This window comes from Pelobates fuscus, chromosome 5 (genome assembly GCF_036172605.1).
Source record: "Pelobates fuscus isolate aPelFus1 chromosome 5, aPelFus1.pri, whole genome shotgun sequence".
In the NCBI taxonomy this organism is placed as follows: domain Eukaryota; kingdom Metazoa; phylum Chordata; class Amphibia; order Anura; family Pelobatidae; genus Pelobates; species Pelobates fuscus.
Window position 1 is genome coordinate 112,904,732 of NC_086321.1, and position 288,358 is coordinate 113,193,089.

Sequence of the window (288,358 nt, forward strand, 5' to 3'; positions counted from 1 at the left end):
TGTTAAGGCACAATATGCACCTTATGAGATACCCTGGAGTGTCTACTTTTACAAATGGTAGGCCTTTGTGGGGTTTTTTTGAACAGTCAAACTACTATAATACCCCAAATGGAAGCATAGGCTCATTAAATCCATCTCTCAAAATTCTACTGTGAATACTGAAAAGGACAGGTCTCCTATATGGCACTGTAGCTTCACAAAATAGGGCCAAAGACATACAATGGGGGTACCGTTGTACTCAGCAGAAGTAACTGAACACATAATAAAACTTTGTACAGGAATAGCACACACCAACTTTACAAAATACACATGAGAAGTTCTTTGTTATAAGTTTGTGTGCGAAAACCACCAAAAAACACAATTTTACTCCAATATTTAGCAGAGGTTGGCGGTAAAATGGCTACGTAGAAAGTGTCAAAACAACCTTAGGTAAATAGCCTGTGGTGTCTACTTTATATAAATATATACTTTTGTGTGGCAATTTTGTTTTCTTTTATGGCTATTAGGCTTACAAGACAAACATACCAAATTCTAAAATCGCTCCACATAAAAAGTTTATTTTACTCCTTGTGCTTTGTGACCTGTAACTACCAAAAAAAACTTAAAATCCCAGACACATTATATATTCTGTAATTCAGAACAACTAAATGAATTTATTTTTAATTACTTTCCTTAACCTGCACTAATTATGTACACATTATTATTGCAAAAACTGTAAAAAAAACACACAAAAATTATTTTTTTTGCATATTTCTGTATTTTTTTTATAATAAATAAGCATTTATATATATATGTGTTACATCAAATTAAAGCCCTTTCTGTCCTTTAAAAAACGGTATATAATATGTGTCGGTGCAATAAATTAGTAAAATGCAAATTGCAGTTGAACGCAAATAGCAAAAAATGCAAAAAATGCCGTTGTCATTAAGTGAAAGACAAGCTTCTGAAGCTCTGTCCTTAAGGGGTTAAGAGCTTATGCTTTTATTTTTATTCTTATTTTTATAATAAAGCAGAATTTTTTACTCTTCTACCCTGAGTCCGGTTCATCATCTCCCAAGCAGGAGTGGATTTGACCCCACATCTACATTAGGGGAGGTATTCTTACATCCTTCTTGTGAGTGTTATCCTTTATAGCGCATTTACACTTATTCTACAGTGTTTCACTATTATTTGTTTTTATTTATGTTGTTTATCTGCAGCTGTATCCTCTCTCGTTTGTATGCATATGGTATTTAAGGGATGATTGCTGGGATATTGGGATTTTTTGCCTTATTTTGGATCAATAGCAAAAAACAAATATGAGGAAGGCTGAACTTGATGGACACATGTTTCTTATCAGCCTATGTAACTATGTAACATGAAAACTACATAAATATGTCTTTCATCTTGATTCAGAAAGATTTAAAATCTGAGCGTTTCTTTAGATGTCTTCATGTTTCTGAATGTTATTCTTGTGATCCTTGTACTTGTTTTTTGGATCCTGTTCCAAATGACTGGAAGTGATCTAGTTAGAGTGGATTTTCACATTTTTATATTCTATCAAATTTTTTTCAAACTATTTTAGATACAAAATATTTGTATTACATTTTGAACTGTTTTACCTTGTGAGGATTGTGCCCTTTTAATTAAATTTTTACAGCACCCTTCAACCTCGGCAGCAATGCTTGCAGCACTCATACGTCTATTTCCCAAAGACAACCTCTGGATATGCCGCTGAACACGTGCACTCAACTTCTTTGGTTGACTATGATGAAGCCTGTTCTTAGTGGAACCTGTCCTGTGAAACCGCTGTATGGTCTTGCCCACCATGCTGCAGCCCAGTTTAAGGGTTTTGGCAAGCTTCTTATAGCCTAGGCCATCTTTATGTAGAGCAACAATTCTTTTTTTCAGATCCTCAGAAGGTTTTTTGCCATGAGGTGCCATGTTGAACTTCCAGTGACCAGTATGAGAGAGTGAGAGAGCGATAACACCAAATTTAACACACCTGCTCCCCATTCACACCTGAGACCTTGTAACACTAATGAGTCACATGACACCGGGGAGGGAAAATGGCTAATTGGGCCCAATTTGGACATTTCCACTTAGGGGTGTACTCACTTTTGTTGCCAACGGTTTAGGCATTAATGGCATTAATGGCATTAATGGTGTGTTGAGTTATTTTGAGGGGACAGCAAATTTACACTGTTAAACAGGCTGTACACTTACTACTTTACATTGTAGCAGAGTGTCCTTTCTTCAGTGTTGTCACATAAGACGATATAATAAAATATTTACAAAAATGTGAGGGGTGTACTTACTTTTGTGAGATACTGCATATAGATATATATATATATATATATATATATATATATATATATATTTTTTTATACCATCAGCACGTGAGTTTTCCAGGCTGGTGGTGTTACCCTGGAACTCTTTGCTGGACTACCCTACTAGGCCTTCACGCGGGCTTTGATGTACCGTATATACTCGAGTATAAGCCGAGTTTTTTAGCACATTTTTTGTGCTAAAAAACCCCAACTCGGCTTATACTCGAGTCAATAGTCTGTATTATGGCAATTTGCATTGCCATAATACAGACTGGGGGAGAGGGGTGCTGGCAGAGCTGTAACTTACCTGTCCTGCAGCTCCTGTCAGCTCTCTCCTCCTCCGCGCCGTCCGTTCAGCACCTCGGTCAGCTCCCAGTGTAAGTCTCGCGAGAGCCGCGGCTCTCGCGAGACTTACACTGGGAGCTGACAGAGGGAGCTGCACGGACGGCGCAGAGGAGGAGAGAGCTGACAGGAGCTGCAGGACAGGTAAGTTACAGCTCTGCCAGCCCCCCTCTCCCCCCACTGAACTGCCAATGACACTGGACCACCAGGGAAGGAGCCCCCCTCCCTGCCATGTATCAAGCAGGGAGGGGGGACGAAAAAAACACCCCCCACCAAGGCTCTGCAACACACACACACACCACTCATGCACACACTGCACTCATACACACACACTGCACTCATACATACGCACTGCACTCATACACACGCACTGCACTCATACACACGCACTGCATTCATACACACGCTGCACTCATACACACGCTGCATTCATACACTCACACTGCATTCATACACTCACACTGCATTCATACACACACTGCACTCATACACACACACTGCACTCATACACACACTGCACTCATACACACACACTGCATTCATACACTCACACTGCATTCATACACACACACTGCATTCATACACACACACTGCACTCATACACACACACTGCACTCATACACACACACTGCACTCATACACACACACTGCATTCATACACACGCTGCACTCATACCCACACGCTGCACTCATACCCACACGCTGCACTCATACCCACACGCTGCATTCATACACTCACACTGCATTCATACACTCACACTGCATTCATACACACACACTGCATTCATACACACACACTGCATTCATTATACACACACTGTAAATAAATATTCAATTAATATATTTTTTTTAGGATCTAATTTTATTTAGAAATTTACCAGTAGCTGCTGCATTTCTCACCCTAGTCTTATACTCGAGTCAATAAGTTTTCCCAGTTTTTTTGGGTAAAATTAGGGGCCTCGGCTTATATTCGGGTCGGCTTATACTCGAGTATATACGGTACGTATTTACGTTGCTTGTTTTATTAATTTGCTAAAGGTCAATGTTTGTAGTAAATTACCCAGCCAATACCATGTATCCACAGTTTTCTAGGTATTATCTTTATCATTCGTTCTTTCTTTTTCTTTCTTTGATTATTTATTTCTTTCATTCTCTCTCTCTTTCTACTACTGTCACGTGCCTTCTGCAGTTATTACTAGGCTTGTCCAGATTCTATGCACTAATTGTAATTAGAGCATTCTTGGGGTTAATGTTTACAATGCTTAAGACACACAATACGACTGCCCCCTTATCACCTGTCATTATCACGCTACACTAAGCCTTTCGAGAAATGATGCTCACAATTCACATAGAGGGTTTTGATGACTCCTGTATGATGAAAATATAGCTCTAATATAGATTTTTTTGTAGTGTTGGCATGAGGTTCTGAACATACAAGCAATGGATTGTTTCCTTAATGACAGCATTGTATTCTGAGGTAGGCTTGTCTCTTTGTCTTAACATAATAACTCATTTTCTGGGGGGGGGGGGGGGGGGATTGTAATGCTTTCTCTAGCTAAGATTGTATTTCTGTTGCAATTTTTAAAACCAGGAGGTCCCTGAAGAAGTCCCTATAGGATGAAACACGTAGGACCTGGTACATTAACCCCTTAACGACAAGTGACGGACAAGGTCCGTCACTCAGGGGAATGCGTTAATGACGAGTGACGGACCTCGTCCGTCACCCGTTAAAATTAACCCCAGATCGCCGCAATCGCGGCGATCGTGGGGTTAATGGTGCTCCGGTCTGCCTCTGCATTAGAGGCAGACCGGGAGCACCGGATCGGGCTGTCAGAGTACATGTGCCCGCTCTGACAGCATGCCAGAGCGGGCACATGTGCTCTCTATACTCACCTCCGCCTCCCTGCACTTCCTGGTTCTGTGTGAAGTGCAGGGGGACGGATCTTCAGTGATCCTGCCCCCTGGTGGAAAAAAAAAATAGTAAAATTAAAATCCCACCCCCCTTTACCCCCCCTTTACCCATTTTAATAAAAAATTAACCCCTTCCCTGCCAATTGATCACTGACTACAGTGATCAATTGGCAGGGATTACATTTTACTAAGATCTGATTTTTTTTTTAACCCCTGAGGGTTAATTCTTTTTTTTTTTAACCCTCAGGGGTTCAATTTATTTTATTAATTAATTTAAATATTTTAAAATTATAAATTTAGCTAGCTGGGGAGGGTGGAAGTTAGTGGGGAATTGGGGGATTTAGTATTACGCTAACTAGGGGTTAACGTTAAAAAAAGTTTAAAAATAAGCTTTAAAAAGTTAAAAAATTAAGTTAAAAAAAAAGTTTTAATAACATTTAAGTAAAAAATTTAAAAAAATAAACCCTTTACCCAGTCCAAATAAAAATTAACCCCTTCCCTGCCAGTCGATCACTGCCTACAGTGATCAAAATACAGATCACAGTATTATACTGTTCTAATTTTTTTTTTTTAACCCCTGACGATTAACTTTTATTTATTTTTTAACCATCAGGGGTTAAATGTATTTAATTAACTAATTTAAATATTGTATAATTAAATATTTTGCTAGCTGGGGTGGGTGGGAGTTATGGGAAAATGGGGAATTTACTGTTAGTGCTGCTTACTGCTAGTTAGGGGTTAACGTAAAAAAAAAAGCTTAGAAAAATTTTAAATCTGTAAAAAAAAGTTTTACGAAAGTTTAGGAAACTTTAAAAAAATGAATAATCAAAACAAAAGTTTAAAAAATAGTTTTAAAAAGTAAAAAAAGTTTTAAAAAGTAAAAAAATACATTTAATAACGCTCATTACCACTACACCTGGTACAAGCTAGCGGAAAAATGATCCACGCTAAGGTTCAAAATATGCCTTTTGAAATACCCTGGGATGTCTTCTTTAAGAAATGGTATGGCTTTATGGGGTATTTGGTTTATATAGCCTGGTAAAATACTCTAAAATGGGACATGGGCACAGCGTAAAAATTTAAAGTTTGAAAAAAAATGGAATGGCTGTGTCCCAAATGTGCCCCTCCGATGTCCACATATACCTGGCAAAGGTACATACGGGGGTATTTTTGTACTCAGCAGACATAGCTGAGCAACATATGAAGTATTATACAGTGGTAGTACACATAAGGTTTGCAAAATATACTGTGCAAACTCACTTTGTGTGCCAAAAAGGCAGAAAAAACGCTTATTACCACTACACCTGGTACAAGCTAGCGGAAAAATGATCCCACGCTAAGGTTCAAAATATGCCTTTTGAAATACCCTGGGATGTCTTCTTTAAGAAATGGTATGGCTTTATGGGGTATTTGGATTATATAGCCTGGTAAAATACTCTAAAATGGGACATGGGCACAGCGTAAAAATTCAAAATTTGAAAAAAAATGGAATGGCTGTGTCCCAAATGTGCCCCTCCGATGTCCACATATACCTGGCAAAGGTACATACGGGGGTATTTTTGTACTCAGCAGACATAGCTGAGCAAAATATGAAGTATTATACAGTGGTAGTACACATATGGTTTGCAAAATATACTGTGCAAACTCACTTTGTGTGTCAAAAAGGCAGAAAAAAACGCTTATAACCGCTACACCTGGTACACGCTAGCGGAAAAATGATCCCACGCTAAGGTTCAAAATATGCCTTTTGAAATACCCTGGGGTGTCTACTTTAAGAAATGGTAGGCCTTTGTGGGGTAGTTTGAATTTAAATCCTGCAAAGATGCTTGGAAATTGCACATAGGCCCGGCGTCAAAATTCAAAGTTCGGTCAAAACTGATATGGCTTGGTCTCCTATATGGCACTGTAGCTTCACAAAATAGTGCCATAGACATACAATGGGGGTGTCCTTTTACTCAGAAGACTTAGCTGAGCATAATTTGGGGGGTTTGAACTTAGTGGCACACATGAAATATACAAAATGCCCAGCAAAAATGCAATCCGTATGTAAAAAATGCACAAAATTATTTTTTACCACATACTTTGGCATGTAATGGTAAAAAAATGGGGGCATGTTAAGGCACAATATGCACCTTATGAGATACCCTGGAGTGTCTTCTTTTACAAATGGTAGGCCTTTGTGGGGTGTTTTGAACAGTCAAACTGTTATAATACCCCAAATGGAAGCATAGGCTCATTAAATCCGTCTCTCAAAATTCTACTGTGAATACTGAAAAGGACAGGTCTCCTGTATGGCACTGTAGCTTCACGAAATAGTGCCATAGACATACAATGGGGGTGTCCTTTTACTCAGAAGACTTAGCTGAGCATAATTTGGGGGGTTTGAACTTAGTGGCACACATGAAATATACAAAATGCCCAGCAAAAATGCAATCCGTATGTAAAATATGCACAAAATTATTTTTTACCACATACTTTGGCATGTAATGGTAAAAAAATGGGGGCATGTTAAGGCACAATATGCACCTTATGAGATACCCTGGAGTGTCTACTTTTACAAATGGTAGGCCTTTGTGGGGTTTTTTTGAACAGTCAAACTACTATAATACCCCAAATGGAAGCATAGGCTCATTAAATCCGTCTCTCAAAATTCTACTGTGAATACTGAAAAGGACAGGTCTCCTATATGGCACTGTAGCTTCACAAAATAGGGCCAAAGACATACAATGGGGGTACCGTTGTACTCAGCAGAAGTAACTGAACACATAATAAAACTTTGTACAGGAATAGCACACACCAACTTTACAAAATACACATGAGAAGTTCTTTGTTATAAGTTTGTGTGCGAAAACCACCAAAAAACACAATTTTACTCCAATATTTAGCAGAGGTTGGCGGTAAAATGGCTACGTAGAAAGTGTCAAAACAACCTTAGGTAAATAGCCTGTGGTGTCTACTTTATATAAATATATACTTTTGTGTGGCAATTTTGTTTTCTTTTATGGCTATTAGGCTTACAAGACAAACATACCAAATTCTAAAATCGCTCCACATAAAAAGTTTATTTTACTCCTTGTGCTTTGTGACCTGTAACTACCAAAAAAAACTTAAAATCCCATACATTTATTTTTAATTACTTTCCTTAACCTGCACTAATTATGTACACATTATTATTGCAAAAACTGTAAAAAAAACACACAAAAATTATTTTTTTTGCATATTTCTGTATTTTTTTTATAATAAATAAGCATTTATATATATATGTGTTACATCAAATTAAAGCCCTTTCTGTCCTTTAAAAAACGGTATATAATATGTGTCGGTGCAATAAATTAGTAAAATGCAAATTGCAGTTGAACGCAAATAGCAAAAAATGCAAAAAATGCCGTTGTCATTAAGTGAAAGACAAGCTTCTGAAGCTCTGTCCTTAAGGGGTTGACCCCACATCTACATTAGGGGAGGTATTCTTACATCCTTCTTGTGAGTGTTATCCTTTATAGCGCATTTACACTTATTCTACAGTGTTTCACTATTATTTGTTTTTATTTATGTTGTTTATCTGCAGCTGTATCCTCTCTCGTTTGTATGCATATGGTATTTAAGGGATGATTGCTGGGATATTGGGATTTTTTGCCTTATTTTGGATCAATAGCAAAAAACAAATATGAGGAAGGCTGAACTTGATGGACACATGTTTCTTATCAGCCTATGTAACTATGTAACATGAAAACTACATAAATATGTCTTTCATCTTGATTCAGAAAGATTTAAAATCTGAGCGTTTCTTTAGATGTCTTCATGTTTCTGAATGTTATTCTTGTGATCCTTGTACTTGTTTTTTGGATCCTGTTCCAAATGACTGGAAGTGATCTAGTTAGAGTGGATTTTCACATTTTTATATTCTATCAAATTTTTTTCAAACTATTTTAGATACAAAATATTTGTATTACATTTTGAACTGTTTTACCTTGTGAGGATTGTGCCCTTTTAATTAAATTTTTACAGCACCCTTCAACCTCGGCAGCAATGCTTGCAGCACTCATACGTCTATTTCCCAAAGACAACCTCTGGATATGCCGCTGAACACGTGCACTCAACTTCTTTGGTTGACTATGATGAAGCCTGTTCTTAGTGGAACCTGTCCTGTGAAACCGCTGTATGGTCTTGCCCACCATGCTGCAGCCCAGTTTAAGGGTTTTGGCAAGCTTCTTATAGCCTAGGCCATCTTTATGTAGAGCAACAATTCTTTTTTTCAGATCCTCAGAAGGTTTTTTGCCATGAGGTGCCATGTTGAACTTCCAGTGACCAGTATGAGAGAGTGAGAGAGCGATAACACCAAATTTAACACACCTGCTCCCCATTCAAACCTGAGACCTTGTAACACTAATGAGTCACATGACACCGGGGAGGGAAAATGGCTAATTGGGCCCAATTTGGACATTTCCACTTAGGGGTGTACTCACTTTTGTTGCCAACGGTTTAGGCATTAATGGCATTAATGGCATTAATGGTGTGTTGAGTTATTTTGAGGGGACAGCAAATTTACACTGTTAAACAGGCTGTACACTTACTACTTTACATTGTAGCAGAGTGTCCTTTCTTCAGTGTTGTCACATAAGACGATATAATAAAATATTTACAAAAATGTGAGGGGTGTACTTACTTTTGTGAGATACTGCATATAGATATATATATATATATATATATATATATTTATACCATCAGCACGTGAGTTTTCCAGGCTGGTGGTGTTACCCTGGAACTCTTTGCTGGACTACCCTACTAGGCCTTCACGCGGGCTTTGATGTACCGTATATACTCGAGTATAAGCCGAGTTTTTTAGCACATTTTTTGTGCTAAAAAACCCCAACTCGGCTTATACTCGAGTCAATAGTCTGTATTATGGCAATTTGCATTGCCATAATACAGACTGGGGGAGAGGGGTGCTGGCAGAGCTGTAACTTACCTGTCCTGCAGCTCCTGTCAGCTCTCTCCTCCTCCGCGCCGTCCGTTCAGCACCTCGGTCAGCTCCCAGTGTAAGTCTCGCGAGAGCCGCGGCTCTCGCGAGACTTACACTGGGAGCTGACAGAGGGAGCTGCACGGACGGCGCAGAGGAGGAGAGAGCTGACAGGAGCTGCAGGACAGGTAAGTTACAGCTCTGCCAGCCCCCCTCTCCCCCCACTGAACTGCCAATGACACTGGACCACCAGGGAAGGAGCCCCCCTCCCTGCCATGTATCAAGCAGGGAGGGGGGACGAAAAAAACACCCCCCACCAAGGCTCTGCAACACACACACACACACACCACTCATGCACACACACACACACACACCACTCATACACACACTGCACTCATACACACACACTGCACTCATACATACGCACTGCACTCATACACACGCACTGCACTCATACACACGCACTGCACTCATACACACGCACTGCATTCATACACACGCTGCACTCATACACACGCTGCATTCATACACTCACACTGCATTCATACACTCACACTGCATTCATACACACACTGCACTCATACACACACACTGCACTCATACACACACTGCACTCATACACACACACTGCATTCATACACTCACACTGCATTCATACACACACACTGCATTCATACACACACACTGCACTCATACACACACACTGCACTCATACACACACACTGCACTCATACACACACACTGCATTCATACACACGCTGCACTCATACCCACACGCTGCACTCATACCCACACGCTGCACTCATACCCACACGCTGCATTCATACACTCACACTGCATTCATACACTCACACTGCATTCATACACACACACTGCATTCATACACACACACTGCATTCATTATACACACACACTGTAAATAAATATTCAATTAATATATTTTTTTTAGGATCTAATTTTATTTAGAAATTTACCAGTAGCTGCTGCATTTCTCACCCTAGTCTTATACTCGAGTCAATAAGTTTTCCCAGTTTTTTTGGGTAAAATTAGGGGCCTCGGCTTATATTCGGGTCGGCTTATACTCGAGTATATACGGTACGTATTTACGTTGCTTGTTTTATTAATTTGCTAAAGGTCAATGTTTGTAGTAAATTACCCAGCCAATACCATGTATCCACAGTTTTCTAGGTATTATCTTTATCATTCGTTCTTTCTTTTTCTTTCTTTGATTATTTATTTCTTTCTTTCTCTCTCTCTTTCTACTACTGTCACGTGCCTTCTGCAGTTATTACTAGGCTTGTCCAGATTCTATGCACTAATTGTAATTAGAGCATTCTTGGGGTTAATGTTTACAATGCTTAAGACACACAATACGACTGCCCCCTTATCACCTGTCATTATCACGCTACACTAAGCCTTTCGAGAAATGATGCTCACAATTCACATAGAGGGTTTTGATGACTCCTGTATGATGAAAATATAGCTCTAATATAGATTTTTTTGTAGTGTTGGCATGAGGTTCTGAACATACAAGCAATGGATTGTTTCCTTAATGACAGCATTGTATTCTGAGGTAGGCTTGTCTCTTTGTCTTAACATAATAACTCATTTTCTGTATATTGTTTTTCTTGTTTGCTAAACAATAAAAACTTTATTGAACTATAATGCCACAAACCAACTAACAGAAAGAAAGACACTTAATTTCTACTAAGCACTGGCAATGTATTTTCTGTATAGTGCACACTTTACTACCATATTTGCAAGCATGACCAACTTTAAAATGACTATAATACATGTATGTGCAGACAATTTTAAATCTATAACCGACAGACAGTTTTTAAACTTGTTTTTTTATAAAACATATTTAGATTCCAAGGATTCCAAATATATTTGGAAAAAAAAGCTTAAAAAGGAAATAGTTATTACCTAATCCTAAACTGCTGCTAAAAATAGCACACAATTGTTCAACCTAATTGTCATCACTTTGTCGTGCTAAAGCAAATTACACCAGTTAGTTTGATCTATTTGGGAGGGTAGCAAGAAATGTTAAGAATTTGGCAGCAACTACAAATGTTAGGGATGAAGTAATGGAATAATATGTAGGGCATCCAGACTTCATCACTCAGTACTAATGAATAACTATGTCCTTATATTTTTTTTATATCCATGGAAATGTACCTTGAAATGTATTCAAAAGCATTTTCAGAAATTACTGTGGCTAACAGCTTACAATGTCATATAAATACTTATTTAAGAAAGTATTAAAGTTAAATTTCAATCACGGTACATAGTAAGGCTCTTCTCGTACCATCTTTTACACACACACTTCTTCCCTACTTTAATTCTATCTCCCTAGCCTATCCCATTTATTTAATTTATGCAGACTCTTCCATCTAAGTACCTTCTCTCCTTTACTTGGATTCCACGTTCAGGAAAATGTGGTACAAACCGTTGAAATTTAGCAGAGTTTTATTATCACAGCAGCATATATACCGTATTTTTCGCTCCATAAGACGCACCTCACCATAAGACGCACCTAGTTTTTAGAGGAAGAAACCCAGAAAACAATATATTCTGAACAAACTGTCCCATAGTGTTTCTTACTATGGGACAGTTTGTTCAGAATATTTTTTTTCTCCCCTGTCCCATAGTGTCCCCCCTCCCATAGTCTTCTCCCACCCCCTCCCCATAGTCTTCATCCCCCCTCCCCTCCCCATAGTCTTCATCCCCCTCCCCTCCCCTCCCCATAGTCTTCATCCCCCTCCCCTCCCCATAGTCTTCATCCCCCCTCCCCTCCCCATAGTCTTCATCCCCCCTCCCCTCCCCGCCCCATAGTCTTCATCCCCCCTCCCCTCCCCTCCCCATAGTCTTCATCCCCCCTCTCCTCCCCTCCCCATAGTCTTCATCCCCCCTCCCCTCCCCTCCCCATAGTCTTCATCCCCCCTCCCCTCCCCATAGTCTTCATCCCCCCTCCCCTCCCCATAGTCTTCATCCCCCCTCCCCTCCCCATAGTCTTCATAACCCCCCACCCTTCCCCTCCCCATAGTCTTCATCCCCCCTCCCCTCCCCATAGTCTTCATCCCCCCTCCCGTCCCCTCCCCATAGTCTTCATCCCCCCTCCCCTCCCCATAGTCTTCTCTCCCATACTGTCCCCCTCCCCTTGTCCCATAATTACTTACCTGTCTTGTAGCGTTTCTCGGCAGCACAGGGCGCACCGCGGTACTGGTACTGGAATTTCATGTTCCGGTTTCCGGCGGGACTGAAAGGAAGTGCGCACACTGAGCTGAGCTACAAGACAGGTAAGTAAAACTTCATATTCACTCCATAAGACGCACAGACATTTCCCCTCAATTTTGAGGGGAAAAAAAGTGCGTCTTATGGAGCGAAAAATACGGTAAGTCAAGGGAGGATACACATATTTTGATCATGTGTGTGATATGAATTGTTCTCCAGATCCTGTCTGGGATATCAAGGCTGAGTCTGCCAGACCATCAACTAAATCTTTCCTCCAACTAGGTTGCAAGCTGACTGAGCTCCTGATGCTTCATACTCTTCATAATGTGTGATGAGAATTGTCCCCGCAAGGAAAGGGCTACAAATTCTATTCACCAGCTCACAAGCAATATTCCAAAATTGACCTCTGCCCTGCAGACTCCTCAACTCCCCAGTTGGTGAAAACTGTATCCATAGGTACAATCTGTCAGGGTCCGGGGACTTTGGCAATTAAATAAGCACTTGTTAGAGATCCCCTCAGTAGTAAAAGCACTGTCTGCTTCTCTCAGATGTTTTTTTTTTTTTTCACCAAACAACCCTTCTGAAAATAACCAATCTAACAACTGGGAGGCACAAAATGTGGTACTGAAGGGTAACATAATTCAACAAGGAGCAAGATCTAGGAGGACGCTTTCTAACTATTCCGAGCATTTAACTCAATCATTACAAAGTCTAGAAACACAAAGTAAATTTCACAAAAATGTAGAGAACAAATTAACAAAGTTAAATCACAACTACACGCTATTCAATTAAAGGGACACTCCAGGCACCCAGACCACTTCTGCCCATTGGAGTGGTCTGGGTGCAAACTCTCACTACCCTTAACCCTGCAACTGTAAATATTGTAGTTTTCATAAACAGCCACTAGAGGGAACTTCCAGGTTTATAGCACAGACTTTCTGTGCTATAGCGTTGCTGGATGTCCTCACGCTATGTGAGGACCTACAGCGTCGCTGAAATCCCCATAGGAAGGCATTGAAAGCATTTTTAATGCTTTCCTATGGGGAGGTCTAACGCGCGTGCGCGGCATTGCCGCGCATGTGCATTAGGTCTCCCCCGTCGCCAGCTGCGCATGCGCAATAGGTCTCCCCCACCGGATTTTTGCCGCCCTAGGCAAAAGTAAAGTTTGCCGCCCCCATGTGACATCACAATGCCCCGCCCATATGATCTGCCATGTTAACTAACGCCAGTGCTGCAGTGCCGCCGTGTTTACATTAAAAGGCCTGCAGGGACAGGCTATAGACACCAGAACCACTACATTAAGCTACAGTGGTTCGAGGGACTATAGTGTTTCTTTAATGCGAGGTAAATTAGAGATTAGTGCCACGAATAATATACTAGATTGCCTACTTACAACCAGATGATGATGGGCTCTAGCTGCAGTCTGGCTCCACTGGTCTGGTGTAGAACAGGAACTCTGGAGGCTGTTTGTAACTGTGGTCACAAAAATCAATGTTCTGGGAGAACGGGAAGCAGCTCCCTTTTTTGGGGGCCCTTTACACAGCTCAAGGTCTGGGTCCCAGGGTCCACCTTCATGTTCCACCAATGAGTTTGTTCACAGGGGGTGGAGTGTGTAGGGGATGTCCTGATATGTGTGTAAGGAATGCATTGTGTGAATCTGTGTTTGTATGTGTAAGGGCTGCAAGGTGTGTTTCTGTGTATGTATGGGATGCAGTGTGTGCGTCTGTAAGGGGTGCATTGAGTGTGTGTACGGGGTGCATTGAGTGTGTGTAAGGAATGCATTGTGTGTTTCTGTGTGTGTAAGGGTTGCATGATTGTGTGTGTGTGTGTGTGTGTGATGGATGTCACTCTCTTTCTCCCCCCCTCTCTTGTCACTCTCTTTCTCCCCCCTGCCTCCCTCCCTTGTCACTCTCTTTCTCCCCCTCCCTTGTCACTCTCTTTCTCCCCCTTCCTCCCACCCTTGTCACTCTCTTTCTCTCCCCTCCCTTGTCACTCTCTTTCTCCCCCTCCCTCCCTCCCTCCCTCCCTTGTCACTCTCTTTCTCCTCCCTCCCTTGTCACTCTCTTCCTCCCCCTCCCCCTCCCCCTCCCTTGTCACTCTCTTTCTCCCCCCTCCCTTGTCACTCTCTTTCTCCCCCCTCCCTCCCTTGTCACTCTCTTTCTCCCCCCTCCCTCCCTTGTCACTCTCTTTCTCCCCCTCCCTCCCTCCCTCCCTACTCTCTTTCTCCCCCTCCCTCCCTTGTCAATCTCTTTCTCCCCCTCCCTCCCTACTCTCTTTCTCCCCCTCCCTCCCTACTCTCTTTCTCCCCCTCCCTCCCTACTCTATTTCTCCCCCTCCCCCCTCCCCCACTCTCTTTCTCCCCCTCCCCCCTCCCCACTCTCTTTCTCCCTCTCCCTCCCTCCCTACTCTCTTTCTCCCTCTCCTTCACTCCCCACTCTCTTTCTCCCTCTCCCTCCCTCCCCTCTTTCTCCTTCTCCCTCTCCCTCCCTCCCTCCCTCCACTCAGTGTGCACTTCCTGTTAGTCTGGCCGGGTACAGGAGACAGATGCTCCCTGTACCCGCGGACCATACAGGGCTCGGCCACGCTACAGTGATGGAGTGACAGGAGGGAGCGCTGAGTGCTTCCCTCCTGTCAGTCCCTCTTCTCATGCTGCGCCCGGGCGGTGTGCCTTCATGGACACACCAGCCTGGGCAAAGCTGCAGCCGCCTGAGGCTCTCTGCCTAGTCCGCCTAACAGGTAGCGCCGGCCCTGGATACAGTACTATTTTGGTACCAAAATGATAGTGGCTACTGCATTAAACATTACTAATACCTGGTATATTTTCTAGAAGATCGGTACAAAACTACATCCTCTGCTTGCAGATGAAGATCCTGGTTGTCCAAATTCAAGTGACTGTAATTACTCCCTCCAATTATACTATTTAGAAGTAACTTGAGAATACTAAAAGTGATACCAAATGCTAAAATGTCTCACATGTTTCTGCAACTTTGCTATTTTCGCAAGTTGATATTTGGCCTAAAAATGTGCAATCCTTGTCAATTCTTCACAATTCCTGGCATAATCATCCAAGCAGAAACACATTTTTTTGTTTGCTTGTTTTTTGGATTTCTGCTTGATTTAGTAGAGCGATAAAAATGATAAGTAAAAAAAAATTAAAAAAAATGTTGTGCTAATATTGATACAAGCAGTGATCCTTAACTGGTAGTATGTCTAATAATAATATTGTGGCAATATTGTTATGTTATTATGGCAATAGGAGCACAAAACATTATACAAGAACAATAATAGTTTTTTATTTTCCTTACAAGAGAGTGGTGACCTTTTCTCAGATGTCATGTATTAGCAATTAGTGAGCCTCCATATAACTTTATTTATCTTGTTTTACCTTGCATGAACTTCTCCCACCTGTTCTTTAACAACATTATTCAGAGATTAAAGGGGAATTTTCACATCTCATCATCTAAAAGTGTATTACATTTAATGAAATGTAATGTTTTGTAATGATGTATATTGATTTTTTTGAGAACATATCACTTATCATCTGGCTGAGCAGCCATGTTGGGTCAGAGACTAGTGTCATCTGACCCAACTACTGCTCAACCTAAATTGCCTGCTGCTGTGATTGCTCAATGCTCTCACTGCTCTGTGTGAAGCTACATCAGCAGGTAAGCATTGTTTCATTAAATGCAATAACTTAAAAAAAAATTGGATGACAATTGTCCTTTAAGTTTATCACATCATCTGTTAAGCGACATTAGCACAATCCACATGTTGACTTCTAAAATACAAACCTGAAACATCCATAGAACCCAATGTAAAAAAAAAATGTTTAATGTCTGATTCTGGGCCCTTCACCCATCAAAATTTGATTAAATGGCATAAGAGAATGGTCTTCCTGTCAGCTTTGACAGCTACCTCATTCTATAGGTTGTCCTAATATTAATAAGTTTTATGATCCATGTTGACAGACCTTGGTTCATAGATATGTATCTGGCCCTTTGGGACACTGTTTAATCTTCTCTATGTTTACCTACTTAAAGCCACAGTTGGATTTTGACACTTTGTTTACTGATATTGCACTGACTATTTTGTATGAACTTGTGTATGCTGTTTTCCTTTTATCGGTTAATAAGGCTGAATAATAAAAACAAACAATTTACTAAACTGAGTACCATAAGCAAAAAACAAACAGACAAATAACAGACATTTTCATATTCAGTACTTGCTCTTGTGAGTAGTAAAGTCATATACTCTGCTAAACATAAATATATATAAAAAAAAAAAAAAAAAACCTTGGGGCCAGTGTGATAAGCATACACTGATCTGTCACAACATAAAAACATCCTGCCTAGGGGCATGGCCTGAGCAGCATGGTGACTGGATGTGTTTTCTCTGAGTTCCAGGCTTAAGTTTTATATTGAGCCCATTACTTGATTTTCAGCATTCCCTGAAGCCTTTATTTTGTGATATACCTGTTTCGGAAGCCTACCATAGCACTAACGTGCATTAATACAGCTTGCTTCCCCTACAACTCCCAGAGGTTTGGGTGAGGCCTAGTGTGCATGTCGGTACCTTGCACCACTGGGTTTCTACAGGGAATACTACAGCTCCCTTTGGACCGGCGGGGGTTATCCTGGTCCCCACTGGCTAGCCTTCTACACAAGCGAGACCCTGCATTACTTTTCCTGAACACACTTGCTCTGCAGCTCACCTGCTCAAGATGGTGGCAGACTTGGGAGCGGGCAATACGCTAGACAAGCAGCATGGGAAGCCGCACAGCTAAAAAAAAGGATGTCCCCCTTTGCGCTCCCTCTGACGATCCTCTTGGACTCTCCCCGCATCCGTGTCTTATGCCTGCCAATGGCCAGCATAGGTTGACTTCCCACAAATTAGGAATCGGTTGAAGGTGAAGGGAGTACCTAGCTGCCATCTGGCGCACTGTGGCAATTCAGTTGTCCTGGACATCACCTGAGCTTAATTATATTATGGTGGTCCCATGTACTATACCTTGGTTTTCCTTTTCTGATTCTAGCCTGAAGTTCTAGCGTGCATTTTATTTTATTTTGCTATAATTGATTGACTGTGTTTAGCTGCTGTCTGCTCTCCACATGAATCTTGGTCGGTGGCTCCAGAGGCACCATACTAATTCACTACATACACCCTGAATGTAGCATCACTAGTATTATTGCGTGTAGACAGGTGTTCTGTTGCAGTGGTATATTTAAGCACATCTAGTAATTAGACATGTCTAGCTGTGCAGCCTGCATATTGAGCCCCAAAGCCCCTATATGACACAATGCTATGGCCTGCTTGTGGAGTTGGATAATTTCTGTTAGGTGGTGTATAGGCTTACCTATCTCATTTACTCTATAAGCATTACAGTTATATGCAATACATTTATATGTTCTATTATGGTTTAGTAATATGCTTTATTTCTCTTACAACCCAGTGGTCCAATTAAGTATTCTAGCTCTGTGGTACACCCTAGCCCAGTGATGGCGAACCTTTTTGAGCCCGAGTGCCCAAACCGCAATACATGCCAACTTTTTTTTCCTCAAAGTGCCAACACGGCAATTAAACCTGAATACTGAGGTTTAAGATTAGAAAAAAACAACTCGTACAGTTGTCCGAACTAATTAACATATTTTGTTTTAAAATAAGAACACAACAGAGAGTTCAATGATACAAATTTTAAACAATGATATAAATAATAGATAAAATTAAGCTTATATGGGGGGCGGAGCCAACAGCCGAACAGAGTGGTCGCATCTCCAGTGAGCTCCGTGGTATTACAAGCCTATTTCCACAAAACTACAAAATATTACCCCCCCAAAACCATACGAACAAGCTGATTGCTCCAACAACCTAGACAGCATGGGGAAGAAGAGTAAAAAACTAAAATCAGACGGAACACGTCTGGGAGCAAGTATTGAGGACCTGTGGCAGAGAGCGCAAGGGGCCCTGGAGCCCAACATGGCGGACTACACGGGCTATGTGGACGACTTTACCAATTCAGACGACCCATTCTCAGACCAAGAAGAGGTGGCCTTACCCGTTTCAAAACCGCCGACAACACCCAAGGCACAGACGGATGCAGCTCCGGTCACAAAAGTGGAGATGAGGGAGCTGTTGGCGGAGCTCCGACGAGGCATCCAGGCTGACATGGCGGAAATGAAGAGAGACATCCAAGGCCTGTTGGACCGCGTGGATGTCGTCGAGCGAAACACAATGAGCCATACACAGCAACTTGCCGCTATGCAGAGAGATGTCGCCACCCTACAACTGCAGCACATCCAAGCGGAACACAAAATGGCGGCAATGGAAGACACGCGGCGGGCCCAAAACCTCAAGATCAGGGGTATAACGGACTCTGTCTCGGATGCCGAGGTGCCTCATCTCATTCGGTGTCTGGTAAGCACGATTCTCCCCGTAAGACAGGCCAAGGGCATAAGCATCGACGGTGCATTCCGTATACCCAAACCCACGACAGCCCCAAAGACAGCACCCAGGGACATTATTGTTAAATTCCATAAATGCCAGGATAAAATGGCAGTAATGGCAGCCACCAGGGGAAACACGCCATATGCCTTTGAGGACATGTCCCTCTCGTTTTACACGGACCTCTCTAGGGGAACAATGCAATGGCGCGCAACCCTCAGGCCCCTCACCACCTTACTCCGTGCACACAACATACAATACCAATGGCGCCCACCCCGCAAACTACAAGTGCTTCACGGGACTGACACCTATCTAATATCCGACCTCCCAGAGGCAAAAAAGCACCTGGCGGCATGGGGCCTCCCTCAAGACGCCATCCAGCAGCCTAACAAGCCCTCCAGCTCCCATATGGGGAATCCGGCCACCTCCGAGACATTTGTCCCTAGAAACTCCACCCAAACGGCAATATCGGCGGACTCACGCTGAGACAGACGGACTTAAGGCCCCTCACCTACCATTTTGTTGTTGTCCCTTGGACTGTGTGGTCCGACTCCAAGACCATCCCATGAGGCGCACCTGGAACACCGGCTGAACGACACCTATGGCCTACACCCAGGATGCCCACCTGGACGCGGAACGGGACACTTGACGTTCTTGTCGAAATATAATTGATTGCACAACCAGAGACTTACACTCTCCCTTACGATTTGTTTTATTATTGTTTTAGTATTGCTACTTGCCTTGTTATATACTCTTATTCAGACACTACAAGACGCATAAGATTAATGTTTGAGGTCACCTCCCCGGCCACTCTTAAGGATATATGGCCTCTCTTAGGATACTTACCAGGGACCAGGCTTGTTATGTAGGCCTGTTAACCTAGCTGAACCCACAGGGCCTTTCCATAGACTTCTACCTCCACTTTGTGCCTCGCTACATATAACTTGTGCTCACCCTTCAACCTATCACTTACAGGCCTCCTACTGTGACAGACTGCCCCTAGATAACCCAGGCAACAAATTGGACTTAGGACTGGATCGCTACCGCATAGACGGGCAACTCCAAAATTAGCGCCAGTATCACTGGCAGAACCATTCCAAAGGCACTGTTTCATGACGGTATCCAGCTTCTACGCTGATTGTAAGTTTTAGCCCCTTCTGTTAGGCAATCGCTGTATATAGCCTGATGTTGGTCTAACATTGTAAGTTACCGTAACGAGTAAGATGCACAGCATATAGAGGTAAAATGTCCCTCCTGGGCTTATGTAGTACCCGAGTGCTCCAGCCACGGGCCTAACCCCCCCCCAACCACTTCTTATGTCTTTGACCCGCTAAAACCCCCACACAGAACTTGATCGTTCCTCACCGACACGGTTAGTATGCTGGATAGCAAGATTTAACTCAAGCCCTTAGCGTAACCTACCCGCCCTGAACAGCAGAACAGGGTACACACTTTCTCGCTTCCCCACTCGGTAAAGCGATATCAAGGGATATAACCTAAGTAACTTCACCTCATGCCTACCTAGTGAGTACCCAGCTCACATTCACAGTTAAACAAACTGCGCTCGCATACTCAAATTGAGCAACAGCAGCTACATATTTTAGAATCTAGAACTACTCTCATGTTCATCCCTATTGTTTTTGTTTTATTCATGTTTATAGTCAATTTGCAACATGGCAGATTTTTTTGTAAAATGCTGATGTTAAGCGTAACGTTTATCATTTAATTTACTTTATCACCCTACGCGCAGCTAGCTATATCTCAAAGCATGTTATAACATAACAGCGAAGCCAACTAGTCTGACACCTTCGTGTAATTTGTACTCTTAATCTACGTTTAAGCCTGTTTAATATGTAATATTTAAAAAAAAAAAAAAAAAAGTGCTTTGTCTATCTACTACCCACTGTAACAAATGTTTAGCACTAAACGTATGGAATGCCGTTGGGGTACCATATGTAAGCCTGTAACCATTATAAGCACTGCAAAAATAAAGAATTTAAAAACAAAAAAACAAAAAAAATTAAGCTTATATTTATTAGTATCTCCAACAAATGCAATGCATACACACAGACCTGAACACATTCACACACCGACTGCTTAATACATACACACACCGACACACAGACAGACTGCTGAATACACACACAGTCTGCTAAACACATACACACACAAACATACACACAGTCTGCTGAATACACACACACTGTCTGCTGAATACACACACACAGTCAGCTGAATACACACAAACAGTCAGCTGAATACACACACACAGTCAGCTGAATACACACACACACACACTGCTGAATACATAAAGACTGCTGAACACACATTGAGGCGTGCAGTCGATGTGTTTGTGTGTAAGGTTGTGTGTGTGAGGTGCTGTGTTGTGTGTGCGCTGTGTGTGGGGGTAGGGGTGCTGTGTGTGGGGGGTAGGGGTGCTGTGTGTGGGGGGTAGGAGTGCTGTGTGTGGGTGGGTAGGAGTGCTGTGTGTGGGTGGGTAGGAGTGCTGTGTGTGGGTGGGTAGGAGTGCTGTGTGTGGGTGGGTAGGAGTGCTGTGTGGGGGGGTAGGGGTGCTGTGTTGGGGTTGTAGGGGTGCTGTGTGGGGGGTAGGGGTACTGTGTGAGGGGGTAGGGGTGCTCTATTGGGGGGCTAGGGGTGCTCTGTTGGGGGGGTTGAAGATACATTAAAAACTTTTTTTTTTTAAAGCATGTTGAATCAGTATCCCCCCCCCCCTTCTTCTTACCTTTGGTGAAGGAGAGGGGGGGGGGGAACACAGCCATCCCTGGTGGTCCGGTGGTGGTAATTATGTAGGACAGGAGGACATGTCCTGCAGCTCTCCTGTCCTCCCGCGCGATGCTGTGTGGAGCGTTGCCATGGTAATGTGCGGCAACGCTCCACACAGCTCGAGGGAGGACAGGAGAGTTGCTTCCTAGATGCCTCCCCCCTGCTTCCGGTCCTCCCGACAAGAAAGCAGAGTAGACACCTGCCGTTTCGGGCAGGCAGGTGCCTACTCTGCATTGATGGCGAACCTATGGCCGCGTGCCCACAGAGAGGGCCCGGCGTGCCACCTGTGGCATGCGTGCCATTGGTTCGCCACCACTGCCCTGGCCTGTTTCATACACTCTTAAAGCTTACTCATGTTTTACATGCCTAGTTAACTTGACACACTTAAAATACACCTTAGCCTTGACTAAATGCTAGACATGTTTGACTTAATCTGCTCTTGTTTATTATTACTAAAAAATGTGCTGTATTATCGACTGCCCTTTACTGTTTAACTATGTATACTGATTCTCTTGCTACTGCTGTTGGGGCATTGCAAGACTGTTTGTTCCTCTGAAGCACAAAAAAAAACCCAACTCCTGCCCAATATCGTGAATGCGCCCCTCGTGCTGGTAAGACAGCTCTGATGCCTCACAGCAATTGGAGCTACAGTGGCTCTTCTGTGTGATCGGACCAGACGAGCTAGCCTTCGCTTCCCATGTGCATTAATGAGTGCTGAGCGCCTATGACCCTGATGCCGGATCACTGATTGTCCTTTTTTGCACCACTTTTCATAGGTAATAACCACTGCATACTGGGAACACCCCACAAGACTTGCCATTTTGGAGATGCTCTGACCCAGTTGTCTAGCCATCACTGTTTGGCCCTTGTCAAACTCAAACAGATCATTTTGCTTGCCCATTTTTTCTGCTTCCAATACATGAATCCAGGATGTGAATGTTCATTTGCTGCATATCCTGCCCCTTAACAGGTGCCAATGTAATGATATAATCAATAATCAATTGATCATATAATCAATCAATAATCTGTGGTTTTAATGTTGGGGGAATGGCAGGTGAAGACACTGAGTGAAGATGAATAGCGGCATCAGAAATTGTCAGACCACATAAGTATAAAGACCTACACTGGTAAGTAAAAGACACCAATTGAAAATGCCCAGTTTGGAGTGGAATGCTTTCTGGAGGACTATTTTAAATAGTTTTTATTAGTTATTTAACATTATAATAAAATACAATAATAATTAAAATGAACAATAATAAAAAAGGGAAAGGGAAACTGATGGGCAGTATCCAACCGGATTTACAATATTTTTAGTTAATATTGATATGTCTATATTTATCAATGATAATAAAACAGTTATAATATATCTATGTAAAAATAATAAAACAGGTTTGTATAACAAATAATCTACAGTTTGAATATCTTGAATTAATAATGCTAAGATTTTTTTAACCTTGGTTTTCCACTACAGTACATCTCATACGACTTGTTTTCTAATGCTACTTTTAGTATATCAACTACAGAAGATATAGCAGGGGATTTCCAATATCTGGGTAAGTAGGGTGTGACAGTAATGCACAATATTTTTAGCTTTTTCCTGATTATTGTGGAAATCCCATTGGAATCTTACACAGGACTATGGATGAGTAGATATGAAGATGTTTACTTGTTCCACAAGGCAACTTGTAGAAAAAGCTATTAATTTGGGCTGAGATAAACTAATTTTAAGTGTTTTAATGAGATCACTCACGGATTGACAGTATTATAAGACCCTTATAGGATTTGTGTACATTTATTTCATCTCTAAGTTTACGATTGCACTAACAACCATAAAACCACTCATCTTTAATTTGTTTTTGTAAATTAATAAATTTTATAACTTGATAACTTGCCTGCCTAGAATTCAAGGAACATTACTTGACCTTTACCCCATAGTGTTTAATTGGTATTAAAAAAATAATTTTGATCACCAAATATTTCTATGTGAAATTAATCTTGAAGAATGTTTGGATTATGTGAAGTAAAAATACATTACTTGGTAAAGTATAGAGGCCTTTCTTTAAAGAAATGTCAATACGATTTGAGAGTTAAAGTAATATTTATCGTCATGTTGAATTGCTTTTATAAGTAATTTTATAGAGAATAATAAAACCGCATGTCAGGGCACCATTACATTCATATAGGGTGTGGTTTGAGTCATAGCTGAATTAGGACAAGATTTTTGGCACTAGTAAAATTGTTCAGACGTCTTTTCCAGACAAGATTGAATTACCATGGAGGTAAACTGCCATACAAAATTACAATCCAAAAAAAAAAAAATGTATATAGCTTCAACGGCTTTTATGAGACGAAAGTATAAGTGGAAATTCTGGGACACACCAATTACTAGTATAGGAAAATCTGAGTTACACTGACCATCTTATTTTATTAGAAAAACACGTTAACAGAGAAGAATCAAGACAAACTTGTTTTTTTAATTTTTGAATAATAAAAACAAACATTAAGACTAAAGTGTCACCGGAACAATGTAAAGCGAACAGGTTATCTTTGTGTATACATATTGTTATACATAGACCACTGATTGATATTAGAAAAGAATGGTATGAATTTTATACCAACAAGTGGAGCACTATAGCAATGTGAAAGATAAGGGGGTACACTCACCCCTCGGTACAATGACAATCTGGAGAATACACACTCGAGGTACATGCAGGAAAAAAAAAATATATAGTGCAAATGGTATCAAATTAAAAATGAGTGATGGTAATAAGTGACTAGAACCACTCACATGGACTGGAGCCTATATGGTATTGGCTCCGTAAGTTGAACCTTTTTGCTCTTTAGGCAGCAACACACCCCTTGTTCCAATGGCTATTCCTCCAGGGATATAGAACAAAAAGCAGAGTAGACCAAATGGGTAGTACTGTATAGATTATAAATACAGTGAGTGTAGGTAAGCTGATAAGGCTAAGGGTGTATATTTTTCCAATCCATGCACATACCTAATAGCCAAACAGCAGCAGCTATTGATGGCAGCCGGTGAGTCAAGTTCTTGAGTATACATGTTCGTTCACTGCTATTGTCTTGTATATGAAATCTATTTAGTGGACTTAGTGACACTGCCCCCTGTTGAAAAGACTGTATAAAAGACTCTCAGTGGGATGTATAGAGTCTCAAGTGCAGGCAATAAAGTAACATGTCTTTAAAAATCTTTTATCTTCATACTAGTGGATCCAAGTGCTCCATGACAATAAAACTATGGGTGCCATATAAACTGTGTTACTAAATATCTTTTGTCTGTAACTGGATGACTGTCTGCTTCTTGAAACGTGGTCACTACAGGACAGTACTTTGTGATTTCTCCTTCAAATGGCTGTTTGTTATTCGGCAGACTAGATGGGCCAAATGGTTCTTATCTGCCGTCACATTCTATGTTTATGTTGTTCCTGACACAAAGTTACTTGTTCATGCACATTCAGGGTTGCGTTCACCTTTTAGGCTTCTTTACTGGTGCTTTTCCTATTTGTGCCTATTTATTATCTTATTTGCATCACAATATTCTTTACTTTTATGCCTCTTCTGTCAGTTTATTTTCCAGTTTCATCTTGGTTCATTGTTACTTCCAATTCATAGAAAAGAGGTGCAAAAATGTGTCTTTACGTTCCGATTTTTTTTCCTGCTGATGTCAGATTGTGTTCCATGACCATTAAGTAGCATTCATCATATTCATTTTAGATGTCGTTCTCATGCTCACATTTTCCAATGTGAATTCAGCTGCCATTTTTATGTTCCCTACCCTCTGCTACTTTTTACAACTTATCCTAGTTTCCTATATCTTAAAATATGAGATTTTTTGGAAAAAACTTTAACATTCATTTGTCCTAGTTTACATACAAACCTCTAAGTCTCAGTTACTGGACTTCTGATATTGTCAGACTTTCCCTAGTCTACAGTCTTTAAAGGGACTCTCCAGGCAGAGTCTTTTACTCACCTCGTTCCAGCGCCGGGAGCCTCGTGAAGCCGTGCCCCCTATTTCGTCAAAATGCCGCACATACTTCAGATACCGCCCTCTGAAGTCCTGAGCGCACTACTGCGCATGCGCGCGGTGTGTGCGGCCGCGAGCTGAGCAGACTGACAGCTCAGCTCGCGGTCTTTGCCCGCCCGCCCTCTGCTGACAGGCTGGAGAGAGAAGGCGCGCACACAGTGCCTTCTCTCTCCTGCACACGTCAGACGTATTTTAATACGTCTGACGTATACAGGGCCTTTTTAGGGCCCTGCATGATAGGAAGTCCCTCTGGTGGCCGTCTGAGTGACGGCCACTGGAGGTATTCCTATCAATCAATGTAAACACTGTATTTTCTATGAAAATACAGTGTTTACATTAGATTGCATGCAGGGAGCTATAGATCATACCTGAACAACTACATTAAGCTGTAGTTGTTCAAGTGACTATAGTGTCCCTTTAAAGGGACAAGCATGACTTTGAGAAAACTGTCTCATTCAAAAGTTTTAGCATTGAATGAAATAGTTGCCTCATTATGCAGGCTGAAAAAAAAGCAGGTAAACATGGTTTTCGTTTTCATTTTTACTTGCATCTTCTTTCTTAAGATGTCCACACCTACTTCAGGGAGGACACTGACGTAACCAAGCAGTGTCCTATCCCTAGAAATGCTGGAAACGTGCATTGGGCATGTCTGACATATTTACACATGTGCAGTTGGAAGGTCTCTTAGCCTTGCACCATCCTGCCAGGAGGAGAAAAGAGGGTGTTTGATCAGTGTAATCACGCAGAGCAGGCTCCGATGTCTGGTTTCTCTCTCCTGCTGGTTCACATTGATGCCCTGTTTCTATCATTAGGGTTAAATAAGAGGGGAGGTGGCTTAAGAAACTCCTCTAGCTGAGAGGCAATCTGACCAAGTTTATCAGATACTTTTTAAAGTTTTTTTTTCTACATTTCTTTTAGTTCAGGAGTAGACAACCTTTGGCACACCAGCGGTTGTGGACTACATCTTCCCTGATACTTTGGCAGCTTTATGGGAGATGTACTCCACAAAATCTAGAGTTGCCTACCCCTGGTTTAGCTATTTAAAGACTAATCACATGTGCCAATTTATCCTCTTTTCAGATTTATCTTTAGCCACATCAATCTTCATGATAATGGCTTCCACTTTACTGCTGATAAAGATAATTTTATTTCTATGAACAGAAAACCACAATTGCTAAATTTAGGCAAAAACATGACTGAGGAGAACAACAGAGCAATCCCCCTCCCCCCCCCCCCCCCAAAAAAAAAAATAAGTCATGTTGCCTCAAGTTTAACTTTTTTTGTTCATCTAAAAAAATGTTTAAAAAAATAAATAAAATTATGCAAACAATTGAAATATAAAAACCACTTTTGTATGGCAGAAAAAAAAAAAAAAATGTATAAAACTTTTCCTTTACACATGCCCCATGCTAGCCCGGGATTAGTATAGCACGGCAGGTCTGCACATTTGCCTTGATTTGAAAGGAATTGGCGCCATTTCCCTCAGTCTGTTCGCCCACACCGGCCGGGGCGGTAAGGGACGTTATTATTACCCGCCAGGACCCTGAGTCACACAAATGGTTAAAAACTAAAACGAAAACGCCAAGCATTAACACACTATCACTGCACAGACACATGTGGAAAGCAGGGGGAGCTAGGACCCAGCCCGGCAGCCAGCCCCAGCACGCACGGTGTTACCGAGATCCCTCTCCCCGCCAGGCACGGTGGGCTGAGCCGCGGGACTCCACTAGCGCCCCCCACAGTACCGAGCGGCAGGGTGCAGCCTGGCTGGGACGCATGCGCTGCCCCCGGCCCCGAGCACAGAGGGAGACAGGGAGCCTTCAGAGCTCGTGCAGCACCAGCCGCAGCTCCTCCTCCCGCCATCATCACCAACCCCGGAACAGGGCAGCTCGCCACACTGCGGGCAGTCACACCGCGCCAGCCAGCCGGACACACAGGTAACCGGGGGTGTGGGGTGGTGGACATCCCGCAGCCGGGCCGGACAGCTCCTAGCCGGGCTCTGCTGCAGTCACCAGGGAGGAAATGTCCGGCTCTATCTGCGATTTAGGGATCAAGGCGTGAGAGCCCCTCCAAGCCCCATCCTCTGCCCTCATCCTCCGGCAGGCTCCACCATGGACCATCCTCTGGCAGGCTCCACCATGGACCATCCTCTGCCATGGACCATCCTCTGGCAGGATCCTCCATGGACCAGCGGCAGGAGCGCACATGGCATGGGATGGGAGGGGGAAGGAGTCACAGCAACATGCGGTACAACATGGGGAGGGGAGGCATGTATCCCTTCCTGTGTGCCAAGAGTTGGTCCTAGTGATGGACAGGGAGATTTTAGGATGTGAGTATGAGTGGGGAGTTGATGGTAAAGGGGCAGCACTGCCCTACACTGATAGTTTGCACTACCACTCCTAGTATGCTCTCTGCAGCTGGGGGAGATGGGGGTTAGCTTCTTTCCTCTATGCCTATGGTATTATATTTTAAATATTTATTATACATAGTTAGGTTTGTTCCTGCAGCATGCTGCTCATCCATCCTCCCCAGGAGTGTGGGCACCATGAGAGCTGTAGTCCAGATGACTACATGTATGGTTTGTGAGCTCTTTGTTGCATGCCTGCTGGGGCTTATTTCTTGGTGCAGAAGTAATCATTTTGTTGAATGAGATTAGACGCTTTCCTCCCAAGGTCACAGACGGATAACTCCAGGTTTTTTTTAGACACCATTGTCTTGCTGTGTGTTGCAAGCAATGTAGTTACCGTGTGTCACTGATACAGGAACAGCCTGTTAATGGCAGTGCTGTGTATCAGCATGACATCTGTGTAGTAAGTGATACAAAAACCGTGAATGTGCGTCTTTTTTTTTTTTTTTTGGGATGCACAGAACAAGGACAACCCCCCTTTTTTTTTTTTCTTTTCTTCAGATCACACACATCATATACTTGTCCCTTCATGGAAATGAGAGGCGTCTATCCCCGCCCGTTCTCCTCCTCTTTCCTCTCACAATAGTCACATTCATCATTCCTTAGCTCTGGAGAGGTGGTCGGGGAGGCCTGGGTGTGTACAAAGATTTGACTAGGTGTATCATATATTATTAGTAGGAGGCAGATCTCTTGCATACTGAAGAAGCCTCTGGTGTGCTCTTTTATCGCAGTGCGTGCTTAAGCAGGAGACAAGTGTGGGTGAGGAAAGAGACTGGAATATCATGAACCATATAATGTACAATGATGATTATTTCTCTTACCCATTTTAAGTTGTCAAATGTTTTAATATATCTATTTTTCTCGTTTCTTCTAGTAATTAAATTGTCAGCCTCATCATTGAGCAGCAGCAGATACAAGCAGGTAGCAACACATGGAGAAAAAAGCAAAGTTAGCCTCAGCCCAAGCTGAGCAAGGAAAACCTCCAAAATCCCCTCCGCTGTACCGTGGTTCACGATCATCACCTCCTCCTCCTCCGCTGTCCGCTGACGATACCGAAGATCTGCAAGTTGATGATGCATTACTGGGAAGACCCCTTGGACCCACCCCAAGCCAGAGTCGCTTTCAAGTGGATCTAGTCAGTGAGGGTGCTCGGGAAGCTGCTGCTGCAGGGCAAGAGGAAACAAAACATACAGGGGATGGCATCACTCATAGGGGCAGAGGTGGATCAGGTGGAGAAGAGGCCAAAGGGCGTTTTAGGGTGAATTTTGTGGACCCTGCAGATCCTGACTGCAGCTCCCCAGACGCTGCAGGGGGTGGTGATGGTGGCGGGGTGGGATTCCAAAATGGCGATACTGTCTTAAGTGAAGGTAGTCTACACTCTGGTGGAACTGGGCATCACTATCACTATGATACTCATACTAATACCTATTACCTGCGCACATTTGGGCATAACACAATTGATGCTGTGCCCAGGATAGACTATTACCGGCACACAGCCGCTGACCTTGGAGAGAAACTGCTGAGACCAAGTTTGGCAGAATTACATGATGAGCTTGACAAGGTAAGGAGCAAAGATGTACCATTGTTATGAGTCACTATACATACTGGAGTACATGTTTCAGTCAAGGACAAATGTAGAGACAAATGCCCTGCTAGAGCATAACTGTCTCGGATGTCATCCTGCAGTAAATAATGGCACTTTTGCTTAAAGAGCTTATGTAAAGAAATACATTCTAGGATTATTCATGCCTGATTCACATATGTGACAGTCTGCAAATCTAGTAGTAGTTCTGGCAAACCAAACAATAAAAATAAAGATATTTATCAGGGTGTTGGTGTTTAGATTCAGTGTATATTATATATATCTCAAATTATACTTATACTGGTTGAGCACCTATGATGAATGATCTTGTTTTTCGGACCATAGGTGCTCCTCCAGTATAAGTATAATTTAAGATTTGTATTTCATGTGTTTGGTATTTGGGTAAAACACAGGTGTGAAGCTGCCTGATATTTTTATCTATATGTATTAAGGTGGTTGGGAAAGATTTATCCACATTTTCTATTTTCCTTTACCCTTCTTAGTGCTTTAATATTATTACACTTTTTTTTTCTATTATCTATATATATATATATATATATATATATCTCTATATATATATACACACACACACACCCTGATTTTAATAATAAATAAATTTTTTATATATAAAAAAAGCTATAAAACCTACTTTTTTTTTTTTTTTTTTTTTAATCTCTGCTGGGTGAGTCTCCTTTTATGCGTGCTCCCTGCTACTGGTGAAGTCATCAGTAATTATGACCTTTGTCCAGTCCAATGTTTTGTTTTAGAGAAGCATTAAAATGCAGTGCTTCTCTGTCAGTAGTAGTGGATGCTCCAATGTGAAGACCTTCAATTATTTTAATGTATGGACTTAAGAAGGCTCAAATGTAAACGATTAAAACATGGGTATTTCTCAGAAATTACAATGTTTTACATTGCCTGTAAAAGGGGTAGCATTTGTGTACCAAAATCACTTCACTAAGACAAAGTGGTTTTGGTTCTTAAAGTGCATTTTTATATCATATTACTTTTTTAGGTCCTTGTCTTACGAATTAACTTTGTGCTGTTTTTTTTTTTTACAACTCTCCTATCAAATCTTAACCCCTTAGGACCAATTGCATAATAATACATCATTGCAAACCAGCCTTTAACGATTCTATATGAGATTCTAATGCCTCAGCCATTTACTGAATGCAGGGCTGTTCAGAGCTGCAAATACTAAATTAACAGGGGATTCCATACTACCGGTAGTATAGGGTCTTTAGAGATCACGTTTGTGATCCTTATGGGGTTATAAACGTGGTTCTTAAAAGGTTAAAAAACATTGTATGACTCTAAAAATACATTTCTCAATATATTCATGTTTGAATGGTTCCCCTACTGCCTTGTATGCTGTGTTTGTTTTTTTTTGTTTTTTTGTCTGGAACTTTCTTACATAGTATGGCTCTTTTTCAAAAGGTGCCATACCCTCCTGTTCTGGTTATTTCCCCCCAGAATTATGTAAGTAATTTTAAAAAGATTTTACACACATTTTGCTAGATATACGCACTCACTGTTGGTGCTGTGCTATCCTACAGTAAACTGAGCCATTGCTAATCACACATAGGTGGCATCCTATCTACATCTCAAAGATTTAAACCACCACTGTGAGTTCACACCAAAGAGAGGGAAGTCAGGAATGTGTTCTTGGGGGTCATCTGTACAATTAAATAGGAGATAAACATCTAAGGATCCATCTGAATTGAATTCCTGACATTACTGAATTGTGCTGGAAAAGTATGTTAATCATTTTCCATTATGATGGAAATGGTAATCCACAAATTACCACTGTATATGACTAGTGTTTGTTTACTGTTGAAGAAGAATATCCTGTTTAAATTTAAGAAGTGTGTTTAACTCATTTTACTACTCATCCTACAACCTGCAATCAGGGTAACTGTAACCAACCTCCTCTCGCTATTGTTAAAATGTTTGTTGGTTTTCAGAACTTTACCTTTTTACTAAATTGTGGGAAAATTTCCTTGTCCGTTAAATATAGTGCGTGTGCTTATATATGTATGTGTGTTTTGATTTTTGGATTCAATTAATATATTGATAATTTGTATTTAATGAATGCCAGGCAGGGTGTTGTGCAGTAATATGTCACATCAGATAATATCCTAATGGGATATATAGTGCTTATTTAATATTTGCCATTAAAACCCTTCCCCATGCTGTCCCTGGCAGTTCTTTTGTAAATCGAATTTTTGGAAATAAATTGTATGACTTGCATAATTTAGTTTTTATACCTCCAGATAGGCTTTTAGTAGACCATACACATCACACAGTTTTTTATTTTTTTTTTTTTTACTTATTTTTCTTTTCTTTTCTTCTTTCTTTTAAAATACTTCATTTTATGAAAATTGTGGACATTTTATTTACTTTTTAAACATAATTTTAAATTCCCAACCTTGAAGCGCAGCCGTTTTCTTATTTAATAAAAAAAAATACACGGGATGAGTGTGTATTCCCAAATGGTCACTGTTTAAACTTTTGTTGTAAGGTGCATGTTAACCTTTTAAACTATGTAAGCTCATTGAGCAGGGCCTTCCACACCCTCTATTCCAGTACGTTTAGCTGTCTGGTTACAATTACGTGTCTGTTAATCCACCCATTGTACAGCGCTACGGAATCTGATGGCGCAATATAAATAATATAATAATAATAATAAACTGGGTTTTCTGCCCTCTCTTGTATAGTCACTGTGGAGAGACTACTGCTGTTCCATGGGACCACATGCTGTGCACTGGCTAGGTGATGCAGCCAATGTAAACAATTATGGACTGCATCTGTCCTTTTTTTTTTTTGTCCTGGCGCCTGGGATTTGTCAGCTTTTTATCTAAAATGGCTGGCTGGGCAAATAATGGAGCCGGCCATCCACCCGCGGCTTTATGGAGGCGGCAGGCTCAGTGGAGCATCAAGGCTGTTGGCTGGGGCAATGCGCGAGGGTGCAGTGATCTTCCATCGGCTCCTATCTGCTCCCTTGCACTGTTTAATGATGCCAGGAGCTGGAATATGACGTCATTCCGGCCCCGGCATCACAGGGAGCAGAGAGGAGGTGCATGGTAGATTACTGCTCCCTTTCACACAGGAAGAGAGAGCAGCTCCACTGGACCCCAGGGTAAGTCCACTCAGCTCTTCCAAAGGTAGGGAGGCTGGGTGGATTAAAATAAAAAAAAATACATTTGAGGGTGTTTGAGAAATTGTATGAGTATGTTTGTCTGAGTGACAGCCACTAGAGTTCTTAGTAGGCTGCAATGTAAACACTGCCTTTACATTGAAAAGGCTACAGGGACAGGCTTTAGGCACCAGAACCACTACATTAAGCTGTAGTGGTTCTGATGACTAAAGTGTCCCTTTAAAAAAAACAAAAAACTGGCTCCTAACTTTTTTAGCTGGCTCCTAGATTCTAGACAAGTTTGTTAAGCCCTGAGTTAGGTGACCAAAAGTCGCCTAACAATCTGGAAGTACCTCTAGTGGCTGTTTGGTAGACAGCCACTAGAGGAGAAGTTACGCATAAAGGTAAATTTTGCAGGGTTAAGCGTTCTGGACACGGCACCCAGACCATTTCAGTGAGCTGAAGTGGTCTGAGTGCCGATAGTGTCCGGAATGCAAACATCTATTCTGGACACCATAGTCCTGAAATGGCTGTTTAGGTGCTGACCCCCTCCCCTCAGTAAAAGGGTAATTTTACTCACCTTTTCTCCCATTCCATGCCAGTCACGCAGCAGCTGGCTCTACCTCCATGGCTGAGATCATCAATCTTATTGATCTCAGCCAATCCAAAGCTTTGACATAGGAAAGCATTGAAAGGCTATGCAGCACTGCGCCAATCATCTCCTCTTAGAGGGGTTGCACACTGTATAGTACTGGACTAGAAAGCACCTTTAGTGGTTGTCTGAGTGACTGCCAATAGAGGTGTAACTGGCACCAGTGCCTTTCTCTGAAAATACAGCGTTTACATTAAAAAAACCTGTAGTGACGGGCTTTAGACACCAGAACCACTATAATAAGTAGTGGTTCTGATGACTATAGTGCCCCTTTAAATTTGAAGTTCACATTCAATTCTTACTTTGATCATTAACCATGCTAGTTGCATTGCGTGATAAAAATGTGTTGATTTCTTGAGCTTTATTTCTCACACCTCACAAAGGTAGTTGTTAAATATTGTGCAAAAGTAAACATAATATTAAATATACTGCAAAGTCCCCTTTTACTATTTCATGGCCCTCTCCTTTTTTCTTTTAGTAAGTGTTAAAGTAACACAAACCTGTATTCCTGACAGTATAGTGATAAAAACACCACCTAGCCCCTCCCCCCCCCCCCTAAATATAGTGAAAACTTTTATTCAAGTCTGCTGCTGCTGATTCTGCCTGCTTGGCTGACCTCAAAACCTGTCTGCTGACATCAGAAGTGGTGGCCTGATCCAATCACAGTGCATCCCCATAGGATTGGCTGAGACTGACAAGGAGGCAGATCAGGGGCAGAGCCAGCATTCTTCAAACACAGCCCTGGCCAATCAGTATCTCCTCATAGAGATGAATTGAATCAATGAATCTATGAGGATAGTTCAGTGTCTGCATGCAGAGGGAGGAGATACTGAATGTCTGGATGCATTTTAGGCAACCATGACCCAGGAAGGATCTCTAACATCTATCTGAGGAGTGGCCAGTGAAGTTATCACTAGGCTGTAATGTAAACACTGCATTTTCTCTGAAAATACATCGTTTACAGCAAAAAGCCTGAAGGTAATGATTCTACTCACCAGAACAAATTCAATAAGCTGTAGTTGTTCTTGTGACTATAGTGTCCCTTTAATGAGAACATTTTTATTTTTTGCTTATAATTAGTTCATGTCCAAAACTGAACTTGTTACAAAAAAACCCCAAAAATACAACTAAACTCAGTTTCAGTAAGTGATGTGTAGATATATTTGTTTATAATGGCTGAGGTAGGGGGTTATATTTGTGGAGCAATTGTGCTAAAATGCCCACAATTAAATAATCTTTAGTGTATCCTTTTAAAAGCCATATACTTTTGTAAGAGCTTTTATGGTATGCATGTGTTCTCTGTGTATACTGAGAATGTCAAGTACCCTGTGTGAATTGTTGATAGTCCGTATCTGTCATTGAAAGTTTGTTTCTAGTAGATCATACATCTGTACATATAAGGTTTTCCTATGCCCCCAAAGGTTCTCATCCTTTAAAAAAAAAATGTGTTATTAAATGAATATTGTCTATAGATTTGGTAGTATGGTTTGCAATATCTCAATCAGTGTGTCTCCAGCTGTCAAGGAGTGGTTTGAACCACTGCTGTTTATAGAGATATGCAGCATTCCTTCTTGACCCATGTATCCTAAGCTAAAATGTTAAGCCAACAAAATAGTTTTGTTGCTGCAGTTGTCACATTTAAAAAAAGCACACAAAATACTACATCCTAGACAACAAATAATGTTGACAAAGTGTAGCGTTCGGTGCATGAAACACAAAATCTAGCGTGAAATGTAGTTATTCAGTAATGTAATACTTGTATGCAATGATTATGGTTCCTATTTGAAATCATGAAATTAATTAAAGGATCGTAAAGTTGAAAATAAATATATATATATATATATATATATATATATATATATATATATATATATATATATATATATATATATATATATATATATATATATATATATATATATATATATATACCCCACTCTCTTATAGGGTTCTTGGGTTCCAGAAAACAAAGCAGAGATAAACTTAATTAACTTGCATGGATCTTGGCTTGTATGGATCACGGCAATGAAAGGAGAAATTCCCTTGATTTCTCCACTGCTTTTCTCTTGTGGCAGACTATATAGTTAAATAGTTGTATGTGTACTGAATATGATGAATAATCAAAGCAAAAACTTTTGGAACGTCTGAAAAGTTCTAATAGTTTACAAAGTTCTAATAGTTGGTCCCCCCTTTCAAGTTTTATTTAATGTAAAAGGGTAACACCACTTGCATATTAAAGTCAAAGATAGACCTAAAACAAATTCTTCATTTTACAGATGCACAGATGCAACCTATGGTACAAGCTGCCATTTTGTGACTTTTTTAAAATACATTTTTATTTTGTTTGAGTGACCTATTACTTTCTGAGACTGTTGACTTTTTTTCTTTGCAGTTGACTTTTCATTGAGCTGCATTGGGCAGTCAGTGATTAGGCAGACATAGAAATTCTGGCCTGTGTTAGAAGGGGAGTGCTGCAATGTCTTTAAACAAGATGTGCAGCTTTTGCACGCCATACCCACAATAAACAAAATGCTTATTTCATTGGGGTATATCTGCTAAACAGTTATTTTCATTTTATGTGTGTGTTCGCTTGGGCAATGAAGTGTCCCTTCAATTTTTAAGCAGATCACTTATATAATTCCACTGATTTAAAAAAACAAACAAAAAACCCTACCAATTTCTTCCTGTTTAACTTCACTCTGTTTACCATTGTTATGATTTGAGTTCAGGTTTTCTGATCTTCATTCTGGATAAGATTGGTTTGAGACTTGCAATACGCTAATCACAAAAAGGTTGAATTTATCACATATCCTTCCTTCTCCTTGTAATATTGACAAATGCTTACGTCAGTAAAGGTTGTGTGATAAGTGCGGATAGGGGTTACTAAATGCAGAGTAACTTTGTATAATGTACTGTGGAAATACAAAGAAAAGTTTAAAAATCTTTTACAAACTCAACATTATTGTTAATGTTGTTAAATGTGATCATCCAGAAAATGAAAACGTTATATTCCTATGGATAAGCAAATCCTAACATCAATACTGCTCTCCCTTGCTGAACATTACTTATTGGAAATTAGCCTAATTTTGTGTTAAAGAAACACTAAAGTCACCCCTCACCACTTCACCTCAGTCTAGTAATCTAGTAATTGCAGTTTTATTTATTTATTTTTTAATAGAAAAAACTAATAAATGGGAGCACTGTCCACCTCTAGTGCCAATCTTCCTCAGTGTTACTAGAGACACTTCTGCTGCACTGACTGGGTAAAACTTGGTCACAAGATGCAGAAACTCATCGGAAAGCTTTGAGTTAGCCGGTTACACATCTATATAGGTAGGGACAGGGTATTATGAATATAGGTTCTTCTAAGGTTGCTAGAGGGAAAAAATGATGTAACCTACCTGCAATCCTGTGCCTGGACTGCTGCCTGCCAGTAACTGCTGTGCTCTTTGTGAGATCATCACCCTTGATCCTGGCACAGTTAATTGGGGTCCTACAGTGCATAGTCTTTGTGCTCATAGAGAATACTTCGATATGAAGGGTTTAAGCAGAGTTTGATGTCATGTTGCTAGGCATAATGATGATACAGAATTAAAAGGCCTTCAATTTTCAAAGTGCTTTATATAAAGTGCCTATAATAGTACTTGTACAGTGCTGCAGAATTTGTTGGCGCTTTATAAATAATAATACTAATATAGTGCCTACTAGTGTCACAGCAACAGTAGTCATGTTCTCTAGCAAATGCACACATTGCCAGAGGTATTGGACAGTATCTCATCTGTTCACCATAACTAATATTCTTTCATGTGGATCAGCCTCCCATGTATAGTCTTGTCCATCAGAAATTTCCTAGTCTCCAACTCTTTGAAAATGTTCCTTAAATCTTGTCTATTTAGATAAGCTAATCTTTTCCCTGGATAATTTTAATTCCTTAAACCAGTCTGCCCTGTCTCTCAACATTACTGCCTCCACAGGCTGTTTCCCCCTCTCACCTTTCCAATCTCTTCTGCCCTGTTCCTTTTTTTAAAGTTTAAAGAGGAAGTGTGTTTTTATATTATGTTTACATATGCCTGTATTTAACAAATATATAGTTATTTATCTGTCATTTTTTTTTATTGTTATTGTCATTCGTCATTGGCTCAGTTTAATTTTGCCTCTGTATGCATTCTTAAATGCTTAGAGCCAGGTGGACAAAACAATGTTGCCATATTCCCATGTCATTTGCAAGGTGTGCCTTGGCTTTTGCCTTGTTTGAACTAGACTGTGATGTAGTGTGCGAAGTCTTTACTAAAATATAGAAAAAGATCTATCATGAAAGAAAAGTTGTTGGTGATTCTAAATGATTTATTCAATGGTGTAAATTCCAGAGGAGTGACTCTTCCCATTTGACTAGATACATGCTTTAAATCTGGTGATCTCATCTCACCACAAATGTTTTTTTTTTTCCCCTCCTTGTTTCTTCTTTACTCTCTACTATGGTTGGCTCACTTACAACAAATCCCTCTTCACATTTTGTATCTGTTAACCTTTGTTGTTTCTCATTGTAAAATTGTAATGTGCTATGGAACAAGTTGGTGCTATGTAATGCAGTTGCAGACAATGTATGAGTTGATTTATGGCTAAGATTGTAGCTTAAAAAAAAAAAAAAAAATCAGTGTCCACATGCCATACAGTGCACATTCCCATGAAAACCTTACAGGTTTTTCCATTGATCCCCCTCCCACGGTCCTAGTCTTGTGCATGCTTGAGCTTACCAGATGTGGCTGCTCCTGGTAGCTTTATATGATTAGAAAAAAGTGGTGTGAGGAGGAAAATATTCAGGAAACTGTATCGCCTTCCTTCTCCCTCTAGGTGGGTTGGTATGTCACCTAAGGGATCCTTTGCAGAAAAAAAATTAGCTTGTTACCTAAAGAATTTTTGTAAAAATGCATTAACTCCACAATTGCCAATGCTGATTTTTGTTTGTATGTAAGGAGCATGGACTATTTTATGATGCTTTAATTATATTCTTTAATAGACTTGTGCACAGATTCTTTTCACCTGCAACACGCAAATCAAATTACTGTCAATCTATGCCCAAGTAAATCGATCCATCATGTAAATCATGAATTCGATTCATACTTCACAGCCTTGTGTTTAAGAGCTTTTCTGTGAAGCTCCCACCCTACCTGAGCAGAATGCTCTCCTCGGCTGTTCCCACCTCCTATAACTTCCGATCCAGTACCAGCACTTTATTGAGTCTACCTCAATACAAAAAGAAAGCAGCCCGATCCTCCTTCTCCTACAGAGCACTATATTTGTGGAACGACCTCCCACACACTTTAAAATCCTTCCTAAAGTCCTTTAAGAGATCCCTCTCTCTACATGCATGATGTCCTAGACAGTCATGTAGTCCTTACGTGGTTAATGAAAGCATTGTTAAGTATAAATAAATACATTTTAGTTTGATCTAAAAGTACATTTACCTTCAGGAGCATGTCATTAGTCTTTGAGATGTCCTTGAGATAGGAAGTCTATATTTGCACCTTGAGCCCTAGTCATATGCATCAGACCTTCAGCGACACTCTAATTTTCAAACACACATAAAAAACACATAACGTTGGTTTGACTTACAGACACTAATTCCTTTTGGTCTGGCAATATAAAAACATATATTCCATTCAATTTCTTTCTTTGTTGACATAATGGAAGGACAGTTAACATTTTCTCTACTTGTCAAGCAAAGGCTGAGTGCTTATATCTATATCTATATCAGACTAGGAAGGAAACATTTGATGTTCAAGAACAATAGATTTTGGTGCTCCTACCTAAATGGAAATTTTAACCACCAAACAAATTTCCCCTGAAAAAAATGAAGAAAAAAATATTTAAAATAAATTAATACTAAATAATATAGTTCAATTTACTGTCTCTGGAGCCACTGACACTTATTCCGCTATTTGATTCAGATGAAGTGTTTATGTCTTGCTGACAAACGCACGTCTGCCAGGACATTCCTATTCCTTTTAAAACAAAGTGGGAGAACAACTTCGTTTTGAGGAGTTCATTGTGAAATTAAACGTATTCCTTTTATTTTCTCCTTGTTAACTTTGGCAAATATTTGAATGGGTTACTGTCATTTGTGGTATTTTTGCACAGTCGATCAGCTAACTAAAAGCTAATAGTTGTAGTATTCATATTTAACAATTCCCTGCAATGCCGTACGCATAGCGCATGTGGATGTATGGGACTATTGAAAGAATGCTTGCGTTTTCATGGGGCGACAGTCAAAGTGTAAGTTCATTAGAGGTCATTTCTTTTGTTTAACTTTGCTGTTCTGTTCATCCCAGTAAATGCTCCCGCAGTTTTAACTGGTATCACAGAGCAATTAACGAAGTAACAGTTCTGCTTTGAAGCTTACAGTTGGGCTTCTTTTTGCCTTTTTTGTCCCTAAAGACTCACTAAAACGAAAACTGTTGAGAATAGCAGGTAATTCCAAATTTGTAAGCCAAAATAGCAAAGTCTGAAACATTCTCCACCTCCTTTAGCAATAATTCTCCATTTCAGTTATTCTATTTAGTGCTATATTTAGACAGAGTGTTAGGAGGAATCGGTGTCATATCACTTCCTCATGGCTCTGCTTATCGGGATGCTATGTTTGCAGAGCGTTCTATTGCAATGAGACAATCTGGTTCCCCACTCCACCAGTAGACCCATCTATTCTTCCTCCTCACTGCCAACAGTGGTGTGCAGTAGGAGAAATATTAAATCAGAAAATATGTGTGTATGGGGAACTGGTCAAAGGAGTTCTTTTGATATGATTTTTTTTTTTTTTTTTAACAAGGTGAATAATTTTCTTTGCCGTGTCCTATTTTTCTGTCGTCATGCTTTCACTGAGATCTTAAATATGAGTATGGCAGCTGTATCGTATTAAGTGTGGCCTTTCCCGATTGTAGCTTGCCACTTTATCCTTGGAACTGTAGCACATACTTGGGTACAATGAGGCAAACTTCACTTAAGAATATAATTAAAAGGGAAATTTATGATTATACCGCCTTGAGTCCATGTTAGACTTGCACTTTCACTTAATTAGCAAAATAGCAAACCGTTTTAGACAGTTTGATACGGTTTTTATTTTCTAGCATACAAAATTACTTTTAAAGTGAAGCTGTTCTATACACAATTATGGATGACAGGTGTACACTTATCTCTTACTTGGATCTAATACTTGGCACATCATGCTGGTACTAAAGAAATGTAATTTGTCCTATCAGATGCATCTGGTATATAACCCCATGATATCAATTCGAAATATGTCTTTATTGTTTATATCTCAACCTATAGGAGTAACAAATTGGCCAGCACTAGTAGCTTTGAGGTGTCATTTTCCTTTTGTAGTATTTTTTTTTTTTTAAGTGTTTTGCATAATAACTTCCATATAAATATGTGATTCCACTATTATTGTGTGATCGTATGGGAGAGTTTTTCATTTGGTTATACACATTCCATTTAAAATAGTATACTCTTCAAAATACAGTAGGTAAGGGAAAGTGATTCTACGGAAGGGAAAGGCAGGTCAAATGATAATGTGGAAAGCAGAAAAGAAGGTTGAAGTTAGAATGTTCAGGAAGAGGGGAGTGTGGATGCATAGGTGTGTGCAGGAGCTTTGCCTTTAAGTCTCTCGGCAGCGGGCAGATGGCACTGACAAAGAACCATGTTTGTGCACGCATTGACATTAGACAGCCAACTTCACGTATGCTGGGGGTGCACCTAGCCATCCTGATTTGGGAAAATGTCCTATTCTAGTAATGATTGTGGCTCTCTGGGTTTTTGGGTAATGTCTTTGAATATATAAGGACATTTATATAACTGTAAAACATTTCTGTTCACTGTAAAAATCGGATTCAAACTCCATTTATTAAAAAAAGTTTTAATGTTATTACTTAATAAAATGTTTCATAGAAAAGAAACAAATGTCCGCACTTGAAGTAGTCCCATATCCTAAGTATTGCATGCAGATTTTCTTCACTCTCCATTGTAAAAATGAGGTAAAACTTCATATAGTTAATACAGAATTCTGTACACCTCAACCTTCGGCTATATCCCCAAGCCTTAAATTTGAATAAAATGTAAACGTTTGCTTTCTATGAGTACTTTTCAATCAGCAGGTGGATAGTGAACCTTTCTCATGACTCATTCAGTGGTACTAGAGTTAAAGGCATTGTTCCCCCCAGAAATGTTTCCTTCATTCAGTGCTGTCCACATTAATGCTACAAACCCATTCTCTTAAATCCTACTTTGTGTTCATTCATATACTGGTGCTAATAATTTTCAGGGATTTTCAGTAAATTTTCTTTATGAATGAGTTATTCTAAAAATAAATTGAAGACTGTATCACTGCTAAGCACTCAAATTTTAAAATTCCCTTAAGCATTCTCTCATGGTTTCTGATACTACTTGCCAAATGAAGGCAATTTGGTTGCCGTTTGGCTGTGTAACCCCTTAAGGACCAAACTTCTGGAATAAAAGGGAATCATGACATGTCAAACGTCGTGTTCTTAAGGGGCTAAACATAGCCAAATCACTGAGGTTATAACAGAACTACAGATAAATGGAAGTGAGAGCTGAGTTAAGACTGCCAAATTGAGACAATTGAATACCATTTGGCTACTGTTTAGCTGCCATGCAGCATTTAGTCAATGAGCCCTACAGTGTTACAGATAACATAGGATTTTGCGGTTTTGTGCATCTTGTCCCAATCCAAAATGGTAAAGTCATTATGTTGTATAACACCAGGTCCAAAAACAAACCAACTGCAAGTTACAAATTAAATTTCACTTCAACAGAAAGATCAATTATATATTCCATTGAAAGCTTTGAGATGTTATCTCGCCTCACTTCCGCTCCAGCGCTGACATGTCTACAGCTTTGTTGATACACCATTATAGCACACATCTCTAGTGCTACCTGTGCTCTGCACACACTCCAATTTATTCTTCCTTGTTTGCTGAAACTTCCTCAAATGGGGCAATCCTCCTCCAAGACACAGGCACGCAGATTTTGTTGCCAACGTGCTGGAATTTAAACGTTCCTATATTCCTCTAGTCAGTGCAAGAAACTCTGGCTAGAGGAGTTATAAAAGGAAAAGCAAAATCAACATTTTCTCTTGATTGTTGTGCTGAAGAGCAGAAGGAATGCCTGAAGCATAAATGTTTGCTGGCAATTCTGGTAGCATAATATATAGATGGAATCTTATAAATGTTTGCTGGCAATTCTGGTAGCATAATATATAGATGGAATCTTATAAATGTTTGCTGGCAATTCTGGTAGCATAATATATAGATGGAATCTTATGCTCCTTAAGCATATGTCTAACATTAAAATACATCCAGTGCTTCATAGAGAGAGGTATTTAATAGAGTTCTTCTCTATGAGAAACATTAACTGCGTTTTGCTAGACATGAGGTCCAAGTTCTGTCCATTGCCACACTAAAGGCGTAGCATCTATGCATCAAAACCACTACATTAGGATGTAGAGGTTTGGGTGCTTAGTGTGTCTCTTTAAGATAGCAGATGTAAACATTATCATTATATAGTGAAAATGCCTTCAAAAATGAAAGTTTGCATCTGTAACCCAGAGCGGATCAAAATTGAGAATTTCCAAATCATTTTTCAAATAAACTGTTGTGCTATATCTATATATATTATTTAATACATTTCCTCCCCCCAAAAATGCTGCTTTGGGGACAAATAACATTTGATCAATTCTGTTTTTTTGAGAATTTGCATTTTACAGTGACTCTATTAAGAATGGTTATATAATGCAATGGTAAGCTAAGCAGTAAAAAGGGGAATTGAGCGCACACCCGGAACATGTATTTCTAAGTAGTGGTACTGATGTAAAGATCAAAATACAGATTAAGGAACTGCACACACAAGAATTTGTGAGTTTTACATTTCACAAGGATACTTAAAATTACATATCTTAGAAAAAACAAATATGGTATTCAGTTACACCATATGGCCATATTGTGTAAGGCCCAGCACTACATCACAGCATGCAGCATGTCAATATCGGGGGGTCCTAAACTAATTTTAACATGCTAACTGCAATACGTACTGCTTAAACTGCTTTTAAAGACTCTCCTCAATTTGTTTTCCTGTGCTCACCATCAAAGGGTGCCTATAGTGGACTGGTGGGATGCTCAAATCTTCACAGAAAATATGGGAATTGAGGGCACACCCATTTCTAAGATTAAGGAGCAGCACATACATAGAAAAACAATACAATTTTAAATTTTAGGGGCGTGGGAGTTACCAGTGTTGGATACTTTTTTCCCAACTTAGGGATTTTTCTTGTTTTTGCATCACCCTTTTAATACAAGCTTGTTATGGCAATGAAAAGCAACATTGGAACCTATTGCAGTCACAAAGACATCTGTTATGCTATCTGTTTGCACAGTTATTTCAGTTATAGCACTAAACAAATAAAAGAGTGCAAATAGAAACTAATTACGTGGCACTTTAAGGTCATTTTATTGAAAGAAAAAACAAATCCAGTCTGTGTGTGTGTGTAAAGCTAGGATGGTATAATAACTTTGGTGTGAATTTTTCAGGTGTGTGTGTGTGTATACCATGTTTCTCCGAAAATAAGACCGGGTATTATATTAATTTTAGTCACAACAAACACACCAGTGCTTATTTTCAGGGTAGGGCTTATTTATTTACGGTACCGGTATGTACATTGAACCCCCCCTTTAAGTAATCCACCCCCTCTAATTAATCCACCCCTCCTTTAATAAATCCACCCCCTCTAATTAATCCACCCCTCTAATTAATCCACCCCTCCTTTAATTAATCCAGCCCCTCCTTTAATTCACCCCCTTTTAATTAATTCACCGCCCCCTTTAATTAATTCACCCCCCCTTTAATTAATTCACCACCCCCTTTAATTAATTCAGTCCCAGACATAAAATATATCTATTAGTTTTAAGGTACTCACATTTCAAAGATGCCTTCCTTGCCCGCCAGTCCGACCACTGGGTGCCTCACCGCCCGGAAATGGATCCTTCCGCTGAAGATCCGTGAAGGCAGACTGACGGCGCTGCACACGTCGTCATCACGTTGCGTGATGCCGCGGCCCGCTCGCTCCTCCCCCTCCTCCTCATAGAAGAAGGAAGTACCGCCGGGTCGCAAAGGTACAATGCCTAGGTCTTATTTTCGAGGTAGGGCTTATATTGCAGCCCACCCCGAAAATTCAGCTAGGGCTTATTTTCGGGGTAGGGTGTATTTTTGGGGAAACACGGTAGTAATTGTTTAACATTCTTAAAAGGAAAGCCTGTGTTCCTTATTTAAAGCTTTATGGACAGTTTTGCTTTATTTTTGTCATTGCATTTTTGTGAAAAACTAACTTCCTCATCTTTGATACTTGAGATGAAGCAAGGTTATTTGCCAATATGGGAAGGACATGGTGTCTGGTCCTTACTCATGCCACACTTTCACAACCCTTTTAAAGCTCTTTATTTGTCTAAATGTTGTAAAGCTACAATAACACATAAAGGGTGCTGAATAAAATCCAGTGAAAAGGGTCGATTCCACAACTAAAGCTAATTCTGGTCAGTTTTCGGCCCGTCCGAATCTGCATCAGTCGTTATTCAATGTTTAAAATCAGTGCTTTTTTACATCCAAACCAAACATAGGATTCGGAATATGCACAAAGGACTAATTTAACCCCAATAAATAAATACAAATTATATATATATATATAAGTTGCCAAAGTGTATGTATCTATCTCTCTCTCTCTCTCTCTCTCTCTCTCTCTATATATATATATATATATATATATATATATATATATATATATATATATATATATATATATATATATATATATATAATTAGGACCTCATATGCATCCTGCAGGATACACTTTGGCAACTTATTGTTCATTTGCTTTTTGAAGGAAAATAGTAATTTTAAGTACTGTTTGCCTGCCAGCAGTACTAGCAGCCAGTGGGCAAATAGTTAAAAAAGGTAAATAACCCTTGGCAGTGCAAGGGTTAATCATGTGGAGGCTGGCATAAGCCTATTGAGATCACTATGACCATGTCAGGATTATAGTTGATCCAGCACGCAGAATAGTACCACACCTAAGACTAAGGATAACGTCTAACCGGACCTTAGAATGGCTGGACTTAACGTACCTGAGAATAGTCAAAATACTTGCCAAGGTCAGGGACACAGAAAGAGACACAACGATGAGGAAAGCCAGAAGTCAAGGATACCAGAAATTAGGGAAATCAAAACAAAGCCAAAGTCAAATACCAGAAAAACGCAATCAGGAACACACTCTAGGATGCCAGCTTGTAGAAACCACGACGGCACTGACAAAAAGGTAATTTCGGTTTAAATAACCCTCCTTAGGCTGTAATTGGACTCTGACCCCAAAACATGCGTGCGCGTCTATGACGTGACGTTGCACGTAAGTTTGTGCCATCTTTGATGTGGGCAGAGGTAAGTCTCCTATTAAAACCGGAACCGCAGCAGCCAGCGTCTCTAGGAACGTTGTACTTGCTGGGGACCGGAATAGAAGGTCGGGCAGCGGTTTGCCGCGACCAACGGGAGTCGTGACAGACCACCATACTACTTTAAAGGAGGTGTAAAACCTCCTTTATGCCTCCAATGCCATGCGGCTGATGTGGGAATATTCACAAAAACAATAAGCAGCCAGGCTGCTCACTGGAACTAAAACACTAAAGAATGGGGAGACATTGCTCCCCAGTTGCTAAAAAGGCTTTAACCATGTGAAGATCGATTGGGGGACTTTAAATGGAAACATGGGGGTGCACAGGTTACCCCTCTGCCCTCACCCATGGCCAATGATTGGTGGTAATATATTAAAAAGTTTGGGCATCCTTACGGGCGGTGGTTTTAACACTACATAGTCAGGAATAAATGTTTGTGTTCCTGACCCTATAGTGTTCCTTTAAGTAGTTTGAACGGTGTCCATATTTTGCATTCCCAATGGCCGCATATGTAGCTGGATGTTTATGCTCCATTCGGTACAGGATTATTTGGAGTTTATTGAATAACCTTGCTAGTGAGAAATGGGTTTGGCTTCTACATTAGCAACTTAAGGAGCACGGTCACAAACACTTAAAAGTTATTAATATACCAATTAAGGAACACTATAGGGTCAGGAACATAAATAGTGTTAAAACTACCATCTGACCACCCGTTATCCTCCTAAATATAGTAAAATCTTACTTTTATTTAAGTCTGCAGCTGCTGGCTCTATCCTTGATCTGCCTGCTGGTTGAGATTATCAGAAGTATTTCTCTGAGCCAAGAATAGTGCTTTCTCGTAGGATTGGCTGTACTTGTCAAGGAGGCAGATCAAGGGCAGAGTTCGCACACGCCTAACAGAGCCCTGGCCAATCCGCATCTTCTCATAGAAAGGCATTGAATCAATGCATTTCAATGAAGAAAGTTCAGCATCTTTATGCAGCACTGAAGTGGAGACACTGAATGGCAGTGGTGCACAGTGTGCAGCACTGCCCCAGGAAGTACCTCTAGTAGGCAACTGAGGAGTGGCCTGTGGAGGTATCCCTAGGCTGTACTGTAAACACTACCTTTTCTCTGAAAAGACAGTGTTTACTGCAAAAAGGCTGAAGGGAATAATTATACTCACCAGAACAAATACAATAAGCTGTAGTTGTTCTGATGACTATAGGGTCCCTTTAAATATTTCCTTAAAAATTTTTTTGTAGAATATAAATATTTGCTGTGATAGAACTGCAATTCTTATGCAACCATTTACATCAACAGTTATGTTAATATACTGTCATACTATGATCAGCCACTCTTATGCTCATATCGAACAAGACCTAGTCTGTTGCATTCACCTAATGAGCCTCATAAGTGCATACCTAATTGGTCATACACATTAAACTAGTCACTGACATACATAATTAGCCACATCTCATGCATACAAAAATAACTCTAAAGGAACTAGTTGAAACTAGCATAATTCATTTTCTTGCATGTTTTCTTACTTGGTAGTTTTGGCTTTTTATCTTAATATTCTTTATCATCTCCCTCTCCTTCGTGCACCCACACATACATATATGCCAGGGCGGGCTGGGACGGGAAGCAGGGAGGCAATTTCCCCCCAGGTCGCCCTAAATCCAGGGCCGTCCGCATCTAGCAAAAAGGAAAAAGCCGAATCCCCTGCCTCTGGTTTTTCTACTTACCTCTCTCCCTGCAGCCAGTGGAGTCAACCAGCCTCTCCTGATGATGGAGCAGGGGGCGTGACTTTCACTGTTCTTCTCCCAGGACTGCTGAGAAATCAGACTCTGCTGGCTGCTGCTCCTGCTGGTTCCTGCTTACCCCTCCCTGGCCTGAGGTAAAACTCAGGAGGGGGGAATACACTTAAGTTTTTTTTTTTTTTTTTTTTTTTATCCTCCTCCTCCGCCCCTGTCCCCTTCCTCAGCCTTTATATCCTCTTCCTTAGCCCCTGCCCCCATCCTCAGCCCCATGTCCCCCTTCCTCAGCCCCATGCCCCCCCACCACAGCCCCTATAACACCCCCACTTGCAACCCATATCACCCACACCACAACCCCTTTCCCAAATTGTAGCCATCAACCTACTTTAGTCCCTATCCCCCCACACACACCTAATTGCAGCTCATGCCCCTTACTCAGCCTCTGTCTACTGGCTTTAAAATTGTAACGTTTATGTCTGTGTGTGTCAGTATGTCTCTGTGTTTGTGTGTCAGTAGAAACATAGAAACAAAGAATGTGATGGCAGATAAGAACCATTCGGCCCATCTAGTCTGCCCAATTTTCTAAATACTTTCATTAGTCCCTAGCCTTATCTTATAGTTAGGATAGCCTTATGCCTATCTCACGCATGCTTAAACTCCTTTACTGTGTTAACCTCTACTACTTCAGCTGGAAGACTATTCCATGCATCCACTACCCTCTTAGTAAAGTAATACTTCCTGATATTATTTTCAAACCTTTGACTCTCTTATTTGTGTCTTTGTGTCTTTGTGTGTGTGTGTGTGTGTGTGTGTGCGCGCGCGTGCCAGTATGTCTGCCTGGTGCACAGGCAGTATGTATGTATGTGTGTGTGTGTGTGTGTATGTGCGTGCAAGTATGTCTGTGTGTGCCAATTTGTCTGTGTGTGTGTGTGTGTGTCAGTATGCCTGTAACAGTGTGCCTGTCAGTGAGTGTGTCTGTTTAGGTGACTGCCCCCCCCCCCCCTTTCAATCACATGGGGAAGGTGTTTTTACTCTCATCTTGGTGCAATGGGCTATTTGACTGGACCCCCCCAGGCCTAAGTCTGCCAGCCCTCCCCTGATATATGCATGCATAACTAGACACATACAATTTTCCCTATACCCCATTTGCTGCTCAGTACTGTTGACTGTGAAAAGGAAAGGGACAATAGTGTGTAAATGTGTTTGTGTGTTCCTAATGCATTGAGGCTGGTAATGTTGATGGAACTCTAAACTAATATGTATGTGGGTTTAATTAATAAATATATATTTGGCTTTTGTTTTATTATATATTGTTGTCCCTCAAATGGATGGAATGTAAAGTGTTCTTTCCCAATGAAATCACATTATTGGACCACAAAGTTGCCCCTTCAGAACTGTTTGTTAGTAGCTGGTTATGTCATGCTTTGAAGCGTGAGTGAAAAATACGATACACCAGCCAGGTGTACAATGCTGAAAGAGCCTCTTTTCACTGTGATCAGCAGTTGTGACTGGCTACATTGTAAATCACATGGGCCGGCTACCCCACGTTATTTGTAGCTCTGGTGAATTGAGCTTTGCATTAATGCCGTGGATATTAATAGAGCATTGTTAACAAGAGGCAGATCGGATTGCTGTAAAACAATACTTTGTATTGAAAGCTTATTATGTTGTTTTAGGACCTGCATAGAATCCAGCAATCCCCGATGGCACAGATAGGAAGTGCAGGGGGGTAATTGTTGGCATTGATTATTCTTTGCTCATTCTCTACTTTTTAGTTCATTTATGCTAATTGGCTTTATATCTATTCATGGTAATCATGCAAAATGTATTTATTTTCTTGATTTCTACCATTGCCCCTTACTGTAAAACAATGTATTTTATTCTGTGAAAATTATTTGATTTATTTTGACAGAGAATGTAGCACACATATTATTTGAATTGCTAGTGGAAGTGATCATCTTAATTTGGTACAATTTTAGGCAAAACGTGACGAACACCGGAGTTCCTTTAGCAATTAAAAAATATTGTTTAACTGTTTGGCTCATTAAAAAAATAAAAAAAAAATTGATAATTTACTATTGCTGGCCAACTTTCCTTTTGGAGTTTCGCCGATGGATTTCGGTTGGGATTTATTGGTCGGGTGGTATTTGTGAAATTTCTATATTGGGGTGTGTAGCTTACTTAAATGACTTAATTCTCCTTTTAGTATTGAATGGACTCCCAACAAATACCTTATAGCCTCTCTGGAAACTGTTCTATGTTAAGGTGGAATGGAAATAGCAGAAAATCTATTACCACAAATTCTTTCATCTCTCTTTCTATCTTTTCTAATGTGCCTGGAATTTCAGCCTCTGAATTTGTTGTCCATTTTACCTTCTTCTCCCTGAACTCTGTAACCTTGATGAGTCATCAACTCTTTCATATGCATTGTTCTCTAGAAATGCTTTGTTTCTTACATTCCATTTTACCATTACCATTTGTAGATGTAGAGAAACTGCATTCCCATTATATTTTGTAATATAATTTTCTTTTTAAACCACCATATATTATTTTTTTAATCCATTTGTATTTAACATGGTGAATTAAGAAGTGTAAAACAAAATCATTTGTTTTCATTGCTGAGATAAGATTGTACTATCTGAAGGAAACGCATATCTGGAGTATTAGATCTGTTATATATGATGAGCAGCATTTCATTTCACATGGTAGTACTTTGTACTTCATGCATGCATCATTTTGGATTATTAAATAAATATAGCTGACCTGCAAACACTGTTCCAACACTCCAATAGGAAACTGCAATGTTATCTCAAAATGCCACTGCAACTTCCTATTGGGTGACCTTTGCTTTAGAAGCCAGCATCCTTTTGTGTTTATTTTTAGTTTACTGGTGAATGAATATGTCTGTAGAACTCAGTTGTTTGCCAAAAAATAGTTATAGAGGTAATCAAATCATTGGGGTGGTGCTATCTCTATTACATAAATACATTTTTACTTACGTTTGTTACATTTACATGAAATGTCTTTATTGTGCTAGCAAATGTATTTATTTTTTATTATTAGTTTAACCTTCATGGGCTTTATTGTTATGCCATTGGTCCCCCCCCCCCTAATAACACATTGTAAACCACAACTTATATTGTAGACCTGCTTGTTTGGAATAGTGACCACTACATCCAGTTTAGAGCATTATGGTGTATGCAGCGAAAGTAATGTACGTAAATACCAGATTAAGTATCTTTTACTTTTGCTTGCAACTTTGCCAGGCTATTGTGTAGTTTATAGCCACATTTTCCTGAATGTGAACTTGACATCAACACGATGTATGGGGGATATTTTCACTTTAAAACTAATTTTCCAAACATTCACCATGCCTTCGTCATAGCCGAGTGCTTTTTCTTACTAGGTTTAATTGATAACTGATGCAGAAATAAAGAGGAGGTTGGTTTAGATACTTGTCTATTCAGACCGTGGCATTATACACTTAATTGTTGGTCCATGATATAGACAATCTTAAGCTTAGCAGGATAGCAGGTCCCGGTAAGATTTATAGTCTACATCTTGGGCCCTTTAACCTTTTTATATTTTTGTTTGAAGTTTGACTGCATCTCTATTATGTTTATCTACTTGCTGTCTTGCTGTAACAGTAGAATTAGTGATGTTTTATTGTGAGGGGAATTAGTGATGTCTTATTAATTGTGAGGTGTTTTTTTTTTTTTTTTTTTGTCAAACCTTTTCAGTCAGATACTTCTGCATAACAAGTGATGTAAACCGATTTTTGGATCTATAATTTTTTTTTCTAATGAAAACACGTACTGTTTTGAAGTTGTTTAGCTTATATGTAGCCTGGTGTGATCTCTTATTTTTATTGTATAGAGAGTCTGCTTTTAAGAACTATGGAAATCTGATTCCTCTTTCCTTAGTTGGAAATGTGTATTTAAATGTTTTTAACTGGTTCACTTATTTTGATAACATTAAATAATAAAAAAAATAGTATATGGTTGTAATGTATTTGTGACATTGTTCTATTTGTATAATGTATTTATCGCTAGTGAGGTATTTATGAGAAACATGCTGTCTTCTAGACCCCCAACCTCAGAATTATTTAAAGGGAACTTTCACTTGTTGATCTTCTGGATGGTGGTTCGTTTAGAGAGGACTGCACTACTGCCATTGTTCTCTGTAATTCCTAGTGGGATGAGGTTGCTAGGTGCCAATTATAAAGCATGCGTCTATGGAAAAACCTGCAAGATGTCTGTATCCTCCATAGATTGTTTTGCAATGAGAAGTCACAAGCATTTTTTTGTGCATTGTGTGATGTGACTTTTACACGAGGCATAACAAGTATATATTTGGCATCAAGGGCTATATTTGGCATCAAGAAATGAATTCATATTCCAGGCTTGCCTTTTCCCTAATCCTACATAAGACAAAGTAGGGGCTAGGCACATCTCTTTTGATTGTGTTGGAATTTCTATGGTCTGCTTTATATATCTTGTTTGTATTATTTTATATTTATTAAATTGAAACCGTTGATGAAATCTATACATATTTATGACATTTTCATGAACTAATTATGTAAAAATGCTCAGCAAGTACTGGCCTCCTGATTTCCCTAAATGGCACTGAAAAGTTAACATTTGTGGTTGTTCAGATGGGTCTCACATTTCAATGGTTTTATAGTCTACACCAGTGATTCCCAAACCAGCCCTCAAGGCACCCCTACCAGTTCCGGATTTAGGGATTAACCAGTTGTGTCTAAAGTGTTTTTCTTCTTCTTCTTCTTTTTTTCTTTTCTTCTAAAAACACCTTAGACACAACCCGGTAATCCCTAAATCCTAGACTGGTATGGGTGCCTTGAGGACAGGTTTAGGAACCACTGGTCTACACTACTACTGGACCACTTTACCTACATTTTTTTTTTTTAAATTCTTTATTTTTGTAGTGCGTAGGCAAATGACAGTTGCTTGTGAGGTACCCCAAAGGCAGTCCTCTAGCACAATACGAACAGTTGAACATAGGGGTACAAGGTAGATCAAGCACATTTTGTATATAGAACGATAGAAACGGTATAGCTTTACTTTGTTTAGGCATTTGCGTAACATAACATAGAGTGATATATCGCTTAACTTTCTAGGCATGTGATTATTTTGCAGTGGCAAGAGCTAGTGAAGCTGTGAGTAGGTTACCACATGCGTTAGAGTAAGGGTGAGTGATTCAGGCTTAGGTGTCACGCTTAGATGGGTGGGCAACATGCATAGACATTTGACTACAGGATCAATAGCTGCGGCACACTTAGAGAATATGTGAGTTGAAACACAGTTTTATATCTTAAAATAAATGCAAAGCTTCTGGCTTGTCTAACTGGCTTTGTGCAGGCTATGTGGAGTGTGTGTGGCAAAGTTAGACTGCAGGCTAGCTGTGATGCGAGTGAGTAAGCTGCTAAAACTTGCCGGGCGCTTAACATAACAATTAAATGAGCGGAGCTCTCCATGCGGCTACCCACACCGGAGCGGGAAGACAGCTTGGCCGTACAGTTCAAATGAGTCCAGCGTATGGGCAGACCCGCCATCTTGCTGTGCTTTTGGAGTGTAAAGTCCCAGCCCAGCCCGTGCCTCATCTCGGGTTCGGGTGTGTGGGAAAGTGCGGGGATGCGGGGCAGGGTCTTGTCAAGTCCCCCCTATAGCTCCCGCCTTGCGTGAAGGCCTGCACCTCAGGTCCGCGAACCGGGTAACTCACGTGGGAGGCCGAGTTCTTCCGCTGTGGGGGGCTGCTGTGGGTGATTTCCAGCATAGGCGGTCGGTGCTCTGGGATTCCACCCTCGGCGGTCTTCAGCCCAGGTAGGCCTATTATGTGTGCCAGCATCGTTGCCTGATAAAGAGTGCCCAGGGAGGTCCCGTCCATCCCCCACTCTTCCTCTATCTCCGCACTCCCCTCCGCCTTTAGCACGGATGTCACCAGGTGGGCGCATGGCTCGGTGAGGGAGCCGCAGCAGTTCTCCGCCACAAGGTAACAGCCAGACTCACTTGTGCGCTGCTCGGTGGTTATGTCGTGTAGCTGTTGGTCAGCCATCCTGGTGCACTCCGTCCGTTCTGCAATGCTCGGCCGGAGTGGAGATGTTGCGGTGTGCGGTGGTGGTTGCCCGTGGGGACCGGGATGACCCCCCCCCCGGCCCAGAGGGGGGGGGGGTGGTTGTGGCAGACCGCCGGCCAGAGAACTGGGTGAGCCACCGTCCCACCCGAGCTCAAGCCCGTAGGCCTCCGGCCTTGATCGTGTGACTTTTGTGCCTTTGGGGGTCCCATTGGGTATCCCCTGAATCGCCATCGCCTGGGAGATTTTGTGGTCGCATTTTCAGGCTGGTGTTTGCTCATGGTCCGCGGTTAGCTCCGATTTTCCCAGCTCTGAGGCATGAGCTCAGACAAAGCGTGTCTGATCCGACCGGCGGCCAGGCCCCGCCCCCTAACTACATTTTTTTAAAGTCATTAATGTATTTGAAATTATTTAGTGGCAAACATATATAACTCATAGGCTGTTTAGAAAACACTGATCTAAATTCTAATTTAAGTTAATTTAGTTTACTATGAGAAAATGTGTACAGTTGTTGAAGACGCACTACTCCTTTAACTGAATCTTTGACTAATCTTGTGGCAACAGGTCCAATATAAATAGGTTCCAAATTGTTGGTTTGAGCTCTTTTTGTATTTTTATTTGTTTGATATGTTTCGGGTCTGCTTATCAAGGAATGTTTTGATTAACTGGGACTCTAGGATTAACATGAATATGGAAGTCTTTGTTTTCTTGACTGTCACTTAGACTAATTGCTAGTTTCCTGCTGAACACATTAAATTGACTTTATGTTTCTAATTACAGGGTATGAATTGCATCCTAAATTATCAAAACAGAGAAAAGTAGCCGCTACATTTGTAAAACCTGTTATGATTGTATATTTACAGTGTAGCTTATTATTTGTTTATATTACTATAAAGCAATTTGTTTCGAGACTTTGAGTTAACCAGTTTAGACGCTTTAACTGTAAGACTTGACCCTCTATCTCAAATCAGTAAGTCATGAATTTTAAAAGAGAGAATGGAGTGGTGATGGTGACACTATAGTATATAGCAATTAAAATTATGCAGCTGACAAATAGTTTAGTATGTCTCACTATTTGATATAAAAACACTATCAAGTTAACAGGGGAATATAAATAGCTTAGTGTTAGAGCATATCATAATTTATCATATGAAGATCATAAACAAAAAAGAAAACTGATCAAATCGATAGAATGACAGGTATATGATGTAATGTAAACTACTTGGATGCACTTATAAAGAACACAATACAAACCAGCAGTATTACAAAACACGCAATAGTAAATCTCAGCTTTCATTTGCCCATTAGGCCACACAAAGTCCAACACTGTAGTAATGTCCACCAGAGCTATATATAAATACCAAGTAGGTAAAATGTAGGTATGTGAATGTCCTAAGCAAGGTGCATACTTTCCTCTTGGAAATCCAGAAGAGAGTTTAGGAATTACCCCGTGTCAGCTGATATGCCAAGCATCATTATTAAAGCCTCACATGTATATGTAAATCATAATATCAACAAATGGTAGTGAAGATCCCTCTTGAGATTAACTTTAACTCCATAATCGCATTCATGCAAATCTTATATGTTTATATTGGTACACCATTACATTCTAATATATTCATATTTGACTCAACTGGAAAGAGAATTGGTTTACAGAAAGTGGCTTAGCTTCAAAGATGAAACTATTGCAATCCAGTTGGTGTAAACCGTATTCTTCGTTTAGGGGGTATGGTGCCAGTCAGGGTAAACATCTATCTGAGCTGAATACATAAGATGCTTAGTTTTAAACAAGCTACTGTAAATACAAATGCAAGCACAAACAAAGCAAGTAGAGACCTCTGACTTTCAGCAGTCCTTGGAAGATGCATAAATACTGTATAAATAGCATGTAACATAATCGTATTGTTAAAGCAGTTCTACTACATGAAAGCTACTTAACATTAATAACTAAAATGTGTTGTGTTAAAGGGGCACTGTAGGTAACAAAATTACTACATCCTAATGTTGTGGTTTTGGTGCAAAGACCCCATCCCTACTGTCCGACAAATGTAAACACTGGACACAATGCTTCTCTTTGAGAAGCATCTGATTTACGGAGTTTGGTGATTGCCGTAAACTGCTAGAGCTAGAATGTAAGCTCTTTGAGCTGTGCCATCAAATCTGTTCCTGTGATTCAAACTTGTCTTGTTGTGAATACTTGACTGTTAGTTCACCTATTGTACAGCACTGCAGAATTTGTTGGAGCTTTATAAATAATAATCATTATCCTATAATCATTTCCTGTTTGGCTGCTCATTTCCCACTGTTTAATATCTTTATAATTATGTCAACCCTTGCAACAGTAAAAAAAATACCCTGGAATACATATTTTAATTAGAGGTTGTTAGAATATCCAAGAGTTATATGCAAGGACCTAGACCCTCGAAACAAACGAATACAAGTAGTAATGCAAGCTAGGAATCTTTAGCGCCGGATATGAAGAAAGGGAAAAAAATAAATAAAAAAAATAAAGCAAAATGTACAAGACATTTTGAGAGCATACAAAAGCTTTAGAAAGTCACTTGTGTGCCCTGTTTTTTAGTTTTTACAGTTACAAAGTTTAGAAAATGTATCTTGTATAGACGCAATAAGGATATGACCCACTTACATTGGCAAGGGGATATCTGTTACAACATATTATATTTTTGTATTTTTATGCAGCTTTAACAAAACCTATAATTACAATGTAGATATATGCAGATTCAGATCCTTGGTATTGAAAGACGCAGATATTTAGACTTGCATTAAAATGATCTATAGCAAAATGAGTTTCACAGCAACAAAACCAAAATATATCAAGATAACTAAAATGTACAACAGTTTAATTACTGTGTCATAAGGGCATTTCTTATGATCAGTACTTACCTGGTACAATGTAAAGTGGTTTTCAAGTGAACTTTAAAACACAATATGTTACTTCAGTAGCCTAATAGGTACAGAAAAAAAAAAACGTATTAGAGAACTAACTATATATATATATATATATATATATATATATATATATATATATAATAGCAACCTAATCTCTGTAAAAAAATAATAATAAAAAAAAATAATAATCCAAGAATGTATTTAAATACTAAAAGATATGAAGAAATATCCTCCCCCCTACTTGTTGCTATAGAATCCCCCACAGATTGCTGTAATTCTTCAAGCAGTTAGTGTAGGCATTGTTCAAGACACGATGTAACTAGCCTAATCATGCATTTTAAATTAGGAGTATGGGTATTTTATTCATTTTGCTGGTTAGGTCATGTTCACAGCAATGACTACAATTAATATATTTAAAAAGCAAAAAATGAAATCCCTCTACATTATTTTTTTTTTCTTCATAGCAGCTTAGATCAGCTTGACTGGTGTGCAGATATTTGTTTAACATTGTATTGACTATCCACAGACTTCATGTGGAAGGGGTTTTCAATCACAACTTTTCCCCACCATAACTTTTTTGTTTTTTGCTTTGTGTGTGTTTGTGTGTGTGTGTGTATGTATATGTGTGTGTGTGTGTGTGTATATATATATAATTTACCTGTTTTATGTTACATTTTGTATATATTGTGTATTAATATTGTTTTTGTATTTTATTGTATCAATGCAATGTTTTGTGGACCCAGGACTTACTGGAAAACGAGAGTAATCTCAATGTATCCTTCCTGGTAAAATATTTTATAAATAAATAATACAAATCTTGGGGTGCGTAGCAAGAAAGTTGGTACAAACACTTTTGTACAGAGATATAATAATAGTAATCCTCTATTGTTCGGACAACTTTTGCACATTCTTTCCAGCTGTTCAATAAGGACGATGGTGCCCATTGCTATTTAAATAGATACAATTATGTACCAGTGCTGTTTGCTTTTGCAAGATTGCCAAGTTGAGCCGGTTTAATTGTGCTCTTAGCCTCTGTCCTATGTTACATAAATAGACTGCCTCCTGCACCTTCCCATGGGATTAAATCAATTTAATTCTCACCTTTACAGTGCTATAGATAGAAAGGCTTGTGCTATCTTGCAGTCACAAAATGCTTTGTGTATAGGTGTGTAAGTGTAATGTATACATTTGTGTGTAGGTTTATTGCATCACGTGGTTAATAAATGATGAGAAAAATAATAAACGTATGTATGGTGTTACTGACAATGTGCATACATGTTCCGGCTTGCCCACGATAAGTGGAAGTTACACTCCCAGAAAGCTGCCAGCAATAACTTGGTATATTAAGCCCCTGAAAACGCATATGGTGGGAGGGGGGCTGGAAAGACATACATGATGTGTTTCTCTCCAACTCCTTGCTTGCACCTCACCCGTATTAAGGAGGGACTGGCCTCCTTTAGACACAGACATGCATATATGCTCAGGTCTACCCTAAAGTCAAAGGAATCCCGACCCTAACCCTGAAAAATGTCATATAAACATACATCATGCAAAAGTGTATGTTAGACGGAAATAATGTGATCTTTGGGTCCTGGAGACATTCATAAACCACTCTACCTGCAGTGCATAGTTGCAAATCTGTTATGCTCTGTATAAATTCATAGATATCGCCACAAACGGTCAATAGCGTTATTTTCCCATAATCATTTCCCTATTTTATATACACTCTCTGTTAGCTTTGTATTCGGTGAATTACCGATAATTAATATACACTGTTTTTGTTTGTTCATTCATTTACCTGTCTAGAGCTCACTTACGGTACTTTGTTTCCACCTCCTTCTAAAGCTGTAAGAACACAACAGTTTTTGCTAAAAATAAAGTAAAAACATTTAAAATAAATTTAATAAAGATGGATCATAAAGTGAATTAAAGCCATGATTTCTGCCCCCAGCATTGGGTTTATCTTTTTTTCTTTTCTTTCATTCAAATAGTTTTATTTTTTTATCTTTATAGTTGTATCTTTTTTTTTAAAATTGTTTGTCTTCTTGAAACACAATTTCAGCAGAAAACGATGAAATGCAGCTTTACCTTTCGTAATCCTGTAAAGCTGCATAATCTTTAACTCAGCCTGGTCCTTCGAGAGAGTTGATCAAATTTCCTATAAATCTAATTGAAAGGTGCATACTTTTTATCAGTACACAGAATGCTTGTATGCTCACACATTAATAACCCTGGCTTGAAAAAACCCAAATCTATTCATGTTTAAGGATAGTATTTCTTTCAGTTTGCTAATATTGTACTGTGGGTAGAAATTATTTAATCCTTTTATCAAAGGGGCATTTTAAACACAAACACTACAGGCCACCATTTTTAAATACAATAAAATTCAACACATCTGTGGGTTGAAGATGTTTGATAATAAGAACACTCGTAGCAAGGAAAATTTTAGATGGTTGTGAACAGAGTTTTTTTTTGTCTTTACTTGCTGCATATTAGAATACAAAAATCCTAGTCTAACAGGGAATGACAATGATCTAATTATGCGATAAATATATAATATAACTTCTCAAAAGCTGATCAACTATCACAATATTTTTGTTACTTACTGGATATTGCAAATTATTAACCAGAAACTCTTTTAAAAGGCAAAATGCAAGTTACTGTAAGAGGGAAGTATACAAATTAATTATATCATGTTAAAGCGGCACTGTCATGCCGAACTTACCTTTCCTCAATCTCTTCCTCTTCTCCCCCTCTCTCGGGATCTGTTATTCTTTTCTTCCTGTCTTCTTTAGTTTTCTTTAAAACCATAAGACAAAGTAGGGACTCTTTGTCTTATGGGATTCCTCCGCTTGACCAGCTCTGACCAGCGGAGGAGCAAAGTGTGCTTCATTTCCGCTGGTCAGAGCAATTTTCCCATGATCCCTAGCTTTCCTCCCAGTTCCCACAATACTTCCTGTCAGTATTGCCGAAAGTCCTGTCACTTAGACAGAACGCCGGCAAAACTGCCGAATTGCATCCTAACAGAATGAGCACCGTTTCTCCATTGGTGTTAGGATGCAATTCGGTACTTTGTTCGGATCGGAATTTCATTCAAATGAATGAAACTCCGATCCTATTCATTGCTGTGGCTGCATCTTGCAGCCGCTTAGTAGATAACTCCCTAATTCCCACGGTATCAGGGAGCTATCTACTAAAAGGCTGAAAGACCTAAATTGGTCTTTCAGCCAAATTTACTAACACCAAGTAAAAATGACTTGGTATTAGTAAATAATATGCCCCTACTCGCTATACCGCGAGTAGGGGCATGTCTAGTAAGCAGTGAGCAGCCTGTGGCTGCTCACTGTAGAAAAAAAATAAAAAAAATATTGCCCCCCACCCCTAAATGACGGGTGGGGGCCGTAAAGTAAAATAAGGGAGGGAGACCTATTGTCCCCCCCCCCCCGGCCCCCACCCCTGAGCGGTGGGTGGGGGCCATAAAGATAATGAGGGGGGGGGGACCTACTGTCCTCCCCCCCGGCCCCCACCCCTGGGCGGCGGGTGGGGGCCATAATAGTAGTAGGGGGGGGGGGGAACCTACTGTCCCCCCCCCCGGCCCCCACCCCTGGCCGGCGGGTGGGGGCCATAATAGTAATAAAGGGGGGGGGACCTACTGTCCTCCCCCCCGGCCCCCACCCCTGGGCGGCGGGTGGGGGCCATAATAGTAATAAGGGGGGGGGGGACCTACTGTCCTCCCCCCCGGCCCCCACCCCTGGGCGGCGGGTGGGGGCCATAATAGTAGTAGGGGGGGGGGACCTACTGTCCTCCCCCCGGCCCCCACCCCTGGGCGGCGGGTGGGGGCCATAATAGTAATAGGGGGGGGGGACCTACTGTCCTCCCCCCCCGGCCCCCACCCCTGGGCGGCGGGTGGGGGCCATAATAGTAATAAGGGGGGGGGGACCTACTGTCCTCCAGCCCCCGGCCCCCACCCCTGGGCGGCGGGTGGGGGCCCTAATGGAAAAAAGGGGGGGGGGACCTACTGTCCTCCCCCCCGGCCCCCACCCCTGGGCGGCGGGTGGGGGCCATAATAGTAATAAGGGGGGGGGGGATCTACTGTCCTCCCCCCCCCCGGCCCCCACCCCTGGGCGGCGGGTGGGGGCCATAACGATAATGGGGGGGGACCTACTGTCCTCCCCCCGCCCCCACCCCTGGGCGGCGGGTGGGGGCACTAAGTAAATTCCCCCCCCCCCCATCAAGGTGACTAGGGGTGCCCAAGCCCCTAGTCACCCACCCCCCACCCAAATAAAAAATGCCCCTACCTACCCCCCTCACCCTAAAAAATAGTGAGGGGGGAATAAAATTGCTAACCTGTAAAGTAAAATTAAACTTACCATTCGACGTCTTCTTTTTTCTAAAATCTTCATTTTTCAGCCCCAAAAAAGGCCAAATAAAAAACCATCATAGCCGTCGAACTAAAAATAAAATAAAAAACCCGAGCGCAAAAAAAAAAAACCCGACGAAAAAGAAACCCGAGCGCACAAAAAAATAATCCATCTTCACCCATGGAGGGCTCCGCGCAGACTGAGCTCCGCAGGGCGGGGCAAGGCTTATAAAGCCTTGCCCCGCCCTGCAATTAGCCTAAGAACACTCTGATTGGTGGGTTTAAGCCAATCAGAGTGCTCTTTGTCATTTTACAAGCGTGGGAAAGTTCTTTGGAATTTTCCCACGCTTGTAAAATGACACAGAGCACTGTGATTGGATGGCTTGAAAGCCATCCAATCACAGTGCTCTGTGTCATTTTACAAGCGTGGGAAAGTTCTTTGGAACTTTCCCACGCTTGTAAAATGACACAGAGCACTGTGATTGGATGGCTTGAAATCCATCCAATCACAGTGCTCTGTGTCATTTTACAAGCGTGGGAAAATTCCAAAGAACTTTCCCACGCTTGTAAAATGACACAGAGCACTGTGATTGGATGGCTTGAAATCCATCCAATCACAGTGCTCTGTGTCATTTTACAAGCGTGGGAAAATTCCAAAGAACTTTCCCACGCTTGTAAAATGACACAGAGCACTGTGATTGGATGGATTTAAAGCCATCCAATCACAGTGCTCTGTGTCATTTTACAAGCGTGGGAAAATTCCAAAGAACTTTCCCACGCTTGTAAAATGACACAGAGCACTGTGATTGGATGGCTTGAAATCCATCCAATCACAGTGCTCTGTGTCATTTTACAAGCGTGGGAAAATTCCAAAGAACTTTCCCACGCTTGTAAAATGACACAGAGCACTGTGATTGGATGGATTTAAAGCCATCCAATCACAGTGCTCTGTGTCATTTTACAAGCGTGGGAAAATTCCAAAGAACTTTCCCACGCTTGTAAAATGACACAGAGCACTGTGATTGGATGGCTTGAAATCCATCCAATCACAGTGCTCTGTGTCATTTTACAAGCGTGGGAAAATTCCAAAGAACTTTCCCACGCTTGTAAAATGACACAGAGCACTGTGATTGGATGGATTTAAAGCCATCCAATCACAGTGCTCTGTGTCATTTTACAAGCGTGGGAAAATTCCAAAGAACTTTCCCACGCTTGTAAAATGACACAGAGCACTGTGATTGGATGGCTTGAAATCCATCCAATCACAGTGCTCTGTGTCATTTTACAAGCGTGGGAAAATTCCAAAGAACTTTCCCACGCTTGTAAAATGACACAGAGCACTGTGATTGGATGGATTTCAAGCCATCCAATCACAGTGCTCTGTGACATTTTACAAGCGTGGGAAAATTCCAAAGAACTTTCCCACGCTTGTAAAATGACAAAGAGCACTCTGATTGGCTTAAACCCACCAATCAGAGTGTTCTTAGGCTAATTGCAGGGCGGGGCAAGGCTTTATAAGCCTTGCCCCGCCCTGCGGAGCTCAGTCTGCGCGGAGCCCTCCATGGGTGAAGATGGATTATTTTTTTGTGCGCTCGGGTTTTTTCTTTTTCGTCGGGTTTTTTTTTTTGCGCTCGGGTTTTTTATTTTATTTTTAGTTCGACGGCTATGATGGTTTTTTATTTGGCCTTTTTTGGGGCTGAAAAATGAAGATTTTAGAAAAAAGAAGACGTCGAATGGTAAGTTTAATTTTACTTTACAGGTTAGCAATTTTATTCCCCCCTCACTATTTTTTAGGGTGAGGGGGGTAGGTAGGGGCATTTTTTATTTGGGTGGGGGGTGGGTGACTAGGGGCTTGGGCACCCCTAGTCACCTTGATGGGGGGGGGGGAATTTACTTAGTGCCCCCACCCGCCGCCCAGGGGTGGGGGCGGGGGGAGGACAGTAGGTCCCCCCCCCATTATCGTTATGGCCCCCACCCGCCGCCCAGGGGTGGGGGCCGGGGGGGGGAAGGACAGTAGATCCCCCCCCCTTATTACTATTATGGCCCCCACCCGCCGCCCAGGGGTGGGGGCCGGGGGGAGGACAGTAGGTCCCCCCCCCCTTTTTTCCATTAGGGCCCCCACCCGCCGCCCAGGGGTGGGGGCCGGGGGCTGGAGGACAGTAGGTCCCCCCCCCCTTATTACTATTATGGCCCCCACCCGCCGCCCAGGGGTGGGGGCCGGGGGGGGAGGACAGTAGGTCCCCCCCCCCCTATTACTATTATGGCCCCCACCCGCCGCCCAGGGGTGGGGGCCTGAGGGGAGGACAGTAGGCCCCCCGTCCCCCCCTTATTACCCTTTTTTTTTTTTTTTTTTTTTTTACAGTGAGCAGCCACAGGCTGCTCACTGTTTAGTGGACATGCCCCTACTCGCGATATAGCGAGTAGGGGCATTGGGGAGATTTTAATCTCCCTTGTGCTATTATGGGGGTCATATTGACCCCCATAGAGTGAGGGGGGGACCTGGGGGGCTTATGAAGTGGTGGGGAGCTCTGCTCCCTGCCGCTTCTATAGTTACATATTACAAGGAGGGAGCTGCACGCCGGTAGCTCCCTCCTTGTAATAAACTGAACGAACAAACTAACACTGATACACAGTGTTAGTTTGTTCGTCTGATTTTTTCTATTCATTCATTCGTCTGTCTGATGAATGAATGAATAGGTGAAATTCCCGTTCGCATGTCCAGGTGTTTCACTGGGCATGTGCGGGAATCTCAGGGCTATCTAGTGTGGGCAGATGACGTGTCCCACAGGGACTTCACCTACCCACACAAAGATGGCGGCGCCCTGAATAAAGATCGGGCAGAAAATAAAGAATAAAAAATAGGTAATGTGGGGGGCATAGGGGCATTTGGGGATGACTAGGGGGTCGATTGGATGTAGTTGAGGCGGGAGGGGGGTTAAAAAAAAAACGGAATTCGGCATGACAGTGCCGCTTTAAAGGAACACTATAGGGCCATGAACACAACCATGTATTCCTGACCCTATAGTGCAAAACCCACCATTTAGGTGGCCTGCCCCCCCCCCCCCCCAGCCCTCTTAAAAGGAATTAAAATGCACCTTATTTCCAGCGCTGTGTGGGTCCACCGGCGATGGCCATGCCCCCTTGGTGACATCATTAGAATTGCAGATTTTAGCCAATCCAATGCTTTCCCATAGGGAAAGCATTGGATTGGATAAAATCGTCATGGGGGTGGGGCCAAACACTGTTTTGGCCAATGAGCACATCTTCATAGAGATGCATCTCTATGAGGAAAATTCAGCGTCCCCAATGCAGAACGTGGAGACGCTGAACGGCAGTGCTGCCTACTGTGCAGCACTGAGCCAGGAAGCACCTCCAGCGGCCTCTGAGGAGTGTCCCTAGGAACAATGTAAATACTGCCTCTTCCCTGCATATAATGATTTTACTCACCAGTACAACTACATTACACTGTAGTTGTTCTAGTGACTATAGTGTCCGTTTAATGTGTTCTTCTTATCAGCAATCCAGTGTCATTTTCAGGTAATCTAGCTTGTGTAGTGTAGGTACAATTGCTGTAAGACTGTGTAGATATATCTACCTGAAGATTGTCCCCACTTTTTTTTTTTTTTCATGAAAACTTCCACTTTAGATAGAATGAATGCACAGCTACAGTAAATATCACCAACAGCATTGCAAAAATCCTGGCTTCAAACAGGGGATGGCTACAGAGGACGTATTTTAACTTCCATGCCAGTTACAAGAATTTTTACATTTTTACAGTTCTTATGTGTACACCATAAATGTCAACCATAAACTACATGTTAATGAGAAAACTTTAATAAGGGAAATAATATAACTTAGAAATAACACCGATTATTCTTACAGCCTGAAGCTATTGTTTTAGGGAGTAGAGCCCAATTTCATAATTTATTGTGACTACAGATAAGACTGCCTACACAGGCAATGGTAAATAGATAGTTAGGATTATTCACTACAGTAAAAAACAAAAGCAAATTTAAGTTCAAAATAGCCAAACTGAAAAAAATATTTAACACAAGAATGCTACCAATTTAACTACTTTTGCGTTAAATTTGAAATTCACTTTGAATTCTCACTAATGTTAATGTTTTGGCTCATAGTGTCCTTTTGAGCATGTGCTTTTCTCTGTACATTATTTTATTGTTTAAGTAACCCCATTGCATTAGGAATTAACCCCCACTTCTATGAGGTTTTAAAAGGTATCTGCTGCTAGCAGCTGTAAGGAAGATAGTCATTAGAGGTGTTTAACCCTGAAATATGGACTTTGCGGTTTCTGCAAAAATTGAAATGTTTTACTTTGCAGGGTTAAATTGACAGGGGCACTGCACCCAGCCTAATTCATGAAATGGTCTGGCTGCCTTTAGTACCCTTTTAAACCTTCTAGAAATCTTTTAATTGTATGATGAAAATAGCCCACCTAATTTTGTAATGCAGATATAGCCTAAGGAAGATCCCCTACAAAATTGTATTACAATGGTATTCTAAAACGTACTGTATTACCATGATAAGCTTGTTAGTGCTTCACAGAATTTGCATTTACATGTGTGTGATGTCAGACATGGGTATAAGGGGTCCCAGCTCTCATGGATAAATATGATTAGAATTATGTGTAGAAGTGGATCTTTATATTCTTATTGTTTGAACTTACATAGCAGTTTTATTGAAGGGAGAATCTCAGGACAGTGTTACTCAAAACATCTTTGTGCACATGGCAAATTAGAATCCATGGGAATTATTTATTACGAGCTGTGGTCAGTAAAGTGGTAAAAGTAAAGCAACACCATGGAAACCGGTAGGTTTTTCCTGCTGATGTGTGCTAAACATTCTGTCACCTTCTGCTTCCTGGGAGAGAATAAGCTGCTGGTCTTGTAAATCAACCATGCTTCCACTATTTACAAAATAAAATGTTGATGGTGATCTGTGCTAGTTTTAAGGAAATGTTCCAGTGACTGCTTTACATTTCTAATGTAGTAGACTTATCATAGAAACACATGTTTTTGTTCGAGTAAAAATGTTTAGATTTTAATTTATTTAACTGTCCGTGTAATATGTTATGCAAATCATACTATCACATTAATAATTGTTCTTTTCCTCTAAGATGATAAGCTTAAATTATCTTCATGCAATGCTATATCATTTGCTTTACATTAATAGACTGTGTAACCATTGCAGTTTGCTTTTCATCCAGCCATTCTTTTCCTATCAAGTGGCTCTGTGATAGCGTCTTTGTGCTGCACGCTGTTGGCAAACAAAGTGCTGACAGCTATGGCACGGCTGAGTTTCAGATCAATACATTTTAGCCTCTACTAGTTGTTTTTTTTTCTATCCCTTTCCCAAATGGCTCTTTATTGATCACTAAGCCTGACACTGTATTAGAACACCCATATATATTTAACCCATTTATAACAGATATTATAGAAACATAGAATGTGACTGCAGATAAAACCATTCCACCCATCTAATCTACCCAATGTTCTAAATACTTTCATTAATCCCTGGCCTTATCTTATAGTGAGGATAGCCTTATGCCTATCCCACGCATGCTTAAACTCCTTTACTGTGTTAACCTCTACCACTTCAGCTGTTCCATGCATCCACTACCCTCTCAGGAAAGTAATACTTCCTGATATTATTTTTAAACCTTTGCCCCTCTAATTTAAGACTGTCCTCTTGTTGTGCTAGTTTTTTTTTCTTTTAAATATAGTCTCCTCCTTTACTGTGTTGATCCCCTTTATGTCTTTAATTGTTTCTATATACCGTATTATGTGATGACTGTCCAGATTTCAATGATTTAGGTAACCCTGCTCTTGAAAAGGTTATTGTTACAACAACAGCATCTGCTAACTAAAACCAACCTGTCTGTAAAATCTTGTGGTTTCAAAGGAGTTGTGGAGTTTAAAGAGATTTTCTTTTGGAGGATTTTTGTAGTCTGCATTAAGCAATGGTACCCAATGCAGATATTGAGCAAAACCTGTTTTAAGCATGTTGTGTTAAGCATAATCATATCAGTATGATCTTTTCAGTTGTATGAATCATATGATACTGCAACAAACTCCCATTCTATACATTCTGTAGCCAACAGAAGGCAAGGGTTTATCCCCTGCTCTTAAATATAAATATATATCACACACACAAAAAGGAGATTCACTTATTAGCTGAAAATTTGGAATGTGTTAACAATTCTCAAAAGAACAGTGTTGCACTGGAATCCCTTAGAAATTGATTATTTGTCCGTATTCGGAAATGTATGGGGTATCCCAGACTAGATTTTACCACCCATTTTAATGTGTTTTATAACGCATTAAACATGCACTTCTTCATGTTCCTGTTCTGCAGTATGTAGTGTTCATGAGGGACATTTGATAAGTACTCAAGGAAATTAGTTTGATATTTTTCCATAAACATTAATTAAATTTAATTGTGCAAGTTTTACATACTGCATTTTCACAAACTCCCAAAATATCCCAGGACAATATAATGCCTGTAAGGTCAGCTTCAAAATTATGGACTATTTTATTTACATTTTACCTGGTCCAGCAAGAAAAGATCCAAGAATCAAACTGCTGGAAAACTGTTTGAATAACCATAGAACAGGTGACTCCTGGCACCACAACCTCTGCAGCACACTTAAAGTGCAACTACACTTCATTTATTTATTTTCTACTATTGCGTGGCCTGAAGTTGGAATCCATTTGTTAGATTCATAGCCCTCAGGTTGTGTATGGTGCACACAAAGGGAGGAGGCATTTTATTTTATTGTACACTGAACAAAATTATAAACGCAACACTTTTTTTGTTTTTGCCCCCATTTTTCATAAGCTGAATTCAAAGATCCAAGACTTTTTCTATGTAGACAAAAGGCCTATTTCTCTCAAATATTGTTCACAAATCTGTCTAAATCTGTGTTAGTGAGCACTTCTCCTTTACTGAGATAATCCATCCATCTCACAGGTGTGGCATATCAAGATGCTGATTAGACAGCATGATTATTGCACAGGTGTGCCTTAGGCTAGCAACAATAAAAGGCCACTCTAAAATGTGCAGTTTTATCACACAGCACAATGCCACAGATGGCGCAAGTTTTGAGGGAGCATGCAATTGGTATGCTGAATGCAGGAATGTCTACCAGAGCTGTTGCTCGTGAATTAAATGTTCATTTCTCTACCGTAAGCCGTCTCCAAAGGCGTTTCAGAGAATTTGGCAGTGCAACCAACCGGCCTCACAACCGCAGACCACATGTAATCACACCAGCCCAGGACCCCCACATCCAGCATCTTCACCTCCAATATCGTCTGAGACCAGCCACCCGGACAGCTGCTGCAACAATAATCGGTTTGCATAACCAAATAATTTTCGAACAAACTGCCAGAAGCCATCTCAGGGAAGCTCATTTGCATGCTCGTTGTTCTCATCAAGGTCTTTACCTGACTGCAGTTAGTCGTAACCGACTTGAGTGAGAAAATGCTCACATTCGATGGCATCTAGCACTTTGGAGAGGTGTTCTCTTCACAGATGAATCCCGATTTCTACTGTACAGGGCAGATGGCAGACAGCGTGTATGGCGTCATGTGGGTGAGCGGTTTGCTGATGTCAATGTTGTGGATGGAGTGGCCCATGGTGGCAGTTGGGTTATGGTATGGGCAGGCGTATGTTATGGACAATGAACACAGATGCATTTTATTGATGGCATTTTGAATGCACAGAGACACCGTGACGAGATCCTGAGGCCCATTGTTGTGCTATTCATCCACGACCATCACTTCATGTTGCAGCATGATAATGCACGGATCTGTACACCACCCCAATACAGTAAAACTGCACATTTTAGAGTGGCCTTTTATTGTTGCCAGCCTAAGGCACACCTGTGCAATAATCATGCTGTCTAATAAGCATCTTGATATGCCACACCTGTGAGATGGATGGATTATCTCGGTAAAGGAGAAGTGCTCACTAACACAGATTTAGACAGATTTGTGAACAATATTTAAGAGAAATAGGCCTTTTGTCTACATAGAAAACGTCTTAGATCTTTGAATTCAGCTCATGAAAAATGGGGGCAAAAAAAGTGTTTTGTTTATAATTTTGTTCAGTATATGTATTGCATTTACAGTCAGCGTTCACTGCTGCAGAATTTAGAAAAAACTGAAAACCTAATGGAAATCACAATCATCATCTCACTAGCTGATTTATTTTGGCCTCCTTTCAAAATCACATAGCTGGACTGGAGCCGAGGATCAATTTTATGTTACCAGTGTGTTTTTTGCATCCAATTGTTCTTATGTCTATATATATCTTTGTATTATATTTGTATACTTTCACGTTTTCAAAGGTTTTTTGGGTTTTTTTTTTTGTGGTAAATAATAAAATAAAATGTACTTTTATATTGAGTGGCCAAAAAAAGGACATTTTTAAAAATAAATGTCACTTCTAATAGGTGGTAAGGTTTAGTAATCTTAGATGTTTTCACTTCCCATAAATATATATTTTTGTTAATTTTTTTTCTGTTCTTTTTTTTTCCTTTTGCTTTTATCTTTTCTTTTTCATTTTCTTTATTTAGTTTGTATGAGAAAATGGGTTTATGTGTTAGGACGTTGGGATGAGTCATTTGTAAAGAAAAGGTCACTGAATATGCAATTTCTTGTTACTTTTTTTTTTTAAATTGGGGTTAAAGGGATATGACAATTGTGCGAGTCTTAAATGTCCATACAAAAAAAAGTCTGCCTGATTCCAGATGCAAAACTTATTGCACTGTAACAAGATGAATACAGCAAGACGGCAGGAAATGTTCCGCTATAATGAAATAGGTCAGATAATGCAAATAATAATGAAATAATGCAAATCATTAATGGAGCGAATTAAAAAAGCAGCATGATTGTTTTGCATTTTTCCCGCCTATTGCATACAATGCTACTTGCAGTTTTTTTTTTTTAAATTTCTTTAAAGGGCACCTGTCATGCCTCACACAACGTATGCTCATTAGTATTGATAGCAAATGTATGGATTAGGAGAAAAAAAAAAACTACCGTATATACTCGAGTATAAGCCGACCCGAATATAAGCCGAGGCCCCTAATTTTACCCCAAAAAACGTGCGAAAACTTATTGACTCGAGTATAAGACTAGGGTGGGAAATGCAGCAGCTACTGGTAAATTTCTAAATAAAATTAGATCCTAAAAAATTTATATTAATTGAATATGAATATGTGTATGAGTGCAGTGTGTGTGTGTATGAGTGCAGTGTGTGTGTGTATGAGTGCAGTGTGTGTGTGTATGAGTGCAGTGTGTGTGTGTATGAGTGCAGTGTGTGTGTATGAGTGCAGTGTGTGTGTGTATGAGTGCAGTGTGTGTGTGTATGAGTGCAGTGTGTGTGTGTATGAGTGCAGTGTGTGTGTGTATGAGTGCAGTGTGTGTGTGTATGAGTGCAGTGTGTGTGTGTATGAGTGCAGTGTGTGTGTGTGTGTGTATGAGTGCAGTGTGTGTGTGTGTGTGTGTGTGTATGAGTGCTGTGTGTGTGTATGAGTGCAGTGTGTGTGTGTATGAGTGCTGTGTGTGTGTATGAGTGCAGTGTGTGTGTGTATGAGTGCTGTGTGTGTGTATGAGTGCTGTGTGTGTGTATGAGTGCAGTGTGTGTATGAATGCAGTGTGTGTGTGTGTATGAGTGCAGTGTGTGTGTGTGTGTGTGTGTGTGTGTGTGTGTATGAGTGCAGTGTGTGTGTGTGTGTGTGTGTATGAGTGCAGTGTGTGTGTGTGTGTGTGTATGAGTGCAGTGTGTGTGTGTGTGTGTGTATGAGTGCAGTGTGTGTGTGTGTGTGTGTATGAGTGTAGTGTGTGTGTGTGTGTGTGTGTGTATGAGTGCAGTGTGTGTGTGTATGAGTGCAGTGTGTGTGTGTGTGTGAGTGCAGTGTGTGTGTGTGTGTGTGTATGAGTGCAGTGTGTGTGTGTGTATGAGTGCAGTGTATGTGTGTGTGTATGAGTGCAGTGTGTGTGTGTGTGTGTGTGTATGAGTGCAGTGTGTGTGTGTGTGTGTGTGTGAGTGCAGTGTGTGTGTGTGTGTGTGTGTGTGTGTGTGAGTGCAGTGTATGTGTGTGTGTATGAGTGCAGTGTGTGTGTGTGTGTGTGTGCAGTGTGTGTGTGTGTGTGTGTGTGTGTGTGCAGTGTGTGTGTATGAGTGCAGTGTGTGTGTATGAGTGCAGTGTGTGTGTGTATGAGTGCAGTGTGTGTGTGTATGAGTGCAGTGTGTGTGTGTATGAGTGCAGTGTGTGTGTGTATGAGTGCAGTGTGTGTGTGTATGAGTGCAGTGTGTGTGTGTATGAGTGCAGTGTGTGTGTGTATGAGTGCAGTGTGTGTGTGTATGAGTGCAGTGTGTGTGTGTATGAGTGCAGTGTGTGTGTGTATGAGTGCAGTGTGTGTGTGTATGAGTGCAGTGTGTGTGTGTATGAGTGCAGTGTGTGTGTGTATGAGTGCAGTGTGTGTTTGTGTGTGTTGGTGGGGGTGGGCATTTTGATTGTTATATTATTCATTATTTTATTAATTATAATTTTATTTTTTAATATTATTTTTTTTATTTATTATTATTATAATTTTTTTCATCCCCCCTCCCTGCTTGCTAGCTGGCCAGGGAGGGGGGGCTCTTACTCCCTGGTGGTCTAGTGGCATTGGTAGTTCAGTGGGGGGAGAGGGGGGCTGTCAGAGCTGTAACTTGCCTGTCCTGCAGCTCCTGTCAGCTCTCTCCTCCTCCGCACCGTCCGGTCAGCTCTTCTGTCAGCTCCCACTGTAAGTCTCGCGAGAGCCGCGGCTCTCGCGAGATTTACACTGGGAGCTGACCGAGGTGCTGAACGGACGGCGCGGAGGAGGAGAGAGCTGACAGGAGCTGCAGGACAGGTAAGTAACACTCTCTGCAGCCCCCACAGCTCCCAGTCTGTATTATGGCAATGCAAATTGCCATAATACAGACTATTGACTCGAGTATAAGCCAAGTTGGGGTTTTTCAGCACAAAAAATGTGCTGAAAAACTCGGCTTATACTCGAGTATATACGGTATTTGAAAATAGGTTTTCCTCCCAGTTGTCAGTCAATGCCGCAGTGTGAGGAGGTATTGACTGACCAGGGAGAGCAGAAAAGAGCAGACCCATAGAAGGTCCCTCAGCGCTCCTCCCATAGCAACCACAGTGCATGTGCTGATGGTTGCTATGGAAACTTCATAGCTGGCGCTACTAGTGCTGGCTAGGGAATATAGGAATGCGCCGGCAACAAAGTCTGTGTGTCAACGTTACTGATGAGATTTACTGTGCATTATAACCATCCTTCAGTGTTTTACGCACTCCATATGTGTTTCACAGCTATCGGCTGAACTCGCTTAGCAATTACATGATAGGGGCAACCACATAATGTAATTAGCAGGATTTTAAGTAGCACATTTACACAAATATAACTTTATGTGGTAGGTATTGCAAGGGAAATAAGACAAGGTTCAGATAGACAGAAGAAAATGCTTTGAAGTAGCATTATAAGCACCATAACCACCTTATCTCAAATTAGTTATTGTTGTGCGAGGTGTTTGTGGGCCCTGTGCTTTTAACATATTACTTCAGAATTAGCTGATTCAGGTGGTTTGACAAAAGTGGAAGTCACAACACTCAAATAACCTTTGCTGTTTACATTGAGATCTCGCGGTTCTAGTCCTTAGAGTGTCCCTTTAACTCTAATAAATCTGCCGTTATTATTCAAATTGTTTTTGTTTTTTTCTTCTTCTAAATAAGCCATTACAATTTCATTAGGTAATGTAATGGACCTTTGCAATTCACACATTTTCATAAGTGATGCTAATACGAGTGTGGTAGTCTTTCATGATTCTACTATAATGCATATGCATAAAATCTCCTTAGTTGGATTGATTCACACTGGTGGACATCCATGGTTTTGTTTAGCTATAGTAAGCTTTCAGATAATCTGTAGAATATATCTATACTCTATACCAGAAAGTAGGTCACTGGTGTTCAGCATCAAAACTCAGAACTTGCAGGACACTGCACCTACCAAAATTCACAGATGATTTTCAAAGTATTCATTGTATATCATGGTAGACAGATACTATAGATTGACAATTGAGAAGTACAAAAGCTCAGTAGGAGGGATTTGTAGGAAGGAACATTTAAAAAAAAAAAAAAGTGTTCACTTCCATTAAAGGGGTACAGTGTTCTGAAAATGGCACAGTCACCGTGGAATACATAGCCATATATTCCTTTGGCAATTGCTTCTCTTGTTTAACTTCACACTTTAGTTTTTTTCTGCTATATGTAGTTTTGTCTGCATTTTGGCAGGTCTTTAAAGCACCTGTCAGACTCCGAGGAATATGAAATTGGATGCAATTTTGTATTTAAGGATATAGAAACATATTGAATGTGACTGCAGATAAGAATCATTTGGCCCATCTGGTTTGCCCAATTTTCTAAATACTTTCATTAGTCTCTGGCCTTATCTTAAAGGACCACTATAGTGCCAGGAAAACATACTCGTTTTCCTGGCACTATAGTGCCCTCAGGGTCTCCCACCCGCCGTACTCTGGGGAGAGGAAAGGGGTTAAAACTTACCTTTCTCCAGCGCCGGGCGGGGAGCTCTTCTCCTCCGATCCTCCCATTCGGCTGAATGCGCACGCGCGGCAAGAGCTGCGTGCGCATTCAGCTGGTCTCATAGGAAAGCATTATCAATGCTTTCCTATGGGCGCTTGCGTGCTCTCACTGTGATTATCACAGTGAGAATCACGCAAGCACCTCTAGCGGCTGTCAATGAGACAGCCACTAGAGGCTTTGAGGGCTGGATTAACCCATTTATAAACATAGCAGTTTCTCTGAAACTGCTATGTTTATAAAAAAAATGTATAAAAATTAAGCTGAAGTGGTCTGGGTGCCTAGAGTGGTCCTTTAAGTCTAGGATAGCCTAATGCCTATCCCACGCATGCTTAAACTCCTTCACTGTGTTAACCTCTACCACTTCAGCTGGAAGGATATTCCATGCATCCACTACCCTCTCAGTAAAGTAATACTTCCAAATATTATTTTTAAACCTTTGCCCCTCTAATTTAAGACTGTTGTGGTAGTTTTTCTTCTTTTAAATATAGTCTCCTCCTTTACTGTGTTGATTCCCTATGTATTTAAATGTTTTTATCATATCCCCCTGTCTCGTCTTAGCTCCAACCTATACATGTTAAAATCCTTTAACCTTTCCTTGCAAGTTTTATCCTGCAATCCATGAACCTGTTTAGAGAGAGTTCAGAGAAGGACTACTAAAGTATCAATATCGTTCTGGAGATACGGTCTCCAGTACTGTGTACAATACTCCAAGTGAGGTCTCAGCAGTGTTCTGTACAATGGCATGAACACTTCCCTCTTTCTACTGCTAATACCTAAAAAAAATTATCTAAAAAAAATAAAATAATTGTCCCCTTTTTTACTGGCTGTGCTATATTCTCTTTTTTGTGTGTGATTTGGAAGCTCTTTTAACTTGCTTAGACTTTTTCTGCCTAATCCTATAGATCTGTCTATCTTCCTCACTCTGTTTTTTTTTTTTTTTTTTTTTTTTTTTTTTTTTTTTTTAATAATTACTTAATGCTAGCTGTTAGTTTTTTACTATTTTGGCCACTTCTGCGGAGTACCACAGTGATTTTTTAAATGTTGCCTTCAGCAGTGCAACTTTTAAATAATCCCATTTCTCTTGGACTCCATTTAAATTTCTCCAGTCTGATAATGACTCCTTTACACATATTATAATTTTAGAAAAGTCTGTTTTTCTAAAGTCAAAAACTTTTGATATGATATAAGTACTGAAAGTATTAGATAGCAGTTCAGCTCAGAGACACTGTCTGAATGGCACAGTGTTTTTCCACGCATGCGCACTAGCCTCTAGATGCTTTCCTATGGCAATGCATTGGATTTGCTGAGCTCATCAGTCTTGAAGATCTCAGCCAGGAGGTGGAGCTTCACTTCAGAGAAGTGAAGCTCTAGCGACTAATAGAGAAAATACAGTACCATTAGGAATACAAATGTGTATTGCTAACATTACAGTGCTCCTTTATCTTTTCAAGAAATGGTCGTGCTTTGCTATGTGATTAGAAGGAGTATGTTGTACAGTGCTACGGAATTTGCTGGCACTATATAAATAATAAAATAATAATGTTATAAATTATTCTAGTGTGTTGTTTATTCCTTTTTTATTTTATACAGTGGGGGTTAATAATATTAAAAAAAAAATGAAATGTGAACCTTCATAAATGAAAGCAATATCATTTTGCTGTTCTGTAAGCTATGTCATGGTTATTTTTTTTTTTCTTTTGTGTTTTCTTTTATACATTATTTACATATTTTTTTTAAATTTTGCTTGAACGGCCCTTGGATTTTTTTTTTTTTTTTTTTTTACTGGCTGTGATAATATACCACAATTTACATTGAGGTTTACAAAAAACAAATTGGATAGTTATTCCTTCCTGTAAAAAGCAGCTGTTTTTCTGTGCCACTCAATCAACAATCTCCAGACACACAAAAAAAAACAAACAAAAAAAAACTTGCTCTGTTGGAGAAGTGGAGTTCATGTAAGTTGAAAAGACAAGTCTTGTGCTCTATACTAGAATGTCTGAAAGGAAATTGTTTTGGTAGCATACTATAATTTACTAGTTGCTGGGTATGTTATTTCTTCTTTTTTTTTGTTGTGGTGTAATGTAATGTGTTTGCAGCTTAATTATTCAGACAGTTCTAAAATAGTTAACATTCTATGGTTTGCGGCAGCTGTGGATTTCCCTCTGCTGTTTTCACAAGTCTACACCTTACAGTGGGTCCTTGTCCTGGCATGGATGTGTCCCGCTGTAAAGACATGTATGTCAGAACAGCCATACAATTTGGTGACCTAGCCAAAGGAAGAATCCACACAGATTAAATCATGTATAAATATTAAAACCATGATCTTCAGCATTCTATTGCTGTAGACATTGAACCATTATGTGTGTTTTTAACTGCACTTTCCATCTTTTTCATTTATTGCACAGGCACATATAACCTATTCTACTTTTTGTGCTTAAAAAAACAAAAACAGAACAAAAAAACGCTTTCATTTGATATGACATATACATATATACACTGATAGGCAATAACATTAAAACCACTGATAGGTGAAGTGAATAATGTTGATTATATTGTTACAATTGCACCTTTTAAGGGGGTGAGATATATTAGACAGCCAGAGAACACTCTGTTCTTGAATTTCATGTGTTGAAGCAGGGGGAATGGGCAAGCAAAAAGATCTGAGTGTTGGCTAGACGACTTGATCAGGGCATCTCCAAAATGGCAAGTCTTGTGGAGCGTTCCTAGTATGCAGTCATTGCTGTAGACTGGTCAGAGTGCCCATAATGCCACTTGTCCACTGCCAAAAGTCTTTTCAGTGGAGACGTGAATGTCAGTACTGGACTATGGACCAATTGGAAATAATTGCCTGGTCTAATGTATCAAGTTTTCTTTTAGATCAGGTGGATTTCCACATTCATATGCATCGGTTACCTGGGGAAAAGATGGCAACAGTGCTCTGGGAAGTAGGCATGCTGGCGGAGTCAGTATTCTGTTAGGAGCAATGTTCTGCTGGGAAACCTTGAGAATCCTGGCATTCATGTGGCTGTAACTCTGACTCAACACCTAACTAGAGATTGTTGCAAACCATGTACAACACTTCGTGGCAATGGTGTTCCCTTATGGCAGTGGCCTCTTTTATCAGGGTAATGCACCCTGTCGCACTGCAAAAATTGTACAGGAATATTATGAGGAACAATTAGTTGACTCGACCTCAGAATTTCCCTGATCTCCATCAGATTGAGCATCTGTGGGATGTACTTGAACAACAAATCCAATCCATGTTAGGGCTAATCAAGGCCTTCCATGGAAACCAAGGTTGCAGAAACAATTAAACTATTTGAGAACTGAATATTAGGGGTAGAGTCCATTCAGGTGACAGCAGAGAAAACTGGATCATATAGTAAAAGTTTGCAAAGCTAACAAAAACATAAACAATAAACTTCAGGAACCGAGAGAGTCCCTACACTATATAGCCGACCTGATTTGGAGTCTTCACACGTTTCCAATGGCATTCCTAGTTGTGAACGGCACTGCATCGGCAACGTCCCAGTGGGCAGCTGAGTCTTGCAGGCCAAGAGCTCGGTAGAAGGCAGGTGCCCCAGCTAGGTATTCCAACCAATGTTCTGTGCTGTCACGGGTTGCGAGTAGGCCCCATCAGTAAATGATACCCGCTGCCTGCAAACACTATTATTCACCTTTTTTCGTTGCTAATATCTTTACAACTGCTTGATGGCAATTATCTCCATTCTATGATTCTAGATCACTGCAGAATATTTTGGCTATATATATATATATATATATATATATATATATATATAAATATAAATAATTTGGTCACAAGGGGTTAATTGGTTATTTTCTGGCACATTATTTGTAAAGGTGTAAAACAATGTTTTAGGAATGTTTAGATCACTTTATTGCACTACAGTTCTCTGGTATCCTTTGTCTGGCCTGCTATGAATGTCTCAAATGTCGCAGTATAAAGTTGTAAATGTTGACCTTTTTGTTCTCAGTCCTAAACCTTAGCTGTATATTCCTCAGAGGCAAAAAAAATCATGCCTAGCTTGGGAATGGCAACATTATTTATACATATCCCTTAACTCTTGAGTTGACAGTAGAAAACACATTGCATAAATTATATAAATTTACTTAAATCTGTTCTACATTTATTAACCATTGTATAGTTACGGAAGCTAAAATATTATTATTTATCATTATTTTATTATTTATATTGCACCATCAAATTCCGTAGCGCTGTACAATGGGGTTATACATAATCCATTTTCATTTGTGACTGTAGGACACTGCAACTCTCAACTCATTCTCAACACTCTTATTGCTCTTCCAAATGCAGAGAGTTGTATGGCGCTCACATCCTGCCTTCCCTTTTTTTTTCTTTTTGCTGCGTAAACCGGATGCTTAATTCCTTTGAGATTAATTTTCTTGAGTTTTGTTTCTAAGTCTATTAATACTTTTTCTCAAAGAAAAGAAATGCATTGCCAAGGAAATAATAATAAAAACGTAGATGCTATAGGGACACATGTGGATACAGAAGCCTTGTTTATCTTTAAAGGACCTTTCATCACTAGTTATAATCTAAGTGGAAGGTTTTCCCATGGGAAAGGAATACAGAAACATCTTCTGCATTTAATCATTAAAGGGACATTCTAGGTCTCTCTTACAATTTTATGCAATATATACATATTGCCTTACATTTTCTACAGTAATGCTTGTGGACTATCCTGTTACTTTTTCCAGTGTGGTTTTACAGTGTTTTGTGTTCACCACAATTTATTTAGTTCTTTATTTAGATGTGTATATACTGACAACTACATCACGTAGACCAGAAACAACGTCATGCTGATGAGACTCAAAACTTTAAAACTGTGCAACCCATAGAAACATAGAATGTGACGGCAGATAAGAACCATTCGACCCATCTAGTCTGCCCAATTTTCTAAGTACTTTCATTAGTCTCTGGCCTTATCTTATAGTTAGGATAGCCTTATGCCTATCTCACGCATGCTTAAACTCCTTTACTGTGTTAACCTCTACCACTTCAGTTGGAAGGCTATTCCATGCATCCACTACCCTCTCTGTAAAGTAATACTTCCTGGTATTATTTTTAAACCTGTGTCCCTCTAATTTAAGACTGTCCTTGTTGTGGTAGTTTTTCTTTTAAATATAGTCTCCTCCTTTACTGTGTTGATTCCCTATGTATTTAAATGTTTCTATCATATCCCCCCTGTCTCGTCTTTCCTCCAAGCTATACATGTTAAGATCCTTTAACCTTTCCTGGTAAGTTTTATCCTGCAATCCATGAACCAGTTTAGTAGCCCTTCTCTGAACTCTCTCTAAGCCATCAATATCCTTCTGACGATACGGTCTCCAGTACTGCGTAGAATACTCCAAGTGAGGTCTCACCTGTGTTCTGTACAATGGCATGAGCACTTCCCTCTTTCTACTGCTAATGCCTCTCCCTATACAACAAAGCATTCTGCTAGCATTTCCTGCTGCTCTATTACATTGTCTGCCTACCTTTAAGTCATCAGAAATAATCACTCCTAAATCCCTTTCCTCAGATGTTGAGGTTAGGACTCTATCAAATATTCTGTACTCTGCCCTTGGGTTTTTACGTCCAAGATGCATTATCTTGCACTTATCCACATTAAATGTCAGTTGCCACAACTCTGACCATTTTTCTAGTTTACCTACATCATTAGCCATTTGGCTTATCCCTCCTGGAACATCAACCCTGTTACATATCTTAGTATCATCAGCAAAAAGACATACCTTACCATCAAGACCTTCTGCAATATCACTAATAAAAATATTAAAGAGAATGGGTCCAAGTACAGATCCCTGAGGTACCCCACTGGTGACAAGCCCAAGCTTCAAATATACTCCATTGACTACAACCTTCTGTTGCCTGTCACTCAGCCACTGCCTCACCCATTCAACAATATTGGAATCCAAACTTAAAGATTGCAGTTTATTGATAAGCCTTCTATGTGCAACAGTGTCAAAAGCCTTACTGAAATCTAGGTAAGCAATGTCTACTGCACCACCCTGATCTATAATTTTAGTTACCCAATCAAAAAAATCAATAAGATTAGTTTGGCATGATCTCCCTAAAGTAAACCCATGTTGTCTCTGATCTTGAAATCCATGTGTTTTTAGATGTTCAACAATCCTATCCTTTAACATGGTTTCCATCACTTTCCCCACTACTGAAGTAAAGCTTACTGGCCTATAGTTACCCGACTCCTCCCTATTACCTTTCTTGTGAATGGGCACAACATTCGCCAACTTCCAATCTTCTGGGACTACTCCTGTTATCAATGATTGGTTAAATAAATCTGTTAATGGTTTTGCTAGTACACCACTAAGCTCTTTTAATAGCTTTGAGTGTATTCCATCAGGTCCCATTGACTTATTTGTCTTTACTTTTGACAGTTGAAATAGAACCTCTTCCTCTGTAAACTCACGTGTAATAAATAACTCATTTATCCCATGACTAGTTTCCGGTCAGTGGCCCTTTTGGGTTACAACAAATTCTTTAGTTTCAAAATAATAATGTGTGTGTATATATGTATGTGTATGTGTATATATATATATATATATATATATATATATATATATATATATATATATATATATATGTGTATGTGTGTGTATATATATTTATTTATTTTAAAGTATTTTTCAATTGTTAGGTGGCTTGCAGATATGCAGGATGAAACCTTTTAGCAGCAAGTGAGATTTCTGGCGCTTGTTCCTTGTGTTTGCAGCAGCAAAACCATCCAAAACCAGAGTCTCTTCTTTCTGGTCGTAGATGCAAATAGGATGGGGAGTGTAGGGAAGCAGCGCTAAACAGATAAAATCCTTGTGTAGAATCCAATGGAGCAATATGAAAGAAAAAACAAAACTGGACAGGAATGCAAATATAGTGTAGTATGTACAGAAAAGTAGAGGCAAAAATAAAGAAGTATTGCACTCACACTTTCCTGGAGCTATAGATCAGCTCAAAATCAGTGTTTGGACGGTGTAATTCCCGTCTGTGGATATATAGATGGTCCTGATCCCCTCTGGTATCGTTTCTTTATGCCAGTAGTCCACGTTGTGTATCCAGGGTGGTGCCCCAGAGATATGCAGAGAATATAAAAATAACAAAAATAGTGCTCTCTGTTTTTATAAAATAAATATAATAAAAAAGGAGATATACTCACAATGGATAAGCAGATAGGTATTGCTCAATCCTTAACAGCATAGGTGGTATATCCCCCACCCGGGAATATGAGATGTTTCTCCAATAAGAGATGTTCAATGAAGGTCCAGAAGACGAATTCTGTGAACATCGTGGAAACATGGTCTGACTTGAGATATGTATTTGATGGACAAAAGTAAACTTTTTAATATAACGAAGTGTGTGTATATGTGTATGGGTTTTATCTACATATTCTAATATTACTAATGTTAGTGTGTGTATTTTTTATTTTTATATATATATATATATATATATATATATATATATATATATATATACATATTTTCACTCTATTACTATTATATATATATATAATATATATAAACATATTTTCACTCTATTACTATGAGAGAGAGAGAGAGAGAGAGAGACTTTAAATAATCTTTGCCATGTTTACAGCATGTTATAGAAATGCTGGTCTGTTCTTGGCTTCTTTAATTTGATTTTTAGCCAGTAAAAACCCTTTTCACATGTTTACTACAGAATCTTTTTCCATCATCCACTTGGTATGTTAAAATAAAATGCACTATTTGAATGAGGTATGTGTTTGCTAGTATGTGTGTAAATTGATTACAATTTAGGCTTTTGAAACTGACATTCCATTTAAGCCAGGCTGAATGCAAATTGATTATTTAAAATAAATACTTGTTTTTTTTTTTTTTTTTTTTTTTTTTTTTTTTTAAATCAAATGCTTTTCTATCAAACATATATCTGAAGATATATTATAGTCCAAAAGTTATACAGTATATAACAGGGGCCAGTTATTTAGCATGGGGCTTTATATTCATGTATCATTTACATTTATGGTAAATTAATTTCATTAATCCAAGTTAATCAAACTTTTGTCTGCAGAAATTATTTTTACATGGAACATTTCATCACACAAACTATGGATAGCCGATTATCGGTTCAGCCGATTATTAGAGACATTATTTGGCCTAGTTCTTATAATCTTGCCGGCCTTTTAATTTACCGATAACTTACTCATCTGTCCCAGTCACTGCATGCCAGCTGCCAACCAATGAGACGCCATGTTGCAACCACACGTCACGCCTCCCTGTGAGTCCCACATGCAGAGCTCAGCTGAAGGCAGGGAGGTGAGACAGTGAATAATCTACTGTAATGTACTGGCCTGGCTGACTGAGAGTGATAGGAGTGTGATTTCTGTCAACATGTCTTATTATTATTATTATTATTATTATTGGTATTTATATAGCGCCAGCTTATTCCCCAGTGTGTTACAATAAGAGGGGAATTTACCAAATAAGACAATAACAGAATATAACAGGAACAATAGGTAGTTGATGACCCTGCTCAAACAAGCTTATATTCAGTTACTGCCAGCTTTGTATAGAAATTTTATTGCTTTTTCATAACTTTAAATGTACAGAATATCTACAGTTATTAGCAAATGGTCTGAAAGACAACCAATAATCTGAATTGGCATGGGCTCTAGAAAAATATCAGTCGATACCTAAAACAATATTCAGAAAAAGACCTAATCCCATTGTTATTCTGCAAATACATTGAATAGCTTACCATAATGGTTTGCTCCAAGCACCGTGACTAGTACAGTGATTTGAAGTGAAGTGGTCATGGTGCTTGGAGTCTATGTGACTGTTTGACTCTGTGAAAGGACGCTGGTTGTCCTCACGTTCAGCGTCTTCAAACGCCCCGTAGAAAAGCACTGACTCCATGTTTTTCTATAGGGAAGGCCTAATGTGCGCACGGCAGTTTTGTATCTCTAACACTATAGTGTTCCTTTATTTAAACTAATCTAAAAAAAAATATTATTCTAAATCTGGGAATATTAAAATTGTACAACCAGAAAAATAAGTCTTGTTCATTTGCAATGTTTGCCATGGCCTTACCTTGTCTCTACTTCTAAATAATTCATATAAATAAAAAAGAAAATGACTTAAGACGTATTAGTCTACCATCCAGACACACTTTTATTTTTATATATATATATAATCTATATATATATCTTTACATTTTACCTGCGTTCACATAACAAATGGCACAGCATCTGTCATTTCTCAATATTCTCTCTTGTCACTGCAGTATGTACATTATTTAAAATGATGACATAGCACAAGAACAAATTCGCTTGTTATTTTTATCCCCTTTTACATACGTAACTTATTTATTTAATAAAAAAAATGCCGAAATCTGTTTTTAGTTGCTCATTTGATCATTAATATGATTGCTGTTTGAAAAAGATGCTTTTTAAGATCCTGCTGACAGTAGATGTGGCCACACATAACTTTGCGTTCAAGTGAATAATCAATAAAAGCTCTATAAATGTGTGAATGTTGTGCCCAGGCATTTTTGATGAACTAACATTTCAGTAATTTTCTTCTGTATACACTAATTGAAAGTGTACTTTTTCATATATTTACGGTTTATTTCTAGTAACTTCTTTATTGGGCTGGCTTTTATGTTTATTATGAAACAAAGGAGCTTTTGAGAATTTGCATTAAATGTTAGAAGAGAGATTTTGCTTGTAGAAAATATTTGCATACATGCAAAAGTAGCCATTTTAAACATGGTTTGACCAGATTTGGAGGAGTGTTATAGGGCATTACTAAAATATCCCTATCCTTCTGCTCACCTTCCCTGTCAACACCAACTTCATTACTTCCACTTTACTCCCCTCCCCTCTCTATTCATCCCATGCACTCTACATATACCTTTCCAGACGATCTCCTTCAACTCTTCCCAAATCCTCTATCCATACCCCTTCTACAAAACGTTCAAATCCTACTCCCACCTTCACTTCCTTTCTATACTTCTGTTCCTAGCAGCTGGTGATGTCTCTCCAAACTCCGGTCCCATCTCAGCAAACCCACCACGTACTAAATCAAGAAACTTCACCAATCTCATACCCATCTCATGTTACTCTTCCTCTAAATCCTCCTTCAATACTGCCCTCTAGAATGCACGCTCTTTTTGCAATATTACAAAATCCACTGCTGTCCACAACCTCTATATCTCTCGTTCCCTAGATTTACTAGCCTTAACAGAAGTCCATCTTTGCAAGCATGCTGTCTTTGCGTCATACTTGATTCTGGCCTCACCTTTGAGCCTCACATACCGGTCTCTTGCTCTCTCCTAAAGGGCACACTTTACTCTCTGCTCCAGCCCTGCTTCACTCCCACCTTATTTGATTGCTATTTCCTGTCCTAATGTGTTTTACACCCCACCTCCTATAGACTGTAAACTCGTTTGAGCAGGGTCCTCTTCAACCTATCGTTCCTGTAAGTTTTCTTGTAATTGTCCTATTTATAGTTTAATCCCCCCTCTCATAATATTGTAAAGCGCTACGGAATCTGTTGGTGCTATATAAATGGCAATAATAATAATAAAATGTATATGTAAATTCACAAATATATAATCTACTCATTGATGCTTTAATTCTATCAAATATCATGTAATCTGAAAAGGACATATATTGATTTGAAATAGTACAGACATGTCCACCTTAACATCTTTGTTGTTACGTGGGAATGTGACAGTGTGACCTGTAGTTTGTCACAATGAAGCTGGACCATGCACGGTGCTTTTGTCATGTATTATGAATGTGGGAATCATTTCTGAGGATACAGTTATGTGTTCTCTGTGTACATTAATAAGCAAACAGCATTTTGGCTCATGTATTTTTTTTTTGGTCAATACTGTTCTATTCATTAACCTGTCATTATTTTATTTATATTTTAGGAGCCTTTTGAAGATGGCTTTGCAAATGGAGATGAAGGCACCCCCACTGGGGATGCTGTCACAAATCATGTTGCAGACAGCACAGGGGTGGTGAAGTTTGGTTGGATTAAAGGTGTATTGGTGAGTATGCATGTTGATGAAATCTGTTATCCTCTTGCAATCTAAGACAATGAAGATGGTCCTCTCTTTCCTACTTAACCCTTCTGGACCATTTTGACAAAATACAGATCACACACTGACAAAACACGGATAATGTAGAAATTGCATTCACATTATCAAGCACATCCTGAAAGCACTATCCCAAATTGCCCATTGTTGGCTCTAGTTGTATGTCCATGTGTGCACGTATGCACAAGATGCATAGATCTCACCCAGCAAAGGAGGAAGTGGATAGGTTTGTTTTTTTGTTATTTATGTATTTCATATGACTGCAGTTACAAGTCACTTCTGGCAGGGAGACTAGTGAAGGGTAGTCTCTGCACTTTAACCTGTGCAATCATGCAAAGTTGTTATGGTGCTTTAAGTGTTCCCATTAAGACTCAATGACTGCACCATCCTAATTCTGGTGGGCAGTGGGTTGCTTTACTATATAAAACGGAACTCACAGAAGTAGATTTTAAAGAGAAGATTTTTTGCCAACCAAAGATTATTTTTTTTTCCTTTTAATAAGAGAACACTTATTTACCCAATAAGTGAAATTATGTGTACTCAACCAACAATCAGAAAACACTTAACCTGAACTTGATTTATTTTGCATATTAACAGCTAAAACCAAAACCAAATAAAAGTTGATACATTTGCTATAAATATGGTCTGATTTCCTCTCGGCTAGAAGAGTTTCTTCAGCCTCCGTTGCCTTTGACCGTATACTTAGAGGCTTTCTTTAATGTTATACAGGGCCTGCTGGGGGCGCACACCGGGATTTTTCCTGGGCTGCCCTTGTCTTGGGCCGTAGTGCTAGGCGAGCGGCTCTTAACCCCTTAAGGACCAAACTTCTGGAATAAAAGGGAATCATGACATGTCACACATGTCATGTGTCCTTAAGGAGTTAAGTCGCCCCCAGCGCCAGGCCGATTCTCAAGGCGACAGAAAGTGGGGGCACCCAGTGGAACCTTGTCACAGGGGCCCAGGAGGTGCCTGCTCTGCCGAGAAATGCCGGAGGAGAGGGGCTGCTGTATTGTGTTCTTGCAGCTTCTCACTTCTTCCTCGCGCACCCTCTGTGATGCCAGGAGCCGGAATATGACATAATTCCGGCCCCGGCATACTAAACAGCGCGCTGGAGGAGTGAGAAGCTGCCCCACACTAGACCCCAGGGAGGTATGGGGGCTTAATTTGCCTCACAAAAATAAAATTGTGTGAGTGTCTGTCTGTCTGTCTGTCAGTGAGTGTGTGTGTGTCTGTCTGTCTGTCTGTCAGTTAGTGTCTGTGAGTGATTTGTGTCAGTGACTAAGCATGTCTGACAGTGAGTGTATGTCTGTGTGTGTGCTTGTCTGTGCTTGTCTTCTAAATTAAATTTACCAAAATTATGTATTCAATGTATGTATTCAATGTATGTATGCAGTGTGTGTTTATGGATGTAGGTATTAGGCAGTATGTGTGTATGGATACATGTATGAAACCGCATGTGTGTTTATGGATGTATGTGTCTAAGGAAGCATATTTATGGATGGATGGATGGATGTGTGTATGGATGCATTTATAAGGCAGTATGTGTATATGGATGTACGTATTAAGAAGTGTGTGTGTTTGGATGTACGCATTAAGCAGTGTGTGTATGGATGTAGGTATTAACCCCTTAAGGACGGTGGGCATGCTATGCCGTCCTTGGGGACCCGGCTCTAAACGTCGGCGGGCGGCATAGCACGTCCGTCCTATTCACTTACCTGCTCTCTGGCGATCCCACGCTGGCGATCGCGATGGAGGGACTTACCTGGCATCCCAGGGAGTCCCCCTGCTGCCGATCCGGCCCTCCTGAGCCATGTGATCGTAAGGTCTTTGCGAGGACCTCACGATCACATGGACAGAATAGCCATCCATAGCAGTGCCAGCAGGGGGAGTGCCTGGAATGACAGGTAGGTCTCCCTGCTGCCTGAAATAATGTTCAATAAAGTTTTTTAAAACAGTTTAAAATAAAATAATATATACTGAGATCATATATACATATACACACACTTACACATAAATACACATACACGGTCTAGAATATTAAATAAATATATATAATATATAAATAGATAAAAAAATTAAAATTAAAAATAAATAATTAAATTATGTGGAATTTCGTTTTAACTGTATCTTGAGATATATATAGTGATTTATACATATATATAATTTCGGTCTAAGTGTATTTTTATAGATCTCTAAGTGTTTGTGTTTGTGACCATTTCGTTCTAAGGTTATTTTTATATATATCTATATATATATATATATATATATATATATATATATATATATATATATATATATATATATATATATATATATATATATATATATATATATATATATATATATATATATATATATATATATATATTAAAAATAAATAATTAAAATATATGGAATTTCGTTCTAACTGTATTTTGAGATATATATATATATATATATATATATATATATAGATATATATAGATATATATAAAAATAACCTTAGAACGAAATGATATATATGTATAAATCACTATATCTATCTATCTATCTATCTATCTATCTATCTATCGATATGTATAAATAAAAATAATTCTAAATGGTGTGTGTGTGTGTGTGTGTGTGTGTGTGTGTGTGTATACACAAATATTTGTGTTCAGCGAAGTCTCCCGAGTACAACAGTACCCCTCATGTACAGGTTTTATGGTGTTTTCAAAAGTTACAGCGTCAAATATAAGACTTGTGTTTCATTTTTTTCACATTTAAATTCGCCAGATTGGTTACGTTGCCTTTGAGACCCTATGGTAGCCCAAGAATGAAAATTACCCCTATGATGGCATACAATTTGCAATAGTAGACAATCCAAGGTATTGCAAACGGGGTATGTCCAGTCTTTTTTAGTAGCCACTTAGTCACAAACACTGGCCAAAATTGGCGTTTTTTTGCATTTTTCACACACAAACAAATACGAATGCTAACTTTGGCCAGTGTTTGTGACCAAATGGCTACTAAAAAAAGACTGGACATACCCCATTTGCAATACCTTGGGTTGTCTACAATTGCAAATGGTATGCCATTATGGGTGTAAATTTTATTCCTGGGCTACTATACAGTCCCAAAGGCAACGTAACCAATCTGGCACATTTCAATGTGAAAATGGAACGTTCTATATTTGACCCTGTAACTTCCCAAAACACCATAAAACCTGTACATAGGGGGTACTGTTTTACACGTGAGACTTTGCTGAATACAAATATGTGTATTTTATTGCAGTAAAAGCAAACAGTATTATGACATTGACAGTTAAAATGTCATGTAGAACTAAAAAATAACAAGATTTCTTATTTTCTCCCATTTTTTTCATATAAAATTATGTTTTATAGCTAAATATTTGATATTAAATGAAACCCATGTTTCCCCTGAATAAAATGATATATAGTAAGGGGGGTGCATTTAATATGAAAGAGGTGAATTACGGTTGGACAGACATATAGCGCAAATGCCAGGTTTTGTTTACGTTTTGTTTTGTTCACAAACGTGTACATTTGGCTCAGTCCTTAACCCCTTAAGACCGGAGGGCGTACTATTACGTCCTTTTAAAAGCGGCTCTAAACGCCGCAGGGCGTAATAGTACGCCCTCCGGTTTTTAGTAACTTACCCGGTCGCCGGCGATCACACGCCGGCGATCGCGGTTGGGGAGAATCCCAGGGAGCCCCCCGCGGCACGTCCGCCCTCCAGGAGCCCTCCGGCCATGTGAGAGCGAGGTCCTTGCGAGGACCTCACAATCACATGGCCGGGATAGCTGGCTGCTGCAATGCCAGCAGGGGGACTAACTGAAATGACAGTTAGTCCCCCTGCTGGCTGAAATCAAATAAAAAAAAAAGTTGAAACAGTGTAAAAAAAAAATAAAAAATTATATACTTAGATCATATATATTATTTATATATATATATATATATATATATATATATATATACACACATACACATACACTGTCTAGGTGTATTTTAATATTAATATATAATTATATATATATATATATATATATATTATCAAATTACACGTAGACTGATACTGATTAAATATATATATAATTATTGTTATATATATTTATAAATAATATAAAAAAAAAATATGTAAATACGTAAAAAAAAATAAAAAAATATATAGATGTTTTATTTCGTTCTAACTGTATTGTGATATTAATATATATATATATTTATATCAAAATACACTTATGACGAAATATATATATCTATATACATAAATATATACGTATATATCACTATATATATATATATATACCTATATATAAATACAAATATTAAAAAAATTATATATATATACGTATATATACACATATGTGTATATATATACATATATTAATTCTACACATATATTTATGTAATAATTTTACATAATTAGGTATCCTAATTAATTACAATTAGCGGGACCTGCCTGACAACCCATGCCGTAAGTAAAGGGAATTTAATTTGCTAGCACTATATTTAACCCTATAACTTTCCAAGACACCATAAAACCTGTACATGGGGGTACTGTTTTACTCGGGAGACTTCGCTGAACACAAATATTAGTGTTTCAAAACAGTAAAATGTATTACAACGATGATATCGCCAGTAAAAGTGACGTTTTTTGCACAAACAGCACTTACACGGACGATATTATTGCTGCAATACTTTTTACTGTTTTGAAACACAAATATTTGTGTTCAGCGAAGTCTCCCGAGTACAACAGTACCCCTCATGTACAAGTTTTATGGTGTTTTCAAAAATTACAGCGTCAAATATAAGGCTTGTTTCATTTTTTTTCACTTTAAAATTCGCCAGATTGCTTACGTTGCCTTTATGACCCTATGGTAGCCCAAGAATGAAAATTACCCCTATGATGGCATACTATTTGCAATAGTAGACAACCCAAGGTATTGCACATGGGGTATGTCCAGTCTTTTTTAGTAGCCACTTAGTCACAAACACTGGCCAAAATTGGCGTTTTTTGCATTTTTCACACACAAACAAATACTAACGCTAACTTTGGCCAGTGTTTGTGACCAAATGGCTACTAAAAAGACTGGACATACCCCATTTGCAATACCTTGGGTCGTCTACTATTGCAAATGGTATGCCATTATGGGTGTAAATTTTCCTGGGCTACTATACAGTCTCAAAGGCAACGTAACCAATCTGGCGAATTTTAATTTCAAATGTAACACGCTATATTTGACCCTGTAACTTCCAAAAACACCATAAAACCTGTACATAGGGGGTACTGTTTTACATGTGAGACTTTGCTGAATACAAATATGTGTATTTTATTGCCGTAAAGGCAAACAGTATTATGACATTGACAGTTAAAATGTCATGTAGAACTAAAAAAAATAAAAAAAATCTTATTTTCTCCCATTTTTTTCATATTAAATTATGTTTCATAGCTAAATATTTGATATTAAATGAAAGCCCTGTTTCCCCTGAATAAAATGATATATAATAAGGGGGGTGCATTTAATATGAAAGAGGTGAATTACGGTTGGACAGACATATAGCGCAAATGCCAGGTTTTGTTTACATTTTGTTTCGTTCACAACTTGTACATTTGGCTGCGGTGTTAAGGGGTTAAGGGGTTAAATCAGCTTCTGTAATGACCTCGGTGCTGCACAGCGTAAATAAATATGGAAAACGATGAAGAGAGCAGCACTCCAGATGATTTTTTTTCAATCAAACTTTATAAGGTTCTTCACTACACATAAAGTTTGATTGAAAAAATCCTCTGGAGTGCTCTCTTCAACGTTTTCCATATATATTTATATTTTAATTCTACATATATATTTATGTAATATTTTTTACATAATTAAGTCATTTTATTAATTACAATTTAAGGGACCTGCCTGATGACCGGCAGAAAGTCCAGAGAATTTAACTCTGTAACTTTCCAAGACACGATATAACCTGTACATGAGGGTACTGTTTTACTCGAGAGACTACGTTAAACACAAATATTAGTGTTTCAAAACAGTAAAATGTATTCCAACGATATCATCCGTGAAAGTGATGTTTTTTTTGCATTTTTCACACACAAATGGCATTTACACTGACAATATAATTGTTGTGCTATGTTTTATGGTTTTTAAACACTAATATTTGTGTTCAGTGAAGTCTCCTGAGTATAACAGTACCCCTCATGTACAGATTTTATAGTGTTTTCAAAAGTTAGAGAGTCAAATATAAGGCTTGTGTTTTACTTTTTTCACATTGAAATTCGCCAGATTGGTTACATAGTTACATAGCGGAAAAGAGACTTGCGTCCATCAAGTTCAGCCTTCCTCACATATGTTTTTTGCTGTTGATCCAAAAGAAGGCAAAAAAAAAACCTAGTTTGAAGCACTTCCAATTTTGCAACAAGCTAGGAAAAAAAAATCCTTCTTGACCCCAGAATGGCAGTCAGATTTATCCTTGGATCAAGCAGTTATTACCCTACATTGAAAGATTACATCCTTGAATATTCTGTTTTTGCAAGTATGCATCTACTAGCTGTTTGAACATCTGTATGGTCTCTGATAAAACCACTTCTGTGACTAAGTGTCTACTAAACAAGACTGGACATACCCCATTTGCAATACCTTGGGTTGTCTACTATTGCAAATCGTATGCCATCATCGAGGTAATTCTCATTCCTGGGCTACCATACGGTCTCAAAGGCAACGTAACCAATCTGGCGAATTTCCATGTGAAAAAACTGAAAAATGTAACCATGTAACTTCCCAAAACACCATACAACATGTACATAGAGGGTACTGTTTTACACAATGAATACACATATTTGTATTTTATTGCAGTAAAAGCAAACCGTATTATGACATTCACAGTTAAAATGTCATGCAGAACTAAAAAAAATCTTAATTTCTCATTTTTTTTATATTTTATTCATATTAAATTATGTTTCATAGCTAAATATTTAATGTTAAATGAAAGTCCTATTTCTCCTGAATAGAAATGATATAAAATAAGTGTGGGTGCACTTAATATGAAAGAGGTAAATTACGGCTGAACAGACATATAGTCAAATTCCAAGTTTTGTTTGTTTTATTTTGATCAAAACGTGTTCATTTGGCTCAGTCCTTAGGGGGTTATGCAGTGTGTGTTTATGGATGTACACATTAAGCAGTATGTGTGCATTAGGCAGACCTAACTGAAAACCATATGGCAAAATGGCTGATCTAGAAGAATTCTCCAATTCGGTTACAGTCACAGTTCAGCTGTTTTTGCTTAAACTTTGCAATTTGTTTTTCAACTCACTACAATTCAGAGTTTAGTGAATAAACCTCAGTGAGATTGTATTTGCTTTCATAGGGGGGCGGCAAAATGGATCTTTGCCTAGGACGGCAGAAATCCTTGCACCAGCCCTGATTTTATAATGATTATAAGTAAAAACATAATTTTTAAAACAAGTATTTGTGGAAGTGATACCAGTTATAGAATTAATATTCTGAATAGATGACTATTATTAAGATCTATTCAAGCTTATACTAAATGTAACTAAATTTACCTATGACAGGAATGTGAAAGTTCAAGCCCTCAGAGTGAAAGATATAATAATAGTAAGAAGAAACTGCTTAGAGCATTAAAAATGACATGAAGCATGGGGAAAACAAAATTTTAGTTTAATTAGCGGCCAGCATTCCACTGTCACAGAAAGAGGAAATACTTGTTTGAACAGTCTGATGTTTAGAGTATTTATACAGTGTATTCAAACCCCTTCATTTCACATATAATTGTTCAAATTATTTTTCATTTCAATCTATATGAAACACTGCATAATGACACAGCAAAAAAACATATATTAAAAACTTTGCAAGAGCTGAATGGCAGAAACTACCCACACCCAGGTGTGCAATGCTTGAAAAAGATTTGCGGCTGTTATCACTGCCAAAGGTGCTTAACCCCTTAAGGACACATGACATGTGTGACATGTCATGATTCCCTTTTATTCCAGAAGTTTGGTCCTTAAGGGGTTAAACTGAGTTAAAGTTCTGTTTGTTAAAGGGTTACTCCAAGCACCATGACCACTCAAGTCATCTGAAGTGGCCATGGTGCCTGGAGTCTGTATGCAGCATTTTGCTATGACAATTCTGCACATAGTGTTTAACTCCTTTGCTGCCAGAGATAGAACTCCTCCTCTGGCAGCAACATTGAGGTGTGATCAGCCATCCAGGAACTAAAGGTTCCAGGTTGCCTAGTGTCAAATCTGTGCAAATTTTCATGTTCTAAATATCTTTCATTGGCTCGGATAGGTCAGGATAAAATAATTTAAACAAATGTAGCATAAGGTTGCAACATAAAAAAAACAGAGGTCTGATTACTTTCTGAATGCACTATATATAAATAAAATAAAAATATGTGTTGTGTGTGTGTGTGTGTACATATGTATATCATATATATATATATATATATATATTATAAGAAGAGGAATTTAGAATGAAAAATCATGTTGGTTTTATTCAGCAATTGGTGCACAGAAAATCAGCGTTTCAGTCAAATCCAAACTTGAAGAGTGTCCACGGTAGACTGAAGTGTTAATCCTTCCAGTGCGCCACTTTTTAAATACTATAATTTTAGCCAGATGTTGAAGCACAGAGGCGCACTACTAACCAGGCCATACAAGTAACTCCCCACTGCAGGCCATAGTTTAACCTCAAGGGGTGAATTTCTACTCACTAAGGCTAAATTTTGATATAGATACTGCACGAATGGTGGTGTTATCTGTTTGTTTTTTCTGGAATGAACAGATAATAATGCACATACAACACCTAATGGATTAGCACATACTAAAAATGCTGCATAGACTTCTGGTATCGTCACACCAGTAATAAATACAAAATAAAAAAAGAAGGGTCCAGCACTATCCAATCATATAGTGTTTTGTTTTATGTTTATTTATTTATTTATTTATTTTTTTTGTTCATAGCAGCAATTCGGCTCACACAGGAGCGTTTTTCAAGCTTGGAAAAGAGCGCCTGTGTAAGCTGGAATGTTGCTATTTGTGTACTTCCTGCTATGCAAAGAAAAGTACTTAATTATTTTTGGAGACTGCTGCCCCATTCTTTTTATTTCGATAATAATGCACATATTATCTCCATGACAGCTCTTTTCTCACCTCATGTATCTTCCAAACTACCTGAGATTAGCGGGAATTGTACTCCTGAGTGGTGTGTGCCGGTACTACCCTTGAAGTAACCCCCTTCTTTAGCTACAATTTCCTAACATACTACACTAACACTCACCTTAACCTATAAAGATCATGTGATAAAAAAAATCCACAATAATTAAGTTTGTATTAATGCTGCATTGTCACCCTCCTCCCTTTCTGAAAAATCTGTATTTTATAAAGATATAATCTTTTTTTAAAATACTCGTATTGACTGTATTATAATTTCACTCAGTCATGAGATATACTGAGACAAAGTATATCTCTGTATATTTCCTTCGCCTGACATTTCTAGACACTGGGCAGAGCTACTGCCGTCAAGAAATGTCAATCGCCCCAGCCGTCACCAGTGAAGGCTCCACGGAATTGTCTTTATCTATGGAACATCCCGCGGTCTTGTAGGCTCCTATATGAACCTCAATACCGTACTCTTCTGTATGCGCGAGAGTACAACAGTGACATTGGCTCCTGGCGCTGAAGCAGGTCAACTGAAAGATCGGCGGCGGTCCCGAGGGACAGGTTCACGTATGTAGAACTCACTTTGCCTGTCCCCCTGGCCACCGGACCCCAAACGGAGATGTCACCGTCATGGTCTTTGCAAATTCTGCAAAGTCCCCAGACCGTGACGGTTTCTAATTTATCAGTATGCCAGAGAGCATATACATAGAAGAAAATATTTAATATTGTTTTATTATATTTTTTAGTTGTAGGCTTGTACCCAAGCTGATGGTGATATCCTGATAAAGGTATATGTGAATAACATAACCTTGTGTGTGTGTGTATATATATTTGTTTTGAAAGGTTCATGATCAATAGGGGAAAATTATTAAAAGCCTCATTTGAATCTTATTATGTGCTGATGTAGCCACACAGTGCGATCCCTACAGCAGAAACATTGCATTGTTCCATTAAGGGAAACTGGCAAACTGTTAATTTTCCATATCAAGCTATGCCTAAGGAGTCTAAAAGTATGCTTCTGTTATTAATCTCTATGCAAACATGCTTAAAATTTATAAAGCAGTATGATTGAGCTGCATATACTCAAGTGTCATCTAATAAAAATAACTATTAAAAAGCCTATTTTCTAATGCAATTCCTTTATGTAAATTGTTGCACCAGCTATCCATTTACTTTGCCTATTTTCTTATGTTCTGTTTTGTTGTTTCATAAAGGAACACTCCAGTTAATAAATATATATATATATATATATATATATATATATATATATATATATATATATATATACAATTAACAATACACAAGATCCAGCGCACTCTCCTATCTACTAAACAGCAACTTCAATGTTGACAGATTTTATTAGTTTTTAAACGTTTTTTTTAAAAACACCTAATCTAGGCAAAAAAAAATAAAAAATAATGGGGATTTAGTTACATTATATGATCATACATTGCATAAGCCTGCCACAACGTCAATGTACCCCATCTTTGGCAGGTCCTACTCTCACAGTCTAATGGATGGGGTACATTGACGTTGTGGCAGGCTTATGCAATGTATGATCATATAATGTAACTAAATCCCCATTATTTTTTATTTTTTTGGCCTAGATTAGGTGTTTTAAATTTTTTTTTTTTTTAAACTAAAATCTGTCAACATTGAAGTTGCTGTTTAGTAGATAGGAGAGTGCGCTGGATCTTGTGTATTGTCAATTGTATAATATGGCCCCCAGCAGCACCCCATTTAAGCATGTTCAGGTGAGTGCAACCATCCCCCATGTTTCATATATAAATATATATTATTAAATAGTGTTCATGTTATATTTAGATGAAAAGTCTACCATTTCGATATCTAAAGAGTTAAAATCGTTATTAATCTTACCTTTATTCCGGCACTCGCAGAGTCTCCTCACTGCAGCTTGGAACCTGCTTCTTCTGAAGTCTTCATTACTGATGACTTGTGTCTAATCAGATGCTTCTCTTAGAGATGCACAGAGACTCGAGATGTATGAGTGTCAATTGAAGCAAATGAGGCAGGAAACTCTCAGAAGTCTATTTGACAGCTGTGGTAGGTGTTACTAAGGTGATTTATAAAAGTGCCAATTTCTCTTGAAATCTGCACTTTTATAAAATAAGGCTGAGGGGATGTGCAGTTAACCCTTAACCCCTTAAGGACACATGACATGTGTGACATGTCATGATTCCCTTTTATTCCAGAAGTTTGGTCCTTAAGGGGTTAAAGCACTTGGGCAAGCTGAAGTGCTTTAAGACGGGGGAATTTCCCATTAATGTCTATCTTTGTAAAATCACCATTAGAAAGTCTTCTCAACAATGTGTGGAACGTATCAGATCCCCATGACTGATTATCTCTGCTCAATGAAACAGAATGATCCTAGGTAAAGGGATCAATCTTATTAACTCAATTTGACAATTACAGCTGGCAAATGATGGACCACCTTACAAATGCACAAGGCAGTGTAGAGCGAGGAATGGGCAGGGTTACATGCATTGCACTGCTTTTATCAGCCACTATAAGAAGAGGACACATCTTAGTATTCATGGTGAAAACTGAGCACTGATGCCGCAAAGACCGCATTGATCGATCTGTAGAGATCCTAAGAAATCCTATGTCTGTGGGTATGTGAGGGTCAACGTTGTCAAATAAAGAATGGAATGGTAACAGTGAGTGCTAGGTTCTACTTCAAAATATATAAGTTTATCTTTAAATAAGGGTCTCTGCTCACCCACAGCCCAGCCCACACTGGAGGTATGGCTAAATCAGAGATGAAATACTTCCTTCTAGCCATACTCACATCTGCAATAGGTGCTTTGACAAGCTAAAAATAGTCGGCTGACATTATTAGCAAATCGCAGCCGCCCAGTACTGCTTGGGCTAATGCTTCCTCATGAGCCAAATATTGAGGAGAGTAAACACTATCAAAAAGTACTTTTTTCAAAAAGGAAATATTACACAAATAACAAATTCAACAAAGTTGTCAGAAAATAAAACATAATCCATAGAAATTAAAAACAAAACAAAAACAAAGCCGGACTAAGTAATAGTAAGCGTCAATAACACCACCACTGCATATCAATAATTAATATTTGGAATTGTTGCCCCACAATTTTACTGTCTTGCCCAATGTTAACCTGAATAAATCACACATGTGCTTGTAGCTAGTTGGTTTATGTGTGCCCTCTTTGATGTCTATGATGCTAAGAATTTTATAAATATGTAATGGTCGTTTGAATTATGGCACTATTGCTGACCCAGCTAGTTATGCATTTGTCTGTCAATCTCTGTATGGATTGTGCAAAAGGAGGTTTAAAAGTGTTGAATGTTATTCAAACATGGCAACTTTTTGTCTTATTGTGACCATGAATTGCATAACCAACAAACTGGTTCCTCTTTATGACCTATGATGGCTCTATATCCTCTTCACCATATTTTTGTTAATGCCTGATTAAAGCATTGCAAATCTGTAGGTAGAAAGGATAATATAGTTAGTGGTTCTGTTTCTCCAAGGATGTATTGGCAGTACTGTTAGAGCAAACATAAAAAGCTTGCCATCTAGTACATTTGAAGTCTTACTTGGAAAGCTCTATTAGCAACTACTTTACAGTGACCTTACCCATATTGCATGCAACTAACATTGTATTTAGTGCCAGATAGATGGGTTACAACAATAACATATGGTGACATGTTCTCCCCCAGTTACATTTACAAGCACTTTTCAAAACTAAATCGCTTCCCAAATCAAAATTAATCTATTCTTTTCATATGTTCTTACATTATCATTTAGTATTGTTGCATAATATTTTTTCCTATTATGATGGGAAAGTGTTGCGTGCAAGTCATTGTGTTAAGCATGAATTCTGTACATTTACTACAGGCAGATTCCCATATTTGAAAAAATAAACAATTTCAAGTATTGGGTATTATTTTGTAATGCATGCATGTAATTGGTTTTTTTTCATTGAATCTCATGACTTACCCTTCCAGTGCAGAGACAGACATCTCTATTACTCCTTTGGTCTGAAGCACCACTTACCTAGCACTTGTGCATGTTGTCATGATTTGTGAACATGTACTAGCTCTTTATTACCTGTATGGATTTTGCTCAGATAAGCTATGCTTCCAACCAGAGAATTAAAGATGGCCGCCCCAGAATGTGAGGATAAACCAAGAAAAGCATTAAAAATAGGTACTTGCGTTTATGTATGTTTTACAAAATAATATGTAAGTAAAACATTGTTTAAAAAAAATAACATTTAGTTAGATGCAAAAAGAGTGATGTACAGTGCTCTGACTAGCCAATACATGCATGCTGCAATCTATTGGATATATAGAAAACATACAAAAATTATTAATTCGGTGTATGAATTTTCACTGGGTAAATGCATTGTTTTGAATCGTGATGATTTTTGGACATGGTTTTGACATAGATTTGTTCAATCTTCATGCATGATTACTGGACATTTTTTTTTTACATTTTTTTTTAATTAAAATTTTCTCTCATTCCTACTATCTATCTAGGTGCGATGCATGCTAAATATATGGGGCGTGATGCTCTTCATCCGGTTATCGTGGATTGTTGGCCAAGCTGGCATTGGTATGTTTCTTTGTACATTTTCATTGTGTACAGATGTAGAACAGTACTTTAATGCATTTTCTTGCAATTCACATCAAGTTAAACCTGTTAAAAGCCACACAAAAAAGAAGTGTCTACCATTGTGCAATTAATTTGGCCTTTGTACTGGAACATGGACAGTTAACAGCTGTATGAAGACTGGAATTTCACAAGCAGATAAAGATCTCTATTTTGTGATATATATTCTGCAGAGGAGCTAAAAATGTAAAGTAATTTTCACCAAAGTGGGAAAGAGGTAGCTTTGATCTTTCTCTGGCAGATGACAGGACATTTTTGTCATTTCTGTCATTTCTTGTGGAGGGAGCTTAAAACAAACCTCCAGATTCCATCATAGTGTCATTACTGTACATTCAGCATTGCTACAAAGCTGGAGAGATATGAGCTGGTAATTCCCCCTTTTCTCCTCCCTACTTTTACTAATTCAAGTGTTGATGATACCCAAAATACAGGCACACAAATGCAGTGATTCTTGTTATAAAAACAATAACATAAAAAGAAAATACAAGGTAGTTTCAAGTGCAATAAATAATTTTACCACCTAAAGCAGAACTATCACATGTGCATTGTTTGCACAGATGCTTTTTTTATTTCTTTTTTGTATTAAAATGTTTTGCTTTGGTGTCCTGGCATACCCAGAGCATGTCATGTAAATTAGTTTAACTCCTGTATTGCTTTAGACATGGGCGCATGCATGCATACAGTACCTTGGAAGGAATGCCAAAGCATGCGTTTACCTGTGTGTCATTTCTCTGTTGATCACAATTTTTTAATTTTTTTTTTTTTAGCATCCACTGCATAATCCACCTCTTTACTTTAATAATTGTACTTTAGAGAGAGAATATGTAACGGTCACGTCTAGAGAATGGACAGTTCTGAGACAGGAAACCAATAATAGCCAATGCTGTTATAACAATTTGTTCTTTAGGAATTGTATTCCAAAATGGAAAGTACTCTATAATAACAAAATTTCATACCAGTGTTACATTTTTAGGAACTAGATTTCAATAACTGCAAATAACACAATTAGTCCTTAAGGAGATAATCCTGGCACTAGACTTTTAAAACAACTGTATGGTTTTAAGCTATTAAGATACTACTGCCGCATTATTATCGCACAAAGAGCACCACATACAACTTAATTCTAGGAGTCTGTTTTGTAAGCTGTTGCTAAAACTATATATTTCAAGGATTTGGGGTGCTTGTAGTGCATATAGTTCACTTAGCATTTTCGTGGATCTTTTCTGGAAGAAAATAGTGTGAGACTTAATTGTGGAATTTCTTTGACCAGTCTGGAACTTGATATACCGTATATACTCGAGTATAAGCCGAGTTTTTCAGCCCATTTTTTGGGCTGAAAAACCCCAACTCGGCTTATACTCGAGTCAGTCTGTATTATGGCAATTTCCATTGCCATAATACAGACTGGGGGGAGAATGGGGCTGGCAGAGCTGTACTTACCTTTCCTGCAGCTCCTGTCAGCTCTCTCCTCCTCCGCGCCGTCCGTTCAGCACCTCGGTCAGCTCCCAGTGTAAGTCTCGCGAGAGCCGCGGCTCTCGCGAGACTTACACTGGGAGCTGACAGAGGGAGCTGCACAGACCGCGCGGAGGAGGAGAGAGCTGACAGGAGCTGCAGGAAAGGTAAGTACAGCTCTGCCAGCCCCCCTCTCCCCCCCACTGAACTGCCAATGACACTGGACCACCAGGGAAGGAGAGCCCCCCTCCCTGCCATATATCAAGCAGGGAGGGGGGACGAAAAAAATATATATAAATAAAATAAGAACTAAAATAATAAAAAAAAATTAATAATAAAAAAAAGGGGTATAAGAAGGACCACTATGGGAGGGGGGGGGGTATAAGGACCACTATGGGAGGGAGGGGGTGGGTTAAGGACCACTATGGGAGGGAGGGGGGTATAAGGACCGCTATGGGAGGGAGGGGGGGTATAAGGACCGCTATGGGAGGGAGGGGGGGTATAAGGACCACTATGGGAGGGAGGGGGGGGGGGGGTAAGGACCACTATGGGAGGGAGGGGGGGGATAAGGACCACTATGGGAGGGAGGGGGGGGATAAGGACCACTATGGGAGGGAGGGGGGTATAAGGACCACTATGGGAGGGAGGGGGGGGGATAAGGACCACTATTGGAGGGAGGGGGGTATAAGGACCACTATGGGAGGGAGGGGGGTATAAGGACCACTATGGGAGGGAGGGGGGGTATAAGGACCACTATGGGAGGGGGTGGGATAAGGACCACTATGGGAGGGAGGGGGGGTATAAGGACCACTATGGGAGGGAGGGGGTGGGATAAGGACCACTATGGGAGGGAGGGGAGGTATAAGGACCATTATGGGAGGGAGGGGGGGGGTATATGGACCACTATGGGAGGGATGGGGGGGATAAGGAACACTATGGGAGGGAGAAGGGGGATAAGGACCACTATGAGAAGGAGGGGGTGGGATAAGGACCACTATGGGAGGGGGAAGTAAGGACCACTAGGGGAGGGGAGGGTAAGGACCACTAGGGGAGGGGTGAGTCAGGACCACTGGGGGGGGGAGTGAAGGAACACGGGGGTGGGGAGGTAAGGACCACTGAGGGAGGAGGAGGGGAAGTCAGGACATATGGGGGGGGAGGGGGCGGCAAAAAAATTTTCGCCTACGGCGGCAAATATCCTTGCACCGGCCCTGCACACACTGCATTCACACACTGCATTCATGCACACACACACTGCACTCATGCACACACACGCTGCACTCATACACACACGCTGCACTCATACACACACACATACGCACACACTGCATTCATTATACACACACTGTAAATAAATATTCAATTAATATATTTTTTTTAGGATCTAATTTTATTTAGAAATTTACCAGTAGCTGCTGCATTTCCCACCCTAGTCTTATACTCGAGTCAATAAGTTTTCCCAGTTTTTTGGGATAAAATTAGGGGCCTCGGCTTATATTCGGGTCGGCTTATACTCGAGTATATACGGTATATTATAAATAAAGTACACCTAAGTTAACCTTACCAATGTATGCGTTTTTGAAAATACATACACATTTATCCCTCTATTTTTTTTGTTATTTATTTTATTTTATTTTATTTTATTTTAAATACATCTAGATAATGTCCCTCCCCTCACACATAGATTGATTCTTGACATACAGGGCTTGAGGTGGTTCTCCTACACTTCTTTATGCGCTATAGTTACTGCAATTAGCCTTCTGTCATGCGGGTCTTGAACTTTACTAGAGGAAAATAGGAACCTAGTGACCAGTGTTACTCCAATTAGGTATATTTTACTGGCAATGAATCCAGAGCATCAGCATCAAAGAGGATGTTTCCAGGACATCTCCAAGCCAAAGAAAATCCAATTTGTTTGCCAGTAAAAACTCAGTTTAAATGTATTACAAATTGTTGTTTGTATTATTTTTGTCTGGTTTTCTCTGGTCTGTAAGTGGTGTAGAGATAAATTGTTCTTTATTTCTTATTACAGGTTTAAGTATTGTTGTCATTGCAATGGCCACTGTTGTCACCACCATCACTGGTCTGTCTACATCAGCAATTGCCACCAATGGTTTTGTGAGAGGAGGTAAGTCGTATTCTCTGATTGTCTCTGAGTTCTAGCACCAGTAAAAATTATTATTGGAAGTTTCTTTGAAACAAATAGGATATTAGTCTTTTTATTTCACACAGGTAAATATTGAAAGGAAATATGATTATCCTGCAATAGGATGTTTGGAAAATACTTGACTTATGTCATTATTATGCATAACTCTTCTTGTGTATGGTTTAGATGACAAGCTATGTTTTAATGGAAGATATTCAGGCCTATAAAAAGAATATGTGTACATGGTTTGTGTCACACTTGGTTGATTTCCAGACCCTCATGTTTCCATAACACTAGCTGTGTTTTACATCTGAATTCATCTTTTTTTTTTATTCCCACATTTTTTCCCCTGAGAATGATTTAATTTAGCACTTTACATGCTGGTAATATATCACGACAAACAAAACCGTCACTGCCCTCCAATTATTTAGCAAAGATGTTAACACATAGCAAAAAGTATTATCATTATTATTATTATTTTATATATTTTTTTAATGATTTTGTTTGTTTTTCTCAAAGGGACACTATAGTCACTATAGTCACCCAGACCACTTCAGCTCAATTCAGAGAAACTGCTAGGTTTACATAGCAGGGTTAATCCAACCTCTAGTGGCTGTCTTCCTGACAGCCGCTAGAGGCGTTTCTGCGCCGCTCGATGCGAAATTCGCATCCAGCGTGCAGAACGTCCTTAGAAAAGCATTGATAAATGCTTTCCTATGGACTGTTAGAATGCGCGCGCGCGGCTCTTTTAACCCCTTCAGCGCCTGAGGGTAAGAGTCCCCCAAGGATAACATAGTGTCAGGAAAATAGGTTTGTTTTCCTGACATTATAGTGATCCTTTAAATATATCCTCTTTGACAGAGTTGATGATAGACTTTTATTCAGTTTTCTGAAATTGAGATAATCAAGCCGACGAAAATTCATAGGACATTAGGTTCATTGCTGGTTCAAGCACAAAGGTTACCCATAATGTATATGTTTTGTGGGCTTAATTTAATATGATTCACATCCAGCCTATTTGCTGATTGAGAATCATGTGGAATGAAGCCAAAAACAGCTACGGTTGGCTACAGACTACTCATCAGTATACATTCCTAACCGCTGCAGTCTCCACCCCAGACATGAATATTTCTCCTCCTCACTCTATTCTGTGAATGGGATGTCAGACGACATGCACATGTTGCAGAAAACAGCCTTCTGTCTGTGCATAGAAGAGACTGTGTTACACAAGCAGGGAAGACAAAAAAGAGTGAAAGGAAAATATTAATGCTGCTTGCCATTATTATTATTATTATGATATTTATATAGTGCCATCAAATTCCGCAGCACTTTACAGTGGGTGGACGAACAGACATGTAGTTGTAACCAGACAAGTTGGACACACAGGAACAGAGGGGTTGAGGGCCCTGCTCAATGAGCTTACATGCTAGAGGGAGTGGGATAAAATGACACAAAAAGGTAAGGATAGTATTAGACTAGTAACAGTTGCAGAAGAGGAATCAGTCAGGAGCTATTAACAGTTTAATTGATACGCTTTTATGAAGAAGTGGGTTTTTAATGATTTTTTTGAAGGAGTGGAGACTGGGTGAGCATCTAACGGAGGAGGGAAGCGAGTTCCACAGGAACGGTGCAGCCCTCGAGAAATCTTGAAAGCGGGCATCAGAGGTGGGAGTACGGACAGAAGATAGAAGATAGAACATCTAATGCTCAAATGTAAAAAGGGTAGCTGGTTAGCCAAAGTAGATCCTGCTGAGTGTATAAAGAAACAGGCGTAGGTGCTCACTATAATCAATCAATAAGAATGGGCTGCAGTTGATCAGCAAGGATTCCCAAACCTTGCAAAGTGTGCAAATTGTGAAAAAACAGGAATGATCTACCACGCGTTAGATCATTCCTGTTTTTTCACAAGATCCAACTGAGTGCAGAATTAGATATCTCGAGTCTGAGTGCAAAGCCTAGAACAGCACCCCACAGCAAGCTAGTAGTCTGAGAAGGTTCTTTACCAGACTGGAGACCTGAAAAACCACTCATTCCTTTGGGACTGTGTACTTGTAATGGACTTGTGTGTACACTCATAATTTGTTTTCCTACCCCTCTGTCATGTTGAATGAATTACCTAACCTTAAAGGAACACTATAGGGTCAGGAAAACAAAATATTTTTTTCTGACCCTGTACTGTTAAAAAAAAAAAAAAAAAAAAAAAAAAAAAACACAACAACATTTAACACCTCCCTTGAGTCCCTCTCCCCATCCACCCTTGCACCACTAAATATAAAAACATCTTACTTTTATTCCAGTCTCCTGGTGCTGACTCTGCCCTGATCTGCCTGCTTGGCTGACCTCATCAGAATTGGTGCTTTGAGCCTATCACAATGCTTTCACATAAGAAAGCATTAGATTGGCTAAGTTTGTCAAGGAGGCAGATCAGGGGCAGAGGCAGCACAAGCCACAGCCCTGGCCAATCAGCATCTCCTCATTGAAATGCATTGCATCAATATATCTTTATGAGGAAAGTTCAGTGTCTCCATGCAGGAAGCACCTCCAGTAGCCATATGAGGAGTGGCCAGTAGAGGTATCCCTAGGCCAGTGTTTCCCAACCCAGTCCTGGGTTTCCCAACCCAGTTTTGTCCAAGGTGTTTTTTCTTTTTTTTCTAAAAACACCTTAGACAAAACTGGGTAATCCTTAATTCCTGGACTGGTAGGTGTGCCTTGAGGACTGGGTTGGGAAACACTGCCCTAGGCTATAATGTAAACACTGCCTTTTCTCTGAAACAAATCGTGTTTACTGCAAAAAGTTTTAAGGGACTGATTATACTCACCAGAAGTATAATACGCTGTATTTGTTCTGGTGACTATAGTGTCCCTTTAAAAATTACAAAATGTTATGGGTGTTTTCATAGGTAAAATGTAACAACATTTGGAAATCTAATATAAACAAAAACAAACTATTGAGTCTACTTGTCCGTTGTAATCTAAAAAAAAACAAAAAAAAGCAGAATTTACTTTTTATTTTATTTTATTTATCAGAATAGCCTCATGTTATTCTTAGTTTCCAAGAACTAAGCTGGGCGTAATCCTATTTGAAATTTGCTGTGATAGAAATTCAACTCTCAGACATTTCAGCCAGCCTGGAATGGCCCAACTCATACATTATATATTTTGTATTTTAAGAAAAGCTCTCATCAGCATTTAAAACTTCCGGGACTTTGATAACCACTTAACACTTACAGAAAAGATGACTACAGCACATTGCTGCTGAATAGTTGAACAGCTCTGTGGGCCAGAAAAGGACATAGTTGGTTCTAATTTGCATGCATTTTTTTATTTTTATTTTATTGGCATAGGTAAAATATTTTGCCAAAATATGAATTACTGTGTATTCATTTGATATTTGATGTAGCATTGTGCCATTTCTAGAGTTCACATTAGATCTAGAATGTTTTATTTCACCTTCTGATTTGTGCTGCACCAGTATTATTTAATTGAATAGAATATGAAAAATAAATGTCTCAACAGGGCCTTGACCTTACTTCTTTCTATCACAGTTTGCAAAATATTGATAACATACTGGCTATTGAGAAAGATTTATAAATTCAGAATTATAATTAGGCATGTGCCTACATGTACACTCCAGAGAGGAATGCCTGTCTATACCCTCATACTACATTTTCATCCCCACGTACTGCTGTAGAGCGGGCAAAGATTATATTAGCTTCCTCTGTCTTACAGCAGACAGTCTTACTGATACTCCAGCATGGCAGTGTGCACAGGGGCAGAAGCAGGACTGAATGTCATATCCTGCCTCTCTACTTTCCCATATACAGCTTTGCTGGAGTTTCAGTGGATATTCCGAAGACAACAATACTTGGGTAAGAGGAGTGAATACGAAGTGGTATGGATGGGTATTTAAATTTGTGTTTAAAAAAAGCTTCTTGTTGCAACAAAATAAGGCCCTGATCAGCCATCTGAATTTCGTGAATACCACTTTTGGGATGCTGAGAAGTACAAAATCTGTAGGAGTAGAGGCCAGTGGTGCTTATCTATAAAGTTTAAAATAGCAGATCAACCATTAAGTTATATATAATATCTTTCTGTCTTGTTTTTTTAGGAGGTGCGTACTACTTAATCTCTAGAAGTTTGGGTCCAGAGTTTGGAGGGGCAATTGGGCTCATCTTTGCCTTTGCAAATGCCGTAGCTGTTGCTATGTATGTGGTGGGCTTTTCTGAAACAGTGGTAGAGTTACTCGAGGTAAATACAGTGACCTGTATATTTGAATATAAATCTTTTTCATGATTTTGTTTATTGCAGTATGATTACTTTCACTGACTTGTCTTTGGTTCTGAGTCTGACAATAAAAGGTGGGCATTTCAAAAACTCAAATGGAACAATGGAAGGATTTGGAGGTGTCCTGGCTGGGGCGTGTGCACTCCGTCAAAATGATGATACTGCTGCATATTTTATATCTCTTCAGACCGATCCCTAAAACTGTACTAAACAAACATTTAAAACAGTTTCAGGCTATTCTTAATGCTCACATCTGGAAAAAGAAGCCACGAGAATGAAGCAATATTTGCTATGGTTGCCTTACCACAAAGGGGGACTGGGCATCCCAAATATAAAAACATATTATAAAGCCTCTATACTGACAGCCATGACGGCGATACAAAATATCGGCCCTATACTCCCAAGTATGAAATTCTTGATACATAATTGGGAAAACATTGTCACCGGACCTAGTTGGTCGCAATGACTTGCTGACCGTAGCCCCCATTATATCACTAGAGTCCCTGTCAGCAGACCGATCTGTGGACACTTGGATGAAAAACTGAGCTACACCAATTAGCTCTCTTATCGACGGGAACAGCATTAAGCCATTTCCCAAATTGCAGGCGGAATTCTCATTGCCTGGCAGAGAATTATTCACTTATATTAGAATTAAACATATGATAGAATCCAAATATATTTAGTTGGGAACTCCTCCGTGCTCACCCCCTTCGGCAAATGTTGCATTGGTAAATATAAAACAACGAAAACCCTCTTGTTATGCTATAACGCGTCACATGACCTAACTCCCTTTGAAAAACTACCATATATGATGCAATGGGAAAAGGAACTGCACATAGAATATCCGCTACCCATCTGGTTGCAGACCATACAGATAACTAAATCGACTTCTAGTAGCCTATCCCATTGGGAAGCATTTTGTAAAATAATGATGAGGTGATACTTAGTTCCTTTGAAGCTATCACAAATGCTGGAGATACAGAGACAGGTTAATTTAAACACATTTTCGGGGGCTGCTCTGGCATAACTTCCGTCTGGAAGGTAATGGAAGACTCTCTGCATAATATAACAACACTGTCATTACAATTTACACCAGAATACTACCAGTTGTACCATATCCCAAACTTAAAGAGCTTTCCCCAAAACAGTGGTGATACACATTTTGTTGGCTGCAAAAATCAGCATAGCCCACCATTGGAAGAGGACGGTCCCCCCTCGATTGAGGAAGTTTGGGACCGAGTTCATACGGTGTGCCAATACCAACAAATGGCTTATAGAATCAAAGGCAGGGAATTGCTTCACTTTAGAGTACATTATGTGTTTGTTTATTTTGTAAGTACACGCTGAGAAAACCAATGCCCAGCTGTGTATGGTTGCTTTGATCTCGTTTGGGGCTCACAAGCATGCTCTCGATTTGGTTCAATTAAAATTTTGTTGTTCAGGTAGATTATTATTTCTCTTCAATTGTAGTATTTATCATGGTAAGTATGATGGGTGGAAAGCGGTTTATTACACCTGAAGCAGGGTTTTTTTTTTTTTTTTTTTCCAGTCAGTTATTATAATTATTTTGTAACTATTTCAAGTAATCCAAACCAATGTGAAGTATTTTCTAGTACGAACAAATACAAACTGTTGGCATATAAAAAAATAAGAAAACACATTTATTGTAGTCTCCCTATTGTATTGTACCAAGAGATTTTTTTTCTCCTCTGCGTGTCAATGTAAAATATTGCAGTTTTTGAGAAAATGCAATGTTTGCACTGCAGTGTTAAGTCCACTTATAGTGGCTGTCAGTATGACACCTACTAGAGGTGCTTCAGCAGAACTGACAGAGTAAAACTATCACGTGACGCAGAACCCCCATATGAAATAATTTATTCAAAGCTGTTGCTGCTCTCACTGCGCATGTGCAATAGGTCTCCAATGCTTTCTTATGAGAAGCATTGGATTGGAGGCTGAGAGGTAAGCAGAGGTTAGTAAACATTATTTATTTTTATTTTTTTATGCAATGGGGGAGGGGGTGAAAATGAAAAAGGAGAGGTATACTATATTCTTGGGAATGGAGAACAAGTATCCTTGTAGTGCAGAATTATTACAATATAGGGAGCAAGGCATGCCCACCATAATAAGCAGCAGTGTTAAGAATTGTAGTTAGCACATCACTGCCCTGGGCATCAACACAGAGAGGGAGAGGTGTGGTAGAGCAAAAAATAAATAAAACAAACTAAATGAAACTGGGAACTGAGCACATTTCCCACTGGTGATATTATTGGCCTATTTTACTGACTGAATTCCAGGACTCAACCCTAAAATATGAATATTTGGTCCAGGGATTGTTTGGATTTCTCTATAGAACTTTCCTATAACACCTCTTCAGTCTCCATGGTATGTTTGCTTAATTTTTAATACATTGGTGGTTGGTAAAGTCAGTGCAGCCCAAAAAAAATACAAAAACATGCTTCCTCAAATTAAATTATTAGTTGTTTTTTTGGTTTTTTTTTGTTTTTTTTTCTAGTGGGAGGCAAATGGCCCCAGCACTGTGCTTACAGACTCACTAATTATTTCTTTGTCCCAGAAGTTTGAATCCATTTCAATTATGTCATTAAATTCGTGCAACCACATTGACCTAGTTAAAACTTCTATATGTTTTATTATTGCTTATGTAATGTGCATAATTAATCTTCTAATATTCAACGTGTTTGTTTTGTAGGAACACAATGCCATTATGGTGGATAACATCAATGACATTCGAATTATTGGAGCGATCACAATTGTACTATTACTGGGAATCTCCGTAGCAGGAATGGAGTGGGAAGCAAAAGTAAGTTGAGAATGTTTTTGTTGCACAGATTGAACAAACTTTTGTGGAGAACTCTTTACTGTGTGTTTAGTGTCTGCTATATAGAGGTGTGTGTGTGTGTGTGTGTTTTTATGCTCTGATGAAAGCTCCGTTTAGCGGCTGAAACGTCGACCAATTGGGTCTACTTGAATAGCGAAGTTTTACCTACTAAATCCTGGAGTACCGATATTTTTGTGCAATATTTTTATTGGGGGGAGCTGGCTGTCTTATAGCTGCAGTAAATTTTAAGTTGCTGCATTTAAAAGTAACTCTTAACGGGGGGCGGGGCCTAACCGCCAAGCAGACTGGTCGCACCAAACCGGAGCTCCAGGCAAGAACCGTTAAACAAGCGACTTACCCTTCAAAGACCACACCTAAATTGCCGAAATAACAAGCCACAATAACGGTGTGACCCAGAGACTCACTTAGCCGGTACGACGGACCCTGAGAAGCAATCTGAGGCGGAGATAGGGTTGCGGCCTACCAGCGGGTGCAGGCGCAGGAGAGGCGGCCGACCTCCACGCCGGCGGCTCTGTTGAAAACGCTGCTACACCCAAGTCCCCGTCTACCCCCCCTGGCCGGTGAGGGATATCCCGGTACAACCAAGCGACAAATACCGACGAAACGAACTTGATTCAAGCACACTACTCCGCAACACAGTTATGGCCAAAATGGCGACCGCCATGCCGACAACGCCAAGCCTGCTGGACAACTATGAACAACGGCAGAAACTATGGAGCAGACGGCCGCAAGCTGAGGGGACGCCCGGCATGAAGGAGCACTCACCTACCGAAGGCAGGAAACGCAGAACGGGTAAACTACATGAAACTCGACAAGCTCCTGAACCTCGGAAACAGGTGAACCAAATAGACAGCCAGAAAGCCACAACCCATTCAGTGGCGTCCGCTGCTCACCGCGGCCCTCCAAGAATGAGACCACGTCCCAAGGGAGGATCGCGCCCTAAGAAACCGGGCAACGCCGTCAAGCGACTGCAACCCAAGTGCAAGCCCCCCTATGACACTCTCAACGGAGCCACGGAGACCTCGGGGCACCATATAGCTCGGAGAATCCAGTCAAGCCACCCGGTGGGCCAGAACGGACTGTCCATAGACCTCCACCGCTTAAAGACTGCCCAACTCTCACCCTGCCGGGACTTTGTAAATCGAAAGGCGGGCATAGGTTTAAAATGCCGCAGCCGTAAGAACTTCCCAGTCATCCACCTCAACCACAACAAGCGGGGGAAATGGCATATATTCACAAATGGACGCTATCCGGCCTCTTAAAGTTTTATGCCTTGCATGTTTATAGTTGACCTAATAATTCGAAAAATCTTTGGGTGTTATTTACTGTATATTAATCTCTATTTAATTTGGCGCCAACCTGCTAAGAAACCAGGTTTAGAGATCTTTGCACCTCCACTGATGTGCCCTAATTTTGCAATCTAGTTGTTTTAACTCGACCCACTATTCAGTAGATGACCCCTTTGCAGTTTTGTGAAACCAGTAAATATGCAGGCTGTATTGCCCGATCCTCTCAGTGCAAGGCACCTCACTAAAACTACAACTCCAAATCTTGCCCAGCATAGACACTAGTGCAGGTTTTAAACCTGTACTGGTTTCTGTGCACAATACTTAGACCACGAATCAGTTCAAACGCTGCAATGGAACTACAGTACTGCTGACACCAACGACGAATTTGATTGTGTTGTCTAGCCTTTTCAGCACTGTGGGTCTGTACATCCCTATGCATATTGTCTTAACACATTTATCAAAAGCGAAAATTATTTCTTATTATACTTTGCTTGCTAAGCGATAACTATAGTTAAAAACGCGCAGTTAATTCAATTATACGCATCTCATAACTAGATCGGTTTTATACATGTCTAGCTTAGCATGTTTTATCACAAAAACGTTGTTTACGATCTTGCTATTTTCATATAATATAAAAATGTGCCGTCTAAAATGCCACACTGTACAATGATATGGAATTTCTTGTAGATGCTGTTGTGGCTTTACACGCTTGTTGTCAATCTATGCACAAGAAAAATAAAGAATTAAAAAAAAAAAAAAAAAGTAACTCTTAACAAGGAGATTGGTTGCAGGTAATGTACGAACCATGACATTTACAATGATGCAAAGTTATTATAGTGCTTAAACAGACCCATTAAACTAGCCCATTTACAAAGGATAAAAAATTAGATGTGTAAACAGGACAGTCTTCACTGTGACATCGATTACTGTTCTGCAATATAATTAAGTGGAGCAAAATAGATTATAGGGATTCTCACACTGAATGTCGTCAATATCAACCATGTGATAGCATTTAACTAAAGACTCTGCCTTGGCCCAAACTCTTAAGCTTATTAGTGGTTTTAATTTGTTCATATTTAATTCGTTCACATGTTCTTGAGTACTATAAAAGAGGCAGAGACATCTGTGGTACTGAAACCTAGCTAAGAATAAACAAGAGGTTGTTTGTGTGTCAGATATGTTCCAGGGAGCATTAACATTAGAATATGTCTGCAAGATACATGCTTAACTCCTTTTGTATCCATTTGATAGTAGTTATTTAATGTAGGGTTTGACTGTTGAAACAAGCTGTGGTAGTTATAGTTTTATTTTATTCACCATTAAAGTGAATTGGGCTGATGTTCATAAATTAAAGCCAAGTTGAAAACATTCTAACTAACTTATTGCAAGTTTGTCTCTATTGCTGAAATTTAGCAAATATGTTTTTTTATTACACATTCATTTATCTATCTGTGGGACAAAGATCTCCATGCAGAGATATGAACCTGAGCTAGACTATAAACGCACATTAACTTGTCAGTACAGTACCCAAAGCAGAAAAACGTACGGCTGACCTCAAAGCACAGAGAGTTGTATGACAAACTGTGGTAGTTATAGTTTTATTTTATTCACCATTAAAGTGAATTTTGCAAAATGTATTACATTAGAGCAAAGTTGACCTCATAGCAGATAGATGTATGATGCTGATACATAACATTACATACACCATACGCCCTCTTGTGAGACAAATAATTTATGGAAAAAGAACAAGTTAAATTATGTAGTACTTGATGTGAGAATCTAGCCTACAGGCAGGGAAATTAATCTGAACTAGGTTATCCACACATTTGAACCAAACATTAAGCTAATAAAATACAACGGAGATGCGGACTCAACCACAACAGGCAAAATGCTAGCATATTCAATTAAAGGTAGATATAAGCTCATCAAATTAAAACAAAGGAAAATTATTGCAACCAAAATTTAAATCACATCTATGATATGTATTAAACTGAATATCATTCATAAACTGAGCTGTGGGTTGACAATCAACTGCCATACTTAATAAGCAAAATATCTGGATTGGAAAAAATATCTCCAGTACCCTCCCATTTGCAAGTAAAAAGGTAATACTGCTACTATAGCTTCCCCTTATGTGAGAGGCCCTATGCATTTCATGGAGTCTCCAAGAGATGCCAATGAACAAATGGTGCTGTTTAGGAGGAAGGCACGCATGGTTTGTGGGCTCTCAACTTACAATACGAATGTGGGAACTTTGGAGAAAATGGTCCAAGCTTAGAAAAAAAACAAAGCTCAAGAGAGATACTTGTACAGATTTAAAATGTGTAGTCCCTTGGGAAATTCTTAATCTTCTTAATTGTAACTTTTTTGACTTTTCTGTTCTGTTTTTAAAGGGACACTATAGTCACCAGAACAACTACAGCTTAACCCCTTAAGGACTGGACTGTTTTTGCGATGTTGTACATTTGCGACCAAGCCTCTTTTTACACTTTTGTGGTGTCTGTGTTTAGCTGTAATTTTCCGCTCTCTCATTTACTGTTCCTATACAAATTATATATTGTTTTTTTTAGGACAAAAAGGGCTTTCTTTACATACCATTATTTATATAATCCCATGTAATTTAATTAAAATAAAATAAAAAATATGATGAAAAATTGAAAAAAATACATGTTTTTTTTACTTTTACTTGAAAAATATTTTACTCATCTACAAAAGCAAATGAAGAAACTGCTAAATAGATTCAAAATTTTGTCCTGAGTTTAAAAATACCCAGTGTTTACTTGCTTTTTTGCAAGTTATAGGGCTATAGGTACAAGTAGGATATTGCGGTTTCAAAACATACATTTTTAAAATTTAGCAATAGTGACATTGTAACACTATTATCTGTCATAAATCTCTGAATAACACCCCACATGTACATATTTTTTTGTCCAGTCTTTTTCAGTAGCCACTTAGTCGAAAACACTGGCCAAAGTTAGCGTTCATATTTGTTTGTGTGTGAAAAAAGTAAAAAACTAAATTGAACGATAATTTTGGCCAGTGTTTATGACTAAGTGGCTACTAAAAAAGACTGGACATACCCCATTTGCAATACTTTGCTTTGGGTTGTCTTCTTTTGCAAATGGTATGCAATCATGGGGGTAATTCTCATTCCTGGGCTACCATACACTTTCAAAGGCAACATAACCAATCTGGCCACTTTCAATGTGAAAATATTTGACCCATTTGATCCTGTAACTTTCAAAAACGCTATAAATTCTGTACATGGGAGGTACTGTTATACTCGGGAGACTTTTGCTGAACACAAATATTAGTGTTTCAAAACAGGAAATCGTATCACAACAATTATATCATCAGTAAAAGTGCTGTTTGTGTGTGAAAAATGCAAAAAAAAAAAAAGTAACTTTCACTGACAATATCATTGCTGTGATATGTTTTACTGTTTTGAATCACTAATATTTGTGTTCAGCGAAGTCTCCCGAGTAAAACAGTACCCCCATGTACAGGTTTTAGTGTGTCATAGAACGTTACAGGGTAAAATATAGTGCTAGCAAATTAAATTCTCTGGACTTTTGGCCTGGGTTGGCAGGCAGGTCCCTCCAATTGCAATCAATAAAATTACTTAATTATGTAAAAATATTACATAAATACGCATGTAGAATTAAAAAATATATGCATATTTATATATTTGAAGTCTACGTGTATATTTATATAATTATTTATGTAATTTTGTATATGGACATATGTATATTTTGTATTATTTTTATTTATTTATATATACATAGATATATATATATATATATATATATATACAATTTCATTCTGAGTGTATTTTATATAAATATATATATATTACTATCAAAATACAGTTAGAATAACATTTCATATAGATATATAATTTTTTTTTATTTGTATTATTTTTACATGTTTTAATTTAATTTAAATTACTTATTTGTATTTTATAATATTAATATATATATATATATATATACACACACACACATGTGTATTTTTATATTATAAACACAAGAATGTATATATAAAAAACCCAAAGGTGATATATACAAATAGAGGGTGGTTAGGAACAATACAACCTGAATATGGCTGAACATGAACGTGGAATCTATAAAATAGCAAAATGCTAAATATTTTTTCAGTGTATTATATAGTAAGCATATTCTTCTTTGTATTTTTATATTAATATATGTACATATTAATATAAAAATACACTTAGTAGGACATTATATATGTGATATATAGACATATATTATATATACACACATATATAATTATTTTTTTTATTAACATTAACTTTATTTTTTTTTTAATGATTTTACACATGCAGGGAGACTGCCTGTCATCACAGACAGTCCCCCTGCAGGCAGACACATGGACACCTATAGTGACCATGTGATCGCTCTGTTGAGCGATCACAGGGGTCCTAATCTGTCGCAGGGAGACTGTCTGGGCTGCAGGCAGTCTCCCCACACCGGTGCCAACGCTGATCGCCGCCGGGGGAACGACGGCGATTGGGTAAGTACATATTATCGTTAGGACGGTTCAGGACCGGCACCGGTCGGCAAGGCAAAAATGCCGATGACGGTCCTGAACCGTCCTAAGTCGTTAAGGGGTTAATGTATTTGTTCTGGTGAGTATAAAAGCTCCCTTCAGGCATTTTCATGTAAACACTGCCTTTCCATAGGGATACAGGTTACCACAGGTAGCCTAAAATACAATAAAAACAGCAAAACATAGTGTGAACCATAAAAGGACTTGTAAAAGTGAGGGGTAAGGTTGGACTCTCACTCACATGGCTCAGAGCCGTCCCAGGCTCTGTATAATTGGCTCAAGGGTGCCACAAATGGCTGGAACCGTCTTGGTCTCCCTAAAGAATGGAATAATGATGGGGATGGATCCTCAATAAAATACTTTTATTATATAAAATACAAGTAAAATAAAAATATATAGAGAGATTGGGTACTAACATATATACAATATGTGGGAGTGACCAACTCTCTTTGGTAAGTCTCACTCACCACCTGTTCAGTGACCCAAAATTAAATGCTTTTGTTGTCGGTGGTCAGCAGACGCGTTTCGGCTCGAGTGGCCTTCTTCCGGTAGCCTTCTTCTGGAAGTTAATACCCAATCTCTATATATATTTTTATTTTACTTGTATTTTCCATTCTTTGGTCACCATCCATCACCATCATTATTCCATTCTTTGGGGAGACCAAAACGGTTCCAGCCATTTGTGGAACCCTTGAGCCAATTCTGAGCCATGTGAGTGAGAGTCCAACCTTACCCGTCACTTTTACAAGTCCTCTTACAGTTCACACTATGTTTTGCTGTTTTTTATTGTATTTTAGGTTACATGTGGTAACCTGTATCCCTCAACTTAGAGGAAAAAAGTCTGTATAATTGCATTTGTATTGCACTTTATCTCCACTTATTGTGTCACAGGTTTTCTTCCTGGCTAGTATAATACACTACTTCTTTTTGGTTTTAAGTATTTTTCAGTGTTGGGGAATCACTGTTTTTAGCTAGCTTGACACATCACTACTTTTTGTGGATCTTAACTATTCTCATTTTGCAAGACTGCAGGGGCTGCATGTGTGCCTACAAATAAATCCCTTCCTTACGATGCAATGATTTTGGTGCTTAGTCTCTTTAACTGAAGATTTGAAACCAAACATTTTAGGATTTAATCAGATTCTTCCCCATTTTACATTCAAACGGAATGTTCACAATATCCACATATTTTTTGGCTATTTGAAATGTTTAACAGTCTGTTGTTAAGTGGTTCTTTTTGCATGCATATCTAGATTTGTGTTTGATTTTTAACGTATGAAAGCATTTTATTGCAACAGTTAGTTCTCATTTTAATTTTTATATTTGATACTGTAGGTTAAGATGTTCTGTTTGCAACTATGTATGTTTTTGGTCTTTTTGCTCTCTAACATCAATGTAGTAACATGTTTCAACGCCTATTTATTACTGAGAATTAAAATCATAGAGATTATCAACGGTTTAGCCCTTAGGGCAGTTTAGTCCCATGAAGCCTCCTCCGTGTATATTTTGCAGCCTACAGAAATAAGCTGACACCCTTAATTATGGTCTGTTCTATATCAATCCATTGTTGTTTAAACATCTTGCCTTCCTGATAGCACTGCTGGACTCATTGCTTGCAAGCTAGCATCTGATGCTTCAGTCATCTACTCTTTGTCCCAACTTTATTTTACTTTTGCTAAACAAATATGCCAGAGTATTTTACTTATATCCAGGAAAGTTTCATTATTTTAATGTGAGAAGACCTACCACCTGACTTGCATGCCTGCACACGACTCCTCGCACACACAGAGTTCTGGTTTCACAATATGTTTGAAATGTTATTAACCATTGAAATGCAGGGATGATTAATAGTTTTCCATTTTATCATTCATAGTGTTAAATTATCATTTGTGAAAATCATTGGTGTAGTGTACGTTAACTCACATTTCTGTGTGAAAGACTCCACGGAATCTAGATTTCTCAGGCAGTAAATCTAATCTTGATTTGCTCTGGGATAGGTGTATTGACCTTGTCTGTCCCTTTAATTTTTAAATGTGCATTAGATCAACGTAAATGGAAAGCTACATTTGCATTAAATTATTTATCATGTATACATATTATAAGTGTTTGTTGGGTTTGTGTTTTTCAAGTCTTACAGCTATAATAAATGTGGCAGGTTTTGCTCTTCAGCTATTATGCTAATGGACCGCTGCTCCAATAATGCCTAGATGGCTCAATTTTGTCATTGTGTAGTAGTAGACTGTTAAGGGAATTACACTTTACATCACCTGGCTTGCTAATGGTGGTATATATCTAAACTAGTGTATGAACCCAGCAAATTCAGATACATGCATAATACAGTCTTTATCTGACATACATGTTAATGCTGTAATAATGTAATATTTAATAATTGGTGTATTTTATTTGTTAATTATATATTTGAAATTACTTTCTAGTTAATGAGTTTATACTGTTTTTGTTTTGTTTTGTTTTTTCTCTCAAGGCCCAGATTGTCCTGTTAATCATTTTGCTGCTGGCTATTGTTGACTACTTCATAGGATCAGTCATTCCTATGGAGGACAAGAAAGCAAAAGGGTTCTTTGGTTATAAAGGTAAGTGAACTGTCAGAATCCAGGCAACCGCATCCTCTGTGCACACGTTTTCTCTCTCCAGTGTGTATTCTGCAGCGTGAAATTCAATTGCTAGAATATATGACTGAGAGATTAGCATTTACATAAAAAAAACAAAAAAAAAACATGTATAGAATCCCTTTTGTTGTGGTTAGAATGAATTTGAAATGCACCTTTCATGCTTACCATAATTTGATATCACTTACCCTGGATTTTGCTAACCTAATTACCCTGGGCTAACTGATGGTGTATTACCACCCTATATATCCATTTGTAACTTAGCAAAACGGGATCTAGTATTCAAAGCACCTGGAGCACCTGTTTTTATAGCTCTGTTTTGCAAGTGTTAGTGCACTTCAATATTCCTATGTTATATGACACTATTTATTATTATTTTTTTTATGGCAGCTGAAATTTTTTCTGAAAACTTTGGTCCAGCTTTCCGAAATGACGAAACCTTTTTCACAGTGTTTGCCATTTTTTTTCCTGCTGCAACTGGCATCTTAGCAGGAGCAAATATCTCAGGTGATCTTGCGGTGAGTATCAGGTGTAATGTGTAAGTATTGATTTATAGGGAAGCATTTTTCATTAAGACTGCATTTTAATTTTTTTTTTTTCCTTTAGGATCCTCAACAAGCCATACCTAAAGGAACAATGTTGGCCATTCTTATAACCACCATTGTCTACATGGGTGTTGCTGCCTCTGTAGGTAAGATACAACTATCAGGTGCCCTTATGTTTGTACAACAGTGCTGTGTAGAGCCGAGGTGGCCATCTTTTTACTTACAGAATTTGTTAGGTAACTGAACTGCTTCCTAATGACATTTATAACTGTTATGAAAGAAAGGAGAAAAGTGTGTACCTAAAACATTTTCATTATATACTGCATTACAATTAAAAGTATCAAGTAAAAGTAAAGATATAGTATATTTGGGAGGGGGAGTTGGCGTTTGATGCAGAAATTTGAAAAATTAGAGTACAAATACAGAGTTTAAAAAAAAAAAGGCTTGTTTTTTCATTTTCCTACTAACCACATCTGTTTTCTTGTTCACAGGTTCATGTGTTGTTCGCGATGCAACTGGGAACATTAATGACACCCTTTCCATGGCAATAACAAACTGCACTGAAGCAGCGTGTAAACTAAATTATGACTTTTCAGAATGTAGATCAAAGGAATGTAAATATGGACTAATGAATAACTTCCAGGTATACCCTCGAACCCATTAAGGTGGAAATTGTTTAGGTTATCACTGTGTAATACGATAAAGACAATTCCTCAATTCACTCTCTCTCTGATTGTGTAAGTCTGTAACTGCAATTTAAAACATATACCCAACTACTGGGTACTTTTAAGCAGTGGTAGGCTTATATCATGTATGATCATATTTTAATTTCATGTATGTGTGTTCATGTGTCCTTTCTCTTATAGTGGAAGTTTGGCCAACTTTAATAGACATATCCATCACAACAAATGTCTCATTATTGTGGCCTTGATTTGCCTTGAAAAATGAATGTACTTCGCAGCAGTTTCACTTCAAACCATTATATAATCATATTTTGTAAATGCATCCCAATGAATTTAGATAAGGTTATAGTGAAGTTTAGGGGTTTTAATTTAGAATGTGATGCACTGTACTGTGTATATACTTTTTGTTTAAACTACATTATAGTTTTAAGATATAACTGTTCTTTATAAAAGTACATTTTTATGTGTTATCGCCTTGTCACACTCATTGTTAATGAACTAGTTGGCTCTTCCTTGGGAATACATGAGACAGCTATATGTGTATGGCCATGTCTGAGCTTGTTGTGATGTTCCTTTGAGCTTTAAGGCAGAAATCGTGTTTGCTTACCTCCTATAAATGCAGTCAGATGCCATGTTGATCCCTGCTCACGCTGTCTGTTTTCCTTTGCTTTTGGAAGTCAAACAGAGGGGGCAGCAAAACATTCATACTGTTCTGATCTTTCAGCGGGAAGTGAATATCTGAATTATTATGCAAGACTGCATGCTCTTTTATTTGGCTCTTCAAATAAATATTAATAGATGTTTTCAACCTTGTTTTTTGTTTTGTTTATATTTTGTTTTATATTTATTTCCAACCATTTTACTCTACACTAGCTTAATCCACTCTTAGTCTTAAAGTTTATTAACATTTTTCTCCAATATTCATGGTACCGTACCAGTAGGAATGCATGTCCTAGAAAGAAGGATGGTTTCTTGTTTTCTAACCTTGAACAATTCTGAGCCTTGTTGTGTAAGGTTGATAAAACAGACCCTCTATCTTCCTTTGTCATTGGTATTTCTAAACGTATGTTGTATAATAGGTAGACCTACAGCTTTTATGAAATAACATCTCCCATAATTTACAAGCTCTGGGCTGGGTTGGAACTGTGGTAAAAAAATGTTCCAAACAATTTATCTACAGAAGTTACCATTAAAGTATATGGGAATTTTTGTAGATCTATTATTTGGAAAGTTTTTCGAATCCTATTGAAACCATTTGAAAAGCTTATCAAAACAGGACCATAGTCCCTTAAGAAATGGAGAATTCCTTTTTGGCTGGCATACACTGGCAAATCGTTGTAGAAGACCTAAAGTGCTACAATAGCTGGATGGTTACTTATCATTATTTGCAACCATACTTTTCCATATGACTTGGTATGCTTCAGTTGAGCAGATTTTTTTGACATTTAAAGTGGTCTTAGTGCAGTGCCCCTGTCCTCTTAACTCTGCAATCTAGAACATTGTAGTTTTGGTGAATCTGCAATGTTTACATTGCAGACTTAAGACAACATTTTGTTCCCCATTGCCGTAGCGTCGTGGGAGGAGACCTAGCCAGAGCCGAGGGAGCCTCAGCACTAGAAAGAGGTATCTTAGTTTTTTTTTTGGCTTTTTAATCCTTTTATTCACTTGGGGAGGAAGAGGCCCTAAAGAAATAGGAACAGGGACACTATCATGCTAGGATTGCAGTTTTGTATTTAAATAAAATGTTCATGTTATCTCTAATAATCTATATTTTCTGTAATGCTCCTTTTCCCCAGGTAATGAGTATGGTTTCTGGATTTGCACCTCTCATCACTGCTGGGATTTTTTCTGCTACCCTCTCTTCTGCCCTTGCATCGTTAGTCAGTGCACCAAAAGTGTTCCAGGTAAGAAAACAATGAAGGAATTGTCGGTCTCCTGCCCACAAACAAAAAGTTAAACCAATAGGGGTAGATGGATATGAATGAGAAGTAAGGGAAATCACCAGTAGGATTTTGTCCCCAATATTGTGAAACGTGTTAATAGTGCCATGAATCGTGGATTTCTAATATTTATCTGTGGAATTAAAGGGATGCTATAAGTGCCAGGAGTACAATGCTCCCTCTGCCTCCCCACTCCCTCACCCCCCCCCCCCACCCCCACCCCCCACCTGCCTGGGTGAATAAAGAGTTAAAAACCCTTTATGTACTTACTTGATCCCAGCTCCGATTTCCCTCGGGGCTAGGTCATGGCTCCTCCAATGTCCCGCGACAAGCAGGTGCTAATGCGCATGCACGGCATATGGCACACGCGCATAAATTCTAACTCCTTCCTTGATCCCTTTTCAATCTGGCTTTTACCCCCTCCACTCTACTGAGATTGCTCTTATTAAAGTTACAAATGACCTAATCACAGCTAAATCCAAAGGCCACTACTCCATATTAATTCTTCTTGACCTCTCTGCTGCCTTTGACACTGTTGATCATGTCCTCCTCCTCCTCCAAACTCTTCAATCCCTTGGCCTCTGTGACACTGTCCTCTCGTGGTTCTCCTCCTATCTCTCCCAACGTTCATTTAGTGTCTCCTTTTGCAATGACACCTCCTCCTCTCGCCCTGTCTCAGTTGGAGTCCTGTTTGTGACTAAGTGGCTACTAAAAAAGACTAAACATACCCCACTTTCAATACCTTGGGTTGTCTACTTTTTCAAATGGTATGCCATTATGGGGGTAATTCTCATTCCTGGGCTACCACACCGTCTCAAAGGTAACATTACTAATCAGGCACATTTCAATGTGAAAATGGAACATTCTATATTTGACCCTGTAACTTTCCAAAACACCATAAAACCTGTTAATGGGGGTACTGTTGTACTTGTGAGACATCGCTGATTATAAATATATGCATTTTTTTTGCAGTAAAACCAAACAGTATTATGACATTCACAGCTAAAATGTCAGACGGAAATACAAATTAAAAAAAAAATAATCTTATTTTCTCACATTTTTTTAAAATTTTATTCATAATAAATTATGTTCCATATATGAATAGTTAATGATAAATTAAAGCCCTGTTTCTCCTGAACAAAATTATATATAATAAGTGTGGGTGCACTTAATGTGACCGCGTTGAATTACGGTTGAACAGACATATAGTGCAAATTCCAGTTTTTGTTTACGTTTTGTTTTGATCAGAACGTGCACTATTGACTCTGTCCTGAAGGGGTTAACATTACAGCACTAAGTTCAAAAGGAACACTGTACCCAGACCACTTCAATGACCTGAAGTGGTCTGGTTGCCTGGAGTGTACCTTTAATTGTTGCAGTCAGAAAGGATAATATTAGCTGGCATTAAAATGTGTTAGATAAAGCAGGAACATGTCTAGATGGTAGCATTACAGAGGTAAAATAAATTGAGCATCTAAAAAAAATAGTATCTTTTGGTGAGCTTGTCACACTCCCAGAAATGTGCAAAAAGGAACCAATATACTTGTTGCATCTGCAACATATGGTAAATACGTTAAGATAGATCTGGGCTATTTATTTTATAATTAGTTATTTGAAGTAACATTCTAATTTCCCCAATGTGAAACCTACTTAGAAGCTTGAACAAGCCACTACTGATTGGATATCATTGGAAAACAAATAGTGTAACTTCTACTAGTATTACAATCTGATAAATGTGCATAAATATTAACAGTATAACATAGTCTTCAGAATAAATAGGTGTTTACATCTTTTCCATGAAAAACAGCCATTTCTGCTTATTCTTTAGATTGTTAGCTGAGCCTTCTTTTATTAAAAACAAACCAAATCAAATAAAAACCCATCTCCTGCTGACATGTTATGAGAGTTGTAACATTTAAACATTTGTGGCTGCAAGCGATGTTATCCACCCACCAGGAAAAATATGAACAGGAAATTAAAACAATGTGCTCTGTGAGTAAAGTATGTATGTAAATTTAGAAATGTCATTTATGAATGAATGCCATAGTACAGTGAATTAATTATGTAAATAGCCTGTAAATAAAACAATAATATTGTGACAGCTTTTGAGAGAGTGTGTGAGCACGTGCTGTGGGAGACAGCTTATAAACCTTCAGAATAATTTGTATACCTGCATTGCTTTGACAATTAATGTGATCTGATCTTTGTTGAACTTGTTGAGCCAGCGTTACCTCTCTTTGTTGAAAAGAAAAAAGTGCACAACCTCTACATAATCAGCTCAGTTGATGGATTAGGTTGAGTCAGATGCTACAATCAATGAAATGACAAGCAGGTGTGAGTTTGAGGGACCCTTCTCTATAAAACAAATACAAACTTTGGTTGTCACTACTGGGGTCTGATTTGTATTACACTGGGTTGTGAAATTAGTCATACCTCAATTAAAACAGAGGGTTTAAAACAAAAACAAAAAATGGCCTTAAAAAAAAAAAAAAAAAAGGAAACCGTTAAATAACGTGAGTGGTTCACTGGCTTTGTATCTCTTCCTGAGTTGTGTTTCAAAGCTTTTGTATACAGCAAGCATAACCTCAAAGGAATCCATGTTTAAAATGGAATAATGAGGCAACAATTTGATTCTTTGTTGAACTAATTTGCATATATCCACCCAGAATCCCTTGCAGTAGCAACATCACTGCAAATTTGAGATTTCTGTGGGAAAAGCAAGTCTTATGGCTTGTCTGGTGTGCAGATCTGTGTTTAACTGTGTGTTTCTGTATGTATATATATATATACCTATATCTCATTGAGGTATTCAGGAGACACCAAAGGTAGAGTGTTTTTAGAAGGTTCCAAAGCACCCCAACGTGGAATATTTTTCTCATATTTCTCATAACACATGCATCTTTCATGTTGTATGATATTTTTGGATAAAGGTTAAGGTTGTGTAGGGTCTAATTTACAGCTTACTGATTATTGTTCATATAGTGATTAATATTTAGTGTAGCTTAGGGGTTAATTTATTTTAGTAAAGGAAAGAAACTTTTGGCAAGGGCAAGAGTGGAACATTTATGGTAAAGTGCTGCCTAAGGTTAGTGGGAGTTAAAAGTCTAGGGCAGCAGCTGTTTAAGTTGCCATTAATTTACCAATAAAAACCACATTCAATCCACATAAGCCAAGGGTGCTAAACATAGAATGTGACGTCAGATAAGAACCATTTGTCCAATCTGGTCTGCCCTATTTTTTTTTAATACTTTCATTAGTCCCTGACATTATCTTGTAGATAGGATAGCCTTATGCATATCCCACGAATGCTTAAACTCCTTCACTGTGTTAACCTCTACCACTTTAGCTGGAAGGCTATTCCATGCATCCACTACCCTCTCAGTAAAGTAATACTTCCTGATATTATTTTTTAAACTATGTCCTCTTGTTGTGGTAGTTTTTCTTCTTTTAAATATAGTCTCCTCATTTACTGTGTTGATTCCCTTTATGTATTTAAATGTTTCTATCATATCCTCCCTGTCTCGTCTTTCCTCCAAGCTATACATGTTAAGATCCTTTAACCTTTCTTTGTAAGTTTTATCCTGCAATCCATGAACCAGTTTAATAGCCCTTCTATGAACTCTCTCTAAAGTATCAATATCCTTCTGAAGATACGGTCTCCAGTACTGTGTACAGTACTCCAAGTGAGGTCTCACCAGTGTTCTGTACAATGGCATGAGCACTTCCCTCTTTCTACTGCTAATACCTCTCCCTATACAACCAAGCATTCTGCTAGCATTTCCTGCTGCTCTATTACATTGTCTGCCTACCTTTAAATCGTCAGAAATAATCACCCCTAAATCCCTTTCCTCCGTTGAGGTTAGAACTCTATCAAATATTCTGTACTCTGCCCTTGGGTTTTTACGTCCATGATGCATTATCTTGCACTTATCCACATTAAATGTCAGTTGCCACAACTCTGAGCATTTTTCTAGTTTTAGTTTACCTAAATCATTTGCCATTTGGCTTATCTCTCCTGGAACATCAACCCTGTTACATATCTTAGTATCATCAGCAAAAAGACATACCTTACCATCAAGACCTTCTGCAATATCACTAATAAACAAGAGCATGGGCTAGGAGAAGCCCAACAATAATAAATACCGGTAACAGAGAAGAGGTCCAGGCATTTTAAATAGCTTCAGACACGTTTATCGGAACATGAGGAATACTGCAACGATATTGGGCATTGAAATAACAGGCAGATCATGTAAAAAACAAAATAAATAATAATAAAAATGAATATATATATATATATATATATATATATATGTTGTTAAATTAAATTTTATTGATCTTTCATGAATGCTGCACAGGAGCAGCAAAATTCATTCTTTTGGAAGTATTATTTGCATAACTGTTTATAAATGCATGAGTGAATGGGTAGGTTTGTATGTGTATTTGTGCATGATTGGATGATTGGTTAGTCCTCTATATATGAGTTATTTATATATAAATATGTATGTGTATATATTTTGCTAAATGTATAATGAAGATTTATTTTCAAATGTAAACAGTAGGGGGGTCGGGTGTTTAATTTAAACATGCATCTACAGAGCCAAGCTTGATGAAATGTTTTTTTTTTTTTTTTTTATTTAAACTATTGTGATTGAATGTGTTCTAAGTCTGTTCCTTTATTCTACCTCTCTATATATCCACCAGAATGGATTATTTAGAGCCACTGGTTGTTGATCTGTTTAATGTGTTCTGTTTGCCTCATGGACTATTGATTAGTTTATCAATTAAACATGAAAACACCCTAAAATCATACTGTTATGCTGTTTCGAGTCTGTTAAAATCGCAAGACTACATGTGCTGTAGATGATGTAACTTGTCCCCGTAGCTTTAGAAATCAAATGGTCATTAGAACTATCAGGCTGGCTCTGCTCATTGCTGTCTGAGAGCCCAGGTTTCTCTACTTTCCTTGATTGCTTATAGCCTGTTTATATATTAATCTCTCTCTCAATGCATGTGTTCTTATAAGCTCTATTTCTGATTAGTTTCTCATGTTACTCATATTGATTAGTGCATGAGGTGAAAACTAAAGTGTGCGTGAGTGTATATACGTTCAATTTAGTTTATAATTTCAAAATCATCTTCCCGTGGAAGAACATAATAGCTTTTTGGTATTGCTATATGTGTGCTTGCATGTTAAGGAAACAGTATCTCACATTGTGAGTGTCTTTCTGTTTTGGTATATAGTTACTACTTATGTCTGTCCTTACAAACACTGTATGCAGGTGTGAATAATATTTTTTTTAGAGGGCGTAAAAAAGTTGTAAAAATGTTAATACCGGTTATAAATTACCTGTTAGCATACAAGGAGACATTTGGCTTGATTAATTGTTTCCTTACCACTCATTGTAGTTTTTAATGCTTGTCTTAATCCAGATAGGTTAACTATCATCTCTCTACCTTTTGTTGCAACAGCAATTCTCCAGTACTTTATTGAACAAACAAATTAGCTGATGCAGGAAGCGGAAAAAAGTTCATTTTTTCCCACCTCAGGTTGCCTGAGGGCCAGGGAAGGTAGAGGGCAGGGAATCTGATGGCAAGGGATGGTGGGGGAGCAGAGAAACTGAGGGCTGTGAATGGCAGGGAACCTGAGGACTAGGGATGGTAGAGAACTGGGAACCTGAGGACTAAAGATGGTGGGGGAGCAGAGAAAGTGATGGCACGGGATGGTGGAGGGGAGCGAATCTGAGGGCTAGGGATGGTGGAGGGCAGGGAACCGGAGGGCAATGGATGGTGGGGGAGCAGAGAAACTGAGGGCTGTGAAGGGCAGGGAACCTGAGGGTTAGAGAGGTGGTGGAAGGAAGGGTACATGAGGGCTAGGGAAGGTGGAAGGAAGGGTACATGAGGGCTAGGGAAGGTGGAGGAAAGGGTACATGAGGGCTAAGGAAGGTGAAGGGCAGGGAACTTGAAGGCTAGTAGGGTGAGGCGGCAGAGAACCAAAGAGCTGGGGTTGGTGGAAGATATGGAACATGAGGACGGAGGAGTTGGGTGAGCAAGGAACATGAGGACTTTGGCAGGAGAATGGCAACATTTTCATTATGGAGAAAAAGGGACAGTAACTGAATGGAGAATGATAAATGAGAGAACATGCAGGCTAGGGAGGTAGAGAGAGAATATTGCTAGGGAAGGGCAGAGAATATGAAATCGAAAAGAATGTGACAAGGCAGGTTAAATAATGTGTGAAAGACAGGCATATATACTTTTTATATGTACAACTTATGAATTGATGTATTAAATGTCATGTTTTTATGTAAACAAAAACAAAAAACTTACTGGCTGTTTCAACAATGTTCCAAAAGCATGAATGTTCCACATATGAATATCTTAAGAACCAAAGGGCAATCCTTTTGGCGTGTATGTTTTGGATCTGTTTCCACAAGCCTTATTACTTATTCTTTATTTCTTTCCAGGCCTTGTGTAAAGACAACATTTATCCTGGTCTTTTGATGTTTGCCAAAGGCTATGGAAAAAACAATGAACCCCTGCGTGGCTACCTACTAACATTCATAATTGCACTGGGATTCATTTTAATCGGTTAGTTTGTTAGCTTCTTGCCTATTTTATGTGTATTTATTATAGATTGTATATAGTATGTATGTCTTAATGTCTAACTTGACAGTATAAAATCCTTTTTTTTTCTTTTTTTTTTTCTTATATATTGCAAAGTTGGCATTGAAAAGATTGAAGTTTTTTTTATAATGCATTGCAATTTAGGGCCACAATATTGTATTGAAACCTGTTGTTTGTCTTATGTTTAATTTTTAGCTGAACTAAACACGATCGCCCCAATCATCTCCAACTTTTTTCTGGCTTCATATGCCTTAATAAACTTCTCTGTGTTCCATGCATCACTGGCCAAGTCTCCAGGTAAATGTTATGTGTTATGTGTATATGTCCTCCTCCAATGATGTCCACTGATCAAGGTAGTGGATGAGTTTGTCAATCCCTCGTTTCCCATTAGTCCCCTTTAGCATAAGTATATGTGATACAGGCATGCATACCTCATGGAAATTCTTCTCAAGCCTTCACAAAATCAGTTAAAGAAATCCACTGCAGCATCACTTGCATCCCCAGGCTGTGAAAGAGCGGTTTCTAACCAAAAACCTTATATGTGGTATATTTAAGTGGCAGGATAGTGATAGGTTTCATTATCAACAACACTGCCATTCAAATCTGCCGATTTACAAACAGCTTATTATCTATATATTTTTGGTTTGTTATTTGGTATTCATGTATTTATTTTGATCTTGCAAATTCAAAACATTCAGTTTTTTTTAAAGACAACCAGATCTTCATATTTTGTTCTCTTGTTCTAACATTTCTCTGATTAGAATTTTCACGCTACTACTGAATTTTTTATTTTCACTTTCTAGGGCTGTCAAATGGTCATGTGGTTGGTTCTGTTGTAGCGTAACTGAGAATAAAGAGACAGGCATAACAGTGCAGTGAAAATTATTTACTGGATCATTAGAGTAGTGTTACTGCCTATCATTGCTGTTGCCCTGTAGTTTCATTGACTTTGTGTTTTCTATTTTCAGGATGGCGTCCAGCTTTCAGATACTACAACATGTGGGTTTCACTCATTGGAGCCCTTCTATGTTGTGGAGTCATGTTTGTCATTAACTGGTCAGCGGCCCTTTTGACATATGTCATAGTCATTGGATTGTATATATATGTGACTTACAAGAAGCCTGGTAAGTATACTTTTCATCTTATGGGTGATGTGTTAATGGCAATCAAAATTACCAATATCTTCAATCTGGAGTATTTGTTGTCTAGGTTTGGAAAGCGAATGCTTTACATTGTTAGACTAGTCATGTGTCCAGATGCTTAATGTATTAAATTATTTCTCCCCATGTATAGTCCACATCCTTAATGCCAAATAAATCTGTTTACATTAAGGATTCTTACTTTTCAGTAGGACTCCTTGAAGAGACTGTTTAAATGTATTTTCTTTTTAAAATAATCATGTTAATAATCAGCAGAAAATTACATTTACTTATTTTAAAATGGTTAAAGCCCTAGCTGATTTTTCCAAGATTTTTTTTTTATTAAGCAATTTTACTTTTCAAAAGAGTCAAAATATGAAATATGTAACTAAAGTATTTCATACCAATCGACCCTGCCCTACCCAGTCACTGCTCACTTCAAACACGTATCTGAAAATTCACAACTTGAGACCAGCGACACCAACGAGATTCATGCATAGTGGTACTTGATTCTATAATCTGCAATATGGTTTTATCAAGCAAGGCTGGAGAAAGACGCTTTTGGTCAAAACGCTGTCAGGTCTGTCTTGCTGATGATTAAACAAAGGGCCAATTTGCACTTTCTTTTTGGGGTTTCCAGTCTCGTGTTGTGGATTGAAATTTTATATGGCAATGAAATTCAGTTTGTATCTGCACATATGTATGAAATGCTTGGCAAATAAAACCACAGCTACTCAGTTTATTGTATTGAATTTGCTATTCCTTTCAAGCATTTTACAAGTCTAATGCCATCTGTACTGGTTTCAAATTGCCATTGTTCCCTATTTTCACATGTGTAAGACATAATGGCATCATTGTACCATTGTTTATTTATTCATATCTCACAATGAGCAGAATTACTGATTGCATCACATTTAACTAAAAATGCTAATTTCTGATGGACTTGCCTTGTTTTGGTATGAATACAAAACTAAATACAAAGTGGAAAAGTTCTATTAGCTTTCATGGAGAAAGTTTATTTTTTGAGGGTGTTGCTAATCTGCACCTAAACTAATTTCCCCTTTAATCTGTGGAGTTATATATAAAGCACAGTTTGGGAGCAGAGTTTTTATGTAAGTGGGTGTAGACGATCACCACCTTTAACTCTAAACATATAATGGTCACTGCTCAGCTGTGCACCTATTCGCAAGCAATCATGGTGTTTGCTGTAATAATGGGACACTATAGTCACCAGAAGAAGTACAGCTAAATGTAGTTGTTCTGATGAGTATTCCATCTCTGCAGACTTTTTAGAGAATGTATCTTTTTTAGTTTGTTGCACTGTAATATATAATTCCCATTATGCTTTATGTGGCTTTGCCATTTGGAAACTACATATTATAATGAGTAAGGTTATGTTTAAAATATCTCAAGAGGTTTATATATATGATGACATGGAGAGTGAACACTTAATAATAATGATGATAATGAATAGTTAATAATGAATAGTTGTTAACTACGCTATACTATGGCTTGTTTTTTTATTTTATTTTTTTTATTAATGTAAAGGAGCACTCCAAGCAACATAACAAATACCAGAGCACTATAGTGGTTAGGGTGACAGGAGTGCCCTGTTATCACTCCTCCTAATTTAAGGAGTCAACCCATTTAGCAGCCTTTTGACGGCTTAACTGTGGTCTACTTGGCACATCTTAACTTCTCTTCTCCGACGGAAGGAGAGCAAGAAGTTATTTTAGTTAGTTCTTCTGAGCTGAGCACTGCAATGCAAGGATTGCTCATTGGCTGAAATTGTCAGTTATCTGCTTGGAGTGTTCTTTTAGCACAAAATTCCTGGTCCTATATTTCCTCACATGCAGACTCTGGACGGTCTTGGAATAAATGTTCCAGACCCATTTGCATCTTGGCAAATCAGTAAAAGTAGGAGACAAATGATGTTGAAATCCACCTGAGGAGTGTTTTTTTTGTTTTTTTATGCAGGACAGGTCTGTAGAATTTGTAACCTGTAACACAAGGCAGATGGCAGTCACTTATAATAAAGGAATATATTTGTGGTCAGGATGCTTCTGTCACTGCAGAATGTCAGGAGTCTGAATGGTTTACAGAAAGCTCCATTAGTCCCTGATCTTTTCCTGTCTGTCATATTGTGTTTTATTTATTTTTTTTCCCTCTCCTTTCCTTTCCTTTCCTTTTCATTTGACATAAAATACACGAGTAAACATAATTAGCTTTTGCAAGTATTCCTCTCCATTATTTTTGCTGGAGGAAAATTTAGTATAGAAGGCTAATACATGTGTTTACGGCCCATTGTTCCTGTTCATGCCGAGCAGCATATATTGTATTGTATTTAAAAACAACTAACTGAATCCACAGCTTAGGGAGGTGAGCACGTTGTTCGGATTGTAGGTAGTGTTGTTATTCCAGCACATGTAAAGTCACAAATGTACCAGTTGCATGGCCCGCAAAAGATTTTTCTCCATTTTTGGACAGTGTAACCCCTGACCTCTTGACCAGAATATAAACAACCACTATAAATTGCATACTGAACAAGAGAATAATTAGTTATTGTGTATTTCCTGAGATTTTCTATGTATATCAACGTAGATATTATAATTTATACGCTTGCAATAAAATTTCTAATTGGCATTTCAAACAGAGGTCAATAGAATTGCGTGTAGCCCAGCTGTGTACTGTTAAAAATAAAATATAATAATTGAGATACCCCATTCAATGGAATATATGCTATTCATGTGTCTTGTTTACATTGTCCCTTCAGTCCCTGTTTGTATTTTATTTGAATTTAAAGACATTAAGTAGTCACCCAGTGGTGGGTTGCTGCCATTGAACTATTAATACTAAAAATAAATTGTGTTGATGGAAAAATTGGGATAAAGTAAAACGAATTGTTAAGAAATAACAATAATCTTTCAGATGTGAACTGGGGATCCTCAACACAAGCTTTGACGTATTTGAATGCCTTGCAACACACCATCCGCCTTGCTGGAGTAGAAGACCATGTAAAAAATTTCAGGTACATTTAAATGCACAAAAAAAGAAGCTCAAATCTTTCCGGCAGTTCATATTCTGTCTGTTCTTTCTATTATTTATGCCCAGATTCTATGTAAAAAATTAAACCATAGAAATGAATATGAATGCAAAGCATATTATTATTATTATGAGAAAGTTTGATTGTTACACTTTAATGCCTTCTGTTTTGTCTTTCTAAAACAGGCCGCAGTGTCTTGTTTTAATAGGTGCACCAAATTCACGGCCTGCGCTCCTTCACTTAGTACATGCCTTTACAAAGAATGTTGGTTTGATGATCTGTGGACATGTTCATATGGTATGCGCTTGTAAACTTTTATCTATCTATTTATTCATGTTTTTCTAAGTAACTCACAGTTACCATGTATTTTATCCAATGAGCATGTGGCCATACGCCCTGATAGGAACAGTTTTTTAATTACAAATTATGGTTTCTTTTTATGAAAGGGTCCTCGCAGACAAGCTATGAAAGAATTAATAACAGATCAGGCTAAATACCAACGGTGGCTTATTAAGAACAAAACTAAAGCATTCTACTCACCAGTTCATGCAGAAGATTTACGAGATGGAGCTCAATATCTTATGCAGGTAAAATATGTTATTATATAATCTTACTTTAAAGAGAAAATATCTAGTTTTTCAAACCTTTTTCTTTTATAGTGCTTATCTTTCGCAATGGCCAAGCATACATCTCAACAAGTACAACCTTTCGGTGGGGGTTAATGTCTTTATATCAATAACACACATCCTGATCTGTCATTAAACCCAATCAGTTACTGACATATGGGATTTGGCTATTATTTTTAATATATTTTTAACTGCCACACTGTTTGTCATAGGATTTAGAGGATTTATAATTTCTGTAAAGGGACACTCCATTTAGAAAGTAGTTTTGCATCACCATGCATAAAAGTAGTATTCAAATAAGCAAGCACATTCTAAATCAAGTGGAAAGAACATAGTAAATGAATTAAAGACAAAAAAAGTTCAGATTTAAAATTACCTGCTGTCTGTTTTCTCTCCCTTGATACATGTTGATTGAAAGAGGGTATATTCAGAATTTAGGAAGTGATTACTATGTGTCATAGTATTTTATTTTCCTCAACCTGTGTGTATTTATTTGTTTGCATCAAATAGTTTTTCAGAGATTCTGGGCTTTCATTTTCTCTATTTTCCAATTCCCCTACTCTCTATAAAGTTATACAAATGCGCAATAAATATATTGTGCTGTAACTGCATTATTTTTGGAACATTGATAATACCAGGTGCTAAATAGTGCTCAGAATTACAAACAATTAAAATTAAACCTCATATAGCATAGGCTATCAGAGCCTTTAAACCTCACTGCACATATATGCACAGCATTCTTTGCAAACTCTGACATAACCCTTTCAGTGCTGCAGTGGAGGTTGGCTGCAAGCCTGAAAGTAAAAACCCATATAAACACACAACATACATTCAAATACATTTGGACGGATCTGTAGAAGTTAAATATCATTCATTGATTATGGTCTCCTCTATATCTACTTTTCTGTAGGCCTATTTTTATACTTATAATGGATTGATTTAATGCTCAATTTACATTTCACAGGCTGCTGGTATAGGGAGAATGAGACCAAATACGCTTGTGGTGGGCTTTAAAAACAACTGGATGCAGTGTGATATGAAAGAAGTGGATACCTATATTAATATTTTCCAGTAAGTAGAATCATCCTTTGGGCTGTGCTTACCAGTGCATGAAGGTTATAAATAAACCTTACAAAACCCATTCAATTGGTAAAGCACAATTCTGGAGCAAGGGTCTTGGAATAGAGCAATCAGAGAAAGCATTCATTTGGATTCCATGATGATTGTTTCACTTTAAGAATGTTTCTCTAGAACTGATCTTTATACATATCCCCCATGTGTTACAGAGATATAGATAATGGGGATTAATCTTAGATCTCTGTGAGGACAGTCACATTATCATAGGCATTGTATAAAGAGAGACATATGGTGGTCAGATTAATCTGATCAGAAGGTGTATTGTATTCCCCATGACATCAGTTAAGGACACATGCCTTTAGCTCAGAGTGTTCATGTGATCCATGATTGTCTTTTAGGCTTCAAGACATTCAGTGCAAAATTAGCTTTAAATTGCATACATTGTCTCTAAATCCGGGTAGGTAGATGATGTGATTCATTTAAAGCCAAACAGCAAATGCACCAGCTTTTTTTTTTATACCGACCCAGTTGTAATATAAGAATTAAATTTATCATGTGTGAAATAGCCTTTCTAAATGCCACATTTACAAAAGCTCTGCCATTGTCACATAACAATGATCCATCTCACTTTGATATTGGCAAATATAGTGTTAAATGAATAGTGTGCTCATCATCTACTAATTGGCCCCGCAGCAAATGGATATATTCCAGCAACATTTATAATCACCTGTGACCAAGAAGGTAGTCATTTTATTAGATTTTTGAAGGGCCATCAGCCTGAACAAGTAAATCAGACATATTTTATTGTTACTATATGTTAAATTCTCAACTGAATTTAAATAAAGAATAACAAAATAAAAAAAGTTAATATTTATTTAGAATTCAATAAAATAACAAGCTGTTTGTAGTACGTTTTAATCCATTTACATATAATGCACATGATTCGGTAGCAATAATTTTTTTCCTAATTTTCTATTAAATGCTCCCTGCAGATGTGCAATACATTTCTTAGGATCTCTTATGATGACATTAAAAATATCAGTACTGTACAGTGTTTGGCTGTCCTATGCAGATTGCAAAAGTATGAAAAATGTCATCTCCAAGACATACTGTTTAGTGGATGAACCTAATTGCTTGGCAAGTAGAATATGGTTATATTTACAGGTAGCTACAATTTCATTTCCTTAAAGGAATACAAAACCGTTTTCCTGGCACTATAGGGTTTTGGAGTGCTCCCCCCTCCCTCGTCACTTACCTTAATCCAGCGCCGGCTCCCTCGGTGCTGGTGATCTCTCCTCCCCCGCCAATGTCGGCTCCCAAATGGAGCCAAATTTACATGCGCGGCCAGAGGCGCGCACACTCAAATCCGCCCATAGGAAAGCATTGCTCAATGCTTTCCTAGGGAGATTCTTTTTGACACTGGACTCCGTGAGGATGTCCAGCGTCAAATAAGTGCCATTTACTCTGTGTAAATCGCGGAAGCACCTCTAGTGGCTGTCAGGGAGACCGCCACTAGAGGCTGGATTAACCCTCGATGTAAACATAGCAGTTTCTCTGCAGGGTGATCCACTAAACTAATAATTTTGTGAATGAACATGTAAATTGCAAAATTTAGGCTACAATAGTCAAGCTGCTAGTATAGCAAGTTGGAAAAAAATTTAAATCCGCTATTTTGGTTAAAATTATGCAATTTAGATTTTCCCTTCCTAATATTCAAAATTTAGTAAAAACCCTTTGACAAATGTTAAACCCTTCTTACATTTTATATATTTGTGTGTAATTTCCAAGTGTATTGTGCATGAATATATTATATATTGTTAACATAAGAATTTATAAAATTATTCTTATGATGATGCCCACACATACACTCACATACACTCATTAACAGACACTGGCTCACAATAATCCATACTGACACACACACATTGATCCATACTGACACACACACACACACAGTCATTGATACTGACACACACGGTGACCCATGCTGATACACACAGTGACATAACCCTTAGGTCCCCCCCAAACTCAGGGCCCCCCTCCTGCTTGGCTGAAGGGGTTAAAACACCTTCAGGTACTTACTTTATTCCAGCACCATTCTCCCTCGGCACTGGTGACCTCTCCTCCCACACTGACGTCGGCTCCCAAGTGGAGCGGAATGCGCATGCGCGGCCAGAACCGTGCGAGCATTAAAAACGCCCATAGGAAAGCATTTCTCAATGCTTTCCTATGGACGTTCTGCACGCTGAATGCGATTTTCGCATTCAGCGTCGCAGAAGCGCCTCTAGCGGCTGTCGGGAAGACAGCCACTAGAGGCTGGATTAACCCTGCAATGTAAACATAGCAGTTTCTCTGAAACTGCTATGTTTACATCTGAAGGGTTAAAACCTGGGGGACCTGGCACCCAGACCACTTCATTGAGCTGAAGTGGTCTGGGTGTCTATATTGGTCCTTTAAGGTCCTGATCTGATAGCAAGCCAATGACAGCTAAAAGAAGGGAAGCCCATTCCCAGCAGCCTGCCTGCAGCTCTATGTCTGCCCCCCCTGCTCACTCATCTCCCTGCATGCCTGCACTTTACACACAGGGCAGCAAAACTTAAAAAGACCCGCGTGGGCTGCCCTGTTGATGTCATGCCTCCCAAACACTCTGTGCATGAAAAGTTGTTGTAGGTATTGTACATACAATGCTTTTTAAATGTCATCGGCAGATATCATGCATATTATTTGGGTATTCGTTTGACTGGCAACTATTCACTTTGAAATAAGTTTAGAGCTCATATTTTAGCTTTAATCTATAACCATTTTTTGCTAATTATTTTGGGTTATTCTGTATGTCAAAAGGAATTTGTATTGCTACAGACTTACACAGTGTAGGCACTTAAGTTAGTGGTGCCAACCCTGTGACTAAAAGCCACGGCTCTGCAATAATGGTTTCATATTTTTCAGTGATGCATTTGATTTCCAGTATGGTGTGGTCGTCATCAGGTTAAGAGAAGGCCTAGATGTTTCTCATCTCCAAGGACAAGGTAAATAAGCCTACCTTCTAATATCTAATTTTAATAGTGATTAACCAAGAGTTAGTCACTCTTAAATTACCAAAACACGTGTTTAATACATTAGTTTTAAACTTATGCTTATCCTGTGTATACTTATATTGTGTAATTCACAAGATGATATAGTAATGTAAGTAAATAACTGCCTTTTTAAGGGCATACACGCCAGACCTTAAGAGTTACTTACCCATGCAAGCCTGGACTAGGGCTAAATTATTACTCCCTATGGCTAAATAATTACTCATCAATGGTCCATGGCAAGAAACGTCTTTGCAAAAAACAAACAAAAACAAGGTAAATGGAATACAAAGGCATAATTCAAACATTATCTGCCAGTGGGAAAAAAAAAAGGTAAAAGGTTAGATGTTCACAAATAATATCATCAATGCAGTCTTACGGTAATAATACCAAGATATGTCCAGCTATTCAAGGAACCTTGGGTTACAATAATTACATCCAATCCTGGTGGACTATGATGAAACTAGGGGATTTTATTTTGTGGTTTTAGTACCAATTTTTTAAAAAGAGATTCTAAAAAGTCAGGCATAGACGGAAAAGGGTGTTGTCCATTAAACGAAAATGTGATACTATTACAGGGACTCCAGTGGTAATAAAATTAATTTGTACCATCATGTGAGATGGCAGATGTCATTCTTGCCTTGTGCCTTATGTTGGCCTTTTCTGCTACCTTGTTAACTTGGACAATGTTGCCCTTCTGAGCATCCACATCCATGGTAAACTCTCAGACGAGGGGCAGCAAGATCTCAGTAGAAAGACATTGGGGTCTGATTGTTCAAGGATTCTTCTACTCTCAACACTCTCTCATATATCTGCTGCACCGTGAGGGATTTGAGGGTGAACTGAAGTTTCATCAGTCATCTCCTGCCACGGACACTCATTCTGATTCACCTGCTGAGAATAAAGGGCATATCTCTCCATCATCAACCTGAGTTAGTCTTGTTTGAGGCCGCCTCCTTCCTGTCCTAGCTCCTAGTTCATCTTTAAAGGACCACTCTAGGCACCCATACCACTTCAGCTTAATGAAGTGGTCTGGGTGCCAGGTCCAGCTAGGGTTAACCCATTTTTTTTTTATAAACATAGCAGTTTTAGAGAAACTGCTATGTTTATTAATGGGTTAAGCCTTCCACCAAATCCTCTAGTGGCTGTCTCATTGACAGCCGCTAGAGGCGCTTGCGTGATTCTCACTGTGAAAATCACAGTGAGAGCACGCAAGCGTCCATAGGAAAGCATTGTAAATGCTTTCCTATGCGACCGGCTGAATGCGCGCGCAGCTCTTGCCGCGCGTGCGCATTCAGCCGACGGGCGGAACGGAGGAGGATTGGAGGCAGAGATCGCCCCGCCCAGCGCTGGAAAAAGGTAAGTTTTACCCCTTTTCCCCTTTCCAGAGCCGGGCGGGAGGGGGACCCTGAGGGTGGGGGCACCCTCAGGGCACTATAGTGCCAGGAAACCAAGTATGTTTTCCTGGCACTATAGTGGTCCTTTAAATATCCTTTAAAATCTATGTAGTATGCGTAGCATTGTGTTTGTGTGTATGTTTAGTGTGGGTAGAAATATTGTCGAGCAGTGGGTGTGTCTACCTGTCTTTTGTATACTGCCATTCTGGTCCCAGTCTTTTCCCTTCTTCCAGCCAATCCTCCTGGAGATCATTGTGTTCAGCCTGAGGGGGTGAGGCCATACAGAGGCTCCCTCAACCTGAACACAGCGATCCCAGAGTCTTGCAGCCTCTGTTCCTGTCAAAGCACACCATGGGCAGCTGGTATGTGAGTGAGGGGCTTAACATGCAAATTAGCCTACAACACTCCTATCAGGCATAAACACACTGCCACATAATGCCATGAATAGCACTGGGCATAATACCATAAGGCCATACCCTTCAAATTTTCCCAGGTGTGTCTCCAGGATATATTCCCCTTCGAGGAGAGAAATGAACTGATCCTAGGCAGAACAAATCAGTCACACAAAGAACTGAACAATGCTGAAATGGACAACCCAAGGATATGAGAGCTCAATGGAGCTCCAAGCCTCTTACCTACCTGAAAAATGCCAAATGTCACAAAGACCAGGTTTCACAGCTTAAAGGGACACATGAGACCCATGAAGCACTTTAGCTTGCTGGAGTGCTTCATGTGGAAAGCATATATATATTTATTTATTTTATGTTTTTAAATAACTAACCTGGTTACACCCCTTGGCTTTCAAGCAGACAACAAATAATATTACTTCCTGATTTTATTAGTTCAGTGGAGCTAAACTCAAGAGGCAGCCAGCAATTACCCAGAACACCTGCCCTGCAAATACTACTCATTGAGCTGCATTGGGAAATCTGTGATTAGACAGCCAAAGAAAGCGTGGGCTTAGGGTTAGAAGTGGAGGACTTGCAAAGGCAGCAGACAAAAGATCTGCAGTTTTTGCAAGCTGTTTTTATATATACACCCAATGTAAAAATGCAGATTTAAATGCATGCCTTTTTTCATTTGGGATTTATCTACTAAACAGTGATTTTTTTTTTCTTATTATTTTGTATTTGGACTCTGCAGTGTTTCTTTACGTCTGAGTGTTCTCAGTTGTGGGAAACACATGGGGTTTTACATTGCGTCCAGTAGCCAGTGTAGGCCTCTATGATATGCTGTCACTCAGCTTTTACACCCTAGTTGAATTTTCTTCATAGTAACTATGCCAGCATCTGGTCTCTACATTGAATAATTGCTCCAACCTTACTCCAAGCATGTGTCCTTAAGGTAATGAATGCCTTCCCACTTTTCCATAGCAAGGTTTTTATGGTTTGCTTTATTGAATAATTTTAAATCCGTCATCTTGCCACTCATACTAGTTAGTATAAGTGCACTATACCATAACTAATTGTGTGTGTGTTGACGTAGTGAATGTTATCTCTGTTTGCTTTTCTTGGTGTAACATTACTTTTCAGTGTAAAATAAGCTTCTTCTCTGTTACAGATCTGCACTAGCAATATACTGTGAAAACAAGTGTATTATTTCTTATTCTTCTAGAAGATTCTCCTAACCTTTTCTGAGACATGGTTATTATTGCTCTGTGCTGTAAAGTAGACTAACTAATCTGCCTGCCAAACTTTTATAGAAATTCAGATTCCATCTCAGATAGTGGGAACATTTATTTTCCAACATATGTTTGGCTTGAGGTAAGAGTTAATTTAATTTAAATGCACCAGCGTGCCTGTAGAGTTCTTTCACTCCCAAGTTCCTGATTTTGTGATCCTTGTTTCAGCTTCCACATTTCCTAAAGAAAATTACAGACTCTCCTGTCCAGAATTGGATCTGTTAGACTATAATAGAAATTAGGTAGAATGAGTTGGACAACTGCTCTTGAACGCTGAAGTCCCTTTCGGCTTCTAAGGTGGCCCTCAATTAAACAACTGTGAAACTTGTTTATTTTTTATAATTAATTGTGAAACATCAATTCAGTTTTATACTTGCACAATTAAATTCAAATGTAAGCAATAATAATTCTACTAAAAATACAACAGATTGTAATGAAACAGACGTATAAATGTATATTGCTGCTCGGCATTTTCTTTCAGGCAGACAGGAATTTATTTATTTATACATTAATTACTTGGCAATAGTGAAGTATCTCATTGAACCTGTTGGAGAGATCCTTTCTGCTCATTAATATATTCAGTTTGCAATCAGATAGGACATCAAAAGCATTCAATAAAAGGAAGCACATTAAGCATTCCTATAGCTGTAACGTCACAATACTTTGCGATAAGAGCACCATCAAGGTTACAAGAAGAGGACGCAAGAAAGAGGTGCGTCACAGGAAATTATTTAAAGGTTTCTCCTTCCCTCTCTTACACAAAGAAGTTTATAGCCTTCATCGAGTGAAAGGAAACGGAGACCAAAGCCAAAATAGCTGAAAGGACCTAATTGCTCAGACGGGATAGGGTTGGTGGATAATAATATTGCTGACTGATAGCACATTGTGTTGTAATAGTGCTCTCCTCTCACTATAACCAGTCTGGCTTTTTTTGACAATAGGAAGAATGTATGACATGGCACAGATGTGTATTGACCCTTTCAGTGCCAGCCGGGATCAGAGCACACTGCTAGGCAGTGGTGCATGTAAGACTTGTGCTGCAATTGGCCCATCAAGTCTATACACAAACATGACGTGTGTGTGTGTATGTGTGTGTGTATATATATATATATATATATATATATATATATTTTTTTTTTTTTTTTTTTTTTTTTTTTCTCTTAACTATTTGTATGTGTGACTGTGCGTATATAATACAGTTCCTCAACATCCTGCATTTTTGCAGGCACCCTTAGCAGTGGGACACTGTTTTATTTTAAATGTTTATTTAAATCAAAGTACAGGTCATGATCCAAAAACATCAATGACCAGACTGTACCATTTCCACTTTTTGGATCTCACCAACATGACACCGGCTCTGATCTAGACGTTGAAGTCTCTTTGTGAGCAAATAGCAAGGTACAACAAACAAGTTTTGGTGAGACCAAACATGGCAAAAAAATTGTTGTCATCACCTGTGCCATGCTGTGCCATTCTGATGAGACCCACAAGGTCAAAACGTTATAGTACTGCTTTGATGCAGTGGAGAGTAGTTGCCCAGAATATTCAATTGGGCCATCGAAGAAATACCACAGGATGAACAACTACAGTTACACATTCACTGCAAAGATCTTTAGTTCTGGGTTTGTTTGTTTATTATGTGTTTGGGCAGCACCACAGCCAATTTATAAGTAACGTTTTATTATATCAATTTGATCAGATGCTCTGACAACAGTGTAGACAATTTGTATTTCTTGGGTACAATAGTAAGACACATATTGTTTGTAAATAAGTATTCTATAATTCTCGGATAACCTTTTAGTTAAGTGTATACTTAGCTGGAAAGAAAACTAGATAATACATGTGTGCATATAAGTGCCATGAAAAAATAGGAAAAAACAAGTTAATCTAAACTATCAAATATTGAGTTTTAAAGACATAATAGCCTATATAATAACGCACATGACTCCCAATAAATGGTTGTTGGTAACTACAGTGCTTCTCGTGTTTCATGTCACACTAATTTACTAATAAATTACACTATAGACAATGAATTCAGCTTCTTCTGGTAGAATATGTAAATTTAAAAATACAAACTCAAAGGATGTAGAAAGTCCTTATATAGAAAGTAAGCAAGTCAGAATGCATACATGTATAGACTGTGCAGCATAAGCTTGCAACAAAAAAAAAAAATCTATTCCATGGTTGGCTATCATATAATATGGATGGTTCTCTAACCTAAAAGCTGACATAAAAATTGAAGTATTATGAAAAGTGCTTTAATTGAGCAGTGAACCAAAAATTGCATTTAGTGTTTTGACAGCACTATTTAAAATGGGGGCAAGGTTATAGGTCATTGAATAACAAGAAAACGGATAGAAGCAACTTTACTGGAAGAAACTCTTTCTGAAACTTCTCTCTCTGTAATGACCTAGCACCGGCTGTGCCTGCTGATCACTTAGGGATTGGTGCTGGCCAGTATGCACAACCTTGAGCCAATCTCTGTCAGCAATGTGGCATGTTGGGAGACTTGTCAGGCTCCAAGCGTGTCTCTCTCTTGTCTCTCTCTTCAGGAATTAAAAGGTGTTTGTGCAGCATTTGCTTTGAGCGCTGCACACAGCTAATCATCAATGTGAGGGCCACTATATATAGTCTCAGCTGAAAGAGGAGATCCACCAGTATCAACAGACACCTGGATCTCCATGGTGCACGCCCTGCTCCCACAAAAAATCCAGAAAGTTCCATGCCATACCAAGGGACAAAAGCAGCTGTAATACAGCTCATTGAGAAGTCTGATTGAACAGCCAAGTGAAAGCCTCTGATTTATTATTCCCCATCAGAAACGAGAGAGCCTGTGATGGGAAAGAAAGAGGGCTTGCAGTAACTGCAGATACTAGATCTGCAGCTTTTCAAGCCAAGATTTCATATACCCACAAAGGAAACATGAAAAAAGGATTTCATACATGCTTTATTTCAAGGTGTATATACTAATTTTTATTTTAATTTTCTATTTCTTATTATTATTCTGTTTGTTTTTTTTAATCCCACTATTCATAGGATAGCGTGAAATGTCCAAAGAGTGCTGTATGAAAACATTTTTTTTTATATTTATGTACAAAGGAGAATTAATTTAGCAGATTTGCATTGCTGTGTCTCACTCATCTTGAAAAGGTTCCCACAAGTCATTGGTGGCTAACTTTGGTACTGCAGATGAGTGTGTGTATGTTAGGGTGGCCAAACCTAACATAAAATGTAGTGCACAAACATCTGCAGTGCCAAGGTTACCAGTCTCTGCCAAAGGGAATTAGAAAACACCTCTGTGGAAACTTTTTTTTATGAGAGGCATTATGCATCATCTCTGTGCATTCCGAGAAGATCGTTCCCAAGAGTAACCTTGCTCTATCAACAGGCTGCATCACAGATTTATTTATAGACAGAATGGACAACGGAGGGAAGGACACATTTCCGGAAGGAAAACCCTTTGTGTCTTTTTTTTTTTTTTTTTTTTTATTATTATTAAAGGAAATTCTGATTTTGTAGGATGAATGTGCTGCTTTATAAGGCAGTTCAAAACATTTTTGGTTTCTCAAGCTCAATCACTTCTAGTTGTACATTTATAAAGGAGAAGTTTGTATGTATTATGAGGATAGATGTATTTCATTTGTACCTTGATTATTAACACAAGGATTTATTAAATTGCTGAAAAGTGACTCATTCCACACCTGCTACAATAAATAATGTGATTTCTAGATAACAAACTTTAAATGTGAAGTTGTGCTTGTTACTAGAGTTGTCTAAAGAGTCCACATAAAGAACAATTTTGCTTCACTGATCATTCTCTTATTATTGGTATTAAACGTATAGTCTCCAAAATACTGCAAGATGAGATCAATTACCTCCTTCAAGCAGTAAAGAAAAAAAATGCAGAGATTTGGAAAGCAGATAAAAGCCAGTTGGTCCACAATCTTTACATTTTTCATTTAAAAACACAGACTTTGTTATTGATTGTTTTCTTCCCATATGAACAGTTTCATATGTTTAACTGTTTTAGTAGCAGCATTAATTACTTATGAGCCATATATATATATATATATATATATATATATTTTTATGTGGACAAATGCCAGTCCTGTAGGGTTATGTGAAAGCTGTAATGAATAGTGGTTGTTATGGTACGTGCAACTTAATACAGTTTTTAATTTGAAAATAGTATTTGAAGTAGAACACTGAGTTAAACCATCTTATTTCAGGCGGATGTACATACCAAAACAGGAATTGAAAACTTAATTCCAGTTAGAATTTGTAGAACTTTTAGTTTATGTGATGATTTTGAAACCTTTCCATGTGAAAGGATGAATTATATATTATATTAAGGAATGTCCTGGTGAATAGAATCTCTGTCTACAATTTATTGTCCACTTGGCAGTTCTTTGCAAAATTGCTCTTCCACATTTAAAAGTAGCCTTCCTGTATCTGTAAAATATTAACATTTATTACTTTCCCATGTGGTTACATCTATCATTGGAGCAGGAGGAGTTTGTAACTAGAATAAACTGTAGCTCCATATTTGCAGATATAAAAGAGATGACACCGTGAATTGGCATTGGTTTATATTAATAATAAGCTGCATCATCTAGATTAGATAAGTATATTCAGTGATTGTGTATTTAAATTATCCACAACATAAACATCTTTTGCAAGAGGATTATTGAATCTGGTTTATTATTGAACTTTTGGATACTCCAAAAAAAAAAAAAAGAGGTGTGATTTTAATGTCCATTTTGTTCTGGGTCCTTTGTTAGTAATTAACACATTTCTGCACACAGATAATTAAAATGTTTTTTTTAGAATGTGTTTTCTAACTTGTTTTTGGCTTACCAGTAGCCTAGTGATTTAGTTCTAGAAACATGTTTAATTAAAATATTGGTGCCAATTTACAGTGTGTGAGTGAAAATTAAAGGATCAATAGAGTTAAGTCGATAGATGCCCAAGTGAGTTGATGTCAGGAATGCATTAAAACTCAGTGGCCCAGATTCACAATCTGACCTCATTCCCATATAATGCGTGGAACGAACACCCTGACCGCTCCTAATTAAATTTCCAGCGTATGTAAACGTAGCTTATGTTCATTAATTCCATGTATATAGTACAGAGGCATTGTATTTGACATTTTATATTTTTATTTTGACTTTCATTGTAAATGACCAATCTCTTATGGTTTGTTTGTCGGTTTTTTTGGGGTTTTTTTTTTATGTTATTAATATTTAAACCATAAAGTGCCAATAACTGTCTTTACTGACATAAAAATCTTAAAATAAGATGCCACACTCATTTAGAAATGGTAAGTGCTGTATGTGGCCGATTATGTGTAATAAACTGGCTTTCCAGTATCAGATTGCGATTGACCTTGAGAAATATCATTGACTGTCTTTAAGGGGTTAATGATACAAACATGTACATATGTCCTTACTTGTCTACATGTACATTGTTTGTTCTTCTTTTATTTTAGTAGCTTTCTTTCCTGGGTTTTTTTTTTTCCCTTAACCACATCCTACCGTCCAATCAAAGCTGAATGTATCAATGATTCTTTAAAGAGTCACATCAAGTTGTCTTTATCTATTCCATAAACCAATTTAAAGTGACAGTACCCATGATAAAAGAATTTGCACTTGGATTGTTGGATCTTTTTTGGGGGGGAGGAGGGAGGGGTAGTTTTGTGCCGTTACTATAACATTGATGGTAGTCTTTTATTTTATGCCTCTATTTGAAAATGCCACAATTTTACTTGCCAAATTTAACTATTCTGTTTTATTATTATTATTAATTTGTTTCCTTGCAATAGCTGTGATACTCTCTTTCCCACTAATCAATATATCTCCTCTGAAACCAATTATTTATAAAGCAAAGCAAACCTGGGGTTCGACATGTGGTGCAATAAATAGACATTCTTTTGATTTTCATAGTTACTGCTCCTTATTTGCTCATTATAAATAATCCTTAGTGTATTGCCTCCCTGATGGAAACCATTCATTTTTAACTTAGATCATTGTGGGATGTTGGGTAGATTTAATAGTCCAATAATGATGTAATATTGGTATTAAGAAACACTCATTGCACATTACGAATAAAATGTTTTAATTGCTAATTTCAGAAGAGTTATTATCCTCGCAAGAGAAATCTCCCGCTACCAAAGATGTTGTGGTCAATGTGGAAAACCGTAAAAACACAGAAGCTGAATCTTCTAGGCCATTCTCAAGTGACAGCAGTCCTATGATGAGAAAAGGCAAGTGCATATACAATACCAACTCTTACTGTATCTACTGCAAATCAGCAGAGCCCTGACAGCAGTAGCAGGGATTCTAGCATTATCAATATCTACTTTCTATTGCTCTGGAGTGTGGACAATTCTAGATTGTTACCCATAGTCATGTTCCTTATCCTTACTTTATGCAGCTTCGTACTCCATCAGTCATTGGAAGTTTGCAAAAGTGGACTCATCCACCGCTTACATACCTATTCATGAGAAAGCATCATAGAAAACAGAAATTCAAAGCAAATTGCAAAAACAGAATTCTCATTACATGTCTGTGAACGCAATCTGTAAATCTATTTAAAAAAAACAAAAAACTCATATTGCATATTGCTGTTGCTTTCAGCCCATTTTACTCTCTACAATCTGCCTTGCACTAGCTGCACTATGTTTCTGTGCTTGATATGTTGACAAGATATAATGGATTACAATTTCATGAGTATTTCAGAATTCATTTAGCACCATTATTTGCCTTGAACATTTGCATACAGTGTCGCATGTGTCCACAGTAGCCTATCATGGGCACTTCAAGGTCATTTCAGTTGTTTTTTGATTTTTTTAGTTCTGTTTTTTCTAACCAACATTGCTTCTTACAAAGATTTGCATTTGCTCGGTGTCCTCAAATTAAGCAAGCACTCTAAGCACCATAAAAACTACATGTGTATTTTTTTTTTTTTTTTTTAAGTAAAACCATTTGACAAAAAACAGGCTACGCACCTGTAGCTTGTCCTCTGCCACATTGTTCGAATTAAAATTTCAATCCCAAAATGTTGGCACACATCCTCTTTCATACTACTACCAATAGTGCCCTTTTTGTTCAAAGTAGAACATATTTTAAAACCTTGTATTATGTAGTTGTTGGTAAATTAGGATCAATCTTATCAAGGGTTCCCAGATACGTCATATGTTCCTGGGCACGTAACACTTAGACATGAAAATGTGTGCCCCCCACTATGTAAAGTTAATATGAAGTGATTTTAAAGAAACTTTGATTATTTTATTTTCTTCTTGCAACATATGAATTCTATATACTGCAGAGTATTACTGTCCTTTACTAATATTACATATGTGCAGGAAAACATTGAGAATCTGGCAACCCTAGTTTCCTCGTGTAATCAATACCTTTGTTTTGAATTAACAAGGATCTGGTGTCTGAGCTAAATAACAAATCTAAGGGGCATCATTTGACTGTTGTTACCATTGTTATTTTTATGATTTTTTTATTGTTTACATTTACATTATATATCATTTAACATTGCCTTTCAATATATTTTTTTTTAATAAAAAATATAATACAGATGAGGAAGATGATGGCAAGACTCCAACACAGCCACTATTGAAAAAAGGCAGGCATTATCATATTATTTGAATTATTTTTCTCTACTTTTATCTTTTTTTTCTACCTTTCATTTTTTCTGTTTTAAACGTCTTACTGTATTGCATTTTTATTCCTTTTTTTTTCTTTTTACTTTTCATACATTTCATAAACATTAAAGTAGATTGTGCTGGTAGTTATAGTATTTAGAATCAAATGTGTCTAACAAATTACAATTTAAAGTGGCTGTCACATTCAACTTCTACACTTAAGAGCTTGGTGCACATATTAAACACATGCAATGATATCCACATTATAATGTGACTCTTTATATATATATATATATATATATATATATATATATATATATATATATATATATATATACCGTATTTTTCGCTCCATAAGACGCACCTAGTTTTTAGAGGAAGAAACCCAGAAAAAAAATATTCTGAACAAACTGTCCCATAGTGTTTCTTACTATGGGACAGTTTGTACAGAATACTTTTTTTTCTCCCCTGTCCCATAGTCTCACCCCCATCCCCATAGTCTCACCCCCATCCCCATAGTCTTCATCCCCCCATCCCCATAGTCTTCATCCACCCCCTCCCCATAGACCTTATCTCCCCCCCTCCCCATAGACTTCATCCACCCCCTCCCCATAGACTTCATCCCCCCCTCCATAGACTTCACCCCCCCTCCATAGACTTCACCCCCCCTCCATAGACTTCATCCCCCCCCTCCATAGACTTCATCCCCCCCTCCATAGACTTCATCCCCCCCCTCCATAGACTTCACCCCCCCTCCATAGACTTCATCCCCCCCCTCCATAGACTTCATCCCCCCCCTCCATAGACTTCATCCCCCCCCTCCATAGACTTCATCCCCCCCCTCCATAGACTTCATCCCCCCCCTCCATAGACTTCATCCCCCCCCATAGACTTCATCCCCCCCCCCCCCATAGACTTCATCCCCCCCCCTTACTGTCCCCCTCCCCTTGTCCCATAATTACTTACCTGTCTTGTAGCGTTGGCTGGCAGCACAGGGCGCACCGCGGTAGTGGAACTTGAATTTCATGTTCCGGTTTCCGGCGGGACTGAAAGGAAGTGCGCACTCAGCTTGTGCACACTTCCTTTCAGTCCCGCCGGAAACCGGAACATGAAATTCAAGTTCCACTACCGCGGTGCGCCCTGTGCTGCCGGCCAACGCTGCAAGACAGGTAAGTAAAGCTTCATATTCGCTCCATAAGACGCACAGACATTTCCCCTCACTTTTGAGGGGAAAAAAAGTGCGTCTTATGGAGCGAAAAATACGGTATATTAAATGTCTTTAAAAAAAATATATACTATAATGGATAGAAGCTGCTTTTTTGAAGGCGTAGTGAACATTATCTAGAGATGTTCAGGAGAGTACATAAGTGCACACATTATGTGGAGGTTCCTTAAATAATTTAATACCGTGCTAAATGCTTGGGATGTGACAGCTCCACTTTGAAGTGTAACGTTTGATATTCTGCTTTATTGGTATGTATTGATATTTGAAAAACTGTCTTTTGCTCTATGACATATTTATCTTACATTTTCAAAAGGCAATGCACAGCTCTTAGGATTCTGGGGGAGCTCATTATCTCACTATTGAATATTATTGCCACCTTTCACACAGGGAGATGAAATATGTAGGGACAACCCAGCAAGCAAGGACACAAAACTCAACACCCTCCTTAGATATTTTATATGGGCTGGAAGACGTGCATGAATCAGCCTTTTGAAGTGGGTTAAATGTACCCAATCTACATCATTCAAATTTAAATATATATTTTAAGACTTGCATTACATTGGATGAGAAAGGCACATTCCTTATTACTTACAAACACAGTTACACACCACAAAAGACAAGAATTCACGTTGAAAGTATAAATGACTTTCAAGTCATGTGCTTGTCCTATTCCCCACACTCTCATTACCTTTTGAGCAACTACAATGTCAATATGGGCAGGCTGTTTTTTTTTTTTTTGTTTGTGTGTGTTTTTTTGTTTTTTTAACTAGTGTAGTCTAGTATTCACTCATTCTTACACCTTGAGACTCACTCTTGGATTAACATCTTAATTTACATAAGCTTTCAATTTTCTTTTTCTCCTTACATTCATGATACCTACTGACTGCACATTTTGGACCAGACCACAACAAACAGTCACTTCAACACAATCCACAGTAACCTCAATTCAAGGGACATTTCATTGTTGTAGTCCCTTTCACTCTATCCAGGTCCTCCGCTCCTAGCTTTACAGATTGCATGGTGTAAGATGTTTCTTTTGCAAGAGAGAAGTCACACACCCTCTCCTCTGTCTCTGAAGTTATTAATTTTAAATTTTAAATTGTTTTCCCTTTACTATAAACAAGTGTAAATTGCCATAACTTAAACAGGGGTATGGGGTGGGAAGCATACTGTTTTAAAGGGATGTAATTTGTTAATTTATCTAAATGAGTGAGTAGTGTGTGAGCAGGAGGCTGCCTTAAGCCATAGTATTAAGTGAAACCGTACAATTAAATATTAAGGATTTTTGAATATAAATGACCTGTATTAATGACCTTATGTTTTTCACCTGAATTGCAGAATCCAAAAGTCCGGGTATTTCACTAAATACAGCTGACCAAAGACTGTTGGATGCAAGTTTGCAGTTCCAGAAGAAGCAAGGAAAAAGTACCATTGATGTGTGGTGGCTTTTTGATGATGGCGGTAAGGGAAATACCATTTGTATTTACTTACTGGAGTGGACAAGCTTACTTTAAATAAATAAATCAATTATATATATATATATATTTTATATTTGATGCCTCACATAAGAAAAATATATAAAGGAAAAAAGATTTAGTAATGTAAGAAGCAGACATTAAATATACATATAATGATATTTCTTTTTGATCCACAAATTAAAAAAAAAAAAAATCAGAATAATATAATATATTTTTTAAACTGCTTGGTGGGTGTAGCTATTCTGAGCTAAACTGGGATGTTAATGCTTTAATCTTTAAAATTGCTAGCTTATTGAATATGTCCAGCTATTTAAAGCATTGTTTGATTTGTGAATGCTGCAAATTTTATACACAGCTGTAGAAGTGCTCTGTCAATTGCATGTTATTGCATGTTTACAGAAGACAATATTCATATATTGCCTTATATACGCGTTCTATAGAGACAACTTGCATAGCTATATAGCTATTTAATGTTGTATGATAAATATAGCCCTCTGTTATTAGCTCTTAAGTGACATATGTTCTTCCCACTTGCTAGCATGGATGGCATTCCCAACAAAAATAACCGTGGTGCTCTGCTCTGTAAATTGTTGATCAGCTCACAATAAAGCCAAGTAGTTGTGCATTGAACACTTTATTTAAATGGACACTACAGTCACCAGAACAACTTTAGCTTAAAGAAGCAGGTTTTGTGTATAGATCATGCACATGAAGTTCCACTGCTCAATTCTCTGTCATTTAGGAGTTAATTCAGTTTGTTTATGCAGTCCTAGTCACACTTGTTTTGGTGAATATAGTGTCACAGTTTAACATTGTGTTCCATGCTGGGCAAGATAATGTATCTTTGTTAACAGAAGCTCTGCAGGTAAAACATACTAACATCATACAACAGGCAGAAGCAGAAAGCTAGTTCATTTTCTTGCTCTTGTGTGTCAAAATCTGCATCTTTTTAATGAAGTGGGAAAACAAGGTCCTATTTTCTGCTTTCATGTGGCTCACAAGGCATTACTGCACAGTTTGTTTCACATCAAATGAGTTGCACAGTCTAATTTAGTATTTACAGACCTAGGAAGCCAGATCACCCATTGTGAATGAGGTTGTAATGTGCCTTTTCGCAAACAACCTCAGGATTGCTGTAATGATATAGAAGTTTGTGCATTGAGAGAGGCTTTCCTTTCATATATAATAGGTTAAATAAGGACTAGCATGTTCTCTTATACATCTATAATAATTAATAGAGCAAGCATTAAACTATTTTGTGAAAGGGGCATTGACCTATATTTTAATTCATCAAGACGAGTTTCCAAACCATATTCAAAGTCCCTGTAAGAATAAAATGAAGACCTCTTTAAATAACTGATCACTTCCTTGCCATGGACTTCTATGTAATTTAGCAATCTCTTGTTAGTCCTGCAATCTCTCTGCAGTGCTGAGAAGAGGCCACCATTCACAGACACAGACTCAGACATATGTTGTTCACAGTGACTTCTCCAAATACCTTTATTACATAAAAACCTTTTAGATTTTTTTTTATTTTAAAACGTAATAACAGTACCATGTTAAACGTTTGGTTTAGCACCTTTTTTTGTTTCTTAAATTTGGAATACTGATCTATAGTGGTGTATAATAATTATTACTATTATAGGTTGATAAGTTACATTGTATTTATTTATTTTCTTGCACAGGTCTGACACTGTTGATACCATACCTACTGACCACAAAGAAGAAATGGAAGGATTGCAAAATCCGAGTATTTATTGGTGGAAAAATTAACAGAATAGACCATGACAGAAGAGCGTGAGTTAAACCGTTCAAAAATCTGCAAATCTGTTCTGTTTTGTTTTGGATTTTTTAATAATTTTTTCATTTTTCAAAATTGGCATCACAGTTCTTTTAAAGGCCATGTAAGATGCTCTTGTATGCAAAAATCACAAACAACTTTCGGTGTCTATAACTTTCAGTGTGCTTTTTCATCAGGAGAATAAATGAGATTTAGCTAATTTGCCAACCATGTCCGTTGACAAGTATACAATACCATTAATAGGTTTCTGTGTATAAAACCTTTACCAAAATAGACATTAGCTGTTTTTAAAGCATGGTTTGATTGCAAATGCAGAGGTTTCTGAATGAGGAACAAATATTTGTTCCATAATGTTATTGCAAAGTTAACTATGCTTTCAGTTTAGCTACTCTTGCCTTAAATTTGAAATTCACTTTGAATTCTCACTTTAATAAATAATAACCCTGATTGGCTTTAAATGTGAAATTTGCTAGGAATTCCCCTAATTCACGTTGGTTAATAACGTTAGTAGCTACTTGAGAAACCAAGTACATAATGAAAACACAAACTTTGCGGGTTAAGACCTTCGGGCAGACACTACTCACAGTTTGAAAAATTATTTTTAATATTACTGTCCAGAACATGATTTTTTCACAATATCATGATCTACAATAGCATTAAAAAAGGCAAAGGTGGGCAATACCCAGAGCAAAATTCTAAGCTCTAATGCCAAAGGGTCACTTGTCAATATAGTCCTTAAGCAGTGGGTATGACCTTACTTCAGAATCATTACAAAAGATTAGTGTAAAAGCAAGTCTAATTAATACAATTTGTCCTTAATATGCTTGAATATTTTTCTTAATCTGGATTCTTCCTTTAGAGGAGTGTGGGAAATGACTCCTTTTGATCAGTCTCAATCAGCTTAAAGTAAATTAAATCTCAAATGTTATTTTATCTCCTCTCCAAATGAAAGCAAGATGGTCAAAAGGTTGCACATTGAATTGCAGCCAGATTGTTGTTTGTATTATGAATTTGTAAAATGTAAAGAGTTTTCTTCTAATTTACATATCAGTCAGTTTTGAAAATGAACAAACGAGGAAAATGGCATTTAAGATGCTTTGATTGCAGATGTATGTGTATGTGATAACTACCTATTTTCATACATAATGGTAGTTATCCCAGTCGGAGCTAACTTTGGTATCCCACATATTTTCCAGGATTAACCTCTGGTTTCTCAATTTTAAGATTTATAAGTACAAATGATAACTACCGTATTTATCGGTGTATAGCACGCACCGGCGTATAACACGCACCTCATTTTAAGAAGGAAATTTCCCCCCCTCCCATAGTATCCCCCCCCCCTCATCCCATAGTATCCCCCCCCCTCATCCCATAGTATCCCCCCCCCCTCATCCCATAGTATCCCCCCCCCCTCATCCCATAGTATCCCCCCCCCCTCATCCCATAGTGTTCCCCCCCTTTCCATAGTATTCTCCACCGCACCCATAGTATTCTCCACCGCACCCATAGTATTCTCCACCCCCTCCCATAGTATTCTCCACCCCCTCCCACAGTATTGTCCCCCCCCCCCCATAGTATTCTCCACCCCCTCCCATAGTCTTCCCCCCTTCATCCCATAGTGTCCCCCCTCTTTCCATAGTATTCTCCCCCCCCCTCCCATAGTGTCCCCTAGTGCACTTTCCCTCCCCTTGTCCCATATTTACTTACCTGTCTTGAAGCGTGCCGGCTTCACAGCGCGCACCGCGGTACTGGAACTTCAATTTCAGGTTCCGGTTTCCGGCGGCACTGAAAGGAAGTGTGCACACCGTCGGAAACCGGAACCTGAAATTGAAGTTCCAGTACCGCGGTGTGCTCTGAACACCGGCCCACGCTTCAAGACAGGTAAGTAAATATGGTATATCGGCGTATAACACGCACCCATCATTTCCCCCCTATTTTCAGGGAGAAAAAGTGCGTGTTATACGCCGATAAATACGGTAGTTTAAAATGTTATTTTCATGGTAATTTATAGAGGTTTTGCTTGCAATAGAATCCATCATACCATACACCCTTGTTAAACTGCTACAGCAGTAATTATCAGTCAGGACATTTTATGAATTTAAAACAAGTAGAACTCCTTTCTGTTACACCTTTCATTTTAATATTGTGCTTAAATATGTTATTGTAGATATCATTAATTGCCTATGGTTAATTATGCTTAGCCAAAATAAACTGAATAATAGGCACCAGATACCCTAACTTGGCCTATTCCTATGGCATATTCCCTTTGTTAAAGTATTTCATACGACCACATTTCATGTTAAGGTACAGATGAAGTTAAAAAGAACTTACTGACCCCCATAAAAATGGTTTAAATGGACAACTTTAGCCTAATGAAGCTGTTTTTGTGTATAGACCATGCCCTTGCAGGCTCACGGCTCAGTTCTTTGCTATTTAGCAGTTAAATCACTTTGTTTATGCAGCCTTAGTCACACCTACCTGCATGCGACTTGTACAGCCTTCCTAAACACTTGTAATGTACACCTGTAAAGTGAGAGCTAATGTTTACACTCATTTTATTGCACAGTCAGTTTAATTTAGTATTTCTTATCCTCTGCACTGTTTATAGCTTGCTAGACCTCTTGTCTGTGATTAAAGTTTCATTTAACAAGCAGGAGATAAAAACATCTAAAGTAAGTTAACATCTGATTGAAAACAGGAAACACCTGTTTCATGCAGGCTGTGTCACAAACAGGGTAGGTGTGGCTAGGATAGCATAAACAGAAACAAAGGTGATTTAACTCCTAAATGGCAGATAATTTGGTAGTGAGACTGCAGGGGCATGATCTACAGCCCAAAACTGCTTCATTAAGCTGAAGTTGTTTTGGTGACTATAGTATTCTACCTCCGCCTTCCTCTGCATTGCAGTAGGAGGAAGTTTTATTCATGGGACCACTGATAGTGACATGAATAGTACGTATATAGTACTATATAAACTTTAGTTGTTATGTGGGCAGTGTGTTCCTTTGAAAGCTTAATGTAAGTGCTCCAAATTTTTCAAGTTACAGAATGGGCTCTTTGGTATAGGATATTGAACACCTAGGAAGAAGGAAAGTAGTGCACTCTTGTGGAATCCCTCATCAACCTCCATCCCCCAAAAAGTTAATTTATCTTCTTTCTTTGCAGAATGGCAACATTACTCAGCAAGTTCAGAATTGATTTCTCAGATATTATGGTGCTTGGTGATATCAACACAAAGCCAAAAAAAGAGAAGTATGTTTTCTTTTTTTTTCTCTTCTTTGAGTATTGTAATTTGTAATTGATCATTTGCATTTTTTTATTCTTTTTTGCTGGTATATGCATTCTGTAGCACATTTGGGAGTTCTAGAACTCTTGTAATCTTGTAACGTTCCCCCCTCTTATAATATTGTAAAGCGCTACGGAATCTGTTGGCACTATATAAATGGCAATAATAATAATAACGTTAAAACATTTTTTTCTGGATGATAATCAAACCTACAGTGCTGCACACTAATATTTGGAAATGCATTCTCATTTAATTAAATGGGTGTTGTGTGCATTGCAAGTCATTGCATGTTCTCAAAAGTTCTTTGCAGGTGGATATTTTTTTTCTTTTTTTTTTTTTTTAATTAAGCAATACTTTTCTATGTGTTGTTTAGTACTTAGATTCGCTAAACAGTCCTTAAACATGTCCTCACTGCAATAAAGTAGTTGATGTGATTTTGTGAAGGAAAATATTGTATTAAAATGTGGCTCAGTCACGTCCTGGTAAGGTAGTTGAAAAACCCTGGGCTTTAAAGGGCTTTTCCCGGGATTTAATATTATTTTTGTTTAACTCTGTATTTAACACACACACATATATATATATATATGTATATGTATATGTATATATATATATATGTATTAGGTGTGAATAATTAAGTTTTGAAATCCACATCTCTTTATCCTGCAACTGGCATCCCCATCTTGGCTCCCTGTGTTTTATTATTATAAGCACGGTCTGTTACACCAGGCAGTTCGTATAGAGAAATCTACCGTTCCCCGGTTATCCTAGACTATTCATTGAGCACTTTTCTTCCTGGCGTCCCCACTTCCTCTTATCTAGCACTCCTTCCCTTATACTTGGGGATTTCAATATCCCAATCAACAACCCCAATTGCACTGATGTCTCTCGTCTGCTCTCTGTAACCTCCTCCTTTGGCCTTACACAATGGTCCAATTTAGCAACCCATACAACGGGAAACACTCTTGATCTTGCCTTCACCAACCTCTGTACTGCCTCTAATCTCTCCAATATTCCTTTTCCTCTATCTGACCACCATCTGATGACTTTTGACATTGGCATACCTAAGACCCAATTGACACCACCGTCTGAACATCATTTTTAAAGAAACCTCCAATGTCTTGACCTAGAGCATTTCTCCACTAATCTCCAAACTCTCCTTTTACCTATCTCAAACCTCACCTGTCCAAGTTCTGCAACCTCCTTCTACAATTCCACCCTCTCCTCTCAACTAGACATCATGGCACCTTGTACACTCAAAAAACGCTGCAGGCGCCCCCAACAACAACCCTGGCACACCAAGCTCACTCGATACCTCCAAAAATGCTCCATGACTGCTTAACTCTGTTGGAGAAAGTCTCACTGTGCATCTGACTTTCTCCACTATAAATTTATGCTGAGCTCATACAGCTTGGCTCTTTTCTCTGCAAAAGTTAATTACTTAAATACCCTCATAACCACACTCTCCCACAAACCCAAATGACTATTTCACACATTTAACTCTCTTCTTTGCCCTGCTGTTCCTCCTCCATCTACTAACTTGACAGCCTCAGACTTTGCAACTCACTTCACTGACAAGATCTCTACAATCAGAGAAGATATCTCTCATCTTTCTTCTTCCCCTTACAATACTTCCCCTAACTTCACTCCCTCTGCTGTTCTATGTTCATTCGCACCCGCTACATTGGAAGAGGTTTCTGCTCTGCTCCAGTCCTCCCGCCCCACCACCTGCTCCCTAGATCCAATTCCCTCCCATCTCATCCGTACTCTGTCTTCTTCTCTTTCTCCACCTCTCACTAAAATTCTAAATCTCTCTCTCCTCTGGTATATTTCCATCGCCCTTCAAACATGCAACTGTAACCCCAATTCTAAAGAAGTCCAATCTTGACCCTAACTCCCCATCCAACTATCGTCCTATCTCGCTACTGCCTTTTGCATCAAAGATCCTTTCATTTTTTTAAAAACCCACTTCTTCATAAAAGCGTATCAATTAAACTGTTAATAGCTCCTGACTGATTCCTCTTCTGCAACTGTCACTAGTCTAATACTATCCTTACCTTTTTGTGTCATTTTACCTCACTCCCTCTAGCATGTAAGCTCATTGAGCAGGGCCCTCAACCTCTCTGTTCCTGTGTGTCCAACTTGTCTGGTTACAACTACATGTCTGTTTGTCCACCCATTGTAAAGTGCTGCGGAATTTGATGGCACTATATAAATAACATATTTATAGTAATAACGCACAGACCAAAGGAGAAATTTAAACAATATTTCTATTTCTCCTACTCATTAGCAACGTTTGTCCTGTCTTTGCCTTGTTTGCCCTGGATAATCATGTAATCTGCAAAAGTTTAATATAAAAATAGGTTAATTCAAGTTATAGATATTTCTCAATGTTTTACTCAACACTAAATTCTAGAGAAGGGACCATTGAAGGTTTTAAGGTTTAAAAGCGGACATTATGTACCAAATACCACAAATTTTCACAGGATCTTAAAGGGACAATTCACTGTCTAAAAATAAAATAAATACATATCACTGTTTAATAAATTAAATTGAAACCCCAAATAAAAACTTGCATGCATTTAACTATGTATTTTTTTTTCATCAGGGTAAATCTAACAGCTTGCAAAACTTGCATTTCTCTTGTCTGTTGCTTTTGCAAACCCTCCCCTTCTAACTCTGCGCAGACATGCCGTGGTTGTCCAATCACAGGCTTCCCAATGCAGCTAAATGAGGTCTTTCTACTGCAGGTGCTCTGAGCAATTGCTGCCTCTTGATTTCAGTTCCATTGAGCCAACCAAACCAGGACAATAACAGGACTGGTTATCTGCTTGATTTGTATTGAAATCTGCATTTTTTGCAAAATGTAAAAAAGGACACACTTCACAGATAAAGCATTGCAGCAAGCTAAATGGCTTTAGGGTTCTGGAGTGTCCCTATAATGAAGAAATAACAGACTTTGTAGAAGAGTTCACATGTTTATATGCAAACTAGATGCATTCACTCAGATTCTCACTGGATGAAGATTTTTATTGGTAAAATGGTTTCTGAGTAATTTACAATCGAACAAGAGCCATTTTGGAAAAATTGCACAGCTCATAGCATTGCTTATTCTGCTCCTCATGGCACTGCTTATTTCATTAAAGCGGTTGTGATAACTGACTTGGCTACATCTCTACACAAACGTATTACTGCTAGCACTAAGCTGCGCTGTGATTGTCAAAAGACATTAGTATAAACTTGACTTAATCTTGAAGCTGTTTTTTTATTTTAACTTTTTTGTAAATGTAACTAAACCTATAATTAGCTTGCAATATACAAAGCTTATTAAAACAACTTAAGTTTCATTACTTTGAAAAAGTGGATAGCTTGCCAAGTGCAATCAGCCTATTTTTGATAGATGCGCTTGCAGCATCCAAACCATTTTTGAACTTTGGATAAATCTTTGGATTTAGTACTTTAATGAGGTCTCTGCCCCAAAATATGTTCAATCTTGTTTCTTACTACTCAAATTATCGGTGGGAGTTTTTCGGTAAAACAAATCTGTATGGGAATCAAGAGATTCCACTGGGTGCTAATCAGACTAAATGGCATCTTTGTCTCTTTTGCTTTAATTCAGTAAAAGTGATTTTCATACTTTTTGCTGAAGGAGTCTTAAGAAGGCCATTAATAACCTAGCAAGTTCCCACTAATGACTATGAAATGACAATTCAAAGATACCCAGCTAAATATACCACAGCATCTAAGGCAATTTGTAGTTACTTTAATATTCTACATGCTTTAAGTTTGATTTAGTAACGCATTACTATAAATAGCTCTTACATGACCGGGTATACTAATGAACTGATCTCTGTGGAATCCATGCATTGGGCTTAGAACTTCCAGACCTTCCGAATATAGCTGAGATTCATGGTCTAATTCACAAATATATATCAAGATTCCATAAAAACACAAGTATATCTTCCACAGCCTGCACAAGTTTATGGCATTGTATAGTTTTGTTATTTCATTGCATGCACCTACATTTGAATTATACATAAACCTACAGCTGTTGAATATACCATTTCTTTTTGTGAATTTAATGTAAAGTGAAGATCTGTGGAGTTAAAAGATTATGCCAAGCGTCTATGCTTCTTACTTCTCTCTGTATGCACTCTCTTGTTCACAGGAGCCGCCATCAAAAATAATAAATTAGGCTATTTGGAAGATTATAGATGTTATACCTTGCACAGTGGTCTCATTAATCTGCTAACAAACACATAACTGTATCACACAAACTTATCCTCGGCAGTCATTTGTTTTTGAGTTATGAGTGCTGAAGGACTGCAGATTGGCAGCAAATGTGGGAAGTACAGAAATAATTAAGTTTGTCTCTCCCTCTCATTCAAAGTTGGTTAAGAAGTAAATTCCACCCGGAGCCTACTTTATTTCATTTTTTTTCTGTTTATACATTTACCTTTTTTATCTTTCAGTGTTGCAGCTTTTGAACAGATGATTGAACCATTCCGACTTCATGAAGATGAAAAAGAGCAAGACGTAGCTGACAAAATGAAGGAAGAGGAACCCTGGAGGATTACAGATAATGAATTAGAACTTTATAAAACTAAGGTAGATTTTCCACAGACTCAGGTTTTTTTTTTGTTTTTTTTTATGAACATGGTTATTTTTTGTGATGACTAGGTGTAAAAATGTTTTTTTTTTTTTTTTTTTAAATGCTCACATGCTCACATAGAAGTAATTCAGAGCCCTGTTTATGTATAATTGATCCTCAGTAGGTCCATTACAGAATTGATCAAGCTTACTATTTATATTTATCTGTGTAATGGTAGTTGTGGTTTCTAATGCTGCCATTGATCCAGTGCCATATTGAAGTTTATTTAGTTATGTTTATCATAATATGTGGGGGTTTTGAATTGGTGACATACAGTAAATTAAAAACTGAATTGCAAAATGTAAGCCAAAATAGCTCAGTTGAGAAAAAAAATTGCCTCAGTATTTCAATCCAGTTCACCAAAGTACATTCTCTTAGAAAATAAGACTGCATGTAAGACTTACTTTAACCTATTTTGCCAAGTTATACAAGTATCAAGGTCATAGAAAAATAAATATATTTTATAGATGCGCATTGTTTGAAATAATTGATTACTAAAATCGCCTTATCTTCTTTTTTCCACTTTTAGACACATCGCCAAATTCGATTAAACGAGTTGTTGAAAGAGCACTCAAGTACATCTAATATCATTGTTATGTAAGTTGAAATCCTGTATATATTCTCAGTATTCTGCAGCAAGCACCTTGTTTCATTGTTTAAAGACAGTGAGGGTTGTTAGAATATTATAAGATCACAAACACTTTGACAAATCATTATTGAATAATATTCTTCACACTAAACTTATACCTTTTTTATGTGTATTCATAGGAGCTTTCCAGTTGCAAGGAAAGGAGCAGTGTCTAGTGCACTTTATATGGCTTGGATTGAGGCTCTCTCAAAAGATTTGCCACCCATCCTTCTTGTCCGTGGGAACCATCAGAGCGTCCTTACATTCTATTCTTAAGCAGTCATGGCCACACAGCCCTGGGGAGATGGTACTTCGGTGGCTGAAATGCAAGCTTCATTGCATACTTTGTATCCCATATTTGCAGAACTTGACTTTTCATGATTCCACAGACTTGAAAGCACACAAAGGAAAATATTATTTTATTTCCACGGTTGGGAAATGAGCAGTTCTTACTGCTTTTGTTACATAACAGGTGAATCGTTGCTTTATAAGGGAGATTCCGATGTATGGGACTGAAATACATGGAAGTTTAATTTCTCTGCTACTTGAACGGCAGCAATAAAAAAAAAAGTGTGTTTGTTTTTATTTTGACCAGTGAAAGGATTCTAGATTTGTAAAAGCCTTTAGCCTTGAGGTGCCTTTTTTGAAAATTAACCAAACTTCATCCATACCCCTTTTTTATAAACTTGTATAGAATGTATAATCTGCCTTTATCTACGACTTTAGATCAAAAAAACCCTCTAGTTTCTAATCTCTTCCATCTGATTGATAACTTATGCTGCTTTTCCGTCTTCCATTAAGCTACTCACTCCTATTATATGTCATAAATGTTTCCTTTTTTTTTTTTTTTTTTTTTTACTTTTGTTTGTAAGATAATGCACATGGGGTTGAACAAGTCAGTTGTTTCCATAATAAAAATATAAAGTTAGAAAAAGATTCAAGAAACTGTATTGGTGTATCCCAACAATTGGAATAGTTTTATTCTACTTTATTGTTACTTTAAAAAAAAAAAAAAAAAAAAGTGTGTACAATGTGTTTCCTTTAAGCCTTTGATTGCAATGTGGGTGAGAAAATGTATGCCATTCAGTCATTTAAAGGGTAAGTTATAGCTCTGTGAAGTTATCTGAAAAAATGTCTGCATGTGCAACTTGGCAGTGTCTCTAACCCATTCATTTCCAGTCAAAATAAAATAAATTGTTACAGTTTAAATAATTTACTCTTTAGTGGGTGATGGAGGATTATATTTTATGTGCCCCCTAGTCTAAATAAACAAATGAACAGAATATGTGTGAAGTTAAGAATTACAAGTCATTGTTTTGTGCAAGTGAAGACCAATATTGTTTTATCATATTAAAGGTCACACCAAGCCATCCCATCTAGTGTCTCAGTGTATAGTAATATTTATACGCTAACGGTTATGTCTCTAACTGGTTAAACTAACTGGTGGACCATCAATTATAACTTGCAATCTGTTGTTAGGAATAGTGTAGTGAAGCTACGGATGCCTGAAGAATGTCTTAGTTATGTTTTTGTTGCTACTTGGATTCTAAAATATGTTGTTGCACATGCAGTAACATTGCGGTTTATGCATAATGAGCAATTCTGCATCAAAGTTCTAAAAGTGATGCAATTGCCATGGAAAGCTGTGGAATATGTAAATGGCCCAGCTTTCATAATGGTGCCAGGAATTGTTTTTATGTTTTTCTTTTTCATATAACTTCATTGTCTTTTTCTTTACCCAAGTCAGAAATAGCCATTTCTAAGAAATCTGGAAAGGTACATTAACAAAAGTATTGCAAATATTGTGGTACAATGAACAATTGGAGTAATTGCATGTTCATGGCAAGTGTAGGCAACCTATGCTATGGTGACTGCAAACTATGGGAGTTATCATGCATCACTGTACCTGTTACAGGTAACTTATCCCTAATTTCACAATATGTTCTTCTGTGAAAGGCATACATAGACTACATCCTTTTTTTGTGATTAGCTTGGTAAATTATTGTGAAATCTTATTAAAGTAAGAGGCAAGCGATCCAAATAAATGTGAGAAATAGGTCAATTATAGTTCTTCTAATTACTATACCCTGCATAGTGTTTCTATTTTCAAATGAGGGCCAGCATAGATTAGAAGCAATGTATTTCCATTCAGAAACGGCCATAAATATGTGGTTTGACTTACTTAATCTGAAACGGTTTCCTTCAACGTAATCATACTATTGAATGTTTTTAAATGTTTTATTTTCTCAAACCTCTCTTCTAATTATCTGAGTTAAAGAAAATAGATTTATTTAAAGAGCAATCATTTTAAATGTGGGACATTGCTTTCCGTGCTTGATTTCTACAACATTGCCCTAGAACTGCTCTCTCTGTAACTGAAAATACATCATAATAGAATCTTCCGAAAACCTAAAAATATGCTGTAAACACTTTGGATGCAAAAATTGGTTGTAGAATTTACATACGAATGTTATGCATTTAAAAACCAGATGTAGCTTTAAAGACCTTTATAACTTTACCAAACGTTTTCTCAATTTGAAGCTTGTTTTCTGTGGCAATATCATGCAACTTTAGGGTGAGTTTCCATGCCCATCATGGGTAGTTACAATGCACAAAGCCTTTGTGTCAGCTGGCTTTAGATGACTGGTTTTAAGACAATGTAAATATTTTGAAATGCAGCTTTAGATGTGTTTAATTTTATTCTATACATTTATCGCCTACTTTTGTCCTATTTGTTGTAATGCTACCATGAATTCCATCTGGTCCTATATGTGGCTGTGCCTTTATATGTTAATTGTACATTCTTAATGTCATGATCAGTGAGTGGGCTGCTGAACTGTAGGACATGGGTTTTAGTGCTGCTATATCGGTACTTTTGTCTTCTACTTATGGAACAGTGTTTATGTATTTTTGACAGGTCAGGTTATGGATATAAATGCTCGAGCCCATCTATCTCCGTTGATTAGCTGAGCTTCTTATATTAAGCAAGGCTATATCTTGAACCGGTTATCTTGCTGATTCTTTATAACTGTGCTCCACGACACTGCCCACAAGTTCTAATCAGCTGGTCATGTTTTCAAAACTGACATGAGAACTGTTGGGATTATAAAGTCTTTACACCTAACCTTGGGTTGCAATTCGTTTATCAAGAAAAATCATATCCAATATAGTCAAGCTGATAATTACTCTTAACTTCTCAAATTTAGTATAATTTCTAAGGTCCAATGTAACTCATTGCACAATGAACGCCCTAATGTCCAGGGCTGGATATTACATTCAAAATAGAATTGAAGATGAACATGATGTATAACCCCCTCCCCAAGGATAGACTGAACATGATTCATGAAAGGGGCCTGGAAACCTGGTCACTAAGTGAGATGAGCACAATTTTAAGGAATACAGTATTGAAGGTCTTATACCAGCAGCATGGCTCTTAAAGGGGAAATATCACTGAAATTCCAAATATTTTTATTTATTGTATAGAACGAAGGTAGATTATAGTGAAAACTATAGATCCCAAATTGCTTGACTGTCTATTCTAGGCCCAAATATCTAGTTTGAAATGTATTGCCAGGTATCTTGGGATGCCAGCAGGACTTTATAGTGCTATCAGTGATCAATAACCATGGTATGCCATACAGACATTATGTATTTAGAGACCAGAATCCAATGACAGGAACAAATTATAGCAGATAGTATTATAATTTGAATAAATCCTGCATCTGGCAAACAGTCATCTTTCCTTTTAGCAAGCTACAGTTGAGATTCACGATAGAACATATTAAACTAAAGATATGTGTATATCCAGTTAGATATCGATATGTAACTAAATACAATTGTGAAATTTCCCTTTTAAGAACTTATGTGCACCTATTCATAAATTGCTTGTTGGTAATATTGCTATGTAAAGAGAGCAAGCTTAAAGGATGTTATACCACCCCTCCCCTTATAGATGATATTTAGGGCTGAAGGCATTCTGTTGCAATATCTACTCTATATAACACAAGTACTGACAAAGGTTAAAGGCACTGAGCATGCTCCTATTTATTTATGATTGCTGTTAAATGGCCTGGACTTATCACAACACAAAGGAACCAGAGTGAACATGCACAGTATCTAAAATGCCCTCAAAACTTTCTACTAGGGATGTCTGCACGTGTGGAAATGGGGTATGACAGCCTTTATGCTTTTGCGCATAACTTACACATAAATGTGCAAAGAAAAAATATATGTTAATGTGTGTGTATATATAAACAACTTTCTTCTGATGCAAAATTTGGGGTATACTATTTATCCTTGTAACTATTCCGAGCACTTTCACAGAAAAAAACAAAACAAAAAGCATTTCCAAGACTATTGGACACCTTAATTTTTAAGTACACTCTTTTAATAGCATAGCATCTGTTTCGTTATATACTTACATGTTGAGAGAATTAAATTAACAATGTGTTTAGTCTTTTTTTAGTACAATAATTGTTATGTATGTATTTGCCTAAGTTAATTTCATACTCTGTGCTAGTAAGTGTAACAAATAGCTCATTATTTATGATTTCTTTTGAAAAGCTGTGTTCTTTTATGTTTGGGATTTTTAGAACTTTCCATTATTGCATTTTTAAAACTTATTTTTATATGCATTCCAGACATTGGACAGTAATAAAAAACAATGCTGAACCAAGAAAATGAATGAACGTTTTTTGTTGTTGTTGTTCGCAGTTTTAATGGCAGCTAATGCAAAAGATAGTCCATATTGTTAAATATTGATATTTCCATTGTTATGCGATTACTGGCACACCTTGTCCCCATGGCGTAACCCCTGCAGGTATGAAGACACCCATACATCCCTGTCCCCATAACATTTTTAAAGAGCAAAAGTTGTTGCTGGGGTTGAGGTTGGGGTGTTCCTATAACAATTTATTGGCATGCGCCAATCAGCATCTCCTCCTACAGATGCATTGAATCAACAGTGGTCGTCTAAGTGACTGCCACTAGTGATGTTACTAGGTAGCAATGTAAACACTGCCTTTTCTCTGAAAAGCCTGCAGGGACATGTAATAGACACCAGGAATACAACAGTAAGCTGTGGTTCTGGTGACTGTAATGTCCCTTTATAAAGACCCCACTCAAGGACATTGCCGGTGGGTGGCCAAGGAGTGAGGGGGCAGAAGAGTGTTTAACTTATCTGAATCTTCTTCTAGTCGGTCCTCTTCTTGTCCCTGTGTTTCAGTGCCAGGAGCTGACAGAACTGCTGTACTCTCTGCCATGTTGGGGGACTGACACTTCGTTACCCTCGCCAAGTGTCAGGCATAGTAAAAATACTGAGACAAAGTAGTCTCTACTTTGTCTCAGTATATCTTTTGACTTGGTTGGAATTTCAGTGAAATTCCAAAATGGTCAATATGAGTATTTCATAAAGATTTTAACTTCACGCAATTTGTTTTTGCAGGCGGGGTGCCAGTGCCGCATTAATCTTTGTAGCTTGGAGTATGTTCTCAAGAATCAAAAGTTCCATTGACAGGCAAGCTAGGGGCAAGGTAAAATGCACTGCATCTTACAGGTCAGGTGCTTTTAATGGACCAGAGCAGCTGGAGTTGGGAGTTATTGGAAAGGGGGCAGCTAAACCTCTGCATTCTCACTCTACACAGAAATATACATCTGCATTTGCACACTTAACACAAATGTACCCCAGCATTCAAACACACTGTTCATACAAATATATTGCTACACTCCACACAAATACATATGCATTCGTATATACTCCTGTATTAATAAACCTACCTAATACTCGTGCTACATACCTACATTCACACCAATACTCCATGTCAAGAACATGCCATATATCAAAACCAAAATTAAGTTCATGGGAATGTCAAGGTGGCAAATACATTTTATGCTCCGGACTGAACTTTGATCTCTGAGTATCACATTTAGGTTGTCAATACTTTTTAAAAATCCTGTTATGTTGTATTGTCCTGCAGACTGATGTTGACCACTGCCCAAAAGATTCCTTTCGATTGAATTAGCAGGCATTGAATTATTTTTTAAATACCATCTACCAGGGGGCCCTGCGACCCGGTATGTACGCCAGCTTGCCACCCTCTTCTCCTGGGGGGCCCAGGGGCTGGCCACCTCAAGTCCCCCCGAGGCTGGCCCTGGTGTCGGCAGGCTGGCGAGGGAGTACTCTCCCCTGAGTGCTCTCTACCCAGCTCCCTCGCGCGCACCGCACTGATGCCGGAGCCGGAATATGACGTAATTCCGGCTCTGGCATCAGTAAGCGGCGCGTGAGGGAGCTTAACAGGAGGCTCTGTGCTCCCTCGCGCGCCTGCAGAACCGGCCGCCGGGCAGCCCCACTGGACCCCAGGGAATCCCCTCAGCACCCACAAAGGTAGGGAGGCTGGGGGATCACATTGAGAAAAAAAAAAGTGTTAGTGTTAGAGTGTGTGTGTGTTAGTTTTTGTGTCAGTGTGTGTGTCTGCTAGTGAGTTTCAGTGAGTGTGTTACTGTGTGTGTCTGTTACTGAGTGTCTGTGTGTGTGTGTGTGTCTGTTAGTGAGTCTGGTGTCTTAGTGAGTGTGTGTTTGTCAGTAAATGTGTGTCTGTTAGCTAGTGTTTATGCGTCTGTTCGTGAGAGTGTGTGTGTTTAAAACCCCTTTAGAACTTACCTTTCTCCATTGCTGGACTCCCTTGGCACTGGGGATCCCTCCGCCCTGATCCGCCTCTCAGTGCCGAATGCGCATCTGCACATGCATTCAAACCGCCCATAGGAAAGCATTACTCAGTGCTTTCCTATGGACGTCCAGCGTCTTCTCACTGTGATTTTCACAATGAGAATTGCGGAAGCACCTCTAGCGGCTGTCAGTGACACAGCCACTAGAGGCTGGATTAACCCTCAGTGAAACTAAGCAGTTTCTCTGAAACTGCTATGTTTTCAGCTGCAGGGTTAAAACTAGAGGGACCTGGCACTCAGACCACTTCATTGAGCTGATGTGATCTGGGTGTCTATAGTGGCCCTTTAAGTGTATCTGCATGCACTGGCATACATACCGCGGTCGCAGCCGCGCAGAATAAGCGCGGGGGGGGGCCCATGGATCAATTTTCGCCCATGGGTCGTGTGTACACCACTGACTACACTATATCTGTGTCTTTTTCCTTCCCTCCTCCAAAATCACTTGGAGCGTGGGAATTCCATAACAAGCGCTGCTCCCCGATCCTACTAATTGCACCCATCGTACCACCAGAAAAGAAGAGACTCTGGTTTTTGGGAAGTTTCAGCAGCCACATACTATAATTACAAGTACTGATATTCCACCCACTCCTCTATTCAAATTATTAATAAATTGGCCATATCCAGTAACATGAGTTTTTGCCAGACAAAGGCAGACCTTAATAAAGGAATATTTATTATGAATAAAACAATAGTCTCTGTGCATACAAGAAAATAGATGACAAATGTATAATTTACACCAACAACAGATCAAAATAAAAAGGAGAAATTAACAGAAAACCTAACTACTCCATTTAACTGGTAAAGTAACAACATTTTCTGTCCGAGCGATTCTGGGAAGGAAAGATGGCGACTTAATAACAATTACATCTTGCCCCTTAGTAAGCACACTAGGCATTTACACATCATTGAATTTATACCTTCTATATTCATCTACATTTTCTAAGCAGGCCCAGAGGTGGAATAGGTGGAGGGAAGGTGTACCTATAGAAACAATAAGTAATCTCCCCCTTGAGTTTCAGACCGACACCAATCCAAACTTGATTTTCTTTTCTTTATTTTTCTTGCCACAGAAATAAGTATTGCATCAATGCATTTTTTTAATTCATATAGTTCCTACTTATGACCTAAAATTATTATTGCCATTTATATAGCGCCAACAGATTCCGTAGTACTTTACAATATTACAGGTGATACTCGAAAAATTTGAATATTGTAAAAAAGTTAATTTATTTCAGTAATGCAACGTAAAAGGGGAAACTAATATATGCGATAGATGCATTACATGCAAAGCAAGATAGTTCAAGCAGTGATTTGTCATAAGTGCGATGATTATGGCTTACAGCTCATGAAAACCCCAAATCCACAATCTCAGTAAATTAGAATATTGTGAAAAGGTGCAATATTCTAGGCTCACAGTGTCCCACTCTAATCAGCTAAGTAAGCCATAACACATGCAAAGGGTTTGAGCCTTTAAATGGTCTCTCAGTCTGGTTCAGTAGGAATCACCATCATGGGGAAGACTGCTGACCTGACAGTTGTGCAGAAACCCATCATTGACACCCTCCATAAGAAGGGAAAGCCTCAAAAGGTAATTGCGAAGGAAGTTTGATGATCCCAAAGTGCTGTATCAAAGCACATTAATAGAAAGTTATGTGGAAGGGAAAAGTGTGGAAGAAAAAGGTGCACACGCAGTAGGGATGACAGCAGCCTGGAGAGGATTGTCAGGAAAAGGCCATTCAAAAGTGTTGGGGACTTTCAGAAGGAGTGGACTGAGGCTGGCGTCGGTGCATCAAGAGCCACCACATACAGACGGGTCCTGGACGTGGGCTTCAGATGTCGTATTCTTCTTGTCAAGCCACTCCTGAACAAACAACAACATCAGAAGTGTCTTACCGGGGCTAAAGCAAAACAGACCCGGTCTGTTGCTCAGTGGTCCAAAGTCCTATTTTCTGATGAGAACAACTTTTGCATCTCATTTGGAAACCAAGGACCCAGAGTCAGGAGGAAGAATGGAGAGGCACACACTGCAAGAGGCTTGAAGTCCAGTGTGAAGTTTCCACAGTCTGTGTTGATTTGGGGAACCATGTCATCTGCTGGTGTTGGTCCACTGTGCTTCATTAAGTCCAGGGTCAACGCAGCCATCTACCAGGAGATTTTGGAGCACTTCAGGCTTCCTTCCGCAGATGAGCTTTATGGGGATGCCGAGTTCATTTTCCAGCAAGACTTGGCACCTGCCCACACTGCCAAAAGCACCAAAGCCTGGTTCAATGACTGTGGGATTACTGTGCTTAATTGGCCAGCAAACTCGCCTGACCTGAACCCCATAGAGAATCTATGGGGCATTGCCAAGAGAAAGATGAGACATGAGACGGAACAATGCTGAAGAGCTGAAGGCCACTATTGAAGCATCCTGATCTTCCATAACACCTCAGCAATGCCACAGGCTGATAGCTTCTATGCCACGCTGCATTGAGGCAGTAATTGAAGCAAAAGGGGCCCAAACCAAGTACTGAGTCCATATGCATGCTTATACTTTTCAGAGGACCGATATTGTTCTATGTACACTCCTTGTTTTATTGATTGCATGTAATATTCTAATTTACTGAGATTGTGGATTTGAGGTTTTGATGAGCTGTAAGCCATAATCATCGCACTTACGACAAATCACGGCTTGAACTATTTTGCTTCGCATGTAATGCGTCTCTCATATAATACTTTCCCCTTTTACGTCGCATTACTAAAATAAATGAACTTTTTCACGATATTAAAATTTTTCGAGTATCACCTGTATAAGAGGGGGGAATTTAACTATAAATAGGACAATTACAAGAAAACTTACAGGAACGATAGGTTGAAGAGGACCCTGTTTAAATGAGCTTATCGTCTATAGGAGGTACAACAGACTTTTTACTCTTTCTTCCAAACGGCTTAAGCTGTGCTAGCCATATTTATAAGCTTTTTGTAGGGTTTGCTTTCCACGTTCTGAATATGCACAAGAGGGGCGCTGATTATTAAACTGTGAGTTATTATTAATGTTTCTTTTGAATATGACATTCAAAGACAATGGTCTCCTGACTGCTAATGGTCACTTAGCATATCAAACAAGCTCACTACCTGTGAGGGGATACTGACGTGTAGAATAAAATTCCACATTAGGCAGTTTTGCGCTGCCACAGTTACTTGTGCCTGGGCTACAAATAGCTCCCAGCACAAACACTGCACATCCAGACTCCTACCACCATGACCACCTGAAATCACCGACCCTTTAAAAAACAAAAAAAATTCTGCCATCTGCTCTCATATGTTGGCAAATAAACTGATAGTGGCAGAAAACAGGGTTACGTGAACATTACATGGTCCTACATACAATGCAGAATTGAAAGACAACTTTACTTTCCTTATTTACCTATACTCATCAGCTTAAAAGTACACTCTGGGCACCAAAACAAATTTAGTAAAATTAAGTTGTTCTAGTGCCAGGAGTTCCCGGGTTCTGTCTAGCCTTGGGGGTTAAATCGTTCTTGAATGGTTGAACCACCAAATCTCTCTGCCTCTCTGTCCTCCGTTTTCTCAAAATCTTTCAACCGGAGGCTCTTACAAAGTTTCAGGTAGTGCTCTCAGCCAATCAGTGGCTTCCCATTCATAAAACTGGCTTGCAAAATATATTTTTTTGAATTGGGAGTCAGTGATACAGGTACTTTGCACTCCAACTCCCATCAAGAATACTTGCCCAGTAGCACAAATATACAAGGCACAGATAATCCAGCACTCTGGGTCCCAAGTGCAATTCCCCTTGCACCATCCCATTTTGTGCACGCATGCGTGAGGTCGAAGCACCACCACCAGTGCGAGTGCGTGCATTCTGTGCCACATTACCATGGTAACCAAATAACAGGTGTCTGTGGTGATTTACTTGTATTAAAAAAATTAAAAAGTGCCACATTGAATGCATCTTACAGATAGCATGATGAGGATGCCAAACACATCTTACACACACAGCATGATGATGAGGATGCCAAACACATCTTACACACACAGCATGATGATGATGATGCCGAACGCATCTTACACACAACTTGATGATGACGACGAACGCATCTTACAAACAGCATAATGATGCTAAACTCATATTATAGTTCATTGAAAAGAGTGTAAGAGGCAAATGTGCTGTGTATGCGCAAGTCGGCGTCATCCTCATTAATCTGCTCAACTCACCAATCGTGCGTGCCTTACAGTCTGCACAAACTCAGCAGACAGCTCTAATTGCATGTGTGCCCTTGACAAATGCCCTGTAATCATTACACGTTTCACTTCCTTTTCGAATATACTTCAAAGCCCCTCTGCTGATTGACAGCTAGGAGGGTGTGACAAATAGGATTTATAAAAGTGTCAATTTCTCTTGGAATCTAAAAAAAATCCTTAATCACTTCTGCAAGCTGGCATACGTACTTTATGTGACTAGTGTATTCCTTTAAACAATGAACTCTGTACGTACATGCCGGGGTAGCTGCAGGATATGTTTATTTGTTAATGGGTATCTTTGATGTGATCTAAGATGAATTATTTTTCAGCTCTTTCAAATATATCTATTTGTTTGAAGCCTTTGTTGTGCACACATTAAAATGATTATAATTTAACATGTGTCAGTGCTGAATCAGAATAAATGCTCTCACGCTAAAATTGTGATAACATGAGAACTCCAACCACTGTGAAATCCAGTTGTCATTTTACATTATGGAAGCCCTAGTTTTGTTTTCTTGATGGAGTCTAAAAATAGGAAGAACATGATCATCATGAGTCCAGTAACAAAAACTGAGAAGATACTGTGCCCTGGTGGAAATAACATTTCAGAAAACTAGATTATAATTATAATCTAGAAATTATAATGAGGCAGAGTCAAAATATTCCTAAGGGGATATGGCCAAAGTTTAACTGAAATTTGCCATAACAGAGGTACGAAGGTAGGTAGGAACTTGTTTTTAAAATTGCTGGTAAACCCACACTGGACTGTGTATTTAAAGCGGCACTGTCATGCCGAATCCCGTTTTGTTTTTTTAACCCCCCTCCCGCCTCCACTACATCCAATTGACCCCCTTAGGCACCCCCAAATGCCCCTAAGCCCCCCACATTACCTATTTTGTATTCTTTATTTTCTGCCCCGATCTTTATTCAGGGCGCCGCCATCTTTGTGTGGGTAGGTGAAGTCCCTAAGGGACACGTCATCTGCCCCCACTAGATAGACTGTGAGATTCCCGCACATGCCCAGTGAAACACCTGGACATGCGAACGGGAATTTCACCCATTCATTCATCAGACAGACGAATGAATGAATAGAAAAAATCAAACGAACAAACAAACACTGAATATCAGTGTTCGTTTGTTTCTTCGGTTTATTACAAGGAGGGAGCTACCGGCGTGCAGCTCCCTCCTTGTAATATGTAAAGATAGAAGCGGCAGGGAGCTGTGCTCCCCACCACTTCATAAGCCCCCCAGGTCCACCCCCTCACTCTATGGGGGTCAATATGGGGGGGTCATTAAAATCTCCCGAATGCCCCTACTCGCTATACTGTGAGTAGGGGCATCTCCACTAAACAGTGAGCAGCCTGTGGCTTCTCACTGTAAAAAAAATGGTAATAAGGGGGGGGGACTACTGTCCTCCCCCCCAGGCCCCCACCCCTGGGCGGCGGGTGGGGGCCATAATGGTAATGAGGGGGGGACCTACTCTCCTCCCCCCCAGCCCCCACCCCTGGGCGGCGGGTGGGGGCCATAATGGTAATGAGGGGGGGACCTACTGTCCTCCCCCCCCGGCCCCCACCCCTGGGCGGTGGGTGGGGGTGCCTAATAAAACAATAAGGGGGGGGACCTACTGTCCTCCCCCCTGGCCCCCACCCCTGCGCGGTGGGTGGGGGCCCTAATAAAACAATAAGGGGGGCGACCTACTGTCCTCCCCCCCGGCCCCCACCCCTGCGCGGTGGGTGGGGGCCCTACTGTCCTCCCCCCCGGCCCCCACCCCTGAGCGGTGGGTGGGGGCCCTAAATGAAACACCCCCCCCTCCAATCAAGGTGACTAGGGGTCCCAAGCCCCTAGTCACCCCACCCAAAACAAACTATCCCCTACCTACCCCCCTCACCCTAAAAATAGTGAGGGGGGAATAAAATAACTAACCTGTAAAAAAAAAATTAACTTACCATTTGACGTCTTCTTTTTTCTAAAATCTTCTTTCTTCAGCCCCCAAAAAGGCCATATAAAAATCCATCATACCCGTCGAACTAAAAATAAAATAAAAAACCCGAGCGCAAAAAAAAACCCGACAAAAAAGAAAAAACCAGAGCGCAAAAAAAATAATCCATCTTCACCCATGGAGGGCTCCGCGCAGACTGAGCTCCGCAGGGCGGGGGAAGGCTTATAAAGCCTTGCCCCGCCCTGCAATTAGGCTAAGAACACTCTGATTGGTGGGTTTAAGCCAATCAGAGTGCTCTGTCATTTTACAAGCGTGGGAAAGTTCTTTGGAACTTTCCCACGCTTGTAAAATGACACAGAGCACTGTGATTGGATGGCTTGAAATCCATCCAATCACAGTGCTCTGTGTCATTTTACAAGCGTGGGAAAGTTCTTTGGAATTTTCCCACGCTGTGTAAAATGGCAAAGAGCACTCTGATTGGCTTAAACCCACCAATCAGAGTGTTCTTAGCCTAATTGCAGGGTGGGGCAAGGCTTTAGAAGCCTTCCCCCGCCCTGCGGAGCTCGGTCTGCGCGGAGCCCTCCATGGGTGAAGATGGATTATCTTTTTTGCGCTCGGGTTTTTTCTTTTTCGTCCGTTTTTTTTTTTTATTTTTAGTTCGACGGGTATGGTGGATTTTTTTTGGCCTTTTTGGGGGCTGAAGAAAGAAGATTTTAGAAAAAAGAAGACGTCAAATGGTAAGTTAATTTTTTTTTTTACAGGTTAGTTATTTTATTCCCCCCCTCACTATTTTTAGGGTGAGGGGGGTAGGTAGGGGATTGTTTGTTTTGGGTGGGGTGGGTGACTAGGGGCTTGGGACCCCTAGTCACCTTGATTGGGGGGGGGGGGTGTTTCATTTAGGGCCCCCACGCACTGCTCAGGGGTGGGGGCCGGGGGGAGGACAGTAGGTCCCCCCCTATTGTTTTATTAGGGCCCCCACCCACCGCGCAGGGGGGGGGAGGACAGTAGGTCCCCGCCCTTATTGTTTTATTAGGGCCCCCACCCACCGCTCAGGGGTGGGGGCCGGGGGGGAGGACAGTAGGTCCCCCCCCCTATCTTTATTTAGGGCCCCCAGCCACCGCTCAGGGGTGGGGGCCAGGGGGGAGGACAGTAGGTCCCCCCCTTATTGTTTTATTAGGGCCCCCACCCAACGTGCAGGGGTGGGGGCCAGGGGGGTGGACAGTAGGCCCCCCTTATTGTTTTATTAGGGCCCCCACCCACCGCGCAGGAGTGGGGGCCAGGGGGGAGGACAGTAGGTCCCCCCCCTATTGTTTTATTAGGACACTAGCCGCGCAGGGGGGGTTATTAGGTTTTTTGTTTTTTACAGTGAGCAGCTATAGGCTGCTCACTGCTTACTAGACATGCCCCTACTCGCGATATAGCGAGTAGGGGCATATTATTTACTAATACTAAGTAATCTTTACTTAGTATTAGTAAATTTGGCTGAAAGACCAATTTAGGTCTTTCAGCCTTTTAGTAGATAGCTCCCTGATACCGTGGGAATTAGGGAGCTATCTACTAAGCGGCTGCAAGATGCAGCCGCGGCAATGAATATGATCAGAGTTTCATTCATTAGAATGAAATTCCGATACAAACAAAGTACCGAATTGCATCCTAACACCAATGGAGAAACTCTTCTCATTCTGTTAGGATGCAATTCGGCAGTTTTGCCGGCGTTCTGTCTAAGTGACAGTACGTTCAGCAATACTGACAGGAAGCATTGTGGGAACAGGGAGGGAAGCTATGGATCATGGGAAAATTGCTCTGACCAGCGGAAATGAAGCACACGTTGCTCCTACGCTGGTCAAGCGGAGGAATCCTCCATAAGGCAAAGAGTCCCTACTTTGTCTTATGATTTTAAAGAAAACTAAAGAAGACAGGAAGAAAAGAATAACAGATCCCGAGAGAGGGGGAGAAGAGGAAGAGATTGAGGAAAGGTAAGTTCGGCATGACAGTGCCGCTTTAAATGAACTAATTACATCTTCAATTATTTATTTGACTTTGTCCTCTTGGTTTACGGCCGTGCATGGTAATGCTGAGTTGAAGAAACAATATAGATTTAGGAATACAAAAATGTATTCCTAACGCTATAGTGTCCCTGTCCCTAACTTTATAGGTTCCTCCTCCCCACCTCTAATGATAAAAGGATGAAAAACCTTTTTCTTCTTGGACTTAAACTCCCAGGCTGCTTTCACAGTATGTTTTGGGTCATTGTCCATCTGTAATGGGAATCATCGTCTAATCAACTTTGCTGAATTTGTCTGAATCTGAGCAGACGATATATCCCTATACACTTCAGAATTCATCCGACTGCTTCTGTCTGTGTCACATCATCAATAAACACAAGTGACCCAGTGCCCTCAGAGGCCATGTATGCTCATACCATCACACTGCCTCCACAGTGTTTTACAGATGATGTGGTATGCTTCGGATTATGATCCATTCTAAGCCTTCTCCATACTTTTTTCTTCCCATCTTTCTGGCACAGGTTTATCTTAGTTTCATCTGTTCAAAAAATGATTTTCAAGAACTGGGCTGGCTTTTTTCAATGCTTTTTGGGAAAAGTCTAATCTGGCCTTTCTATTCTTGAGGCTTATGAACTGTATTTGCTCTCGTGACATCTTCTCTTTATGGTAGACTTGGATAATGGTATGCCTACCTTCTGGCGAGTGTTCTTCACTTGGCTGGGAGTTGTGGGTTTTTTTTCTTTACCAAGGACAGGATCCTATGATCATCAATCACTGTTGTTTTCGGTGGACGTGCAGGCGTTTTTGTGTTGCAGAGCTCACCAGTGAGTTCCTTTTTTTTCCTCAGAATGTACCAAACTGTTGATTTAGCCACTCCACTCCTAATGTTCCTGCTGTCTCTCTGGTGGATTTTTTTTTTTTTTGCTGCCTAATGAAGGCCTGTTTCACTTGAAGAGCTCCTTTGACCGCATGTTATGGGTCCACAGCAACTGCTTCCAAATGAGTATGCCACACCTGGAATCCACTCCAGACCGTTTACCTGCATAATTGAAGAAATAACAAAGGAATAGTCCACACCTACCCATGAAACCACTTTTGAGTCAATTGTCCAGTTACTTTTGGTCCCTTGAAAAAGAGGGGGCAATATATTAAAGAGCTGGTATTCCTAAACTCTTCTTTCAATTTAGATGTGAATATTCTCATATTAAAGCGGAGATACTGCACTTTAAGTCCATATTATTATTTTTAAAATAACTTGAATTTAATTTGGTAAACAGATAAAATAACAAAACTTGTGTCAATCTACAAATATTTTATACATACCTGTATATATAATTATATATATATATTAATAACAAATACACTCAATGAAGTTACAAACAAGGAAATAATTGTGTAAGACGCTTCAACGAATATGTGTAGATACTAAACAAATAGTAAAACTGGTATATAAAGTTCTTTGGCACCAGTCAAACAAATATAAAAAGCAAAAAGAAAGTAAATATGCCAGCTATAGAAAAAAAACAAGTGCAAAGGTGCATTAATAAATTACAAAAATATACAAACATATTCGGCTAGTACAAATCTACAATGAAACAAAAACCAACAACATAGTGTGAACTGTTATAAATATACAGCACTGGGGTAGGGTTTGAAATACAACTCACATGACCCCGAGCCGTTCAAGGCTCTGTATAAAGGGCTCAAGGGTTCCCTATATGGCTACACGATCCACTTCCAAAGATGAGATATATATATATATATATATATATAAAATATAAGATTATTCACCAAAAATATTCTATTAGTGCAAAACACAGACAATAAAAAATAGTTAAAATTGAAGAGTGGGGCCTAGCTACTGAACAGGTTAGACTTGTGGTGCCTGGGCTCTTGACTTTAGTCTAATTAAGGGGTATTTACTCCAGCTACTAAGTGACTTAAGCTGCTCATAGATGCCTCTCAGGTTGGGGGTTGTTCGGCAACAACTACACTGCTAAAAAAAATTAAGGCCTGCTGCAGGGCTCTGCAAGCAAGATTGTGGCTTCCCCATGACAAGCTGAGCAGGGCCTGTGCTCACCCTATGTACCTCATCAAAGCTCTATCACAAGCATGCTTCTTCATCAAGATGACATTTTCCAGGCCTTCTGGATGAGGATTCTGGAATGTGTAGAAACTGGTTTGCAAAAGCCACACAAGTGTCAGGTAAGGAATGGGCCGCCAAAGCCAGTTGGGCTTTCTAGTCCTCCTGTCGTTCAGACACCTTTTATTGCAGTCACTCATCTACCAGGGCTAAGAGCCATTTGAATTACTGCATCTGCCACATGCACGGAAGATCACACGCCATCGGCAGATGTCACCACCCACATATTCCGCTTTCCCCAAACGAATAAAGCACTTGGCCCCCGAGTGCACCTGAGTCCGTGGGCTTATGATGCCGGCCCTAGCTCAGGCCTGGGGCCAGGGAAGAGCCTTGTCATGGTGCGGATCCAAACTGTACATCTCCTTTACCAATGTTGGGGATCAGCTGATCCATCTGCGATAATGGCAGAAGCTGAGTACTCTACAATACCTATCGTAACATACTTATTCTGTCTGATATTGTGAACTTTAATACCCATCTGCCCTGACTGTCTGTCTCTGTTCTTATGCCAATGTCTTTTTTTATAGTTTACTTTTGGTTTTATTTGTTTGTGTGCTGTTTTTATCCATGGTCCTGGGCGCCCTGTGGTACGACAACCTGGGAAGCTCTCAGCATTATAGAATCTGTGCTTTAGGTTGTGACTAGTTAGGCATTTCTAGCCTGAAACCATTTCTTACAGTTTTGTAAAATACTCCTGTTTCAACACTAGCCTTTCATGTTTCTGACTGAAAGCACCTGTTACATGCCGACCCTGACAGTGAAAATGTGCTATTTTTAACTCTACCATCTTGACTACTCACATTGTCAGTTTACATAGCCTGTTTCAACCATCCTCTTGACCACCCAACCACTGACAAATTGGTGATGTTTCTGTCCTAATATTTTTTTTTTTTTAAAAATAGGCTGCTCTTTTTAGGAGTATATTGTTCATGCTGTTTGAAATTCATGTTATGTATACATATTTCTCATTTCTTTTTTCAGTACACTGCAAATCATTTGCCCCAATAAAAGAAATAATGACAAAAATAGGTCAAATCAAAATGAAATCACTGGGTTCTATATGGGGGCGTGCATTTGTGTGTAGTGTTTTTTTTTTTGTAATGTGGCGGTGTGTTTGTATGTACTGTTGACATTTGAATGCAGGGGTGTATTCGTGTGTAGTGTTGGCGAAATGCTGAGATGTATGCACATATACACATACACTCACATATACACACCACAGATGCACAGACACACAGATACACAGATGCATATTGACAGACAGATACACACACACACACAGCTACACACATTGACTGTCACGATTCTGGGAACCCAACACGCTAACACACACACACACACACACAGAAATGGTGCAGTACCGGACTTTAGAGTGGCCGGGCTAAGCACACAAAGAATAGTCAGGAGACAAGCCGAGTAAGGGGAACCAGAAGACAGAATAACAAGAAACAAGCCGAGGTCAAAGGGTAGGAGAAAGTCACAAAGTCAGATTAACAAGCCAGAGAGTACGTAACCAGAAGCACAAGTTCAGTAGCAATACTAGCAAGCAAAGACCACAACAGGGCAGGGAGGAACAGGAAAGGTAAGTATTTAAACCATAAGGTTAATTCTAATTGGATAATTTCCAATCAGCATTAACAATCACACGTGGGAGATATCTAAACCTCCCACTGTGATTGAGGCACTGTGCCTTTAACGCCGGGTCAGGTGACTGACCTCGGCGTGTAATATATTGGGCGGTCTCCTAGCGTGCGGCGTCATGCATGCTGCCGCTGGGGGACGTGGAGGAAGACGCGGGCGGAGTGCTGGAGTGCAGCCTCCCCTCGCAGCCGCCCGCGGGATCCCGACATTGACACGTATACACTGTGGCAGGATGGCCAGGCTCTTCACAATAAACTTCAAATGCAACAGTCAGGATAAAATAGTACTGCAGTTTATTGTCACTTTCCACAATTTATACAAGGTTGTGCTCTCCCACAAAATAAAACAAAATAAATCCTACTCCAACTTGGAGACTTACTAAACAACAGAGTTACTAACTATCCAACTGGCCAGCTAATCTAGTTCCCAGTTTTAGACAAAATGAAATACAGTACTTTAAGCAGGTTTCACACAGTACCTTTGTCTCAGAGTCTCAGGCTTAACTACCTCCTCTCTCCCAGCTGTTAGACTCTCTGATGTCTTCAGAGGCTAACCTTTTAAAACCCTAGGGCTGGTTAATTACATTCACCTGGTTGATAACATACAAGGGGTGACTCCCCCCAATTAACCCCATCATGCTGGGAATAGAGAGCGCTCCAATCTATTACTAACATAGAAAGCCTCTCTCACCTTGCCACATATCCTCCCCCCCAGCTTAACACTGGTGTGTGAAGCGGCCTTAGCCGAAAAGTCATGCGCTCTAGATAATGCATCCGCATTAGCATGCAGTAGACCAGCCCTGTGCTTTACAAAGAATTTAAATGGTTGCAGAGAGAGGAACCAACGGGTGACTTTAGCATTCTTGTCTTTATTGTTCTGCATCCACCGTAGTGGAGCATGGTCAGTGATAAGGGTGAAAGATCTGCCCAACAGATAATATTTCAATGTTTCCGTTGCCCATTTAATGGCTAGACACGCTTTTTCTACTGTCGCATAGTTTTGCTCTCTTGGCAATAACTTGCGACTTAGAAATAGCACTGGGTGTTCTTCATCACCAACCATCTGCGATAGTACCGCCCCCAGGCCTACATCGGAAGCATCGGTTTGCAAAAAGAAATGCTGTACAAGACGTTTCTGCATTATCATTCCATTTTACTGTATCTGGCGCCTTTGCTTTAATCAAATCAGTGAGAGGGGCAGCTCGGGTTGCAAAGTGGGGAATGAAGCGTCTATAATAGCCAACTAATCCTAAGAAAGCTTTAACCTGTTTCTTTCTCAGAGGGCGTGGCCAATTTTCAATTGCCTCAACTTTAGTCATTTGCGGCTTTACCAGTCCTCTCCCTACAGTATAGCCAAGATATTTGGATATACAACCAATGGAACATTTGGAGGGATTAGCAGTAAGACCAGCTTTCCTTATGCTGTTTAATACTGCTTCTACCTTTTCCAAATGGGAGACCCAGTCTTGGCTATAGATGACTACATCATCTAAGTATGCTGAAGGATACTTGGAGTGAGGTCTTAGCAGTTTGTTCATTAACCTCTGAAAGGTTGCTGGGGCTCCATGAAGCCCGAATGGTAAGACCGTATACTGGTATAGACCCTCAGGGGTCACAAACGCAGTTTTCTCTTTAGCTGATTTTGTCAGCGGGATCTGCCAATATCCTTTTGTTAGGTCTAGAACACTTAGAAACCTGGCCTGTGCCAGTTTCTCAATAAGCTCGTCCACTCGGGGCATAGGTTAGGCATCAAATTTAGAGTGTTCATTAAGTTTTCTAAAATCATTACAAAAACATACTGACCCATCTGGTTTAGGTACTAAAACTATGGGGCTAGACCACTGGCTATGTGACTCCTCAATAACTCCTAGTTCAAGCATTTTTGCTACTTCCGTTTGTATCGCCCCCCTTGTTGCCTCAGGAATTCTATAGGGCTTTAATTTTACTGTAATTCCTGGTTCTGTGATAATGTCATGGCAGATTTCGCTAGTTCTGCCAGGAATGCTAGAAAATACATCTTTATTTCTGGATATAATTTCTTTGGCTTCCATCTGCTGTTCAGGGGTGAGATCAGCGCATATACTAACGTCAACAATTGGGGATTCATCTACAGCAATAATACAGCTTTCCCTATCCTTCCAGGGCTTTAATAAGTTTATATGGTAAACTTGTTCAACTTTCCTACGATTACGCTGTCTAATTTTATAGTTTATTGGCCCTACTTGTTCAATAACCTCGTACGGGCCTTGCCAATGAGACAGGAGTTTGCTCTCAGCTGTGGGAACAAGTACCATCACTCGGCCCCCAGGTTGGAAGGACCTTACTACTGCCTGACGGTTGTAGATAACCTGTTGGCTCCTTTGAGCTTCTTCCAGGTATTGCCTGACTATTGGAGAAATTTGTGCAATGCGCTCTTTGAGTTGATCTACATAGTGAATCACATTCTTTCCAGGTACTGTTTGTTCTTCCCATTCTTCCTTTTCTATATCTAATAGGCCCCTTGGGTGTCTACCATAAAGGAGCTCAAAAGGGGAAAACCCTACAGAAGATTGGGGAACCTCCCGAATAGCAAACAGCAAGTATGGTAAGAGAGTGTCCCAATTTTTCCCATCTCGACCTACAACCTTGCGCAACATGTGTTTTAGGGTTCTATTGAATCTTTCTACTAAGCCATCGGTTTGAGGATGGTACACTGATGTCCTCAAGGCTTTTATTTGCAATAATTGGCATAGCTCTTTCATTAGTCGGGACATAAAAGGGGTACCTTGGTCAGTTAAAATCTCTTTTGGTAACCCTACCCGAGAAAATACCTGGAGCAATTCCTTTGCTATGGTTTTGGAAGCAGTATTGCGAAGTGGAATAGCTTCTGGATAGCGTGTGGCATAATCCAATACAACCAGAATGTACTGATTACCCTTAGCTGACTTTTTCAATGGTCCCACCAAATCCATAGCAATTCGCTCAAAAGGGGTTTCAATTATAGGCAATGGGATTAGGGGTGCTCTTAAGTGAGGTTTTGGGGCTGCTAGTTGGCAGTCTGGGCATGAGGCACAGTACCTCTTGACCTCTTCATATACCCCAGGCCAGAAAAATCTCCTTAGAATCCTTTCCTGAGTTTTTTCAACCCCCAGGTGCCCACCAAATAAGTGAGAATGAGCCAGATCTAACACCTTCCTTCTGAAAGATCTGGGTACCAAAAGCTGTTCAATCTCTAGCCCCCATCTTTGATAACTCTATAAAGCAAGTAATTTCTAAGAATGAAACGAGGATACATCTCTCTGGATTTCCCATCAACCATAGTACCATTAATTTCTATAACTTGGTTACGGGCATTTTGCAATGTTAAGTCATGAACTTGTTCCCTTCCAAATTGACTTGAACCAATGCCCAAGTCCTCAGTATTAACCTGTTGTAGGGTTTGGACATGGGGTTCAATCAATATTTCAGTTGAAGGTGTGGAATTAGTACTTGGACTAGGTAAGACCACACCTTCATTACTCTTAGCTTCATTAATCAAAGCCATTTGTAAATTCATAGTTCCCCTATGCTTATCTTCCCTTCGTTCACGCCTTGACTTGCGCCGTTTAAATTGATCATAAAACAAGTCAGGGTGTGTAAATGGAAAAATACGTAGAGGGCTCTCACTTATGGATTCGCACTGGGTCTGAATAAGGCTTTCAAAGCCTGGGAAATTGCGCCCGAGAATAAGAGCATGTGGCAATTTAGGCACAACTGCTGCCAATACTGGGTATGTTTGGCCAAGATAGCCTATTTTTATAGAGGTAGTAGGGTATGATACAGTGCAGCCATGTACACAAAATACCTTAACCTTCTTTTCTGGGATCAATTGAGAAGGCTGAATCAAACTGCTTGTCACTAGGGTAATGTCACTACCTGAATCCACAAGAGCCATGGTTGCCTTCCCATTTAACAAAACAGTTTTATCATATATGCATGTTTCAGTATGTTTCCCCACCAAACAGATCAGTCCACAAAAGTCCTCATTTACAGAATTATACCCACATTCCATAGTTTCTTGCAAATGTGGAAACACAGCCTTTATGTGTCCTAGCTCCCCACACTCAAAGCAGGTAACTGGGGTTCTCCTGGTCTGTATCAAAGGCTTTTGAATTGTGCCATAGTTCAAGGTCTTTGAGCCTGGACTCAGTCCTTGGTTATGTTGTACTGCAGGTGGTGCTGTAGATTTTAACTCTCTCACTGCTGTATATCTTTCAACCAGTGCCACCATTGAATCATAAGTGGTAGGGCTACCCTGTCCTGCCCACTGTCGCAGACCATGGGGTAATCCTCGCAAGAACCGATCCAAAACTAATGTCTCAATTATTTGTGCAGGTGTTGAACGCTCTGGTTTTAACCATCTCCTTGCCAGATGAATCCAAGTCAAACATTTGTGACCTGGGTGCCTTCTGTTCCTGGAATTTCCAGTTGTAGAACCTTTGGGCCCGGATCACTGGAGTCACGCCAGTCCTTGCAAGAATCTCTGCTTTAAGAACCTCATAGCTTGCAGACGCCTCTTCCTCTAGGTCAAAGTAAGCTTTTTGAGCATCACCAAGCAGAAAAGGTGCAACTATGCCAGCCCATTGAGCATGAGGCCATGGCTCTCTGATAGCAGTTCGCTCAAAAGCAATGAGATATGCTTCCACATCATCTTGCGGCGTCATCTTTTGCAGATACTGATTTGCACGTATTGGCTTTGAACCGCTGCTTTGCTCCTCTCTGGTAGTTTTTGAGAGTTGCTGCACAATCTCCTTCAGGACAGTCCTGTCCTCTTGCTGTGCCTGCAACACAGCCCCCATTTGAGCAGTTATCAGCTGGTTAGCTTCCTGTTGCACTGTGGTAGCATGCAGCAAGGCCTTTAACCCCTTAAGGACCAAACTTCTGGAATAAAAGGGAATTATGACGTGTCACACACGTCATGTGTCCTTAAGGGGTTAAAGGGACACTCCAGGCACCCAGACCACTTCTGCTCATTGGAGTGGTCTGGGTGCCAACTCCCACTACCCTTAATCCTGCAAGTGTAATTATTGCAGTTTTTTTTTAAACTGCAATAATTACCTTGCAGGGTTAAGTCCTCCCCTAGTGGCTGTCTATTAGACAGCCACTAGAGGGAACTTCCTGCTCTATAGCACAGGTTTTCTGTGCTAGAGCGTCGCTGGACGTCCTCACGCTGTGTGAGGACCTCCAGCGTCGCTCTATTCCCCATAGGGAAGCATTGAAATTCATTTTCAATGCTTTCCTATGGGGTGCGCTAATGCGCATGTGCGGCATTGCCGCGCATGCGCATTAGGTCTCCTCGGCCGGCGGGCGAGATCAGTCTCGCCCACCGGCCGACGTAAGCAGAAGGAGGAGCGGCGGGGGAGGAGGAAGCAGCGACGTGGGACATGTCGCTGCCTCTGGTAAGTCACTGAAGGGGTTTTCACCCCTTCAGCAACTGGGGATTGGGGGGTGGGAGGGAGAGGGACCCTCCAGTGCCAGGAAAACGGTTGTTTTCCTGGCACTGGAGTTTCCCTTTAATACATCCTCCATGTTAATACAGGGTTCAAACAGCTATTCCCACTTCTGACACCACTTGTGGCAGGATGGTCAGGCTCTTCACAATAAACTTCAAATGCAACAGTCAGGATAAAATAGTACTGCCGTTTATTGTCACTTTCCACAATTTATACAAGGTTGTGCTCTCCCACAAAATAAAACAAAAAGAAAATAAATCCTACTCCAACTTGGAGACTTACTAAACAACAGAGTTACTAACTATCCAACTGCCAGCTAATCTGGTTCCCAGTTTTAGACAAAATGAAATACAGCACTTTAAGGTTTCACACAGTACCTTTGTCTCAGAGTCTCAGGCTTAACTACCTCCTCTCTCCCAGCTGTTAGACTCTCTGATGTCTTCAGAGGCTAACCTTTTAAAACCCTAGGGCTGGTTAATTACATTCACCTGGTTGATAACATACAAGGGGTGACTCCCCCCAATTAACCCCATCATGCTGGGAATAGAGAGCGCTCCAATCTATTACTAACATAGAAAGCCTCTCTGACCTTGCCACAACACACATATAGATAAACAGACAAAAAGTTACAATTATGCAGATACACACTTTCATACACAAATACAGACACACACTGACACACAGTTACAAACACAAATACAGATACAAACACTGACACATAGAGATACACAGACACACATACAGATATATATCTACAGATACACAACATGCATACAGATACAAAAAACATAGGAAAACACATGCAGATACACAGACACAGATACGAACACAGACACACATGTAAATGCACGCACACATGAAAATACACAGACACAAATACAGATACACACACACCCATACAGATACACATATACAGACAAAAACATGCATACACATAGTGGTTGCAGTATGTGTATTGTGGATGCAGTGTGTGTGTTTGTGTATGTAGTGTGGGGCTGTGTTGGGTGGGTGGGGGCGAGCAGTTTTTATTTTATGGATTCCCTGGTGGTTTAGACAGAGCCAATTCCATGCAGCCGTCACTGGTGATGGCTGTCGTGATTGACTCTATAGCTCCGCCTTGAGTCTAGGAGAATTACAGAGACAAAGTAGTCCCTACTTCGTCTCTGTATATCTCTTGACTGGGTTGGAATTTCAGTGAGATTCCAACACCGTCAAAATTATGAATAGTAATTTTTCATAGGGGTTGACAGTGCCGCTTAAAGAAAATTTTTATGTATTTTTCTTTTATGCCATAAATGTAGATAGTTTCATTATATTGTAATTATAAAATGTTAAATACTCCCAGGTATGCAATGGGTTAGCGAATGTCCTTTAAACCTTGACAATATTATGAGAATTAAATATTTAGCTGCAGTTGTCAGCAAGTCATAATAACAAGGTAGCAAGGTTAGAGTAGCGGAAAATTGGAATTATCCAGATATGGCTGAGTTTCTTACACTGGAATGTGCGATAAGGAGTTTCAACTGGCTACAAATGTTCTGATACAGAAACCTGCAAAACCATTTCCACTTATGTCAGTCATTCAAAACATATTTAAGTGAACAACCTTTGTGAAAGAACTTTCTATATAATCTACTTTATGCAACTAAATACATGCATGCTTACGATGCTACTTGATTTTAAGATTCTAAATGTTTGGTAAGCAAAATGAGAGCAGTTTATATTGTTTATATTTGAAAGTTCACTGTAAGCACCATAACAACCACAGCTCACTGATGTTGGGAGTAGTTAATGGTGTTCTGATTATCCGGGTATAATGAGATTATATAATAATGAGATTATAGTATTTGTAGCTTATTTTACTTTTTTCTTTCTGTTGTCTGTTTTATAAATACATTATTATTATTGGCACTTATAATGGCCATTGGAGCAACTAAATGACCTCCATTTGTCTAAATATACATAGGGATTAAGGAAAAAGCGCAAGTAACATTTTCTTTTCTTTGGTTTTTACTTATATAGTGTCAACAAATTCCAGAGTTCATAATATTAAGGGAAACATTAACAATTAATTAGATAAACTAATACAGATTGTGCTCCAATGAACTTACAATCTAAAGACTGTAAGAGAAACTGGTCGAAATTTATCACATATAAGGTCCCCCGAATATGGTAATTTATTATATGTATGGAATCGTTTGTATGATTCCTTATATATATATTATTAAAGTATTATATGACCTATATGTTGGACTGCTATTTGATTCCTATTATTTTGTAATTAGAATTCTTGCTGTTGAGAACATACTCACTATTATCTGTTTGTTTGTTTTTTTGGCTGGTTTGCAATACTGCTTGCTATTTCAAAAGCAATATTCTATTCCATGTAATGAACTGCTCTCTTCCTTTTTACATTTCTAGAAATTCTTGAAGGCTGTAAGCAGGGGCGGAACTACTGCAGGTACAGTAGGCGCAAAGCAGCGGGGCCACAAGAGTCTAGGCCACTCATCAGAGGAAGGAAAACCGTAACGGCCTCAGGAGAGGTGAGCTGAGGTGACAGCACACCCAGGTTTGTTTATTACTATCAGGCAGCAGGTAGCAGAGGATTCTGAGCCCGTTGCTGCTTCCAACTAGCCCTGCTTCTTCTGACTGTTTGAAGGACAACTGGTGAACTGTCATGAGGGTAATGGATGACAAAGGCTCATTGATGCACATAGGCAACAAAGGCTTGCCTGTTCGGCCCCATCACACAGAAGTACTAATGTAGCTTCAGATTGCTAAAAAAATGAATGCTAGCCATGATAGAAAGGTGTCAGAACACAGTGCAACAGTTTGCTGCACATAATCGCTCCATAGCCGCAGACTGGTCAGAGTGCCCATGAGTAGATGTGAACTTCAGAACTTAACCATGAAGTACCATGAAGTACCCTCCGCTCTGCCCGCGACCACCTCCTGACCGCTGCTCGCACCCGTACGGCCAACTCACGCTTGCAGGACTTCTCACGGGCTGCTCCTCTCCTATGGAATAACTTGCCTACTGCCATCAGACTCTCCCCTAGTCTTCAATCATTTAAGAAGGGCCTTAAATCCCATCTCTTCAGGAAAGCGTATGGCCTCCCAGAGTAATCTCTCCCTTACATACCTGTCCCTATGGAATAGTGCTTTGCTCTCTCCTCCAGCTCTGCTTCACTCCTACTTGATATTTCCTATCCTAATGTTTCTAATACCCCACCTCCTATAGACTGTAAGCTCATTTGAGCAGGGTCCTCTTCAACCTATTATTCCTGTCAGTTTTCTTGTAATTGTCTTATTTATTGTTACATCCCCCCCCTCTCAAAATATTGTAAAGCGCTACGGAATCTGTTGGCGCTATATAAATGGCAATAATAATAATAATAATAATAATAAAGTAATGGAAGATGGTGGCCTGGTCTGATGGTCAGGTGGATGGTCACATGTGTTGACCTGCACATTGGAATAAGGCAGACCAGTGGAGGCAGTATTATCATCTGAGCAATGTTCTGTTGGGAAACCTTGGATCCTGTCATTCATATGGTTGTTACTCTGACACATACCACCTACCTAGAGATTGTTGCAGACCACGTACACCCCTTCATGGTAATGATGTTCCCTGATGGCAGTTGCCTCTTTCACCAGAATAGTGCACTTTGTAACACTGCGAAAATTGTTCAGGAGTGGTTTGAGGAACATGACAAGATTTCAAGGTGTTGTTTTGGCAGCAAATTCCCTAGATCTCAATCTGACTGGACAGCTGTGTGATGTGCTGGAACAACATGGAGGCCCCACTTTGCAACTTGCAGGACTTAAAGGATCTGCTGCTAATGTCTTGCCAGATACCAAAGGACTCTTTCATAGGCCCAGTGGAGTCCATGCCTTGATGCATCAGAGCTATTTTGGCAGCACGAGAGGGACCTACACGTTATTAGGCCGGTTGTTTTAATGTTTTGGCTGATCAGTGTATTTTCATGCATGTTTTTCTAGCTTCCAAATGTGTTTAGCTTGTTTAAAATGTTTTTTATGTGATACATTTGATTGGATACTGGCCAGCATTAAAAGGGATGTACGGGGGCGGAGCTTGACCACCAGCCTGAAAAGACGCCATGTCTGCGAGCTCCTCAGTACAAACTTACTAAAGCACGAATTAAAGGAAATCGAAAGCCCATCTCTACCCATAAAGCTCCCAGCAATACTCCTCAACGTCTCCCGAGGTGATAGATGCTTTTTTTCCAACCAAAGGTCCAGCCTAGACGGAGACGGAAAGCCAGGGCCTACCCCACGTTGTCCCTCATGGGCCTGCAGGCACTACTCTTGCGGCATGTGAGCTGTGATTTACCCCAACCCACACCTGACAGCCCAGCCCATATGCCAGCTATGGGCCGCCGATCACAAAAAACGACGGCGGCGGAACAGAAGGACATCGGGACAATGTTCCAACGACCCGTACAGCCTGCATCAGCTCCAGCGGAAACCCCGCAGCCCGCCATTATCGTGCGGCCTACCACACACACATATCAGTCTGAGCAAACAGGGGCTGAACAGCCAGCAACCTCTCACCCGGTGGCACCCGAAGCTCCCACTGACACCGCACCGACGACCAGGCACGATCTGAAGGTCCTGTTGGCGGACGTCAGGCCTCAGAGAAAGATATTGCGGACGTCCAATCACAGATGGCCGAGCTTCAGAATACGGTGCAACAGCTATGGACCCACCAAAGAGCCATCTCCATACAAGTCACAGCTATGGAAGACCGTCACCGCCGCACCAACATTAAATGACAATTACAGCGGAGGAGCTACCCCACTATGTCAGACGCTTACTGACCTCCATCCTATCCCACGCGGTGCCTAAAAAACTGACCAGTGAAAACCTATACTGCTTACCAGGACCAGCAGGGGCATCGACCACGGTGGCGAGAGATGTCATTCTCCGGTGCTCCACAACCCACAACAAAATAACAAAAATTACAGCAATAAAGTGCAAAACCCCACTACAATTTGAAAAATCCCCCCTGACTTTCTACCAGGACCTCTCAAAGGCAACTCTCCTGTGGCGCAAAACCCAAAACGGCAACGTGCACACACTCACATCGCTAGAAGACGCATCACCGTTCCTGAGGCCCTGGGCCTAGAGCACTCGCCGGACAACACACATCTGAAAGCCACCACCTCAACCTCCACTTGGGACCCAGCTCACACGCTGCCCTTTGTCCTGAGGTCTGCGTGGACGGCGTGAGGCACCGACCACCCAGCCCTACCTGCAGGTTCCAAGTTCACCACGGGACTGTTTGATCGGGTCTTTATATGAGACACTTTACAGATAAATCTTATCCTTATGTTTTCTCTGTCTCTCCCTTTCCCCCCTATATCCTAATGCTATGATTTTGTTCGCAACTCTTACATATACTGAGGAAATGCCAACACCCAGGCACAACATACAGGGTTAGGAACCAGCTACAACATAACCCCCCACAACAGGGCACATAACCATCCCTCCACACATAAAATTGGGGGCAACCTCAAATCTTACCGGACACTCAACCCCCCCCCCCCCCCCCCCCACATTCCCACGGTTAGGAGTCACTAAGCACAATACATAGCGTGGGACCGGACACCCCGTGACCACCCAACCTTAACTCACCCCTGGACGGGATACATACCACCACGGTCCACACACTATGCATTCACTGAAACTACACAACACCCTACCATACAGGCATATCAGCTGAATGTCCCAACTTCGAGACACTCTGCCTGCAACCTCAGCGCATTGACAACTCAGCCGCTGGTCGGCATAGCCACACCACACTTGAACACCCAGATCCTCAGGGCGACACAAGGACCCACACAAACCTGTTTAAAAGTAAAATGGTGCGGAAACCCAATGTGAACCCACTTACACAACAACCACATACTACCCAATCTCCATGGAATGCTGTAACGTATATACCATGCACTGAAAAAAAAAAGAATAAAAAAAAAAGAAAAAAAAAAAAAAAAAGAAAAAGGGATGTATGTGCTGAGCAAAAAAAAAAAAAAATGATTGTGGGCCAGTTTAGCTGCAGAACCCACAGAAGAGGAGATTTTAGAAAAAAATGTTAAGAAATAAAAGTATATATATTTTTTGTTTTTAGCTACCTTGTTAAAGTACATTAAAATAATATATATATTTTTTAAACTTTTCTTTAAATACATTTTTTCTTTAAATGTGTGTTTTAAGGTTTTGGTAATGCAGGTTTCTGCTGCAAATCTGCTCTCTTTAAAAGTAAAGATATGAAATTATAGCAAAATGTTACATAATTCAGAGACTGAAATGGTACGGGGTCTGCTTTCTGAAAATAAGCAAAGCTCTATACGGTGCACATGCGACCTCATCATTGAAATGACAAAGCTTGTCGACAGGTTTCTTAATAGATGGTTCTACATTTCAGTAAACAGTCCCTTGTTATCATTTGCAAATAAAATGATACCCACAGCTCCATCTAGTGGTGAATAAATATATTTTGATTTCAAGACAGGTGTGACTCCGTTTTATTTGTAGTAGACACTGTTCAAGTATAGATTAATATAGAGGTAGAACGTTTTTGCTCCCTATAAGTAGGTTATTGCCATGTACCTTAATTCACTCTAATTTTAATCTTAGGACTAATCTTATTTTTTATTTACCCTTACTGAATAAATTCCACAGAGTCCAAGTGATGATTTAGTTTATGCCAAGCAGTCATATATTTGTATTGTTGATATAACCTCCCTAGTGTTTACCCAACTAATGCATCTTTAGAGATAAAGATATGTACTTGTGAAAAACAAGTTAAACAATACTCAAAACAGCAATGACTTGCTTTTATGTGTTCATGGTCACTAACCGCAGTAAAGAAAAAGAAAACCTTTTTAGGGCTAATTTCTCATTTTTGGCACTTGAGCCAGCCAACATATTAAAATACACTGATTAATAGGTTTAATGGGTATTCACTCTAAATCCTCAAAGCTCCCTCTCATTCAATGAATGAGGTTTAGACTTGAAACCACTTAGTCACTGTGTAACTCAGGGTTTGATTTATGACAATAGGTGTCCATTTGGAAACAGCACAGATAGTGTCTGGCTATGTATTAAACCATCAGACTCTCTTTTAATTAAGAGCGCAGTGAATGAGCAGTAGACATGTGCAATTCGTTCCGAATAGCTGAATTTCCAAATTGACGAAGTTTCGAAGTGCCGAAGATCCGAATTTGTCAAAGTGCCGAAGATCCAAAGCACAGAATTGCCAAAGTACTAATATACCCAGTGGAAGAATGTTACAATGTATACTAGTTTAAAAAAAAAGTATACAAACATAGCCAGGATTCAGCTGTAAGCATTTGCAACACTTACAACAATCAAGTAACACATTCATATAAAATGTAAGTTACTTAGCCAGTCAATGGATAGGGGTGGGGGCCGGGGGGGGAGGACAATAGGTCCCCCCTCCTTATTTATCTTTAGGGCCCCCACCCACCACACAGGGGTGGGGGCCGGGGGGAGGACAATAGACCCCCCCCTTATTCTTATTTAGGGCCCCCACCCACCGCTCAGGGATGAGGGCCAGTGGGGAGGACAATAGGTTCCCCCCTTGAAGTTATTTAGGGCCTCCACCCACCGCTCAGGGGTGGGGGCCTGGGTGGGAGGACAATAGGTCACCCCCCTTATTTTACTTTAGGGCCCCCACTCGCTACTCAGAGATGGGGGGGGGGAGGACAATAGGTCCCCCTCATTTTTCTGATTTTGGGCCCCCACCCCCCTTCAGGTTAGAAGCCCCCACTCACGCGGCACAGGTGGGGGCTCGGGAGACAGGACACAGTGTTTATTTTACAGTGAGCAGCCACAGGCTGCTCACTGTTTAATAGACATACCCCTACTCGCGGTATAGCGAGTAGGGGCAGAATTGACTAATACTAAGTAATTTTTACTTAGTATTAGTAAATGTGGCTGAAAGACCAATTTAGGTCTTTCAGCCTTTTGGTAGATAGCTCCCTAATACCGTGGGAATTAGGGAGTTATCTACTAAGCTGCTGCAAGAGAACATCCGAAGTCCAGAAATTCCGAAGTTCCGAATTGCCGAAGTCCCGAATTTCGGAATGCCGAACCGAATATTTTCCCCATGCACATCCCTAATGAGCAGGGTCTGGAGTGTAGATGTACAAAAGGGCGCAAATAGTGTCCAAATATATTACGTTTATGTTTCGCAGTAAATTGGCAGGAGCCTTTTCACGCCATTTGGTTCACAGATCACGTGAGGAAAAGTAGCCAAAAGAGAAGAAAAAGGAAGAGCAGTAGAAAATCTATATTTTTATATTTTATTCTTAATATGCGCATATAGTGTTTTCTTTTTTTACAGCTCATATTTTTTCTCACTTGATATTTGCATTGGAAACAAAAACTATTTTGGTGCATTTTAATTGTGCCTGCTGTTTTTATGCAAGGTAAATAAATTCTTGTTTGCTACAGTTGCAATCCATGTGTAATTGGAGTAGATACCTGGGTTGAGTAACATAAATCAAAGGGGAGTGTCGCCCACTATCTGCACAGCACTTATCCCACCTTTCTTTTTTTAGTACCACGTTCTTGAGGTCCAGCATCAAGTGTTGGCCTCCTACTTTAAAGGACCAATAATGGTACGCAGACCACTTCATCTCAATGAAGTGGTCTGGATACAATGACCCTGTCCTTTTAACCCTGCAATGTGAATGTTTTTAGAGACTGCAATGTTTCCATTGCAGGATTAAACGCACATCTTGTCGCTGTCTTCCTGACATCCACTAGAGGTGCTTTCCTGTGAGAACCAAATCAGACTAAGTTCTCATGAAAAAATGCTGCTCCTAGAGTGGTATAAGTGGTAAAAGGGCCATTATTTTTTCAGGAAGAGAGCCATGTACCACAGAACCGCAAGATACTGTATTTTATTTGCAGTCCGTGAGACAAGATTGGCAGATTTGGCCTGAATTGAGACAATGGTCCAGTGGAGGCTCATCCATAGGGGCAGTTGATTCATTGCCCCACCAGTTTTACTTGCAGAATAAATAAATAAACTATATAATTATTTTTGTGTACACTAACACCTTTAATATGTGAGTGTATGTTTGCTAAAAAATGTTTTTTTGTGTCCCTTTAAAATTTTTTATTGCAGTACCAATTTGAAAAGTCACCAGCTAACATTGCAATGGTCTGCATGAAATGTCATTTACATGAAGCAATACCTTTACGGTTTGCCATGACTAGTAATTTAAACCGTTCAGAATGGTATTTGGTATGTCCCTTCAATTTTTCTTCCATTAAATAAGTTTGTTTGTGTAATTTTAATGGTTTAGACTCTGCTACCATATAAAACTAGAAAAAAGTTAGCGAATATTTTCACGGTTTGATTGACACATTTATTGCACTTGCTAGTGAAATTCTGTTTTAAGAAAATTCTTGAAAATCTGGTTTTAGAAACCCAAGTGAGAGATTTCAGTGGAGCTTGGCCTCTGATTAGTAAATATTATTTTCTGTCTTTGAAGCTGTGTCAGTTAGGCTCCCAGCACAATGTTTGTTTTGCTTTACTGACAATGAAAGATGTGCACCACCTTTCTTAAACAAAGCAGCTTTCCATAGTACAAAATCCTAAAGGTCAAACGGCTATAGAATGTGCTGAATAAATTGACAAAGCTGCCTAAAAGTATTAAAGAACATGCTTTACAAACAGTATAGTCACTTAAATGCCATGCAATGCTTACATATTGCACACAGAGTGGCACTGTATATTGAACTGCCCCGGGCATTTTACTACTGCCATGAATTCATTATATCAGAGACAGGACTGCCATCAGAAACTCCTTTTACAGCTCAAGGCCTGGGTCCACGGGTCTGTCCATAGAGATGCAGTGTATGTGTGTGTGCAAGGGATGCTGTGCATGTATAGTGGATGCAATGCTAGTATATAGTGGTTAAAGTGTGCATGTTTAAGGGATGCAGTGTGTGTTTTTTTAATTTGTAGGATAGATTAAAGGATGTGTTCATTGGTGGGTGAGTGAGGAGCACTATGATATTTTTCAACTTAATTTGAGATTTCACTTTTCCCTGCTTCTTTCTATTTGCCAGTGAGAGGGAACACTGTTTCCTAGTGGTCCAGTGGTTCCACTAGAGGCTCCAGTTTCCACCTCCAACAGGTGCAGGCACTACTTGCAGGCCCCGACATTGTGTAGTATCAGAGCTTTCCCTGGCCAAAAGTAAGCCTCAGGGAGGAGGGATAATACTTTTTAACTTGCCAAAGTATTCTAGAGTCAAATTCAAGAAGGGGTGCACTTTCTTTTTCCCATGACTATATATATATATATATATATATATATATATATATATATATATATATATATATATATATATATATATATATATATATATATATATATATTAAATTATACTAAATATTACATTATACTAATTTAGGGAGATTCTGGGTTGTGTAATGTAGCAGCATATTGTCTGCATAGGCTTACACATAATGCTGCACACTCATGTACAAAAATCCAGAGATATTGGCATTACTCCTACACTTTTGGAAACATCTGTCTGAATCCTATATATATATATACATATATGAAATATAGGTTCTGGGGCTGCTATGCCCCCTGTATAGTCTGTACTCCCCTGATGGTGATCCTGATCAGAGATGGCTACCACTCCTCATGTTTGTAAACTGCATTTCCCATGATTCGTAGGCAGCCTTTATATATGTAGATTCCAAACATAAGGTGTAGCAAGGTTAATAATTATTACACATACAGATAAATTAACTACTACACCTGATTTTCTTGTTGACAGTTTTATTCTTGTTTTTTTGGTGGCAGTTAGCTGAGTGTATGGGTGTTTGTGTGGTTTTGTGGTCTACAGATTTAATCAATTATCTCATTATTTTTATTCACAAACCACCCATTTAATCTAGTCTCTTAGCCAAGAAACCAGAAACATTACCCCCAGTATGCAGACAGATTATGGGAGGTACATTTGGCCAGTATTCTATAAATATTCCTACATACGATCAGTGTCTGCTTCTGCCATGCAAACCAAGCACTTTGTACCTAGTTGAAGCCTTAGGGAATTTTTCTCAATGTTCTCTATTCTATTGCCCACTTCATAACACAAGAAATCAATTATTTCTAGCATCCTGTAATCGTCCTAATTTATGCCATGGTCAATAATTAATTATTGAACAATTTGGAACTTCACTTGCGGCCTTGATAACCAAACTAGTTGATATAATGAGAGCACAAAGGCAATACGAATATTGTAATTTATACAAGAACATAGCTCTAATGTTAAACATATTGCATTGTATGTCAACCGTCAGTCAATAACATAGACCAGCTCTATATTATTTAATGTAGTGTTTAATGTTATAGCATTAAAATCCTGAGCATTTCACTTTAAGGTCTGCTGTCTGCAGAACTGGAAAAACTTTTATGATTTATATATGTGACAAACTCCCCTTTTCAAGTGAGTTTGCCACAAGTTCTTGGAGGGGACTACTTGCCTGCCTTTTACCCTGTGGCTATGGCCCTTGCAACAGAATTGGATAATATACTTTAAATAGGCTGTTTGTGCAATTGGGACTACATGGTTTGTTTACTGAACAACCGCACGAACAGAGACCGCCCTGGAGCTTGTTAACACCTATTAACAACTTGGAACGTTTCTCACCGCAGTGTTCTAATTGTTCGTCTGGGTAGCTGCGATTCCTATGAGCAACCACGAGGTGGCGGCCATCATGTTTGCATGAATTCAGGCAGCGGTGTTTGGGCATGAATCTCATGGAATGGAAATCGGATACAGAAACTCCGCTGAACTTCAATCATCGCCTGCATTCATTTCTATTCAGCTTAGAAGGGCACTGTTCGGTGAGATTATTCATCTGGATGAAGGGAACAAGTTCCAGGGTAAGACTATTGACTCAGTTCCGTAGTTTGTTTGTTTGTTTGTTCGTTTGCAAACTACCGAAATAGACCGGCCGCACAGCCTATTTTCTGGAACTGTTTTGGGCATGAAAACATGCGTGGGGTTGGTCAAAAGAGACTTCCAGGAATTTCCTGAACTCCTGTTCTGATCTGGGTGATTTTTGGATATGTTGTTCATCCAGTTCAGGGCTATCAGGGGATGTTATGTTTTTGGGTGTTTTCTGTACTTTGGGGAAAATGTGTGTTTTTCTGCCTGTGGATAATTTGGTTATTGTATTATCTACCTTAATTGTATCACAGGCAGAGGGGAGGGATAGTGTAATGTATGAGGGAGTATCGTTTATTGTTACACTGTTTTTATTGGCTTGCATGTTTTGTGTCCTGTGCTCCACAACGTGCACCTGGGCGTCAACCTTGTTGGGAAAATTGTATAAAAGGCCAGTGTGTCCCATTAAACTGAGATTCCTGCTTACACTCCAAAACTGTGTGTCGTCCTGTTATTGGAGGGAAAGAAGATTTGCTCCTGTGTCTGCTGTTCCAGCTTGCGGGAGATGCAACGGGGAAAGTCCTTGTAAGGACTAGCGCTAATTCCCTATTCGGTTCCAGAGTTCCAAGGACTGAGTGTCGTCCAGTGCCTGGAGGTGTCAGAGCTAACTTCCCATTCGACTCCAGGAAGGAGTGGTTCCAGGGCCCCAGTCAAGCCATGGCGACTGAGGGCCAGACTGCTGAGGTTTTACCCATTTTTCCAGCTAGGAAGTATATATCTATATTGTATTTTTGGAAACCTCTTACTTTTGAAAATAAAAGCATTCAGTGTAAATTCTTACTGTAAAAATAAGGTGGGAGTACCAGGCTTCCATCTGGAAGGATTTAAAAAAAAAAAAAATGTCATTGAACCTACCTCTATCCTCTGTTCATACTTCCACCTCTGATGCTCGGCTTGAAGACTTCTCTAGGGCCGCACTTCCTTCCCTTCTCCGCTAGATCCTCACCCAGTCTCCACTCCTTAAAAAAATATTTGAAAACTCACATCTTTCCAAAACCATATTAATTAAACTGTTACTATCACTGCACCCACACCCTGATTCCTGTCCTGCAACTGTCATTAAAAAAACACACAAAATCGTCAGTGAATACTATTCTACCAATCTACTTTCCTACCACCTACCCTTAACTCACTTGGTTTTCTGTATTTCAATTCTTTTGTTTGTACGCGCTTGCTTTGTTTCTTTTTACTGTGCATACTAATATGTATATATTTTTTGTTTCTGTATCTGCATAACAAAAAGAAAAAAAAAAGTCATGCAGCAAAAAGATAATAAAATGTGTTTTTTGTTGCTGGGGTCCTGAAATGCCCTGTGTCTGATTCAGGCCACTTGTCATGGTAAGCCCCGAGTATCTCATAATACTGACGGAGAAATAGCACCTCTAATTACATAATTTGTGACAATGCTTCTTAATTATATTAATATATTTATAGTTATTATATAGCACACTGGGGAGGAATTGCAATAGGTGCATGTCTAGGGTTAAATACGGTTTGTTCAGGGTTAATACAACATGGTGTGATGTTATAAATATACAATATAATACTCTGAATTTATGTAAAGATGTCATGCATAAAATGACTCATAGAACACGTTGCAGTTTAGGGTTGGAATAGGGTGGGGTTTTGGGAGGGGCATAAGTCAATAGATGTGGGAGGCACAATAAAATTTACCCTAGGGCTGAAACTCCTGTCAGACTATAATTTCACCTTATAAAAACAACATGTAGGTTAAGACTGTTACAGTACTCATATAGCAAGTTAAACAGGTCAACACCCTTTCTATTGAATAATTTAGTGTTTAACATTGCTTTGTGTATTTTTCCATGCTCTCGGAACTTAATAAGCCATTTCTAGCACACAATATTAAGTTTTGTGCTTGAACTCCCATTACTCCTGGGCAGCGATGGCACAAGTATTCATCAGCCACAAGCAAATATGAGAAAGGCTGAACTTGATTGACGCATGTCTCTTTACAGCTATGTCACTATGAAATCAGCTATTAATAGGAATTATGTAATTCACCGATAAGGATAACATGATGACAGTATAACTGTAATTCGCAAGAAAAATACTGTAAAATATTATGTGGCAACATTTATTTGCCCCGTCATGTTGAAAAACTGTGTAGAATGTTCAAACATTGGGAAATTTTCAGTGTGAGAGGGAGGTCGCACTATTTTTTATTTAGTATTTGTACTGTCTTTTTTTTTCTTTTGAAACTTTGCATCACTAATAATTTTGCGCCCAAGGCCAACCATTCATGTGGCCCCCCACGCTAAGCCTCCTGGGGGGGGTGCCAGACTTATCTGCTAGACTTGGGACTAAGGAGATATGGCGGTACCAGGTCAAGACCCCAAAGCTCCAATGTGCACATATATATATATATATATATCAATTATCACTATATATAAAAATGTAGCAGTGATACCGGAGAAACTGACGGAAGCCAAGCACAGAGAGATGGACACAGGTTTCTTCAGGAAGGAAGAGATTCTTTATTGGATCACCGATCGGGACTCAGAGGGACTAGCGTCACCAAAATACAGCAAAGTCTGAGCCCCGGACAATAGTGCAGGCTCCTTATATAGGCATATAACTCCTCCCATATTAAGCTCCACCCGCACATTCTCTTAACCAATCAACACAAATAAGAATTAACTTCCTGTTTGACCGCATGGCTTGTCCAGCACAATGGAGGAGGGGGAATACTATATCCTGTATTCTTGCACATGCTCCGTACACTACTGATCGTATCTTGCCACGTGCAACCAACTGATCGATACGTCAGCATATGCACGTACACATGCCACGTGGTAATCTCGGCCTACTAAATTTATTTTTACCGAGATTCCACCACATTCCCCCCTTTGATGCCTCTTGATATTTTACAATTACTTGAGGCATCACATAACCTTAGTTTTGCTTACACCGCAAGTTACCTTGAACCAGACCAGACTTATCTTATGATGTGAATCTTTTAACACTCATCTTCCTGCATTGGTTCTCCTTGATCTAGAGCCTTATACTTATATATCGCCATTATCTGTGCAGCAGCCTTCCTCTCTGCTATACTTCCTATCAGGCTTTGCACAGACCTAACTACTAAGGGTATAAGACACGGTAGGAGTAGACACAACAGTAAAATCAGTAGGACTCCACCTACCACTGCCTTAAGCCCTCCAAACCACTCATACCAGCTACCAAACCAACTACTTGGATTGTACCCTTTCCATACCTGAGTAGGCACATGCGCTAGTTTAACCATATGGCTAGTAAGCTCAGCTATTGCTTGCCCTTCGTCGTCTATTTGAAGACAGCAATTGCTTAGGTTAAACTTCCCACATACACCTCCCTCTACTGCCAAAAGGTAATCCAAGGCTAATCTATTTTGGTAGACTGCTGTCCTCATCCTGGTGTTATGCTTCGCTAGAAGATTGAGCGCTTGTGATGTCTCATTTGTGATAATCTCAACCACCGCCTGTAATCTTATAATACGGTTGAGCATATAAATAGGGGTTCTATAACCAAAGGTACCATCCTCAGCCCACGTGGCTGGCCCATAATAATCTATAATACGCTGGGGAGGCCATTCATTATCTTCCCAGGTGCCTATCTCTATGGGTCCCCTTTTCTTCCTATGATTCACATCATACACTTTAACACCTAAAGTCTCACCTGTTTCAATCGGTAACAAGAAGAAGGATGGTTTGAGCATACCCAACACACATGCCCCTTCCCAGTCCTGTGGCAGCTCCGAATAGGCTTTCTTACCACAGATCCAGTACAAATTTGCTGGGGCTCTCCAGGTAGATGTGATAGATAGATCAAACCACACATCCTTTAAATTGGCGTATCTAGCAAACGGGTTAGATGGTTCTGAGACATTTGAAGCCGACCACCAAGTTGTATTCTTTGTATCATCATCATAAGCTTTTTGCCCTAGACAAGTTAATTCTCCTACAGAAGTATTATACATTATTCCTTTCCTTGCTATGCAAACATAACCTATGATGGAGGTCTTTAATCTCCACTCAGATTTACCTCTAACACTCATATGATAATCGGCTTGTGTAGATATTAATTGGTCAACTGCCTCAGAACCGGACATTACCTCCTTTGCTTCCCAAGGCCATTGGTCTCCCATGTTAGTACCTCCACACACATAGCAGTTGGTAACATTAAGACTACCGGCAATACTTTCAGCTAGATCAATGAACAGGTTTTTAGCGTTATGGGGGATCTTATTATCTATACTCATCTCTTCATAAAAGGAATGGTATACTTGATGAGTCTGGGAGGATACCGTATCAGTCTCTATTCCTATAAACAATAATGTCCCAGGATCTAAACCCGTCCCGTATATCTGAAACCCAAATAAATTGCCATACTTATCTAGGAACTTGTCGGGGTTATTAATAAGTATATGGACTGGGTTGCATTCCATAGACTTACAATAAGGGCTAGTCGGCAACTTAGTCACTATCATGTCTTTGTCTACTGTCTGTCCCCAAGTCGCCCACCCCACACAAGACCAATATGGGCAAAAGTTATAGTCTTTATTTGGGCATCTAGGACTCACATATTTATTTTTACTACTGGGACAAATATATTTATCGTTAGATCCATACGTCCTCTCCCATCTAAGATCCCCACATACATTCCACGGCTTTCTACCACTTGATATCGCCTTACATGCATCAAATAGCAGAACACCCGAAGAATATACGGATTCTAACACCGTCTTATTAATTAGGGTCCCCTGAGGATCTCCATTCCTGAGAGTCAACCAAATTGTACGAGGCTGATACTCCGGACTGAAGCACTTAGGTTCTCCTACTCCTAAATGGCATACACTATAGTCTATATTTAAGTATCTACATCTTGATACATCTCCTTTACATTCGTATTGTGAATGCCAAATTAGGGTTTGGGAAATATGGTTACCTGTTCTCGTAGTCTTAATGCATACCTCACAGCTAGGAGTGTCGGTACCTCTACCTTCCTGAATATAAAAACACATGTAAATAAACACAATCAAAAGCACATCTTTCGCCGTCATCCTCAGTCTTCGTCCGTGCGATGGAACCTCAGCTTCCAGGATGTGAGGGCTGCAGGGAATGGAGTTCTGCTCGTCTTCACAGGTGTCCCTTCGGGACTTTCCTGGCTTATACACTATGTGTTGGTAAGAGGACAGGCTTTATTATGGCCTTCTCACTCACACCTGTAACAATAAAATTTGTAATCCACAATAATTCCTCGTTACTCCGACTGAGTAGTGCGTTTCAACCGGATCTTGCAGGGATTCTCTGGATCTGCTGTAACTTGCCAAGAATCGACTGCTGCTGGTTTAACCCTGGAGTGATGTATCCACGGAGTCACTTCTGCTACTTTTATCGCTGTAGGGGTAGACAAAAGAACAACATAAGGACCTCTCCACTTGGGCCCTAACGGTACATTATTCCACTCTTTAATCCACACTTGGTCTCCTGGATGATAACTATGAACAGGGGGATAAATATTCACAGGTAATCTATCTTGTACCCATTTCTGTACCTCCTCCATAGTCTTACCCAACTCTACAACCTGCTGCCGGGTAATTCCTTCTCCCAACTGACTCAAATCCCCCCTTAAGTTACCAAGTACGGGAGGTGGTCGCCCATACATAATTTCAAAAGGAGAGAGGCCCATCCTTCTGGTAGGGGTACTGCGGATTCGCAATAGAGCTATAGGTAAGAGAACGTTCCACTTAAGTTGGGTTTCCTGACACATTTTAGCCAACTGGTTCTTAATAGTTCTATTCATTCTCTCTACCTTACCAGAACTCTGGGGTCTATATGCAGTATGAAGCCTCCACTTTATACCAAGCATATGAGTCAGTTGTTGTAGGCACTGGTGAACAAAAGCTGGACCATTGTCCGATCCTATAGAACAGGGTAGTCCATATCGGGGTATTATTTCTCGTAGCAGGAATCTCACAACTTCTCCTGCTTTCTCTGTACGAGTAGGACATGCTTCTACCCAGCCTGAATAGGTGCACACAATTACCAGCAGGTAACGATGTCCACCCGATTTAGGCATCACTGTAAAGTCTATTTGTAGATCGGACATGGGGAGTCCCCCCATAAACTGGACTCCTGGTGGCTTTACTGGTCCTTGTCTTGCATTATTCTTAGCACACGTTACACATCTGCGTACAATGGCCTGAGTCAAGTTGGACAATCTTGGTATGTAGAAATGTTTCCTGAGAGATTCTTCAGTACTGTCTCTCCCAGAATGTGTCCCGTTGTGATAATTTTGGACAATTTCTACCGCTAGCGATGCTGGTATAACTATTCTCCCATCTTCTAGCTGATACCACTTGTTCTCCAAATACTTTCCCGGTTCAGTCTTTAACCACTCCTCTTCTTGAGCTGTATAAACTGGAGTCCATTGGGACAGTGGAGTTGGTATTAGAGCAGCTATATGCCCCACATACTCCTGTCTTCCTGATTCAGCAGCACGCTTAGCTGCACTATCTGCCATCCGATTTCCTTTGGTTACATCACCATCTCCTCTCAGATGCGCTCGACAATGTATGATACCGACTTCTTTCGGCTCCCACACTGCTTCCAATAGTTGTAGGATTTCAGCTGCGTACTTGATTTCTTTGCCTTCTGAATTCAGTAGTCCTCTTTCTTTATACAGAGCTCCGTGGGCATGAGTGGTTAAAAACGCATACTTAGAGTCCGTATAGATATTTACTCTTAAACCTTCAGCCAATTGTAACGCTCGTGTTAGTGCTATTAATTCTGCCTTTTGTGCTGATGTTCCTTTCGCCAGTGGCCGGGCTTCTATCACCTTGTCTATTGTTGTTACTGCATATCCTGCATAGCGGATCCCTTCTTTCACATAACTACTGCCGTCGGTGTAATATTGAACATCGGGGTTCTGGATGGGAAAATCACGAAGATCTGGTCTACTTGAAAATACTTCATCCATTACTTCCAAACAATCATGTTGACTTTCAGTAGGTTGTGGCAAAAGGGTAGCTGGATTTAAGGTGTTTACAGTCTCTAAATGCACTCTTGGGTTTTCACACAACATTGCTTGATACTTGGTCATACGGCTGTTACTAAACCAATGATTTCCTTTGTAATCCAACAACGTCTGTACTGCATGTGGGACTCGTACATAAAGTTCTTGACCCAGAGTGAGTTTATCGGCTTCAGCTACTAGCAGGGCGGCTGCAGCTACGGCTCTTAGACAAGGTGGAAGTCCGCTGGCCACTGCATCCAGTTGCTTAGACATGTAGGCAACAGGTCTTTGCCATGATCCCAAGTACTGTGTCAATACTCCCACAGCCATTCTTCTTTGCTCGTGTACATATAAGTAGAATGGTCGTGTGTGATCAGGTAGACCTAATGCTGGGGCACTCATCAAAGCCTTCTTCACATCTTCAAATGCCGTTTGCTGTTCTTGGGTCCATAAGAAGGGGTCGTGCTCTGTACCTTTGATAGCTGCGTACAGAGGTTTTGCTAGTATCGCATAGCTGGGAATCCATATCCTACAGAAGCCTGCTGCCCCCAAGAATTCTCGCACTTGTCTTCTATTCTTGGGTATTGGTATTTGGCAGACAGCTTCTTTTCTCTCTGGCCCCATAATCCTTTGACCTTCAGAGATATGGAATCCCAGATACTTGACAGTTGGCAAACACAACTGAGCCTTCTTTCTAGACACCTTGTATCCTTCCTTCCAGAGAATATGTAGTAGATCGTGCGTTGCTTGCTGACATTTTTCTTTTGTAACTGCTGCTATCAACAAGTCATCTACATATTGTAACAATACACATTCTCCTGGGATAGACTCGAAATCCAATAAATCTTGACTTAGGGCTGAACCAAATAGGGTAGGTGAATTTTTAAACCCTTGGGGCAGTCTTGTCCAAGTCATTTGGCGTTTTGAGCCCGTTACAGCGTTCTCCCATTGGAAAGCGAAAATACATTGACTTTCTGCGGCAATTCGGAGGCAAAAGAAGGCATCTTTGAGATCTAAGACTGTGAAGTAAGTAGCCCCGCCCGGAATTAAAGCAAGCAGGTTATATGGATTGGGTACAACTGGATGTATGCTAACAACCGCATCATTGACTGCTCTCAAGTCCTGCACAGGTCGATACTCATCTGTACCGGGCTTTTGAACAGGCAGCAATGGGGTGTTCCAGGGGGAAGTACAGAATTTTAGGATACCATACCGTATGAACTTATCCAGATAGGATTGGATGTTCTTCTTAGCCTTCTGCGGGATGTGGTATTGTCTTAGGCTTACTGGATAAACCCCAAGTTTTAGTTCAATTTTTATAGGTGGAATATTGCGGGCCAGTCCTGGTGGGTTGTTCTCTGCCCAAACTCCTGGTATGTTAAACAATGTCTCATCACTCCTAGGGTTTTGGCTAGTCAACACTGTATAAAGTCGCCACTCTTCTTCCTTTGGTACGGATAAAGTCATAATACCTGAAGGTCCATTAAACTTTAAGGATGTTGTTCCATTTGGTAGGAACGTAATCTGCGCTTGTAATTTTGATAGCATATCACGTCCCAGCAATTGGACTGGACATTCAGGCATATAAAGGAATTGGTGTTTTACTACGTGGCCTCCCAATGTACAGAGTCGACTTTTAAGAACCGGTTTTTCAGCACTTCTTCCAGTTGCTCCTATCACAGTAATAGTCCTTCCAGATGGAGGAGCAACTAGATTAGTCACCACTGAATGTTCGGCACCAGTGTCGATCATGAACGCACTCCTTTTCCCCCCTATTGATACATCGACCATAGGCTCCGCTCGACCAAGGGGGATGGAGCCCGGTCGGTATCAATAGTCCTCCATGACCGTGTCAGCCAATCCTACGAAGTCCCTACCTTCTCTATCGCGGGACCTTTGCGCTGCTGGAATATACCTGTCTTCCCTAACACTTCCTCTGTTCCCATTACTCCCTCTATAACCATTACTCCCTCCGGGGCCTCCTCTACCTCTCGCTCTGCCTCTAAAGTTTCCATAACCTGTCCTAGGTCTGTCTTTCTCAGACTGTTCCCTTCGCGGACACTCATTTCTCCAATGCCCTTCTTCCCTACAGTAAGCGCACTGATTTCTACTTAGAGGTTCCTCATTCCATCTACTATCGCCTCTATCTGGGCCCCGTCTATCTACGCCTGCGATCGCTACCGCTAGCATATCAGCCTTTTTACGCATCTTGCGCTCTTCCTCTTTCTTACTTTCTGTATCCCTGTTCATATAGACCTTATTTGCTACCTCCATTAGTTGGGTGATGGACATACCTGCAAACCCTTCTAACTTTTGTAGCTTGCGCTTAATATCTCCGTATGCTTGGCTGACAAAGGCGGAGTTAACCATTCGGGAATTGTCTGCGTCTTCCGGATTAAAGGGGGTATACAAGCGGTATGCCTCCAATAATCGGTCATAAAAGACACTGGGCGCTTCATCGCTTTTCTGAATCACCTCAACTGTCTTCGACATGTTAATGGCTTTCTTTCCTCCGGCTTTCATGCCAGCAATTATAGCGTCTCTATAGGCTCTAAGTTGAACCATATCAGCACCATTTACGTTCCAATCGGGATCAGTGTTGGGATAGTGTGTTGCGGCCCATGCTGCTGGATTAGCTTGGTTCAAAGCACGGGCTCTATCTTCTAATGCTTTAATGGCTGCTTGATTTATTCTTGTCCTTTCCTCATTGTTAAATAAAGTCATTAGTAACTGCTGGCAATCAGCCCATGTCGGATTGTGCGTCTGTACTATTGAGGTGAACAGATCAGTCATGGCTTGTGGTTTCTCAGTATACGAGGAATTATGGGTCTTCCAGTTTAAAAGGTCGGTAGTGGTAAATGGGACATATACGAAGACTGGGTCAGCGTGTGCCATTTGTCCTGCGGCATCGATATAAGCTGACCCGGGATTTAAGCGAAGAGGCATCTGATAGTGCTTTAATTGTTGGGCACCAGTCAACTGTCGGGTTTGGATGGGGCTACGTAGGGAAGCGTCAGTCATGGGTTCCGGTCGGGGAGAGATAGGGTATGGGGATGTGGGAGGTTGGTTTTGGGAAAAGGTAGTGAATAGAACACTTCGGGCCGAGCTAGATGAAGCTTGACCGGAAGTCTGAAGTGGCGCCAAATCAGGATATTCGTTTTTAATGGGGGTGGGTTCTGGTTCCGGAAGGGGAGATTTAGTACGAGGGGGGGTGGATCCTGTACTGGAGGAGGAAGCGGAAGTGGATGAGGGTAATGAGGGGAGGGGTGCAGGACTTCCTGCGTTTGCGTCACTTCCTCTTAACGGAAAGTAAGGGGGCGGCAAAGGGATCTCGGACTCAGGGGGCGTGTCCAAAATGGGCCTAACACCAGTCCTAGTGGACGAACAAGTCCTAGCTACCATGAGGCGACACTGCTCCTCGTGGCATGTCTGGAGCCATTTTGGCGAGTCATTTACGGCCTGTCTCCAACAGTCAATATAAGGAAACTGGCCGTAAAGTTCAGGCCTACCTGATACAGCCACGTGTAAGCGCTGTACCAGAGTTAGATCCAAACTGCCACGTGGCGGCCATGCCGCAACCAAAGTAGGCCACTCCCTAGTGCACAAAGTAACTAAACGCACAGAAGACATCTTAACCCCAAAATCACAGGTTTTGAATCCCTTTTTAAAATTCTTAACCATACATCCTAAGGGATCCGGAATCGTTGACTGCGACGCACCCATTTTTAACAATGGAACGTCGTCGACAACGATTACTATACACGCGTACTATTCAACAGTCACACCCGTTTCCTTTGGCAACAGCACCACGTGGTACGGTTACCAAGTGAAACGTACACAATAACACAATAAACACTCAGGGAATTCCCGTACACACACAGCTGCTACACCAGTCACTATATAATCAATATTATGCCCTTTGGCGTAACTATACAGTCACCCACGCTATAATTCTCTATATACGAATTACCCGTCTATAACACACCCCAGTAACATCGTCTTTTACAAATAGCGGTTACAGTACGGTTAGCATAGGTCAAAGCACAAGTTAAGGTCACAATACAATTATTAGTGGTTATGGTGTTAAACATGCAATGGACGACAATGATTAGTACTTATTATGCAATGTCAGTAAATATACAGGGTTATGGTACCGTGCACTATGATACAGCAACACACTATTAACACTCTCGCTAGACGGCTGAGCTCGCGCTATCTAACAAGATATACACTTTACTAAAACAATCGTTAACACATTTACAATTCCCAACTAAACTATTGGCCAGTACCTTGAATGGACTACCTAAAAACAATCTACATACGTTTTGGTTAGCCACACTGCCCAATCACCACATATATAGCGAGCTAGAGGACCGAATTTACACAGACGCCTCTTAGTCGCACTATACAACGAGCTAGAGGACCGAATTTACACAGACGCCTCTTAGTCGTACTATCAAAAGTCTAGTGGGTTCCAAATTTACACGCCTTCCCACTTAGCCCAGATAGGATGAGAACTAGCGAACCGAATTTACACAGACGCCGCTTAGTCTCCCGGTCCCTCCGACCTAGCGAACAAAATATACACCCTAGAACGCTAGTCTAGACAAGACACCGGTGTCCGGCTAGGGCTTATTTTACACCAGAGCGCCCTGCCTGACTAACAGAATCAAACGGTCTGACTAAAGAGCGTTCGATCGAGCGGTGCGCCTTCGCTCCTTCCCTCCGACAGAGGGGGCAGATACAGATTCAAAAACCCCTTTGGGCCTACCGCACAATCGGTATACCCCTAGCGGGTCCTGCCGTCTAAAACAGCAGTTATCTTACCTCCTCGTTCCTGAACCTGAGTTCACACTCATCGACGGGGACACCCCAGCACTTCTCACGTAGAGGCCGATGATCTCCTGGACAACAGACCAGTGGCGCCGAGACGAAGGGAGGTCCACGCAGAAGTTCAGGGGTGCAGCCGTAGAGAACGTGGGCAAAGATAGACCGTCTCACGCCTCTGCCTCTCAGCTACCGTTGAACGATGAGCTTCCCGGCCAATGCACCAAATGATACCGGAGAAACTGACGGAAGCCAAGCACAGAGAGATGGACACAGGTTTCTTCAGGAAGGAAGAGATTCTTTATTGGATCACCGATCGGGACTCAGAGGGACTAGCGTCACCAAAATACAGCAAAGTCTGAGCCCCGGACAATAGTGCAGGCTCCTTATATAGGCATATAACTCCTCCCATATTAAGCTCCACCCGCACATTCTCTTAACCAATCAACACAAATAAGAATTAACTTCCTGTTTGACCGCATGGCTTGTCCAGCACAATGGAGGAGGGGGAATACTATATCCTGTATTCTTGCACATGCTCCGTACACTACTGATCGTATCTTGCCACGTGCAACCAACTGATCGATACGTCAGCATATGCACGTACACATGCCACGTGGTAATCTCGGCCTACTAAATTTATTTTTACCGAGATTCCACCACAGCAGCACTCACGGTCTTAAAAGTCCAATCTTTATTTGAAAAATTAAAAACTTTAATCAGGATCAAAGTATACTTTGATCCTGATGAAAGTCCCAGACGCTAAAATGTTGATTGTGATTTTTAATTTCTCAAATAAAGATTGGACTTTTAAGACTGTGAGTGCTGCTACAGTTTTGAATACGTGGATAAACGGAGCCCTGGCTTCTTAGCACCCGGCTTTTAAGGGGAATTTCAGCTAGAGTGCAAGGGACTTTCTGTTTTTTGTATATACGTATATATATATATATATATATGCTCTTGTGGGCCCCCAGCTGCCTGTATACTGCAGAGGGGGCCCCAGCAAACGCCATCTTCACTTTCCAGCTGCTCCTGTCAATTCACACGAGCTCCTTGGCTGTCAGAGAGTTGCCACAAGTTACCACGGCAACACTCCACGCAGCACACATGCCAGTCTTGTGAGACTTAGAGAGGGGAGCAGCTGCAAAGTGAAGATGGTATATGCTGGGCCCCCTCTCCATTATACAGCATGTGGCAGCCTGCACAATGCCACCAGACCACCAGGGAAAGAGCAAGTAAGAAGCAAGGAGTAGGGAATAAAACTAAATTTATTCAAATAAATGTGAAAAAAACCAAAAATGTTATTTTTGTTTTCACAGAATGCAGCCGATATTTTACACAACATTTACTTTGGTTATCTCTGAAGACTCTGCCATGTAAAATTAAATAGAAAGATGAATTAGAGGAACCCATTGCAGACAACCTGTGGGATAAGATGTTGATTCTCTTACACCAAAGCTTCCTCTGCTCCTATTATTAAGAATCAAACTGTAAGTTAGTCACTCATTGGTATAGAATACCACATATTTTACTTAGGAATATACATTTAAAAAAAATAACTGCTTTTATAACTGTATCGCAAGTACACATAATAGCTTTTGGACAAAGTGCTCTGTGTATAGCCACAATCCATTGCTAATATATATATGTGGACGAGGGTATAACATGAAAAGTATGTTATGCACATTTTGTGCATAACTCATTTCTTAGTGACATTTTACTTTATCGTTACAAAAATGAATGAATTATTATTTTTTTTTTTTTAAATAATAGACTATCTCAACATCATTGGCTAAAGAAACAATTCTGCCTTTATCAGTTTCTACCAAACTATGAAGGTCTAAGTGAGGTCACCTATCCCAGCAGGAGTTTCCCTAACTCTCACCCTCTCTTAAAAGACTATACTAACTGTATTTTGACCCTCCATTCCTTGTCTCCCGAGCCATACAGACTTGTTTGCGGCATCAGGAGCAGCCTAGACCAGTCATAAAGCTAGGAAGACACGATACGCTAGACCGGGAGTAGCTCTGACATCTTAAGGAACTCTATATCAGATTGCAGAGTCACGGCTGCAGGGTGTGTGTAATGTAATTGTTTAGTGTTAAATGTTAGTGTGCTCTCCTGTCTTGCTAAAGCTTGCAATCAAGTAGGTGGATTTGACTGTGAAACCTTTGCAGCGCCAGCTGTTGGGTGCAAGGATCTAGCAACGGCTGTATGCCCTACCTGTATAGAAAGGAATGCTAATTTGCATACTCAGGTAGACTTGCATATTGCTGTTTTTGCAGGCAGGAGAGATGTTTTGTGTTTATTATTGTCTTCCCTACTCCCTTTATAAATGTGTTGTAATGTATTATAAGTCCCTGTATGTGTTCTGACATGTTTTGGTTATTTGTATTTTATTAAGTTTGTCACAGCAATCTTTATGTAATAATCTTATGGACTAGTCCCAAGTAAAAATACATCTTTGCCTGTTAGTTCCTTTTGGAACTTGTGTCCTGTGTGGATGTTTAGGGATTCCAGTAACAGTCTTCTGACCTGTTGGCTGGCTCCATGATCCTTCTAGCTCTGAGAGCAATCAAGAGAGCTAGGCCTGAGAGCCGCAAGTGCCTTTGTAAAGGCAATAGTTATGATCACTGTAAGCAGAGCTGCAGAGGAATAGGCAGAGCAGATGATACCTGCCTGGAAGGAACACTGCAGAAGAACAGGCAGAGAGTACAATACCTGCCTGGAAGGAGAACTGCAGCCTGGTCAGATGGAAAAGCTCCAGAAGGACCCCAGTCAAGCTGCGGCAATTATTGAATAAGTGCTTCAGGTTCCCTGGTTCCAGCTAGGGAGCGAGCCTGGTAGAGGTATCCAGCTGTGGTACAAGCAACTCCGTCACAGTCTACTTACCTAAATTAATAATACTACCCAATGTAACTAAGCTACATGCAAAAAAGAAAAAAATAGAAGTCTCTGAAATCTTTTTTTGTTGTCAATATTAGTTCCTTCTTCCATTTAGATTTTTTGTTAAATATCTGCAGAATGTTCAACAATAGGAGCTATGTTCCTTTAAACATGCTCATTCACACTCCCTGCAGAATAATTCAGCATTTCCCTGGAAAAGTTATGTTTAACTTCCTTAAAAAAAACACACCTATTACGATAGTTTAAAATAGTCAAGTGTGAAGCTTTCCTTCTTCGGAAAAATGCATTTTTGGCAGCTTTATAGTGTGAATGTGTTTTAATGTTAACGGTGAAAACAAAGTGGTGATTTAAGATGAGAAAAAAACGTAGATATGACGCAAGCAGCAGCTGTGGTTAACATATTAGACATTGTCCAGAGAGGGCTGAGGTAATGGAGCAGACATTTCTAAATGAAAATAATTGTGTTACCTCTGTAGATGTTGGAACGTCTCAGTACAGATAAAACATTTCAAAGCTGAAATCTACAGACCGTTTTTTTGTGTGTTCTTTTTGTGAATATTGTATTTTTCAATGCTGAAAGGCTTCACAAACTTTTTTAGTGACCACTTTAATATGCTTGTTTCACAATGTTTAATTAGCACTGTGACCTTGATAAGCTGACAAATACGTGTCTACACAAAGCTGAAGAGAACTTCTGTTGCAATATCCAAAATGTATGGATTATACCATGATGACTTCTAAATCTTCTGCTGCTATTTTATTTTTCCTACAAAAGCCTGAGGAGGCTGAGACAGTGAAAATGAGAAGCCCCAAACAAGGGGTGTCCATTTTGTTTCACAGTTTTTGCATGTGGTCAGCCATGTTGGAACCATTGAAGTTCTCAATACAGTGGGTTCAGAATAAACCTAAATTAAATGTAATATTTCAAGCATATAATTAAAAGGTACAATTTGCTGGATTCTCTGTCGGTATAAATTGCTTGATTTGTTCTTTAATTATAACTAATGGCAAGCACTAACTGTTCTATGGCTCTATATTGCCAATACAAATGAAATTTGCAGCCATTTTTTTTCATGTTTAACATCCTCTTGCAAAGTTCCTATTGATTGCTGCAGATATAATTGGTAATGTTCATTCACCCAGGCCAATTTTTAATTGCACCATTCCCTTTACTGTCACGTCTCTGGGATTTAAGCCATTGAATAAAAAAAATTAAATATCACAAAACTTGTGTTAACTTTTTTTCTTGAAATCCTTAATTTTATCTTAAATTTTTCTTAAATACTTAGCAAATGATGTGATAAACCAGTGCAAACATTGCAAATGCAGAAAACGAACTCCTTACAATAACTAATATAAAAAAAAAAATGTTCATCCCATTTGCTTTGGGTAAACGTTTGGTTGTTGCTCTGTGACCACTATAATTGGAAAACACACAATACAATACACTCATCCTGTACCCCAGCAATCCAACTGACAGCATGAAAATGAATACACAGCTCATTGACACACCAGGTGAGGACACACCTCGCAATGTACATTTATTCATATCCGTATTTCCTGAGGGGAATGTACTAGAGGCTAATTGTTGACAACAATATACATATCACTGAAACACTATTTGTCCTGAAGGCTTATGTTTTATGACTCTCTAAGAGTTATCTGAAATTCTTATATGACTATCGTCAAAACGTATCATTATTATTATTATGATTTATACAGCATTTACATTTTGCGCAGTGCTTTACAATTGTAGATTATACTAGCTTTAGTGTAACTATAATCTTAATTTTATTAATGACAGGAGGCGAATATTTGCTTAAGTCTCTCTTTACTAGAACTCCACAGCAGCACATTAACATCGAGATAAAAACACCAGAGACAAAAAAAATCAGGAATCTATAAAAGGCTTCTCCCAACTATCTATTTCCTCTTTCACACTGGGACAAATAAACTTCATGAACAATACACCACAAATACAATAACAGAAGAAACAAACATAACATAACGATGAATGCCATGCGAACTTGAAACCATGGAACCAGTGGGTGAAGCCTTGACCTTTATCCTGTAGAGTAGTCGGATCTAAGAACTGTAGCCAAACCATTAAACTGAAACAAGATAAACAGAGTCGAAAAACACTGATTAGCGAATGAAATGTACTGAGAAAACATGAATCCCCATCATAAATACTGACAGTATAATATCCCAGATAGTAAAAAAACCTGAATCCCCATCATAAAATACTGACGGTACCGTATCCCAGATAAATCCCAACTCCCCCAGATAACCAACCTAGCCCAGGAGACCAGGTTAATAAACAACAAGTCAGTCAAACCAACAAACAACAAGGGGAGGGAGAAACTGGGAGGGAAATATTCGCCTCCTGTCATTAATAAAATTAAGATTATAGTTACACTAAAGCTAGTATAATCTACAATTTTATAGCATGACAGGAGGCTTCATATTTGCTGTTTTAACGCTCGGACAGCAAAGACCAAAGAAACACGATCCGCCGTACCAATCTAAACTCTATAAAGATAGCTCCTCGTAACCGGCAGGAAAGCATAGAATGTCTTGGAGAAAAACGCCCGCCATGTCGGTACCTGAAGTCGCCGTGTTACGGACTGAAGTGAACCGAAAAAACCTATACGCCCCGCCAATGCCAACCACAACAAAGCGGTACATGAAGGGCGAGAAAAAGGGAAGAACCATTTAAACAAACGGTGACGTCGAACACCGTCTAAAGGTGGGAGCGCTAACAAAGTAAGAATATAAACCTCGGGTCTGACTAAGGCTGATAGACAACTAAAGTCCGAACCCATCTGAAAGAAAAACAAGGTATAATAACTGAAATAAATCCAGAATCAGTGAATGGGCAAAACCTGACAGAACCCACCATAGGAGCATGACAAAAATGCTTGTACTCCCTGGGGAGATGAATACCCGTCTTCAGGAATCGTAAAGGGAATTCTAAGCAGAGCGAGGCCCGCCGACAACAGTCGTGCGCGCTACCTAATCTAATTAATATGACAGTCCCCAGTAATAAAGGGACCGAACAATACCCGAACCCTGTAAAAGCGGTAGCAAAATTAGGAGATCCAACTACGTCAGGGTCGCCATGCAGACCAAAGTCTCACAATCCCCGAGATCAAATGAGCAAGGGTCCAGGGAATCCAGGAACTAGGTTCAACTCTGCCGAAACGGAGATCATAATTCCAAAGTACCAGCAGACCGAGGTACCTGTAGAAAAGTCCTGAGACCAAACAAACGGAGGAGACTCGTCCGCATCTCCATGTCGAACACTCCTGGAGGTTCAAATCGACTGACGTTTTAAAGGTTGGACCTCTACCGTTACGCTCCTGATAAGCTTAAGGGAGCTGAAGCTGAAGCCTAATTCCTGGCTGAAAGCCTAATTCCACAGAGGCGGTCGCTGCCATAGTAGTCATTGTCTGTGCTGTTAACCCAGATAAGGGTTCTCCTGTGCAGCAGTCCCAGGCAAAGCGACTTCAAGGAGTATAGAGGACAAGAGTCACTGGCAGGGAGATAGGGGCAGCACCCCATATAGTGACCGAGGCAAGTTGGGCAGCGCATGCAATGCACAAGCGTGAGTATGTGGCAGTAGGCTTGGCATGCAGACATTCTGGCACAGACAGCACAGGCCAGATCAATGGGGCACAGACAAAGCAGGCCAATCAATGGGGCACAGACAAAGCAGGCCAATCAATGGGGCACAGGCAGAGCAGGCCAATCAGTAAGGCACAGACAAAGCTGGCCAAGTCCTGGGGCACAGACAAGTCAGGACCTTCAGAGATGTACAGGTGAGGAACTGCGCATTCCATTCTCCGATAAAATGTACCTTTCGCTCTTCAGATAAGATGTACATAACACTTCTTCAGATTAATAGCACATAACACACTTCTGTGTAACTGTAATTAACACACTTCTGTGTAACTGTACGTAACCTTCTTCTGTGTAACTGTACATAACACTCTTCTGTGCATCCGTACATAACATCCTTCTGTGTAAACATACAATACGTTCTTCTGTGTAAACATACAATATGTTCTTCTGTGTAACCGTACATAACATTCTTCTGTGTAAATGTACATAACACTCTTCTGTGTAACTGTACATAACACTCTTCCGTGTAACTGTACATAACACTCTTCCATGTAACTGTACGTACAACTCTTCCGTGTAACTGTACGTACAACTCTTCCGTGTAACCAGAGGCGGCTTTAGACTTTATGAGGCCTTAGGCGAAACTCAAACATGAGGCCCCACTAACAAAAAAGTGTCGCATATACACATTGATGCACAGTTTACCTGTGTATGTGCCTGAGAGTGTGTCTGACAGAGAGTATCCTTGTGTGTGAGAATGTATGTATGCTCTGTGAGCATGTTTGCGTTTCTGTCTGAGACCGTATGTGTATGGGGTAGCTGCTTGAAGTGTGTTGTGTGTATGGGGGGATGATGGTGAGAGGGAATGGCGGGTGATGGTGTGAGGGGGGTGATGGTGAGAGGGAAAGGGGGGTGATGGTGAGAGGGAAAGGGGGGTGATGGTGAGAGGGAAAGGGGGGTGATGTGAGAAGGAAGGGGGTGATGTGAGAAGGAGGGGGGGTGTGAGAAGGAGGGGGTTGATGTGAGAAGGAGGGGGGGTTGATGTGAGAAGGAGGGGGGGTTGATGTGAGAATGAGGGGGGGTTGATGTTAGAATGGGGGGCTTGATGTGAGAATGAGGGGGGCTAGTTGTGAGAATGGGGGGGTTGATGTGAGAATGAGGGGGGGTGATGTGAGAAGGGGGGGTGATGTGAGAAGGAGGGGGTTGATGTGAGGGGGGGTTGATGTGAGAATGAGGGGGGTTGATGTGAGAATGGGTAGGTTGATGTGAGAATGAGGGGGGTGATGTAAGAGTGAGGGGAGGTGATGTGAGAGTGAGGCGAGTGATGTGAGAAGGAGGGGGTGATGTGAGAAGGAGGGGGGTGATGTGAGAAGGAGGGGGGTTGATGGTGAGGGGGTGAGGCTGAGGGGGTGGGGGTGAGGCTGAGGGGGGTGGGGGGTGATGCTGAGGATGGTGAGGGGGTGATGCTGCGGGTGGTTGGGGTGGGGGGTGATGCTGAGGGTGGTGAGGGTGGTGATGCTGAGGGTGGTGAGGGAGGGTGATACTGGGGTGATGAGGGGGGTGATGCTGAGGGTGGTGGGGTGATGAGGGTGGTGGGGGGTGGTGAGGCTGAGGGTGCTGAGGCTGAGGGTGGTGGGGGTGCTGAGGCTGAGGGTGGTGGGGGGTGCTGAGGCTGGTGGGGTGGTGAGGCTTAGGGTATTGAGGGGGTGAGGCTGAGGGTGGTGGGGAGTGGTGAGGCTGAGGGTGGTGCTGAGGCTGAGGGTGGTGCTGTGGCTGAGGGTGGTGGGGTGCTGAGGGTGGTGGGGAGGGTGGTGAGGCTGAAGGTGGTATGGAGGCTGAAGGGTGGTGAGGCTGAGGGTGGTGGGGAGGGTGATGAGGCTGAGGGTGGTAGGGAGGGTGGTAAGGCTGAGGGTGGTGGGGAGGGTGGTGAGGCTGAGGGTGGTGAGGCTGAGGGTGGTAGGGAGGCTGAGGGTGGTGTGGAGAATGAGGGTGGTGAGGCTGATGGAGGTGGGGAGGGTGGTGAGGCTGAGGGTGGTATGGAGGCTGAGGGTGGTGGGGAGGGTGGTGAGGCTGAGGGTGTTGGGAGGGTGGTATGGAGGCTGAGGGAGGCTGAGGGTGCTGGGGAGGGTGGTGAGGCTGAGGGTGGTGAGGCTGAGGATGGTGGGGAGGGTGGTGAGGCGGGTGGGGAGGCTGAGGGTGGTGAGGCTGAGCCTACCTTTACTCCCTGGTGCTCCATTGGACTCCCTGGTGGTCCGGTGGCCACTGCTCCCGGTCTGCAGCTCCGCAGAGCTGCAGACCATGTAATCTCGCGAGACCATCAGAGCGTTGCAGTGACCCGTATCCCGCGGCAACGCTCTGATTGGCTGGTTTTCGCGAGACACATGGTCTGCAGTTCTGCTCACTGCGGAGCTGCAGACCGATGTCTGTGGTGGCTGGCCGGGCAGCCAGGAGGGGCCTCGCACCCGGCGGCATACTGGGCAAGCCGCCGGGCCCCCTCCTGGTGTCAGGTCCTCGGTCACTGACCGAGGACCTGACACAGTCTGCCCACAGGCGGTTTAGGCGGCCGCGAGGCCCAAGCCAGCGCGAGGCCTTAGGCGGCCGCCTAAACCACCTAATTAGAGAGCCACCTCTGCGTGTAACTGTACATACATTCTTCTGTGTATTTCTACATAACACTCTTCTGTGTAACAGTACATAACATTCTTCTGTGTAACTGTACATAACATTCTTATATGTAACTGTACATAGTATATTACTGTGTAACTGTACATAGCCTTCTACTGTGTAACTGTACATAGCCTTCTTCTATGTAACTGTACATAGCCTTCTTCTGTGTAATTGTACAAAGCATTCTCCTGTGTAACTGTACATAGCCTTCTCATGTGTAACTGTACATAGCCTTCTACTGTGTAACTGTAGATAGCATTCTTCTGTGTGATTGTACCAAGCATTCCATTGTGTAACTGTAGATAACGCACTTCGGTTAAATAGTGCCTGACATTCCGTAAATAGTGAACTTGCATAATGAGTACACCTGTAGTCAGGGAACTCACCAACTGAGTTACCTCACAAGAGGTGCTCCATTGGTCAATATGATAAAACAGAGCGCTGCAAGCAATCATCTGAACAAACAAAAAGGGGGGGGGGGATGAGTATAAGTGGTAACACTGCCAGTTGTGCCTGTAACCCTTGAGGGGTTGTGCACAGCTCTATATAGCATGCCTGTGATCTATATCATCCACTATGGTCCCCAGTAGCCTAACCTGCCAGCACATGGGGCACAAAGGACAGCCTGAGGGTGCAATGCGCCCAAGTCATAGCTGAGTCCCAGTCAAAGCTACAGCACATGTGCCTGCCATCGACGGAACTAATGCGGTAAGTCTGGTAACTGGCCGGCCCCGCCCCCAACCGACCAAGCAGAGGATCTCGCTCGGCGGACTGAGCCGGCGGGCGGGATCCAACACGTGGGACCACCGGAGTTTTACTCTGGGGTGCCGGCGGTCGGCAATGGAAAGCGGTCGGAGGACCGCTTTCCAGCGGCCGCAAAATGGACTAAAGTGAAGGGGGCAAAGCCACCCAGAAAAGGTAGAGGGAGGAAGGGAACCCCCCAAACCCAAGAAAAAAAACGATCCCAAGACAGGGGTGCCCAAAACAGGAAAATGCAGAAAAATCAGAAGAGAAAATACATCCCTACAGCAAAATATCCACAACCACCCATATATAACAGGAGGCAGTGGTACTCTGACCTGTACTGTCTGCGGAGCAGCAAAGAAAGAGGAAATAGATAGTTGGGAGAAGCCTTTTATAGATTCCTGATTTTTTTGTCTCTGGTGTTTTTATCTCTATGTTAATGTGCTGCTGTGGAGTTCTAGTAAAGAGAGACTTAAGCAAATATGAAGCCTCCTGTCATGTTATAAAATTATACAATAAGAAAATGTAACACTATGTAATTGATAGACAAAATTATGTTGCCAGATTCAAGATTTTTTGCTATAAAAAAAAAAAAGAAAATGTGGATTTTCCTGATATGCTTGGGGTAGTATGATGCTGGGAAACAAAATGTATTATTTCCGTGAATAAAAAAGAAAAAAAAAATACCAAACAAAACATGTATTGGGCCATTAACTAATAAAAGTGTTATTTCCGTAAATAAAAAAATAAATGTAAAAAAAAACAAAAACGCAAAACCTCCCTCCCCCCCCCCTCCCCCTCCCCCCCAAACAAAAAACATGTATTGGGCCATATTGAGTGGTGGTGGTCATGACAGATTTAAAAAAGCAAAACAAAAATGGAGTGGTATTTCCCAGACCTCAAGAGTAAGCAAGGTAGCCTAGATAACGGTCCTTTGTTCCTGATATGATAATGGAGGGAAGTACAAGCCGGCACTTTTGAATGGCCCCAATCAGGGGCGGACTGACCACTCGGGCAGATCGGTCATGGACCGAGGGCCCGAGTGAGTCAGGGGCCCGGCTGCACACAAGATTCTGAAGTGGAGATCAGAGATCTCCATAGTCAAAAGGAAGGTTGCAGGGGCCCATGATGACTTAGAGGGCCCCTGCAACAATCCTCCTTGCAAATAAATCCCCCGTTAATTGTGAGACCTGGCAGCATACCTGCTCTCTCTGCCAGGTCTCATCTCTATGCCTGCGATCAGTACAGAGTGCTCCGTGTGAGGATGGGAGGGGGCAGGAAGTGACATCATACCCTGCTCTCCTCTCACACGGAGCACTCACAGCATGGAAGGAACATGGTGAGAACTGGAGCCGGTGTTCTATCAAAAAGACATACCCCGTGAAAAAGACATACCCCTCGTCACTTCCGGTGACGCGGCCGCACCGGAAGTGACGTTTGGAGGGGGTGTGCGCCGCCAACGACTGGGTAGGTGATTTTACATCAAGAAGGGGACATTAAGCCCACAGTGCGCACGCGCCTCATAGTACTCCCGTCGGAGGGTCATCGCGCGTGCGCACTGCTGGGCAGAGAGCGCTTCACACACCGCGCGTGCGCAGTTGAGGGGTAGGTAATTTTTAAGGCCATTTCGCCTGTGAAATCTCCATACCCCTATACTGCGCGTGCGCGGACCCAATAGACCGCGCGTGCGCAATGTGGGGTAGGGAAATTTCACAGGAGAAATGGCCATAAAATTTACCTACCCCTCAACTGCGCACGCGCGGACTCACATCATCAGCTCCAAACTTATCTGGACACAGGTCAGACTTTCCCTGCTCCCAACACCCTCAGCCATCCGAGGGGAGGGTACAGTATATTGGGGGGGGGGGTGTCTGCGCAGTATATTGGGGGGGGTGTTTGCGCAGTATATTGGGGGGGGTCTGCGCAGTATATTGGGGGGGTGTCTGCGCAGTATATTGGGGGGGGTCTGCGCAGTATATTGGGGGGGGGTCTGCGCAGTATATTGGGGGGGGTGTCTGCGCAGTATATTGGGGGGGTGTCTGCGCAGTATATTGGGGGGGACTGCGCAGTATATTGGGGGGGGTGTCTGCGCAGTATATTGGGGGGGGTGTTTGCGCAGTATATTGGGGGGGTCTGCGCAGTATATTGGGGGGGTGTTTGCGCAGTATATTGGGGGGGGTCTGCGCAGTATATTGGGGGGGTGTCTGCGCAGTATATTGGGGGGGTGTTTGCGCAGTATATTGGGGGGGGTGTCTGCGCAGTATATTGGGGGGGTGTTTGCGCAGTATATTGGGGGGGGTCTGCGCAGTATATTGGGGGGGTGTCTGCGCAGTATATTGGGGGGTGTCTGCGCAGTATATTGGGGGGGGTGTCTGCGCAGTATATTGGGGGGGTGTCTGCGCAGTATATTGGGGGGGTGTCTGCGCAGTATATTGGGGGGGGTCTGCGCAGTATATTGGGGGGGTGTCTGCGCAGTATATTGGGGGGGTCTGCGCAGTATATTGGGGGGGTCTGCGCAGTATATTGGGGGGTCTGCGCAGTATAATGGGGGGCTGCGCAATATAATGTGGGGGCTGCGCAATATGATGGGTGGACTTAGCTGTATAATGGGGGGCTGCGCAGTATGATGGGGGGCTGCGCAGTATGATGGGGGGCTGCGCAGTATGATGGGGGGCTGCGCAGTATCATGGGGGGCTGCGCTGTATAATGAGGGGGATGCGCAGTATGATAGGAGGCTGCGCAGTATAATGAGGGGGCTGCGCAGTATGATGGGGGGGCTGCGCTGTATAATGGGGGGCTGCGCTGTATAATGGGGGGCTGCGCAGTATGATGGGGGGTCTTCACTGTATAATGGGGGGTCTGCACTGTATAATGGGGGGTCTGTGCAGTATCGGGGGGGACTGTGCAGTATCGGGGGGGACTGGGCAGTATTGGGGGGGTCTGCGCAGTATATTGGGGGGTCTGCGCAGTATATTGGGGGGTCTGCACAGTATATTGGGGAGGCTGCACAGTATATTGGGGCGGCTGCACAGTATATTGGGGCGGCTGCGCAGTATATTGGGGTGGCCTGTGTGTTAGATGTGGGGGGCAGTGTGTTAGATGGAGGGGCTGTTCGTTACATGTGGGGGGGTAGTGTATTATATTTGTGGGCTGTGCGTTAGATGTGTACAACCCTAGTTTCACAGAAAAATATTTATTTCCTAGGTATCATATGCCATGGCATGCTTTTTGCTACGAAACCGCAGCCATCTAGTCACTCGCCAGAGAAGGATGAGAAACTGCACCCCAGCGAGAGGGACTGCCCCACATCAGCAAACAAATCCGTCGGTCACCGAATTCAGTAATCTCCGTCTCTTTGTCCATTCTGTATGTATGGTACTCCCAATTCTTATATTTAATCCGGTGTGTCTCCCACAATCTTTGTGTCTGTCAGCTGTATGTATGTGGCACGCAAGTCTGCGTGCACTGTGTCTGTTATGCCAGTCACTCTAACCTGTTTATTTCTTTTTGTGTGTGTCACAGCTCTGACAAGCATGTTCTCCTATGGGACACGAAGTACATGAAGAGGAATGAAGAAGCCCATGTTTGATGGTTGTCTCCAGGGTGGAGAATTTAATTTATAAGTAATGAAGTGGCATCTGACACGTGACAAGCTGCTCCTGTTTGCACAGCAACTTCAACATTGTGTACTGTGATCACGGCATAGTTCAGAGGTAGGTAACCTTGGGCAGTCCAGATGCTGTGAATTACATCTCCCATAATGCTGGCAAAGCATTATGGGAGGTGTAGTCCAAAACCTCTGGAATACCGAATGCGTATGAATGAAAAGTATGCTCTGTGTGAATGGTCAGTAACAAGTGTTGAAGCCTTGACGTGGCGTTACTGCTCACATGTGTATCCATGTGCCAATTCAACCAATGTGAGTCACTGTAATACTTATGAGGTAACCATAAATACCGTGACTAGGGAGAATTAAACGCCTGTATCACCTAAACATTGCTTATACTGTGACCGTATCACCTAAACACTGCTTATACTGTGACCGTATCTCCTAAACACTGCTTACACTGTGACCGTATCTCCTATACACTGCTTACACTGTGACCGTATCTCCTATACACTGCTCATACTGTGACCGTATCTCCTAAACACTGCTTATACTGTGACCGTATCTCCTAAACACTGCTCACACTGTGACCGTATCTCCTAAACACTGCTCATACTGTGACCGTATCTCCTATACACTGCGACCGTGCCACCTAAACACTGCTTACACTGTGAATGTTATTTTTTTCAAGTTAGTTTTAGTGTTTGCAGTTTCATTAAATTGTTAACCACTATCCTCAATCTTCTGTTCTGAGTTTTTTTAGATTTGTGGGAAGAACAAGGTGATCCTCTCAATTTTACACTCCTTTACTGATGGTTCCAGTGCCAGAGAAAAACCCACCACCATTAACCTAGACCTGCTGAAACAGGAGATACGGTCACAGTGTAAGCAGTGTATAGGAGATACGGTTACAGTGTAAGCAGTGTTTAGGCGATACAGGCATTTAATTCTCCCTAGTCACGGTATTTATGGTTACCTCATAAGTATTACAGTGACTCACATTGGTTGAATTGGCACATGGATACACATCAAGGCTTCAACACTTGTTACTGACCATTCACACAGAGCATACTTTTCATTCATACGCATTCGGTATTCCAGAGGTTTTGGACTACACCTCCCATAATGCTTTGCCAGCATTATGGGAGATGTAATTCACAGCATCTGGACTGCCCAAGGTTACCTACCTCTGAACTATGCCGTGATCACAGTACACAATGTTGAAGTTGCTGTGCACGTGTCAGATGCCACTTCATTACTTATAAATTAAATTCTCCACCCTGGAGACGACCATCAAACATGGGCTTCTTCATTCCTCTTCATGTACTTCGTGTCCCATAGGAGAACATGCTTGTCAGAGCTGTGACACACACAAAAAGAAATAAACAGGTTAGAGTGACTGGCATAACAGACACAGTGCACGCAGACTTGCGTGCCACATACATACAGCAGACAGACACAAAGATTGTGGGAGACACACCGGATTAAATATAAGAATTGGGAGTACCATACATACAGAATGGACAAAGAGACGGAGATTACTGAATTCGGTGACCGACGGATTTGGTTGCTGATGTGGGGCAGTCCCTCTCGCTGGGGTGCAGTTTCTCATCCTTCTCTGGCGAGTGACTAGATGGCTGCGGTTTCGTAGCAAAAAGCATGCCATGGCATATGATACCTAGGAAATAAATATTTTTCTGTGAAACTAGGGTTGTACACATCTAACGCACAGCCCACAAATATAATACACTACCCCCCCACATGTAACGAACAGCCCCTCCATCTAACACACTGCCCCCCACATCTAACACACAGGCCACCCCAATATACTGCGCAGCCGCCCCAATATACTGTGCAGCCGCCCCAATATACTGTGCAGCCTCCCCAATATACTGTGCAGACCCCCCAATATACTGCGCAGACCCCCCAATATACTGCGCAGACCCCCCCAATACTGCCCAGTCCCCCCCGATACTGCACAGTCCCCCCCGATACTGCACAGACCCCCCCATTATACAGTGCAGACCCCCCATTATACAGTGAAGACCCCCCATCATACTGCGCAGCCCCCCATTATACAGCGCAGCCCCCCATTATACAGCGCAGCCCCCCATCATACTGCGCAGCCCCCTCATTATACTGCGCAGCCCCCTATCATACTGCGCATCCCCCTCATTATACAGCGCAGCCCCCCATGATACTGCGCAGCCCCCATCATACTGCGCAGCCCCCCATCATACTGCGCAGCCCCCATCATACTGCGCAGCCCCCCATCATACTGCGCAGCCCCCCCATTATACAGCTAAGTCCACCCATCATATTGCGCAGCCCCCCATTATATTGCGCAGCCTCCCATTATACTGCGCAGACCCCCCCAATATACTGCGCAGACCCCCCAATATACTGCGCAGACCCCCTCCAATATACAGCGCAGACCCCCCCCAATATACTGCGCAGACCCCCCCAATATACTGCGCAGACCCCCCCCCAATATACTGCGCAGACCCCCCCAATATACTGCGCAGACCCCCCCAATATACTGCGCAGACACCCCCCCAATATACTGCGCAGACCCCCCCCAATATACTGCGCAGACACCCCCCCAATATACTGCGCAGACCCCCCCAATATACTGCGCAAACACCCCCCCCCCCAATATACTGCGCAGACACCCCCCCCAATATACTGTACCCTCCCCTCGGATGGCTGAGGGTGTTGGGAGCAGGGAAAGACTGACCTGTGTCCAGATAAGTTTGGAGCTGATGATGTGAGTCCGCGCGTGCGCAGTTGAGGGGTAGGTAAATTTTATGGCCATTTCTCCTGTGAAATTTCCCTACCCCACATTGCGCACGCGCGGTCTATTGGGTCCGCGCACGCGCAGTATAGGGGTATGGAGATTTCACAGGCGAAATGGCCATAAAAATTACCTACCCCTCAACTGCGCACGCGCAGTGTGTGAAGCGCTCTCTGCCCAGCAGTGCGCACGCGCGATGACCCTCCGACGGGAGTACTATGAGGCGCGTGCGCACTGTGGGATTAATGTCCCCTTCTTGATGTAAAATCACCTACCCAGTCGTTGTGCGCTTGCGCGGCGGCGCACACCCCCTCCGAACGTCACTTCCGGTGCGGCCGCGTCACCGGAAGTGACGGGGGGTATGTCTTTTTCACGGGGTATGTCTTTTTGATAGAACACCGGCCCAGCAGATCCCTCCCAGCCCCCAGGTGCTGCTTCAGAAAGCTGGGGGAAGAAACATCAAACTGGTGCAGGTAAGCAGGCTAGGGGAGAGAAAGGGAGAGGAATACATGGCATGAAGGGCTTAGATAGGGGACAGGCACAAAGGGTGATTTTGTAGAGGTTTTAAAAAACCCTCCCATTCACACACTGACACAGGTTTAAAATACATTTCTCATTGAAACACACTGACACAGGTTTAAAATACACCTCTCATTCACACACACTGACCCAGGTTTAAAATACACCTCTCATTCACACACACTGACCCAGGTTTAAAATACACCTCTCATTCACACACACTGACACAGGTTTAAAATACATTTCTCATTCAAACACACTGACACAGGTTTAAAATACATTTCTCATTCAAACACACTGACACAGGTTTAAAATACATTTCACATTCAAACACACTGACACAGGTTTAAAATACATTTCTCATTCAAACACACTGACACAGGTTTAAAATACATTTTTCATTCAAACACACATACACAGGTTTCAAATACACCTCTCATTCACACACTCTGACACAGGTTTAAAATACATTTCTCATTCACACACTGACAGGTTTAAAATACACCTCATTCACACACACTGACCCAGGTTTCAAATACATTTCTCATTCACACACTCTGACACAGGTTTCAAATATATTTCTCATTCACACACAGGTTTCAAATACACCTCTCATTCACACACTCTGACACAGGTTTCAAATATATTTCTAATTCACACACAGGTTTCAAATACACCTCTCATTCACACACTCTGACACAGGTTTCAAATACACCTCTCATTCACACACTCTGACACAGGTTTCAAATACACCTCTCATTCACACACAGGTTTAAAATACAGCTCTCATTCACACACTCTGACCCAGGTTTAAAATACAGCTCTCATTCACACACTCTGACCCAGGTTTCAAATACACCTCTCATTCACACACTCTGTCACAGGTTTTAAATACACCTCTCATTCACACATACACTGACACAGGTTCAAATACACCTCTCATTCACATGCTTAAACTCTGCACACATAAAAATGCACTCCTGCATTCACCTATATACTGTGAAAACATGCTGCATTCACACACAAACAGTCCAAACAAATCTATCTTTACATTCTTACACAGACATTTCATACTAATACACACTGGCATTCATACACCAACACACAAGTCCTCCACAAATTACACCCCTGTATTCACATTCAACATAAATACACCCTTACATTCAGACATCAACATTCCATACAAATACACTCCTGCTTTTACAAACCTCTGCTCTACTCACTCATGGAACAATGCATTTACCCATTTACGCTACATGGACGTCTGCATTTTATACTCTCTGGCACTACACAAATTCTTTTTCATAGAAAAACATGCGCAGCAAAATGCCACACTACACCAATTATCACCTCTGATGAATCAATCCTTATGGTAGCATTCTGTGTCTCCATGCAGAGTGTGGAGATACTAAACATCAGCAGCACTGACCTATCAAGCAACTCTAGTGGCTGTCCTAAGCAGCAATGTAAACACCTCCTTTTCTGAAAGCCAGTGTTTACGTTAAAAAGCCTGCAGGAACTAGCTATGGGCATCAGAACAACTACATTAATCTGTAGTTGTTCTGGTGACTATAGTGTCCCTTTAATACTTAATTAGGTTTTCGAAGAGTCCAGGATCTAATTTTGCCCGAGGGCCCAGAAGGCTGTCAGTCCGTCCCTGGCCCCAATCACTTCCACCCTGTGTGTTAGAGGAAGTTTCTCAATACCATGTGATCAGAAATTCTATTCTTATTGTGAACGCTTGCAAACGGTAAGCATTATGGGTTCAGTTACAAAACAGCATATTTATGAGTATAAATTGTTTTCTTCTACAGCCAATATGGATTCCCCATTTTCCATAAATGTAAGGCATGTTTTTTTAAATATAGTGTTGGGGATTATTGCAGAGTTTGGCCTGCTAGGTGTAGGGGTAATTAAGATAGATATTTGTCTTTAGTGCTAGGAAATTAGGCCTAATATATTTTTACAACCTCAAAAGTGCGCTTACTGCTTTTTAAAAAACAAAAAACATTAAAAGCCGCACGTATGACATATTAATGTGTGTGAATGCAGTGGTCTATTTGTATAGAGAGGAACATTGTGTGCGAAGGGGCAAAGTTGCTTCACCATTCCTATGGCACATGCTCACCAACTGCATACTAGCAGCCCATTTAACCCCTTAAGGACCAAGCTTCTGGAATAAAAGGGAATCATGACATGTCACACATGTCGTGTGTCCTTAAGGGGTTAATCCCCTTCCTCATGTTATGTATTCCATCCCACATCCCAATGGAATGTTGTAGCTGAGCCCCCCCTTCCCCTTACCATTGCTAGTAATAACCAATTCTCTACCTCTTCCCATTATAAGTGCTAGCAACAGCTTATTCTCTTCTTCTTCCCATTGTAAGTAGTAGTAGTAGCCCAGTCTCTCCCTCTCCCCACTTGTAGTAGAAAACCTTTCTCCTTTCCTTCCTATTGTAAGTAATAACCTATCCCGTCACATTGATATCGGTGGTAGACCATTCTTTCTTTTGCCTCTTTCACATTGCAAGTAGAAGCATTCCATTCTCCCTCTTCCCTCTTTATTGCCAATAGTCTCATCCCATTCCTCTCTCACCATTACCAATAGTTGTAGTCCATTCACCCAGTAGTGGCCCATTCTCTCTCCATCCCCTACCTATTGCTAACAGTAGTAACTTATTCTCCTCCTTTTCCCATTACCAATAGTAATAATGGCAGCTTCCCACCCTCTTCCATTGCCAGTAATATTACAGTCCCATTTCAGTCTTTACTTCCCTTTGCAGTAATATTACTGTCCGATTCCCCTCTTTACTTCCCTTTGCAGTAATATTACTGTCCCATTCCCCTCTTTACTTCCATTTGCCAATAATATTACTGTCCCAGTCCCCTCTTTACTTCCCTTAAGAGTGTCTCATTCCCCTCTTTACTTCCCTTTGGAGTAATATTACAGTCCCATTCCCCTCTTTACTTCCCTTTGCAGTAATATTACTGTCCCATTCCCCACTTTACTTCCCTTTGCCAGTAATATTACTGTCCCATTCCCCTCTTTACTTCCCGTTGCAGTAATATTACTGCCCCATTCCCCTCTTTACTTCCCTTTGCCACTAATATTAGTGTCCCATTCCCCTCTTTACTTCCCTTTGCAGTAATATTACTGTCCCATTCCCCTCTTTACTTCCCATTGCCAGTAATATTACTGTCCCATTCCCCTCTTTACTTCCCTTTGCAGTAATATTACTGTCCCATTCCCCTCTTTACTTCCCTTTGCAGTAATATTACTGTCCTATTCCCCTCTTTACTTCCCTTTGCCAATAATATTACTGTCCTATTCCCCTCTTTACTTCCCTTTGCCAATATTATTACTTTCCGATTCCACTCTTTACTTCCCTTTGCAGTAATGTTACTGTCCCAGTCCTCTCTTTACTTCCCTTTGCCAGTAATATTACTGTCCCATTCCACTCTTTACTTCCCTTTACCAGTAATATTACTGTCCTATTCCCCTCTTTACTTCCCTTTGCCAATATTATTACTTTCCGATTCCACTCTTTACTTCCCTTTGCAGTAATGTTACTGTCCCAGTCCTCTCGTTACTTCCCTTTGCCAGTAATATTACTGTCCCATTCCTTTACTTCCCTTTGCCAGTAATATTACTGTCCCATTCCACTCTTTACTTCCCTTTGCCAGTAATATTACTGTTCCATTCCCCTCTATACTTCCCTTTGCCAGTGATATTACTGTCCCATTCCCCTCTTTACTTCCCTTAAGAGTACTATTACTGTCCCATTCCCCTCTTTACTTCCCTTTGCCAATAATATTACTGTCCTATTCCCCTCTTTACTTCCCTTTGCCAATATTATTACTTTCCCATTCCACTCTTTACTTCCCTTTGCAGTAATGTCAATGTCCCAGTCCTCTCTTTACTTCCCTTTGCCAGTAATATTACTGTCCCATTCCACTCTTTACTTCCCTTTGCCAGTAATATTACTGTTCCATTCCACTCTTTACTTCCCTTTGCCAGTGATATTACTGTCCCATTCCCCTCTTTACTTCCCTTAAGAGTACTATTACTGTCCCATTCCCCTCTTTACTTCCCTTTGCCAGTAATATTACTGTCCCATTCCCCTCTTTACTTCCCTTTGCCAGTAATATTACTGACCCATTCCTCTCTTTACTTCCCTTTGCAGTAATATTACTGTCCCATTCCCCTCTTTACTTCCCTTTGCAGTAATATTAATGTCCCATTCCACTCTTTACTTCCCTTTGCCAGTGATATTACTGTCCCATTCCACTCTTTACTTTCCTTTGCAGTAATATTACTGTCCCATTCCTCTCTTTACTTCTCTTTGCCAGTAATATTACTGTCTCATTCCACTCTTTACTTCCCTTTGCCAATAATATTACTGTCCCATTCCCCTCTTTACTTCCCTTTGCACTAATATTACTGTCCCATTCCCCCCGTTACTTCCCTTTGCAGTAATATTACTGTCCCATTCCCCTCTTTACTTCCCTTTGCAGTAATATTACTGTCCCATTACCCTCTTTACTTCCCTTTGCAGTAATATTACTGTCCCATTCCTCTCTTTACTTCCCTTTGCCAGTAATATTACTGTCCCATTCCCCTCTTTACTTCCCTTTGCCAGTAATAGTACTGTCCCATTCCACTCTTTACTTCCCTTTGCCGTAATATTACTGTCCCATTCCACTCTTTACTTCCCTTTGCCGTAATATTACTGTCTCATTCCCCTCTTTACTTCCCTTTGCCAGTAATATCACTGTCCCATTCCCCTCTTTACTTCCCTTTGCCAGTAATATTACTGTCCCATTCTCCTCTATACTTCCCTTAAGAGTACTATTACTGTCCCATTCCACTCTTTACTTCCATTTGCCGTAATATTACTGTCCCATTCCCCTCTTTACTTCCCTTTGCCAGTAATATCACTGTCCAATTCCCCTCTTTACTTCCCTTTGCCAGTGATATTACTGTCCCATTCCCCTCTTTACTTCCCTTAAGAGTACTATTACTGTCCCATTCCCCTCTTTACTTCCCTTTGCCAATAATATGACTGTCCTATTCCCCTCTTTACTTCCCTTTGCCAATATTATTACTTTCCCATTCCTCTCTTTACTTCCCTTTGCCAGTAATATTACTGTCCCATTCCACTCTTTACTTCCCTTTGCCAGTAATATTACTGTTCCATTCCACTCTTTACTTCCCTTTGCTAGTGATATTACTGTCCCATTCCCCTCTTTACTTCCCTTTGCCAGTAATATTACTGTCCCATTCCCCTCTTTACTTCCCTTTGCCAGTAATATTACTGACCCATTCCTCTCTTTACTTCCCTTTGCAGTAATATTAATGTCCCATTCCACTCTTTACTTCCCTTTGCCAGTGATATTATTGTCCCATTCCCCTCTTTACTTCTATTTACAGTAATATTACTGTCCCATTCCACTCTTTACTTTCCTTTGCAGTAATATTACTGTCCCATTCCTCTCTTTACTTCTCTTTGCCAGTAATATTACTGTCTCATTCCACTCTTTACTTCCCTTTGCCAATAATATTACTGTCCCATTCCCCTCTTTACTTCCCTTTGCACTAATATTACTGTCCCATTCCCCCCGTTACTTCCCTTTGCAGTAATATTACTGTCCCATTCCCCTCTTTACTTCCCTTTGCAGTAATATTACTGTCCCATTCCCCTCTTTACTTCCCTTTGCAGTAATATTACTGTCCCATTCCCCTCTTTACTTCCCTTTGCAGTAATATTACTGTCCCATTCCCCTCTTTACTTCCCTTTGCAGTAATATTACTGTCCCATTCCCCTCTTTACTTCCCTTTGCAGTAATATTACTGTCCCATTCCCCTCTTTACTTCCCTTTGCCAGTAATAGTACTGTCCCATTCCACTCTTTACTTCCCTTTGCCGTAATATTACTGTCCCATTCCCCTCTTTACTTCCCTTTGCCAGTAATATCACTGTCCCATTCCCCTCTTTACTTCCCTTTGCAGTACTATTACTGTCCAATTCCCCTCTTTACTTCCCTTTGCCATTAATATTACTGTCCCATTCCCCTCTTTACTTCCCTTTGCCATTAATATTACTGTCCCATTCCCCTCTTTACTTCCCTTTGCCAGTAATATTACTGTCCCATTCCACTCCTTACTTCCCTTTGCCAGTAATATCACTGTCCCATTCCCCTCTTTACTTCCCTTTGCCAGTAACATTACTGTCCCATTCCCCTCTTTACTTCCCTTTGCCAGTAACATTACTGTCCCATTCCCCTCTTTACTGCCAGTATCCCATTTCCTCCCTTCTCTTCCCATTGCCAGTAGTATTACCATCACATTTCCTTCTTTGCTTCCATTTGCCAATAATAATTGCCCCTTCACCATCTGGTCACTAAATACTTCAGATAGTGTGACTTCATAATACTTTCCAAAAATAAAACGACTGAAGCCACCCATAAATATTTAATAATTATCCATAAAGCAATTCCGTAGTCAAGACTGGATAACATAAATCATAGATCACATGAGGCATATCGATTGCAATTTAAAAATTCAGCTGTATTGCTCATGTTACAAAGTAATTATCCTTCTTATTGTACTGATATATTACAAACACTGTATTTCACCACTAGATGGTACTATTGCATTAATTATTTCAGTGGTCAGTCCCATAAAAATGACAATTATTTGGATGTTTCAAGTTTGTAAGGTTGATTCATTTACATTTATATCACCTTTAAAGAGTTACAACAAGCATCATAACCAATACAGTACACAGGCACTGTTCCTTGCTCATTCAATAAACTGTTTTACAATGGTTTGTCCTTTTACCTGGATCCCATCAGCTGCAGAAGCATTCATTGGTTGAGGAGCATCAGCTGATCACTCTCAGCCAACAAATGACATTCTGTGCATAGAAACATGCACCGATTTGACATTAACCAGTCTTGCTCAGTCTTGTTCTGGGCTGGCTAATGACGCCACAATGATGCTGCCAGAGGGAGAGTTACACCTCCAGCATCAAAGGAGTTAAATGTTCTATAGCGAAATACTGCACATACAGATAACAACACCAGATGCCTACTTTACATACATTCTCCAATGGTACTTCTGTCCTGTTTGCCCATAATGATAAAATTACCATTGTGGAGTATTGCTTAATATCTTTGCTGAATTTCCTTTGACAAAAAAACTGAATTTCCTTTGACAAAAAAAATTCCTTTGACAAAAAAAAGAGAGGTACATTGTTTCCCTATTTTGTCGTCACTTTGTAGTACAGTGGTGATATACAAGTCATATAATACATAAAATACATAAATGACCCTAGACAATAAAGGGAAAAACTTATGCGGTTGCTCAAACAGTAAGGTGTCTGTGTCCGTCTCATCATTTCCGTAGAGTTCCTTATACAAGCGTTTTGAATTTGGAATTCGGAATTTGCCCATACTAGAGAGTTTCCTGGCGATTTTCCGTTATTCTATCCATCCGAGGATGGTTTGGATTTACTTAATTTATCTTTTCGGGTTGCTTGCTTTCTGGGTTATCGACTAGGTGAGGGCTGTATGGCCGAGAATGGGCCGCTACAGACTTAGGATGTACCCTAATGGGGGGGTATTGTTTTCCTGGACCGGTAACGGGCATCTAGGGTCAGAAGAAGACTAGTAGTGGGCCTGTGGTGGCGGACCCTTTGGACTAGTAGCTAGCATTCAGCTGTGACTGCATCTGAGGTAAAGTATGTGAGTTAGTAAGACCATTATTTCTTTTGCATCTTCTGTCAAATTATTCCAATGGCATCTTGAGGGGTCCAGATATGCTAACAGGGTCCACCTTACAAACCCTGTAGAACAGGGATGCCCAAAAGGTAGATCCCCAGATGTTGTAGAACTATAACTCCCATGATGCTTTATGTGTCTTTGCATGCCTTTTGAATGACAAGGCATCATGGAAGTTTAGTTTTAAAACATCTGTGGGTCTACCTTTTGGGCACCCTGTTGTAGAAAATGGCATTTCCAGAAAACTGATGAGTTGTGAGTGTGTAGAAATGGTAAGTATTCTTGACCTTGTCCATTATCTATTGCATCTGTCTTAGGATGAATATATTAGGTTCCACACTGGGATCAAATGATTAAAAGGTTCACAAACCATCTGTTTATATACATTGTTTAGGATGTATACACTGTAATAGTGTAATTAAGAGGTGAATTTTCTTCATCCACGCTCCGGTAGGAAATACCCGATTAATGACTATTAAACATGTATCTCGGACCATGTGGTATATTTATTGAAGTGTCTGTGTGGTTTAATCTATGTGGGAGAAACCATAAGACCTGTAAAGGAGCGTATTGGGGAGCATTAAAGAGGTATCAGAGCAGCCCTATCAGGCAGTACTTGTGAAGCACCAGTACCGAGACACTTTAGATAACATGGACATAGTGCCAATCAGTTACGTTTTCAGGTTATAGATGGTGTCCCTTCATTACGGAGGGGAGGTGATAGACAACGTCTATTGCTACAGAAGGAGACCAAGTGGATAAGCACTTTAGAAAAGTTATATCCTTTGGGACTTCACGACTTCAAACACTATTTATGAGGCACTGCTTCAAATCTTGCATAATTAGGGGAATGACTTAAGATTGACTTTCCACTTTAGTTTATCTTGCTGTTCATCTGTGTATTCAAGGATTCTCACCCAAATGTATATATTTGTATTCCCTTCATCCTTCTCCTATCTGGGTACCTATGGGCTGGTTTCTTATATACGCTCCTTCTACCACTTATATCAGAATGACCAGATTTTGGTCCAATACCTGCTTCGTATCCAGGTTCCCACATGGGTCTCGTGGATGTTTCATACACAACACTGCTGGTGAGTACTTGTACTAGTTCATTAAGGCATGACTATGACGTTGATCCACTATAGTTGGACCCTCTCCCCATTTTCATTTTTTACTGTTTATTTATTTAACTTTTTAGTTCTTATGTTTGATTGTTTATTGTGCTTTTTCTAGTTTCATATTTTTTTTATTTTTCTACAGTTTTTTATGTAGCAGTTTAATTTATTCCACATTACCAATTGCCATTCATAGTCTCTTATTGCATCAAGTTCCCTTTATAAGTTCTCTCTCTCCATATAAAGTGTTTTTAATGTTTTGTAAACCGAATAAGGGTAACATATTTTGTATGTTGGAATCTGGTTTTGTTAATAAAGTTGATTGCATTGATACACCACGTCACCAATAGTGAAGTAATGACGTGTACGGCCATGCGAAAGGCGTGCCTTGCTGTAAATGGCGGTGTGACAGATCCATCTGTATAGACTGATATTGCTGGTTCATCTGTTTTGCCTCCTTTTGTGTAATTGCCTGTCCATATGCCCCTGTTAGTTTGTTACAGAATATACTGAACGGACGGCCACCCAGGAGAGAAGTGTGCTGCTGGTTAACCTCTTGGCCCCAATTAGAACGTTGTGGTTAACCGCAGACACCTCTTCATTCTAACCGTATGCAGGGTGGTCGTCGTTCGTATGCCGACCACGAGGCAGCGGCCATTTTAAACACGCGAAAGACCAGCGGTGTTCAACGATATCATGGAACTATAAACGGACACTTTACCTACCGAACACCGCTGGAACTACCGATCGCCCTTCCTTTTCGTCAAGGCATACGAACACCGGTCCATTCGGGAGTTTGGATGATACGAATGGACTTAACCCAGATAGCCATTTCATGGAGTCAATTGTATACCGAAAGACATGTGAAAGACTTTGACTCCATGGCTATTGAACTGTGCGCATTGGATCTGAGCGCTATTCGGTAGTAAAATGCACTCAGATCCAGGCTATCTGGGGATACGTTGCACGAATCCAATGTATTCAGTATTTGTAAAGTTATGTATTTTTATGTGTTTTTACTGTACCATATAAAATGGCGGTTTGCCTCAATCCCTGGAGATAAATGGATTTCTTCCCAATTATCTCCAGGATAGAGAGGAGGGATTTACTCGTGTAAAGGGGAGTGTTTAAACCTGGGCCACTGCGATTGACTACTGTACAATATATGTCCCAGTCTTCCATCTGGTCCCTTAGGGGAGTGTCCATCAGGTGGGAGACCTGCATAAATACCGGGCAGGTAACCCTCATTAAACAGATTCCTGTTTTACCCTCAAGACGGAGCTTGGTCTCGTGTTTGGGGGGATTGCTACTTGGAAGGATTTATTTCGCCTGTTTTAGCTGTGGAAGGAGTCGGCTGATTTTGTGTTTGTGGGTTTACCGCATTCCCTTGCACTCCGTTCGGGAGTTTGGCAGTCTGCTGTATAGAGCCGTGTCTCTGGAAAGGGAGAATATCGGCTAAACGGCGGTTTCATCCATTTAAGCTGTGAGTGTCTTAACAGGCGGGCGCACCCCACGTACCAGCTTTAAAAAGCCCAATCTTCTCATACACTGCCAGGACCTTGGAAGGGAGGATGATCCCGAGTGCGCTGCCCGCCGGTGAACTGGACCTGGAGCAAATCCGCATACAACACACATAGAGGGATTACTGACGTCCACCCGATAGAGGAATCCACTGGATCCCTTATGAGCTTGTTGAAGTGAATGGTCTTTATGACACACACTACCTGCTACTGCAACATTCAAATACCCTGCTTCAACTGTATTTGGTGAGCTACTACCAATCTTTTTTACATTTTTTTCTTTATTTTCTTTTTGAGTACTCAGAAGAACTTACATATAGAGACTCTTTGTTTGCAAATGTTTTCCACGTTTTTGTTTCCTGCAGTATTTAAGTATTTTTTGGCCTTTTTCAGGGACTCTGCTACCATTTTAGTATGGAGTATGGTAGGATTACAATGAGTATGGAGTATGGTAGTTTTTTTCAGAAGCATATTTCATGTAACTCTGATCCATAATATGCACAGGATCCAGGTTTGATGTACTATGATTTTTCGATGGATTTGTTCTGATTTTTGTACATCATTTTTCATGATCAAGTCTTTCGGATGAACTATTGTTGTTTTTTGATCTATATACATGATGCACAGAATATGAACTCTACTTGTACAGTAAATAGTGTATATAATATGAATCCAGGTTGTTCCAACCAATGAAATATTTGTGTATATTGATGAATTTTCATGTGAAGTGATGCACTAATTGATTACCTTTAATATTTTTTGTTTACACTATCCATTAAATACTTTTAGATTTTTGTGAGCAATTTTTTGAGCACCATTTTGTAGTGCGGTATCATTCCTTTTTTTTTTATATTTTCATGTTGGGGTTAATATAGGTGGGTAACCCTGATACCAGCACCCTTCTGCAGGTTCGAGTGCCAGCATATTATTTTTCACAAACCATCTGTGTTTTTTTTTTTTTGTTTTAATTCTTTATTTCGTCATACACGTAAAATACAAAGAGGCAAGCAATGCCACAACAGCTCTTGCCAGTGTTTAGAGACAATTGTTTGGCACATCAAAACATTGCAAATTTTATATTATAGTGTAGTTGCATCAATAATTAAACCAACATGTCAGCTATAGGATATGGCAGACGAGGTATTGATTCAGTTTAAATATACTGACATTTTGAAAGATTATGGGGTCAAAAGCTTAACTAAAACATTTCTTGTTTGTGCGATTTATAGAATAACAAGGCATAACAGACCTTCTGGACATATTATATGTGATGATTAGATTATACAGATTGTTAGAATATGAAATTGCTATTGCAAGAGCATAAGTATGTCTGACTATTAGGCATTTTCATGCGGTATATAAACAGGCTAGGAAATTAATAGCGCAGGCATATTTAGCATAATCAAAGGAAGTCAACCTATGGTAGCATGGGTACTACTTGCCCACTTTGTCGCTGAGGAATAACCACAGAAGTGAATAATGGAAAACTTTTTAAACAGTTATCGAGATGTAGCAAACGTGTGGTGTTTGAAAGTTGTTTGGTTAAAACATAGAATATAGCAGGTTGTGCCCACTGGTTTTGTGGGGAAGAAAGCTCAATACAGCTTGCTAATAACTTTGGTGGTTAGAAAGGTTTGCCTAGCAGGTGTTTCGGGTCATGTGTGTGCTTTACAGGCGTTGCTACCTTAAAGCAGTTTAGCCGTAGATATAGGTATGGGGTTTTACTACTCTCTTGTCTATATAGTGGACAGAGGTCTTAATTGAGTGGTCTCAAGGAGGGGGGGGGGGGTTGAATCTTTGCGGGAGCTATACCTGTCGGTATGCATGTAGTGTCAGGCATGGTGTACAGTAAATCAAGTAAATTAGTCTAAACATAGCTGTGTCGGTCTGGATTTCAGCGGTATGCGCACCTTAGGGCCTCTCGGGGCTTCACACAGTGGCAGCCGCATACGATTCCGTCGTGGGTCGACATGGAGTAAATGGAGTGACTCTGGTTGGGTCCCAAGTGTGCGGGGGCCTAGAAGAGGCTTGCGGCTGGGTCCTGGTTATATAGTCCTGTGGTAGATCTAAGTCCCTTATGAGCGCTGTTGCATCTTGCAGGTCCTGGAGAGGGTATGTAGTGTCCCCATATGTCGCAAGGAGTGTGCGGGACATGCACCACCGATATCCGATGTTTTGCTGTTGTAGAAGCGTGGTAAGAGGCTTGAGTGACGGCCTGCAGGCCAGTGTGCTGCCAGAAAGGTTGGTTTAAAACACTAGGGACATGTTTTCCAATTGATAGTGGGGTTTCCCCCTAAGTGCCGTCAGGACTGCTGTCTTGTCTGCCCCGTTCCAAAAGTGAAAAATCAAGTCCCTTGGGACAGTAGCTGGTTCCTTGGCCGATTTGGGGATATAGAAAAGTCCATCCAGGGGCACTGTTTTGGCCTGCTTTGGTGGCACCAAGTCTCCCAGCATTCTCCTCATTAGGTATGACAGTTCCGCTTCGGGGACCTCTTCAGGGATCCCCCTGATTTTCAGATTGTTCCAGCGGTGGAGGTCTTCCTGAGCAGCAATGCAGTGTTCACGTGCTTGATTCTGCTGCTGTAGGTCTCGCACCACCTGTTCCAGCATCTCTATTTGTTGGGAGCCCTTATGAGTAGTTTCCTCCAGTGCTCCAATGAAGCCTGTCAGGCCCTGCAGACCACCGCGTAATGTGGCAATGTCTGCTTGCAGGGTGGTCTGCAGTTCCGCCAGAAGCACCTTAAGGACAGAGGTAGTGACCAATCTGTCCGGTTCCGTTAGGTTCGGCGGGGGCCTCGCAGGTGTTGGTAAGTGTTCTTCTTCCCCTTCAAAGGACAGGTCCTCCGAGAAATTGGAGCAACCTCCCAAGAGCACGGCAGTCTTGGGCCCACTTGCGCCATGTGCTTGTCTCCACAAGTCGCCGATATTCATCCCCAGGTTGGGTTGAATGGGTTTGGGTTTCTTAGATTTGCGTCCCATGTTGTTTGGGTATTCAAGTGAGGTCTCTGAGGGCCAGTCAGGGTAGGTAAATGCCCCAAAAAGTTATCTTTTAATCGCTTCTTGCCCGGAGCTTCAGTAGCTTGCGACCGTCTGCTTTGGCAGCTAGGCTCCGCCCCCAACCATCTGTGTTCTTATAAGATTCTTCTAACCATATCTATCTAAATACTCATTTATTTGTATCTGCAGTTCTCTGATGTAAGCTATTAGCTACTCCTGTAGCTTTGTAAATGTAAGTCTAAGAATAAAGGAGCAATCCCCAGAAATGAAATGCCGCACACTGTATTTAGTGTATTTAGTGAATGAACTAATTTAAATCCTCTTGTCTTTTGCTAGATCATTCTTGGCTGGATTTTAAGGCTCTTAGGTGTTGCTGATGTATGTTTATTTTGTCAATGAGGTTAATGAATGCTTCATATTTTCCACATCGGAAGTCTTTCTGTGGCTAAACATATAACAGGCTTTATTTGTCAAGGTCCAACATATGTTCCTTGTCAAACTATAGAAGTATTTGGGGGGAGGGGGCGAACATATATCTGTAGTGTACTTTGCTGTATATCACTTTAGGCAGAGGTCAGGGTTTCTAAGTGATAAAGAATTCTGGCGAATTATTCCAGGTGTCAAAACTCACACTGTGTAAGAACATTGTCATTGAGAACATTCATAACCAAATCAATATTAACTCTTCGATCTCCGCACCAAAGTTTTTGTATTATTTGTTTTGGATTGTGTTGTAATTTTACCATTACAATCAGGCTCAGCTGGGTTTTCTACCATTACCCGAACCCTTTTATATTACATTGTAGAGTTTGACCTACATACGCTCTTGCCGCCAGGCATCAAAACTGAAAAGTGGCCAGTATGACATATTGCCTCTAAAAGTATGGAGCCTTACAAAGCATTGCATTGTACCAACATCTTTGCAATATGTGTATCTGCAACTGTAATCAGAACCATTATGTACAGGATGTCTGCCCAGGGAAATAATTGGAAAAGAAAGCCAAAAACTCAATTTAGGAATAGCAGATGAGTATTTTATATTGTTGGATGCGCTTTCCAACTGATTTAATGTTTTTGGATATAAAATGATTTAATATTATGACAAATATTTTAATTTTCTAATGGTGTTATATTTTTATATACAGGAAAACAGATATATTAATGGTTGGAGTAACCATTTAAGTCTGATATGCCGCATATTATTGATAAAGAATGGTTAGTTTAGCACAGCATTAAGTGAAAAGTGAGCTTTTATTTGGTGTCCACAACCTTATCAACCCTGCATTGCTAACTGAATTAAAATAGGTGGGTGTTTACTTTGACATTTTAATAGTGTTGCCTCTGTATAACTGTACAGTGCTGTGGAATTTGTTGGTATTATTTATAATTGTAATTATAAGGAATTATATTATCAATAAACAGCAGTGCAAATCAGAAGCATTCCTCTAGGGGGAGACAAAGGATGTAATACAATATTTTACAAAAGCATCTCGGGTACAAGAGTTCTATTTGCAATTACAAGTTAAATGAAGTCCAGCAACAAACATCAAATTTAACCAACCTTAATTGGATACTTTAAAGCTGTTCGAACACCTCTCCACCCCCCCCCCCCCCCCAAAAAAAAATCAAAAAAAATCAGCATTTCCTAAAGAAAAAAAAAATATGAAATGCTCATAAAGATTGTGTTGGAATTTCTCTGAAATTCCTTTATAGTCAAAAGATATAAAACTAAGTAGGGACTGCTTTGTTATATATATTTTTTCTTTGCTTCACAAAGCTCGACAAAAAGCAGAGCTACCGCTGTCAAATTTTGTCAAGCTCTCAGCCAAAGACCCAAGAAAGTGACAGAGCCGCTTTAAGCTTGCTCTAGGAGTTATGTCCACTATAGATGTAGTTTGTAGCTCGGTCCTCAGAGTGTATCAGAGTTCCAGGTTTCAACAATGGAATAAAATGTGGAAATATCTAAATCCTGCTCTGTTGGTGTGCCTTGAGCACTGGATTGTAAATCACTAGCCTAGTGTGCCTGTGGAAAAGCCCCTGTCCTCTGGTTTAATGTCAAATCAGATTTAACATAAACTGGGGCTTTTCCTAGTACCTGTCACGACTAGTAATGTGGTCCAGCACGCAGAAACTATGTAAACATATACATAAGTAAGAAAAGGAAAATAACAGGATAGAGCGTAAACCGGACCTTAGAATGGCCGGACTAATACGCTAGAGACAGAGAATGGTCAAAGGGAAAGCCGAGGTCAAGGAAGCCAGAAAATACTCAATACCGATTAAATAAGCCAAGTCAGGGAAACCAGAGATCAGAATAACCAGGGAAACGCCAAGGATCAGGATACCAGGAAATCAGAAACACGGAATTAGCACTTTCAGGAAACCAGGAAACTGAAACCACGACATGGCAAAGTACTGGGGTGAATTAGGGGTTTAAATACCCCTCTCTAAGCTATGATTGGTCAGAGGGCGACCTCTGACCCCAGAACGTGCGTGTGCGTTGACGTCGTGACGTCACGCACACGTTAGTATAATTCTCGGGGGCGGGGCTATCCATAGACGCGACCACGTGGTCGGCGCCATATTGGATTCGGGCGTGATGCCCGGAAGAACTACGTGCGCGGTTCCCGGCTCGCCGACGAGCAGGTAAGCTCGTGTAGTCGGTGCGGTCGTGCCGGTCGGGCACGACCGTGAGGCTCGGCGGGCCGGTGACCGCAACAGTACCCCCCACTCGAAGACCGCGCACCGGGCGGGAAGGACCCAGCTTAAGAGGAAAGCGGTTGTGAAATGACCGGATAAGACGGGGCGCATGGACCCGGTCAGCAGGAACCCAACAACGTTCCTCGGGACCATAACCCTTCCAGTCAACGAGATAGGACAAGACACCTCTGGATAATTTGGAGTCCATGATAGAACGGACTTCGTATTCTTCTTGATCACCCACTACCAAGGGCGGAGGAGGAGTGGATACCCTGGTGTAGCGATTGCAAGTAAGGGGCTTGAGCAGAGACACATGGAAAGTATTCGCTATTCTCATATGAGCCGGTAGTGCCAAAGAATAGGTCACTGGATTAATACGTTGGGTAACTCGAAAGGGACCAATGTACCGAGGGGCAAATTTCATGGACGGGACCTTAAGCTTGATATGTCTTGTGGAGAGCCACACCCTGTCACCTGGAAGATAGACAGGATTAGCGCCCCGTTTTTTGTCAGCTTGGACCTTTGCTCGTAATGAGGCTTTTTGCAGAGCTGAATGGACGGAATTCCAGGTATCATGAATCGATTCTAAACGGGTGTTCAAAGCGGGGATTTCTGTGTCTGAGAATGCAGAAGGAAAAACAGTGGGGTGATAACCCTGATTAACAAAGAATGGACTGTGATTAGAAGATTCATGAGTGGCGTTGTTTCTGGCGAACTCAGCCATGGGTAAGAGCTCATACCAGTTAGATTGATTGGCATTTATAAAGCAACGTAAATAGGCTTCTAAAGACTGATTCGCCCTCTCTGCTGCTCCATTTGTTTGAGGGTGATATGCTGACGAAAAGGAGAGTTCGACGCCCAATTGTTTGCAAAAGGAACGCCAAAACCTAGAAACAAACTGGGTACCTCTGTCAGATACTATGCTTTTGGGTACACCGTGCAACCGAAAGATCTCTCTCAAGAATATTTGAACTAGATCTTGAGCAGATGGTAATTTTTTAAGTGGGACGAAATGTGCCATCTTCGTGAATCTATCAATAACCATAAGGACTGTATTAAACCCGTTTGAACTGGGTAGATCCACAATGAAATCCATGGCCAAGTGGGTCCATGGAGCACTAAGTATGGGCAGTGGTTGTAACAGTCCAGGAGGTGACCTAGGAGGAACTTTAGAAACGGCACATATTTGACATGCCCCAACATAATCTTTGATATCGTTTCTAAGAGCAGGCCACCAAAATCTCCTGGAGATGGCAGAGAGAGTTTTATGGACTCCAGGATGGCCCACTGTGAGGTTGTCATGGAACAAATCTAGTACCTTCTTTCGAAACTGAGGTGACACATACAGTTTGTCCGGAGGTTTTCCCACAGGTGCCTGAGTTTGATCTGCTATTGTGGCACAGAAGAGTGGAGAAGACACTTCGGAAACTGTAGTGGCAATGAGGCATTCAGGAGGTACAATAGGATATATCACCTGTTCCGGAACTTCATCTGTCTCAAACTGCAGAGAAAGTGCATCTGCCTTGGTGTTTTTAGTACCAGGTCTGTATGTAATTACGAAATTGAATCGGGAGAGGAACAATGACCACCTAGCCTGACGAGAGGACAGTCTCTTAGCGTCCCCAATATAAGCCAAATTCTTATGATCAGTAAAGATCAAAAGCGGCTCTTTGGAACCTTCCAAGAGATGCCTCCATTCCTTAAGGGCAAGTACAATGGCCAAAAGTTCCCTATTCCCTATGTCGTAATTCTTCTCTGCAGATGTGAGTTTGCGAGAGTAAAATCCACAGGGATGTAAAGGCGTATCAGGACTTTCTCTTTGAGACAGAATGGCTCCAACTCCTGTCTCTGATGCATCCACCTCTAGGATAAATGGTTTGGATGGATCAGGATGGGTCAGGACAGGTGCTGAGGAAAATAAAGATTTTAATCGTTCAAATGCCTCTCTTGCTTCTTTGGGCCAAGATATACAATTTGCTCCTTTTTTTGTTAAATTGGTTATAGGGGAAATCACGGAGGAAAATCCCCTTATGAATTTGCTGTAGTAATTCGCAAAACCTATAAAGCGTTGAGTAGCTTTAAGGCCCTTGGGTAATGGCCACTGTAAGACTGCCTCCAGTTTGCGAGGATCCATCTGGAAACCAGACGGAGATATAACGTATCCAAGGAATTGTATCTTCGTTTGGTCAAACTGGCATTTCTCCAGTTTACAGTAAAGGCCGTTCTGTAACAGGGTTTTCAGTACAATTATCACATGTTCGTGATGTGTCTCTAGGTCTGGGGAATAGATGAAAATGTCGTCCAAATACACTAGAACGAACATGTGAAGGTACTCTCTTAGGACATCGTTAATAAAATCCTGGAATACCGCTGGAGCGTTACATAATCCAAACGGCATAACCAGGTATTCGTAATGACCCATTCTGGTGTTAAATGCGGTCTTCCATTCGTGACCGTCCTTAATCCTGACTAGATTGTATGCACTTCGGAGATCGAGCTTGGTAAAGACTTGAGCTCCCTTCAATCTGTCAAATAGCTCTGATATAAGGGGAATAGGGTAGGCATTTTTTATGGTAATCCTATTCAAACCCCTATAATCAATACAAGGGCAGGAGATGTTTTGCAGAGAATTCTTTGTCTAGGAAATTCTCCGCTGCCCCAGAGTCAATCATAGCCTCACACTGAACAGTAGTGTTCTCGAAAGATAAGGTTACTTTGACAAGGAAACGGTTCTTAGTCAATTTAGGGGACATATACATCACACCTAAGGTCGGTCCCCGTACGTGCCTTAGGTGTGCAAGTTTTCCGGCCGAACCGGGCATGACGATCTTAGATGTCCCTTCTTGCCACAATACATACATAACCCCTCGTTACGTCTGTGTTGTCTCTCTGCCTCAGTGAGTTTAGCACTACCCAATTGCATGGGTTCAGGTTCTGGAAGAGGCGTTTGGCTACTCACCACTGGGTTAGAGAAACGAGGAGCTATGGACAAATTAGAACGTCTGTTACGTTGTTTGTTTTTCTCTCTCTCTCTGAGACGGTTATCAATGTCTATCATGTAGGCAATAAACTCATTAAGATTAACCGGAAGGTCTCTAGCTGCAGTCTCATCTTGTATATTCTCAGCTAGACCTTCAGAGAAAGCAGCCACCAGACCGCTATTGGTCCAATCAACCTCAGACGCTAATGTCCTGAACTCTATTGCATAATCAGCTACAGAACGACTGCCTTGCTTGATTCTCATAAGGGCTTTGGCAGCGTTCTTCTCCCTGCCTTTAGGTTCAAATGTAGCCTTAAAGGCCGTAAGAAAGGTACTGTAATCACGGGCTACTGCGTCACCACTTTCCCATAAGGGGTTAGCCCAAGTCAAGGCTTTTCCAGTTAATTGGTTCATCAGATAGCCTATTTTAGATCTATCTGTTGGGAATGAACCTGGGGAGGCCTCAAAGTGGTATTCAATTTGGTTTAAAAAACCTCTGAATTCCTTAGAATCACCTCCATAACGAGGGGGCGGTGACAAGGTTATGGACGGTGGTTTATGTGGTACGGGAACCACTACAGGTGGCGGAACCACAGGTGGTACAGGAGGGACCTCTAAATAGGCAGTCCTCTGGAGCAAGGTCTGAAATGCCTGGGCAAATTGGTCTAACCTGTGGTCCATATCCTCCACCCTATTTTCACAGGCGATCATATGTTTGCATAGTTCTGCAGGATCCATGGCCATGTCGTAATGTCACGACTAGTAATGTGGTCCAGCACGCAGAAACTATGTAAACATATACATAAGTAAGAAAAGGAAAATAACAGGATAGAGCGTAAACCGGACCTTAGAATGGCCGGACTAATACGCTAGAGACAGAGAATGGTCAAAGGGAAAGCCGAGGTCAAGGAAGCCAGAAAATACTCAATACCGATTAAACAAGCCAAGTCAGGGAAACCAGAGATCAGAATAACCAGGGAAACGCCAAGGATCAGGATACCAGGAAATCAGAAACACGGAATTAGTACTTTCAGGAAACCAGGAAACTGAAACCACGACATGGCAAAGTACTGGGGTGAATTAGGGGTTTAAATACCCCTCTCTAAGCTATGATTGGTCAGAGGGCGACCTCTGACCCCAGAACGTGCGTGTGCGTTGACGTCGTGACGTCACGCACACGTTAGTATAATTCTCGGGGGCGGGGCTATCCATAGACGCGACCACGTGGTCGGCGCCATATTGGATTCGGGCGTGATGCCCGGAAGAACTACGTGCGCGGTTGCCGGCTCGCCGACGAGCAGGTAAGCTCGTGTAGTCGGTGCGGTCGTGCCGGTCGGGCACGACCGTGAGGCTCGGCGGGCCGGTGACCGCAACAGTACCCTGTGATCACCCTATCCTCAGATCCATAACTAATGAAGAATTAACATTTGTGTACAATTCATATACATTTTGTACGTGTTAAGTGCTGGGAAAGGGCTGGCTGTAGTGGTTACATTGCATAGAGTGCCCTATTTAATCAATCTAAGTATATCTGAAATGCCCACTAACTTCAGATCCATTTATTATTATATTCCTTTGATATAGTGGTCAACACGTAGTGGTGGTTAAATAACCTGCAAATGAATATACTGTAACAACACATCTGCAAGGCTTTATCCAGCACTTTTAGTTAGGTTGCCTTTTGTCCTGATCCTATGATCTGTTCAAAATCACAAACCTATAGAAAAATAATTTGGAAAAACAAAACCACTTTAAATATATTTGAAAAGATCTTACGGACTTGTTTAATCATAACCATACAGGATTATCTGTGCCTTACAGAGATAACATGTAGAGTAAAAAAGTCAAACTATTTTACTGTCAGAGAACATTTCTTACTGCTGTAGGCAGTTTTACAGAAAAGTGTCAATTGGTACATAAAAGGAAAAAATGTGTTTATTACTCAAAGTCTGGCTCATGTCATTTTCCCTCAGGAAAAAGGGAGACAGAGGTGGAGAGAGTGAAGTAGAGAGGATGAATGTGAGAGAGACAGAACATGGGGAGAGAGAGTGGACAGAAATAGAGTGAAAGATAAAAATCAGAGAGAGAGAGAGGAAAAAATGGAAGAAACAGAGGTTAAAGGTTCTGGTGCAAAGAACATTTTAATAATTATTAATAATGCACCTATGGGAGTTGTCAGATCAGAATGCAAAGCAGTGTGTGATGAAATACCCCCCAATAAACTAATGTGCATGATCCACACTGACACTTGACACACTGATAGATACACACTATTACACACACTGACAGTCGCACAAACTCACTGACCGACACATACACACTCACTGACTGACAAATACACATTCACTGACCGACACACACACACACACACACTCATTCACAGACACACACACACACACATTCACACACACTCAAAGATACACACACATTTACTCACAGACACACACACACTCTTACAGACACACACACACACACACACATTCACTCACAGACACCACACACACACATTTACTCATAGACACATACAGATACACACACTCATTCACTCACTCACAGACACACACACACATTTACTCACAGACACACACACAGACATTACCACCAACACTCACAAATTATTATTTTTTATTTTCTTTTAAATCCACCCAGCCTGGAGTGGATTACTTACCTGTAGTCCAGTGGGGCGGGCAGGTAGTGGGCAGACAGGCAGAGTAGGCGGCAAGGGAGCTTTAATCTTCCTGTTCAGTTCCCTCGCACAACGCTTAGTGATGACGGGAGCCGGTCTGACATGATATTCCGGCACCCGGCTTCATTAAGCAGCGCGGAGGGAGCTGAGCAGGAAGTACTCAGGTGAGTATGCTCCCTCGCTGCCTACCGTCAGCCTCTGGGGGGGGGGAGGGGGGCTCAAAAGTGGCCAGCTGGCCAGCTCTTGAGCCCCCGAGGACACGAGGCAAGCAAGGGATGTGCCTGGGCGTTTGGGGGTGGCCTTTTTTGCTGCCCACTGCAAAGTGCCACCCTTGTTTGCCTTGTATAAGATAAGTCCCTGATTGCAGGACAATCCTCACTGACCCAGTCACTGATTGGAGCTTCAGAGCAAAAGTGAAGGCTTTAGTACAGTGCAGGCAGTACTGCTGCAGGTCCTAAATGAATGGTGTGCTAAACTGTCTCTCAGTTCATTGCTTGTGAATATCCACACCATGTGCATGCGCAGTATAGCATTCAGTCCTTCTCTGTGAGTAGAATTGGTTTGGTTGAAAATCATCAAGCTTGCTTGCTTCAAATTCAGCTTCCATGAAGAGTTTGTCTCTGCCCTGCAAATAGTTTTATAAAAAGAGAAAAGTAAAATAGTTTTTTTATATTTTTTAACCCCTTAAAGACCAAACTTCTGAAATAAAAGGGAATCATGTCATGTGTCCTTAAGGGGTTAAAACAAAATCTATGAATTAGAAAAGGCACCAAAAGGCTTGAAACGTTCCTTTAATAAAGGTTCATTAACATATTTGAGTTGTTGTTTCTAGCAAACAAAATTAAAAAGTGCATATGTTTTGCTGTGCTCGATGTTTGTCTGTGGTCCATAGAAATCCATCCACTGGTTCCCTACCTCTGTCAAAATCATAACCAGTCAGTCATACAATTACTGTATCTAAATCAATTTTAAAGTGTACAATAATCAAGTTTTTTCACTATTTATTTATTTTAAATATGACTACCTATAATGTTGTCAGTTATCCTGGCTCTTTGACAGACTGCTGGCTCTAATCTCTGCTGCTGCCTGGAGAGGGTGATGGACTCTGGCTTCAGTTTCTGACACTCAGCAGAAATCTGTAAGGTTGGGCCAGGCAGACTATGTCTCACCTGTCCTCTAGCAAGAAAACTGCCAAAATACCAGTCTGCCTATAAATATATATTTTAACATGCGGTCACGCTTAAAAATATAAAACATCTGCCTTTACACTACAGGAATTCATCCAGTCATCATGGAAATCAGTGAATTTACTTAGAGAACCTCCCTATGCACCACAAGTTTCCGAGATTCACATCCAATCCACTCAGAGGCATCCAATTGACCATTCTCTTTGAGAATATCACAATTCAACACTGAAAATTCAACACACAGTCGGGAATTCAAGTTGTGGCTGCCAGTCACTAGGTATGATGAATGGTATATCAAATTGATCTGTGAGGTATGATGATTATTGCCTGGTTTATTATTAATTCTTTGGATGAAATGGCTCTCTATTGTAGTTCCATGATTATTCAAAGAAATGTTCATAACTAGAAATGGAGAATCTGGTAACGTAATCTGTATTGTCTTTATTTTGTCTAATATTCATAAACTAGAGAATCAGACCATGTGAAGGTAAAAACCACCAGCAGTAATATTTGGATGTCAGAATGTTCTGTTGACAGGTCCACCCAACAAGAATGGTACGGAGCACATATGACGACATATACACAAAAAGTGCTGTAAAGAACAAAGAAAAAAGAAGCAAAATGGGCACAGTGGAAAAACACCTAAAGGGACAACTGGGTATTCCCATTTCCCTTTTCTTAATGCATTGCTTCCTCCCGACTCTGATGTTATTTTTTGTTTAACATGCTTGAGTAAGTTTTCTTACTTTTTTTCACAAGAAATGTGCATGATTGACGCAAGTTGTTGGAGCATTAAGGAAGTCTGAGAATGCTTCCTTCAGAGGACACAATACTTGTGAGAACACTCACTGACACTTCCGATAATTACCCTTATACATACAATACATCTCTCTTCCTTAGGCCCAAATCAACATCCACCCCTGCAACAAGGCCTTGTAATATTACTCAGCTCTGACCAGTCATCCTCTGCATTGTGGGTCAGCCTACCCTCTATTACAATGTCAATGCTTGAGTATGTATTGCATTTTATTATTTGTTATGGGCCACAATATATATGAATTATGCTACGTTACTTTCCAGCAGATCCCATGGTTTCCAGCTTTTTACAGAGTGAATGCCTACGTATTGGAGACCGCAAGGGCACTCCAATATGTAAATTACATTTTTAGTATTACAAGTGATAAAATTATTTATTTTGTATTCGTTGTTAGTGATATTTGATTTAAATGTAGTAGTACTATTATTATTATTATTATTATTATTATTATTTTATTATTTATATAGCGCCAACAAATTCCGTAGCGCTGTACAATGGGTGGACTAACAGACACATAATTGAGATCAGACCACTGGACGTACAGGAACAGAGGGGGTTGAGGGCCCTGCTCAATGAGCTTACATGCTAGAGGCTATTACAGGAATTATCCTTGTATTTGCATGCCAAACACATGTAACACATGTAAAATGTGTTCGGCATGCAAATACACGGATATATATATATTTTAATTGGTCATGTGATTACGATGTCACAAACCATTATTTTCAAAATCCTAACCCTATTTAAGCAGCTCAGGTCCTATTCACTCTGCAAAACACTTTTGATAAAGAATATCCAAGGAGAAACACGTTAAGTGTAATGTTTATAACTTTTTTTAGCACTCTTTTATTTTATTATATGTTGTATTACTTTTATTATTTTTTTAATATTAAAGTACTTTTTTAATTGGACCTAACTTTACTGCTGTTGGATTGTTTGGAGCTATATCCCTGGTGGGGATCATACCACCCAAGCGCTTTGAATTAGCATGTGAGTAGGTTTAACTTATTTATTTCTACTTACACTCCTTTTTACGTTGTACACTATTGTGGTTCTGTTTGTTTATCTCCACATATACACAGACGGAAGAATTTATATTTACACCTGTATCCTTGAGTGGGGATCATTCTACTTCAAGCACTATCAGAGGAGCCAGGTTTTATGGCTCCATTACACGTGAGTGTACATTTTATAATTTTTACCTACCCTTGCTTCATAGCTCTACATACTTCACCATATACGGTTTTTATTTGTTTATTTTTTATGAGGATACCCCGTTCCACACATAAAATTTGAAGAATTACCTCTGCACTTGATCCATAGGCGGGGATTATTCTGCCCAGGCGCATATGCTGGAGCTGTATTATAGCTCCAAAAACGTGTGAGTGCACATCTTTTATTTTACCTATCATCACTATAGTTTTAAATACTACACTATTATTTCTTCTCTGGTTCTCTCCACATATACCTTGTCAAGGATTACTGAAGCGCTGCACCTACCCCACTGTTTCTAACCACGTATGGAGTGCCCTCCGAACGTTGATTCGAAGCCGCTAAGAATAACAGTTATCGGATCCATCTAGCAAGGGTCGTAGCTGAAACTGGTCAATGCGGTTGTACATACGATATGAGTAATTGGCCCGAAGGAGCACAATGAAAGGGAGCAGTAACTTCCACATAGAAAAAACAAAGAATTCATTTTCGAACAACGCGAAACCTAAAAAGAGACACCTTCTGGCGAAAAAGATAAACCACATCGAACCCTCTAACATCTGATATCCTAAGAAAGGAAACCAGACAGAGTAACAAAGTAAGCTTTGCCGACAGTTGACGCAAAGATAGCAATGCCTTGTCCGGCCAATTCTGAAGGAAGTTCAAAACCAACTCGACATTTCAGAGACGTGAATACTTCGGACCAGGGGGACGAGATAAATGTATTCCTCTCATGAGACAGTGAACCAATGGGTCTTGACCAACTGGCGTCCTTGGACCAGGACATGGGCTGTTGATATCGCCGACTGAGTAACGTTAACCGAATGCTAAGATCGGCCCGATGAGAAAATAGACTAGAGGAAATTCAATACAAAGGAGACAGGGGCTGTAAAGGGACCTGAATCCCTCTCCATACACCAGCTAGACCATTTGTTCCAGGCTGCCAGGTTGCATCTTCTAGTGCCCGGAGCCCAGAAATCCCATAGGAGATCCTTAGTCATCTGCAATAGTCCTTCGACATCCCAAGATCCCCTGAAATCGTCCAGGCCACGAGATGGAGTCGGTCTTGCAGAATGATTGTGTCAACCCTTGCGGGTTAGATAATAGGAATGGTAAGTTCAGTAGAAGCAGAGGATGATCGTACAAGAGTTTCAATAGGTCCTGGAACCAAGCCTGGCTCGGCCAGAACGGAGTGATCAGAAGGAGTGATGTTTGGTGTGTCCGCACCTTGTGCAGGACCCTCGCCAACATGGAGATGGGTGGGAATGCGTAGGACCCTTGGTTGGGCCAGTTCTGGAGAAATGCATCCACCACCTCGCATTCCGGGTCCGGGAGCCACCTGAAAAATCTGGGAAGCTGGTGGTTTGTCCATTAAGCAAAGAGGTTTAATCGTAGAAGGTCCCTGTGCTGTGCCAGAGTCTTGAAGACCTCCACATTCAAGCGTCAAAATGCTGTTGTCCCGTCAGTTGCATGAGTACCAGTTCACCGCGAGGTGATGTTCCTGAAAAGGCCAAATGTGTAAATGTCTTTGGTTGCCTCTGAGAGTGCCTGAGATTGAGCTCCACCCAGGCTGTTGATATACTGCACCGCTGACATGTTGTCCATGTGAAGTAGTATACAACAATCCGACATGTGCTTGGCCAAACTGTGGATGGCAAATGAGCCCGCTATCAGTTCCAAGCACTTGATGTGCATCTCTGACTCTTCGTGAAGCCATTGGCCCCCTGTGGAGGAGTCTGCGCAGTGTGCTCTGCAACCCCAGAGACTAGCGTCCGATTCCACCACAAAATCTGGTGAAGGACCAAAAATGACTTCCCATTCCAGGCTTGCATATGGGGGATCCACTGCCAGAGTTCCGTGCGCACCTTTGCGTTGATCAGAATGAGCTGGTCGTATGAATAATCTTCTCGTAAAAAGTGAGCCTTTAGTCGTTGCATGACTCTGTAGTGGAGGGTGCCTGGGTATATTGCCTGAATGGAAGCGTATAGTAGATCCACAACTCAGGACAGGAGTCGAAGCGGGATGAGGTTTAGCCACAGGAGTTTCCGAATTTCCTTTTGGATGGAAGAAATCTTCGACAAAAGGAGATGTAGTAGGCATGTTGTGGAGTCAATTTCTAACCCCAGGAATTGAACAATGTAACGGACCCTTTTGCTCACCAGAGGTTAAAAAACGTTTAGGTGATATTCCCCTTTCAGATGCACAGGCAGCAACTGTAAGCACCAATCTCCCGAACTGCAAACTCTATGAATCCTGGAAACAGCTGAACAGGAAAACCATACGAAAGGGTTACACTCCTGGCAGTCAGCATACAATCCAATCCCCCCAATAACGAGACGACACTTCGTTTTGAGGGTTAAAGGGAAACTCCAGTGCCAGAAAAACGATCCGTTTTTCTGGCACTGGAGGGTCCCTCTCCCTCCCACCCACCAATCCCCGGTTACTGAAGGGGTGAAAACCCCTTCAGTCACTTACCTGGGACAGCGGCGATGTCCCTCGCCGCTGTCTCCGCCTCCGCGACGCTCCTCCTAATGATTACGTCGGCCGGTGGGCGAGACTAATCTCGTTCACCGGCCGAGGAGACCTAATGCGCATGCGCGGAAATGCCGCGCATGCGCATTACGTCTCCCCATAGGAAAGCATTGAAAAATCATTTCAATGCTTTCCTATGGGGTTTTGAGCGACGCTGGAGGTCCTCACACAGCGTGAGGACGTCCAGCGACGCTCTAGCACAGGAAACCTGTGCTAGAACCCAGGAAGTGACCTCTAGTGGCTGTCTAATAGACAGCCACTAGAGGTGGAGTTAACCCTGCAATGTAAATATTGCAGTTTATGAAAAACTGCAATAATTACACTTGCAGGGTTAAGGGTAGTGGGAGTTGGCACCCAGACCACTCCAATGAGCAGAAGTGGTCTGGGTGCCTGGAGTGTCCCTTTAAGCAGAATCTGACTGTCCTGGCACATGCAGCCTCTTTTATTCCCAATCCACAACCACAGTACAGCCCACAGGGTTTTACAGAACAACCAATCAATCCGTACAATACACACAGACACTCCCATACAATATCCTCCCCTCTGCCTTTGATATGATTACTGAACACAATGGGTAATCTCATTATCACAGGCAGAGGAATACAGTTTTTACACAATATTTATAACTTCTAAAATATACATGTCACAAGCATAAAACATTTTCATAATCAGCATGCGAGAAATAAACACATACTCAAAAATCAGGGCTATCGGTTCAGGGGTTTAAAAGTTAGATGGAAGTCGTTAATGACCGACCGCAAGCACATTTTCCTGCCCAAAACAGTTCCATAGATTTGGGCTGTGTGGTCGGTCTATTTCAGGCTGAAAAAATGACTAAGTCCCATTCGAACGAGCATTCGAATCTTCGAACGGGACTTAGTCTCTGCAGCTGCAAAATCATTGTGGGAGAAGGTAAGGCTCAGCGGTGTTCGCGGAACTTTGTAGCCGATTTCAGTTCCATGAATTTGGCTACACATACCGCTGACCACATGGAATGAACCAATATGGCCGGCACCACGTGTTCGTTTTTCGAATGACGGCCACTTCGACTACTTCGGCACTTTGACGGCATTCGAAGTGCCAATTTAAAAGTACAATCCCTTTCTCTGGGAGTTAAAGGGCCAGCAGCACAACAAAAATCCATTATGCCCAAATCTGCTATTTCAAGGGCCAAACCTCACAGGAACCATAATCACAGGGCAAGAGGCTGGCAAACAGTCCTCTCCAGACACAAGTGGTGGGGCTGGTTCCGCCACAAACAACTTGAACCGGTTTGAGAGCTGACCTCTTCCGATTCACTGCGAATACCAGCGATTCAAGAAAGACCACAATAAATCTCATCTGAGATACTAGTTGTAAGGCCGAGTTGCAGAAGATAAGCAAATTGTCTAGGTAAATCAGGCACCGTACTCCCAGAGATCATAGGTGCGCCATGACGGGTGTCAGTAGTTTTGTGAAACACCAGGAGGCCGAACTCAGGCTGAAAGGTAGGCGGAACAGTAGAAATAAAAGGTTGCGTAGTAGGTGGATGCCCTCCATCTTGAAGTGATGGTAGATTACAAAAGCATTCAATTGACACAGGTTGATGACTGGCCAATAATCGCCTGTCTTCTTTCGTACCAGAAAGACGTTGCTGAAAAAACCTCGGGGGCAAATTGAACCACGCCTTTGGTGAAAAGTGCTTGCATTTCTTTGTCTATGAGAAGGTTCTGAGCCTCGGCTTGTAGTTGAAAAAGGTTGGAGGAAAATCCTATGACGTATCCTCGCATCGTTTGGAGGATCCAGGTCCCTCCAGTTCTGGAAGAAAAGAGACAATCTCCCTGCAATTACAGCAATGTAAGGGAACCATTAATTGGGACCCACCTGAGGGGAATTGGCCATGTCCACATCCATGGGGGCCTCTAGGCTTGGTCCTATCTTGATAGTATGAGGGTTGTATGTAAGCAAAACATGGGTAGAATGAAGTTGAAGGAGGATTGGGCCTGGGTCCGGAAGACAAAAATCGGCTGGTGGCACGGCCTCTCTGTCGACCAGACCTTCCAAAAACACCATGGGAAGGCTGTGTCTGAAAGACCTGTCATAGCGACATCTGGGTCTTGTTAAGTGTTGTGAAGAGAGACACATGTTTTTTCAATTCTGCAATGAATGCGTCGCCAAACAAAAGACTGTTGGTCGCAGCCCCCAATTCTTTGGTGGCCATGTTCTTGAGTTTGGCATCCATCTGCACTAATGCCGCTCTGCATCTTTCCGTGCAGAGGGCTGCATTGGTGTTTCCTAGGTGGCATATGCACCTTTGTGCCCATTTACACACGGCGTGAGGGTAAAGCTGTGTGCCCTGAGACAGCACCATGTCAGTAAAATATACGATCTTTGTAGCAGATAGCATTTGGCTGTCCATCACATTCTCGGTTGCAATAGTATTTTCTTTTGGTTTTATTGTATATAAGCAGTTGTTACCTAGCATTCGTCTGGTTGTTTGGTAGAAAAGCCATGGAGATCAAATTGAATCACCCCGTTCAACATACGATCAAACTACCGAACAACCAGGCCACCACTGAGAGAAGTGTGGCTCCATTTTGCCTCCCCAGCTTTCTTTATTACAGTCTAATTGAAAGATGCGAACACACTGTGTATCCCCTGGGTGGCCGCCACTTGACATATGAACACGTGGCGGCAGCCATCTTGCTATATGAATGCCAATGGTGTTTGGTAGTTGAGTGTCTGGAACCCAAATCGGACACTCGACCACGCGAACACCGCTGAGACCCAGATACTTCCACTAATTCGTGAGGAAACACACAAACGACCCGACGTTCGGTAAAATTATACACATGAACAAGGGGATTCATACGAATCCAAATACAACCCATTATACCAAGCATTTTCGTGACTTTTACCCCGCGAACAGAGACCGACCGCAAGGCCAAAATGCATGGAACGGTTTTCGGCTACTGCCTCGTGTGCGGTCGGTCAAATAAACACCTCCATGAAATTCCCGAACCCCTGGTCTGATCTGGGTGATTTTTGAGTATGTTGCTCACCCAGATCAGGGCTATCAGGGGATGTATGATTTAGGGGTGTATCTTATGTATTTAGGGTGCATCTGGAAAACGGGGAAAAGTGTGTGCTAAAACTGTTCAGATAATTGGGTTATCTTGCAGGCTGAGGAGAGGAGATGTGTGGCCTGTATGATTGGCTAATGTACATGTTTCTGTGGGTGCCTTGCATGCATAAAAGCAGGGTATGTGGGATTAAACATAAGTTCTGCTCCTGATACTGTGTGTCGTCCAGTTATTGGGAAAGGTGATGGGATATTTGTGGATTATTTTATTTACTATGGATGCTGTTTTCCTGTGCTAATTTCTTGTTCCTGAGTTACCCTTGGATTATCAGTGGAGAAAGTCTATGTTAACCTAGCGCTCCGCTACAATCTTCACCAAATGTCCCAGGATGTTGAGCAGCTTGTCCTGTGTGGCTTTCAGCCCTCTTTCGGCCATTTTCCTGGGGTCCCATCCCATCCGGAACATGAAAATAATTACAGTTTGATCGAATTCCAGTGTCACTGCCATCTTGTCAGGCTGGACGGGCCGTGGGCATTCTGCCTGTAGTCTCGCCATGACCTCTCGGTCTAGAGGTTTACGCATTCAGAAATTGTGCTAGGTGTTGTGGTAGGTTGTACAGTCTGAGGACCTCGGATGCCTAATGGTTTGGGGATCGAACAAAGGACAACCGTGGCTGTCCAAAAACAGGCCGTCTGCCTCCTGGGAGGAGGTTGTGTGAAATCCCCTGTGGTGAGGGGTCACCTGCAAGTCATGTGGAGGCAAGTCTTACCAATCTTCCCCATCATCAGATGTGGAATAATCCGCTTTCCACTCATCTTGTATATCTAGTGCATGAGGGTAGTCATCGTTTGGGGAGGGGGTTCAGGTCTCGCCACCGTTTTGGTGTGTTTGACTGGTTCTTTCACTTTAGACGTGACCGAGGTTGGTGCGCCCGTTCTGTGGTGTTTAGGTATGGAAGGTGTATCCTTAGTGGACCTCTCAGAATCCATCATTTCTGCGTCCTCGTTCTGCAGTGGGGACATTGAGTAGATACCTTTTGGAGGACGTTGGGTGAGTATTTTGGATAGGGCTTTCTCCACCGATACTGCCACTGCAGCGTTAATCATGGACTGAATGTCCTGGGTCTGTGGCGGTGTGTCACTACTTCTTGTGTCGGGGTTGTCCTGGGGAGGAGAGGACATAGATTAGCATCCATGCAGGCAGACCAGCCTGACGGGGATTGCCCTGCTAGTACAATCGGGTTTGCCCAAAAGGCGTTTCATTAACCACCACGACACTCACTACAGGTAATAGTGTCAATAATATAGTGTGAGGGTTAATTCTTCACTGCCGGTCGTGCAGAGCGGCCAACATGTCAGGGAATGACACCCTGAAGTAGTGGGAGGCACTGGAAGCCCCCAATAGTGCAGTTACTAACCCTATGTGTCCCCTTTGGGAACTAGTCCGTCCAAAGTAATAGCAGGGGTTCACAATAAGGGTTATGATACTGAGTAATGCCCTGGTCCCCTTAGTAATAAGGGCTCACCCAGATAGTACTGCATGGTCTACCCCTGTGTAACTGTTTAAATGCAGGTTGCACTAATAGGCTAAACCTATGTAAGAAGCTTAGTGTATACAAGCACAGATGCTGACAGATGGCAAGGTATGATACAGTGCTATGACACCAATGTTTACGAAATACTTTTATCAGATCCTACTACTACTATACAATCAATTTTATCATGTTTTTTTTTTTTTTTTTTTAAAAGCTTAGACCTAAGTATTTTAAACAAACATGAGTTTAATTTTTTGAACAAGAAATTCCCTAAAATCCATGTCATTTATTTTCTTCCGAAAATACATAAGAACAAAAAGATACCTCCTGGTAGACCAATTGTGTAGACACAAATTCAGTAGGGAACTAATTACTTTTTTTAGATTTAAACATATTTATTAAGAATGGGCAAATACACACAAAAACTTTCTTCAAGAAAGTCTGTGTTAATACAGCTATTGACAGATCAATTTGCCACCATAAACCTTGGCTTGAAAGTGCCCCACAAAGCCAGTTTCTACGCTTACGCAGGAATTGCACTGAAATAGAAGATTTTAACAAACAAGCCGAAATTTTAAAAAACAAATTTATTGAAAAAAATATCCAGAAATAGATCTAGTAGATACTATTAATAAAACGAAACTCAAAAACAGAAATGAGCTTCTAACATACAAGCCAAAAACAGACAATTAATCTATAACTCTCCCCATTGCTTTTAATTATAAAAATAAACGTGGTGCAATGAAAAAGATTATTAAAGGGACTCTATAGTCACCTGAACAACTTTAGCTTAATGAAGCAGTTTTGGTGTATAGAACATGCCCCTGCAGCCTCACTGCTCAATCCTCTGCCATTTAGGAGATAAATCCCTTTGTTTATGAACCCTAGTGACACCTCCCTGCATGTGACTTGCACAGCCTTCCATAAACACTTCCTGTAAAGAGAGCCCTATTTAGGCTTTCTTTATTGCAAGTTCTGGTTAATTAAGATTTTCTTATCCCCTGCTATGTTAATAGCTTGTTAGACCCTGCAAGAGCCTCCTGTATGTGATAAAAGTTCAATTTAGAGATTGAGATACAATTATTTAAGGTAAATTACATCTGTTTGAAAGTGAAACCAGTTTTTTTTCATGCAGACTCTGTCAATCATAGCCAGGGGAGGTGTGACTAGGGCTGCAAAAACAGAAACAAAGTGATTTAACTCCTAAATGACAGTGAATTGAGCAGTGAAATTGCAGGGGAATTATCTATACACTAAAACTGCTTTATTTAGCTAAAGTAATTTAGGTGACTATAGTGTTCCTTTAAAAAACATTGGCACATTTTAAGATATGATGATAAACTTAACCATATTTTACCTGAAAAACCTAATATGGTTTTTAGAGGAGTTCCAAATTTTAGATCAATTTTAACTTCAAATTTGACTAAAGAAATCACGCAAAAAAAATCAACATTTTTTTTCAACAAGTGAAAGGTTTTTATAAATGTAAAACATGTATTGTATGTAAAACCACTGATTGTACTGTATCGGCAAAAACAACACAATGTACCTCAAACAGGACTAAAATGACTTATGTATTTACTGCAATACTAAAAATTTAATTTATCTGCTTGAATGTCCATGTGGCCTCCAGTATGTTGGAATTGATACCGGAGAAACTGACGGAAGCCAAGCACAGAGAGATGGACACAGGTTTCTTCAGGAAGGAAGAGATTCTTTATTGGATCACCGATCGGGACTCAGAGGGACTAGCGTCACCAAAATACAGCAAAGTCTGAGTACTGAATACATAGAGTACATTCCTTATATAGCACTGTAGCTCCTCCCACAATTAACTACACCCACACATACCCTTAACCTATTTAATAAATAGAGTCTAAACTCATCCATCCGGTCTAACCACGTGGCTCATCTGATACAAAGGAGAGGGACGCGTAATTCCAGTTCTTACATTCCTGCACCTGGTCAGTACAGTGATAACAGTATCTTAGCTACGTGTAATTAACTAACTGATACTACAAACACATATACATACATATGCCTTGTGGCAATCTTAGCCTGCTAAACTTGTATTTTACTGGAATTACATCACATTCCCCCCTTTGATGCCTCTGATATTTCACAATTACTTGAGGCATCACTTAACCTTGGTTTGCATATACCTCAGGTTACCATGAACCAGACCAGACTTATCTTATGATGTGAATCTTTTAACACTCATCTTCCTGCATTGGTTCTCCTTGATCTAGAGCCTTATACTTATATATCGCCATTATCTGTGCAGCAGCCTTCCTCTCTGCTATACTTCCTATCAGGCTTTGCACAGACCTAACTACTAAGGGTATAAGACACGGTAGGAGTAGACACAACAGTAAAATCAGTAGGACTCCACCTACCACTGCCTTAAGCCCTCAAAACCACTCATACCAGCTACCAAACCAACTACTTGGATTGTACCCTTTCCATACCTGAGTAGGCACATGCACTAGTTTAACCATATGGCTAGTAAGCTCAGCTATTGCTTGCCCTTCGTCATCTATTTGAAGACAGCAATTACTTAGGTTAAACTTCCCACATACACCTCCCTCTACTGCCAAAAGGTAATCCAAGGCTAATCTATTTTGGTAGACTGCTGTCCTCATCCTGGCGTTATGCTTTGCTAGAAGATTGAGCGCTTGTGATGTCTCATTTGTGATAATCTCAACCACCGCCTGTAATCTTATAATACGGTTGAGCATATAAATAGGGGTTCTATAACCAAAGGTACCATCCTCAGCCCACGTGGCTGGCCCATAGTAATCTATAATACGCTGGGGAGGCCATTCATTATCTTCCCAGGCGCCTATCTCTATGGGTCCCCTTTTCTTCCTATGATTCACATCATACACTTTAACACCTAAAGTCTCACCTGTTTCAATCGGTAACAAGAAGAAGGATGGTTTGAGCATACCTAACACACATGCCCCTTCCCAGTCCTGTGGCAGCTCCGAATAGGCTTTCTTACCACAGATCCAGTACAAATTTGCTGGGGCTCTCCAAGTAGATGTGATGGATAGATCAAACCACACATCCTTTAAATTGGCATATCTAGCAAACGGGTTAGATGGTTCTGAGACATTTGAAGCCGACCACCAAGTTGTATTCTTTGTATCATCATCATAAGCTTTTTGCCCTAGACAAGTTAATTCTCCTACAGAAGTATTATACATTATTCCTTTCCTTGCTATGCAAACATAACCTATGATGGAGGTCTTTAATCTCCATTCAGATTTACCTCTAACACTCAAATGATAATCGGCTTGTGTAGATATTAATTGGTCAACTGCCTCAGAACCGGACATTACCTCCTTTGCTTCCCAAGGCCATTGGTCTCCCATGTTAGTACCTCCACACACATAGCAGTTGGTAACATTAAGACTACCGGCAATACTTTCAGCTAGGTCAATGAACAGGTTTTTAGCGTTATGGGGGATCTTATTATCTATACTCATCTCTTCATAAAAGGAATGGTATACTTGATGAGTCTGGGAGGATACCGTATCAGTCTCTATTCCTATAAACAATAATGTCCCAGGATCTAAACCCGTCCCGTATATCTGAAACCCAAATAAATTTCCATACTTATCTAGGAACTTGTCGGGGTTATTAATAAGTATATGGACTGGGTTACATTCCATAGACTTACAATAAGGGCTAGTCGGCAACTTAGTCACTATCATGTCTTTGTCTACTGTCTGTCCCCAAGTCGCCCACCCCACACAAGACCAATATGGACAAAAGTTATAGTCTTTATTTGGGCATCTAGGACTCACATATTTATTTTTGCTACTGGGACAAATATATTTATCGTTAGACCCATACGTCCTCTCCCATCTAAGATCCCCACATACATTCCACGGCTTTCTACCACTCGATATCGCTTTACACGCATCAAATAGCAGAACACCCGAAGAATGTACGGATTCTAACACCGTCTTATTAATTAGGGTCCCCTGAGGATCTCCATTCCTGAGAGTCAACCAAATTGTACGAGGTTGATACTCTGGACTGAAGCACTTAGGTTCTCCTACTCCTAAATAGCACACACTATAGTCTATATTTAAGTATCTACATCTCGATACATCTCCTTTACACTCGTATTGTGAATGCCAAATTAGGGTTTGGGAAATATGGTTACCTGTTCTCGTAGTCTTAATGCATACCTCACAGCTAGGAGTGTCGGTACCTCTACCTTCCTGAATATAAAAACACATGTAAATAAACACAATCAAAAGCACATCTTTCGCCGTCATCCTCAGTCTTCGTCCGTGCGATGGAACCTCAGCTTCCAGGATGTGAGGGCTGCAGGGAATGGAGTTCTGCTCGTCTTCACAGGTGTCCCTTCGAGACTTTCCTGGCTTATACACTATGTGATGGTAAGCGGACAGGCTTTATTATGGCCTTCTCACTCACACCTGTAACAATAAAATTTGTAATCCACAATAATTCCTCGTTACTCCGACTGAGTAGTACGTTTTAACCGGATCTTGCAGGGATTCTCTGGATCTGCTGTAACTTGCCAAGAATCGACTGCTGCTGGTTTAACCCTGGAGTGATGTATCCACGGAGTCACTTCTGCTACTTTTATTGCTGTAGGGGTAGACAAAAGAACAACATAAGGACCTCTCCACTTGGGCCCTAACGGTACAGTATTCCACTCTTTAATCCACACTTGGTCTCCTGGATGATAACTATGAACAGGGGGATAAATATTCACAGGTAATCTATCTTGTACCCATTTCTGTACCTCCTCCATAGTCTTACCCAACTCTACAACCTGCTGCCGGGTAATTCCTTCTCCCAACTGACTCAAGTCCCCCCTTAAGTTACCAAGTACGGGAGGTGGTCGCCCATACATGATTTCAAAAGGAGAGAGGCCCATCCTTCTGGTAGGGGTACTGCGGATTCGCAATAAAGCTATGGGTAAGAGAACGTTCCACTTAAGTTGGGTTTCCTGACACATTTTAGCCAACTGGTTCTTTATAGTTCTATTCATTCTCTCTACCTTACCAGAACTCTGGGGTCTATATGCAGTATGAAGCCTCCACTTTATACCAAGCATATGAGTCAGTTGTTGTAGGCACTGATGAACAAAAGCTGGACCATTGTCCGATCCTATAGAACAGGGTAGTCCATATCGGGGTATTATTTCTCGTAGCAGGAATCTCACAACTTCTCCTGCTTTCTCTGTACGAGTAGGACATGCTTCTACCCAGCCTGAATAGGTGCACACAATTACCAGCAGGTAACGATGTCCACCCGACTTAGGCATCACTGTAAAGTCTATTTGTAGATCGGACATGGGGAGTCCCCCCATAAACTGGACTCCTGGTGGCTTTACTGGTCCTTGTCTTGCATTATTTTTAGCACACGTTACACATCTACGTACAATGGCCTGAGTCAAGTTGGACAATCTTGGTATGTAGAAATGTTTTCTAAGAGATTCTTCAGTACTGTCTCTCCCAGAATGTGTCCCGTTATGATAGTTTTGGACAATTTCTACTGCTAGTGATGCTGGTATAACTATTCTTCCATCTTCTAGCTGATACCACTTGTTCTCCAAATACTTTCCCGGTTCAGTCTTTAACCACTCCTCTTCTTGAGCTGTATAAACTGGAGTCCATTGGGACAGTGGAGTTGGTATAAGAGCAGCTATATGCCCTACATACTCCTGTCTTCCTGATTCAGCAGCACGCTTAGCTGCACTATCTGCCATCCGATTTCCCTTGGTTACATCACCATCTCCTCTCAGATGCGCTCGACAATGTATGATACCGACTTCTTTCGGCTCCCACACTGCTTCCAATAGTTGTAGGATTTCAGCTGCGTACTTGATTTCTTTGCCCTCTGAATTCAGTAGTCCTCTTTCTTTATACAAAGCTCCGTGGGCATGAGTGGTTAAAAACGCATACTTAGAGTCCGTATAGATATTCACTCTTAAACCTTCAGCCAATTGTAACGCTCGTGTTAGTGCTATTAATTCTGCCTTTTGTGCTGATGTTCCTTTCGCCAGTGGCCGAGCTTCTATCACCTTGTCTATTGTTGTCACTGCATATCCTGCATAGCGGATCCCTTCTTTCACATAACTACTGCCGTCGGTGTAATATTGAACATCGGGGTTCTGGATGGGAAAATCACGAAGATCTGGTCTACTTGAGAATACTTCATCCATTACTTCCAAACAATCATGTTGACTTTCAGTAGGTTGTGGCAAAAGGGTAGCTGGATTTAAGGTGTTTACAGTCTCTAAATGCACTCTTGGGTTTTCACACAACATTGCTTGATACTTGGTCATACGGCTATTACTAAACCAATGATTTCCTTTGTAATCCAACAACGTCTGTACTGCATGTGGGACTCGTACATAAAGTTCTTGACCCAGAGTGAGTTTATCGGCTTCAGCTACTAGCAGGGCGGCTGCAGCTACGGCTCTTAGACAAGGTGGAAGTCCGCTGGCCACTGCATCCAGTTGCTTAGACATGTAGGCAACAGGTCTTTGCCATGATCCCAAGTACTGTGTCAATACTCCCACAGCCATTCTTCTTTGCTCGTGTACATATAAGTAGAATGGTCGTGTGTGATCAGGTAGACCTAATGCTGGGGCACTCATCAAAGCCTTCTTCACATCTTCAAATGCCGTTTGCTGTTCTTGGGTCCATAAGAAGGGGTCGTGCTCTGTACCTTTGATAGCTGCGTACAGAGGTTTTGCCAGTATCGCATAGCTGGGAATCCATATCCTACAGAAGCCTGCTGCCCCCAAGAATTCTCGCACTTGTCTTCTATTCTTGGGTATTGGTATTTGGCAGACAGCTTCTTTTCTCTCTGGCCCCATAATTCTTTGACCTTCAGAGATATGGAATCCCAGATACTTGACAGTTGGCAAACACAACTGAGCCTTCTTCCTGGACACCTTGTATCCTGCCTTCCAGAGAATATGTAGTAGATCGTGCGTTGCTTGCTGACATTTTTCTTTTGTAACTGCTGCTATCAACAAGTCATCTACATATTGTAACAATACACATTCTCCTGGGATAGACTCGAAATCCAGTAGATCTTGACTTAGAGCTGAACCAAATAGGGTAGGTGAATTTTTAAACCCTTGGGGCAGTCTTGTCCAAGTCATTTGGCGTTTTGAGCCCGTTACAGCGTTCTCCCATTGGAAAGCGAAAATACATTGGCTTTCTGCGGCAATTCGGAGGCAAAAGAAGGCATCTTTGAGATCTAAGACTGTGAAGTAAGTAGCCCCGCCCGGAATTAAAGCAAGCAGGTTATATGGATTGGGTACAACTGGATGTATGCTAACAACCGCATCATTGACTGCTCTTAAGTCCTGTACAGGTCGATACTCATCTGTGCCGGGCTTTTGAACAGGCAGCAATGGGGTGTTCCAGGGGGAAGTACAGAATTTTAGGATACCATACCGTATGAACTTATCCAGGTAGGATTGTATGTTCTTCTTAGCCTTCTGCGGAATGTGATATTGTCTTAGGCTCACTGGATAAACCCCATGTTTCAGTTCAATTTTTATTGGTGGAATATTGCGGGCCAGTCCTGGTGGGTTGTTCTCTGCCCAAACTCCTGGTATGTTAAACAATGTCTCATCACTCCTAGGGTTTTGGCTAGTCAACACTGTATAAAGTCGCCACTCTTCTTCCTTTGGTACGGATAAAGTCATAATACCTGAAGGTCCATTAAACTTTAAGGATGTTGTTCCATTTGGTAGGAACGTAATCTGCGCTTGTAATTTTGATAGCATATCACGTCCCAGCAATTGGACTGGACATTCAGGCATATAAAGGAATTGGTGTTTTACTACGTGGCCTCCCAATGTACAGAGTCGACTTTTAAGAACCGGTTTTTCAGCACTTCTTCCAGTTGCTCCTATCACAGTAATAGTCCTTCCAGATGGAGGAGCAACTAGATTAGTCACCACTGAATGTTCAGCACCAGTGTCGATCATGAACGCACTCCTTTTCCCCCCTATTGATACATCGACCATAGGCTCCGCTCGACCAAGGGGGATGGAGCCCGGTCGGTATCAATAGTCCTCCATGACCGTGTCAGCCAATCCTACGAAGTCCCTACCTTCTCTATCGCGGGACCTTTGCGCTGCTGGAATATACCTGTCTTCCCTAACACTTCCTCTGTTCCCATTACTCCCTCTATAACCATTACTCCCTCCGGGGCCTCCTCTACCTCTCGCTCTACCTCTAAAGTTTCCGTAGCCTGCCCTGGGTTGGTCTCTCTCGTACTGCTCTCTTTGCGGACATTCGTTCCTCCAATGCCCTTCTTCCTTGCAATACGCGCATTGATCCCTACTCAAAGGCTCCCTACTCCATCTATTATTGCCTCTATCTGGGCCCCGTTTATCTACGCCTGCAATCGCTACCGCTAGCATATCAGCCTTTTTACGCATCTTGCGCTCCTCCTCTTTCTTGCTTTCTGTTTCCCTATTCATATAGACCTTATTAGCTACCTCCATTAGTTGGGTGATTGACATACCTGCAAACCCTTCTAGCTTTTGTAGCTTGCGCTTAATATCTCCGTAAGCTTGGCTGACAAAGGCGGAGTTCACCATTCGGGAATTGTCTGCGTCTTCCGGATTAAAGGGGGTATACAAGCGGTATGCCTCCAATAATCGGTCATAAAAGACACTGGGCGCTTCATCGCTTTTCTGGATCACCTCAACTGTCTTCGACATGTTAATGGCTTTCTTTCCTCCGGCTTTCATGCCAGCAATTATAGCGTCTCTATAGGCTCTGAGTTGAACCATATCAGCACCATTTACGTTCCAATCGGGATCGGTGTTGGGATAGTGTGTCGCGGCCCATGCTGCTGGATTGGCTTGGTTCAAAGCACGGGCTCTATCTTCTAATGCTTTAATGGCTGCTTGATTTATTCTTGTCCTTTCCTCATTGTTAAATAAAGTCATTAGTAACTGCTGGCAATCAGCCCATGTCGGATTATGCGTCTGTACTATTGAGGTGAACAGATCAGTCATAGCTTGTGGTTTCTCAGTATACGAGGAATTATGGGTCTTCCAGTTTAAAAGATCGGTTGTGGTAAATGGGACATATACGAAGACTGGGTCAGCGTGTGCCATTTGACCTGCGGCATCGATATAAGCTGACCCGGGATTCAGACGAAGAGGCATCTGATAGTGCTTTAATTGTTGGGCACCAGTCAACTGTCGGGTTTGGATGGGGCTACGTAGAGAGGCGTCAGTCATGGGTTCCGGTCGGGGAGAGATAGGGTATGGGGATGTGGGAGGTCGGTTTTGGGAAAAGGTCGTAAATAAAACACTTCGAGCCGAGCTAGATGAAGCTTGACCGGAAGTCTGAAGTGGCGCCAAATCAGGATATTCGTTTCTAATGGGGGTGGATTCTGGTTCCGGAAGGGGAGATTTAGTACGAGGGGGGGTGGATCCTGTACTGGAGGAGGAAGCGGAAGTGGATGAGGGTAATGAGGGAAGGGTTACAGGACTTCCTGCGTTTGCGTCACTTCTTCTTAACGGAAAGTAAGGGGGCGGCAAAGGGATCTCGGACTCAGGGGGCGTGTCCAAAATGGGCCTAACACCAGTCCTAGTGGACGAGCAAGTCCTAGCTACCATGAGGCGACACTGCTCCTCGTGGCATGTCTGGAGCCATTTTGGCGAGTCATTTACGGCCTGTCTCCAACAGTCAATATAAGGAAACTGGCCGTAAAGTTCAGGCCTACCCGATACAGCCACGTGTAAGCGCTGTACCAGAGTTGGATCCAAACTGCCACGTGGCGGCCATGCCGCAACCAAAGTAGGCCACTCCCTAGTACACAAAGTGACCAAACGTACAGGAGACATCTTTACCCCAAAATCACAAACTTTGAATCCCTTTTTAAAATTCTTAACCATACATCCTAAGGGATCCGGAATCGTTGACTGCGACGCACCCATACTTAACAATGGAACGTCGTCGACAACGAATACTATACACGCGTACTATTCAACAGTCACACCCGTTTCCTCTGGCAACAGCACCACGTGGTACGGTTACCAAGTGAAACGTACACAATAACAATAAACACTCAGGGAATTCCCGTACACACACAGCTGTTACACCAGTCACTATATAATCAATATTATGCCCTTTGGCGTAACTATACAGTCACCCACGCTATAATTCTCTATATACGAATTACCCGTCTATAACACACCCCAGTAACATCGTCTTTTACAAATAGCGGTTACAGTACGGTTAGCATAGGTCAAAGCACAAGTTAAGGTCACAATACAATTATTAGTGGTTATGGTGTTAAACATGCAATGGACGACAATGATTAGTACTTATTATATAATGTCAGTAAATATACAGGGTTATGGTACCGTGCACTATAATACAGCAACACACTATTAACACTCTCGCTAGACGGCTGAGCTCGCGCTATCTAACAAGATATACACTTTACTAAAACAATCGTTAACACATTTACAATTCCCAACTAAACTATTGGCCAGTACCTTGAATGGACTACCTAAAACTGTATACACCCGTTTTGGTTAGCCACACTGCCCAATCACCACATATACATAGCGAGCTAGAGATCCGAATTTACACAGGCGCCTCTTAGTCGCACTATACAACGAGCTAGAGATCCGAATTTACACAGGCGCCTCTTAGTCGTACTATCAAAAGTCTAGTGGGTTCCAAATTTACACGCCTTCCCACTTAGCCCAGATAGGATGAGAACTAGCGAACCGAATTTACACAGGCGCCGCTTAGTCTCCCGGTCCCTCCGACCTAGCGAACGTAATATACACCCTAGAACGCTAGTCTAGACAAGACACCGGTGTCCGGCTAGGGCTATCTTACACCAGGACCCCGCCTGACTAACCAAATCAAACGGTCTGACTAAAGAGCGTTCGATCGAGCGGTGCGCCTTCGCTCCTTCCCTCCGACAGAGGGGGCAGATACAGATTCAAAAACCCCTTTGGGCCTACCGCACAATCGGTATACCCCTAGTGGGTCCTGCCGTCTAAAACAGCAGTTGTCTTACCTCCTCGTTCCTGAACCTGAGTTCACACTCATCGACGGGGACACCCCAGCACTTCTTACGTAGAGGCCGATGATCTCCTGGACAACAGACCAGTGGCGCCGAGACGAAGGGAGGTCCACGCAGAAGTTCAGGGGTGCAGCCGTAGAGAACGTGGGCAAAGATAGACCGTCTCACGCCTCTGCCTCTCAGCTACCGTTGAACGATGAGCTTCCCGGCCAATGCACCAAATGATACCGGAGAAACTGACGGAAGCCAAGCACAGAGAGATGGACACAGGTTTCTTCAGGAAGGAAGAGATTCTTTATTGGATCACCGATCGGGACTCAGAGGGACTAGCGTCACCAAAATACAGCAAAGTCTGAGTACTGAATACATAGAGTACATTCCTTATATAGCACTGTAGCTCCTCCCACAATTAACTACACCCACACATACCCTTAACCTATTTAATAAATAGAGTCTAAACTCATCCATCCGGTCTAACCACGTGGCTCATCTGATACAAAGGAGAGGGACGCGTAATTCCAGTTCTTACATTCCTGCACCTGGTCAGTACAGTGATAACAGTATCTTAGCTACGTGTAATTAACTAACTGATACTACAAACACATATACATACATATGCCTTGTGGCAATCTTAGCCTGCTAAACTTGTATTTTACTGGAATTACATCACAGAATGATCACATGGTGTTTGAAAACAAGGTTAAGCGAACACTGCAGAAATATAAAAAATGGATACTTGAGCCATTCTGTATCCAAACATTTTATAAACCATAATAAAGATCCTAAAATGCATGGGGATTCGAAAATGTACCTTACCCTGAGGGGAGGTGATATAAAAAACGTTTTAGGAAAAACGGAAATGGAATGGGTCTACAAGTTACAGACTCTTACACCATATGGTTTAAATGCAGATTTTGACCTGTTTAATTTCCTATAACTACACTTCTGTTTTAAACAATGTTTTACACTTCATGTTTTATTATGTTTTATTATGTAACCTTTTATGTATTATTATGTATACTATTTATTTATTTCACATATGCTCCAGTTAATAAGGAAAACTTATTTTACAAACTGTATATATGCCTTTAAATATTATACATGCACACATTATAGAATTTCCTAGATACTATATAGGCCTATTAAGGATTTTCAATGTAAATGCAACTCATGTATCACTATGCCACACTTTTACAGTTTGCACAATTTTTTATTTTTTTACCCAACTTGAATTTGAATATATTAAAACAAGATTAACGATGACAAACTATATCTACAGATATAATGCTGTTCAATTACTTACAAGACACTTGAAGACATTTTCACAAGAAATATAATTGCACTTATTATCTTGATTTGATATTTGTATTCTCTTAAAACTGTGTCTCAGATTGTATGGATATGTAGGTCGTTTAATATAGAAAGCTTGAAATAGTGATCAGGGGTGGACTGACCACTCACAGGGCCCTCGGGCAGTGGGTGATCAAGGGCCCCCCCCCCCCTCTTGGTCCTGGTACAAGGTTTTCTAGTCCCCTGCTACTCTTCCCCCCTTCTTTCTGCTGCTTTTACACATATATTATGTGTAGGCTGCCCAGCACACAGAATGGCTGTGTGAGAGCCACACAGCCCTGACTCCCACACTAACAGAGCCCACAAAAATGGCCAGATTTACTTTTAAGGAGTTAATCCAACAAAAAACAGTGTATTAATAAACACTGTTTTTAGATGGAGTAACCCATGCTGGCGTGCCTTCCCAGCAATTAAAGGATCACTATAGTGTCAGGAAAACAAATCGGTTTTCCTGACACTATAGTGCCCTGACGGTGCCCCCACCCTCAGGGTCCCCCTCCCGTGACGCTGAAGGGGTTAAAAACGCCTTCAGCCACTTTCCTTAATCCAGCGCTGGGCTCCCTCGGCGCTGGTGACCTCTCCTCCCCGTCTGACGTCAGCGGAGCCAAATGCACATGCGCGGCAGTGCCGCGCGCACATTAAAAGTATCCATAGGAAAGCATTTCTCAATGCTTTCCTATGGACGCTCTGCATGATGGAGGCGGAATGCGTCTCAGCGTCGCAGATGCGCCTCTAGTGGCTGTCCGGAAGACAGCCACTAGGGGCTGGATTATCCCCAAATGTAAACATATCAGTTTTTCTGAAACTGCTATGTTTGCATCTGAAGGGTTAAAACCTGAGGGACCTGGCCCCCAGACCACTTCATTGAGCTGAAGTGGTCTGGGTGACTATAGTGTCCCTTGAAAATAAAGAAATAAAGCAAATTTACTAACACACTTCTTTAACACTTTTGCTGATGCCATCACAAGTAGCAACCCCACATGTACAACCATACAAGTAGCCACATGTGTTTGGAGTCTACTTGTGGGGTTGCTTGTGGGGGTGATGTTGTGTTCCTGTATGTCAAAGTGTTGTGTTAGATTAATCGTTTCTCTTGTTTTACCTATTGTACAGCGCTGCAGAATATGTTGGTGCTATATAAGTGATGTATGTGTGTGCAGTATTGCAATGGTAGGTATGCTGTTTGTGATGTGTATGTGTAGGGAGGCAGCATGTGGTTTTGTATGTGTGGGGGGATGCTGCTTGTGGGATTGTGTCTATACAGTGAGGCTCCTTGTGGGTTTTTGCGTGTGTGATGTGCAGTTTTTGCAGTGCATTATGTGAGTGGAGATGGCTGGCTGTGTTGCAGTGTCTGTGGGATAGAATCTGTAGTAGGCATCTGGTGGTTACTGAGGCTGTAGTGTGTGCGTGTTTGGATAATAGAGGCTCTACTGTGTATAAGTTGGATAGTGGCTGTAGTGTGTGCGCGGGGGGATAGATGCTGAAATAGGTGCAGGGAGGCACAGGGGCTATGGTGGGCACTGTGAGGCACAGGGACTGAAGTGGGCACGGGAAGGCTCGGGGACTTAGATGGGGGTGGGACTGGACAGAGTATGAGGTGGGACATAGAAGTTGTGGTGAGCGCAGGAGGGGACATAGGAGCTGTGGTGGGTACTGAAAGGGATAGGGACTATAGTAGTTAGAGGTGGCAGAAGGGATGTGGTGGGAACATGGATAGGTAGATCCTGGGGTGAGTGTTGGGAGGAACGGTGGCTGAGGTGACTGCAGGGGGACTGAGGTGGGTTCAGGGGGGAATGAGGGAATGAGGTGGGTGCAGGAGCAGCTGTGGTGGATGCAGACAGGGCTGAGGTGGGTGCAGGGGGAGCTGTGGTGGGTGCAGGGGGGCTGAGGTTGGTGCAGGGAGGCAGGATGCTAAAGTGGGTAAAGGGAGAGCTGAGGGCCGAGGTGGTTACAGTGGGGCCGAGGTAGGTACAGTGGGGCTGAGGTGGGAGCAGAGGTGGGTACTGGGGGCTGAGGTGGGTACACGGGGGCTGAGGTGGGTACAGTGGGGCTGAGGTGGGAGCAGAGGTGGGTACTGGGGGCTGAGGTGGGTACAGGGGGCTGAGATGGGTACAGTGGGGCTGAGGTGGGTACAGTGGGGCTGAGGTGGGAGCAGAGGTGGGTACTGGGGGCTGAGGTGGGTACAGTGGGGCTGAGGTGGGTACAGTGGGGCTGAGGTGGGAGCAGAGGTGGGTACTGGGGCTGAGGTGGGTATTGGGGGCTGAGGTGGGTACAGGGGGCTGAGGTGGGTACAGGGGGGCTGAGGTGGGAGCAGAGGTGGGTACTGGGGGCTGAGGTGGGTACAGGGGGGCTGAGGTGGGTACAGGGGGCTGAGGTGGGTACAGGGGGGCTGAGGTGGGAGCAGAGGTGGGTACTGGGGGGCTGAGGTGGGTACTGGGGGCTGAGGTGGGTACAGGGGGCTGAGGTGGGTACAGTGGGGCTGAGGTGGGAGCAGAGGTGGGTACTGGGGCTGAGGTGGGTACAGAGGGGCTGAGGTGGGTACTGGGGGCTGAGGTGAGTACAGGGGGCTGAGGTGGGTACAGGGGGGCTGAGGTGGGGGCAGAGGTGGGTACTGGGGGCTGAGGTGGGTACAGGGGGGCTGAGGTGGGTACAGGGGGCTGAGGTGGGTACTGGGGGCTGAGGTGGGTATTGGGGGGCTGAGGTAGGAGCTGGGGGGCTGAGGTGGGTACTGGGGGGCCATGGTGGGTACAGGGGGGCCGAGGTGGGTACAGGGGGGCTGAGGTGGGTACTGGGGGGCTGAGGTGGGTACTGGGGGCTGAGGTGGGTACTGGGGGCTGAGGTGGGTACAGGGGGGCTGAGGTGGGTACTGGGGCTGAGATGGGTACTGGGGGCTGAGGTGGGTTCAGGGGGGCTGAGGCAGGAGCTGGGGGCTATGGTGGGTACTGGGGGCTATGGTGGGTACTGGGGGCTGAGGTGGGTACTGGGGGGTTCAGGTAGGAGCAGGGGGGCTGAGGTGGGTACTGGGGGGCTGAGGTGGGTACTGGGGGCTAAGGTGGGTTCAGGGGGGCTGAGGTAGGAGCTGGTGGGCTATGGTGGGTACTGGGGGCTGAGGTGGGTACTGGGGGGTTCAGGGGGGTTAAGGTAGGAGCAGGGGGTCTGAGGTGGGTACTGGGGGCTAAGGTGGGTACAGGGGGGCTGAGGTGGGAGCAGAGGTGGGTACTGGGGGCTGAGGTGGGTACAGGGGGGCTGAGGTGGGTACAGGGGGCTGAGGTGGGTACTAGGAGGCTGAGGTGGGGCTGAGGTGGGTACAGGGGGGCTGAGGTGGGTACTGGGGGCTGAGGTGGGTACTGGGGCCTGAGGTGGGCACAGGGGGCCTGAGGTGGGCACAGGGGGCCTGAGGTGGGCGCAGGGGGCCTGAGGTGGGCGCAGGGGGGCTGAGGTGGGCGCAGGGGGGCTGAGGTGGGTGCAGGGGGGCTGAGGTGGGTACTGGGGGGCTGAGGTAGGAGCTGGGGGGCTGAGGTGGTTACTGGGGGGGCCATGGTGGGTACAGGGGGGCTGAGGTGGGTACTGGGGGCTGAGGTGGGTTCAAGGGGGCTGAGGTAGGAGCTGGGGGGTTCCGGGGGTTAAGGTAGGATCAGGGGGTCTGAGGTGGGTACTGGGGGGCTAAGGTGGAAGCTGAGGTAGGTACTGGGGGCTGTGGTGGGTGCAGGGAGACTGCAGGTGGTGATGAGCTGAATGAGGATTTGCAGAAAATAATCTATAAAAAGCTTACCTGAGCTGTCTGCCAGGCTGCTGCAGCTCCTCTTCAGGCAGGGCAGGAAGTGATGTCACTTCCTAGCCCCCCTCTTCCTCCTCACACAGCACCGCACGGCTGGAGACCTGGCAGCAAGAACTGAATACTCACTGCCAGGACTCCCTAAGAGAGGGAAAACGGGTGAGGGAGGAAGGGGGTTAACTACAAAGTGATATGCTGCAGAGGTCCTGCAGCATATCACTGGAATAACGAAAAAATCATGTTCTGGCTGAGGAGATCTCTGATCTCCTCAGCCAGAGCATGACTGTGCTGCCGGGCCCTCGGGCCCTCGGTCCATGACCGATCTGCCCGACCTGTCAGTCCGCCCCTGATAGTGATTATGGTGCAAACAGTCCCTGAGTGCAGTTGTTTAGTCAAGTCTTTTCACTGGTTTTACATTAGCCATTGTTGTGCTGGCATCCAAAGTCTGGTTCCTCTGCTGCTCGAAAAGTACTTGACAAAGACTGTGGCAAAAAACTATCCGCAACATAACCAGCACACAAATCTGTAATAGATAATAGTTATGAAGCTTAGAATATCTCTTTAAGCATTGATGAGATGGGAATGCCATGTCAGTGGCATAATGGTGGCTCAAATTAGCAAATGCTGAAATAAATTAATGTTGGGGAGGCAAGAGGTAGTATGGTGTGATAACCAGGTGTATAGGCCTGCTCAGAGTCAGTTCTTGAGTACTCCTGCCAATGGGCTATCTGGATGCAGCCTGGAGAAACGACCTAGTGTCCAGGCCGGTAGAGTGCTGTAGAGGTCCCTGAGTGTTCTCATGTGTGCTTAGTCCCTTTGTCTCCTGGTCGGGAAACTCGTGCCCTGGTTCAGTTTGTGCCGGTCTCTTTTCAGCCAGCCCAGGGTTGTGTCTTTGCTGTCTGCGCCGCCGGGATCGTACCCTCCGGATCGTTGTGGCCGCAGGTCGGGCCTGGTGATGTCGCAAAGTCCCAGAATGTAAGTAGTTTTTTTGCTTCCGCTGCTCCTTATGGCGTCGGGTGGGAGTTGCGGCGGCAGCCTGTCGCGGGGAGTTGCGGCTCATTATCTGGCCCTGTTTCTCCGAGGGGCATGCCTGTTTGCTGTGTGCTGGATCCTGATAAGGCTTCTGAGGTGAGTCCTCGGGCGGTTGTGGTGAGTCAGGATGGGTGGGTATCAGCAGGTGGTCCTGTGCTGCGCTCAAGGGTTTCTCTGTCGGCTCCCACTCACCCACTCCCCGAAGGTTTTGCCGCCTTGTCACTGCACGGTTCTGCAGTTTCTCCCAGAACCTTGTGAGTATATCATCCAGGCGCTTCCCGAGATCGCTGTTGTCAGCGTGTTGTCTTGGGGTTGCGGGCTGGTTCTGCTGTCGCATTTGGCGCTCTGCCGCCATTTTGCTTGTGGCTCGTGTGTTGCCAGCCCAGGAGCTTGTACACATTTGAGGTGTCGCTTTAATGGTCCCAAGGGTACACAGAGTCCGGTGGGTTGCAGGCTGTGTTATGGGGGTGATCGTCCCCAGCGAGGACCGGGATGACCCCCACCGGTCCAGAGGGGGGGGTAGCAGAGCTGTTTCAGGCGTGTGAGCGTGCCCCCCGCCGGGAGATTGGCCGCCTCCCCCAGGCTTCAGGCTCCGCTCTGGCTTAGGCCGCATGGCCGGTTCAGGCAATTTTGTCTCGTTTTGGGCCGGGACAGGTATAATCCTGTTCCCTGGGTTTTCCTTAGTCGCTTTCTGGTCACCGTGGGTTGGTAGCGTCGGTAGTTTATCCAGGATTGGCATTTATTAGCCCACCGGTGCTGGAGCTCTTGAAAACACGACCGCCCATCTTGGCTGTCAGGCTCCGCCCCCCAGTTTGTACAAGTTTAAACATAGGCATTACCCTTTATTTCCCCTTCCAATATGGCCACATTTGTTCCCCATACTCAAATCCCCAGGGACAAAAGGAACATAAACCAATAAAAACATTGTTTTACATTCAGTTACTCCCATACAGTGTACACAATCCCTCCCCTCTGCCTGTGATATAATTAACAAAGACAATGGACTAACTCAATTATCACAGTCAGAAAACACACATTTTTACCCAAAACACAGAAAATACCCCAGAACAACATATCCAAAAATCCCCCAAATCAGAGCAGGGGTTTAAAAGTTTTCTGGAAGTCTTCTGACCGACCGCATGCACCTTTTCATGCCCAAAATAGTTCCACAGATTTAGGCTGTGCGGCCGGTCTATTTCCAATACTAAGTTCTGTTCGAATGCACAAATGGGGGCCGTTCGTGCAAATACCCAATGTTAAAGTGGCATTCGAATTTTGCTAAAATGAATATTTCTTCCCCAAGCTAATATGTGAATTTGCTTTTCAGTTTCCCCTGAAGCTTTTGTTCATTTAGTAATATAATTATTTATTTAGTCCTTATACACAATAATGTTTTAACGAATTTAATTTTTCTACTGAGATGTCTGGATATGTTTTATTTATTATGTCCCTTATGTTTAATTTCTCAGCATCTGTTTTACATTTTATTGTATATTTTGGAAAGTGTTTTATAGCCAGAGCAATATTAAAGTCCTCCAAATTCCTATTGAACAGTCAGAGCTGGTACTATATGACCTACATTCTTTTCAATATGAGGGCCATATCAGAACTTAATTTATCTCTTCACCTGTAAGGACACAAATAGTTTGGCATTCAAATATATTTCAGTGCAATCAAATCTCTGCAAAAAGAAATGATACCATTAATAATAACTATCATCACACATACAGCATTCCCTCTGCAGTGAATTCACTTAGTACAAACTGATTTATATTTGTTACATATTCAGAAGCATCTTTTTGACTTCGGCCATGTGCACAAAGTGATCAGTCTTTTTGGAGGGGCAATCAGCGCAAGAAAACCGCTACAGCTTTGTTATTCATATTTCTTGAGGCAGGTTACTATCACCGCCTTCCAGGATGAAAGTGTAAATTTGGCCGAAGAAGGGGCATTCTATGCTTGCTTGGCATAGCCCTGAGATTTATCAAATATCTTCTAATATAATTGACAAAGAACCAAGGAAAAACACTCGGGCTTTGGGCAACATAATGCTAGGCATAACCATAAATACACTGAGCTGTAGTAATTATGTTGCAGAGTTTATACCTTAAATTATTTTCAATGTTATTTTACTACTTATACATTTAATATTACATGTGCTCGCATGTTGTTATTGAATCAGTTTACAGAGAAAGTTGTCTTTTACTTTTAGTTCATGATGTTGTCACGTAGAAATGTTATATCTATACCTTTTAATTCCTTTTTTACTGAAGCACAAGCATCTCACCTGTATGCAAATATTTAATGGAACTAGTAGCTTTTTTCAAAATACAAATACAAATAATACTCAACACACAGAACTTAGCAATCAGAGAGGTAACTAGAGAATTAAAGATTGAGGATGTATAACCAATACCAATCAAGTAATACCTATACCTTTAAAAGGCTCTGTGTCAGCACGCGAGGACCCTTTGATTCTCCTGAAGTTCTACCTTCTGTGTGGTCGGACATGGAAGCAGCGGCGTTCTCACAAACAGACTTCTGTTCTTGCTGTGTTCGGGAGGTGGCATCTGTATGAACAGAGTTCTGTCTGCAATATAGGTGAGAAGCATTTGCATGAACTGAGAGTTCTTCCTTCTGTATCGGGTAAGTGGCAGTGAGCGGTTGGCGTGGGTGATTGAACCGACCACGCTGCCTGGGGGTCGCGCTCCGGCATGGCGTCCTCATGGAGTGATAGAGAGACACGGCATGGGAGCATGAGGTAGATGAGTGTGGGGGCGAGGTCCTGATGCATTCTTTCTTTACACCAAATCACAAATTCTCGCTCTCCATACCCAGCCCTAAACACCACATCAATAGCTCAGCACGATGGCTACAGCGGCAGGTAATTACACTCACAAAAATAGCCAGCTGAAAACCTGTCCTGGATTTATTTTTCATAGTCATTCTAATAGAGGTTTGGAGTATTAGCTCAGCCTGTTATTCCAAATACTTTGCCCAAATGTATATGATAGGAGAAACTTTACTTAAACCTAAAATTACCTGGGAATAAATGCACTCTCTTTTATGTCAAGGTAGAGACTATGTACACGCCATCTATTATACAAAGCATACTGTCCTACCATATGTGAATTATATCCCAGTGATGAGGCTGTAGAACATCGGCTAATGTTAGTGATGCTCTGGTAAATTAAAATAAAGGGACATGTTATGGTAATGTTCAGTATCAGAAATATCACAAAACATATGCTCAGAAATACAAGGAACCATTTAAGAATAGAGAGCTGGAATAGGTAAGATGACACTTTCCTGTAATAGTAATTTTTCTCTATGACGTTAGACCTTTTCCTCTTAAGATGTATCCCAAAAGCCTGTCATTTATTGACACACAAAATAATTCAAATAATTCTTTAATTTAAGCAAGTTTCTTAATAAAGCTTTATTTTAGTACCTTTAATCAGATCCCTATTTATGTATGGTGGTTACCTCTACCTGATTTTATACTGGATGCATTGTTGCATTAGTGATACTTGTATATATTTATTTTCCACTTATTTTTTGGTTTTATTATTGCTTTGGGATCTAATGGCCAGTTTATTGAATATTCTTACCCTATATTCTTGCTATATCTATATCCAGGGGATGTCTCTGATCTCAGGGCCTTGTTTGCACTGAGACCGGTAGCATCTATCTTTTTGTTTTCTGTACAGTTATAATTAAAACTACACTTTCACTTATTGTGGTCCATTCTTATTGTGGTCCATTCTTAATTAAATTTACCACTGCATTTTATTGAATATGCCAGCCAGATTAAATATCCTGACATCACTTTATGATGCAGTTCAAAATCTCAGTTATTGTCAACAACTTTACACCTGCTACTCATTTTATCTCACATTACAAAATACCTCTGCTCCAGTGATAATTCAGGTTCTTTGTCTTAAGTGCCCCCCCCCCACCCCTTCCCATTCTTGTCAAACAACATTTGCCTTCTTTTAAAACTATTTGATAAACATGTTTTCTACTTTAGAGCTCTTTCAAAAATGGCAATACTTTATAAATTAAAGAACTAGCAGTTTTTAGCAGCAGCAGATGGTAAGCTGGGGAAACATGTTGACAAAAAAATGCCTGTGGTCTACTAAGAAAAAAACCTGAAGTATTTGTTTCCAAAATAATTATCTAATCTTAGACCTGTGTTTTTCTGATTTTAAATTTAATGTTATTTCCTTCCTCTCTCTTGGGTGCTAGTTATTTCTGCCTGAATTAGTTCTTTGTATTCCTCATAAATTAGACAGGCTCAGCAAGGTATAATGCAGCAGGCTAAACTTCAGAATTGAAACACATTTCACATCCATACACTCAAAAAGTAAGAGAAAGAAACAATAAAACAGAGAGAAGAGAAGGAAGAGGAGAGGTTGAAGTTAGGGACAAGGGGGCCCTGGGTCCAGGGCATGTTCATAGACAATGAAAATACAAGACTCAGAACACATTAGCAATAATTGTGATAGGGGCTATCAAATTACAGGTCCCAGGTCGAGCTGTTAAGTCATTAATTAAATTACATCTCTAATTTTCTGAAGGACTAAATGCCAGGGCAGGTTCTCAATGTATCTCCAGCTCTCAGCCATGGACCTACATGCCACCAGTTTCTCTTGGCTTATAAAGGGGTTTTTATGAGTTGTGAAAGAGTCCACATGTCTAATGAGAAGGAAAACCAGCAAGATAGGTCCATCAGTTTGGAGTGTATGATAAGAATGAGTGTGTCCCAGAACCATATCAACTTGTGATTGGGCCTTGTCATCATCAGCAATATATGAGAAGGAGGAATAGAGGAATCGAATAAAGACTAGATGAAATTCTGAATTACTGTGTTGTTGTTTTTTTTTTAACATGTCCATTTTTTTTAATTTTATCTTTATTTGGTTTTATACAGATTAAAACATTCATAACAACTTCTTTATATTTCTAAGAAAAAGGAAATTGTGTGCTCAGCAAAACATTTATAAAAAATGAGCTAAATTAGGTAAACATCATATATATATATATATGGAGTACTTTTGTAGACTAACAGGTCTTATGTTCCTTTGTATTGAGATTGAATTTGTACAAGAAAAGCAGGTCAAGAGTAGAGAAAAGAAAAAAGGGAGAGAGAAAATAAAAATAAAATAAATGTTGTGCGTACTTGTGGGGGGAGAAAAGATTGGGAGGGTTCCATTCATGAACGTGCAGGGGAGCCCCACTTCTGGAGCAAATAAGATTAAAGAAGTTCTAATTGTACCCATTTTTCCCATAAGCCTTTTAGACTAGCGTTTACGTTTAATACCTTTTTCCATTTTCAGCTGCTAGCTGAGTTAAGCTTTAATTGTGGGCTAATCTGGTTTGTTTTTGCTTTTCCATTTTTTTGCTATTACTATTTTCACTGCTGTGAAAACATGTAGCAGTAATGTAGCAGTAATTTTATAGATATTTTATTGTTTTTAGGAAGATTTAAATGTAAAAGCACAATTTCTGGTAAACAAATCATGTTATAGTCTAGTATTTAGTCAGTTTAACTTGAACCTCTCCCAATAATTCCCTGAATAGAGGGCATTTCCACCACATATGTAAACAATCTGCTTCCTGTTTTCCACATTTCCTGCAGGCAGATGAAGAGTTTGTGTATATTTTTCAGATTTTTGGGGGAGCAAGGTACCACCTGTTGAGTAGTTTGTATTGGAGTTCATTTAGATTTAAACAATGGATGTTCTTCTTTGTAATGATCATTGAATTGCACCAGTCTTTAATGGGAATGGAGATTCTTAGATCTTGGAACCATTTTTGCAAAGCTAGCGGGGTTACATGTTTCTCTTGTTTTAATAGTAGGGTATTGTAGGTAGAAATTCCTTTTTTTGTATCTTTTTTGTTTGTGGCTTGGTCGAATAAGTAATAAAATATATATTCGGATTTTGAGATAGTTAAGATATTTCTTGTTTGAATCTCATTGATATCGAATATAAGTCACAAAAGGGTTTAACCTTGTTTTTATTTAGAAGGCCTATGACTAGTATGATGCCTTTGGTTTTCCAATGGGTTAAATCAGCATCTTTCAATAGAGCGGCAATGGTAAGATTTTCTCTTTAGAATACAAACATAAAGTATTCCTAAAAAAGGGGAACCAGAAAATAGCTACTAGATTATTATGTGGGGCTATTCTTTTCAATTCGAGATTATACCAGCTTTCCTTGATTGAAGATTGATGTAAAGTACGAATGGTATGAGCCATCAAAGAAGCTCTGTTAAGTCTATCAAGGCAGGGAAAACCTAGGCCCCCCATCTCAATTTTTTGTTGGTTAATGATTTTTAACTTATTCTTGGTCTTTTATTTTGCCAGATAAATTTGGAAAATAAGGTTTGAATTTACTTAATCCATCTTAGAGGGATGTATATTGGCAGGAGACTCATAATGTAAGTTATTTTTGGTAGGACATAAGCTTTGACAGAATTAATCCTGCCCCACCAGGATATCTCCTTGTTTTTCCAAGATTTAAAATTCATATTAATCTCTTTAAATAAGAGTAGTAACTTAATCTCAATCCAATTTTTAGAATTTGTTGAAACGTTTATGCCCAGATAGGTGATATGTTCTTTTGCCCAAAGAAAATCGTATCTCGCTGCAATTTTTGCAATCTTACTAGGATCCATATGTATTTAATGATTCACGTAAATACACATTAACCCCTTAAGGACACAACTTCTGGAATAAAAGGGAATCATGACGGAATATATCCATCATCTGTCCTTAAGGGGTTAAATACATATTGATTTTGATGTGTTGAGCTTGTAATTCAAGAGCCGACTATATCTCCCTATTACCTCCATTAATTCATTCATGGAGTTAACGGGGTCATCCATAATTATCAATATGTCGTCCACGTACAATTTTATTTTAACCTCTACTTTATCTGTAAATCCTTTTATTTTAGCATTGTTTCTAATTTCAATGGCCCAGAGTTCAATAGATAGAACATATAGAAGCGGTGATAGTGGGCCGCCTTGCATGGTCCCATTTGATCGGGCGAACCAATTAAAGGTGAAACCATAACTTAATATTTTCCCCGTAGGGTTATAATATAGAGCCATAATGGCACTAAAGCACGTAAAATTCTGCCTGAAAATCCAAAAAATGTCAGGGTGTTTGCTAAGAAGTCCCAACTGACCCTGATATCCTGTTCCCTAGCCAGCTCAAACATATTTAACAGTGTTCATGTATGGCTTGATGGAGATCTTCCTGGGATGAAACCAACTTGATCTATATGTATTAGATCCCTTATAAAGGTTTTCATGTTTTGTGGTATCACTGCTGCCTACAACTTAATGTCTTCATTATAACATGACCGTTTTAATCTACTTTGTCCTAGAATGAATTTCAAATGTGGCAGAGTTGTTATTTAAATATGGTGGTGGTTTGATTATATCCTTGTTTCTTGTGTTATTATTTTGAAGTAGCTTTGGGAATACTCATTTTGGGGATGGCGTGCATGTCATTGGTGATGACACAACACTCTTGGGCCTCTCTTATTGGGCTGCTCTGCCATTAAAGGCCTGAGCCGAATGTTTGTCCCAGTCTGGCTCTGGGTGGAACTATGGAATTCAAATGGACTAGACCCGAATAAATAAAAGAAAAATAATGTTTATGTTAAGAAGTGAATCATTAAATACATATTATCATAATATTTTTAAAATGGTTTGACAATTTTTTGTTGGACACTAAAGATTAGTGATACATCTTCCTGTAATTTTTTCTCTTGTCTATCCTTACTGAATATGTTCGGTAAAATAGGATTCTAACAGCTTTATAGAGATAGAGGTCCTGTATTATAGAAAAATCTCAAAAAGTTATAAAAAGCATTTTACTGCAATATGACATATAAATTATCAATTCAATCTGTGATAAGTAGTTTTACAAATCTTTGTAAGATTTCAAGTTGCTACGTAGCCAAGACTATTTCTTGAAGGAACAGTTTAGACACACTTTAGCCTGCTTAAGTGGTTTGCGTGTTTGGAGACTGCAAATTTTTAGCAGTTTATAAAGTGCAGATTTCAATAGAAATCAGCATTTATATGACTGGGGCAGAAATTTCTCCCTTACTGTGACTCAAACAGTCAGGGAGGTTTTCTTCTCCCACAGAACTAACAGAAGTGGCAAGCATGCCAAGCTAACGCTCACCCACTTTCCCCTTTCTTTAAATGACCTGTATCTGGTGTTTTGAAAGTCTATACCTGGGAAAGAGGTGAGGGCTTGCAAACACTGCAGACAGCCGATCTGCATCGTTTGTGAGCTGTTTTTTCATATAACCCCAAAGATATACAGGAAAAATATACAGGAATATACAGGAAAAATACACAATTTATTTTATAGGTATCTTTACTAAATGGTTATAAATAAAAAATGTAAATGGAGTGTTCCTCTGATACAGTTATTTTTTTTAACTATAATAAAAAAATAGTTTATTATAGAATAGAACAAAGTTAGAATACAGTAATCTCTTTTTCCATTAGACCCTATGTGGCTTGAGGTATATTGTTATTTGTCTTTTGTAGAATTATAGCAAATCTGTGTTTCCAATTCAGTACTTTGTATTTGACTTGTTCCTGGGGGAATGGCCTTATGAACCCAGTGATGTCACCCAATTTTGTCATCAGTCATTATTAAAATAGGCCAACTAATTAATATTTTGAAGGTCATAACTGTGTAACGTGCAGCATCATTTCAGGTTAAGCAGTGTGGACCTGACCTCCCTGAATGCTTTGGCAGCATTATGGCTGTGGGAGCATTATGGGAGATATAGTCCACAACATCTGGAGTGCCTAAGGTTTCCTACCCCAGCAATCTGAATGCAGTCCATATCAGTAAAACGTGGTTAAGAAATTTAGCAATTTTAAAGGTCACTCCAAATTCCATGGGAGGGATTTGCCAAATTGTGATGACACAGTTGAATGAAGTTTGCATGCAGACCATTGTCAATTCTAAGTTCCATTATAATTAGGTGTTTTGTTGCATATTGTAAATAATTTGGTTCCAGATTTCAGATGTTGGGATGCAGCGGAAATCTGGTGTACATTCAATCTAATTCAAATGTTGTATTGCGAAATACTAACATTGATAACTCTGAAACTGAATGCCCCCAGATGGTATCATTATTATTTTATTATCCAGACTGGAGACACATCATTTTACTGTGCTCACTGTAAAGAATCATTTGCATTATTAAAAGGCACTCACTTAGGCATGCACACTGAACGTATGCATTCTATAGCAGTAAGCAAATATATAGATTAAAAGTATCCATTATGGGTACCTACTCCCAGATGGTACCCATAATGGATACTTCTGTACTGCCTTTCAATCACACATAGAGCATCTACATGTGAATCCACCCACGGTCGCCTGATCAAAGCTGGATTTGGTAAGAAAAGTAAACGGGTAAATCTTTTTGGTTTGCACAGTTACTGATAACATTTAAAGATGTCACAATGGGACAATATGCTAACGCTTATATTTGTCAAAATTGCTGTTGTAAAGTATGCGTGTGCATTTATATGTCCATGACACACATTAAATAATGGACAAACTAACATGAATTCACCTTGGTAGCCTTTTTTTTGGACACAGGACCAACTCTGTAGTTTGAATACAGAAACTTGCCAGTAAGTATCTTGGCTGGCACAAAATAATATTGAGATGGGACAATATAACACAACAATATTTATCATGGTGAAGTACCTTTCAAACTGGCATGGTGTAAGAGGGTTCAGAAATATAGGAGGCTAGAAGAACCTTGAGCTAGTGAGGATAATGGAGGTGCATCTGCTCACTAGGAGAGAGTGGTTAATGAGTTAAAAACTGTTCGCCAACTTGTTCAGAGCTACCATCTTTTTAAGGAGTCTTTAAAAGATTCTTGTCGTTTTTTAAGCACACAGCAATGTTTTGCTGACTCTCTTCCTTCTCATTATTTGTTGTATTTTCTTGTTGTGAAAGGCTTGTTTTACTAACAGTATATCTTATCCTTGAAGTGTGATATACGAAAACCTAAACACGGATGCCTCATGTGCCTCCCATATTCATATTTGAATAATTGCCCAGGCAGGTTCATACCTCATTATTTTCACAGAGAATAATCAGTCACTTTAGACATCATTTTTTGTATTAGCTTTAATAACCATGGTTTTGTGTTTATTTTGTCAGACATATGGTCTAAAATGGCTTGACATAATGCCCCATATTAAATGTAATATTTTTAACCCATACATTTGTAGAAAAGTATATAAACTGTAGCTGGGACTTCCCCTAGACAGAAATATATTTCTCCACTGAACTGCTTTCGGTGTAACCATTTAAATAAACAAACTCTCCAAGAACCTGCCTAGTGTTATCTGACTTCATATGGAATCCATTGATCGCTAACAAGCTAAAACAATTGAAAGAAATAGGTGGTGTCACTAAGGCTGTGCATGAGGTGTGGACTGTACCAGTTGACATCAGTGATGGGGGTGGCACAATACAGGCAGAGAACCACGCTGCATTGAGCAATGCTACCATCAACAGTGTGCATGGCAGTGGATGTCCAAAGGGCTAGATGTCACATGCACTGCTAGCAGCCTGGATCATTGGTGGTTGTCACAGCTTTGTGAGTCTATTCCTGTTATTCCTTCAATCCCGCACTAGTCCTAATTCCAGATGTGCTGAATATAGTGAAAGTATTTCCTTTGTGTAGAGTTTCCCCAATATAATGGGCGCAACCAGTCATATTGGGTAGAAGCAGCAATCTGATCTTTATGAGGCCACACTCCGCTTTTTATGCAGTCCCACGCCCCTAGCATGGTGTTTGAGAGATAATTGAGCTCAAATTAAGCTTATTCAATTATCTCTAAATAGGAAAACTTACAAACAATTTTTACATTTCACAAAAATACATGACAACAGCATCAGAACCTTACAAAAATTATATTCCCGAATAGCCCCGACCTAAGCGCACAACATATCCAAAAAGTTCTCAGATCGGTTTGGTAACACGAAAGCTATGTTCGTGCATATATGAACTGGCTGCCTGGTAGAGGTGGTATTGTCAATTTCAAAAGGGGTTAATTTGATTGCATGCGAGGTCAGAGCTTACAACTTAAATTCCTCTTTGAAGCTGGGACCCCAGCAGAGCTGCTCTGTAAGAATTGAGAAGTCACACATAAGTGGCCTGGAAGTCTGTCTTCAGTATAAACTAACTCTCTCATTTGCCATATGTCTTGATTCCCTCTTAGATAAGGAGTCCTTTGATATGAACAAGCCTTGTGTTCCAATATCATATCCAAAAGAGACATTACTACCTATCCACAGATTAATACTCAAGCCTAATTTTTATCATATTTAGAATGGGACAAGCAAGATCTTCCAATCATGATTTGCGAACAAGGGGACCCCACAGAATCTGTTCGGTAACCGAACAGAAGGGAACAATTCCATTAGAATGCAGGGAAACAATAGATGACACAAAGTATAATTAAAGGAACACATATGAGGAGTCCCATCTCCCATGACAGTGGTACAGTAAGAGTAAACTATCCCTGCTGTCTCCGCTTGTTGCCAGAGGCCCTTACAAATGCGCACTGTAAAGTGTAGCTCTGGAAGAGGTCAGAAGGACGACTGGCAGAGGTCTGATTTGAAAATTTAGTGGGACCGGAGCAAGCCCTGTTACAAAAATGCGCCATAATCTATCCATGCCTCCCAACAGTCTTGCTTTCAGTGGGACAGTCCCGATTTCAGGATCCTGTCCCGCCATCCTGCTTTAGTTCCCTGGTGTCCCACATTTGGGGACACCACAGAACTGTCCCCAGACAGCACAGCATGAGCACATCATTAGGCTATTCTACAGGCGCGCTCAAGGTGTGGAGTGGGCAATAAGGCAATGCAGGGTGTTTGATTTGCTGAACTGAAAGCATAGCTATCTCATTTTTCCAGTTTTTTTATTTTTTTACCTTAAAGTTGAAATTGGACTTTAATTCTGCCATCACATTCTATGTTTCTATGTAATTCAACTTGATTTCTCACTTTAGTGAATAACCTTGCTAAATTTGTTGTGAAATGTAATTATGTGCCTTTCTCTCCTAATTTTTTATATTTGTTTGTGCATATAAGAAAAACATTTTTAAAAGTTTTCTGAGATTTCTCAGGTCTGCGTAAAGTTGTGTCTTCAATGATTAAATGGTCCGAGAATTGAGAGCACTAAGTGGGTAAAAATTCCATTGCATCTGCATAACTGCTGAGAATTATTTCCTTGTGGGATCATAATTGTTTTGGGAAGCAGAACAAAATCTAATAGAGCATATCAAATTAACCCTAAACTATTGTCAAAATAATGGAAGCTAGCTAACAAGCAATGAGTGATTACATTATAAAATTACTAGGAAGTATTAACGTTAACATTACTGAACCATTTCCGTTTATTCTGGTTTTGTTTTGTTTCACATTGACTTTTGCTGTACTGGATCATTTTGTAACAGTGCCAACAGTTTCAGTAAATTCTCGTAAAGCACATTTATATTTCATTTTAGCATGTAGCATATTCACTTTTCATTAACAAGATGATGTGAAAACTGTTCCCTGCAATAAGTTAACTTTAACAGCAGGTGGCGTCACTATTTATAACCTTTCCTTTTGGCTCAAGACTGTCAGTTTAGTGGAGCAGATTTAACAGTCACTTATGACTAAGTACTATGCAACACAAAACGTATAAGGTGCTAAGGCTCTAAGTCCTGAAACAACTTGCTTATGCAGCTACGTTACTAACTTAGTAATTTTTAGTCTTTTTAAATTTAGAAATAAAATAAAAGGTATTCTAGTTCATGCCATCTCTAGGTGGCTTTTCTTATTTTTTGGAGAGTTGTACAACCATCAGCCCACCATTAAAGTGATACTATCGTCAACAGAGCAACTAGAGCCTAATGTAGGTGTTCTGGTGTGTGTAGTCAGTCCCTGCAGGCTTACTAATGTAAACACAGCCTTTTCAGAGAAATGGCAGTGTTACATTGCTGCATAGGGACACCTCCGGTGGCAGTCACTCAGACGACCATTAGACGTACTTTCTTGGTCAGTGTCTCCACGCTTTGCACAGAGGCGCTGAATATTTCCCATAGAGATGCTGATTGATTCAATGCATCTCTATGAGAAGATGCTGATCGGCACGCATGCACTTTAACCTCCCATTGCTTTCCTATGGGAATGCATTGAATTGGTTAAGATCGTCAATTTTGATGATCTCAGCCATGGGGTCGCAGTAAGG

At 40.7% G+C, this 288,358-nt stretch overlaps 1 protein-coding gene and 1 long non-coding RNA gene across 3 annotated transcripts; both read left to right on the forward strand.

Annotated features, from left to right (window-relative positions):
• The first annotated feature begins 27,708 nt into the window (after positions 1 to 27,708).
• SLC12A2 (solute carrier family 12 member 2) lies at positions 27,709 to 165,458 on the forward strand. Of its 2 annotated transcripts, none has more exons than XM_063454156.1 (28): positions 27,709 to 27,969; positions 29,317 to 29,988; positions 85,033 to 85,152; positions 98,890 to 98,965; positions 102,504 to 102,599; positions 106,726 to 106,865; positions 109,612 to 109,722; positions 118,102 to 118,210; positions 118,637 to 118,764; positions 118,853 to 118,937; positions 119,283 to 119,434; positions 121,271 to 121,378; positions 127,879 to 128,002; positions 128,234 to 128,335; positions 129,007 to 129,162; positions 132,106 to 132,205; positions 132,406 to 132,517; positions 132,667 to 132,807; positions 133,811 to 133,917; positions 136,870 to 136,949; positions 146,203 to 146,334; positions 147,660 to 147,707; positions 150,290 to 150,412; positions 152,115 to 152,226; positions 155,396 to 155,482; positions 159,986 to 160,121; positions 160,694 to 160,761; positions 160,933 to 165,458. In XM_063454156.1, exons 2-28 carry the CDS (start codon positions 29,359 to 29,361, stop codon positions 161,066 to 161,068), a joined length of 3,519 nt encoding a protein of 1,172 aa, XP_063310226.1. In that variant the 5' UTR covers positions 27,709 to 27,969; positions 29,317 to 29,358; the 3' UTR covers positions 161,069 to 165,458. The 2 variants fall into 2 exon arrangements, with proteins under 2 accessions (XP_063310226.1, XP_063310228.1); XM_063454158.1 differs by having other exon boundaries at positions 27,709 to 27,957; positions 29,302 to 29,988.
• A 56,627-nt stretch (positions 165,459 to 222,085) lies between these two features.
• On the forward strand, positions 222,086 to 223,237 carry LOC134612566 (uncharacterized). The gene is made up of 3 exons (XR_010090939.1): positions 222,086 to 222,135; positions 222,292 to 222,482; positions 223,152 to 223,237. It is a non-coding gene; the product is annotated as an uncharacterized LOC134612566 (long non-coding RNA).
• The last annotated feature ends 65,121 nt before the right edge of the window (positions 223,238 to 288,358 follow it).

Bases quoted from the DNA above. Each gene is read 5' to 3' on its own strand.
- SLC12A2 (XM_063454156.1), top strand. From the start codon at position 29,359: ATGGAGAAAAAAGCAAAGTTAGCCTCAGCCCAAGCTGAGCAAGGAAAA. The intron at 102,600-106,725 runs GTAAGTCGTATT...TTGTTTTTTTAG, and splicing joins CAATGGTTTTGTGAGAGGAG to GAGGTGCGTACTACTTAATC. The intron at 133,918-136,869 runs GTAAGTAGAATC...CATATTTTTCAG, and splicing joins ACCTATATTAATATTTTCCA to TGATGCATTTGATTTCCAGT.